Source organism: Falco biarmicus, chromosome 8 (assembly GCF_023638135.1).
Source record: "Falco biarmicus isolate bFalBia1 chromosome 8, bFalBia1.pri, whole genome shotgun sequence".
NCBI lineage: Eukaryota > Metazoa > Chordata > Aves > Falconiformes > Falconidae > Falco > Falco biarmicus.
Window position 1 is genome coordinate 37,919,537 of NC_079295.1, and position 281,127 is coordinate 38,200,663.

The 281,127-nt window shown below is 40.4% G+C and overlaps 1 protein-coding gene across 1 annotated transcript; it reads right to left on the minus strand.

Annotated features, from left to right (window-relative positions):
* Positions 1 to 53,739: 53,739 nt before the first annotated feature.
* On the minus strand, positions 53,740 to 239,642 carry LOC130153806 (von Willebrand factor D and EGF domain-containing protein-like). Its single transcript, XM_056349152.1, has 29 exons — positions 239,449 to 239,642; positions 201,045 to 201,229; positions 189,761 to 189,986; positions 186,972 to 187,204; positions 178,988 to 179,077; positions 177,639 to 177,774; positions 173,728 to 173,945; positions 170,853 to 170,926; positions 164,098 to 164,368; positions 160,925 to 161,103; positions 156,473 to 157,416; positions 140,407 to 140,543; positions 139,192 to 139,353; positions 134,637 to 134,741; positions 131,947 to 132,061; positions 128,128 to 128,378; positions 126,681 to 126,900; positions 120,786 to 120,923; positions 118,602 to 118,733; positions 116,973 to 117,137; positions 101,598 to 102,479; positions 93,420 to 93,515; positions 92,554 to 92,649; positions 89,518 to 89,613; positions 87,825 to 87,920; positions 72,466 to 72,561; positions 71,219 to 71,314; positions 63,871 to 63,968; positions 53,740 to 53,796 (listed from the first exon to the last, which is right to left on the minus strand). Exons 1-29 carry the CDS (start codon positions 239,567 to 239,569, stop codon positions 53,740 to 53,742), a joined length of 5,715 nt encoding a protein of 1,904 aa, XP_056205127.1. The 5' UTR covers positions 239,570 to 239,642.
* Positions 239,643 to 281,127: the final 41,485 nt, after the last annotated feature.

Below are 281,127 nucleotides of genomic sequence, written 5' to 3' on the forward strand. Positions count from 1 at the left end.
TGTTATTGCCTTTCAGACTTTTTTCACCTATGTGAGCAGGTGACTTTAACATTATGGGTTTGAGCATTTCTCTGCCTGGATTGACTCATTACAAGGGCAGTCATTATGTTCCCTCCAGACAGATTTGCCTCTATATCAATTTAGCATATCTTTAATTACAACAAGGAACCCTTTAAAATTTCATCTGTGTTGTAAGGGTTTTTTTACATTCTAGTTGAATTCCACCCTGTAACATTAAATTGGACTAATTTACATACAACTGACCTTGCCTGAACCTATACTAATGTTAAAAAAAACAACCACAAACCCAAACCCAAGCTTAGAGTATAAAGTCAAGCAAGTCAAACACTTAAAAGTCCCAGGATCAAGGACACTTATGAAACTTTAAATCACCCCTTTCCTCATTCCAGGTGACCTTTGTTTTGCTCAATATAGAGTTCCCACTGAATAAGTAGTGGGTCAGTATTTCTTTTAGACATTGTTCTTCTGTTATTTACTGAGTTCTACTGAAACCTTGCATCCACAAATTAAAGAAAGCGTAGTCTCCTGGTGCTTTTGCATGGTCCTTTCAGTGTTGTATCTTGCTGATTTGCAGTTGTTTGTGAATTAATTAACATGGCATCCCTGCAGTTGAGGCAGTGTTGGCCCCTGTGTCAATATGAACTAGGCATAGATTAAAAGTGAGTGCTAATATTGTAAATCCAGTTTGAAGTGACTAGTGTCTAGTTTTGCAAAGCATTGTGTTTTCTGTAGCATGTTATATGTTCAAACTGAGTTTTCTGTTGGTCTCGGTTACAGATGTGATTGTTCAGCTTGTCTGCAAATCAAACCCCAGGTGTCTATGCTCGAATTCATGACCCTATCACTTCAGTGAGGTGGAACTCTTAAAAAATTACAACTTCTACATGCATGATTGTATTATCAGAAGCTGTATGTCTAAGGGAGCTAAACTAAGCTCCTATGTGCATTTCTCTCTGCCATCTTTATTTTTGGAGAACTTGATTTCTACAACCCTAACAATTTCTTTTGACATAGTGTCTTGTAATGGAATTCTCAGAGGTAGTTTTTCATATCTGTGTGTACATTATATATCTAAAATGTAAATATTAAGTTATATGTATACGTGCATATAAAATATATATTCACAATTCCACTCCTCTGCATCCCAGCCCAGATTGACTTTGACCTTTTTCCCCTTGAACAAGGCAGAAACACTAATTGTAGAGAAGAGGTAAACTGGCTGCTTTCCATCCAGCTGTGTGATGCTTGTTGACACAAGTATTTGTCTTCTCAAATGAACAGCGGCATAGAAGAAAGCTCAGAGCTCTTACTGTGCTGGGGTGCCTCAGGGTTTGCTCAAGGGTGGTCAGGGTGCTGTGTGGATCATGCAAAGTCCACTTAGGCTAAAGGAGCTGTGAGGATATATATAGCTGATAAAGAAGCTATGAAATTCTGGCGGGTTTCTAAGTGAGCAAATATTCTCAGAGACTGAAAATGTGGCCAGACTTGAATTAGTTTAATGGTAACAGGAATTTCCTTCTGTGACATTTCTGCCCCTGCTAAAAATCCAGGTCTCTGCTTCAGAGCATGAAAGTACTAGATAAGGCTGTCCCAAATGTTAACATGCACCAAGTGGATTTTCACCAGACCTCATGCCAAAAAAATGACTCTGCTGCTTTACTCAAGATCAAAAAAAAAAGTCAACAAACATCCAAAACTAAATGTCCCATTTGGAAAATTTGAATTGTTTTAATGAGAGAGATTTATTTGCAAGGAAAAACTGGATCTCAAATAGAAAATGCTAAGTATGCTTAACTACAGCCATCGGTCGTTATGAAGCCACTGTAAAGACCTTCCTCTGGGTCAGATACAAATCTTTTAGGTCATATTTGAATACTCCAGTAACACACAAAAATTTCAGATGTGCCAGTTTTCCTCCTACATTTTTTTTTTTTAGCAAATAAGACTTCCAGTTACCTGTCCTGTAAGCTTCTGAGAGATTCTGTTTCCTTGTGAACTCAGGTTGGATTAAAGCTTCTCAGCACAGCGATGAATCATGCCAGAAAACAGCCTGGAGTTCTTACTGGCATGCTGGACTTCCCGCATTGCGTTCATCATTCTGCTGGCCTTGGGCTGGTCAGGCCACCACTTCCAACCTTTGCTTCTCCAAACATTTAGTTGCTAAACATGGATGTGTTGAAGCGTGACCTTTTCTTTGCCTTTTTCCTCTGAGCTTGCACAACTCTTCCCTAGCTATCCAAAATCTGTTTTCTTTGTATATATTAAGGTGATTTGCTTTCATGGTGTACCTGCATCTCCAGAGAAAAATATAAATTAACATGAATTAATATTGGCTTTACATTCTTCCCCCCCACCCCCCCTATGTCACTCCTCCAGGTTTTCTTCCCTTTTAATTGGGAATGTGGTGTAAAGGGCTAATTCTGTAAAGTCTTGCATTTCCCAGTCCCCTTTTATTTCAGGGAGTGTATAACACTTTGCAGGACCTCCACTCAGGTCGGGATTCAGCCATTAGATTACTGAATATTCTTCAAAAGATAACCACAAAGATCTCATTACCTCAAACCCTTTTGAATGAGGCAGCAGGAAATATACCACATGAAGCAATCATGCGTTATTATTTAAATGGCCTAAGATAGATCCTCTTTTTCTTTACTAGCATCTTTGACCTCCCTTCTTCCTGTAGCCAAGCCACAGAAAAATTACATTTTGTAGCATACGTTTGTACACGATGCTCTCATTTGGTTATTTCTTTTCCAAGTGAAAACCACTTTCCTCCCCCACCCCTTTCGAAAATAAAATTGAATTTCTAGGAACTTAATGTGCAAACTTCACTGTTACATCCTGCAAAACTGAGATTACTAAGTGGAGTCAGAAAAGAAAGCTGTTTTTTTTATGATCACTTAATTTTAGAAACTTTAGATAGTCATTTGTGGTCTAGTGAATGCAGGGAACTAAATCCAGAGTGAATGCCAGAAGCAACAACTACAGTCCTTTTTTTTCCTAATTGAATTCTTTGACAATAGGTTCAAATTCAGAAGCCCAAGTTCTTAGTCTCCAAAATTCAGATACTTGGAACATTAAAATGATTAACTCACATTACAAGTATATTTACAATGTTCATGTCAACTGAATAGTGTGACATGCTATAGAATTCCTTCCTTTATAGTAAGGAAGCAGTAGAGCTGGGATTTTTAGTTTTGTTCTTTCTTTCTTCAGCCTTGAATTGGTAAATGGTAAACATTTTCAGTAGGGGAATGCAGGCAGAGGGGTGATCAGCACTGACAACATGCAGCTGTGGCCTTGCCTCAGCGGCAGTGGGTTGATTGACATGGATGATGTGCAGCTGTAGCTCGTTCCTGCTAAGTGGTTAAATAGCCCCGAGGAGTGTGGGGGAGGAGCAACGTGGTCTGACCTCTGGGAGAAGGGGATATAGCACAGACAGTAGAATCTGACCAAGGGTAAAGCCTTGTGGCAGCCTACTAGTCTGATTGCGCTGCAACAGTTGGTGCCCCGTGTGAGGCTGAGTTGGACTCTGCCTACAACGGTTTTCCTCTTAGAGGAAACAATGGAAAATTTCTATTTTAATGGATTTCTGAAAAATTGTGAGTGAAAAATTTCCTACTATGTTGGAAAATATTTCTGCAAGCTTGTCCATACTGGCTGTTTCTACCTTTACTAGATAAAAAAATCATTAGTTCATAGAAAAATTAAGTGTGTGTTTTTTTTTTTAAACTGTGATTGCTGTTTGGCAACAAACAGAAAATTAAACTTCAGTAGCTCATGGAAAGCTACTGTATGCATTACAGAGATTAGAGGGGGTACTGCTATGTGTATAGCATAACTGTATGGTGTTTTTCAGCTGATTTGTAATGGAAGACTGCAGTGTATAAACACCAAAGTCTGCTATAAATACACTCTGTGTTACCAGTATAAAGAACACTTTGATTTGATGATGCCAGCTAACTTGCCTGCTGTACTAGATATAGGCACACAGGGTGTCTGAAACAAAGCTGAGGAAACAACCTAGAGAGACTGCACTTGCTTGCTAGTTTTAATTAGCCATTCTCCTCCCTCTGTTCTCATGCAGGATTTTCATCCTTCAAATATATTTTAAAAATTCATAATGTTTACTGCTTGTTCACACTGCAGGCCATTTGATTTTTTTTTTTATAGTCTTGCTGGAAAAAAACCCCTTATACCCTGTCTTGCATCCCTTGCTGCCTTGGTCTTAGTCCAAGTTGCTTGGTCATTTGTTATATACGTCATAGGAGATCACATATCCTTTGTAGCATTTTTGTTCTCTACTCCCTTGAACTTCTTTATGCCTCAAAGAATTTGCTGCTTTATTTCTTCTTAAAGAATATCAGCCTTATTTGTCTACTAAATCACTAGGCTACTCAATTCAGTAAATAACTTGTTTTCCTTATGTTATGTCATCTCTATTTCTATACATTCTTTGGATAAAAATGTGGCAGTTCAGGTTTGTCAATATGAAAAGATGAGGATTCTTCTGCTAAAGTACCTTTAAAAAGAGAAATTGTACAACATACCTTGACAATTCTCTTTCAAACTTGAAAATGTGTTTCTATGCTTAATGAAATCATGCTTTTAGTGTATATTCCCTGGAGCCAAAGGGGTTTTAATGTGGATGTAGAATGTAGTAATTTTTCCACAGTTCCACATTAGCTGTTGTTGCTCGTTGGTTTACACCTGACTTGTTTCAGCTCCCTGAAGGTATACTGATTGTTAGTTAATGATGGTTAAAATTTCCTGTCCGCTTTGCTTGAATTCCTGGGCAGATCATGTTACACCTTGGCGTGTTGTGTGTGCCTACATGTGCATGATAGGTGTTTTCATAATTTTGTGAAAGATGATCTTTGTGTGCCCGAGCACATCTTTCCATTACATTATTTTGAGGCACAACAAACCTTTTGTTCCTTCAGTTCTTGAGAACCATTGTTGTTGTGCAGTAATAACTACATAATAAATACCTAGGCTGACGATGAGCCTGCACTGTGCTGGTTGCTCTATAAGCTTACACAAAGAGTTAGTAATTTTAGGTTGCAAATTCTCTGAGAGTAAGAAGTCATATGTAGAAGAGGCTGTATTTAATAGAATATTTTGATCCTTTTTTTATGAATGACAAGAACTGAAGCATTCAGACAAGTGAGTGACTTGCGCAAGGTCAGAAAGGAAACTGGAGCTGCCCAGCTCATCTTTCTAGCTGGAGTTTCAGCAACTTAAATGTACACTCTTCCTTCATGTAAGTTCTCAAGTATAGTTCTTTGGTGCTTCAGGCACTTTTCCTGAATAAGAAATTTGTTGAATCTTCCCCCTACTGCTCCTCTCCCCCCCGCAAGCCCCAGTTTGTTTTGAAAAATTAAATATACAGTAAAATTAAAGAAGATGCAATGAAAATGATTTTCCATAAAATGAGTGTGGTAGAAGCAGATGGAAATATAAAAACATTCTGGCTTTGATTCCATGATGATTTATGACCTCTTTCTTAAAGAGTTTTAGAAGATTATTAAATTGAAGCACAGAAAAAAAATATCAGCCGTTAGAAAACTGAATTTTTAGCTAATTTCCAAAAAAATACTTTATAGGGGTAGACCCATATTAGCAAAAGGAAAGTATCTGAGTATGTATTTTCAAAATGGACTTCCTAATTATTTTTTTCACCTAGTTATATGGTACCCATGAGATGGGTGAAGCAGACCCTTTTCTGGTCTAACATTTCCACATTGACAGGCAATGCGAATAAGAATTTGACTGAGCCAGTGCCCTCTGTCCTCTAGCCTGTCTTCCCTGACCTATTTTCTTCTTTTATCCTCATTTTTTTGCATATTATGAAAGAGCAGTCTGGTAGAATTCTAAGGTTTCAGATTATAATCCACTACTACAGGTTATTTGGCTGAGGGATGCGATGATTGTTGCACATGAATAGCAATGCTTTTTTAAGTACAAATGTAAGGAATTATCTTTACAATTGAGTTATCAGTAAATTCATCACCAAGTAAGCTATTCATGAATTAATGTTTATTCTTCCAGAGTATTGTTATTAATTTCCAGTACACAAGGTCATAGTGGGGAAGCATCAGTCCCTGCTTGTGGAAAGCCAGAGTAAGATCCAGCTGGTGTGATTACACTACAGATGATTTTAGCTATTCCTGTAGCTGTAGTGTGTGAGACATGGGGCACTTCCTAATTAAGCTTCTTAATTGTTTATGAAGGTTTATGAAATCTGATGATTTTAGATGTGTGTGGGTGTCTGAAAAGCCTTGCTGTAACATAAAAAATACAGAACAGCAAATAGTATGTGTGATGGGGATAATGGTGATTCCTTGGGTTTTGCCGGTGGTTGGGACCAACAAACAGTAATGGTAGCCTTGCTGGTGGCCTCCTGTTCAGTTGTTCCTGTTCCAGCTCTGATCCCTGAGAATAAGGACATCTGTGCTAATTTCCAGACCTGTTGAGTCTCGAGCCAGTAAAGCACACAATCTCTTGCATTGGAGCTCCTGATCACGAGCAGAACTACAGCAACCTGTGAACTACTGCACAGGATCAGGCCCTTTGCTCCCAACCAGCGTGGCAGTGGTCCATGGGTTACCTCATGGTATCGAGGTGTGTGTGGCCATGTTATGGGTGCCCTTATTTAGCCTTTCCATGCTATAGCTTCGTTCGGGATTCCTTGTTGGTCTACGAACTGTCCTTTTAATGTTTTATTTTTTTCCTCTGTCCCAATTAGTTTGTAAATGGAAGTCTCTTGTTACCGCTAATGTGCTCATTTAATCTTTTTAATTTCTTTTATCACTTCTGCATATTTTGGGGGGAATTGGGCAGTTTATAATAATTCCTATTAGCAAGGTGATCTAATTATTCACCTGAAAAATTCAACTTTAAAATAATTCACCTCTCTAAAAGGTATTTAGAAGTGTAACTGAGGTAAGTGCTTGATTCTGATTCAGTTAAATTCAATAAACATCTATTTATGCAAATCAGTTGGCCTTACAGTTCAGACATTCAATTAATTACAAGATTGATATGTGAAAAATTCACTTGCATAATCGTTAGGTTTCAAATTGCCTTATGGAGAGGGCTGTAACATATTCCCTCTTTATAGATGGAAAAGAGGATTGCAGGAGTGAGGTGATTTACTGATTAAATCAACCTGCGAGACACTGGCAGAACTGGAAGTAGGCAGGTAGTGAGCCTTGCCAAGCCCCATCCATTGCTCTGAGAGTAACCACAAGCTAACTTCAGCTGAAAACTTACCTCAAATAATTACTTACGTAATGCTTGCAGTGCTCCAGACAATTATATTCAATATATATTATATGTGATGAGTACTTAGGAGATGGAATTACTCATGCATATGTTATGAAACTGTATATATCACATGGGTTATAATTAAGGATATTTTTTGAAAATAGAATATTTATTCATTTATGAAAATGAGGATATTTATACTTTATATAACTTTTTAATTTTTTAAATTTTTAAAGTTTTTTTTGAAGGTCTAGACATATACTTTGTAGGAAAAATACTTGTAAGAGTTCCCCATCTCAAAACTTTTGGCAGTCAGTGGACTTTGTTAGGTTCTGCAGCTAGTGTAAGTCTCGGAAACAGTGTCAAACTATAATTTCCACTCCATTATGGAGAAATTGTAAGTGCAGTATAAATGAAATTAGAACTGGGTGAGAATATATGGCTTCATCATAAATCAGCTGATATTTCAGGTGTAACAAAAAATAAATGTACAGGCAGAATATTGTAATTGAGTCACGTTCAAAAATATTAAAAAGCTTCAAAGTGAATAATTGTTTCTCTTGTGAGTTCCTTCCCAGCATTAAGAGAACACGTGTAATATTGATGTATCGCACCAGTCGTCTGGAATGCTCCTTGCTGCTGGAGTAAACAGAGTCACTTTAATATTTTTGAAGGTTTTTCTACATTGTAAGAAGCATCATGGGAACGTATTAGGTTCATTAGAATACTGAAGAAATGTTAGCAGCAGTTCTAAGTGCCTCTTTCCTCCAAAACAAATTTTGTTATTTTGAGAGGAAAAAATACAGGCAGCGAGCACTGGAAAGAGACTCATGCTGGACAAGATGAGGAGAAAAAACTGTAGCCACTGTTGATGTTTACAGTTGTGGAAGCTTTTGAATTTAGGGAGTCTGTGTGTTTTCACTCTTAAAGCTGCATTTTTTCACGTCATATGAAGAAATATCTAGCAAGAGATAAAACACTAATATAAAGTTCTGATAACAAGATGCAGCTTTCAAATATCTCAGTGGAGAAAGCATTGGGGTGTCTGGGGCATCTGTTGATCTGACAAGTTGTATTCTATACAAACAAAATATATACCTTAAAGAACTGTGTATCTCTCCTCCACTAAGAGTACTGTCTGAAGCTGTTGCTTCTTGTTTTCAGACAATGGTAACGTGAAGAGTTATGCTGGTCCAGAGCACAATCTTATTTTATTTAGCAGTTGGGATCCAAGATGAAAGCCTGATCATGTGGCTGCACAAGAAAGCCTTCAGATAAGAGAAAGGTCCTCCTGGAATCAGCCTGGATGTGAGAAGCCAGAGTAAGGTTTGAGTCAAAGTTGATACATGTGATGAGTATGTGAGGATATTGCTTGTATCTCTATTGGAAGTAAAGGCCCTCTGGAACTGATTTGAAAAATTTTGGACTTTGGCTGACAGCTTGGCACATAAAGGATGGCAGAGAGCATCTGGGTAGACCTATCTAAGCAGAGTAGTTCTGTGAAACATTGGCCTGAAGGCGATTACTAAGTTTGTAATTTTGAAGGCATTATCCAAGTAGATAGTGAACTAGGAGCAAAAATAGTGACAATGGATGCAACTTTGGAATCACATAGGAAGTTGGAAGAGGGGTAGAAAGTCTCATTTAAAAAGTGGTGAAGGAATGAAAATTGGGAGGTGACAGGGTCACTGGGGAATCAAAGGAAGGCAAATATTCAAGTGAAAGGCTGGTTGCAGGAGGGAGTCATTCACAAACAAAGCAATGCAAGAATGGAAGATAATTCAAGTTTCAGAGACTACGTTAAGATGAAGTTAATGGTAGCTAAAAGCTAGGTTGCACTGGGTCTACTTTGAGTCTGGAAAAGAACAACTCTAGTAAGCTGTGGTAGAACAAGAAGGTCAATGAATAGAAAGAAAAGTGATAGACTGAGAAGCAATGGGGCTAGTAAAAATGAGGCTTTCACAGGTTTGTACTGAGAGGGGGGGCACTACTGTGTGATAATTACTTGAGGGGCAAAAAAAGAAGGAAATGCAGAGTGTGAGGGAGATCAGAAGCTAGGATGGGCAAGCAGATGAGTTAGAGTAACAGAGAAATCTAGGTACCTCTGGCATGGAAAGAGGTAAGGCTTGAGCCTGGTTCTGCAAAGTGAAATATGGTGCCAGCAGAGTTGTAAGAATCCCTCCTTCTCTCATTTCCTTCTGTCTGCTAAGGGACATTTAAAAATTGTTGTAGTTGATAGCAGAGTCCAAAGGTGAGAAGTATTCTTAAAGAAGGCTCTGTGTAATACACTGAATGTGGAGTAATAACAATAGCAGAATGCTCAAGCAGGAGCAGTGAAGGAGCAAACCTCAGTCAGCATTGGACAGATGTTGGTTGCTTCATAAAGAAGCTTATGCAGACAGTAGGACTCTGACCTTCTGATAGTTCATCCTCAATTTCTGAGCTGGTGTTGTGGCTGTTAAAGAAGTTGTGGAACCCAGAAGTGGCTGGGGCTCAGAGCACTTCCAGCCACCCATTTTGTCTTTGAGCACCCAGGATTTCCAGTCCTTGAGAGGGATTTCAGAGTAGTTAATTACATTGGCTTTCTTCTTTTTTTCTTTTCTTTTTGTTTGTTTGATTTGGTTTGTGGTTGTTTTGGGTTTTTTTGGCATTGTGTCTTATGTGAGGAGATATGAAGCACAGTAAGATCTGTCCTGTTGCACCTAACTAGAAAGGAAATCTTTCTCCTCCGGTCATCCTTTATGTGAGTGTTTTGAGTCCTTGTCAGAATGATGTATCCCCAAACAGCATCAGTACTAATGTGGACAGTGAATTCTGAATAGATTTTTATGACGCGTATATCAGAGTTTTGAAGATCACTAGGGAAAATATTTCTGCTGACTGCAATTTGATGAAAAGCATACAATGCCCAAAATACCTCTTGATTTTGGATGCTGTTGCAGTTACAGGTATCAGAAAAAACCAAACGGGTGAAGTAAAATGTTTTCTCCTGTTTCATGCATATATGCTAGCTCAACTGTGAGATGTAAATAGCAGTGATTGTCCCTCAAAATAAAAACTTTTCAGAATTAAAAAAATAATAATCCTTTGGAAACCTCCAATAGAATCATTGATTTTGGCTGACTCCAGAAGAATTTCTGGAGTAGCTATGACAGTAAATTTGTAAGTCTCTGTGATGTGGGGTTAAAACAAAGCCCTATTGATAGTGCAGAGGCTTTTTATTTCTTTGTCTGCAAAATGGCACAGAACAAATTGAAAGATGCCTTCACAGTAAGACATTTTGTTCTTTCATTTCAGCTTTGATTCTCTTCAAACATGTGGAATTAGCACCTTCATTTAGATGTTCTCAGAAAGAACAGAAAATAGATGAATTTTGTGATTTCAGAGTGGTCCTATGAAAAAAAGATAGTGCAATGTGGGAGAAGGATGGTTTCATTATTTATTCTCAGTTTGGCTTCCTGAACACTGAAATGTTAGTGTTTTTGAAAGACAAGTTGTTCTAGTGGAAATTAATGTAAAAATGACATGGTATAGTAATTACCATTGGAACGTAGTTTGGGGATACATTAATGCAACAAATTTCTGTTTGTAAAAGGCAGTGATTTTTCCAGGTGGACTTGTTCTTTATAGTCTCTGTGCCTCAGTTTTCTTGTCTGTAAAATGGGGATCCTGTACATTACTCAAGAATCCCAAAAATCAGCTAATGTGCTATAAAAATGCAAATTTTTGTATTTTTTTCACTTATGGGTTTAAAATTCCTTAAAGCAGTCATAAAGATAACCATTTTAATTTCCCTTTGCCTTTTAATTCAAAGCAAAATAGTCATTCAAAAGATGGTAGTATATGAGGTCAGTTAAGTTCCCTTTATAGTCTGTGTAATTCATTTCTAGAATAGCTGAGTCAACCATTTATAATAGCCCTTAAAGTTCTTAGCAGTAAGCCAGAAAGCCAGTCTTCAGAAAGGTTAAGAAGACCAAAACATGATCTATCTTGGCGTAGTAGCTGCTCTTGATAAATCTCTTCATTTGTAATTTATTGTTTGCACTCGGTGTGCCTCTGCAGCTCCAAGGCTTCTCATCTGCTCGGAATAAGCTTGTTCTTAAGTTTAGGCTGACAACCCAAGTGCTGATGTTATATTTAAGTAATAAAGGAACAGGGACAACTTGGTTTGATCATGTGAATCGTGAATATCTGCAGATGGAGTAAACTTTCACCACTAGATCTGTCTGTAATGATAAATAAGTGATAGACAGTATCACTTATCTATGGTTACTGTATGTGGGATGCTGGGCTTGGCAGCCCAGCATGGTGCCTATAATGTTCCACCAGTAAAGCTGAACCTATACTGTCAGTTGCCACACACAGATTAAGAAAACATAGCAGAATCCATAGAGTGCCACACTACTATACTGTATAGAACAGTGCTGTGGAGCTCTTATGTCATACATTTTTATTTGATTTTTGTATTTACCTAGTGCACTGACAGCACATAACAAATAATAGGAAAGTAATACCTGTGGAGATATTATTTTTTATTAGTATAAATAAATAAATTCAATCGGGCGTAATAGTTTCATTTATTTGAGAGACTAAGATTCATTACTTTATTTTTTGGTCATTTAAGTAAATAAATTATATACTGTGTGGCTCATAATCTTCTATGAAAAACTTCTTTGTTTTCTTTCATTCTAGCAATTCATAAACACATTAAGTAAAATTCTGTGTTTAAATAACATTAAAATGGTGACACAAATTAAAGTCACAGCAGCATGAAAAAAGTACAGTCTGCCAAGCTAAATTTGAATGTCCTAATTGTGATTATTTATGTTGCAATCTAAGTGCTGAACACGTTTTTGTAATGAATGTGTTTGTAAATTTCCAATGGGATTTAAATTTTTTAAAATACAGAGGTAGTGGGAAAAGAAAAGCTACGACTATAATTTTCTTCCTCCTCTGCTGACACAAACAGCTACGCAAACTTTAAAACTATGTTATTTTATCAGAATGCATTTAAGGAGTGAAACGCAATGGGTGGTGGTGTTGTGGTAAGATAATCACCCCCTGAGGTGTACTGAGACACAGTGTGGCTGATTACCTCTAATCCTGTTGGGATGTAATTATTTCATGGTAACGATATTCTTGGAACTGCCTTACTGCTGTTATCAAATTTCTTTTAGCTTTATATCTAAACACATTAAACAATGACTTTGTCAACTTTGAGGTCCATTGAGATTAACCTATCTTTTCACAATGTTTAATTGGCAGTTGAAAGACTTGGTTTTTTTTTTTTACAGTCTAGTTTCAATTTCATTGTAAGATTCCAGCAGAATTGAGAGCAGAACAGTAGAAGACTCTGATCCATCCAAACGAAGCTGCAAAGCACAAAGAATTAGGAAATTGGTCTGGCTGGCAAGCAGGGATTCTAAGAAAATTAAAAATAGGTGTGCACTGAAGTTGTATTGGGTCTGCAAGCCTCCTATTTTCAGTACAGGGTAAGATGATATATGGATAGTCTCAGTTATAGAAGCTCACCAGGAAAGGCAGCCTGGAGGTCCTAGCAAGGCCTTGGTGATGGGTTCAAGAGAAAATGCAGCTCCATGCAGGCTAGTTTATCTTGCTCTTTGGTGCGTTTTGCAGTCTGTAGTGAGTTTCTTGCTACTGGAGTAGCCAGCAAGCGTTTATGGGACAGCTAGATGAAAGCTAGTGTGTGTGCCTTGGCTGCATGGTAAACGTGCCATCAGATTCTGTTGATATAAACATTTGCTAGGTGTTTAAATGAATACATTTGCTTGGTCAAAGTCTGAAGTGTTTGAGCTTTTCCACTTTCCTTCTGATCTATACCCCTGGTCCGCATGGGTCACATACAGAGTGAAAGTGCAGGAGAATGGGAAAACACTGGAGTCCAAACACTGATTTCCACTTCTGCAGTGTTTATTTTTTGTGGCTTGTGAAGGCAGCTCTGATCTCTTCAGCCAAACCCGTTACTCAAAGGGAAGCTGCTCAGTGAGTGGGTATTTGCAGATCAGTTCCCTAACTTTTAACTGGGAGAAGAGGCACATAGTAGAAATTCAGAGTAAAACTTCCATTTCTCTTGCTGTCTTCATCTATCATCAAATCAAGATATTAATTCCAGGAATCCTTGATGTTATATCTGATTTACGTCATCAGAGGGTATACTTAGACCACAGGGCAGACACTTCATAGTTGGGCTTTTGTGCTTGAAGACTTGCAAAAGCATGCCATGGGTTTCCTCCAGCATGTGTGCCTGCCTGTACTGCACACAGAAATCAAGGCACATGGATGAGGAGAGCTCTAACTCCAGTGCTGAACTCAAAAGCTGGGTTGAGGAGCTGGAAACGTTCCCTGTCTTACATCTCAGCCAAAGACACTGCAGCTCTGGAGTCTGTCTTGGTGGTTTGTAAAACTGAAAAATGAATCTAGGAGTTAAAAATGGATTGTGCTGAATTTTGCATTTTCGTGTAAGAGAGGGAGAAGAGCAAGAAATTTGTCAGTGGATAAAGGCGTATTGTTAAGTCATCACATTTTGAAACTATTGAGCCTTTCCTGGAGACGAAGAATTATTCTGCTAAATCCTCTGAGCCCTATTAACTTAAGCAAGGATAAAGAGTTGAAGAGTCCTTTTGGGGCAGAAAAGATTATAGAATGGAACAAAAAGATCCTGAAGCAAAAAATACTAGAAACAGTTATGGGGGAAAGGCTTAGAGTAAGATTCATGCTTTTTTGTTGCATAAATTTATGAAAGACTCAGGAAACTGAGAAAGTTCGATCACTGTTTATATGCTATGTCTAAAGCAGAGTAGGATCTTTCTACATTATGATAGCAAAAATTCAAATGGTTTGGTTTTATTTGTAATTAGTGTATATATGAATGTTGGCTTTTAGGGATGATCTTCTTATAAAGAAAGGGGAAAGGACAAGCAAGATTAAATGCTTTCTGGACCTCTGCCCATTCCACAAATCACATTCTCCTCCAGGCTTTTTCAGAAGAACATCTGTGTTTTCTACTGAATGGTTTACTCAAAGATGAGTTACATTCATTTATTTTCTAAAGTAGGGCTTGTTTGCACTCTATTTAGAATAGATTTCTGTCTTATTATACTAATGCATGTTCAGTCCTAATCTAATAATCTGATCTGGATTACTAAGTGCTAACAGAGCTGTTATCTATCATGGATGAGTTTATCTTGGTGAAGGTGACTATTTCCAAAGGGAATAAGCAAGATTTCAGAGTATGTATGTCAATAATAAATTAAGATACAGGTAGTGCATTTTAATAATGAGAAGGTAAAATCATAATTGAGAGGCTCAAACCTGCTGTGATTTAAAGTAGACTTTAATTGATAGAGATTTGCAAGGTACATGACCATTGTGCAAGTTAAGCGTTGAACTGAGAGAACAGAATACTTTTGAAAATTATTTTTGCAAGAGAGGAGGTGTCAGTTTAAATGAATTCAACTCCAGTTCCATCTGGTACAGTTAAATTCTGCCTGAATTCTCTTTGGAGTGTAACTGTTGGTTGGTGGTGGTTTTTTTTATTCTTATGTACAACTTTGATATAAAATCATTGAAATTCTGATCTGAGTCATTGGAGGTGCTTCTTACAGAATATTCTAGCCTTGATAGAAGCCATTTTCATTATAAAATCAATTATTAATTGTTTGAAGGAACAGGCATGAAATCCAAAATCACAGGTCTTGGTGGTAACAATAGGATTTTCGCAGATTAAAATGTTGACCTCTTGTTTTGGAGATGGGTTCTGTTTTGTGCCGGTAAGATACTGAATCTCCTACTACCAAATTTAGGAGTTCACTTTTGATCTGTGGAAGTTTTGTTTGAGAGATGAGACCTTGATCTAATATTTGAGTTTTACTTTAAGTTTGCTGGGTTACTGAAGGAAGAGTAATCAGGTTTAAACGCTGCAACGGCAAACATTTGAGTAATAAATAGAGTAGTGAATAGGAATATTCCTTCTAGGAGTTTAAGTTCCAGTACTTTTTTGTGTCAATGGTAAGAAAGGAGAACGAATGCTCAGTTATTGTGGCCACTACGTGATATGGTATGTCTGCTGCCTGCTTCGAAGGGAGAGAAGACTTTGCCTGAAGTGTGAGTTTGTACTTTTAATGGAGGAGGTGGCTTGTGATCCTGACAAACAGGTGACTGTGTTTCCAAACACCAAAGCGGCTGAGGATTTCTTGGATCCACAGATGTCATCCATATACAACCAGGTCCTATGGTAGTGGGGGGAAGAATGAAATCAAGGAGAGAAATAAATCAGGAGCGGGGGAAAGGCACTGTGACTACTAAAGATGTATCTGTTTCAGAAGCAGAAGAATCTGAAAGCTGCCTTCATAGGTGAAAATGTCAAATTGCACCAGGGTTTAGAAAAGAGAATGAATGTTCTGCAGGCTGTAGGAAGTAAGCAGATAAATTACATGCAAGGAACAACAGGGACGACAAACAAGCTAACAAAGCAGCAGAAGACCCTTTCAGTAGGGATTTGGCCTATTGAAAACTGCACTTCAACAAACATGACTATAAGGATTTGGAGGGGAACAGAGGGAAACACTGATCTGTCCTGATAACTTTCTCAAAAATCCTTTCTCTCCCTTCAGTAGGAGAGGAAAGACAGAAGCACTGTGGGTGAATGCTGCTTAACAGGGCCTGCTACCCGTTTTAGTTACGCTTCATAGCAGATGTTGTACCAGTTTTCCTAGTTCAATTTGCATGTGTGTTTTGATGTGACACATCAAGCAAAAAGGCTTGCTTATGAGGACGAACTGCAATAACAAAGAAGCATTTTGCAGATGTGCTGCAACTCTAGTTTCAGTGCTGGGGCAGCTTCTTGTACTCTTTTTGTAGTAAGTAGGGAACATCTTCACTTTTGGAAGGACTTGGAGAATTCCAGACCTCCTGCTATCTCTCTTGATCATCATCAGCAGGGACACATGGCTCAGGAGAATATTCACAATCTCTCTGAATTTTAAAAAGTTGAATGAAGGCTGTACCTCTTGCAAATGAAGAGGGAAAAATTTTATAAAGTGCCGAAACCTCGTTTCTTCAGAAGTTATGAATACAAACATGCACAAGATAAAGAATTACTCTTTCCTTGGGTCTCCAGCACCAGAGTCGGGGATTTTGCTGGAGACCTTAATGATTGCTTTTTAGGCCAATACCTCATTTAGCCTAACTGAAAAGCAAAGGCTTTTAATTTCTAACAGTTATTTATGATGGAGATACCAAACTGAAACCTTGGTCTTGGTAGGCTAAACCCCTTTTCGTTTTCATATGAAAAATGGAAAAAATCTGATGCTTGAATGACTTAATATAGATTGTTAATAAGTGTTGTCTTAGTACTAGATAATCCCTGAGATGTCCAGAGAATTGTTCTTAATTCATGAAGTCAGAGTGCTTGCTTTGGAGAGTTTACTACCTTTGAGCAAGAGTGTTATTATGGCTTAAAACCTGTTGGGCTGGCAGAATCCTTGTTTAAGCCCTGCCTCTACAGCCTTCCTATTAAACTTATGCCTCAGGCTTTCTTCTTATAAAACAGACAATTATTGAGTTGAGCAGATGCGTATTTATGAAGTACACTGGTGGTACAAGTACCCTGAACACCAATGTGTGGGGGTTTTGGGAAGAATACTGGAGTTGCCATATATCTGCAGGAAGGTGATGGCTTGATGGTTCCTAGGTGTCCTGGTGCATCAGTGGAGGAAGCAGGTGAGCTTGCAGGAGCTCCTGGGCTTGACATTACTTGGCTGCCCTTGGAGGTAGCAGCAAAGCGAGTCTCCTTGTAGGCCAGCCGGCAGTGGAGTAATAGGTCCCTTGGAGAATTCTTGTCATCTCTTGTCTGTAATCCATTACCATTTCTTTTTTCCTCATCTTTGGCATCCTGGTCCATATGGCTGGCATGTTGTGGTTCTCATCCTATGAAAATTTTAGTACTCTCAGGGAGCAGGCTGCTCTTATTTTGAGAATATCAGATGGTTATGAAGGGTGAGTTTGAAAAGCACAATTTTAACTGTGTCTTGCATACTTTTTCACTAGGTTATTGTAATCATCATTAGTCAACCTTCAATTATCTGATTGATAGAACCTCTGTGTGTGTAGTATCTCCCATTCAGAAAAAATCTGATTGTTACAAGCTGGGCCCTTGAATCTGTATCTGATGAGCAGACCTCAAATCTTTAACCATCTTGCTGATGTCTAAATAGGCTACTACTAATGGTGGATGGAGAGCATATGGACTACGGTGCACTGCAGAATGAGGGGTGTCCTGCTGGCCTCAGCATCAGCTGCTGTAGAGTCCCCAAGGTGGAGGGCAGTATGGTATGCATGCTCGTACCAAATTGCGCTGCTGCACAGATAATGGGGAAGGCAAGGATAATGAAGAGTTAGGGAACTGAAATGTAAGTTCCAGTAGCCCCTTCTTAATTTTAAAGTGGTCTTACAGAAGACCCCAACTGAACTACAAGCTTTTTATTAGGGTTGGTGATTGGCTTTAGTTCATTAATAATTTAGATGTGGACTTATTATTTATCTCCTCTTAATCTCAATCTTTCTTTCTCTTCAAAACAAGATTCTCCCAGGCCAAAGTGAAAGTGCGATCTTTAAAATGTGCTCCTTTTCCAATCTCTAATGCCTTTAAATTCTTTTTAAGGTAATTTTCACTTCTGTAGCTCACCTGACTCATCACTGTCTTTGCCCCTTTATATCTTTGTCTGCTATTTTCAGACTTCATTTTATGTTCTTTCATTCCTTTTTTTCTTTTTTTTTTTCTTTTTCCCCTTGAGCTTCTGACATCTTTTCCCCAGTTCCTTTCTTAACAGTTTCTCACGAGCCTGGCAGTCAGGATCCTTAATCAGCTGTGATGCGCTAGGCATGTTCTGTGTCTTGCCTTGTGCTGTGGAGACATGGGGGTCTGCAGTGCAGATCAGTGGACCATGCTGAGGATGCTCTGTATTCCCCCCACACCCTGTCCTTGGGCTGAGTTGATACTTAAGAAACTGAAACTCAGTGTGAAACAAACGAGATTGTTTTCATTAGCCCAGGAAGATCTTAGCAGGAAGACTTTACACTAGATATGAACTGAGGACCAGATCCTTAGGTGGGGTAAACCCAGATGATGCTCTGATGACTAGAAGGGAGATGCACTGATTCAGCAGCAGAGGATTGTAGACTGCTGAGTTTTGGCTGCTACCTTTCCAGGCACCTAGCAATTCCAGGGTTTTATTACTTAAAGAGAGAACAGTAGCAAAGAATGCAAAAAACCCACCCATACCACCATACTGAAAATAAAGTGTATAAAGCCAGTAGAAGAAAAATGAGTAGCAGAGCAAAAGTGCTACAAAAAGATTGCCAATGATATACCAGTGAAAAGGACTGAGTCAAGAAATTAATATCTGTACCTCAAACAGTAATTGTAAAAGCATTTTTGATCCCTAACATTAGTTACAGCAAATTGCTACATTCCTGCAGCACATATAAGAAACAAAATATTTTATTTCTGTTCACTTCTCTTCTTTTTTTTGATTGGGTAGAAATGGGAACTTGGAAGCTAGAGGCTGAACTAAACGCTTTTTTTCTGTCAGGCACTGTCCAGTTGTGTCTAAATGGAGGAAACAAAGAAAATAGCTTTTCATTTATGTGCAATGTTCTTAGCTCAATTCCTTGGATTTTTTTCCCTGTGGAACTGTAATCTTTCTTCTTTTGCTACTGCTATTCACAAATTATTTCTTCACGAGGAAAATGTGATGGAGCAGTTGGTTAGGCTGTCTCTGCAGATTAAACTATCTGCAGGTAGGATTCTGGATTGTACAGACTGCACCTCACCTTTATTCTTTTTATTAATTTGAATGCCTTTCTCCTGGAGATGGAACAGTTGCAAAGATATTGCAGGTACTGCAATCTTCAATAATTTGAAGCCCAAGAAAGGAAGCACCAGTTTTGAACTGTGGTTGTTTTTTTTTTTATGGCTGTGTCGGTATGGGTGCTGGCAAAGGAGCAGCAGGCACCATTTGGAACTGTGTATTTTAGTATGCTGCTATATCCCGGTGGAGAGGATGGAGGGGGTAACACAGATGATGGGTCTTTAGCACCTGAAGTTGCCATTTACTTATTTTAGAGTGCTGTTCTGATCAAAATGGTTCAGAGTTGTCTGTCAGAAAGTCAGGATTCACGTACAGTTCTGAATTTTCTCAAGTAAAGGAACTCATGCCCCAAATATCTGGGGCAAGTCTAAAATGTCGTCTTTGAACAAATGCTTTGAGGACACAGGGCGTTGCAGGTATGTTAGCTGACAATATGTATTTTGCTGCCTTTTACAATAATGATAACTGAAAATGTCACTGCCATTACATAGTACATCTTATGCTGTTTGTCTAATGCCCTTAAGCATCCTGTCCTGCTAAACAAAACTGCCAATTACTGGGCCTGGGTAATCTTCCCTCAGTGGCTTGATATTTGTGTTTTTAATTGTCAAACCAATTACTGGGGCTTTCTGCTAGAAATGCTAATTTTTTTTTGTGTTTAGCCAGGGGAAAAAATACTAACCATTTCTAGGAAATAATTTTTTGGAATATAGGAATCCAAAAATACACATTTAAAACTCAGGGGAAAAATGTAAAAAATACTGTATTTATTTGGGCACTATTTGTGCATTTCAATCGAAACAGAATTAATATTGTTCATTTCTGGAAATCTCTGCTCAAGTAGGGAATTCAAACTGGTAGTGGAATATTGCAAAAGAACTTGTAAAGGCTTGATGAATGTAACAGCCAGTGTTGAAAATCATTCTTTAGTTTCTTATAAACAGGGTCAATGTAGGTTTACATAGTGTCAGTGTGATTCCTTTTGTGCTGGGCTGTGAAGTCTTTTAGGACACTTTCCCTTGCGCTTAAACTCTGATTCTCAAGGCCGTGTGCTATTTTAAAGTCACTGTAAATGTGAGCATTTATACTGATTGCGAAGAAGTACCTCTGATCACAAATCTAACCTCTCCAAATGGCTAGAAGGACAGGGATGTTGGAAGGCAGTAGCTTGGGGAATATGAGCCAGCTCTTAAAATCAGAGCCAAGAGGTGGGCTCCCCCCCCCCGCCCCCCGTCATGAGGTTTAGATTACTTCAGAGGCCAGAAACCGTCTCTGGGAAATTTTACTTGTCTTGTATCTGAAAAGGAAAGCTGCATTCTTCCCACATTATTGTGCTATTTTCTGTTAAAGTATGCAGAACCATTTTCTTTATCAGTCAGTGTTTTCAATTGGTATATACAGAGGGGAAGTAATGGGCTGGGCTCTGTTGGAATAAACTGTTTAGTGTAAATTAATTGTTTCTATGTAATCATGTGCGGTCTGACCAAAGAAGAAAAAATAATGATCATAGTAAGAAGGAGACTTATAACGGAGATAGCCATAATTTGGGCAGGTAGGGTGTTTTGGAGGTGAGCCACAATACTCTGGTACAGACACATGCACTGAGATGGTACCTATGTTACTCACTTGCAACTTGTAAATAGCGTGACCTAGTCGTAAAATAAATCCTTTTTAATGATTACTACTTGCCTGTCCTTTGGGAACAGTCTGTGGCCATGACTATTTGAGTACCCATCTCAGATGTAACAGGCTTCTTATCTCAGAAATGTGGCATATATATACCCATATATATTCACTGGGGAATATATTTACTTGTACCAAACTGATTTGCAAAACTAGATTTTATTCTGCTTAGCACACATGGGGATTTTTGTTTGGACAAGTGCTTTTTCAGACACACAAAGAAGTTCCATGTAACTTTACCAGAGTTTGTTGTGTATACTTGCATGTATATACACACAGGAGCATATCTATATGCATAATATATGTGTGTGTATATATAGGCACATTTGCATGTGAATTTGTAAGCTCAAACAGTATTGTTTGCAAATAATTAATAAATGCTAACTATTTACATACTTGAGTATTTTAAATTGACAATGTGATTGTATGTTTATTGATAGATCACTCCGTTTTCTGACAGATAGCTCTCTTCTGAGCTGCTCAATTTACAACGTCCTTCATCAGCTTTTGTCAGCTGAAATCTTTACAGAGATACTGGGTGGCTCCTGGGCTGTACTATCTTCAGAGCCACTTGAGTTTGAAGCTGTTGTAGGCATCCAACAGCCTCGCTCAGGCAGACATCTCCCACCACAGTTTGGCAGGAGCCTGCTGCTCCACGTGCCTTGTCGTGCCCAGGGAGCTGTGGCATGCCACCAGGCAAACTGGCTCAAGTGCACAGAAGGCACGGGAGTAATTTGATTAAAGTGATGGGTTACAGAAAATCTCTGTTTTACTTATCGTTAAAGAGGAAATTCAGGTCCCTTGGCTTGGAAAGGACAGACAGTCTGAACGAGATCAACCTCATGATCCTCTTTGTTCTGGGTGAATAGCATGGGAGAAGATCGCACACTGACTTACATCCTGGATCTACATCTGGTTCTGTGCAAACCTGGCAAACTGGAGGCAGAAGCCCAAAACAAGGAGTGCAATCAGTTAAAGCAGTGGACGTTTGATTTTATTATTGCTCTGTTTGTACCCTGGCTTTCCTGGGAAAGGGAGGGATGATTGTATCCTAAGAAGAGATAAGTTCTCTTGGTTTGGTGGTTTCTGTAGATCTTAAATGTTTCTTACTTTTAAATCTTTTCCACAAAAACTGACTTTTTTTCCAGCCACAGTTATAATAGTTACAATTAGTTGAAAATTTTAATTCCTCGTTTGTTCGGTTCTTTTTATTAATAAGCGCATGTTTTTTTCAAAATAGTTTGGTTTTTTTTAAAACTGGAAAAATACAAAGACGGGTTCTGTTTCAGCTTTATTTGAAACACTTTGCTATTAACTTATTGCATGGGAGAGGGAGAAGATCAAGTAATTGGTGGGAAGGTTCTGGGATGAAGAATTGTGTGCATGCTGGCATGGAGGCTCATGGAAGTTAAAATAAACACCAGAACAGAAGAAAGTTTGACACTAAGTGATTCCAAATACTGGCAGGACAGAGTTTTGTCCACCTTTGCAGTGTTAAAGGTAGGATGTCATCCTTTCTTATGCCCTTGTGGTGCAATGTAATTAGAGAAAGATAGAATGTATAGCTGAATATTATTTTAGTCTCATAGGAGTGTAGATGTTTAAGAACAGCTTGCAAACTGATTAGTTTTAAATCCCTTAGCATGAATAGTTTCTGTATTAAAAAAGAAATGCTCCAGGTGGAAAAGATGTTGCTGGAGAAATCTACCAGGAATGGAGTGCTACTTCACAGGAATACTTTTGTGGTCAGACCTATTTTGAATACTGTCCTCTAAAAGTATTTTGTAGTGTTGGAAACTACGTAACAAAACTTTTCGTATTTTTTGAATTTTTTAATGTATTGTTTTTTTAAGTGTCCTACTAAATGAACCTTCTGAAGTTCAGTGCAAATGTTAACTGAACTGAACAGCAAGCTTCAGCCTGCCTGTGGCAACAAGAGGAAGATTGCTTCCTTCCCCCAGCTTTCCAGCTATACTATATTTCTGAGAAGACAGTGGTCCAGATTCATCCATGATGGAAGTCTGCTGTCACTGGTGAAACTGCAGCAAGAACAAGTTTGGTCTGGTGTGTGAGAAACCATCACACCCTGAATCCCAAGTGTCTTTAGTGTCAGAAACAGCATTATGTTCTCTCCCTGAAGGACAATGGCCCCTCTTGTGCTGTGGTTACTCTCCCATTCCTTGCACGGTCAATGGCAAGTGTTCAGCAAAAAGTTTACTGCCCACTTCTGCATTCTTCCCTCTGCTTTTGAGTTCTAAGAGTCCAATACCAGGCTTCTGGGGACAGCTCCGTTGGGGCTTTGCCTCCAGTGAGAGGTTTTTGTTTAGCATGTGCATGACTAAGAAAAAGTCACGCTGGCTATTTCTGTGATTGCCGCTTTCTCTCCTGCTGTATAGGAGGTACTAATTTGCATGCAGTGGTGATATGGGTAATAGTGTTTCTCTTGCCTTCCTCCCCACGTATGTATTTGAACTTTTCTTACGTTCAAAACCTTAAGCAAGTATTTAACTAGAAGCATTTTTGGCTATTTCAGACACAAAAAGATTTGTTCAGCTGGGGTCCCTAAAACTGATGCTCTGGAATCTGAGAGGACAAACAGTGGAGAGCCTTCATCTTTTCTTTTTTCCCCTTGCTTCTTTTTTTTTCTCCTATGTATCACCACCCCCACCTCTCCTTTTTAAACCTTCTTCCTTTTCTATTCTTTCTGAATCCATATAACGTGGTGTTTTCTATCTAATGTTTTGTTTCTGGTTGTGGTACGCAATGTGTCAGGTCATCTTAGTCCATCAGAAAATAATAACTTGGTTAACTATAGATTGCTAGGGAAAGCTTTTTACCTGGAATCTTTCCTGTGGACATAATATTCACTCAGGCAGTTAAGTGCTGAACTCTATCCTTTTGCACATGCCCTAGAATTTATGCATCCTTTTTAAAGAGGACAACTCTGGTAAAAAGGCAAACCTCTCAGGCACCCAAATGTTTCTTCAAATTATAATTTTCTTAATTTCTATGACTGTTATTATGAGCAGTCTTCCTCAAGATTCTTCACATTTCCCATGTCACAGCATCTTTTAGTAAGCTGTATCCCCTTGATGTGCACCAGCCAGTGGCAATATCTGCCCTCTGGTTCTTGCTCTCCAGTTTTCGCTTGTGTAGATGCAACAGGGCATCCTTCGTGTATCAGAAACAGTTTAAAGTTTGTTCAGTACCTTTTTCTCTATCATTTATGAAAAATCATGTCAAATTATATGAAGTATCAATGTACAACTCTACCTGTGAGCTCCAGTAAGGATTAAGATGTGGTTGTGTGAGGTGGCATGTATATTATCTACCCCTCCAGAAATTTCTACACTTTTGGCACATCTACTACTTGTCTTAATCCTAATGGTGTGTGTGGTAATAATGGGATGATCTTTATGACTTTTCTCCATTTTTATTGCTATCAGGTGTCATGAACTCAATTTATTCAACTAGTTGTATAACTGTGGCAGAAAAAAGGATCTTGCCTACTTCTTATTGCATTTTCCTTGTTCCTCAGCTGGAGCAAAGCCAGCTTGTCTTATTGTGGGCCCTCAGCTTTACGTGTATCAGGGAAGGTGGCTTAAACATCATTACATATTTTATTTCCTTATCCAACACTAAAATGCCAAAAAGACCTCAGCAAAAAAATATGATTTTTGAAACCTAATATGACCTGAAATGTTGTACAGGGGTCAGGACAGACACCTGACCTGCAGCCATTGTACAGCATTAAGATTTAAAAAGCTCATGCCTTAATATACTTATGTAAAATATAAACTTGTTTAAAGGCAACCATAAAATCCAACTGTGTGTTCAATTCATATCTGTGAGGAATCTTTAAATGACAGACTTGCATGCGATCTATGAATAGCCACTCAAAAAGACAGCAGCAATAGGCATCGCTCTGCCTGCGTGGGGAGGCTGGGGCTCACAGCAGAGAGCTGCTGGGCTCTGTGTAACCCCGGTCAGCCTAAACCCCACTGGATGGAATTGTAAGTCAGCCCAGGGACGTGTTCAGCACATCTTAATTAGACAGAAAGCTAGCTTATTGATGTGCTGAACTTTATCTTGCCTGGGTTACCTGCCTCTAGATAATCCTCTTTGCTGAATAGTCATCTCTGGAGCAATTTAGCCACAAGCATGTCCCCATTACTCACAGTCTTGAGGATCTTGGTATGTGGAGAGGAAAAGGACAGTTGGGATGTGTTGCTGTCTCCTGTCCTCCAGCCATGCCAAAGACAGGACAAATACAGAGCATGCTTGTTTAAGGGATACAGAAATAAAGTAAGAGCTAAGAAGAAAAATGACATTTCTACCTGTCTGCAAGTCAATGTGAATTATGTAAACTGTTCTTGATAATCAAACCACACTTGCATTTACAAATTTCATCAGAGACGTAAGGTAAACATATCCACAGGCATAAAGAACTGAAAAACTAGCTTTTCTCCCTCATAATGTACTTCAATTATACTTCTGACAAAATACTAGGAAACAATAATTCATATATAAACCCTGCAGTATTCAAGTATCAGACATGCCCTCCTAATTAGGAATTCAGAAGGCATTGAAAATCATTACAGAAACAGCTGGGTGAATTAAAGTGTCTTTTTTTTTTTGCCATGAATGTCATGTTGAGTTTGCAGATGAATTCACTTTGACAATACTTCCCCTTTTTATAGTTTTATATCCTGCAAACATCTGAGCAACTGAGTTGTAGTCTTATGAACAGCAACAGAAAATAAGCCTGAGTGTTTGAATCAGTATGGATACGCTTTAGATAAGATATGACAGTTTGCATGAGGATGGGGTTTACAAACTCCATTGCCAGCACTCTACTACGCATGTTAAAATGAGCAAGATACGGATCTTGTCACATATGCTGTAAGTTGTGCTTAAAAGCTAGTGAGTACTGAGGGATAAAGTAAAACTTGTGGCTATTGGATCTCCTTCAGGATCTAAGCTTTGCAGGACATCTTTGCTTACATGCAAGTGTATTTCTTGCAGCATGTCCCAAATACTCCTGATCCCCTCCAACAACATTATAGCGCATCAGAGCAGGTTTTGGGGATGCTGCTTGTCAGCAATGGGGAGCTTTGGTTAACAGGCGAGAAGCTCACTGAACTTTGTGTCACAGCACGATGCAAACTTGCAGTCACTTCTGCTGTTCTAGTATTTGGCAATTGAACTTCTGTCACCGCTCGCAAACATCTGAATGGCTTCAGGTCTGGTTTGACTTATTCTTGCTGAGGAGCCTCACCTAATTCTCTGGTTATGTTTTGGATTAATTTACCACCTGTCTTTGGGGTCTAAATTACTGTTTCTGTTTGTAGGAGGCAAATTTTGGAATAAACAAGTAGTTTCCAATTTTATGATAATGATATCCTGAGTTCAGGAGATAATTATTGCACTGCTTGCCATGTGAAAATTACCATGAATTCCAATAAATTTATCTCTTATTTTCACTGTCTGGAGTTCAAATACTTTAAATTTCCTTACTTGAGCCAAGGGGAAAATGTGCAGGCCAGAGAAAGTGCATAGTGAAACCAGAACTGTGCCCACCCACCCTGATTCTGCTTTTGTGGATGATGCGATAAAAATCGGCACCGTTCGCTTCTGTAAAATGTGAGTCACCAGAAGCGTTCCTGCTTTGTAATTTCACAAATCTCCATTCTGCATCATTAGTGCTCCCAGATATATGTGCTTCCATGTTTCCAGTTAAGAGCTTAAGCCTCTACATTGGCAGAATATGAGATTTCTAAGGAGGCAATACTGCCCCAGAAAGTTTTTATTAATATGTAGTCGTGGTAACAGATCTGAGAAAACAGCATGTGTTGCGTCGTCTTCTATGTTGCAGGATATTGTGATTTAGAAAAAGGATAATGTCAAAAGGGAAGAGGTTTTTGTCTGGGTAGAAAAAGGGCATTTTGCTTGCAAGGTAATATTCGAAAGCTACACGACTACAACTGTCAATGCGCTTGTTAACGTTCAATGGAATTGTAGTAATAAAAATGGAGTTTAAAGATGGGCTTTTAAAGGAAAATTGAAATTGTTGGGAAAAAACATGACTGCAACTAGATAATCCCCTAGAAAAACATCTACTGTAAATTTAGAATAATATAAATTTGCATAAAAATAGATGGAAAATTAAACTAAGATGAGATTTCTTAAAGTATTTTGGCTCAAAGTAAAAGTTAGTGGAAGAACTGATGCAAGATATGATCCAGTGCCAGCAGGGATGTAATTTCCTCCCTGGTGGAGTGAAACTTTTTGCTCCTTATCTGGTCTACTCTGCCCAAATGAATCAGGCTGTCCTGGGTGAATTATTGTTCTTGATTATCAAGAAAGGGTCTTCTGTCTGGATACAACTGCTCTTGAGTCTGGTAGGTTTTTGGCCTTGTCTTCAGAAACTTTGAAATTTGATCTTGGGTTAAATATGGTTTGGATTTATTGCAACAGATGGATATGCTCTAAGTAGATCTAATAGGTCAATACTTACACTGAACCTGGGTCCAGGCCACTGAGGTCTCATGCTGGTTTTAAGATAACGATATAAATTTCACAGGTTATGACACCCCTTTTAATCACCTGCCCTACAGCTTTTGTCTTGAGGGCCAGCAGCCTGAAGTGAGCATGTGATGAATTCTTGATGAAGGGTAGGTAGAGGAAGGACTGGAATTCATCTCCCCTGCCATAGCTCAGATGGGTGGCATCATAAGGATTCATCTAATTGCCTGATTGTAATGATCCCTTCTGGAAAGAGCACACAATCTGTATTGGAAGTGTTTCTACAGCTCTGTTAAAGATGTGTCTGTGCCTGATGCTTTTGTGTCCCTGTAGCATTCACACTGCAAGGTCTGTTTCTATAGGACTTAATCCCACAAAACCAGTAAGTCTCAGTGCAGCTGAGAACAAACGGCAGCAACAAACTATAGGGGTGGGAAAAGAAGTATGAAGGTTACAATAACAATGTGGCAAGCTATTCAGGATGATTTGGCACGGATAGCTCATTTTGTTATATGCACCACAGCCAATAAGTCATAAGAACATAACCAATTACACCCTAAGTAATTCCAGGCCTGACAAAGGACAGTGGTTGTTCATTCAGTTTAAAGTTCCTAATGAGCTTTTTGTACATCACTATTCGTGGAAAACACCCAGAACAGTCTTGTCAAAGTGAAAGTGGTACTTTATCTTTAAAATTAGGGTTAGAAAATTTCATTTCCCTGAATATTCAGCACTCTTCACATCCCAGTTCTGCTCATTGATCATGCATGTAAAACATCAGTGGCATCCTGGGTACTGAATTAAATTCACTCTCTGCCATTTGCAATTCTACTCACTTTGGAGGTCATTGAATATGGCAAGGCTGCCTTTTAGTTTTAAAAGCTGTGTAAACACCTCCCAAGCCTGCTGCTACCTATCAGCACAGGGACCAGCATTGTACATCTGCTAGGAATGAAGTGCAGCCCACAACAAATTAGCTGGCTTTGAAAAAACCCTCTGTGAATCCTTTGAACCTGATGTGTCAGTTTGATTAGAAATAGGAAACTGCAATGTAAACTATACACATGGCTGCCACAACGACTAAGGGGAGACGAATGGCAGGGTTTTCAGTGTCCTGACTGTTTACTTCCCTGTGTTTCTTGCTTCCAGATTTGCCTCACCTATGTTTTCTTTCCCTTTCAAGCCCAGTTGCTCTTGCCTTTATTGCAATGAGGTTAACTAGCACAAAAAAAAAAAAATCTTCCTGGATATGACAATCTTCTAGACTTAGGCATTGTACTACATTCAATTACAATTGTTATAAATAGCAATGGCTATGAATTTATAGTTATATAGGCATCTGAAGCACTGGGTGACATACAGTATTGCAAGATAATAAAAGACTTGATTAAAAGCTAAAAAAAGTCTGTGAGGTTAAATATAGGTACATGTATCCTATGCCATGTATACCTTTGCCTAAAGACATATGCCTTCCCTGTTATTTTTGGTTATTTCTTTACATCTTTGTGGAAGAAAGTGACAGAGACTACCAAACCCTCACAATAGTTCTTAAAGATTCAGTAAATGTAATAAATTGTCCATATTTTCATGTTTATATGAAACTATGCTTCCTCTGAACTGTCTCAAACTATTTTGGTGCCAACCACAGAAGTCCTTTTTTCTGAGGAAAACCTGCCATTGAAATTGAATAGGATGCCATAAAATTAGTTGGAAATCTGCCTGGGAAAACACTATAGGCCCATCATTCAAAACAGGATCCAGACAATTCAGCCATGTAAGTGCTGGTGTTTCAAATCATGTCAATATTTGTCCTGTTCACAATAAGTTAAGGAATAATTACAGGTAAAAATTCTGAAAAGCAGAAGTTTAGGCATATGGTAATAGGCATAGAAAATACACTTTATGTACATATAATTGACAGTACAGGGTCATAGATGCATAGTGTGACATGTTTCCTAGAAGATTTTAGAATATCTTTATTTTACTACCATTATATTTTACAGAAATATTGTTTTTCCTTTGTAGACAAAATATAAAATTAAACTCCTTGTTGCTTGAACCCCAAATCCTACAGCAAGTTTTAATCACACTTAAATCTTACTGAGGTCAAAGAGGGATTCTCAAGTGCTTTAAACTAAGCACGAGTTAAGTGCTTTGCTGGAGTGAGTCAGAATGAACATACTTTGCTGGATCAAGGCCTTATGGATTCACGGATTCATGGTGGGAGTAGTTGTGTGATTACAAGTAGCTTTGTGGTTTATTAAGTGTTTCTTGAGTTAGAATTCAGGGAAAATGTTGCAGAAGCTCTCCAGAAAGAGCTTTGGATAGCATTCTCTAAAGATTTTTTATTTTTAAAATATCCTCATGATTATGCATTCATTCCATGTACATTCTTGTTATTGCTCTTTGCCCTTTGTGTGTGTTTATTGTTGCTTTTCTCCCTTTATGCATACTAGAAAGTTAAACAGTAAAACAGGATAAACAAGCAGGTATTATGTGATAATTGAACTCTAAATGTCAGTGTTATGATGCAAGTAATGCAACTCAAGGTCTCTTCAGTAGCTAGATGGTAATTGCCTGATGATAATCATGATAACTACACTCCCTGGAGTTATTTTACTGCTGTTGAGAAGTATCTTCTGGATCTCTTACATGAGCATGATGACCCCCCCATCCAATTATTCTACTGAAAGTTGAATGATTATGATGCATGTTCCCTGACACGGTGATTTACACAAACGGAAGTTTTATTCTGCAAAGAGAGATAATATTTAAAAGTCAAAATAATTAAATCCAACAAGGAAACTTCATTCGTTGCAGAATGCAGGGTCTTCTCATTTGCAGAGCAATCATTTTGTCACCTGTATTATTACCTGCATTACAACCCTCAGCTAGTGGGGATGTAACCATAACTGAATATATTAAGAGTCTACTTTTGAAAAAATGTTGTTGCAAGGAGTAAGCAGTTCAGGTCTGGCACGGGGGGGTGAATGGAGATTACATCCTGTTAATTGTTTTGGTGAGTTTGTCATCTTTCTATGAACCACAATGTCTTGTTACCCCGCTAATGGCCAGTCTACAGCTCGCTCACACAGCCTAAGGTGGACTTCTTTGTTCACGACTGTTTTGCTAACAGTACGATTGCTTAGACCACCTCAGCCAGGGACAGTTATTAGTGGGGTTTGAATATTGGTTTACTATGAAAAATAACCTTTTCACAGTGGATTGGGGATAATGTGATTTGGTTTATTATGCAAATTATCAGAAACATTGAAATCCTGGAAATGGGCGGAAATATGCCAAGGTGTGTTTTATTGTTTCCTTGGGAGGTGAGAAGTGTTGAAATAGGGGTTGTGGAAGGTCTAGGTAAATCCTGCCTCTTGTGGGAGACTGAGACTGTTTTGTGGCTTTTGCACAGCTCTTACTGTAATACATGGGGTGAACTTTGGGGAGGATGTGTTGGATGCAGTGATGGCAGAATACCTGCTGACTTCAGGGGGCAGGATTTCACTTGTCCTCCTTTGATAAAAACATAAAAACTGCTAGTAACACATGCTCAGTGGAAGGAACAGGAGGGGTGTAAGGTGAACATCCTCTTGGCATATTCATTCAGCCCAGGCAAGAAGCAGTTCAGGGCTTTACTGAAGAACAGTTACATTTGCACCTTGTCTGGCAGCCCTGATTAATCTGCCTTATACCTTTTAAAATCAATTTATTTTTTTGGATTCCACAAAATTCTTTGGCAATGAGCTCCATGATTAAAATGCATTAGGTAAAAGTACCATATGCATTACTGTATAGCGTGTAGGTCATGTCTGTTCTAATGAAATTGTCGTCTTCCCTATAATCACATTATGTGTGTGTAGAAGGAAGGCTGTCACACAGCTTCTCCCCCCCAGTAGCTGTTCTCCCTGCCTCTGATCCTCATCATATTTTCACTGCTATTTCCCCTTGCTTTTAAAGCTTGTTTCCGGCTTATGTTTTTGAGTTCTTCCTAGATCTTGAATTCTGAAAAATAATGTATGATTATTCTTCTCTGCATTATTCATGTTTTTATACTTGCTGTCTTTGCCAATCTGATGCATTGTCTGTTTAGTCTCATGTGGGAGCTGCCCCACACCCCTGCTCAGTTCAGCTGTGTGCCAAATGGGGTTAATAGTTTCATAACAACCTGTAAGGCAAATAACCTAAGTGATTTGAGGGGTTGGAACTAGATCTTTGGGGTCCCATCCAACCCAAACTATTCTATGAATTAGATAATCCATTACTCAAGTATGCACAAATCCAGCAGTATCAGGGGAATTTTGTTTTTACCAGCTGGCAACAGCTTTCTCCAGGTCTTGGTGCCTGCGTGAAGTGTTGTGAACCACTATTTCCCATTGTGCTACCAACTGATCGTGTGAGTTTCTGAGCAATTACACAAGGTAAACTGAATTCTTTGTGGCCTTACAATGATGACAAACTGTTACCTCTGGAAAAGTTACACCAATTTCAGTGGACTTTCTCTGAGTTGGATCAGTTATTTTTTTCTTGTGATTTTTCTTAAACTAAGTAATCAGAAGGATGTGTATTTGGATATATCACAAGATAAAAAATGTTTAAATTCTAAGGCATATTAAAACAATAGCTGAAAAGAACATGTTTTTCATGACTGCAAGTTATCCAGCTCCTTTGGCAGCCCTTGTCCTTCAAAACCATCATCATCTTCACAGAAACCAACTGGTCAGATGTAAATCTCCTCTGAAGGGTTCACTTCTTTTGAAGTCTGATAGCCTCAAAGTTTTGAACCCACATCTTTATTGCAAATGGGAGATGCACTTTTAAGGCATGGCAATGAAGATGTCCTACAGCTGAATTGGATAAATAACTCCTGCAAGTCATCCCTGTTTCCTCCCTCCCTCTGTTTCATTTTTTTTAAAGCCATTCATATAGAACTATGCAAATTATTTTAAATAGACCTCAGGCTAATGCCACAGTTTTAAACATGTAGCAACACTGTGAAAGATGTGAGCATGCTGTATTTGCCTTTTTTTTTAATATATATACTTTTTTTAAAAAAAGATTTAATCCTTGGGAGAGCAGCAGACCTAGAATTCTGCTCAAGGATCCGTGTCCCCCTCCTGTGTGGGGAGTACTGGGAGGAAGAGGAATGCACTAATGATATTTTTCCACTGTAACCATCTTCTTCGGATGCTTTGTTTCCTGCACTAATATTCTAGTTCTCTCAACATAATGAATGAGCTTAGGGACTTGCAGGAGTTTCAGTACCATTTGTTTTTTATCCTAAAGGAAAATACAAACCCTTCTATCAGATAGGACTGTGCATAAAAATAAGTGCTTTCTGCAATATAGAACTTGAAGGTGACCTATGGTAATAACTGATACAAACTTTTTTGAGCTGAAAGCGTTCTTCCCTAGGTTTTATTTGTTCTAGCTCACATTTCTTATGATTTAGGTACTGCATATTATTTAAAGCATACAGCATTTAAATGATAATAGATAATTGAGCATCTTAATGGATGTTATCTATTGTCAGTATTGTTTACTGATTTACTTGGTGAGAAAACGACATTTAAGTTGGATAAAAATGTGTTTCCTCATTTGACTTCTAAAATTTGAGAGTGAAGGCAAGTATTTTTCCCAATCAAAAACCGTTTAAATATTTTTTTTAGGTTAGGTCAAAAAAGATGTTTGTTTCCATCCTATTAAAGAAAAGCACAGTAAAGGAACTATTAAAGAAATAATTTTAAATGAGAACAGAATCAAGAGACTTTATTGAACAGGTAAGAAGCTTACCTATTTCTCCTGTTTCTTGCCTTTTTTTCTTCTATTTCTGAATTTGATGTTAGGTATAACATTTTTTTCTTTAAAATTTTGGTGTAAATTTCCTTGCTTAGTTGTGTCTTTCGGTGAGAAAGAACATCTATTTTAATATTATTCTGCGCTGCTGACTGATACTTATACTATTAACCAAGCAGTTGTATAACAACCTGTCTGTTCCAATAACTAAGAAAACCTATTTCTTTCTTTCTATTTTTTTTTCTATAAATTGCTCCTTTGCATCTCCAGTTTGAGAGAATAAGTCAGTCCCCACAACATAAAATCTTTGGGATGTCAGTAGCATCTGGGGCTCAGAGAAGTGACAGAAATTCTTTGAGCAAAGATGAGGAAGGATGATATAATCCTCCTTCCTAATCGGACATGTCCCGGTTGGACCAGGGGGCTGTCTGATACCTTGAATTGGGATTTTCCCTCGGTTGCCATGAGGGCAGGACCAAGTCCCACTGACACACAAAGCTCTTCACAAACTAATTAATATTCACAAAAGTGAGCCAAGAATTGGAAAGATGAGCTAATGAGAAATGATTAAGAGGTAAATATGCATGGCATGGCTTAACTACTATTAAAGCAAAGGCCACAGTAGTTGCCTGCAAATACAGAATGTAAATAGAAGGGGCAGAGAAATTAGTGAGTTTGGTTCTGGAACTAATGAAATAATATGCAGTAAAGTTGTCTTTTTGCTTATTAAACTTTCCCTTAAGCTCTAATGCAATAGGCATTACTGGAAAGAAAAAAACTAGAAGGAAATTCCAGGATAATTGGATAAAATTAGAAAAAAAAATTAAAGAAATCAGGCCCTAGCCAAAATATCAGCTTTTATTGACACTTTCTGCATCTGAAATCACTAAAAAATGCAAGAAAGGGGACTTGGGGAGTTACAGGGCCATCAGCCTCACAGCAGTGCCTGAGGATACCAAGGAGCAGGTCTCTCTGGATGTGATGCTGTGTCCAGTCACACAAAGGACAGGGAGGTCACAGGAGCATCCAGCACTGGTTTGCAAAGGACAAGTCGGACTTGGGTAATATGACTGCAATCCCGATGGGACAACTCCCTGATGGTGACAGTCATGAGTGTCATTTGGCTCCATGTTAGCACAGCCATCAAGGCAAACCCCACCAAACTGCCAACACTGAGGCAGCTGGGGTTGGGTAGGTGGCTTAGGAGGAGGGTGGACCTCAGAGGGATCAAAGTCTGGAGATACTGGCCTTTGGGAACCTCACAGATCCCAGCGAAGGGCAGTCTGAAGTCCGGCACCTGGGATGGAGTGACCCTGTGCCACAGCTGAGGCTGGGGATTCACTCCTGGGACAACAGCTGAGATCTACCTGATGTGCTGGTGGACAACACGTTGGCATGGGTCACCAGTGTGGCTTTATAGCCATGCAGACTAACTGCAGGCTGGGTGGTGTTAGCAGGGCTGCAGCCAGCAGGAAGGACAAGGAGATGGCAGTGGGGACACTATATCCACAGTGCTATGTGTAGTTTCAGGAGACATATGCAGAAAGAGTTTTCTGTGGAGGGCTGCTAGATGGATAAGGCACCTCCTCATGTGAGGAGAGACAGGGGTGCTGGCTTTGCCTAGCCTGGAGAAGAGAAGGGTGCGATAGGGTGGACCAAACCTAACAGCAACCTTCCCTAGCTCTGCTCGGAGAGGCTTAGAGGAAGGACAAGAGGCAAAATCTGTATGTTGCAACAAGGGACGTTCAAATTGAACATACAGCAAAGAACTGGCATGGTCAACAACCAACAGATGTGGTTAAACACCCCATCAGGAGCCCAGAGAGGCTGTGGAGATTTTCTGATTTTCTAAACTCGACTGGACATGTCCCTGGGCACCGTGACCTCACTGGGATGTTGGCCCTGCTTCTTGCAGGAGGCTGGACTGGGTGACCTCCAGCCTGTGTTTTTCTGTGATTTTGTGCAGTGGCTGGAGTATCTGATTACAGCTGGGCTTCTGCTGCAGGATGGTGTCCAGAGAGGCAGGGGGAATGGGGAAGGAGGGAACAATCTGATGAATTAATCCTATATAAGGAGGATTTCTGAGAGGAGCTGAGAAGAAACTTGCGAAAGATTGCACATATTGCAGTCAAACTCCAGTGTAGCCAGGGGTTCTGGGGACTCCTTTGAGTCTAGGAAGGGCCTTCCTAGGAGGGACCGGGGCTCTGCCTAGGCATGGGAGAGCCTGATGATCCCATCCCGTCTTGTGATCAGAAGCCATTTCTGAGAGATTTTGTGTTGGTAATTGTTTTCTATATTGTTTAAACCAGATTTAAAATGCAAGTCTATTGCAGGAGTTTTGTGATATTTATTGTTCTAATTTAGTTGACAAATTGATGCTACTATAAAGGCAATGTTCTGTTAAATCTAGTTTGCTTGAAACAATACTTTACAGGTGAAACCTAGAATAATTGAAGTGTGCGTGCCTATTATGCTGTTTAAAGTGATTCACCTGCCTTTGCATGCATTCAGCAAGATTTACTTTAATACCCAGTGTCATACAATAGAACGTTTCAGAACAATCTGCATATTTAAAATGCTGTAATTCTGTTTGGCAAGTCAGCTAAATGAAGTACGGGCTAACAGAACGACAGTGCAGTGCTGTCAAAGCCTGATGCCTCTAACACACCGTTGTGGAGCCCAGTTTGTTGGTGGGGTGATAGCCTGGCTGTGGCCTTGGAGGTATGGGCAAGGTTCAGAGGGGCAAGGTGAGCCCTAAAATTTGATTTCTGAAAGCATTTAGAAAACATACTTCTAAGAAAGTATAATTAGAATTATAGTCCTGATTTGGATTTACTGACATAATAGATTTTTGTCCTCTCTAGTATATATTTTATCTTAAAATTGTGCTGTATGCCTCAAGTAGCTTTACTTGTGAAGATGTAAAGCAAACACAGGATGAAAACCAGAAGCTTTAAGTCTAGCTATAGATTGAGTATTGGTGATTTATATTGGCAGTGGTGATTTCTGTGCTTAGAAGATCAAGGGTTTTTAAATCCATATCGTACTGTAACAATATTGAGTCAGAAAGTATCAGCCTCCTCTAGGATGAAAAAAAACCCCTTTTTGCTTTTCTTACAAGAAATAGTATTATTGCAAAGTTGAAGTATGGAAAAAAACCATTATTGCCTCCAAGGTGGTATGCCATCTTAATAAGACTTATCTTCAAGAGAAGAAAAAATGTACTTTTCAAATCCCACATGCATTATAAACCACCACTTACAAAACCTTTGTACTGAAGTGCCGGGAATTTTACCTGGGGCAGACCTTTTACTGCATTTAAAAGGTCTCCACAGGATACTAGTAAATCTAAGGTGAACCATAAAGGTTCAATGGATACAATGAAATTTAAAGTTTTTGTTTTTCCAAGTTCTTGTTGGTTTTATTCTTTTTAAAAAATGTAACTTTCATGCTGCTAATATAATCTTAGTTTATACTTAATATTGTATTTTAAGAGAAATGGCTAGTGAAAAGAATAAAGTCATGCTTTTTCAAGACTTATGATTAGAAAACCTAGGACTGTGACAATTAAAGCAAATAGACATTTGAAGTAAACTAACAACATAACCAACAATGTATTTAGGTCATGAGCCAGAAAAGGCCATCTGGCGTTCCCAGTGATAGTGTGAACAAGAGCTGCCACCTTTTATTGCATATTGATAAGGTCTGGTAACTACTGAGTTGCTCCACCTGAATGCAAAATCGCAGGCATAGCGGGTAGCGCTGAATCCCAAGAGGTAGCTAATGCAACAGAAGAATAACATTACCGGCCGCACGGCCTTTCCTGTTAAAATCAGTCTACTTTGCTCCAAAGACCTGGAAACTGAAAATCTGAAACCAAGTGCTTATTTGAGATAAAACAAAAAATTAAGGGACTATTTATGCAAAAACAAATTCGGTTCCTCAGATGTATGACGGACTGCCAGGCCTGGCCTGCAAGCTGTACTTCCACAGCAGCATGGCGATGGTGGCTTATTGTGAGCTTCTCCATAGGTTCCACGCAAAGTGAAATCCTACCGAGAGCAGGCATGACGTAGCAGGCTGAGCATGAGGGTGTTTTCACTGTGCCTGTAACAAATGCAGCCCGGGAGGAGTTGGCATATACCTCCAGCAAACTGGATTTTAAATAGCACAAAGCTCGAGCCAGAGGAATTTTTGTGAGCATGTGGACAGTTGAAGATAATGCCTGGAAAATGAAGTTTTACGATTGTATTCTTCTTAAACTGAGTTTACAAACTCATGTTAGGATGACACTAATTTTGCCTTTACTAGAATTTTACATGTAATTGGCAAATGCCAAACCTTTTCCTTGTGAAAACAAGGCCTAACTGCTGAATTGCAATCCTGCAATTAACATTGCACTGGTCACTCTTAAAAGCATTAGAAATATGCATATAACTTTGTCAGGGTTGAGAGCTTTTAGTATAGTAACTGGGACAGCTAAGTTGAGTCAAAGAGAACAGAGGCAAAAAACCCCCACAAAACTAACAACCAACAAAGCAAAAAAACCCCAAACAACAAAACCCACCCCCCCACACACAAAAAGATGGTGCCACAAAGGTTTCCTCTTCTTCCTTACCAGTCATTTTCCTGCCATGTATTTAAATGCCTCTCAGCCTTTTATACCTAGGAGCAGAGGTTATAATAATGGCTTTAAATGTGTAATCTTGTGCAGTAAAACCTCTGCCATTAATGCAAGGTTAAGTACCTGATTTTTAAACCTATGAAGGTCAGGAAAGTAAGGAGGTAAAATTACCAATGCAATTTAGCTTGGAAGTTTAATGTATTAAACAGAGTTTACAACTGCGCAGTGTAGTGGAGGAGCATGTGTCCAAATAGCATGAAAAACATGTTTATAATGACTTAACTCGTTCTTTGACTGAGCAGAGAAATCAATACTGAGCTGAGGCAGAACCACGCAGCGTGGCATATGCAGTGCCTTGGGCCCAGGCGATCGTCAGTCCCATTCCCTCACCATTTGCCTTCCCAGGAGTGCGAGTTTAAGACTCCATTGCAAAATGGAATATATGGCTGGGCACTGGCTCCACTATCTAGGCAGAGAAGAAAAAAGCCTCTTTGATTGATTAATCAGTTTTTAGCTTCAGGCTCCTGCTTTCTGGTGGGATTTCTCATGCCATCGTGGGCAAATGTCTGAAATAACAACTGGAGAATGCTTGCACAATACGGACCAGTTATTTTTGGAAAGTGACAGTTTGTCTTATCCAGTGTTTTTACAGAATCTATAAAAAAAGCAAAAAGAAAATTGTTTTCTTTTTACTTTCTTTCTTGTTTCTTTGGACTTTTATGAAGTCCAGTTAAATTCCTCAGTCTCAGAATCTTCCCTGACAATTTAACCATATTGAATTTATTGGTTTTTTAACTTAATCTTGGTAAGCGGCATGATTCCTGCCTGATACTTTCTTTTGAGTTTTGTCTGTTATCAGCTGTGAAATATTCTGTCATAATTCTGTACAAAAGAAATTTTGCAAAAAAATTTTACTCAGATTGCAGCGAGTCCTGCTACAGCAGTAGTTAAAAACAGAGGACTAGGTGAAAATATCTCAAAGGATTCAGTTCAATGATTTTGGTCTGCTTTTAATTAAGCTTTCTTCTTACTCCCTTGAAGCTTATTTAGTCTTCTCTGAGGCTTGGCACATGCTGTGGAAATATTCACCAAAATTCCCATCAGCTCAGTGAAAACTGCAGCAAAGCCCAAATCACAGCCAACCTTCCAGGAACTCATGGCTCACCTGCGATGGGTGCCACTTGTTTGAAATGAGTCAAAATTCAGTGAAAATTTAGTTTCAGTCAGACCCTAAAAAAAAGCATGGGTAATGGTGTACTAATTTGATGTATATCAAGTGGATGTGAGCTTTTGAGGAAGCTCACCCAAGGGCTCAGTTTATCAGGGAGGGAAGCTGTAATTCTATAGAAATAATTTTGTGCCTCTTGGGTGACCTTAGGAACTGCTGCTTTTCCTTCTTTTTCCCTTCTTTCATCTACATCCTGATGCCACCAGAACCAGTTTATCCTTACCCATCTCCCTTTCCTTCCCTCATCCCCGTTTTTGTATGTCCACCTCCTTTATACTTATTACTGCAAATGATAGGAGATGGACTAAGGCAATGGGGAAGGACCTCTTCTTTCCTGGGTTCTTGCACACGCTATATTGATGCCAGAACTTTTGTTCACTGGTTACCTCATGGCAGCTCACATATTGGTAAACAATAATTTGGACAATCTCAAAAAAATTTTTCCAGGCTACAGATTTTAGTCGTTTTGCTGGAAGACTATCAAAACCAGCAGGGAAGAGAACTGTGGCCAGACTGGATTACTGTGTGCCAAGAATGACTCTTCACTCATAGCAAAACTCAAATTCAGATCCAAATCAAGATTCTGCTCCACAAGTGGTCTACAGGCAGAGGGATTCACAGGAGTTTCATTCATGAGGCATGATGCATCACTGAGACGTGGATGATTTAAACACAGTGATGGTGAAGAATGTGTAAGGAAGTAGAGAAATACAGGGAGGCAGATGTGTTCGTAGCTGGCTGGTTCACTGCTAATCCTTACGTGCGTGTGATGTTCTGGAAGCAGTGTTGCCATAGGGAATGGAGAGACATGCTCAGAGGACTGGTGGACCATAAGGGATTTATTCTGCCTTAATCGTTTTCATAAGGTTATTCTTTTTAAGAAAAGATTTTCAAAACAAGGAAAGCATTTTATACACCTTAATAATGAAGGTTCTTGAAGTACAGAACGTTATAGTGCCTTTGCCAAAGGTCTGTGGTAAACTTGTGGTGAATTTAGAATTAAAATTGATGTTTTCTCTCCCCTAGTCCTAAACTCCAGTCTCACAGACCTAACAGTCTTTCTAAGCGAGCCCTGTGGAAATGGGAGACTGGCAGGGTTTTCCGAGGTGGTAGGTACTGCTAACTCATTCCTACAATGTGTTCTGCTCTCTCCTACGGTAAACAAGACCTAGCCATGTATATTGGGAAATGGAAGAAATGGGTGCTAATCAGGGAAAAAAAAAAAAGCCAGAAAAATCTGGTAGGAGAACAATTTATATGTCAATAGACTGATGCTTTCTGCCCCTTGGTGCAAGCAAGATGCTGTTGGAAGATTACTACTGCATAAAAATCTCTTTATAGAAGGCCAAGTAGAAGAATGCATGACGCTTAAAAGTATTTCCCAAAAGGTAGCTTCTTCCAGCTGAACCTTGAGCCTGCTTGCTCAAAAATAAATAAGTATTCAGCTACATGGAATATTACGTAACTTTTTGCATAAAAAGGCTGAAAAGATGTTGGTAAAGGTAGTGGAGGCAGTGAGAAGGAAATTAATATAACAGCCCGATAGATATGCTAGTTTATGGAAAATACATTTACAGCCTTAAGGGGCTTGTTCAGAGTTGTTACTGCTTTCCCCAGAACAATTAGAGAATGTGTCATAACCCACATTTTTTTGAAAACACAGTAACTACAGTGTGTTTTCATAGTCTGTGTACCTTTTAAAAAAGCCCTAGATTTCATAATAAAATAAAAAGAACCTTAGCAAAGTTTAGTTACATTTGGTTTTTTTTATTTGAGGTCAGAACATTTGTATTAAAATCAGAGAGGCAGGGATAAATAGGCATGTGTCTTATAGCTGTGGTGTATATTAATAACGGAGATACTAGCAGATTTCATAATGCTTTTAATGCATTTTTGTCTGAATTGTTTGTCATAAGCCTCTACCTGTGTTTAATGTGTCTTCTGTATTTTAACTGCATAGTTTCAGAATTGAGTGATATATATTTACGTTCCATATGATAATGGACAGAGTTTCAGAAAAAGGGAGAAATTGAACAGTATGCATTTTATTGGAGCTTTGTGAAGTTGCAGACTTCAATTTGCTGCAAACCAGTGGAGCTAAACCAATGTTCACGAAGATTGGAAATTTTGAAGAAATAAACCTATAGCTTTTTTTCCTCCTACCTCTTTCTGTCTTAGAGGTTAAAACTCTATAATACTTTGCGCTAACAGCAGGCTTCATTATGTGGACTCTGCAGTATTTCGGACTATTACTGCATTATACTGGGGCTTTTTTTTGGTATTTATGCTAGATGCCAACTTCCAGGTGAAGAAGCTTTGAAGGAGTAAGGAATTTTATACCTCAGTGGTATCTTTTTTTCTGTTAGTAGGTTGTATTGGACAACAAACCACACTAAGCTACCATGAACTCAAGGTTTATTGCTAACTCTTTCCTTCAGCTCAGGTAGAAAACAAGTATGCTTTCTAACCAATTTACTAAGGTAAAAGATGTATTACCTCATAATCTTTGAAAATGCCACCTGAAGTAGAATTAAAAATGGCATAACTGTCTTTACTCATTTGAAACAAAATAAAATGATGTGAAGAAATAAACAATAATACTTTCTGGTAGTCTACCACCTGAAATATCAGCTATTTAAGCTACTCTGTAACATAAAATTCTTGCTTTTAAACTTTAAAGCAGTGGCTTGTTACAGATCAACTTTTCTTTTATTAATAAAAAAAGTGAAGTAGACTGTACAGCCTAGAGTAAATGATTAAGAAAGAAGAGGAAGTATTTTAATGTGAATATAATCAGTAAATTGAACATTATTCATTATTGTGACATGCATGTCATGTGAGATGAATGCTGAATGTTATTCTACCATGTTAACAGTGACAATAGTATTTACCTTCAATATAATCTTTACTTTTAAAATAATAAAGTTGTCCAACTACTAGAAAATAATCAGATTTTAAATAGCATAGGTCTAGAAATTAAATTCAATAGATTTTCTATCTAACTGTTTTCTTTCACATAGCATAATAGATGAATTTCAGTTAATGAAAATGATGTACTAATCTGGTAAAATGCCATCTCACTTGTATGGCTTTTCTTGCTTGTAAAATTGACTTTTTGAAGGGGAAAAACTTCTATCAAGTATCTCAACTAATTTGAAAACTGTCTTGTAATATAATGCGATAGAAAGTACTCAAGGCAGAAGAAGGTCTCTAAGGGATGTTAAAAGGTAACAAGCCCTGCTTATTTAGAGCCAACAGCTGCACTCAAACTTCAAAAGATTAGCAGATAATACTTTATTATTCTGTTTTGATTATCATAACTCTACATTTTATTTATATATTTTAAGTGAAGCCTGCAAGCACTGTGGTTTGTAATGTTCCTTGATTCTTTCTTATTTACTTCTTTATCTACATCTCACTCTCATCCCCTAGTATCTCCAGCAGAGGTTATTTCCGCAATCTTTTCTCATCTTGCAGGCAGAGTTAGTACCATTTTTTTTTTTTTTTTTTTTTTTTTTTAGCTATCAGAATTTAATCAGGGAAGGCGCCTGAGTGAAAAAGAGGAAATCTGCTCTGTGCTCAGAGGTTAGAAATGCCAGATTTATGGCAGGCTGTGTGCAGTCTGGCTCTGGCTTCTTCTGATGTCCATACAGTGCATCAGCTGAAGCTGGAATCCTATGGAAAAGTGTGGGTTTGTAATTACAGCCCAAACAGAATCAGAGAATCAATTGGGTTGGAAAAGACCTTTGAGATCATAAAGTTCACTTTTAACACAGGACTGCCTGTCCACCACTAAAGCGTGTCCCTAAGCACCTCAACCACACATCTTTTAAATACCTCCAGGAATGACAGGTCATTCAACCATGTCCCTGGACAACCTGTTCCAGTGCTTGACAACCCTTTCAGTGAAGAAATTTCTTCTGCTATCCAATCTAAACCTCCCCTGGTACAGCTTGAGGCAGATTCCTCTTTTATTGCTTGCTACTTGGGAGCAGAGATGGACCCCCTCCTTGCTACAGCCTCCTGTCAGGTAGTTGTAAAAGTGATAAGATATCTCCTGAGCCTCTTTTCTCCAGACTAAACACCCCCAGCTGCTCCTCACAGGACTTGTGCTCCAGCCCCTTCCCCAGCTTGCCCATCTCTGGACACGCTGAGGGTATAGTTAAGGTTTAAAGGACAAACATCAGTCTGGCATTGTCTGACACTGACAGCCTGACATAGAAACTTTTAAGAGATAAATGGTCTGGTTTCGGGAGAAAAACAAACCGTAAGCGTCGTCTCAGTAGGTGGTGTTACAGACTGTTGCACTTGCAATCCTGATTCTCCTGTTGACACTGCAGAAGCAGTTACATTGCTGGCAGCCCTGTGGTGTTGGTGCCTGTGGTGGGGAGGAAGGGCTTGTGGGACCTGGTGCCTGCAGGGCCCTTCCCTGACATTCAGAGCAGTTTTGCAGACATGGCTTTAGCCAGTCTGGATGACTGTGGGACTAGTAACTCTTGTCAGGTTATTCCTGCTATGAAGAATAGTCTGAGCGGTGCTCTCACATGATACTATGGGCCATTTCATGCCCCAACCCTTGGCAGGCACGGTTTGCTCTTCCAGTCCCTACAGCTGGGAGCTTGAGGGGTTCCAGCATTTTGGGAAGCTGGAGACAAACCTAAAGACATCTCTGCTCCCAGAGGCTCTGACCCCAGCAGCTGAGGGCCCACGGCCCTCAGAGTGCTCACACCAGAATGAGGTGCTCCTCTGTCTGCTCCCCCTAAGCACATCAGACGTTTCAGATTAGACCTCCTGTAGAGCTGCATTAGCACAAACCAGAGTTTCCATGGAAAATAATGTCCTACAGCCAAATTAAGTTGTGCTGCAATGACTTAATGAACTCGTGTTACTGAATGCTCTCTGCCTGTTCCCTCAGTATGCCTTTTGCTGTATGGAAACACCAACAAAACAGGCTGCTTTGTTCAAAATAGGCTTGACAGTTTTAAAAATGTCAGCGTTGGGTAGGCTAACCAAAAATTCCCAAGGCAGCTCGTCAACAGCTGGGTTTTGTGTGAACATTTCTGTCCATAGCATCCACTACCCATGAAAATGAGAGTACTCAGTCTCTTCATAAATATCCAATGAGCTATAATGTCATCAGTCTTCCTAAAAATAAAATATTAAACACTGTAAATGGTATTTGACCTCTATTATGGTGTCTGGAGGATTAAAAACGCTCCAATTTCAAGTGGTGTGCTGTCCCACGTGCTGCCAGCCTGTGCTGTGTGCAGCCTGAGCCGGTGGCAGGGATGCCTGGAAGGAGGGCAGCCTGAGTGAGAGCTGCCTCTTCTCCAGCATCTGCCACCAATGTGGTGAGCACAGCACTCTTCTGTGCTTTCTGTTGTGTTTTAAAAATTATGTTGGAAATATGGAAAATGTGCTACTGTGACATCTCCCGACGCTATCAACAATATGGTATCAAACTGCATTCGTGCAGCTTCGCTTTCAGTTTTTCAGAGATAATGTTTTTGCAAGGCTATTTTAAAAATCTATACTCACAGTTCCCTTCTGAGCCCTGATAACATATGCTTCAAAAGAAGGATGAATTTGCCATGGAGAACTGCCATATTTTTCTTTAACAGCCAATAAATAATGTTTTGTGTTGCTGAATGAGTGGAGCTGAACTGGTGCCTTCAGTTATTTGAGAACACAGGATTATTATGGACTAATGTGTCCTCATTCCTATTGGAATATCCATCATTCTTCCATTTTGAAATCAAAGATAAGGAGCAAGGAATATCATCTGGCTCTAGAGCTTTGATTTGCAATGGGATCTGCTTAAAGGAAGGAAGGGAGAAATCAGGAGCAGGTAGATGATAGAGAATTTTGTCTCTATATGTATGTAGCCTGGTTACTAACAAGGAGATGAATAATAGTCAACATGAATTTATTAAGAAAAAAATCATGTCAAACTGATCCTTTTCTGTGGAAAGTGTTATATGTCTTAATTTCATTGTCTTTTGCAACTGTGTCGGAACTTTTTTCATGGGCAAGCTGAGGAAACGTGGTCCAGGTGTATTTTCTGTGGGGAGAGGAGAGAGCAGACCCGAGGAGTTACTGATGGTTCACAGCATCTGCCTGGACACATTTTGCTAGTGAGGCTGTTTGGTGACAGACTGTTTTTGCTAGTGATTAGGGTGGTAGAACAGAGATCCTGCCTAAGAAATGCACAGGTAAGACACAGCTGCAGTGAGCTGCAAGTAAACTCTAAGGTAGGAAGGGTTAGGATTCAAAATGAGTTTAATAAATTGGAGCAGTTGTCTGGAAAAACAGGATGCTGTTCAACCATGGAAAATACAACATACCACACTCAGCAGGAATAATTAGCAGCCTGAATACCACATGGGTAGATGACATTTTTGTAAAAAAGCATATAGAGCATTTTATTGGATCACAGGCAAAATAAGAGTTGGTGGTGTCCTGCTACAGAGAAGTCAAAAAGCATTCAGGGATATATCAAGTATTGCGTTACTAGTGATGTTGCCTGGCACCAAAAAGCCTCTGCTAGCTCTTCCCCTGTACTCACAAAACAGGGAAAATGTACTCAGACAGGGAAAATGGACCTCACGGTAGGTTTTGACAGTTACAGAAGTACAGAGGAGAGCAGTGAGAATGATCAGCAATGTGAGAACACGAGGCAGGGGAGTAAAGAGTGGGAGGAACAGACTTTAAAGAAAAGAAGTTACTGTAGGACTTAAAATGACAAAGAAAGGCTGGTGAAAGCTGAAGGACTTTTCTGGTATAATGCCTCATTTGGTTATGAAATGGTTGGTAATCTCCAGTTTTAACTGTTAATCTCTTCTTCAGCTCAAACCCAGACTTTTACCTATTGTCTGCTGATATGAACAGTATAAAAGGGAGGAGGTAGGAATCGAGGTGTATTTAATGATAATAAAAATATTACAAAAATAGGAAAAGTCATTTTACGTATGTACCATGTAAGGCTTTACAATTTGAAATCTCATATTGGTTGGAAAATGTATTTATTTACTCTCATTTTGAAGACAGTTGTATAATCAATTTTTTTCTTGTTGTTTTCCTTATATATTTGGATCCAAGTCCTTTCCAAGTTTTGGTACTCTAGCTGGCATATTTTTTTCATTAGAAATTGTTTACACTATTAGAAAGATAAAATGTAAATATTTCCATTGTCTTGGTAGTAATTTTATAAAATAATAAAACATACAGTAATATTAAACTATTTTTTGAAAATCTAAAGGCCAAGCTTGATGTGATTCTGTCTCTTTGAGTTATACATTATTTTACCTATAAACTACTAATTAAAAAGTGCATTGTGCCCAATAAACGTCCAGTTGGATTTGTGTTCTCCAGTAGTTACTTCTATCAAAGACAAGTAAACAACCATTTTATAATTTTTAATGGAAGCTTATTATTTAATAATGGTTTAGCTTTTGTCTTCGATAACTCTTGCTGTAATTTTGTTAACATAAAGTAACCTCTGCTTAGTTTGCATGGCATATTCAATAATGACACTATGCTTTTCAGTAAAAATACACTGAGTGCTGGCTTCAAATCCCAGTGCCTACTGGACATCTTTCTAATTTGCAAATAATTTCAGGTTTCTTGTTTTGCTATTACGGACTGATAAATCCACAGCCTAGAACTCAGTTACTAGCACTTCTTTTCTCTAAACTTTGATTCTGTGACTTTATAAAAAATATATAATCTTTTGAAATGAAAGACATTCCCTCTTTTGTGATGGTTCACTTGCTTGTTAGTTCACTTAAGCTCTTGAGTTGCTGTACCGAATAGTTCCCGTTACCTCTGTGCTCATTCCCTAGGGAGCCCAAGGGGGAACTGCAGATGGTTTTTAGGTAGGTCAACTGATGCACATGGAATGTTTGCTTGACGTGATACACCTTGGCAACAGGATATATGGGCAAGAGCATCTGTAACTGAAACTCCAGTGTAGATAAGGTGGTGGTGAAAAGCACGTGGAGGGACTATAGAAAGCTGCAGGAAAATCAAAGCTGGAGATGCTTTTGGCCTGGCTTCAAGAGGGCAGGCAAAGCACACACTTCTCCGTACAGCTGTGGAGTCAGAGGGGATTCTGTTCTTCAGGCATCTTTTTCTGTGTATATGAGGCTTGTGAGACCATTTGATCTTGAGAAAATCTGAGCTCAAAATTAGCCAGAAAACTTTCTGAACTCCTGCCTAATTGTTTTGTTTTTGTTTTAAGTTTTTTCCCTATTTGTGTTAGTAATTTTGTTCAAACTCTGCTCAGAGAAGAGCTATTTCAGTAGTGTACTATGAATCTGTGAGCACACCTAACTTGCATAAAATTGACTGTATTGTAGGTGCCCTCTCCTAACCAGGGAAATGTAAAGCTACTGACTACAAATCCAAGCATGAAATGGTCCGGAGTGGAACTCTGTAACTCATGTGGCCTTTTCTCCTTCATCTAAATTTAGCCCTCAAGTGTACAGATGCATCTTGCTGTGCCCTTGCACCCAAGGACAGGACTTAGCCTACAGCATCTAGGCAAAACACTCTCCAGTGCTCTCAGGCAGTAACAGATTGCAGTACTGTACTTGTCAGTACGGTATTAAAATTGAAGATTATGATTTCTTTTCATGGACAGAGAACACCACACCAAGATTGGAAGCAGTTTGTGGCACAAAACTTTTCTCTTCAAGCACAGGGACAATTTCTCACATGTCTATGGAGTCTTTAATAGTTCTCAGATTGCTCATTAACTGGGAGGAGTGGATAAGTGCATTTAGGTTTGTACTATAGCTAAGGTATTAAAATGGGTTTAAAATAGCTTGAACTTTGCTTTCTAAAGTTTCAGTGGAACTGTGGACTACATGGTGGCAGCATGGCCTTGGAAACACTTGCCTTGGTTTGTGTTTGTCTGAGTTTTAGCATGCCCTTGTGCCCTGTGACCTTAAATGAGTCATGTAGTCTTGGAAAGAGTTAAGACTTTGAGTAGTATTACTTATTTGATATAACTGGCTCTTTGTTTTGTTTTTGTGTGGGTATTTTTGGGGTTTTTGTCTGTGTTTTTTTTTTTTTAATACAGCAAGACCAAACTTAAGTCAGTGACTTTAGAAAGGAAAGATGATAAGAGCGCTGGTCTGGACCTCAGAGAGTTGTATTCAGTTGTTGGCCCTAAGATTGTGTTGGAACAAGTTTGGTCTGGCTTGGTCGAACTAGTTGCTGGGAAAACCACAGCTTCCAGAAAGCTGTGTGAGCACAGCCACTGCTGCTTCTGCTTTCCTCTTGACCTCACTGGAAACTGCCTCTCCTCCCCGCCCATTTAGGGCTCCTCATCGCCACCTCCTTGGTCTCGTTGGCTCACGGTCATTGGCAGTGGAGAGATGTTTGGATCTGGCAGAAGCATCTTGTTAGACCTGTGGAAAGTCCCTTACCTTGTTGCATCTGACTTCTTCATTTCACAGGTGTCTCATTTGCCCAGTTCTTGTACAGAGATTGTAAGAAACTGTGTGTTCATATAATGCACAGCTCAGAACTCAGACTTTGAAAACTTGGGTTCAAGTTCCTGTTCAAATCCCATCACTTTCTGTTGTGATGACTGGCCTGTCACAGCTCCATTTTCCTTATTCCCATTTCCTTATTCCCATTCCTGGAACTACTCACAAAGCAGAAGGTGTGTTTGAGGTGGAAGAACAATTTAACATTCCCTTGAGGCCCTTTTCAGTACTAGTTTATTTCTGTGTTGAAACCTTGGTTTATAGAAGTGCAGTTCTTTTCCCCCTAACGAGTAACATTTCCAAAAGTACAGGCTTGAACAGTAAGTTTGTGTACTTCTTGCAAAACCATGTGTTTAGCATCTACAGATCAGTTATATCGTTAACTCATTAGGTTTGGGTTTGATTATCTCAGTTATTTAAAACCACAACAGGTACCATGATCACACAGATTTTATCAGCAATTCCACTGGTAGGTTCCCTCAGTTTAAAAGGTTAAAACATTGATCATGAATGGGCTGCATATATTCTGACCTTAAAGTGATTTTATAGAATACCAGGTTGGAAGGGACCGCAAGGATCATCTGGTCCAATGTTTCTTGGCAAAAGCACAGTCTAGACAACATGGCCCAGCACCCTGTCCATCTGAATCTTAACAATGTCCGGTGCTGGGGGATTCACCACTTCCCTGGGGAGATTATTCCAATGGCTGATTGTTCTCATTGTGAAAAATTTTCCTCTTGTGTCCAATTGTAAGCTCACAGGAATAATGTGTACCCATTACCCCCCATCTTTTCCATGTGAATTCTTGTAAAAGGGAGTTTTCATCTTTCTTGTAGCCACCCTTCAAATACTCTTCACGTATAAACGCTTTCCTGTTTAGACTGTAATCTACTTTATAGGTCTATAATAATTTCCTATTTTATGTAAGTATTCTTTATCTTTCTTTTTTTAATCCAGTCTCTAGTGTAAGAGCTACTAATTTAGATCCTATCCATCATCCTCCCCCAGCTCCTTTCTTCTGCTGCTGTAACCTTGCTCAGGTTCTTTTCTGAATTGTTTTCTTTTTTTAGACCTTACGACTCAAAAATTTACTCTTGCCTTTTGTTGCCTTGTGTCTGAGCCTGGCTTTCTCTTGTTTATTTTGGATTCATTTCTCTCCTCCTATTTATTTAAGGAAAGGGAAATCAATTGTTCTGGGATTACTTTGTAGTATCTATATATCCTTATGTCAGTATTAATCTCTGTGCTTTTGCCTTCTTCAGATACCGCCCTATTTGTTACATTGTTTTATTTTACCATAATTTCAATAACTGATGGTTTTCCATCTTGATCTTCCTAGCTTCCTGTTGCCTTCAAAACAGTCTGGTTTAGGTCATTTTTTATGCTTCGACTTGCATCTTTATTCTCAGATGTTTCCAAGTAGAAGTTGCAAAAATAGTTCTTGTTATGTATGAAGAAATTGAGATTAAAGCCAGGTTTGAATTTCATTTTGTGTGTGAATAGTGCTTTGGTCATGTTTGTCTCCTGCAGGAAATCTCTGCCACTTGCCTTAGTGAACCTGCAGCCTTCTTCAGTAATTTGGTCTTGTAAAGTGATGGTAGGTCGTAGCTGTTGAGGGGAAAATGATTGTTTGGTTTATAAGGGCATAAGCTTTTAAAAGCGGTCTAATGGCAGGAGAAAGATTTTGAAATGGACTCTGTATTAAAGGGCAAATGAATGTATTAGGTTGATAGTGGCTTGTGGTATTAAACAGATAGGTTGCTTCATTTTGCACCCATTGAAATTCTTTTTCAGTGCCCCAGACATAGTTAAAATGTGAAATAAACAGGCTTGATGATCACAGAGGCTTGGATCTTCTTGCTCTGAGACATCCATGTTAGTAACAAACTCTTTGACTATCAGAAGCTTGGCACAGAATATAGGGAAGGCATGCAGCTTTTGAATAGGATAATCTAGTTTTGCTACAACCTTATGATAAATCTGTTTTATACCTGACACGGACTCTGACAGCACTAATCAGTCATGGGTAATGCATGCCAAAAGCTGCTTTGGGGGAAAAAAACAAAAGGAAAAAGGGGGGAGGACTTAAGAGCAAACCAGGAGTATGTTTCTTTTTTCCTGTGGCTCTAAGCAAACTGATTAAAAGCCTCTGCATTCTCTCAGTAAACTTATCACAAGTTATTCCCATCTTCCTGTTACAGTACAAATGTCAGCAACTTACACATCTAGATCAAAATTAGTTCTAAACAGGGGGGAAAAAGTCTTAACCAGGTGTCAAATAGATTAGCTGGGAAATTGGCTGGTCCCATCAGGAGCACCATCGTGACAGAAGACTAAAATTTCAAAAGTAAAGTTAGTACAAAACTTTTTGACACAATTATGATTATTAGGATAAAAGTTCTTACAGGTTCAGACTGAGAATTTGTCTAGTTAGGGTTTTTCCTTGGAAGTACTTTCCACTTTTTGATCAGTTTTAATAGAGAGGCTTCTCTAAGCCTGGTTAGCAGCAGTCTGGGGAGGTGTTGAGTTATCTGTCAGATGGGGAGGTAATAACAGCATTCCAGTAATAACTGGTCTGGCACAGAAAAGAGAGAGGGACATCTCTGAAGAGGTCAACTAACATGTCTAATTTGGATCTGAGTTGCCTGTGACTCAGGCAGAGAAGAAAGGCACCTCTGGATGATTTGTGTCTTGGCTTAGAAGCACAGAAGCAGGACACATCCTCCTGGTTAAGGGAGGCAGGCATGGGCTGTGCTGCAGGAGCTGGATTTCACCTCTGCAGGACAAGCTCTGTCCACAGTGCAGGACTTGGACCTCATATAAATAAGGCGCACTGTGCATCCATGTGCTCCTCTTCCTATGGGGAACTGGCTAATGTCAAGTCTCCCTAATCTCAGCTGGCAGAAATAGGAAGCAATATAGAAGGGAGAGCGATGTCTGCCTGCGTCCTGTAAGGCAGAGACCTTCTGCCTTTCCAAACGTGCCTTGCAGGTGCCCGGGGATCAATCCAGAGCTCCTGTTCTCAAGCACAGTGAAAATCTGTTCTGAATAATGAACATTAATTTTGGATGTGACAGCTCCTAGCCAGAGCTCCTGAGTATAAATTAGTTTATTGAAGTATAAAAGGTAATCTTAGAGGTGCATATTGTTATGCATACCATGTATATTCTGGTACGTCCTGCTCCTTCTTCAACTGATATTATTGTTAAAAAATTAATTGAGCATAAAGATGTAGTATTAGGCCCACAGATCATGTCATGCTCTACAGCTTTTGTAGTTAAACAATTTAAAGTGAAAATAATTTTATGCATAATTCAATGTGTTTATTTATGTATATGGAGTATTGCAAAGTCTTTCATTTGACACGTGATACACGAGTTGGCAGACCCCTTCAATGTGTCATCAGCTTGAAATGAGCCCCCAAATATACTCATTTCCATCCATCATCTGCTGTTTTTCCAGTGACCCATGCAGAACAGGGTTTTCTGGCAGGAAGGCTGAGCATTAAATACACATCGAAACCAGATCATGCTTCTCCTCCCCTACGGGTGGTCTCCCTAAGACAGAATTAGTGACTTCTGCTGTTGAGCTGCTGCTGTACTTATCCTTACCTGGATAAACCAAGGAATGACATCTGCAGGCCTACGAAAGTGGTACATTTCTGGAGCAAATCTCTGCTCATTCTAAAAGAACGTTTTATAGATGTTGTTCAGATGTTGTTTCTACCTACCTTTCTGCAGGGAGTACATGCACTTCTTTCAGCTCACATTGAGCTTCCTAGCTTGAGAGGAAAAAAACAACCTTTTTAAATGAAAGGAAAACGGTATTTTTCCTCCTGAAATACTGAATGGCATGGCTATTTTCCAATAAAAAACATGTTATTTGCTTCACAGCATTTTCTAGGGGGTTTTCAGTGTGAGGATACACATACACATGCATACAATGTATGCTCAGTGAAGCATATAACCTGCCCCACCTTTCTGGGAAAAGTTAATAATGGTAGAGAGTAGGCACAAAAATTAACTCCTTCCTACTTATTGCAGTCTCCTGCTTTCTAGGTAGAAAAATATGTTACTGTAATCTTCTCTCTTGAAAACAACACAAACCCTATGAAAATTCAAAAAGAATAGAGCCAGGGACTTAATGTTTAGACATCCATATGAATGAATATTATAAGCCGTGGATGAATTAAATCTGCCAATGACTGCTATTAAAAAGGTTTGCATTAAGCAAAAAAACCCAAAGACACCCCCCCCCCCCTTCTGCCTAATGGTTCTGTTTGCTATTCCCATAACAAGAGATTGTGATTTGTTGTACCTTATTTATTTGGGGATTTAATAGGATTTTGGCATAAGTCTTCAGCAAACAAAGAATATTGGAGCTCATAATGACAATTAGAAGTTAGAACTAAGTATCTTATAACTTCAAGTAACTACTGAGCTAGTACAGTTTTTTTGGTAGAGTGCAATTATTAAGACTGACTCCTGCCTTAAGCTCCTTGTAGTAACTTTGGGCACAACGGTTAGAAGAAGTGACTTGTAAGACAAGGTTTACAAAAATAAGTCCCTGTATTTACAAGAAATTGTCTCAATGGGCTATTTGTCAATAAGTAGTAAAACACTTGAGAGATTCTAGAGAATAATTTTTCTCTTTTCTTACTTCTCTTTGATATCTTGTTTAAAATGCAAGCTGGGAGTATAGTCATCACCGTATCTAATGACTTTTTAGCAAAGTATATTGAACAATCAAGGGAAGAAAATCAGTTAAGAGCTGAAGTGGCTGGGAGAAAAAGAACTGTTGAATTCATCCTCCAGAAAATAAGTGTTACACCGACATGATCTGTGAACCTACAGTAACTGTAGGTTACGTGTACTTTGATATCCAGATACTGGAACCTGAGTGTTGCTATTTATTAGTAATTGCTTCTGCTTTATAACCACACATAAACCATCCTCAGTGATTCAAAATAATGTTCTAATTGTCTAAAAATAGATGGGGATGCACATTGTCTCAAACAGTCACTTCTAGAAATACAGGGAGAAGCTGTAAGGCATTGAAAGCTGTTACAGGTTTTCAAATCCAATCTTGGCAAGGGGTTTTGGTCATTAGCACTGCCTCTTGTAGACATTATGGAGGCAAGGTAATAGAAATCTTTTTTATTGATTGGGGCTGTACTTCAAGAAAGGCGTAATTGCCACCCTAAATTTAATCTTGTAGATACTCATCTGGTGCCAATGTTCTGTTTTCAGTATTAATGTCTTCCTGGAACCGTTAAAGCGAATGTTAAAAATTTAGCTTCATATTGACATTGCTAACTGTGGTCTAGATTAGTATGTATTGGTAAAATATAGCAAGTATTTTTGAAGTCTGGTCCTTCATCTAAGTGTTAGTAGGAAACTGGCAAGAAGCGGCAAGTGTAATTTGCTTTTATTATCTTTTGCATTTGGGATACTATTTATATTGGATCAGTCCATAACATGAAAGGGTAAACTTCAGAAATAAAGAATCATTTATTGGAAAACAGTGGATACGTTTAAAAGCATCTTGCTGTATTATTTAGACGTAGAGAAAAACACGCTATTAACAGCTGGGTGAAAGGGAGGAGGAATTTTTCTGTGAGATATAGTTCCGACAGTTTTTCCAAGCTTTCTTGAACACTTAATTTGCAGTATTTGAAGGTGTCACAGTCTGTATTTTTATTCTTATAAATTTACGGAAAGGTCAGATCAACTCTTACGTCTAGTTGCTGTTGCAGACCTGAAGGTTCAATCAAAAATTCCCTACTTGTATCATTGTTCCCTGAAGTGGCTTCTGGAAGAGTGAGGGAATGTCAGAACTTTTGTATTTCTCCATCAAGGTACTGAGATTTTGCTCTACATTTGCTCTGAATCTTCCAGTGAGACAAATGAGAGTGCGAATGCTCAGAGCGTGGTTTGGGGTTTACCTTGCCGAACATGAGTTGCCCAAGGTGACATTTTAAACCTCTCTTTTTCCAAATTAACTTATCATTGGTGTCGTCCTCCTCTTCCTCATACTCCTTTGCCCTGTCCCCTGGTTTCCTGCTACTGCTCCATCCCAGGTCAATCCTGTAATGAAACACACAGCTCAGTCTTTGGCCACTGGTAGGTGAGCCAATGGGAGATTTCTGTAAATCTGAATTTTCAAATTAAGATGCAGATTTCTGAAAGCACCTAGATTTTCCAATATTTCACTATTGTATGATTAGAAAGCTAGTTTTCTAAAATGCTTCCACAGATGGAAGTTGTATGGCTATATGGGCCCTTCTGTGTCCTTAGCAAGTCAAACCAATAACTCACCCAGGAGCAATGTATAGCCATTCCAGAGGGCAAAGGAGAACCCAGCTGCAAAGGCAACTAAAAACCAGCATTTCACCAGGTATTGCATTGATACCTCCACAAATAAATGCTGACAAGCTAGCAACTTCAAAAACTAAAGCATTTGGCTTTAGCAGTTACTCAGCGGAGAGACACTACAGGCTGGAGCTAGTGTTGGTTAAACCTTACTGAGGTTTTTCTCTTGGTAATCACTGAAATTTCTCAGTAGAAACAGGATCTTATTTATTCATTTTTCTCTACACTGTGAGTAAACCTGCCTGTTTAAAAAAAAAAAAAATGGGGAGAAATGAGGAAGTTTATCTGTGCCTTCAAATTTTAATGAAAGCAGAATAACATGGTGCTAAAATTTTTATAAAATGGTCTGTACCATTTTAAAATCTTGTTGTTGTCAGGAGCAGTCATTGTGGTAGTGTCACTACAGCCACGGATCATGAATTTGAGCCTTGCCATAGACAGGTTTGAAAATAAATGTAGGTTTATTGACGTAAGAGGGTTCTTTTTTACTGTTATTATTCTGTGTGATTATATGATGGTAAAAGGGAGAGAACTAGCAATTTCTTCACACTCTATCTTCCTGAATGAATAACATGCTCAGTGCCAGATTATCAATACTCAAATGATTGTCTTCATTGTCCTGCTGTTATCTTCATCCTATGGGGAGCTGCAAAAAAGAAATGAGGATTCAGCTGCTTAAGGGACTATAGAAGGAACAGCCTCATGCGTGTACATGTGAGAAATATTATGCGCAAATGTTCAAATGATTTATTGTCGTTACTGTATTTTCTTTGGAATTTTTATATAATTATGGCAAAATCACAATCCACTTCCCATACGTTCTTCCCCCCCTCCCCTCTCCCCCCCCAATTTTGACTTAGGCAACCAAAGTTTTTATTAACCAGGGAAGGAAGAACATGTTTTTGAAAGGGATTAAGCAGTGAAATGATGAATGGAACTGTTTCGAAAGCATGCACATAAAGTGATATCATCTGGCTATGGCTGATTTCTGCTCCATCGCTTCAACAGGAAAATAGCTATATTGCTGAAATGATTCGGCTTAGGCTCTATTATTTGCGGTGGTGCTTGACAGTTATGGAGTTGGAATTCAATTTCTTTCATCTAAAGCAGGTGTGCCTTAAAAAAATCACTCTGCCACTTCTGTATAACGCATGGAGATTGTTGGCTTCTTGCCTGAAAGCATTTCAGTGTACTTATCCCATTTTCATACAGCAGAAGTCGTCCATGAATATCATCTTGGTTTAAATACATGAGTGAATTTTCTTTATCCCAAAACAAGATAATAGATGATATGAAAAGCTTTATTTTATGCTAGCACATAGATTTAAGGACCCGTTTTGAAGGGCAGTTTTATAGAAATCTATATTACAAAGCACATAAAGGTGCTGATATTAATTTATTATTCAGGACAAGAAGAAAGGTGCTCCTTAATCTTGATGTATCTGTATTTGATATGACAGGTTAACCTTGATATTAGCATCATGTCCCCAAATTTCACTTCCCTCTGACTTTAAAATACCTTACCTTAGTTTCTGATAGTGATGTATCCAGGCAGCAGTTGTTTATTTGTGAATAGTACATGGCACGTTTATTTTATATGAAAAGACAGCATAGTTCTACAGGTGTCTGCTGGGATTTAGACAGGTTTAGTTACAGTAAGGATTTGAGTTTACATGGAAAAATTGTGTGTAATATCTGGAAGAGTGATGTATATTTATTGAGGTCAACAAGTTATGTGCATGTCTGTGTCATATTACATATTTTTGTATACCTATAATACACATTTATACTAAGATTTATATCTGGATTTTAGATGTGTATATTTTTTTAGGTGTAAATATATATATAGAATCATAGAATCGTTTAGGCTGGAAAAAAACTGAGATCATTGAGTCCCGCCGTAAACTATGTCTGCCAAGTCCACCACCAAACTGTATAGCTAAACACCACATCTACACGTCTTTTGAATGCCTGCAGGTGTCTCAACCACATCCCTGGGCAGCCTTCTCCAATGCTGGACAACCCTTCCAGTGAAGAAGTTCCTCCTGATACCCAATCTAAACCTCCCCTGGGGCAACTTGAGGCAGTTTCCTCTTGTCCTGTCACTTGTTACTTGGGAGAAGAGCCTGACCCCCACCTCACTACAACCTCCTGTCAGGGAGTTGTAGAGAGTGATAAGGTACCCCTGAGCCTCCTTTTCTCCAGGCTGAACACCCCCAGTTTGCTCAGCTGCTCCTCATAAGACTTGTCCTCCAGCCCCTTCCCCAGCTTTGTTGCCCTTCTCTGGATGAGGACATATATATGCATGCTTATATAAACATTAGAATAGATTATAAAACTTAAAATGCTGCAAAAACCCTTTTCTGGTTGTTTTTTTTTTTTTTTGGGGGGTAGAAATGTGGGAAGAAAATTGGAGCATATACTTAGCGCCAAACTTTAGCAGAAACCTCTAAGTATTCATGTCAGGCAGACCTGTCTGCAGTCACCCCAAAACTCCATTCTGAAGGCCTGTGTCAACTATCAAAACCTAGCAGGGAGGAATTTCGGTAGAGTGGTTTGTCCTGTGTTCATGAAACTAATGAGAGCCAAAGAAAAACGTTGTGATTTCCAAATCAGTAATGCTCTTCTTTCCCATTTACACTTGAAAAGAAGGTATATGATGCATCTTTTTATGACAGGGAAACAGCAGAAGTCCAGAATGAATGCTTCCATGCATGTTCTTTCTTGATAAGCACCTCTGAGGCTAAAAGTGTGGTCAAGTATTCATAGTGTGCACTACCAGAGGTCTTGAATCCTTTAAAGACCAGTGGTAGGCTTTGGTCATCGGTAAGATGGAACACGCATGGAGACCTCCGGGTTAGCAGGGACCTGAGCTGGTGAGTTCACCTGGTAGGGCACATCTCTGTGTGGATTTATCCGGGCATGCCTGGAAGCCCAAGCTTCTGGGTGGTTCCAGGTCTAGACTGACTACAGTGCATCAGGATGCCTCTGACTACAGCTGATGCATGAACAAGTACATGTGTTGAAGGCATTCAGTGATATGATGAAGTCACAGACACTTTTCTTGCTTAAATAGCATGAATTACTCTTACGTTCCTAAAATGTAAAACAAGCAAGCAAATAATGCGGCTGGCATACCTGTGTATCTCAATATTTGACTTTCCCTTTTTTATCTCATATTACTTCCCTTTATTTGTCAAATAATTTATGAATAGGCATGTCATATTTTCCTAAAACTCCACAGATGACTAGCTTGTATATTCAAAGATGCTGAATACAGCTTGTATAGCTTGAGCACCATGATTTGTGGTTTAATGCCCCTTAATGTATAAGCGAACAAAGTAATAGTGATGTTAAGGTCATCTAACTGCAGCAAAGGGTTGCCTAAGACGATAAATTGTTTATTAAAAACATCTTGTATTTTCAGGCTGAACTGAAATCAATAGTATGTTTAATCTTTGGAAGGTAGTCACTGGGCTCATTCACAGGGAATGAATGGCCTGTTGCTGTTCAATTTACTGGTAAATTCCACTGTTAAAAATATCTATCATAAGGTTTGCCTTTCCTTAATCATTATTTTCTGTAACAGGCTACTCTTCTCAGTATCTTTATGCCTTAGAATAAATATTCAACAGGCAGGCAAGTTTAGTGCATTAATATTTAAACTGGTTTTAGGAAAACACACCATCATGATAGCTTGTAGTATAATATTACTTACCATTTGTATCTAACTAGATAACACTCTTTAGCTTAAATTAATTCTGTTGGCTTAATTAATGCTATTATTTTAATCCATTTAGAAAGGAAAAAAAAACCAAACCCCAAGGAAAGCATGATGGTATCTGATAGGACAACAGATACAACATGAAATTCAACTTTCTGGAAAACTCCATGTTGTACAAATGATGTAGTGATTGTCATTGTTCAGGACTCACGCCAAGCTGTGGTTCCACTGGAAAAGAGGTCTGTTCAGTCTGTTTTGTTTGGGTCGCCCCTTCCAGCCCTGAACAAATGTGCTCTAATGGCTGTTTTGAATGTAAAAGTCAGCAGGAGCATTTGTCTTCATGTCTGCCACGAAACTTGCTAAATTATCTGAATCTCTCAAAGAGTCAATACAAATTAAAAATAAGCAAAAGGTTTCTAAGAGAGTGATTGCTATCCTAGCAAGTTCATTAGCCTTCTGAGGAATGCTGTTGGCAGGCTTTGTTTAGCAGAAGTCCAAAACAAAGTAAACAAAAAATGTCAGAAAATGAATTGCAAATCACTTGGCAATATAAATGTAAGAACTAGGATGGAGATGATGAATAATTTGGGAAAATGTATATTGTTTCTTCAGGAATCTTAACTGCACGAAGGGGAACTATACTGAAGATTGCAGCAGAGGAAGGGGAGTATCTTGATTAAGTGAATATGGGCCATCCAGCTTTTCTAAATGCACTGGCAAAAGCAGGCTCCAGACACTGTGGAAAAAAACAAAGGACTTCTGCAGTGAGGCCTTTCTTCCCCAGCTCCCTGTTATCTGTCTCCTTAATGTTTTCAGGTTATACTCTGAAAAAAAATTGCTGCTAAAATGAATTTTTCACTCTAATTTTGTGAGACTAAGTTGAAGACCAGAAATTAAGTTTAAAGGAGGAAATCAGACTCCTAAACTGGATAAGTGACGATCACCTTGCGTCTCCTTCCCTAGGGAAGGGGGGCTGGTGCAATTCAGCTGCATGTGCAGTCCCTCGGAGTGTCCCTTGTCAGCTGCTGCTGAGGGAAGGGGCTGCTCCGCTCCAGCTTAATTCAGGGGTTTTGACAAATTTTACATGCCACTGCTACCGTGTTGTTTCCAGTTATTTGAAGATTCATAATGCAAACAGAGCGAAGCATGGGTTTTAACTCCTGTAGCAAAACGGAGTGGTAAATCTAACAGGAGGGAGAGAAGGTTGCAGTTGACAGAGGCAAGGCTAATGTGCTCAATGCCTTTTCTTCAGTCTTCATGGAAAGGAAAGGTTAAATGTGACAAAAGGTTTAACCTGATCAGAATTAACAAGGGAATAGGAATGCAAGGGAGGGTAGGGAAGGAACTGAGTATTTAGATTCAGAAAAGTCAGATTTAAGGCCTGTTTACAAGGTTAAATGACTAGGCAATAAACTGGGATTTGAATTTATGGTATGCTATCTACTGTGCATTAACTCCCCATACAGAAAGTCTTAGTATATAAGAGGGTCTTTACATGAAGCAGCTTTTCCAGGTCAACCAGCCTCATAGTTTACGCCAGCATATTTAAAGATGTGGTTTCTAAACCAGCAGTGATTTGCTTTGGGAACTCCGAAAGGGTATGAATAATCCCAATAAACATAGTACATATCTTTAAACAAGGAAAAAAAAAAAAAAAAAGGAAAAGCAAGGGAATCGCAGCCAAAGATTCAGATTAAATTGGTATCAGGAAAGTTACTAACACTACTAAACAATCGATTTGTAAGCCCTTCAAGCTTAGTAAGGGAAGCAGCCACTCTATCCAGCAAGAGCAAATACGTTTTTCACTTTAAGGAGACTTCTGATATGACCCAGACAGTCGTGCCATTAGGTATGATTCAGATGAAATAAATAAGGAGCAAGGCCTGTTTGAGAAAGTCTTCTCAAGGAATAATTTTATCAATAGTCTGTACACCCTGATTTTTCTACTATTCGCTACTTTCATTAATGTCTTAGACAACGGCACATCACATTTTTGAACAATGTCACACTTGGAGGCAGTGCAAGCACTCTTCAAATTAAAAATCTTCTTGATAAATGTGTGAAACAGCTTGAAATCCTTAAGACAAAATTAAGTGAAGACTATAAAGTTGGTGCTTACAGTGGAAAAGTCAGCTGCATGTAAGCCAAATGGGAAAGAAGGGATAAGGTATTAGCACTGTGGAAAAGACTGAGCAGGTCAGAGTGCTGCCGCAGAAAAATATAAATCTCTTGCTGTAAACATATTAATCGGAGAGTAGGGAGCCACAGAGGGGGCAGCTGCTGGGCTCTAGCCTGCACTGGGGCTTAGCTGCAGTGCATCAGGAAGGGGTGGAGAGACTGGAGAGAGTTTAGACAAGAGTGACAGAGAAAGGGGTTTGAAACTTCATTGGTTTAGTTTAGGAAAATTGGAGAAAATCAGGCAGCAGAGACTCTATAATTGTCTGCAGACATGTAAATGTCATTACTGAAAGGACTGTGATAACTTTTCTCTGTCCCCACCAAGGTTACCCCAAGAAGTATCAGTTTTACTTTCAACACGTTGGGTTGATGTTCAGTGTTAGGAAAAACAAAATGGTGCTCTAATAATGTACTTAAATACTTGAACAATCACTTAGGTAAATTGTGACATTTCCACGACTGACAGGTTTGGAGAAGTTGCTGATTAAAGCCTGCTCAGATTGTTCACTTATACCTGATCCAGTCTGATAAATTAACTGTTGGGAGGCTATCATCCCAACTTTTTTACAGTAATATGGGCATGAATTCCTATGTTTACAATTCACTATAATTCATGCTAGTAAATGAGCTGTGTGTTGTAATATCTCTCATAATTTTGATTTTTCAGAGGGGTAGCTCATTTGTTTTCATATAATATAAGCCATGTAATTTAAACTAGGCACTATTAAATCCATCATTTTTATTACTAACTTTGATTCTAGCTTTCAGCAAGGCTCACAGATTGTGGGAAACCCGTTAATACTCTTTTATTCAGAACGTTTCCTTCTTCACATCAAAGCAATGCACGTTCATATCAGTCAGTATTTCTGCAGAACAAGCCATGAAACTGAAGAGTGCTTCAAATGGTCTTAAAAAATGTGTGATGAATCACTGCTAGAGAGAGCCATGTGTTTGCATGTATCCTTGATGGCTTGGTATTTTGGACATATATAATATGCAAAGCGTGTTTCTACTTTCTTTTTCTTTCAGGGCTGATTTACTGTGTAATAGTTTATTCATGCAAAAAAAAGAAGCCTGGTTTTTTTGATTTAATATTTTCTGATAAGTGCAACAAAATTCCACTTCATTTGTGAAATGACAAATACCATACTTCACACTTTCACAACTAGAACCATGCTCTAAAGCAATCCTGGTAATCTTGGTCTGCTGTATCAAAAAGAGCAATTCTTGACCTACCAGGGGAAAGTCTGCTGGATATAAACACCTGCAGACAATAACTCCAGTTTATCTTGGCATATTCCTGCTTCCAATTGGACTTTTGTTAATTGAGAAAATGTGCACTGTACTTTCCTAGGCTACAGCCAACCTGTTTAGTAGATTTTTTTTTTTTATATATAGAAAATTACAACACTTTCTCATCTTATCTGCATAAGCTGCATTTCAGTATTGATGTAGGAGCTGTAATTTAGTATGAGAATGTACTTGTCAGGAAAATCCATACAGAACTTTAATTCTGATATTAAAATATAATTATCATTAAGAGAATAAGTGACTATCTGAGTAGATTTTAATGCTTTCTTTTAATGCATTATGCAATTGAAATGAAAATATGTTGGGTTTTGCCCATAGCCTTACAGCATAGGCAAATGACAGGGCAACCTGCCTTTTTGAAAGCTGGAGATTGTCCCAGTCAGGACATCCGAGTGGAATACTATTTGAGTTATCGGAAATGACCATGGCTTTAAAATGTGGCCCTTACAATTGCAAACATTTAAAATGTTTTGGGTGTTTGTGACTCTGGAAGGGAGAAGATTTGCTAAAGAAACAGAGGGTGCAGGGTATGAAGTAAAGCAAGAGTCAAAATAGAAGGGGAAATTCAAGTTGATATATACAGTGTTTAGGTACATCAGGCAAGATGGAAAAAAATTTTTTCTCTTTGTGATGGTGCAGGGGACAAACTGGACTCAAAGACATACACTGATGTGATGGCCAGGTCCAGACCCTCTATCAGACCTTGCAAACCATTCTCATAGCTGGACATGGCTTATTGGGTTTTTTGGGATGGTGGCGAGAGTAGTATTTGACCAACTTAATACTTCTCAAACTCATACCAAAAAAGATTTGCTGGGCTTCACTTTGCTTTTGTCAATGCCAGGAAGAAAGAAACAATTGTTTCTTAACAAGGCAATGGAAACAACTACCATAGCAAGAAGGTACAGAGCAGAACAGGTGTCACCTGTTTAGGCTGCCACCCCCCTTGGGAAGGCATGGAGATTTAGTTCCATCAGTGCTACCTAAGCACCTGCAGGAGCACCTGTTTGGTGATGGGGTAGCAAGTGCTAACAGGTGCAATAAGAGTTCGTCTTGGAAAAAAGCCTCTTATAAAGTTACTTGGAGGAGCATGGTGACCCCTCTCAGACCAGGAGAATTATTTTGGTGTTTTGCCACTTTTGGATATGTTTGTGGTGGCGTTTGATGTAGAGCTTGAGGTCAAGCTCAGCAAGATAAAGAAGGTGTCTGTGGACATCAGAAACTGGACTGGAGAAGGAATGAACAAGAGCAGTCAGTACTGGCATACCTCCTGGGTACGAGGCCTAAGGTTTCACATTGTGAACAAGTGGCAAAGTTGAGAAGGTAAGGGGGTGAGAAGCAAGGGAAGGGGTGTTTCGTGGAGAGGAGCAGGTTGCCCTTGCAACCCAGACAAGCTTCTAGGCTTGGGCTGGACTACAACCAGCTATTTTTATCCAGAGTTTTTTGTGCAGGTGGTTAGTGGATTTGGGCAGGAGCACTGTATTGAGGATGACCTTAACTACCAGAATAGACACAGCTTTTGTGGGTTTTATGTTGAAGTATTGAATCGTTCCTTAAGGGAAAGTTGTGCACAGAACTTGCATACGGGGTTATTTTGGCAGATGACCAGTCATTAAACTTCCTTTAAAATATTTTATAACCTTATTTAAATCTTTCATAAGGTTAACAAGACTTTAATCCATTTTTCTGTAAACCATTTTAGTTACATTTGATTATTTTTGTCCTTACCGTAACAGTGCTTTTGGACCTTACCTTCTTTTCACATGCCGAACCAGTATAGCCGCTTCTGCAAGCACAGACATTTGGTCTTATGCACCTGCTTCCAAATAGACATTTTTGCTCACAAAGTGCTACAAATGAAAGATAAAGTTGTTTAGAAAATATACTTATTCTAAGTCTTGTAATTAGAACGGTTATATTTAGATGCTTTTGAAAATGTTGTGAGAAAATATATTAAGGTTCTGCAGTTTCATATGATGGAGAAAAGGAAAATAAATAAAAAAAGTATTGAGGCATTACAGATGGTTTGCCATAGGCTTTTTCATGCATATGCGTCTGTTAGGTTTACAGTTTCCTTTATTTTTTCCCTTTTTCCCCCAATGATGGGGAAAAAGAAGACTGTGCCAAAGGAATTGCCGTGGCTCAGTTGGAAATGGATCAGTGCAAGGCCTAATTTTGAAAGCCAGGATACAGTTCTGGGCATTGATAGTGGGGTCAGATTTTGCCAAATTGATTTTCTTTTGTTCCAATAGAAAGAAACCCCCTACCTGTTAAAAGTTCCATTCTTGACTTGAGGAGATACATTAAATAAGTACTCTTAAAGGTGATGTTATCACAATAAACAAAAGGGAGAATTTGGTGACCTGCACACTTTACAGCTCTGGAAACCCGGGCACAAGAACATGTAATTTCATGGTCCCACAGAATCAGTAATGAGCTGCTTATCCCAAGTAAAAAGGAATCAGAAAATCTTTTTTATCTTATCTAGAGTACCAGACAGTACTTATACAGGCCCATCTGTTTGAAGACATTCTGTTAATAAAAGAATCGGTGTTCGTTTTTGGGATTTTTTTGAGAAGAAATATCATCAATTGAATTAGCAAAATTTCAGCCACTTCTTCATCCTCATTAGCAGTTTATATTGTTTTGATGTTGTTTTGGCATAGAGGAAAGAGAACAACCAACTCATAGGGCACCAATTCAAGAAGAACACACATGTCATAGTATTTTAATTAGATCTCATGAATTAAACCTTCTATAAATATTGCCAGAATATTGTATCCTGGTTACAGGCAGTCAAACTAAATGCCTTCGAAACTAGTCAGATGTCAGAATCTACACAGAATCAGTAAGTGGCTTCTTATATTTTCTTGTGTGGCAGAGGCATATAGGAAGCTGCAAACCATGCACCATTCAGACAGACCTGAAAATAGAGTAGACACATGTCTATGTTCTGATACCATCTTCTTCATCATGAAGCAAAGTGTTTCATCAGACTTGAAAGAGTTTAATGTATCCCTATAAGGATGTCTTTTCACAGAAAAGCAACTAATTCTGGGGCTGAAGGAACAAATTTCAGAATTTCAGTTTGTTAGACCTAACTTCTGATTTTGACACAATTTGCTCATGCAGATTCTTTGTATTACGATCTGAATCTCAGAGATAGACCAGGCCAGTGAAATTTCTTTAGAAAACATGTGGTAGGAGCCTAAGCCACCCAAATGTGATTCTCAGAGTTATACTAATTGTTGTAGTGACTGTGGAAGGCTGGTGACAAGATGTTGAACAACATCTGGAATTTGTATTGGTTTTGTTCTATCAGAGTATCATGGCAGCTAACACTCGGTGAGGAGGCTGAGGTTTTGCTGGAGTAGGGAATATTAAAATCTAAATATGTGTATGGAAGTTCAGGCCTGATTGGCTATGGGACAGAGGAGAAGAGCCACACTTACTGCCTCTATACATGTCTTGAAAAGGAGGGGCTGTAAAGAGCTTGGGAAGCTGCTACTCTTATGAGTAGTCAGGTGGTGAGGATTCATGCTGTGTCAAAACTACTGACCCGTACCATGTCCAGAACAGGGACATGCAGAGACCTGCACATAGTGGTGACCTTCAGGTGCTCCTTTTTAAAAAGCCAGCTGTGCCAGGTGATCTACTGTAGAACTCCAGTGACCTGCTGTTAGCAACTTGCCTTCCCAGTAGGTAAGCTAGTTGATGCATTTGTGCTATTTTGAAAAGGTAGAAAGTACTGTTTTGTTGAAAAAAGATATTTTTTTTTTTTAAGAAGCAAACTTGGCTTTGTTGGGTGTCTGTTGCAAAACACTCAAGACCTAGAATGGGCAACTGCAAACTTCTGAATTGGTGCTGCTTCTGAGAGGGGGTGGCCCAGGTTTGGATCCTGGGTGTGGATGGGGCAGAGGAGGAAAGGAATCACGCTCAGGCTAGAACAGTGTGCTCATCCTCTGCCGACTGCTGCTTCAGCTCCTCCACAAACTGAAAGAACTCAGATTTAGAACTGGAAAAAATCTTAAGAGTTTTGTTTACAGGAACAAAAATGCTTCCCCACAGGGAGGGCATTGTCAGGGGAAGGGGCTCCCTGTGCTGACATCAGTTTTGTTCTACGGTATAGTAAGCTGGAAGAGAGAGAAATGTGTATGATATTGCTGTTATCCATTTGATAGGAACTTGGGCAAGGGGAAAATGGAAGCTGATTCTCCCTTCAGCTTGGTAGTGGATAAAAGAAGAACAGGTAAGATAAAGAGAGATGGACTCTTCTGGGGACCCCTGTAGCAGCTGGGGGTGTTCTGGTATGCATGGGCAGAACAGGCATTAGATAATGTACCAGGCTTTTTTTCTGTCTGTGGTTTCTTTGATTCTCAGTTGATGCAAACAAATAAGAAAAAGGAAAAATTTCTTCCTTTTTTTTTTAATCCTTTGCTACCTGCCTGTCTCTCCCTCTCCACCCACTGCTTCCTGCTGTAGTGCTCAGAAAAACAAGAGCTCAGTTAGGAGAAAAGTTAAAAACATTTGGAAGAAAATTGGAATTGAAATCACAGAGGATAATAACATAGCTGAAGTTCAAATGAATATTTCATAAATGTATTTACAAGGGATGCTAAGCCACTAAACACTAAAAATGACACGGGCTATGTATGCATTATCCTGTACAGATTCAGCAAAGAAAGTAATTTAATAAGCTAAGCTTACGTTAAAATTATAATCAATAAATGCCCATTATAGAAAGAGATTTATCCCTGGGTGTTAAAAGAACAGGGCTACAATTTGCATGCAAACTACATTCTGTTTTAAGATTTTTCTTTTTTTAAGGTTTGAAAGGGTTACACAGGAAAGGTAGAAGAAAGCCTGTCTGAGATGTTGTTCAAGGCACAGAGAGAGAACGAGGAGGAATGTTGAGGAAATTATACGGCTATAAGCTTGACACTTATAACATGCAAATAAAGAGAAGATATTCTGAAGGGCAATGAGGAGCCAGTATGGGTTCAATAATATTAGAACAGAAGATAGCAGCATGAATTTTAATGATGAAGATCCTTCACAGCTATAACCTTCTTATACTTTATAATTAATTATTAGAATTATACCTTGATCCTGAATTCAGAGCCTTAAACAATAGACTTATATCCCTGGCCAGAAGCCTTCTGACTTTACTGGGTTGTGTTTTGGCTATATCTGTCAGGGTAATCAGGTTGTACTGTCAGGTCTTCACTCCTTTGGTCTAATGTTTCTTTCCTAGCTCAAGAGAAAGAGAGATGTGAGTTAATCCCACAGGAGGCAACGGGAAGCCACAGGCGTGGTGCTTTAGACTGGGTATCCCATACGAATTGGGAAGAAAATCACTCATGGGAAAAGATGGTGATCCTGGGATACCGTTTCTCTGTTTTCAGATAGGGAATTTTTGGAATATTTGTGCTGCCGTCATGAAAGTTAAAAACAGAATCAGACAGAGAAAGCTTCTAATGGAAGAAGCCTAATCCATAAAGCTGCTGGTTTCTGTAGTTGAGATAAGTTGAATATTTCGAACGACGTTTTTTAACCTGTCTTTCCAAAAGGGAATTTCCCTACATTTGCAATACAGTCTGAAACTTGATTGTTACTCCTTAAACTATGACCATCAAAGTCACAGGTATTTATCAAGGATAATGTGTGTATTCCACCATACACCTGATTTGTTGGGACAAATGACTTATTTTACTGATTCTCTTTCGGAAGCTGTTCTGTTCAGTTACAGATGAATGGGGAGGAAAACTACTCTCCTGACTGACCTCTTTATTTACAGTCTGATAAAAGATGACCATTATGTTTTATCCCTTACCAATGTCTTCTAAAAGTCTCTACTTTTACTCTTGTGAAATTCTGTGATTTAGTTGTAGCCAGAGAAAGGTGAAACCGTAAGAAAAATACAGCCTGCACAGATGCCTCTGGAATGTCATTGTGAGTTGGATTTAGCATTAAGAAATTAATAATTCACTGCATTGCATGGACATTGTACATCGTTGCAAAAGAGCCAAAGTTTTTGCTTGTGTGATTGCATCTCCAAAATGTAGCAGACTTGTTCCAAATAAGTTCCTCAACCTGTGGTAACTACTTCTGATAATATAGTCTGCTCTTGCTCCCTGAGGTATTTTCACAATACTCTAGACATAAAATTATTCAGACTTAGACATTGCCAATCTTCATTGCAACAGAACTGAAAATCTGTTCTAGGTTATTGTCAATGGTGGTGTCTGCTGAGAGGTTGAAGCATTTTGGACTATCACTTGTGATAGAGATCTACGACCTTTTTTCCTGGTGAAAGTTGGCAGGAGAATCTGAGACGTCTGTATTTGCACTTGTAGGTATTTAAATTAATTATTAGGAACCCAAATGCAGAGAATGTCATGTTTTGCTTTTTCTGGTTTTACAGAAGACTGAAGAGAGAAGATTTAAAAAAGACTGTATTGTGGCAGCTATATCTACTGCTGCCTCCAAACGTCTTCTTGAACTGTCCAGGTAGGTTTAGGCCTTTGTAAGTTAGAAACTGCACTGATGAAGGTAGCCTGTGACTTCTTAATAAAGACAGATCAAAAGTACGTGTCGAAGATAATTTATCAGTACTTGTCCGTTGTCTTTTTTGTTGGCTGACTGGCCTACTCTGGCTAGCTATCTCGGTATAGAAGACTGAAACAATTTTTTGAGTCTTAGAAATGTCCAGAAAATAGTGGTGGAAGTTTCCACAGATCCTTTGGTTTAGTCACCCTACTAGAAGTGTGTGAGAAAGTTAATGAGGAAAAGAGGTTCAGTGTGTAGGTGAAACCTGTATCTGCATTTCCATTGCTGCCACCCCTATACGGGCAGCTGTGTGAATGCACAAGTTGAAAACAAAGAATGAAGCTGGGTTATTGAACCTCCTCCTACCCTTGAAAAAGCCCCAGAGAAACAATCCAGCTCGATTTGCCTCTGGACATGGGAGGAGGTACAGCGATTGCTGAGAAATGTTGTCACCTGTATTGTTACTTGCAGAGCGAGATGGAATTTTTGCATGATGAAATGGAAACAAATTAGATTAATAATATACTATCTATTAATTATTGCATTTTTATAGTATAATAATTTCATGTGCAATGTAAAAAGAATATGTAATGTTTTAATATAATATATAAGAATAATATAGGTTATGAAATAATATTTGAATAGCATGAATAATAGGTTGCTACTTTCTTATCTTATAATGTGGATGGTTTGGTCTGTTGTTGAGTTTAACAGCCAAAGTCTGTAGTTAAAGTGGTGTAAATCAAGGCCTCTCTCAGCCTTCTTGTCGATACCATGGCAAAGCGCAGAATTAGGGCACACGCATCCACATGCAGGTAGGGGGTGATGAACACAAGGAAGCCTCGGGAGCTTAAATTGAGGTGTGTAATTTGGTGCAGAGGGGAAGCACAGAGGAGCAGAGTAATGAACCAAGCGCCTCCTTGCCAGCAACGCTCTGGCGTTGGCAGAGCGTGTGGATTTGGCCCACTGTTTGTGTGCTTCTGGGAGGTGGGAAAGAGGCCATAGTAACACAAGAGCAACAAGATGATGTTACCAGGGGCTGGTTACAGTCCCCTCTGCTGCTGCTAACAGCCTGTGTCAGTGCCAGAGCTGAGGGGAAGGTGAGCGCTGCTTTGAGCAAGGGAGGCGTTCAGAAGGCTTTTTACGTTCAGATAGATAAATACATTTTTTCCACTGAGTTCTGGATTTGGGCAAATAGCCTTCCATTAAAACTCAAAACCAGACTTCTTTTCAGAGGTTACACTCTATGTGAAACTTTACACCTAACATCTGTGAGGATGAAGAGTTTCTTGTTCCCCTGCTTCCTCCCTGCCTCACTGTGAATACCCCGGAGCAACATTATAAGACCTCAGCATCTGCTCTCTGACAATACTCTTCTCTTTTTATATTTAAAAAAACCAGAAATTCTAACCGCTTGGTGTTTATTTGGGTTTGCTCTGGGACCTAAGAGTTTCAGCCAGTTCCTTTTGGACAAAAACCTGATTTAACTTCCCACTACAGTGAAAACATGCGAAAAAACAGTAAAATCAGAGTGACTAACAATTGAATGGATTTGGAGCAAAGTTTCAAAGTTAGATAGATATGTAAAATATTCCCTAGGCTTGTGTGCCTGCGTAGGACAGCAGAAATTGTTAATGACAGTGTAAGCCTTACTTGCCTTTCACAGGAACAAGCACGATTTGTTTATTTAGTTAAAAAAACTGAAGCAAGAATATGTCATCAACTAATAAATAACTTTAAACATTACTGTGTTTGAACTAGAAGACAGCTGGCACAAAGAAACAATTACACAGCCATTGGGATTTAACTGACAAAAGATTTCCATAAGTAATTATGCTTTGCAAGTGGGAGAGGAAAGAAAGATTGCCCTTTAAAGGAGATAACGCCTTGATATTTTCCTCATGCACTTTTACTGTAAAGCCAATAACATACACAAACTGCAGTGACCCTGTATGTAACAGGCAATAACAGGTCTCTTCCCATTCCAGATCTTCCAGCCCTTCCACGTGCAAGTACTTCCAGCCACCTCGGTGGTCGCTCTGAACCCACAGCGTTTACAGGGCTGGACTCTTAGAATTTCTTTCTGTGCTTAATGCCATCTGGGTATGCAGAATGAGCTACTCAGTTTCCTTTTCTCCCTGACCCCCCCTCCCTTTTTTTTTTTAACCTTAAATTTATTTCATTTAAAGACGATTAATTTTGTCTGACATGTTGAGCTCAGCGTCCACACATGTAAAAGATGAGTCAGGTCTCTCTCACACTGATGTTGAGTCCAGAAATGTTTCTGGAAGTAATAGTTCTACCAGCAGCATAAGACAGTTCTGGCAAATAAGATGTTATCTTACTTGTTATGGTTGTTAGCCATCACAACAAATCATCTTATGGTTGCCTTTACATGTAATAAAATCATCTAGGTTGGGAAAGACCTTTAAGATCATAGAGTCTAACCATAAACCTAACTCAATATACACATAGTAGAAAATTTAAGGAGTAAAGGTCTCCAGCGCAACGTGTGTGACTACAAAACTGTAGTAATTAAAGCAGCACTTACGAGTCTGGCACAGCATTCCTACCCATCCTTCAGAGCACTCGCAGATGTTTGGACCTATACATTCTCCACCGTTCAGGCATTTCTGCAGGCAAACAGCTGAACAGATTGACATGAAACAAGTGAGAAGAGGTACGTGATGTATCTGGATGTTCCAGATCTGTTTGAAAGGTGACCTGCTAGGTTTTATTCCATATGGCTAATTTGTAAAGAATGCATTCTATTCATCAGATAATCGGTGTTCAGGATTCTTTGTTATTTCTCCTTAAGAACTGGATCTTTGATGTCTGTCTATGGGGAGCTTTGCTATTTCTAATGCTCAGCTCACCATCAGCTAAGAATGCTCTCCATATGATATATTCATATGTGTTATATGCATACTATGCATTCCATGTTAGAAATAAATAGATTCTCATAGTAAAGTTTGATAGGTTTATTGCTTATGTTATTTCTTCAGAGACCCTGAAAGAGAGAATGCATGTTTTGGTGTATATGTGTGACATACACATGCTTCCTTCAGAATTTCTGAAAAAAATATGAATATTATAATTTCAAAACACTGGTTCTGAAATCACATTTACTGTCAGGACCCAAAGGGTAAAAAGCCAATATTTTAATCTGGTTTACATACAGTATGTCATCTTGATTATGAATTTATTCAGTTTATCTGTCAACATCATGGTAATGAATAGCCACGTAAGGAAAAATATTCCTTGAAAATATTTTAGGGTGAGAGGTTTTTTTTTTTAATTACATTTTTATGTAACTGTAGTCAGATCTGGTAGAGTTACAGAGTAAGAACACATCATTCTCCAAATTATTCACCAAAATGTATCTGGTGACCTTGAGAGTATATCAGTTTGGGAGGCTTTATAGCAGGCTTTAGATAGTTCTGTGTTTTGAAATATGGCATTTCTCTGTAAAACCTAACAAAATATGTGAAGCTGTTGAAACATAAAATCAATGCTTGAAGTTTAGTACTATGAAAAAGAATTTCCATAACAAGATGTATAACAGACAGCTGCATGAAGCAGAACCAGGGTTCCCCGACACAGCTTTTTTGCTCTGCAAGCATCCAATGTTTATAGCATTTTGTATTACCTGTGCTTAAAATGGTTTTCTTCAAACTGTTGAAGTAGCAAAACAGGTTCTATTTGCTATGTTGTAATCTTCTCTTAATGTTAAAAAACAATTGACGTTGACTAGCCTAAGTAATAATGATCTGTTTGATGGGCAGTAGAGGTGCTTACGTTTATTACAGTGCTTTCCCCTCCAGCCAGATGGGCAGTCGCAGACGTTTGGGCGTACGCATTTCCCTCCGTTCATGCACGTGGGCTCACAGACACCTGCAGGTACACATCAAAGAGAGAACGCGGTAGCTGGGAAATGAGGGAAGACTTTACTAGGGACTTAGTTGCTTCCTTTCAGAAGGTTCAATTGCTTGTAATTAAAACCCGGAAAAGTAATTTGGATTTGAGAATCTGAAACACAGAGGCTTGATAGCTCCCATAAATCCTTCTGGAAAATGCTGCGCCTTGTGTGGAAGCTCTTTCAGGGAAGCTCCAGTAAGAGCTGCCTCACCAGAAAAACAAGAGAGGCATTAATTACAATGATTCTCAGTAAAACAAATAAGAAATTTTCTGTGGCAGCTGTGGACAGACCAAATACTTGTTACAGCTTTCACTTTACTGATTGGAAAACATGCTCTCAGATGTTCATTTGGATAAGAAAAGGCTTGAAGAGGATAGATTGTTTTCACATAATTCTGGGAATATTTTTTGCATTCAACCAAGCATAAAGACTAAGTAGATCCATTCCTCCATTGCCTTTTTGCACCGTTATTTAAGGTACTTACCTTTTTACTTTATTCTTTCATACAAATAAGATGTGAAAGCTAAGTTGTTCTTTGAACTGCAGGAAAACATTATTTTTATTTTTTTTTTAGATTTCATTAGAAACCTAAGTGTTAATTTTTGTGTCTCGGATTAAGCCTGCATTTATCAATACTCCTGTTTTACAACATTCAACAGTAAAATCTCATTGTTCTGGCAAGTGAAACCTCTGCAATCCCAACCTGCTTTGATATAGGTGGATTGCACAGGCAGGTAGCCAAGGGCCTCATCTCCTGTTTCTCCTCGCCTATTGCAGTAAGTGTAGGAAGGACCCATCAGAGGCAGTGTACTTTAGAAGCATGGCAGTGCTGCTACGATGGGAGTGGGAATGATTTACCTTTTACATGGAAGAAGGCATTTGATAACTGGGTAGAAGACAATAAGGCCATATTACATAGCAAGTGGTTAAACTGGAGCATGAAAGTCAAGTCAGGAGGAGACCGACAATGAAGGCTTGAGAACACGAGTGTCACATGGCTCCTGCCATGTTTAAAGCTTCATAGGCACAGTGCAATTTTCCAGCGATTTGTTATCAACTGCCTAATCAGCACCAGTCCTCCATGCTTGCAGAACCGGGTGGCTGCTGCACACCTAGCCCTTCCTCAATAGGGCGCAGGCTACTTGCTCCTGCAGGCACTGAGGGGGCTGACAGCTGAGACGTAGCATTACAGTGCCTTTATTAGCCTTAAGGTTGTGATGTGTTTTGACACATCAGCAGTAAGAACAGAACTTGAATACTAATGCTATCGCAAGTCTGATTTTCAAGTCATTGCCATGTACAGGACTCTGAACCTACCACAGCCCCCTCCGACCTTTACTGTAGAACGTGGAATCCTGCAAAGAGCCTCAAAATAGGAATGATTAGTAAAAAACAGCATGCAAAAATAAAGCGACTGTTATTTGATGGAAGAATAACCTTCTGTTCCTCTTTTAGGTATGATCAAGTGTTTTTAGATAGGTAGATTTAGGTTCGCTAATTATTCCTCTGATGTATTGACATATTGCTTTTGTGGCTTTTGTGTCCTGGTGTATTCAGTGCCAATGCTGCTGCACTGGCACTTTTAGTGCTATATTGCTGCTCTTGGTTGGCTGCTACATTTGCATTTTGTGCTGTGCCAAGCCTCCTGGATCTCTTAGCATAGTGACCTGCCCTCAGGCAGGTCAGACTTAGCCACATTCATAAGGGCTGCTTGGATCCAAGCCCTTAAACCGGCGTCCTCTTTTTCCTTCTTTCTCCACCTCTCCTGATCCATGCTATAGTCTTGGTCTCTGCTTACTAAGGCTGACGGGGATCTATTGTTCTTGCTGAACTATCAAAAACTAGTGCTGCAACCACTAGTTAAAACCTAGATGAGTTCAAAGTGTCATGGAAACCATAACTCTGAACTAATTTTTGATTTTCCCTCTTTCTTTTTCTCTCCCTTTTGATCTCACATCTCCAATACTGGACTTCTGACCCACAATCTTAAGTTGTGTTGTGTTTGACTGCCTGTTCCGATTATTAAAACAGCTCAGATACTCAGCATTTAGAAAAGATGACCCCAAACCAAAATACATGTTTCTAGACTTTAAATGACCTTACGCTTTTTGATATTTGCAGACCATAGTGTCCCCAATGCTAACCTGCCGTTCCAAAATCAGTTGAAAATCTATAAGTTTGTTTTTGAGATCACATGAAACTTGGACAATGTCTTTCCCCCCTGCCCCTTAAAAAGTAAAGCCAAGAAAAAGTAACTAGGGACACAGTAGCACTTGTTCAAATGAGTATTTCTTATTTATTTTTGTTCCTTACATATCCTCTGTTTTTTTAACCTTATCCAAACAATTATGTTTTAAGGCATTCCTGGTTGTTTTGTACTGACAGCAGAGTTTTGTAGGCTGTAGAGCAACAGACCCTTCAATTACAGGGAAGCTAGTCTGATTTTTCATTAACTTTGTTTTTGGTTTGTGAATAGCTGAACTTGTTCCTGCTCAATTTGCATTGTAATTCAGCAAAACTTTAAGCAATGACTGAGGCCCAGTCTTAGTCTGAGTAAAACACATGAGTCTGAGTAAAACTTTCAACTTGGGATCTATTTCTCTCTTTTTTCAGCTGCCTTAGAAATGAACAAGTAACTATGAAAATGCAGTGTGAACTTCCTTTGTGTTGTTTATTGCTCATGGCATCTCTCACATCAGTGATAAATCCAAAGGAGTTCAATTCAAAGCAAACTACGGGAAGTACCAAAACTGTTCTGAACTGGGAGGGCAATTCTGCCTGCTGGCCCTCCAGGGCAGGTACTTTCTCTTCTTACTAGGGAATTCACCAGCACCTCTGTGTCAATGAATGCAGTGTTATCTCTCCCCTTTTCCTGTCTGACTTCTCCACCTTGTTCTCCCTTTCTTTAGCTTGCTTAAATACAATTCCATCTCAATACCCATCAGACAGACTTCAACGTTTGTTGATGATAACTAGTTTGGATCCTTTCTAGTCCCACTCCTTGGCCTCTGTGGAGGAGCTCCAATTTCAAAATAGCAAACAAAAATATTACAGCCTCTCACAGGAAAACTAAATAAATTATCAGACACTAGGAGAGCAAATCGAATTATTGTAATCCTCCCAGGCACTGGCATGACTTTGAAAAGACTCACGTTTCTTTTTTTTTCCCCCTCCCTTTAAAAAAGGCTTGGCATCTTGACCCAAAGACAAAGGCAGATTGATAGGCTTTCCACCTGCCTTGGGGACTAGCCCTAATGACACAGATATAAACACATTATTTCCCATTGCAGCAGTCTGGTAGGGTACATCGCTGGGGGTAGGGAGAGTCCTGGACTATCGACACATTCTGGGTGCAAGCTTGCCAGCACTCAGTATTACTAAACCCTTAGTCCCACCCCCTTTGCTGTCAGTGTCAACATTTCCGTGCTCTTCAGTAAGAACCGAAGCACATAATTTCATATGCAATATAGTTACTCAGTTCTATAATGCACCACAATTCTATAAGGCCACTGTTTAAAACTAGAAAGGACTTCCATCTTATGTTTTCCAAAACTGGTAAGTTAGATAAAGTAAGCCTGTGTTGAAGGTGATAATGCAGGTTAGAGAAAAAGCATGAGTATGTGTTGTATTTCAGGCGAGGGCTGATTTTGATAAGGTAAGAAGCAGCTGAAGGTGCTAAGATAAAACATAGGTGTTGAACAGAACATCATACAAAATATACGCAATTCTGTGCACTGAAAGGCACTCTCAAGTCACTAAGTTTTCTGTTTTATGCAGCAGCTATTTCTCTTTGATGCCTTTAATGCGTTTTGACCTTACAATCACTTAAAATTTCCTGTGACCCTTTTCATAGCTTATCCCCTCTAGGCTGACTTGACCCAGTGAAGTGCTGCTTGCAACTCTTTATCAACCTCCACGGAGCTCCATAGTTCAACTGTTCAGCCCTAACATCTTTAAGATAGTCAGACCTCTTGCTTTGTCAGCCAAGGGGAAGAATCTTCCTGCAAAATAAATATTTCCAGTGGTCATTAAAATTCTAAGAAAAAAAGCAACCAACACCTTGAATTTTGTGTGTAAAGTCAAGTAGGTCCTCCTGGTGTACGTAGCCCCACTGATGGACACCTACAATTCCAGTGTCTTCCTTTGCCTGCCCTTCTTGCTGTTGATTTACAGGAACGGTTCCCCTAAAACATACAGTGTCAAGCAAAATATCTCTGCTGTGAAAACCAAAGGGACTGGGGGCAAAGCTGGGCACTGGGCATGGTTTGCCAGGCTGCACGTGCTAGAAGCAACTGAGAGTAATCTCTTATTCTAACAAACAGTCACGATATTAGCCAGCAGTATCTGCTGATTATCTTACAGTGATTAAAAGAAGTCAGAGATTTCCCTCAGGCTCCCGCTGTTTCTGTGGTTTAGCAGACAAAAACTTTTCAGGTTGAACCTAAGCCACCTTTTCATGCAAGTAACTCATTACATCTTCTCTCTCTAGAAGTAGGTAATAATAAGTAGCGAAAAGCCTGTAGTTTTGTTGAAATAAGACAGTCTTCATCACCAGCCTCTTAAAGTTAAAACAGAGGGAATATTAAATCAAGCTCCTAAAATCTAGGCAGAAAGGGATCCTGTACAATGTTCCAGGAACATGCCTCGCCACAGCTGAACATCCATGTCTTTTCCTGAGAAAGACTGCCCAGACTATTTCTTTCTGAAGCAAAAATTACAATTACTTATCATCATGTATCCTAAGCCATGCTGCTGCTGAGGCAGTGCATCACACTGCAGTGCTGATTAGAAGATGTAGTTTTCAAGACAAATTTTTTGGTTGTGTGGTTTTTGTTGGTTTTTTTTTGTGCCCTGTAGAACCTAAGAAAATTGACCTGCTTCCGGATGCATTCTGCATTCGGAGGGATGAGAGAAAATAGCCTCAAGCAGTAACATCTGTGTGGGCCAGCTAAGGTAATGCATCAGGCTATAGCTTGCTAACAAAGAACACAGAAATGCGGCCAAAACAACACCTACCGGTAGATACAGACTTCAACATGTCCTTTAAATCACCACCCCTGTGCTGTCATTTATTTGGGATTCACAGGCACTGCTTTTATTTCTGGCTGGTGTTGGTTTTGGACTGGCTTCTCTGTGGGTCTAGCGCATATTTTGATTTGTTTACTCCTCTTTTGAGGAGCAGGAAGCTTGATCAGTTGCAGTTTTGGGTTTTGTATGTGTACATGTTGTTTTAATGTTCCTCTTCTCCCTTCTGCTTAGGGGTTATCTTGATTTGGTGTGACATTTTCAAAAACAAAGAGCTGTAGCTGGGGAGATACGACACAGTAAGGATGCAGAGCATGGGACAGATTTAAAAATAACACCAACTGGTCTTGTCAGGAAAATATAGATGACAGAACTTAAGCTGAGAACAAAAATGAAACCACATAGATGTGAAAGCAGTGAGTTTTGGGTTAAAACTGGCTCTTCTACTCCTTTTCCAATGTTTATAGGTAATATACATCACCTACTGATAAAGCACAAAAACCTAGCAGAAGGTCTGTGCCAGGAACGGCACAATCATGAGACTGCAGCCTTAAAACGTAGGGATGTTGCTGATCTTTTCCATAGGATGAGAACTGTGAGGTCAGGTCAGCAGTTTCAAAAAATAGCACGGTTCAATTATTCGACTGGAAAGAAGGTTCCTCATCTCTCTGGATGCATTATGCATCCCAGCAGCGCTGCTCGAATGAAACATTATCCTGACTGCAGTAAGGAAACAATTGGTTGGATGCTTCTAGGTTCCAAATAAAGATTTGATCTTGCTGAATGATCTTTAAACCTTTCAAAAAATGAATCACAAAATGGGGGTGTTCTGGCCAAAAAGGGTGTTTCTAACAAAGGGCACCATTGTGTGGATTCTACTGCCCTGACACTAGCAGGAACTAGTAGAGGTAAAAAATGTCCTTCTCCCCTTTAGAGGGTATAACTGATGCTCAACAGATCATTAGTGAGATGGATGTACCAATATATCTGTTGCTGTGAAGGTCCCAGATGCACATATCTCTGAAAAACATGTTATGGATTTGGGACACTAGCAATTTCTAGTCCCCTTTTTTCTACCTCCAAGGGCAGTAAGAAACTACTTCTGCCCATGCTGAGTTTTAGGCGCATATGTTGTTCCAGAGCTTGATTTTTCTCTGAAATTCCTCATCTATGTTGATTTGGATTTGTAAGTAAAGAAATAACTTTCTCTCTAAGGTCTATCAGAGTACCCTCGGATGTGCAATCCACTGAATGTCAGTAATTATAGCCACAGATTAAATTTTAAAAAGAAGGAATACTTGTCATGTAATAAAATTGTTTGTAATTTTTGTGCAAGGTTCTTCTAAAATTTAGATCCTTATCCATATCAAGCTACCAATCATTTTGAGGTTTGCTCATCCCTATTTCTCGCTTCACATATCTCTGACAGAGATGCAAAGCATTTCTTCAATAAATTACCTTTCTGAATAGTAAAAATAATTTGGTAGAAACCTCTGAGGGATGTAGTGCGGGAGAACAAATTACTACAAGACACAGTGGGAGCTGTAAATGTAATTGTGATGGGTGTGGTGACAGTTTGCATTTATAATATATTCACTTTACTACATGGGTATAGCAATATGAGTTAGTTTGCATGACCTAGCACACATTAGAGAAGAAAAAATGCTCTGAAAAATTGTAGACCATATAGATAGTGCAATGCCAGTGCTTTGCCTAATTATGTCTGCTCTTTGTTCTGATGCATACTCTGATATACCTATGGGGCCTTTTAGAGACATTAAAACAGGAAATAAATCTGGTTTAGGTATTAGTTCAGGAAAAACGGGAAAAATAATAATGTATGGCAAAATTACTGAGATGCTGGACTAAACTCTGAGTGTTGGTTTGTGATGTACTGTGCTCGTTTGCTGTCATGTCATTCTCATCAGATGATAACTTTTGGTACCATTTAAAGAGGATCCTGATCTCTCCATCTGTACCTCCAAAAGATTCCCTGGTAATGTATGGTAGGCAAGACTCCTAAACCTCAGGATGCTGTGGAAACCAATGAGGGATGGTCACCCCAACACAGACAGGGGACTCGGTGCTCTCCTTGGACAGAAACATTTCTCCCTTTAGGTCTCCCAATCTTCATTTTGCCCATTATCTCTTGTCAAGTGAAACTCTTTTGAGACATACAGTGGTATGATGTTTGGATAGCCACAAAACATTTCAGCATCTTTCAGAATGAAAGGCACTATAAACAAAATAAGCATGTGCAGGTGCACGTGTTTTGAGATCATTAGCAAAACCTTTTTCTCATTTAGTGATTGGTTTTAGACCAATACCAACACTATTAATTTGAAGAGAATATAGCTAAACTTTTTTTCTCATCTTTGCAACTGTTAGTAGATAATTAATGTGGGGAATTGTGAAGTATACTCTCAGCACAGCTTATATTCCCATCTTGTTAGGGTCTTGTGTTTGGTAACACTTTCTCTTCATTGAAGAATGCTCTGTGTTTTATTAGGTCAGTGAAGCGTTGCAGCATGTGTATAAATTGTTCTGTTGAGCTGCTTTCTTGTCATGCCTGACTAAGAAGTGAAAGAAGGTTCTCATATACGTTGTTTTCCTCTGTTGATTATTTTTGCAGCTTCTGTGCTTGCAGTATGACCTGCCATTTAGGCATGTTTTCATTGTGCTGAGTGGGCTCAGCCTGTGCTTGATGCAATTTGCTTTATTTTCATCTGTACAAAGGAAAAGGGAGATTCAGGCAAAGTAACCAAAGAGAACAGCAGGGGCATGGGAGACACAGTCTCAAGCCAAGAAGATGAGCCTCAGGCTACTGTGGTCCAGCTGGAAAGCGAGGACCTCAGGTGGGAGCCTGGTCAGGGGGTACAGAAGAGGGTTACTGTCTGCATTGGCACTGCACTAATCTGTTAGTCATTCTGCTATTATCTCTTTTAGAAAGTAACCTAAGGCTTACTTGGGAATTGATGCTCGAGAGGATTGTCTTGCCAAGGTGTTTTTGTGGCTAAATAGGCAATGTTATTCTCCAGAATTTGCTGTCCTCTGGGCTTTTCAAGTGGTAGATCCCATGCCCCTTTTTTCAGAGACATTAAAAAAATATTTTCATTAAAAATAGACACCCCCCCCATTTTTTTTCTTCCTTGTTTCTTAAATCAATTAGTGGAAAAAACCAGTTATCTTCACATGGAAGCCCACTGCAAGAGAAATGCAGTAATTCAGGAATCCCTGCCCTTTTTATGTACTGTATGTCTCTACATACAGCAGCAGACCTACCACTTCTTTAGTGCCTTTAAGAAACAAGTAAAGAAATACTGATTCGAAACGTAGATTTTCTACTATAGTAAAATTCATGCTCTAGTCTGTGAACGTTTTGCTTATGGAATGAATAAAAAATTAATAAGACTTTTGGGTTTATTTAGGATATATATTCAGTTCTTACCCAGAAATGTTCTTGCTCTCTTCCTGTGAAATAAATTTAGACAACTGCATGTACTCAAGACCCCTATTAAAATAATACATCAGCTACTTATATGAACAAAATTTAGCTTTGAAGCAAGGCCAACTAATGGTTTTGTCACAAATCCTTACTGCAAGTGAGCAGAGAGGAGCACTGCTGTGAAAACAGACCACAAACCAGGTTGTTCTTGAGTCATTGTCTCCTGTTTGGCTTTTCTCCGGGTAGTTCGAGCTCTCCCTGTTCCCCCCAGGCAAGATGCATGGATCATCTTGTGTTCAGCTGAATGGGAAAGACCACAGTAGCCCTGATTTTATTTTTTTTTCATTGTCTTCCGTTGTATTTCCTGCCCAAGGAAGGAAGATGACATCTAATATGAACCTATTCTGTTACATGGGCTGGAAAATCAAGTAAGAACTGAGACCAGTGCTTCCTTTTCCTATGTCTCCAGACTGTGTACCAACCAGTCAACAAGCCAACCTGCCTATCTTTCTGCTTCTGTTGCAAAACTAATGCTTTTAGCAGTAAGTTACAAGTCTCTCTGCTATGAGAAACTCTTTATTTCCAAACACCCACTGTCCAAGGATATTGGCTATTCAGAAATCTTAGACAAATAGTTGTTGCCTCTAAGCACTTCCTTGACATATGAAAAGCAAGTCTAATGCAAACTATTACTCCATCCATTTAGATGAGATACGTGGAGTGTTCCCTGCTTAGTTGTGTAGGAGGGGACGTTGGACCTCTGTTTTGTAAACTGGCTGATTTTAGAGAGCTTAAGTCAATCTGTCTACCCTGAAGTTATTCCAAAGACTATATCACCCCTTGTCAAGATGACAATTCCATAGAAGTTTGTTTTGTTGAGCAGTAAAACTTCCTGCTTCTGCAGCTGGCAAGGCAGTAATCTACAGAAACGTTACGTGAGAAGGCTGGGATATGGGAAATTGGTGACTTTCACAATGTGACATTGCTTAGCAAAAACTGCCTTTGAAACGCAGTGTTCACATTTCCAATTAGTTTGCCTCTAGCTCTCATGCAAGTAAAGTCCTCATGGTACCGGGAAGGAAAAAGGAAGGGGGAGAGGGAAAGGAGCAAGCAGAGCTGGAAGAATGACCGTGAGTTATATTGTGCACTGTGTATTGGCTATAAATCCTGCCTGCAGGAATTACTGAAATGGAGAAACAGTTATCTACCAACTTTGAGATCCAATCTGCAAAGTCCCAATGTCAGCATGATGATTTATGTGATAGAAAGTCGGCAGGATTCAGCCTGATGCAATGAAATAGATGCATGCAGAAACACGCTCTTTGTTTTAAACCGTAGGCACGCTGCAGCTAGCTGGCTGCCAAGGGGGGGGCGAGCAGGTACCCTGCCACGGGGCAGGCTGCAGGTGTGCCTCCTGTTCTGGAGGAGGAGAAGGATGTTCAGCCCTGTTCTCCTGTGACCTTTGCTTGCTGATGAGCTCCAGAGGGAGCTGTGGCTTGCCTTTTCGCTCCGAGATGAACTCGCTAGAAGCAGCGGAGAAGGGATAAACGCGTGGTCCCGTGAATCTCTCTTCTTCCCCCCCGCCCCTTCTCTTTGCTCCAACCGTTCATAAGAAAACTCAGCTTTTATTTTCCTTTTTTTCAGAGCCGTTTGTAAAACAGTCCTATGAAAATGCATGTCGTAAATAAATGAAACTTAATCAGTTTGTTTTGTTTATAATTTTTTTAAGGCTGTGGTAGAAATTGGCGTAAACGCTGCTTTAAAGCCTTGTGAACAGGAGTGATAGCCAGCATTGTTACAACTGCACATTTTTCAAAAGGGAACTTAAACCCACACGTGAATAGCTTTTCTTTAGTATTAATGCTGAGTACATTTGTTTGATGCAAAGTTGATTCAGAAATATATTTTATCTTGAGGTACTGCCAGCATTTGCCTCTTTCCACTCAGCCAGACTGATTACACCGAAAACAATGTGTAGCGAGCGAGGATACGAGGTTATACAATTGCTGAGGCATAACCGCACATTTCACTGTCAGCTCTGACACCCGCTCGTCCTGGGTGCGGGTGTCTGGTTTGCATAATCACCAGGTGCTTATTTATCAGCCAGCACACCAGGCAAACCTTCGATTTCAGCTGGCAGCCAATCAGACCTTGTTGATTTACATGGGGTTTTTTGAGACGATGTTTATTTACGTACAAAACAAACACAAACTTTCAGGCTGAATGCCTTTCTCTGTACGCTGAGGAGGCAATGAAGAGGAAGCCCCAGTGGCAAAGATGTGGTGCTGCTCTGTCCTGCACATTTTTGGGTGTCAGGCAGAGAGTATCCGAAATGCCAAACTGTACTGGGATAGAAGTGAATATCCTAAGGCATCCAAGAGTGTGTTTGGGTTTGGTTTAGAAATAACCTGTCTTTGATTGGCTGCTGTGGCTCTTAGTTTTAATTATCTCCTTCAATTGAGAATCTGCAGCTGCCAAAAGCAAACAGAAGCTTTTGTTTCTCTGTCCGTGCAGGTGAGATATTAAGAAGGAAAGAGAAATGTCTAAAAGCAGTGGAAAACATTCCAAAATATCCAAGAGGTAAGTGACCAAAAACCTGATTTGGCTGATTTTTATCTTTGCCTCTAAACACTGTTTCTACCTAGAAAAAACTTCATAAACCTGCTATCACAATTATGCAATTAGAGTGAGCTCTTTATTCAGTTATTTCACTTGTGGATGTTAAGGTGCCTTTTTATGGTATCTGTTGAGATGAAAGAAGTACTTCTGAGCTTTAATTGCTGGAGAAACACCCACAACTATTATTATTCTTATTTTATTGCCTCATCACAAGGACAAATGTCTGTCCCACTTGACCAGCTGCTACTTACATCTGGATTGCAAGACACTTGGATTCACACCTTAGGAACAACCCTAATGTGTGAATTATCTCCAAGATGGGCATACAAGTGCTTCTGGCTTCCCTGACGTAGCTCCATCAAAGAGGTCATCCAGAAGTGTGTTATGGCACCATGAGCCTGGAAACTGGAGCATCACTACTGTAATCAGGGCTGTGCATGGCAGGGAATTTTCCCCTTGCTCTAAACTCTGCTGCGGAGCATACCAAAGCTGAAATCTGAAGGTTTGCTCACGTGGTTCAGATGATTATTAGTAGGTTTCAGAGGTAAGTGTGCAAAACCTGCCTACTGCTATGTATAAACAATGACAAAAATGAAAAGACTGCCAATTTCAAGCATTCACTGCAGGTTCAGGAAGGTAATATTTTTGTTCAGATCAGTTTCTGAAAAGACTATTTCTCAGTTTTTATGGTTCACAGGAAATTTCCCAAACTAAAGATCAAAAATGTGAGGCTGCTCTGTATGTAATACATGGGTAGGAAACTTCTTCAGACTTGCCTTTCTTAGTCTTAAGTTTACTTGCTCTATCTTGATAAGTTTTATTAGGCAGGTAATAACACCCACCCAGAATTTCTAAGATTAGAGATTCAGTGTGAGTGAGTACGTGAGTGTACGTGGTAAAGCTGCCTTGTTTTTGAAACTGTACTAGAAGTGTAAAAGGATGCAAGACACAGCTCATTCATATTCAGAAAGCGAAGAAGAATGAAAATAACGATAAAACCATTCACAAGGAATTGTTTTTCTTGGCGTTGTCCCACTCCTCATTTTGGCTAAGCCACCTGTACGTTTCTCAGTGTGGGGTAACCTGGCAGCTCCAGGTTAGACACCACTGAGCTATGATTTGAGCCATAGGTTCACCTCTCATGGTTCCTTGGAAAATGTGGTATGTTGCCCAGGTGATATGCAAATGGAAGCTGTTGAAGTGCTAAACTTCCAGTAAACTTTATATCTAATTACAGTTTTACTATTGCCATATACGTCTGTCTTTTCCTTACTCTTTGTGTAAGGATATTACACTTCAGTGCAATTTGTAATAACCTGTGCTACTCAGGGTGCAGCTGGGTTATGTGAGGTCCTTAAAAGCAAGCAGAAAAGATGCTCAAATCCAGAGAAAACCCTCCCTGTAAAGGTAGAAATTTACTGGTTTTTTCTGATTCCTTCTTGCCCTGCCCTTCCTAGGAAGGTTAGCAGAAGCACTGTGTGGGTCGCCTCCCAGCTGGGTTTCTGAGCACTCAGCCACACAACCCATGGCACTGCTCTCATATCTAGAGTCAGTGGCCCAAGTCACTTCAGGACTATCAAAAGTAAATTGATAAATGTATAAATACATATATATATATATAGTGCTAGTGACACTGCAACTGAGACAGAATGAGCTACATGATATATTAGTTCTTTTTGGAACATCAAATGGATGTTGTGGTATTTTTTATATGTTTTATTTAAGAAAAAGGGGTCGAGTAGTGAAACTTCTTCATGCTAGGAATTTATTTTTCCACTTTTTCATGTGTGTATGTGTAAAAGAGTTAGGAGCATGTGTCTACATTACTCGTAGCCTTTAAGTGTATGCCACATATGTTCATCAATCCATCAATCAGGTCAATGTCTGGTTGAAAACGATATAAAATCATGCCTAGAAAAAGGTATGAAATGCCTTTTGCATTGGAACTCTGAGATGTATGGGACTGGGAGAAGCCTCCAGCTGATGGGAGTACTGGTTTTCTCCATTTAGTTTGTGGGGGAAGGTTTGCAGAGGTCAGCTGAGACTTTCTTCTGCCATGTGTCCTGCAGTCCTTTGCTCCAGAGAAGCGGAGAAACCTGGATCCTCCAGCAAAGAAGAGAGAAGCTATTTCATATGACAATGGTGATAAGACATACAGCTGTTATAGCCACCGCTTGGTGTGAAAACCTTGTGAATAACCTATTTCTTTCTGTGGCTCATGACAGTCATTCCATGTGCAGTTGATTTTAAGCAAGGAAAAAGAAACACGTTACTCAACATTTTTTACCTATTAACAGTCAGTGGCCAGTAAGAGTAAGTGAATAGTAGTATTTGCCTTCTACTTAATCATGTTTCTCTTCATTCATTACAGACATAGGTCCTTTATCTAAGTTTTTATAATGCTAGGCTAAATAAATCAGACTATATAATGGTAGTTGAGGTAGAATGGAGGCTGAGATTGGGCAGAAAAACCCCGTTTTCATTATACCAGAAAACTTCTTGGAAAAAGATTATACCAAGCTGGGCAACAAAACCTCATAAACTTTTCGAAAGTGGTGCTGCGTGTTGGTAGCAGTTGGAAAATTTAGGGGAGTGCTTTGCGAGGCTGCAGTCGTGATCGCCTCTTTTTTCCTTGATCTGTCTGGAGACGTGGTAGTATGTGTAAAGCTGGAAACAGCGCTTTTCTAATGTTCCCTAACCTCAAAAACAAGATGCCAAGCATAAGGTTTTTTCCTCCTTTCTTCCCTCCAGCTTGTTCCTGCCAGAACAGACTATTCAATTGTGTACTTTGCAGCCAGGCAGAACTGTGCATTGTGATTCTGCCTGCTGAAGAAGAGGAGTGCGGGGATTGAGAAGGCTTTTGTTGCTGGAAGGAATTTTTTTACTAGCTTTTTTTTCTCTGTGTGCGAGAGACATAAAGTGCTCTGGAAACATACAGATTCTTCCTGCCAAGAATGGTTGTTTTCACAGCTCCCCTTTTGCCAATTTCAAACTGGTTAAGAAATAATAATAATAAAAAAAAGTTTTCACATACTGTCGGGGTTTAAGCTCAGCTGGCAATGAAACCCCACACAGCCACTCGCTCACTCCCCTGCCAGTGGGATGGGGGAGAGAATCAGAAGAGTAAAAGCGAGCAGACTTGTGGGTTGCCATAAAGACAATTTAATGGGACAGAAAAGGAAGAAAACAATAATAGAAGTAATAATGATAATGATACTGATAAGAATAAAAGAATTAGAATATACAAAGCAAGAGATGCACAATGCAGTTGCTCACTACTTGCTGACCAGTGCCCAGCCAGCTTTCCCCCTAGTTTCTATACTAAGCACAATGTTCTATGGTATGGAATATCCCTTTGGCCAGTTTGGGTCATCTGTCCTGGCTGTGTCCCCTCCCAGCTTCTTCTGCCCCTCCAGCCTTCTTGCTCGGCAGGGCATGAGATGCTGAAAAGTCCTTGACTTAATATAAACATTACCTGGCAACAAATAAACCAGCAGTGTGTTATCAACACTGTTCTCATCCTAAATCCAAAACACTGGATCACCTACTAGGAAGAAAATTAACTCTGTCCTAGCTGAAGCCAGGACACATACATATCCTAAACTCCCTGGGTGACAGATTTTGTTGAGCAATAGAGTCTGACAAAGTGCCAAAATAACCTATTTCCCCAGAAGAATAGAAGAGTTGAGTATTGAAACTGATGCCAAGGTGAAGAGGGATTTTTCAGTGACAAGAACAAAGACAAGGCTGAAGTGTTATTAACCAACTGTCTTAATTAAGCTAGAGGTATGATGTTCTAATATTTTAAGGATCCCAGTCAGCTACTATACCTTTGGCTTTTTCAACCAAAAATCTTTAATGCAAAAAAATGAATCCATCTCCAGGTAGAAGGATTACTCATTCTAAATGCCTGAAATGCTTAAAGAGGATTCTAGTAAAATGTTCTACTCCCAACACTGACTTGACTTAATGCTATTCTAAATAACAAGTTGATTTTAGACATAATGTAGTGCTAAATGTGTCCTGATAGAAATATAAGAGATCATGGCATAAATGCAGACTAAATATTCTGTTGAACATGCACAATAAGGAGAGAAGCTGTTCGTGAGTCAGAGGACGTTGGAAAACAAAGAGAAGTTTGTAACTTACTTTTCTGACACCTTCTTCCAGTGTAGCCCTCGGTACAGGAGCACACATTGGTCCGAACACAGTGACCACCATTCTTACAAGGGGGGATGCAAACAGCTAGTGAAAGGAAAGCAAACATTTTGTGCACTGAAATCACACAGGGGATCAATGTTGCCTAAATTCAGGCTCCTTATTCAGGTGTCTGTGATGGGAGGCCTGTCTGCAGGGGCTTTTTTCTTTAATCGGGGTAGAGAAGGTGTCTCTCCAAAGGGTGATTTGAGCAGATGCCAAGCTGGAGATCCTGATTCTCCCTTGTTTGTGGAAAGAACTCCTAGCACCTAAGGGTCTCTTTTAGATACCTGCAATTAAGTGGTCTGTATTCTGGAGAATCTCTTGGGTTTTTAACACTCTAACTAAAATGCTTCTTCAAGGGCTTCTGCACTTCCACTGTAGATTGGTGTTTGATATTTGCAAGCTTGGCTTTGGTGCTCTCTCTCCCCCTTTCTCAATGAAGCAGAAGGAAGGGCTTTGCTTTGGCTTTGGTGCTATCTCTCCCCCTTTCTCAATGAAGCTGAAGGAAGGGCTTTGCTTTTCTTCTGCATTCATCCACTACCTCCCCCATCACTTCCATATCCTACAAATGTGGATATTCATTTTCAACTTTAGTTCTGTCTAAACCATAACAAGGATAAACATTTCAAATCACCTAGATGTTGAAAATCACCTTCCATGTTGAACCTGAAAAGAATGAGCATCAAATTACAGAGTCTGTATCATTTTCATTCTCTCCTTTACCCCCAGCATCACAAACCCAAAGAGCTTCCAGCAAGCTCCATTTGCAATTAGATTTTTGTGTGTGAATCATTCACTTGTAAAAATATGCATTGGAATAGCATTCATCTAGGAACTCCAAGGAAACAAAAGAATGAGGGAAAGAAAAAAGAAAATTTCTTATTGAGATAGTTTAGGTTTGGTAGAAAGAGTGTATTTACATTCCCAGATTCAGGAGGGGTTATTAGAGCCATGCTCAAAAAATGACCAGGGGTCTCCCAGGTATTTGAGTCCTAAACATAAGTTCCTGTCTATTCTGCCTGAGCTAGTGGGTAGTTAAAGCATTCATTAATTTGACTTCTGCAGCACAAAGTGAGCAAGAAGCCCAAGATACTGTTAGCCTTAGCTTAGAGCTCTCCCCTTTAGGACAGGGACCCAAAACCAGGTCCCACTCTATGTTTGGCAGAGCAATATTTGATCAGATCTCTGAGCGGGGATCTGAAGAAGTTCTGTAGAAGTCTTCCATCCATTACACTCTGGGATGGTCAAGTAGGTGATATTGTGAGCCCCATTTGAAGACAAATTATCATCTGGCTCTGAAATGCATTAAGTGCACAATATAGAGTTCACAAAATGAATGAAGAGCCATGCTTTAACGATTAATTGAATAGTTGCTAATTAGTAATATCACTGGCTTCAGACAGTTTTAGATTAATTGTTTAGTTATCATTAATGTCATCATAAATGCTTACTCCTTCACATATACCATTAAGAACAATATAATGCGGACTGACGACAGACTATAACATCAAAATAGCACAGAGGGAGTTATGGCAAGGAAAGTCTCTGGATATACTTCATGCAGGGGCAGGTAATGATATAGGCTGCTGTTTATATTTTAAGCCTGAATCCTTTATCAAGATGATAAATAGAACATTCTTACCTCTCTGGCACTGTGGCCCATAGAAACCGTAAGGACACGTACACGTATTTGGCCGTACGCAGATTCCTCCGTTCAAGCACACAGGATTGCACATGGCTGTATGTGGATATAAGACAACTCTGTGAACCTCTAATAATTTTCTTTTTTTTTTTTTTTTATAGTAGGCTCTCTTTTGTTGCTGCACATGTCATTGGACTAAACAATTCTAATAATACTGTGATAAATTTCACACAGTCCTTGCTGGTCAGTTGTGCTGCAGTATTTATTCATTGTCGACACAGTGGGAGCGTTTCAGTGGTGTTTTAGCATAGCTTGGGGGATGAAATAAAATATAATTTAATAGTTTATTTCTGATGTCCTCCTTTGATTTGTACAGTTCATTTGCTTCCATTGCAGCATCCTCACCAAACACGATCCCAAGGTAGTAAAATGCAGTCACATTGCTCAGAGCCTGGATAACCTGGAGATGAGATATTAACCATTTGCTGCTTTGTCTGAGTGCAGCAGACCATCATGGCATTTCTGCGAAGTTGAAGAGTTATGCACCACAAAACCTCCCTTTGTTCTGTCTCATTTAAATGCCGCTTCCAGCAACATATTGGCTCGTGCACCACCAACAAAGCCACTGGCTGAGCTCCCTTTGCTTCTTTATTTATCTGTTATTACTGTAAATGATGTAATAGGCATTAGGAATTAAACAGGCTTGCATATTTCTATGCAGCAAGTACCTGACTGTTGAAAAAAAAGGAAAAATATTAGAATTGCAGATTAGTTTAGTTGGGAAGTTAGTGTGTGAAGAATAAGGAATCTGATAAAGTTTTCATTGTAAAGCAGAGCGACTCTTTAAAGCAGTCTTTCTCCTTCTATTCCCTTTGTCTTCCAGTATTTCACAGAGTAGCCCGTTAAATAAATTAAATACATTTAATCTTAAATAAATTAAGAGTCACTAAAATGTTTCCGATGAACTAAAGGAGAAATAAAATGTCAATTTGGGAAAAGAAAAAAAAGTGAAATTGTAGTCTAGATGAGAGCTTTTCTGAATAAACAGCAATAACTTCTGAAGTCAAAATGGACTTCGTTCCTTGCTAATGGAGAATTTGGATTTGTTGCCCTATTATTCTAGCTAGTTAACAGATGTCCACACTCTGTCAGTGTTTGTATTTCCATTGGTAAAGTGCCTTAACGTGCCTTAAGTCCTTTTTTTTTTTTTTTTCTCTCCTCTATCTGAGTTCATCCAGAGATGCCTGTCATATCACCTGAGGAGGAACCACAACAGTATCCACAAAATACTCTGTGTAGTGCACATGAAATGGTGCTGGAGAGGTGAGCCTTCCACCCGAGGTACTGGCAGACAAACAAATCCTGCTGCTGTTGCTCTGGGTTGGAAATTACTGCTTCTGCTGCTGTTGCTTGTCCTCCTCTTGGAATAATCCTGTTTAAAGCCACCCCAATATAAATTTGCAGAACTCAAGAAGAGCAATCTCCAGCAGGAAAAAGAGGAGATAGTGGGAACCAGAATAGCTCGAGGCAATCCCAGTCATTTACCATGGATCTTAGCCTGGTTAATTTATGTGTCTTCAATAGGTTTGTCATTTCAACACTTACAGGAAGAGCAGTCTCCAGGAGATGGAGGTTAAAATGACATCTCTCACCTGCCAGCGAAGGTAATGTAGGCTGGAGGTGTCCTAGTCATTTAACATTCACCATGGCAGAGGCACACTGCCTCCATAGCCTTGAGGTTTGGCACTGATTAAGGTGTTCCTCATTCTTGCTGCTTTTAACATGTCACTATTTTGCATGCCTTGTCCCAGGTGAGTGCTGTAGTTGCTCTGCCTTTGGAAGAAAAATACGTACTCCAGCTTTTAGTGCTTAGACCCTGGGGGGAAGGTCTGAGCTGTATCAATTCAAAAGAGGGTTCAAAACTAGGAATCCTGACTAGAAATAGGTATCTACTTCCAATCCTCACCTCGTCATTTTGTACTGATGGGTGGAGGTGGCTTTTCCCTGCGCATGCACACTTCTGTGGATGCCTTTTGTAGGTACTCTGTGAGTACGAGATGCAGGCAGGAGGAGCAGAGTGAATTCTGGCAGTAGCAGGATGTTTAACGTTAGGGGGTGAACAGTTACGCTCTCCTTGCAAACTTGCTTTTGTTCTGTCTTGCACAGTCACAAGCCATCTTCTGGGATGGCAAAGCTGAACCCAGGAACTGGACCACAAAAATCAGAGTAGTCAGTCTCAGTTTCCAACAGCTTAGCTTTCTAAGTTTGCTTTTGTTCCTTAGACTATGCAGTGCTAGAAGTGCGTATGGATAGTCGCTAACTTCGCAGCAGAAGTCATGTTTGCTTGCTTATGTTCTTATCCTAACTTAAACTGGCCTCCTTCTATTGCTGTCTCCATAAGCTGTGTTTTAAGTTCAGATTTGACGGCATGCCATTAAAACTCAACAAAAGCCAAACTATTTTTTTCTACTCCACCATAGTACCTTGAGGGAAATGCATAGGGTTCAAAGCAATGAAAACGGGAAGGTGCACAGGTGGCGAGCAATGCGGATTGCTGCACATCCCTCGTCCCTGCCCTTGCGGGGCAATCCGTGAACAAGACCAGCAAAGACTGAGGTTATGTCCACGGCAGCTGAGACTGAAAATCAACGCTATCTCCAAAGTCCCAGTGAGAATTGTTCTCATTTGCAGAAGCCACCTAGTAAGGCTGTAACTTCTGAAATGGTGAAGAGCTTTTTAAATGTATTTATTTTTGCCACATGCTAAAAATAAACTCCAGAATCACACAAGCTTAAAAAGCTGCAAAAAGGTTTTGTTTGTGGGTTTCCTCTGAGTGATCCTGAGATTTAGATAAACATATACACTTATGAATACTTACATAAACTCAAAGACTTCCAAGGTTTTGCCCTTTACTAGGTTTCCTGCTCTTGTGATTTAATTCTTCAAGCAATTTCAAGTCTGACTGCTGAGTTGTGAGAACCACATGGATGTCAGGCAGCAAAAGACATGAGAGACCAGTCATTTCTAACCTCTTACCCGTTTCGCAAGAAGGGCTGCTCCATCCCTTTCTGCATTTGCACTCGTCTGGCGACACACAGACCCCGCCATTGTGGCAGTGTCTGTTACACACCACTGGAAAATACGCAGAGGATCAAAATCTCATTTCAGTAATAATGATGCAGATCCTAAAGCTGGTCTATCACAGCAAATAACTAATGGTATGAGTTAAAGAAGTAAACTGATGGATGATCTGTCCCTTTCCTTGGATTTCTTTCTCTACCAGACGTCTTGCATCTAAAATTCCTTGCTTTTTAAGCATTCTAGCTACTCTGGTTCAGAGATAGAATTATAGCCCTGTCAAAGGCGACCTGATATTTAAATGAGCAGTGAGGACTGTAATAATGGAACTGCATATGTTTTGCCATTCAGCTAACGTAGAAGGGTATGAAGGCTGATTTTTTTCCCCAGATGCTCTCTTTATTGAACCTCTTTCATAACTTGTATTGCACAGTAACGTGACTCCTAATAGGTATGATTGCCTTTTTGTGTTCTCAAAATTAGTATTACTGCATTCACTCACATAACCTTGAATTTCATAAAAGTTACTCTGGATGACATGGACATTTTTGCTTGTTTGTTTGTTTTTCCAGAGGCATTGTTATGCAGAAAAATTGATATAGATGTGCATGTTTTTACATAATACAACTGCACCGCTGGTAAATGTATGCTCTGAAATAGTTTAGGTACTGTAGTACTTCAATATATTATGCTTTGATTTCCTTGCTGAGGTCAATCATTTTAAGGGGAAATACAGAAAAATAAAAAAAAAATTTTTTGTCTTCTAGTTTTCTGCAAATCCAAATATGTAATGAGGAAAAAAGCCTGAATGAGTTCATACATACTTGTTTCACATCGAGGTCCAACAAATCCATAAGCACAAGAACAAGTATTTTGAGATAGACAAGTTCCTCCATGCTCACATGGTGGATCGCATTGCACTGCCAGAATAAAACATGAGAAATAAAATACAATTCAAATATTACTTTCTGTGTGGTTATGAGCACAACGCTTGTTACTACTTTTCCCATACCATTTTATTAATCCAACAACTAATTTGGCCAAGGAAAACACTGCAGGATAAAAGTAGGTATCACATTAGTAATACAGCACTAACAAGTAGCTATATAATGTCTGCAAGGGAATGATTTTAACACTATAATATTTAATTTCTCAGCATGCACGTTTTTAAGTATGTAGTTTTGAAGTTTAAGTTCAATAGTTGATACTGAAACCTTGCCCATCCCTTTACCAATTTACCTTGTGGATGTTCAGTCAGCCTTAACAGGTGCCAGAAGGTACACTAAAGCAAAGATGAAGTGCTTTTTCTTTATAGAAAATAGTTAGATGGGAATTTGTCAGCAAAATGACAAACGTTTAAGCAACAATTTGAATGTTTACTAAGTAGTGTGGGGTCTGCAGACAAAGCAGCAAGTTAAATAAGGATTTCTTGACATGCTGCAATATGCAATGTCATTCTGTGGAAGAAAGAGGATGAGCAGGTGTATTGTGTACAGCTGGAAAGTGCCGCAGCTCCTGGAACAGGCTATCTGCTGAAGGCATCTGTTTGGTTTTAAGCTTTGATTGTTATGAGCCTAATGGCTTTATTGTGCAGAGCACCTGGAAGGTTTAGCCTCTTAAACCTAACATCTAAGGTAGGTACCTGATATCTGATGTCATGAACACTTCTGTTTGCTGTTCTCTGATAAAAGGGAGCTCCGTATACCAAACACGGGAGAGGAGAAGGCCAGTGAAGGTAGAAGACGACCACTGACACTCGAAGAAGAAGAAGAAGTGCTGCATGCAGGAGCAGTGCAAGGCATGTGTGTCAGCTGGCTCTTACACCTTCAGAAAAAAAAGCCACCTCATATAACAGAATGAAAAATATCTTCCCTTGTGCTTGGGAAGAGAATATAGAGAAAGATGTACTTTGGCACACTTTGCTGGCAGAGTTTTGTCTTTATAATGAAGCTAAGCAAGGTTATTCCAAGGAAAATGCAAAATGAAGCTAATTCAGAGATCTGAAACAAAGCATCTCTCATTTTAAGTGTTGTTACAAGGGGAAAAGCCCATAATGTACCACATTCTGTTCTTAAAACTGGAAAATGGACTGTGTAATTGGAAAGCTAAATGAAGGAAAAATACTTGTGGCACCACATAATTTAAACGAAGTTCACGTGGTGAATTCCCCCTCACCTCTTGTGACTGTCACCAAGCCTTCAGGTAAAGCCATTGCATATGAACTTTGCCATCCAAAAAAAGTAATGAAAGCCACCACACATTTTCCAATTGCATTGAAAAAGACAAGCCCCAAGAAGCTACCTTGAAATAAACTTTTTTGACACCAATAACTTCAAGAAATATACTTGGTATTAGATGTGCTTTTCAGGTACTTCAGTGTTTATGTTTGCTATTACCATACAGTTTTAACTGTGAAATTTTCAATGCTGCATGAAGATTACTTTAGGATTGGGCATGCCGAGAAGAGAAAACTCACTAGATGTAGTTTAGATTCACACTATACATGTTAAGAATTTCATTAAGTTAAATTTAGTTTTGATGTGATGGGCTATAAGGTTTAGACATTTGCAGTTCAGCATGTGTTTAGCTGAAATTTGAGGTGTACGTGTGTGAGAAAAAAAAAACCCAACTAACCACATCAGCATTGTCTGGACAGCTAAACAGATTTTATTTAGACCCATTTAAGCAGTTAATGTCAAACTTTACCAAAGTTTTTCTAACTCAGCCACTGGTAGCAGCAGTTCAGGATCTCGTGCTATTAGGGTGAACAGCAGGTAGCACTCCGTGATGAAATAGAAAGTTGAAGAGAGGGAAAGAAACTGAAGCTGTTTTCCAACAATTATTTTATTCCTTTAAAATTGCAGTACTATATTTGTAAGCCACAACTCGCGTTTGGGAGCCCACGCTAGATCTCACTGAAGTCCATAGTGGGTGTAGGGCTTTGAAAGGAGGGTGCTGACCCGTCTGCTGTACACATGTCCATCTGGAACATCTCCCCTCCTCTGGGTTTGGGTAAGCACAGGACCTGGTTATAAAGGGATTCCTTTCCAAATACAAATTAACAGTAGGTAGAAGTGGTTCATATTCTTTGCATGGAGACAGGGAAACATGAAACCTGGGAAAAATGTACCACTCTTTTTGAAGTATGTGAAATGTGATTGCCTTTCCTATGGGACAATGGTTGCATAAGCCTTCAGGTGCCAAAGGAAGTGCTATGCCAAGCAAAGTGACATTCATACCTATTATGCTTTATTTCAGCATGTTTTGTATGTAGCACTTAAAATGAACGTGTCCGTTTGAATAACGTACTTTCCATCTGGCCTTTACACATTCCAAGATGCATCTGAACTGCCAGAAGAGAACATGGTATTTTGGATATTAAAACATTCAGCTCTTATGGTGACATTTAGTAGTAAAATGTTTAAAACTATTCTATTACTGGTGAACAGCAAAAGATAAAAACTGAATGGTGGCTGCAACGTGAGAGCAAGAGTAATATTCACCTAAAAGACGTTTCCCTCTATAATAGAAATATACTGTTTGTGTCAACGTCTTTTCCAAAAGCTCTATCTTTCATCTCCTGGAATGAGTATTTTTTTCCATAAGCATTTGCTAAATTGTACAAAGATATTGCAGTGTTTTTATACTAAGCAGTTTTGGATGGTATAAAATAACAGTAAAGAGGAAAACATTGCTGCAAATGGTCAATCTTGCTGTCAAATGTATGTATGTTTATGTTTATAATTTAAAATCTGGAGGTGAAAATGGAGAAGTCCATTATTGTTTTCTTTGAAAGACCTTTTTGGGAAATATCTCCAAACTTCTTTTTTCCATCAAAATGAGATCATGCACTTTTTATAAGTTTCTTTACGATAACTTCGGGGGTGCTCAGGAATACCAGATGCTGTGTTGCTCCCTCCATTTTCCATAGCCTAATCAGCAAATGCCTTCCAGGACAGAGTTATTGCTTAACATCTCAACAGTGAGTAAACTCCCTGTGTTGTCTGCCACGTGAGGTCCTGGGCATGTGCCACTGAAGCAAGGCTCAGAGGTGTGAAAGCATCACCTGCAGTTCCATTTAAAAACTGGAAAACCAGTCAGGTCAGGACAAACTTCAATGGAAGGAACATAGTCTACCTTGTCTCATGCAATCACTGTGCGTTATTTATTTTCTTACAAAGATGCATTAATCTGATTTCCTAAATGTACAGATGATGTTTGAATATGTGCAGCATATGAGAGGGAAAAAACAGAAAAGAAAGTTGTCAGGTTATTGGCTTTCCTTTTGAAATGTTGTGGACTGGAGCCTTTCTTTTGCATGTAAGATACACAGATAAAGGAAATAAAGCATAGGGTTTAAACATGTATTGGTGCAATTAAAATAAATCGTAGGCATATTTATACAGTCCAGCAGTCTGGAACCCAGTTATGAAATAAATATCCATCATAGCAAATAGAAAATTAACAAGATTAACTTGACTGAATAAATTTGGAATACAAATGCAGACAATGGTTCTGGTTAGGTTGTCCTAATGAACTTTGTTTTGTGAAATGTCAGCTGAGTGCTCATCTGCAGTCAAAAAAGCAAATAAAGTGTTAAGAATTGTTAAGAAATGAGCAGAGCACAAAATGCCAGACTTTATCATGGTCTGTATGCATGGTGAGCTGCATCTTAAACACCTTGCCTGGGTCTGATCGCCCAGCTCAGAAAAGATATAGTAGAAGTGGCAAAGATGCAGAAAAAGGTGACAGGGATAGTCAAAGTTATAGAGGAGCTCTAGTACAAAGAATAAGTGAATAGATAAGGTCTTTGGGAAAGACATGACTTGAGGGGTAGTATAGAAAACTGCAAAATCAGATGTGGAAAGGTTGAACAGAACACTGCTCAAAGGCATCACCTCGGCTTTTTGAAGCACATGATCCATAACTTGATGAGAGACTATTCTGGACAGTGTCCCTATATCTTTCCCACATACTGCCAGACATCTGCTGTTGGTAGCTATCGGAGATAGGCCTTTCGGTCTGATAGCATAGAGGTTTTGGGGTGTAAAAATGTCAGAACAGACGAATGTCAGCTACCTGATTTATTTTTGCCTTGTTTCATCCAGCTGTTCTTCCTGTAATACTTTCCCATCTTTCCTGTTATTTTGAAAATTATTTGGTTTGAACAGTGGTCTCATAATGTCAGTGCTGTGTTTTTAACTCTTGAGCAGAAGGTATGACTACTACTGTTCTAGACTTCCCCTTCTTTTAGAAAATACTGCACAAAGCCTATGAAATATCCCAGTTTTACTGACTTAACATTTTTAAGAAAATGTTTCTAAAGCAGCATGACTTTACCCTCCACAGGAATTCTGAGGAACTTTTGTGACTACTAGAAACTGGAAAGGTACTAGTCCTTAACTGTCACCTAATCCAAAATAGTTTTAAATAATTGCCTGTATTCTGTGGAACTGAGTCTCTGACTTTTTAATCATACAGTTTTAGTAATCAGACACTCCCTATTGAATGAACTTGGGGTTAGAGAAATAAAACCAAGGATGACCAGAAATTTGGCTTAAATTCTTATCTTTTGTCAGTCTTCAGGTCTAGGTCTTTCAGAAAGAAGCACAACGATGAGGCCCAGAACAGCATTTGTTAACTTCAACGCTGTTATGGAATGTGTTCCACCTTGGGGCACCCGGAGGAGCTCAGTTAAGTCCAACAGCTGCTCTTGGACAGTGCCATATGTGCAGACCGTGGTAAATACACTGAGCTCAGGGAAAAGACAGCATTTGTTTCCTTATCCAGTGCATACAGCATCTTTGAAAGTGCAGGTCTGTGTCCCTGTTGTAGAGTGGGGAACAGAGGCAGGACAACGAGTAATTGCGCTAAGGTGACTAACACCACACTGAGTATTTCAGAGCATTACCCTCAAAGGTTACAAAGTGCTGCATTACATGTGCCACTTGTAATACACTAGAAAAAAATATCAGAAACATTCTGAAAACAATCCTGTTTGGACTAGCTGTCCATTATTAAAGTACTAGTTTTTTATTTGTTTGGCATACTGAGCTGAAATGTGTAAAGCTCCGTGAGCGTTATGACACCTCTGCAGTGTACTTTGGTGGGTGATAGGTGCTGTCCTGTAAAACTGCTAGGAGTGTACTATAGTAATGCATTGCTTTTATGGTATATATCCTTGAAAAGGGCACTCAGAGTGGAAATTACGTATTTAGTAGCATCCCTCATCACCAGAGGAATTCTTGGCTAAGTTTACTCCATAAATGCCAGCGAGCACCTTCTGCAAGAGAATATGCAGGAGAATCCAGTGCACTACAGCTCAGCTCCCCTACATATTTTTTATTGTTCTGTAAGTGATGCCAGCTATTTTCAAAATGCTACTCTGAAATGAAGTTTTTCAAGGCCCTGCCTGTTTAGCAGACTTGTCTTTACATCAGGCCACTAATAAATGGAGATACTGCCTTTGTGCAGGAAGGTGAAAAAGCTCTGCAAGCTGAGAACCTGGCCAGCTGTAGGAAAGGGCATGGGAGTGCTGAGTAGAGCCTTGAGGAACTACTTCATCTCCCTTCATCTGCGAAGTGAGTAGCTGCTGCCAGAAGTAAAAGAATTAAGAATCTGTAATGCTTATTACGCCAAGGCAAGATGGGCAAAAGCAAGGTCGTACTTTTTACAGATGACAATGTTGTCGGTAGTGAAGGAAGTAAATAGAAATTGCCGAGAGCATCTGAACGTATCTCAGTTTAGGTGTCCGAATATGAGCCAAACGCACTGTCCTCTAGCTATGTTCTCCCAAAAGAAGGTGGGAGGTTAGACCTGATGATGCCCAGAGGCCTCTTCCAGCCAGGACTCTTCTGTGAGTCTCTGATTCCCAAACCAGGAAGACAGAGTAGGGGGAGAGGACTTTCAACTAAATTGTAACAGTGAGACTGAGGTGATTGTCCAAAGGGATAACAATATTACAGATATAAAAGGTGGTATGATTTACTTTAAAAATTTATTTTCAGGGTGCTGCTTATTTTTTCTCTACCAGTCCTCCAAGCCTGATTTTGAATATGCACAACTAGAAAAAAATATTACATTCTGTCACAAGATAAATATTGCTTAGTAAAATATTTATTATCTTAGAGTATCTTCAGCCACTCTTACTAAACAAAGGTCACATCTCCTCAAGCTCCAGAGGTATTAAAACTTGGTACCAATGGGCTGTTTCTTTCATCTCGGTGGATTTTTATATCAAATAGGATGGTGGCAATTACCATCAGTGTGTGAGTCTGTCAACATTTTTGCTTACTTGCCATGGATGCTGCATTGAAGCCCGAAGATTTCACAAATGTTGGTCTCACCTAAGCTTTGATCACTTGCTCAGTGTTGCTGTCTCCCGTTCTTAAAGGGTACCACTGTTCTGAGGGAAGTCAGTACACTTGTGGCGGCATTGTAAGGTGCCGATTGCTGAGGTTATGACAGGCCTTAATCCAAGAATTATCCTCCTCTTTCAGCTTTGTCTGTCATGATGGATCAGCTGCATCTGACATGGGAAGGGACACCGACGCTGGAGGCACAATGGGCGCTCTTCACGCTACTGGCTGCAGTGCAGGTGTGCAGGGGAACGCGGGGGGAAGCAGGAGCGGGGAGCGTGTTGACAGGCTTATTATGGAGCCAGGTGAGTGACAAGAGACAAATAAAGGATGTTTGTGTGTCATGTCGTCAAGCCTTGAGACAGAGAATGATGTTGGTAATAAAATATTTCATGCTAAGGACCGTCCAGAGAGATTTTCAGTAATACCAGTAATTGAAGAAAACATCTTGTCTTGTGAGACAGTAAAAGGCAGGGGTAGATTTATGTTTTAAGGACCATCCTGATGGGCATACTAAATATACACAAAGCAGCCGTATGCCCATATTCATAAATATGCATACGTGCACGGGCCTGGTCTGTGAGGGGAGGCCGCTCTGCAGGCAGGCTTGCCGTGGGCTTTCCAGTGCTGGGAGCCGCTGGGTACTCTTCCAGCTCCAAGTATAGAATAGAGGTCAAAGACAGGGTCTTTTGTGCCAAGTAACCTAAGTCCTATAGAAGGGACATTTCAGAAATGTGCAAACTGGCAAAAATTATAGCACCCAATGTTATAATAACCTTTTCTTACGCGTTTTGTAATATATCCCCAGCACTGCTCTGAGCTCAGGGGGCTGCAGTATTGCTGGGGGCTTTACACCCCCACAAAGCCTTGCTTGCTGCAAGGAATCCCTGCGAGGTCCTCTGCAGTGCATCGTGGCTGAGACCTCACTACGGCTGTGCTCTGTGCGCAGGGCATGAGAAACCGTATGTAAAAGAGAATGAAATAGATGATACTTTTGCTTTGTGTAGTGAAAGGCCAATTAAGATATCAACTTATCAGAAGGATTTCAAAAAAAAGGTGTAATTAATGATATCTAAGTCAGGGAATTCATTGTTTCAACAATGTGCATAATGCTATTGCTTTATGGAGATATTCTAAGCTGTCTAATAAATAACTCAACATATTGTGAAAACCCTTCTGGCGCTATACATTTCAGATGACAAGTTCAGTTTTGTATTTAAATTATTAGATAGATATTTAAAAGTAATTTTTCAGGTAGTAGAACAATTCGTTTTTCCTAGGATATCTGTTGTATAGAGAAATTGTGTCAATTTTACTCTTTCCCACAGAAGTTTTATATGTTTTCAAATGTAATGACTTCAGTAGAATGAATCTGGCCTTAAGCAAGAGTAAGTAAGATTGCAATCTGTCCCTGGTTTCAATAGATTAGATATTATCAAATAAATATGTCATTTTTGTAAGCAGAAAGAGCTTTTTCAAAGTTATAGAATGTTTGTCTGTTATTTTGAAATATAATTGGCTTAAAAAATCAGAATGACCTCAGATAGAAAAACCCGCAAATTTATAACTAAAATTAATTTTTACTTTGGAGGGTTATTAGGTTTGAAGTTGTAAAAGAATTTGAGAGAGGATTTCCTCCCTTACCTTCACATGTAATTCCATCACCGCTGTATCCAGTAGGACAAGGCCCACATTTAAATTGTCCATCTTGGGCTGGCTCGCACTGCACACCAGTAAAGCATGGCATATTAGCGCAAACGACTTTCTGATGTGTCCTGCCACTGTTTTTTGGCAGTTCCACACGATCCATCACTGTGTTGTACTCCTTCCTGGCTGCTGCGGTCAGTGCTGGAAGCCTTGCTCGGGATGCTGACCCTGCTGGGACACTACCGCTGGTATCAAGAGAAGAACCTACTACATGGAAAGGGGAGGGGAGGCGTGTTGCCAAAGTAGATACTCTCTCCAGCTCTGTTGGAAAATCTTGAGATGATTTAGTCTTCAAGATTGCAACTCGACCAGGCCATTTCCTGGGAGAATAGCTGTACTTGGAACGAGTTTGCTGGACAGCATGTGGCCTTGCTAAGAATGAACTTGTGCTTGTGTTGTGATGAGAAGGAACTGTCCGTGCTGTACCTGGTTTGTCTTGTTTAAAATGCAGAGGGGTATGGGTTGTCATGCTGACAGTTGTGGCTCTGGGGTCTGACTCCTCATGCAGAAGGAAAGTGTGTGTATCGCTTCTTTTTTCAAGAAAAGATTGTTTCTGAGGTACTGTGGACTCCATATCAGGTGTTTTTGCTGATGATGCCTGAGCTTGGGAAGTCTTCCTTTTCATTGTAAGGGATGGAGTGTTAAAGACTGTGGGGTTTCTTTCCAAAAAGTATGTAGCACTTTGTCTTGGAATTTGGGTTTGTGAAAGAAGGGAATACATGTTTTCTGCTGTCTTTAAAATATCTTCCTGGTGAGAGCCTTTGGCATCTTCAGTATTTCTTCCAGCAAAATCCACATGGCTTTGGGAAGATCTTGAAACTAGGACAGAAGAAAGATATATATTAGCCATAGTTTTGCTGGTCTAGAGTTTATAGGAACCACAGTGAACACTTACCTTACAAGCAAGCAACAGAACATCAATTCTAGCAGTAAAACAGTTAATCTGTCATATATGCTAAGGACACATTTATGCAAACTAGCATAGAAATGACATGGTGTTACCTGCTCATGGTGTTACCTACTAGAGGTAACACCAGCACTGGATGCACAGGGAACTGCAATACCGAAACTTACAGGGTGGCAGTTCATGAACCAGAGAAAATGTGTTTATGCTGGCTTAACATTGAGCCTAAGGTGGTAAGGCTCACTGAAGTTCAGACATTATTCTTTGAGGTGCAGCACTGCGTTTACAGGGGTTAAACTGCAGCCTGGCAAAAACAGTTGCCATACTGGTTTATTAATTTTGGATTACCCGAGTCCGGGAGGTTTTGGCACCGCGCACCTTTCCTTGGTGCACCCTACAGTTCTTGACCACCTGAGCTAATATTTGTGTCTATATCACAATAGTGTGCTGGGAAACGTTCTGCTAGACAGTCCATAATGCAGCGACTTTGCATTCAAGCCTTTGCAGTCTAGGAGCAAGATGAGACATTGCTTTTTGGGGCAGATAGATACTGGAGTTGGAGAAATAAAGAATGTTAAGATGGTCCTTGGCAAGATTGTGTCCTAGAAAGGCTCTAGTGCCACCGCACCTGTGCATAACTCTGTAATGCTTTTGTAGACCTTATGGCAAAGGAAAGTTCTAGGATAGCATTTAAATGAGACAAATGGAAAAGCTTTGTTAATGCTGGATACAGCTCCCTCCAGACGTGAGGGGCAGCATGTAAGAGAGTCTGCTGGTTTGTAACTGTCACCCACTTGTTACAGAGCCAGCCACCTTTTCACTTGTGTAAGGAGGGATGATAGATGGGGAGAGGGTAGTCTGTGAAGGCCCTTGAAAGTGGAGACGAGTAGTTTGAATCAATACTTTCAGGAAGATTAATGGCCATCTGCTGACTCTAATGAATGGAAGAAGCTATTTTTAACCGGTTCTGGCATACTCACTCCATAGGAAACGAAATATATTGGATCCTGAACAAAAAAACCTCACTTGGTTCTAGGGTTAACCCCATGCGGGATGTACCTCTTTCTTTTAAACATAAATATTAATCACTTTCTTAAAACTCCCATTGATGTAGAAATTATGCCAGAGTTAGCAAGGAAAGAGCTTGAAATGCTTGAAAAAGGTCAAAATGAAAGTTAGAGCACTGACTAGATCAAAGCAAATCCTGGCACCCAAAGCTGTGTTTATTTGGCTGATAAACAGTGTCATTCGACTGGTGGCTGATGAGTTTTTATTGTCCTGAAGCACAGTGTTTTGAACTTTTACAATGGTACTGGATCAAGCTATGGACATGAGTAGGTAAATATCTGGTATTTAGTAGAGCAGCAGGTAAATACATGGATTTTGCTGTCCAGAGTAAGGCTGATGAATGATGAGGTACACAGAATGGGAGGTAAGAGATAGCGAAGCAGGGAGGTCATCAACAAAAAGAGCATGAGAGGATAGCAGAAGTCAAAAAAGGTTTAAATATGAATGAGAGAAAGATGAGAGAAATATCCCCATAGAAAATTATCAGTAATAGATGATCATTACTGCCTTTAGAAAATTTGATTCAGGGACCAGAAATCAACAGGAATGACAGTGAAGGGCTGAATGACCTCTCTAACGAATTTCCAAAATGAACCCTGATTATAGCTTTGAGCTCCTTCTACTGTGTCATAATTAAATGGGCTTTCCTCCTAACTAAATTTTAGTAACTAGTAAGGGGATCAGACTGACTAGAGTATCCTCTCAGCTTTCATTATCTCAGAGTTTTACTTACAGTGATACTGTGCTATTTAGTTAGGATTAGAATATGATTGATTTTTTTTTCTGAAATACCTGAAAAATTCTTTCTACAGTCTTCCAGATATCTAAATAAGCTAAAACAAAGAAGTATACCAAAAAATTGCAGACTCAGTTGTCTATAGTCAGCAGCTTTCTCATATCTTGTATTACTTCAATTTATTTTGCTTGCAGTTTGATCAATATCTTCAAATGTATAACCCATTATCAATGCAGAACTGTGATTGCATGAATCTGGTTTTCTCTGTGATGCCACTGTATGATTACATATTGGACTGGATGAAAATAACAAAAAAAAAAATGACAAGGCAAAGTGCTCAAGGTTATATGACGGTACAAAACCACATTTTCACTACCTGTCAGTATTTCTGCCTATACTAATAGGGAAATGTGCAGCAGTGAAACTATGTAGTTTGTTTTCCACAGAGGTAGGTAAGAGACTGAGCATCTCCTGCTTTGCTCCAGCTATGTGTGGCACAAGCTCCATTCCTATCAATGGAGTTACATGACTGTAAGCAGGTCATAATGCCAGGATGGATCAGGCCTTCAGAAGATAGATTCCTCTGTTGCCTCCTTGTTTGGAGAAGATTAGAACAATGGTGATGGAGGGAAAACTTCCCGGACAGAAGTTTAACATCCCTCATCCAAATCAACACCTGGGCACTTTCCATCTACGTGGTGCAGGATTCCCCGACATGAGAACCCCTCAGACTGCAGTTTGCCTGGTGTTTCAGATATTTTGTGCCACTTGCACTAAGCTCATAAATAAGAATTGTCATAACCAGTCTCTGGTTCATGCTTGCCATGCCATTACAATGTTGTTAAGGCACAGTAAATTCTGATTTCTTCTCTCACTTGAATTGTATTTTATAGTGAATGACTACATATCTGTAGTTGAAGAGGTTCACTTTCATTCTGAAGGTAATAAAATGACTATATAAGCTAGCGATAACAGCAGTTCACAAACAGAGAAGACACTCAACAGTCTTTTAAACCCAGGATGAGATAGCAACACTCTGAAACACAGAAATCTAATGTATTTTCTCTCTTCTGAGTTTCTCGTTATTTTTTTGCATTTACAAGCTTTCAGAAAAAAAGCCACATCCAGACTTGAACTAAGAGAAATCACATTCCCTTCTGGCCCAACCATCTCTGTTCCCAGAGAAGCAGCACACATTCAGTGCTGTGCCTGGGACAGGGAGGACGACCAGGTTGGTTATCATGTTCCTCTGTGCTGTTCACCCAAGTCTTTCCTGGTCTTACACTTACGCACCTCCACAACTTTCTTCCAAAGCCGTGTGCCTTGCAGACAGCCAGATCCTACCCTACAGCTAGCAACTGACATTTCAAAGACTTGCTTGAACCTATAGACACGAGTATTTATTACCTTTTCATTGCTATGCTTCTCTTTTCAACTATTAGGTCAAAACTTAAATTTTGTTTTCTAAATAAATGCAAGTTTTTAATGACATGACAGAGACACTAAAAGCATTGCCATGTAATCTCAAGTGCTGCTCTTTCCTTTAATCTAATCTAATACCCCAAACCAGTTTACTCTCTAGGTGGAGGCTGGCTCCTTCTCCTTGGCAAGATCATCTGGCTGTGGTCTCTTTTGCCTGTCAGCTGAGAGGATTGTGGGCACGTTTCATTCTGATCAGGTTACAACTATTTCAGAATTCTGTAATAGCTTAAGGATTCATTATTAACACAATTCAATAAATGTACAATTTGTGTAGTTTTAGAGCTATTAACATTTAGTAGTACATGCTGTCTCACACATTTCTGATTCAGAAAAATGTCGACAGAGAAATGCTCTTCTGACATATTACACTACGTGGGTCATCATTTAAAGTTTGAAACATCTACCAGCACATAAATCTTATTTAAAATGTCAAGAGAGAAAAGAAAAATTACACTGGTCTAAGGAGTCTTGTTACCAGGGTATTAAGGATCATCCCATTTCTTGTGCTACTTTTTCACATTAATATATTTTTCACTATTTACTTGGTGAGAGAAGGGAAACAGAGCAGCTTTCAATAGAAAGCTCTAGGGAAATTCTGTTTTTCCATCAATTCTTAATCTGCTCTTTTATTTGATTAAGTTCTGGCATAACTTTCTTTTCTAGTCAGAGCGTGTTTAATTCCTAAATCTTCTGTTTAGCCATTCAAGCATACCGTAATGTCTTCCCTCTCCCAAATATTCAGAAATACGGCTTTGATTCTCCTTTCCGCTTAAGCATCCAGAAGTTCCCCACATTCAGCTGCTGGTTGGACTTCCCAGCCACTGATGTCCCTTCTCTTACAATCACAAGCAGTAACTCCCAGAATAAATTCCTCGGGTCCTTTAACTGAAGTATGGCTTCAATTTCCCAAGTTTTATAAAGGGTATACTTCCAGGATTATTTTTGTAGAAACAAAAACATTCGAAAGTCCCATTGAGATGCGGATATTACTATAAATTTACATAGGAGCTTAAGTTTAGAGCGCATGATCCTTTATCGATTTTTAATGTTAAAAATTGAAAAATCAAACCTGTTGTAAAAGAGTTCAGGAACACACAACACACTGAATGTAGGCACAGGAAAAAATTAATCCCCACTTAAAAAAAATGTGGAAATAGAGGATACGAGTAATAACTTCTATAGGAGACGTGCCCAGATCTGGAATTTGCAAATCAAAAAATGATGTGGAGCTGCATGTGAGCCACTAGCTGTGCACAGACAGGCAGAACTAACCAGCCAGCTGCGTAGCTTGTACTAGGCTCACAGTGAAGCAGCTTGTGGACCCAGCATGTCTTACACCCAGGCAGGTCAGCACATGAGCAAAGCAGTCCCATGACTGTATCCATCTGTAAGGTGCATTCAGTCTTAGTAAAATCTGTCATCCCAAACCACCACTTCTGTCATGGGTAAATTTACTCATTGCTTTAATGATGGAATTAAAAGGTGAACATCTAGTTCACTGTCCCTGAGCTATGTTTCAGCCTGATAGAAAATGAGATTGTGTTGCTGATGTTGCTACCTGGTGAGCAATTTTCTTCCCCTTCACCTACCAAAATCCTGAGCCACAGGGGCTATTCTATGGAGTTTGCATCATTCAGCCACTCCTGATTATAACTGTTCCTCTGCTCAGACTCTTTTGTTTGTCAAATGTGGCTGCAGCTGCACATACACAATTCTGTAACACCATTCATAATTTGCAACTCAAATTTGCTTTCTGTGTATGAAATACAAAATCATTCTGCTCTAACACAATGTTTTTTTGTGGAGGAGAAAACCTGGCATCTCCAGCCAGCTCACCCACTAAACTTTGTTTATGAGTTTTCTCCCTGTATCCTCCCTGTATTCAGATTAAATGATTCCCACAAATGGAATGGGGTCTAAGCTTTGCCATCAAGGAGGTCCTTTTCCAGTGCTAGGGTGTTGAAATTGTATGTGAGTACACGAGAAGGTACTACCTCAAGAAGAGATAGTGTGTTTGGTAATGTCACATTAAAGGGCTTTTGTATTTGTTTGCATCACAGTATAAAACTGTTCGTTTGCCTCCAGGTTTTCAGAATAATATAACTGACATCTCAATTCATTTACTGATGTGTTCAACGAAAACTGGGGTTCTGAGATGCTCGGTCAGGAAACAAACAGTTCAGGAACATAGAAATTATATTGCTGAGTACATGTCAAAGAACATTTTCCGTCTTACCTATAGATAGGTCAAGGAATACATAAAGATAATCCTTTTCATACTCAACAAATACCAAAACAATGTCTTAGAAAGATTTTGCTTAGATATAGCCCTTTCCTTACACGAAATATTTTTCTATTCATAGAACTTTTCTGATAGAAAGCATTATCATTTAGGGATTAAGAGAAACAAAAAACTTAGAGTTGGGGCACTAACACACACCTAGTTTATATTCATTTAAGCGAGATTTCTCCATAGACTTTAAATGACTGGCTCCTTTTTAGGTGTCCTGAATAGATAATAGCAACATCAGGCTATAAGCTAGATTTCTAGAATGCCACTCAAGCCTGAAAGTAACAAACCAGTTTTAAATATGAAACTTATCCTAATACACACACATGTAATACATGTGTATCTGCATTCCAAGGAGCTATCCATCAGCTTTTGATTAGTATGATTCTTGGGACAAGACATCATCTGCAGGCAAAGTGCAAGAACAGTGCAAGAAGGTGATGAACAAAGCGAAAGCTTTACAAAAAAATGAGCCTTTGAGGAAAATAACACAGTTTGTGCACTTTGTTTGCAGACTCTCTTTGCAGGGTGTTTTGGGTTTTGGTGGTGGGTGGTTTTTTTTCTTTCCACTTATGTGTTCTGTAAGTTTTCAAAAAAAATTCAGCGTCAGGGTCACCAGAGACAGTGTTTTTAAAAATGGTGTAAGAATTATTGATTGCAAAGATATGAGCATGCTCCCCAAACAGTTTTTCCCCCCTCTATCAATATTTTTCTTTATCAGTATCTTTTTTGGATTGTATATGGAGATTTAGAAAGCAGCTATATTTTTACAAACAGACAATGTTTTCTCAAACACCTCTTCTACCTTCCAGTTTATTTCAAGATTTAATTGAAAAGTTCTCTCCTAGGGATTGCAAACACTCAGCACGCTTGATGCGCTCTCACCCTTGCACAGGAGCCTTGCTCCTCTTTCTCCTTTGTTACTAGATCTCTTTCTGTGCTCTGTACATTCCTCGGGTCTAACCCGTTCTGTAGTTTTTAGAAGTGCTCTTTCTGTTCTTGCCTCTGAATAGCCAGCCGGCAAAACAGGAAGCAAAGAAGTATGGTTGTATTTCAAAAAGCCACGGATCACCCACTTCATCCCCTCATAACTGTTTTATTGTCCCCTCTATCATTGTCCCTTGCCCATCTTTATGGTCTGAACTTTTACCTCTCTTCTTTGTGTTCTACCTTCTCCAATTATTTGAGTCTGCAATTGTATTATTTCAGCAGCTACAAAGACAGTATAAAGATAGACTTCATGCAAATAAATTATATTTTCTATTCAGGAATTGGCAGTGTATTTTACTTCTCAGCACTGCGAGAGATGGAAAAAATAATAGGAACTGTTCTTATCTGATGATGCCTCATGGGCCTTCAGACTCTCTCGTGGCTTGAACAGGTTGATAGATATATACAAAATAGGCTAAATCAAGACAGATTGTCTCTGAAGCATCCCTGTCTAATTCTCTGAAATATCTATGTAAAATCCTTTAGACTGTAATAACAGATTATAAAGCAAGTTCATAACAGTTCTTCAAAAGAAAATCCACAATATTTCTTCAAAGAAAAAATAGCTTAAATTTGAATATTTTACTGAAATTCTCCTTTTATTCGATTCAAGAAGTAAATGGTCTAAAACTATAATTATGTTGTTTTGAGCTGTAAACACACAAAAATGAGTTACTTTACATATGAAAGCCAAGAAACAATCTGAACTATGCCTTGCTGGAGACCAGTAATGAATCTATTTTAGTACCACATAAGTACATATAAATACCCTCAGTGAAATCATGCTTTTATGGAACTCCTCACAATTTCAACTGATTAGGTTGACCACTTTCTATAGTTTATTTTTAATACAGAAAACAAAAAGCAAGGAATTTCAGTAATAAGTTTTAAGATGGTATGTCACAAAAGTTCTTAGTCAGTTCGGTCAACATGTATCTAGTTGAACCAAATGGGGTTTTTGCTATGGCCAGCAGGTTAGCAATGATAAACAGTATGTCCATTTAGCTGTGCATAAAGACTATGAACAACGTACATTGAATTCAGGTTCCAGTTTAGAAGGGGGGTCGGCATCCCTAAATCCAAGCTAAGCAGCATTAATGCAGAATTCGAAGCTTGCCTTCCATCTGAATGGCATATGCCATAAAAGCAACAGTTCCTGAAGTATGGTTATTTAGCTATAGCTCACTGCTAACATAGGTGTCATCAGCTCTTGACAAAACTTACTTCTGCCCTTTGAATTCTGTGGTGGCATGTTGGGGACAGTCATATCATGAGCCTTGCCTTTATAACATTTGTAGTTTTCTCTTTGAAAGAGTATTAGGATGAGCAAGCAGAGACATTTGGTACTTCAGCTAGCAACCATCTGTTTAATCTCTCCCTCTCTAGGCTCTCAGGATGTATTATGGAGATCATTGTTTTTAATGGAGCAAGAATTTCGAAGCTAGACGAGGTCACTTAGAGATTCAACATTGTGACATAAATAGCTATGAAGAAGATAATGGGTGCCCTTTTTTATTTGCATCGAAATAAATATAAAGGGGAAGTTATGGACTGACCAGAGGCATTTGTGGGAGAAGGAGGAAAGAAGGCTTAAGGATTACTTTTCCTGTAAGCTATCACATTAGCTTAAGAGGAATTTAAAATTTCATAAACCAATAGCTTGATTCAAATCTGAGGTTTTAAAGACAATATTCTATAAGTACTGTAAGCGTGTTAGCATGGACAAACTCCTAGTGAGAACTGTTAATTTTTTAGTAATACAAAAGATTTTTAATTTTTCCACCACTTACAGACCAGAGAGCTCTGGTGATGCTCTCCAGTGTGCAGTTCTAACCCCATGTCCTATAGAAATGAAATGAAAAGAAAAGAAAAGTCTTTTGTATTTTTATTGTAATAGACGAGATAAATTCTCTCTAAGGAATCATAGGCTAGACCAGATGATCTTTCAAGGTCCCTTCCAACCTGGACTATTCTACAACTCTATGAAATCCTTAATGTAACAAGTTATCAGCATGAGAGATCATTTTCTCCTGCATCCCAGAGGATCAGTTGTCCTGTGTTAGCTATAGGCTGTTGCTGTGTCCCTTCAGAACTGAACTAGTGCTATACATGTGACGTGTAATTTTGGGGGCGAAAGTCACATGGTTTGGCAGTGAATATCACCAGATTCTGCAAGCAAATCTGGGGAACAGAGCGCCACTGCATCTGCAGGTACCTGTTCATCAACAACAGGAAGATGTTCAGGAACTAGTCCTAAATTTGCCACGAGCAACTCCAGAGAATTTCCCAGCTATTTTACCCCCCTCTACTGTAGTGTGCTTTGCACTGCTTATGAATCCTTTTTCCTCAGCTGCTGCTTTGCTTTCGCAGTAAGTTGCAAAACTCTTGTGTTGCTTTAATGGGGCCAGGATATTGGTCCAGTATGAGTTGCTTACACTTTTAAGGGGCTTCTAAGTGCCTGTAACAAAACAGCAATCTTACCAAATTTGTGGAAACAGGGTTGGCTCTCTTTAAAAGCTGTGTGCTATTATAGCTAGATGATTAAATGAGCTTGGAAATTTTAAAAGGAGATAATCTTGCTTTTTGTTCTGTCAGTGTAGAAAACTACAGAGCCTGTATCTTCCATAGATTATTTGTTGGAGACTGAGTTGTTATTATCACTTAAAAGTCACGATGGCACAGTGATTGCTTAAGCAAAAGGTGGCACATTCTTGGTAGGAGAGAAATGTAATCTGTACTTGATGTCCTGATTGAATGTAAATATTATTCATGGCATATAGCTGAGTCCTCTTCCCTAGTGGTTTTATGGCTTGGGCTTCATTGGTCTTCTATTGCTGAGCTACATCATTTCCTAAATATATCATCTGTATTGGAAGCACTTAACAAATTCTGGATTGACAGACTATATGGATCAGTGAAGCTGGAAACCGTTTATCTTTTAAATTATCTAAACATATTCTTCCCACCATGCCTGCTTTAGTTGTTATGTTTGGGTCATAGCATATACCATACAGGCCTCTGTTGATATTTTTCTGAAAATACTTAATATTTTATTAGGTATCCCTAAGGAGGAGAAAGCCATCAGAAAGACTGTCGGGTTCCCTTTCTGTCTTGACAAGTACGGGGGTGGATTTTCAGTGGCAATTACATACCCAGAGGGCAGGAAAGGGTCACAGCTTATGTCCAAAATGCTAGGCTGATCCTGGCCTCTGCAAACATCACTGGTATACCTTTGCAAAACTGTGTCTTTCATGAGTCCAAATTTATGTGGAATGTCTTTGTGTGGCATTTCTAACCCCACTTCAGTTACTGTTCCATCACTTGCCCCTTGAAGGAGACATCGCTACATCATAACTGGTCAGTCTGAAGAAAAATGTACATTTTGTCCTGAAATACACAAACTAGAAACACTGAAACATAGTTTACAAAAGGGATCAGCAACTTCCACCATAAATTCCAAAAAAGAATTGTGGACAGGGTTTCAATGGCCTGAGTCAGAGCTAGATGCTGGAAGCCACAGCATGGAGACACTGCTTCCTGGTTTTGGAGCCCACAGGACTGGCAGAGAGCTATTACCACACAGAGGCAGAATGGACTATTATTTACTATTTACGTGGTATTTCTGTTATGCCTTCTTTGCAAGGATCTCAGACAACTTCACAGCCAATGACCGCAGCATTAAAATATTCCTGCCTTCAAGTAAGCTTTGTAACTCATTGCACAAACCGTGTCAAGACTGGTTAGTTACTTTTTGCTAAGCACCCTCTGAATGCTGAAAAGTGTGTGCATTTCATCTACACCTGTTGATACATACAGATTTAAAAGTTCTGTGTGTGATGTGCCTGCCTTAACAGGCTTTAAGATGTGTCTTCCAGGAACAATGCTTGGCTCTCTCCATTAGGGTAGTGCTATTCATTTAATGGAATCGCTTGTGATTTACACTGGTATAAGTGAGACTGGAAGCTCGGCCTTGATCTCTTTAATGCAAATTAATCAATTCTGTTAGATAAGAGATGAAAGGAGTCCATTATGTTCTTCAGTCATCTCTTGAAGCAAAATCATTTGATTGGTTCCAGGCAGTAAGAGGTCCCTACTCCTGCAGTTAGCTCCAGAGATGAAACCTTGCGTTGGTGACCAAAGCTCTTACCAGAGTTATTTATTTTTCATGGACAGTAATCAATGATGAGTGCTAATAATGGCAGCAGTCATTTCAAAGTTAAAAGTTAAGAATGTAAAACTTAAAGGCTAATATGCCTCTGGTGTTAGACTGAGCACTATGTGTTTAAACGCAGGCATTCTTTTAATTCAAAACATTTTACCCTCCTTTTAAATCCTTATCTTGATGTTGATCTGACAGTGGTGCAAATAAGAAGGTCACAGAGGTCTCTCTGATGTAAAATCAAAGTGAATTCAGAAGCATGATGCAGATAGTGGAATAGTGTAAAACACGGAGTATGTAAACACAAGAAATAGCTGGCGCATACAGAAGTATATCAAGTGCCAAATGTCTACAATACTGCAAATTAACTGCTATGGCAGGAGAGCTAGCAGTGGTGTTCAGAATGGAAAAGCAGAACTCGATTACAGAGATCATAAAATAATCCTTTCCCTTGATCTTTGGCTCCCTAAACCAGGAGAAGCAGAAAGAGCTGGCTCTGAACAAACAATCTTTTATCAGTGATGGATGTGGTACTGCTTTGTCCAGTAAAATTGCTGATTTACTAATAGGAAAAAAATAAATCTTTTGCGATGACACCGACCTCTCTAACCTGCTAAAGGAAGTGCAAACAGATGGGTATCTCTGTGACTGTGAGTGATGAAACCAGACTAGAGAAATATCAGTAGAGTCTGACGAGAACTAATATTGCAACCTGCAGTAACCACCAGCATCCCCCATTAGGATATATTAATTTTCCCTGTGCCAAGAATATGACCACTGATACTGCATGGTTTGATTTAACAGACCTGCCTCTTCTAACAACAACGTAACAGATATTTCATACTAATGTGAAATGTACCCAGGGAAGCCTGGACAGATTTAACTTCCTTAGACTTTCCTCTTTATTGCAATACCAGCAAAATTAAGGGACTTGTGATCCTAATGGTAATTTTTGTAAAAAATGCAGGATACCTGCTTTTTGGATTTTGAAGGGAGAGACATAAGTTTTTGTTTCTGATATAAGAAGGTATTTTAAAAAATAATAATTTTCCTTTAGATATGAGACTCCGTATCGGCTTTGATACTGGTGATGTTTTTCCTTAAGACTAATCTAATATACTTCAAGAACAATTGCAACCAAGTCTGGTTGATTTAAACCGGTACAAACTATTGGTACAAGCCAGGCAAAACAAATAAGTGAAAACAGAATGAGGCCCTGCGTTGTTGGCAGAGCAGGTAAATATAGCTCAGAAACTTATTTGTGGAGTTACATAGTTTGCAGTAAGTCAAGTACATCAAAAGATTAATACCTATCACATATCAATGCTGAGGAAATGGTACTTTGTTGATTATAAATCAAAATTGAAGGACTTTTGGGTGCAGCTCATCAAACAGTGACTTAGGAAACAATTTTCTTCCGGCATATTTTTTCTCCTCAGTAGTCTACAAAGGCAGTTGGGTAGTTTTTGCAGTTTTGGTATGAAAAAAATGCTTATCCTTTAATCCTTAAATCACAACAATTGAGTATAACTTCATGTCAAAAGCAGCCCATAAAAGTACAAAATAGGGATTAGCAAGAGTATTTTTAGATTAAAATTACTGGAGTTGGAAAGAAGTGGCACATAATCTCAGTACCTTCACAAGCACTGTAGCAAGCTGAAGAGGATTTGCTCTGTTTCATTTGAAGACCGATAGCATAAGTTACATGGGAGAGAAGCTATTATTCTAACAGGGAGGATTTCACAATAATCATAATCCATAACTACATAAATTTAATTGAAAGTTCATTCTTTTTTGTCTGATATCTTTTAATCATGAACACATACAATACTTTTGCTTCCACTAGCAAAGCACAGGGGAAAGAAATTTAAACCGATCATTTTTGGTCATAAATTAGGACACTCCTAGAGCTACAGCAATTGCTTTCATTTCTAAATATTAAAACAAATGACTGTTCTCATTTAACCTTGAGGCACAGCATCCTCATCGTTTATATTGTGACATAATTCACATAAGTGAATATAAGGTTCTGATGGAACAAAAAATAATCCCTCTTCATTCCCTCCCCAAAGTGCTCAAGCTGGCAGGATAGCCACCTTTGCAGCGTGAAGTCCTGGACTCAGTCTGCATATTGAGGAGGAAAAAGAAAAACAACCCCCCAGCTTCTGATAAACAGCTTGCTTTAACAGCAACGTGTATTTGTTTCAGATCCTGATACTTGGAATATTTCTTAAGTCTTGCCTGGAATGGTGTATGACAGATATGTCTATGTCTATGCTTCCCTTTTTAGAACTTGCACAAATATATTTGTTATCTGCTGTACCAATACCTACAGCTGCAGACTATCTGTTCTACTCAACAGCATTTGAATGACCTTTGGGGTGCACAATGCATATCCCATTATCCCATTAACGACAAAGTGCAGCTCTGGGCTGAAATGTTAGTTTATTTATATGTACAATGATTATTGTTTTTCTCAACCACTTTTACAGCTTCACCAAGTTATAGAAGAGTCAATAGGAGACTTAGTGACTCTGACAGACTAAATAATACTTTGTACATACTCATTGCTAGAGAAAGAAAAATGTTGGGTTTATTTTTGTGACCTTTAGATTCAGAGAACTGGCTAAAATCAATTTATAGTTCAAAGAGGTTGGATGATACCTACACTAAGCAGTAAAATTGCTTCCACTTTGATAGTGTGCATTAAAATATAACACCAAGGTAACAGTCCTTGATTTGGATACAGAATGGGGGGGGTGAGGGTGGGTTTGTCAACTGTAGGAGGCTGGGGAACAATTTGACAGGTTTCAAGCCAGTCTGTCTGGAATACTTAAGACAAAGGTTTAGAAAAAAGCCCAAGGAATCGGACCTAGTAACTACTGTTATTAAGGAATAAACATGAGTTCTCTTGGCTAATCACTCTGTGCAATAAAAAATGGACAACCACCTTGACTGTCCCTGGAGAACCATGCATTGAGTTATGAGAATTTCATTGAGAGGGTGAGCAGGACTGGATGAGTGATGAGTGGTTGCTATGCTATTGCCACTTTCTGCCTGAGGTCAGGACCCAGCTTTGCTCTTATCACAGCAGAAGACCTCTTCTAATGATCAGTCCTCCGAGATTAATTGGGCCAGATGAGTTTCAGAGCTCCCTAAGGAAGTTTATTGCTCAGGCTATGAATGATACTATTGAAATGCTTTAATTATCTGCTGCCTTTAGTAGTTGGCATAGTTGTTCTTGCATGACACTTTGTTTATCATCATCTTCACAGGTCACCTTGCAGAACAGATGCCTTGCAGCAAAAGAATCAGGAAGGAAGGAAAGCAGAGTGATACTGGCATGTGTCATGTTCTGATCTTACTGAAGAGGAAACATGTTTTGAAATCCTATGCCAGTGCTGCCACAGAAATACAGATGTGGTGATTCATACCATCTAGTAAGTCCTGTCGTGAAGAGTTCTCCCTAGTGGCAAATGAGGTTAATCTATTGAATTTCGACTCACAGAGCCAGGTATTCCTGAAACAAGACCTGCTAGCTGCTTACCAGCTAAAGAATAACAGAAAAAAAGCCCTCAGTGTTCAATTATAAAGTACATTGTATTGTAATGGTATACTAGTTCATATTTTCTTACAGTCTTTGTATGCCAAATCTTTTTAAAATTCTAAAAATTACAAATTACCTGGTCTGGGGACTTTGGTACAGGTTCGACCGTTTCCAAAAAACCCAGCTGGACATCGGCCGCAGACATAGCCGATGTACGGGGGTTTCCGATCAAAACACAACACCCCGGGAAAACACGGCCGGTTGGCACAGGTGGGGACATGTGACAGTGGTGCTGTGTGGCCTGAAAAAGAGGGGAGTTCAAGCATGTTTATTTTTAATTTCTCATTTCAAATGCATATATAAGATTAAGTAGTGGCTGCCTGAGCCCAGCTAAAGCTTTGTAACTGCTTTTATTCTTCTGAAGTCTAATTAATGCAGAATGTTCCCAAACCTTGAGCCAAACATGAGAATGTCCTGTAGGCACAGTGTAACAGAACAGCTGTTTCTCATTAAAGCAAGATTTATTAGTCCTCTAATTACATGTTTTCAAGTTTATTACTCAAAGTTGTTTGGCATTTATCATGGATAATATAGAAACTGTAATTTTCAGCATAAGTGAAAGATTAACTGAGTGAGAAACTGTATTATTTGATATCCTTTTGGTATTTTATAATTCGAAGGTAATCATCAAACCTCACAGCACATACATACCTTACCTTTAAAAATACACTGTCAAGTACATATGTTTCTGATCTAGAAATCACCCTTAATGTGTCATACCTTGTATGACAGGAGACTACTTCAATTATCTTAGAACTATGTGCAAAATTTAACATGCCGGTAGTATATAACGTTTTATAACTTATGATGTCACTGAATAGCATGTGTATATGAACTGCCTGTGAAGTGTTTAACAGTGTCAAGACAGAACTGATGATGAATAAAATCATAATGATGGTTGTAGATCTTTTTTAATCGCCTCCAGTGAGGTCTCCATCATGATTCTCAAGTGTTTTCAGCATTATTCTTGCACCTTACCTACAGCATTATGATGGATACCTGTAAGAGGCAAGTTCTGGTTAGGTGTTGGCTGGCCTGGTACAGATATAAAAAAGGGTGAGAAAAAATAATATTTTCTTTTACATATTTTCTTTTACGTATGTCTTTACACAACAGATGTGTTCAGTCGCAATTTCTCTGCTCCCGGCTTTCACTAGAAAATCATTTAAATGTGCAACACTCATTAGAACAGGACCAACACATCCATCAGGCATGTGCACACCCATGTTAGAGTGCTGTAGTGTTCCCCTCCAGGAAAAGCAACTGCCACGGTCAAGTTCACACTTCAGGAGTTGGTTTTCACTTATGCTCAAAACTCAGTCTTAATTCAGTGACTGTCCATCAAATACTGAAATAAAATGTCAGCATCACCTGGCTATGGTAAACTGGCATAAGCTGTCATTCCTACTTTGCTTTCCACTGATCACTAAGATCTGGAGTGATTTTGTTCTACCTCATAAGCGATGCAATTTCTAGTTAAGCCTGACCACTCTGACTGTTATTGCTGTAATGTCTCCCTTCCATGTAAAATTGTTTAGCAGCAATCCACTGTCTGATGTAATTAAGGGGGGGTTAGGTTTATCTTTCTAACATGTATTATTACAAATGGCTAGTTCATGTTTACTGTTAAGACAGTATAATGTTCAATTTCTGAATATATAAACTGCAGCAAATGAAAAAAGATTTCATATCCTTGTATACCTACCATGTCTATCACTTATGGTAGAATTCTTAATTACGGCAGAATCCTTTGCCTCTAAGGTTTGCAGTGGCTGCTTAACCTTGGTCATGTTCAAATCTTGTTTAAATGCTTTTGTAATGTCAGCAGCAAGCACGGCTGTGAAAAGAAAGCGTGGAGACAAGGAAACAAGGTGTTAGAGCTTAGCTGTGGTTGATGATAAAAAGCAACAGTAACAGCAAATCACATAACCTGACTGAAGTTTATTCTGGAAGACAACCATCAAGCAAATAGAGGCAGATCAGGTGAGTCAGTTGCTGACACACAGTAAAGCTTCAACACAAATATAGAAAAAATTGTTATGCCCAAACTCACTGAACTTTGCTAATTTGGGAGACTTATTTAATATGCACAGTGATCTTTTATTGAGCTAAGGGCACTAAGAAGGCCTCAGGTTCCCATGTATGAGACAGCATCGTTACTTGGATGAGGATGCTATGCTACACACTGGGACCTGTGCTCTGTCTGATTCCTGCCTCTTCTTGAAAGCTTCTGTCTGAAACTATGTTTGCGTATTTGTTGGCTTTGGTTAGTTCAGCTGCAAACTTTGTACGTGTCAAAATATCTGTACAAAGTATACATAGATGTAAAAAGGAAAACTGATTGGTGGAGACTCTAAAAATAGTGATTTCTTCATAATTTTAAGATAATTTCTTGAATGAATTAGGGGTTGTAAAGTCTACGTGGATAATGTTCAAGTTAAACAACTGTTGCCTAGGATATTCTCTACTCTTAATAAAGCCTGAGACTATGACTCTTTTTATATATTAAACAATGCAATGAGCTATAGCCCGCTCTACAAGCTATAAAGTTAGTTTTCTCCTCCTTCCTCCCAGAAGCTTTTATACTTGCTTAAGCAGGGGAAGTATGAGTAGGTACATTAAGTTTGTATATCAGAACCACAAAGAATGGTTTCTGTCCTATTTTGGGTGGACAAGGAAGCCCCCAGGTTTATTCCTTCTAGTAAATGTCCATTTTTGAAATAGAGAAATCTTTCTGTAATTAAAAAAATGCAAAGGAAGAAAATACTTTTCTGATATATTTTTAAAAAGGTTATTATTTTATATAGCCTTCTTTCATTGGTTAAATCAGCTATGAAAATATGCATTAGTGAAACAGACGCAAAATCGCTTTGAAATGACCAATGTGGCCAAATAATACAGAAAAGAAAACATTCTGTTCAGACATTTGGCAATATGATTGAAGGGATATTTGGTAAATCTGGCAAAGGCAGTCCTGCCGGTGCCAGGATCCTGCAGTTACAGCTGAGTCTTTTTGCATCAGGTAATTTTTTTTTTCCTTTTGGTAGTCCATATGAGGAAAAGTTAATATACGGCACAGTTAATATCTGTATTTTTGCTTTTCAAATTTCCTTGGAAACACCAACAGGCAAACAAGCAAACAAATGCAAAACACTTCAAGTGTTGATTTCTCTCCTTCTGGCCAATGGAATGTTGGTTTTGGAAGAAAATTATGTATATATGACTGAAACAGATTGTGAGCAGATCGCATTCCATGCGCTGGGAAGGTCTCAACAGAGTACAGTCACTGTAGCCTCCCTACTAAAGAGTCTGTTGCCCCAAAACCAAACACTGAGCAGGTGTAAAATCATTCTTGGTCATTTCCTTCAGTAGCTGTGATGTGTGGCTGACTTTACACCAAGTACAAGCTCAGCAGCTGTGGACTGTGTTCTCTAATGAAAGCACACCTTTGAAACGGAGGTGAAAGGATGTGAAGGATTTGCACATGGACTTTCTTCCTTTTACTCAACATCCTCCTTGCACAGCATTCATCCAAAACGACAGTCATCCTGGGGGTGCTCCCCAAGTATGTGTTAGTGAGCGGTATATTTAGGAGTGCAACAGCGGAGATTATGGAGAACATCCTTGGCAAATTATCTAGCTGGCATCTGAAAAACACTTTTTTGTGTGCAACAGTGTTCATTCTAAACCAAAATGAAACTAAACTGCAGTGAAAAATAGCAGAGACCAATTTGCAATTATCCATATTAATATAACACGACAATAGTCTGCTTTGTGTATTTCAAGGTCTGTACTGAGCAAGTGGCAAAGCACTCAATTAAGGATAATATTAGTAGAATGGAACCCATTTTTCTCCCCATCATTAAAATAAATCATGCAAAACACTTACATTTGCAAGTTTTACCATTTCCCTCCATCCCACTGGGGCAAATTCCACATGCATATGATCCAAAGGTATTCATACAAGACACTCCAGGAAAACAAAGACTGTCTTCACATTCATTCCTGTCTTCCTGACAAGTAAGCCCTGTGGCAAAACAAAGGGGAGGTTAATAATCAGGAAAGATTCCCTGTTTATTCCTCAGCTCAAATGCTGAAGCAGGCTAAGGCTTACTTCTCAGCTGTAAACTCATTACAGGGTATGTCACTCATGTTAGAGCCAAATTCCCCACTGTCTCACTTAAACCTGCTTTTATCGCACTGTTTATTACTGTTGTTATTGGCACCAGAAGTGCTGAACTTGAGACTACTGCTCATAGAAAACTGTGCATGTTAAATAAATTATTTCCCCTGCATTTCACACTTCTGCTGCTGGTTTTGTTGTCTTGTTTATGGGAGATCTTTACCATATACTGAAGAAGCCACTGAAAGTCACCATTTTGGCTTTAGGACATGGAAAGCCATGTACTGACCTATTGTGGTTTTCATTTCTGTGTGAACCTCACATCACTAATGGCTTATTGTGAACCAGCCTGACAGAGTCTGGCTGAAAGGAAACCTTATCAAATTATCAGATTTTTTTAAAACCCATTTTTTTTCTATTTAAAATTGAAATTTGAAGAAACATTCTGAAAACATCTCTGAGCCACAGCGCGGGTATACAGAAGGTAAGCTGCTCGAGGCTCTGAACCCCAAACAATGTGTCCTGACTCTTGCTGATTTTGGAAATAGGGTTTTCAAAAGACCTTTGAAGCAATTGATACGCAGATTCACAACTCTGGATGATTTAATAATAATTAATAATAATAGGACTTCACCTATAGGGGAAGGTGACCCAAAAGTTAAAATTACTGCCTGAACAGCAAATGATGCAGAGTAATCACATATTATGTTGTTAAAAACTCCCTCAGGTTTCAGGTATGCATGCTGCTGTCTCTGTGCACTTTGGAAAACTTGCTTGGCTGTTGCTGGTTACCAGAATCCACAGCCCTGACAGCAGGCTGGAAACTAGCCCGTATCACTTCTATTAAGGGATGCCCTTTGCTCCTTGTAGGAATACCCAAGGAGACTGGGACATCTCCTGGAGAGTCCAGGTACCTGCTTCAGGACAAATGACAAGGTACGGAAAGGTTTGCTCTATATCAGATATCCAGCTTTATTATGAAAGAAGATCTAAAAGTAAAATAATATTTTTTTTCTTCAAAAAAAGAAATTTGTCATAGTGGAATGAATTACAGGATCATGAAAACAGAGCATTATTATTCATCTCCTACAACATAATCTCTCATCACTTCAGCATTTCAGATAGCTTCTACTACTCCTTTCAAGTTAAAATAGCATCTCCATGTTAAAATCTGAAATTGAAGTCTGTATTGATTGAGCTGCCTAAAAAAGCTAGTGACATCACCTTCTCATGTGTGCTTTGTCTTGTGGGAAAAAAAGAACAGCAGCACGAAAGCCATATGCCTTTTCTGGTGCCATCTTAAGCTAAATTGTTCTGGTTTCGCATGCTTCTTCCTTCTTTCATTTAAGCTGGACATCACATAGCATTGCGGGGCTTAACATACTTTTCTTCCTCCCTTGTTACATTTTGGATTACTATTTCTTTTATATAATTCAATTAGCACATTCTTAGCATCAGGCTGCTTTTCTCTCATATTGTTTTCTGATGATGCATTGGGAAATTATTAGACATCACATCACGGAAAATATTGAATGAGTTACCCTCTGATTAGATTAGTAATTACTTTCTTTCTCTAAGTATCATATAAAGACTAAACATGATACCATAGACAGTTAAAGCAGGAACGAGGTTCCCAGTTTCAGTAACAACAGACCCTCTTATCTCAGTCCCCTCTCCTCCCTTCTACATGCTCTATTTTTGCTGCAAGGGGCTGGCTTTAACATCTCAAAGACAAGAGAATCAGAAAAAACAACATAAGTAACAAGCTAAATTTTAAAATTCAGTCATTTAATTGGTTTTTAGCATAAAGGTGGAACTATGCAAGCACTTTTTTTCCCTCAGAGAAATTTGATTTTAAATAGTATCTGATCAATTTGGGCATAATGCTAACCTAGCTGAGTCCAAGGACAAATGTTTACGAAGTCTGAAACTTGGCTGAAGGTTGCTGAAGCAGCAGCAGCAACGGACAGAAAACTGTCTGCACCGAGAAGTGTCAGTGGTGTTTTTGCACGACCTCCGGTGCACTGCAGCACAAGGGAGTCTCATTCTCTTGGTGCTGCTACGGTACAAATAAACGTAATAGGAATAAAAAATCTTCAGGTTGCAATGTTGAAACACCTGTTTCTGTGCCAGCTCTATTTCTCCATCCCTGCATGGGAAATTGCCTGAGATGATAAAGTCCTTTTATGCCTTGAGAGCAGCTGACCACCTGCAGATGCAGAGAAAGACTTTTTGCCTGTGCTCATGTTAAGCTGACTGCAAGGCACAGGCAGTCTCCTCCAGGGACTCTAGAGTTGTTACAAACCATGAACAAATCTTGGGGGTTTCTTCAGTTTCCTGAAAAGTAAGATGAAATTAATTTCATATTCCTATCCACCCCCCAGTTTTATATTAATCGCTGGCATTAGGGGAAAGAAAGAATGGTCTTGTGATTGAGATCAAGTTTTCAAGGAGCTGGGTTCTCAGATGGGTGATGTTCTTGCTTTCAGTGGCCAAACGAAGAAACAACAGGAATTCTTGTTATCTTGTTAACAATGTCAAGGAAAACTGAATGAGCTTTGAACACTCGATGAGATAAATGCTTATAAGTCTCTGCAGAAATGCAAAGTAGTAATAATTCTGGAGTCATCCTTCTCCCTGGTTTTCCAGTGGGTTCTCTCCCTGCCTTGCTCCTGTTCCTGCATCGTACCCTTACATTGCCTGAGATACACCGGTGCAGCTGACTGGGTACTGCTTGGCAGCACAGTGTTCCCTGTGCTGCTGCTTCTTTTGCCGTGGTGTTGGGAAGCTCTCAAAAGAGTTAATTTTTTCGTTTCCACTACCTGTTCACTATAATTTGTAAAGATTTGATGGTGAAGTGGTGCTGTCGTTGAGCAGTATAGTGTTGCCTTCTCATTAGATTATTGATGGTTTTCTGGGGAATTGAGGCATAAACACACCATCAAGGATGAGCTTTTATTGTTGTCACAGAACCTGCCCTGAAGTAAAATCATCTACTTCCCAGCTGGCTTTCAGCTCCACTTGCTTATAATTTTTCACCTGCTATTAAAACTTTGAGATGTATTCCTCTTTCACTCAACCATATCTTTTTTTTTCTGTTGTTTGTGTTTAGCATTTTGGGCTAGGGAAAAACAGCAGAACCCGTGCACTTTTATTTAAGTTGGCAAGAATTAAGGGTTCGGTCTACCTGGTGTTTCCCGGCCATCAAGGTGTCCTGTGCCCTTGTCTCTATAGTCAGCTGTATGTTGCCTTTAAGTGCGTTGTTTTCAGTGGTAGATATTGAATTCTTTAGTGTTTGTGTAAGAATGAGGGACACATTTCAGAATATGCTCCACGTGAATTTATAAACAATGTGTTGTAATTATGGTAGTCTATTTTATATGGAATAATAGAGCTTGATTTCACTCCATGTGCAATAGCCCGTAAAGTGAGGACAGCAGTGTGAAACTGGTGAAGATCAAACAACAGGAGCAGATCTACTGAAGTTATTAACTCATAGAATTATATTGTTTTTTATTCATCGACTCCATCTCCTTACAGGCAATAACTACTTATTCTCATTGTAGATCTCCAGTGTTTACCCCAACACAGCCTAAAAGGTTCGCAAATTTCCCTGTGCTCATAGGAATGTTATTTCCAGGGGGATTCAAGACATTCTGTGTATGATTGTTTGGTTTGGGTTTGGTTGGTATTTTGATCAAACTTTCCTTTTCTAACTTTATTCTCCATACTTAGGCTTGTGCGTTCTTGCATCGGTAGAGTCCCAGTGGCACAGACACTTTGGACAGCAGCAGGTTTTATCTATTTGGTTGCATTACCTGGCGTCGATACTGTCACAGATCTTTTAGGCCATTTTTCTGAACTTCCACATCTGAATAATTTTTAGCATTTCTGCTGGAATTTTATAGTTAAAGAAATCTGGACTTGCAGTCCCACATGACCAAAGCAAAGAAGGTTTCATGAACTGATGAGAGGCAGAAAGGGTACCTTGCTGCCTGCATGAGCCCTTTGTGCAAAAACTGTTCATTGCTCTTGTATAAAATTTAGTTTCTTCTACATATATACACTAAACAGTAATAATTATGTGCATTTGATGTTACTTCTACATTTTTCAAACCTATAGCACAGCACAGCAGCCAACATTATGGGTCTCATGAATTCATTCATGCTTCTGTATGTGAACAGAGTAGTGTTTGGGATGGGTTCAGTGACTGAAATCTGAGCTCAGCCTAAGGTGTTTTTTTCTTAGTCTGCTTTTGAAACGGTTCTGGTCCAAGAGGTGCTCTAACACAGATTCAGTTAGCACGTTTCACTTGCGGGAGGCTAACTTGACTCTGACAAGAACAGACAGTAATGCAATGTCTTTACTTTCCTATTGACTACACAGCAGCCTGGCTGAGAGGGGGTTGTTTTAACTGCACCTTTGCAAAGCAAAGCAAGTGACAGGTTTAGAAATCCTGTTCAGGTCCTGCATGTTCAGCTCTGCCTCGTACCTCCTGACGATCTAAACTGGAAATGAAAAGACAACGTCTGTGCAACTCCAGGAGAAGGTGAGTTTAGGCCAATGTGAAAATCTGTTATGTTGGAAGCGAGTGGTGTTATGAGCAGCTGGGGTGTGGGTCCCAGCTTGGAGGAGGTGGTGGGCGCTCTATGAGACTCAACAGTGACTTGGCTCAGCCAAACTCCAGCAACTAAATGGGGCAGAGTCTAACAGCTGCCTCTGCTGTTTCCAGTCTGCAGAGCATGGGGCCGTCATCGTCCCGTGCTGTCACAAGTGCTTTTTCATGTGTGTGAATCATTCACAGACATCCTGAGTGCAGTGAAGCTGACTGTAAATTGCTTGATAGGTACACACATGTTCTCTCCTGATCCGTGTTACGTATTAGGTGCTTCTCGTTCTCCTCACACTTCAGGTCTTTACTCCATTCCTGTTTGCATCATGTGTCTTGCATCCACCTCTGGCATCATTGCATTTTGTTCTCCAACTCCTCCTATTTGTGCTTTTCATTCTGCTTTACTAACAGAATCTTTTTTTGGTGATGTGATCATTCATCTTCCTTTCATCTTTTAAAATCATATTTTGGCCAGCCCTGAACAGTTTGAAAGGTTAGATTTTGTTCTACCACCATGCCTGACAACCAGATACACTTGTGGTCTTCTAATGTTTAAATTTAGTGAAGTTTCAAGTGGGACTAAAGGACAATTTGTTTTTGCATGTTTTTCATATCTACTTCTCCTTCCTAGACATAGAAGAATCATTCATTCCCAGTTCTTATGTTGGCTTGATTTAGTCAAATTCTGTGGAGTGCAAAAGGGTGGTGGATCTTTGCCTATTCTCTCTTTCACTCAGTCTTCTCCTCACTCATCTCATGGATGGACAGATCCATGAGAAATAAGGAGGTGGAAACTGAGATCAGGGAGGAGATCAGCCCTCCCTGAGTGATGTTTCAGGACCACAGAGCCTTAGGTCATTTTTCCTTCCTTGATCATGGATAATTAGATAGCTGGGTTTGCACATTTTCTATCTGTCTAAAGCTGAGCCATGGGAGCAGAAGAGGAGGCTTATGTCTTGACAGATGCTTGTGGTCATGCTGGACTCAAAAAATCCTGTTGCACAACATGTCTTCAGTTAAATCAGAGATGGAAACAGTGAGGTGTTACCTCCCAAGCCAGGGGGACATTTACAAAAGTAGCTATCCACACTGTCCACGCATGTTCCACTGCCACAGGGGTTGGATTTGCAGTCATTAATATCTTCCTGGCAAAATTCCCCATCAAATCCATTTGGACATAAGCACAGGTATTCACCAAGGCCTGGAGGGAATTTAATATTAGTAACACATGTTCCACCATTGAGGCAGCTGCAGGGCTTCACTCCAACCTGAGGAAAGCAAAAGGGAGTCATGATAAGATTCCTCCAAATAATCACATCTGAGAGGTATATTGTTACCCTTTAGGAAGGGACAGATTTGCAGTGCAAACATGTTATCTTATTTATGGTTATTTTTTCTAACCATTCTCCTTTGTCTAGATAGATGGTCTCACATTCAGCATACTTATTTATTTGACTGAAAGCTTGACTTTAAAGGGATATTTCTCTTCATCATTTAGGGGCGCATTCTAACTTCTTACCAGAAAAAAATAAATCCTGTTTTCTATAACAGCAGTTTTTACATAGTATCTAAGGGCAAAATTTGTTCCTTATTCTTCAAAGAAGAAATGAAAAATCTTTTCTCTTTGCCTGCCTGCTTTCCTTACAGTTTCACACAACAAACAGCTCCCAGGCAGGAACATGACTGTGGCATTCCTTTGCTGGTCTCTCTCTTCAGGGAAGAGAGGTCCCTACTTGTATTTCACCTGCATACAAGAACAGCATTCCGACAGATTCAAACCTCTGTATTATCTCACCTAGTTAAACATAGGTCTGGTTTGAAATGTTTCCATTAAAACTGTATTTAGACTCTAGTTTCCCCTTTGCTTGTGGGTTCAGCAAATTGATATTTTTTATGATAGTGGTTTGAATGAGTTAAAATAGGGATCTTTAGGAATGACAGTCTTTCCTTACAAAACTGTTCTTATGTCAGGAGTCTGCATCCCACTTTATTAGCTCGTCCTATCCCAGGATTAATGTTAGGCTATACAATAAAGACAAAGCAATGCACCAGCTCTGCCAAGAAACTTAAAGTGTGGAGTAATGACATAAGAGCAAGACATCCGCTAAAAATATCATTGAGAATGAGTTATAATCTCCCTTTTATAGCTAAAACTTGGTCTTTTATGTTATATGCTTTTTTTCTGCAATCCAAATGCAGAATGTGAATTTTAAAGCAGATTAATGAACCATTAAAAGGCTCTGCAAGAGTGTTCTTTGAAATCAATAACACTCTCTCTTGTTCCTTGTATATATAGTTTCTATGGTCTCAGAGATATTTAATCCATTAATGATCATTATTGCTGTGCTGGATAATATACACTTATGAGGAAATAGCTGAAGTCTTCGTTTTCGAGACAGAAACAAATTATTAGCTATAATGACAATTGCACCAAAGCAATGGCATGATAAACAGGTTTGTTTTGTTTTTTTCTTTTAAAGTGTTCATTTCCTTACCTCAATAGAGTATCTGCTCTGTGCATTGCATTCATCTGACACAGTGAATTCAAAGGTCTGCATTTCTTCTGAATCAACTTTCCAGATAAGAAGGCCAGCAGGAGAGAGCCTGGCATCCTGTGGCCCAGACTCTAAGACGAAGAGCACAGCTGACCCTTCGGGATCCACTGCTATTAACTGGTAAACAAAATTCTCACCAATAAATGTCAGCAGCTGGCTGGAGGGGGCCTGGAACACAGGAGGCAGGTTGTCTAAACAGCAAAAATGAAACCAAGATTACAAAAGTTCCAGTTTCTCCCATGTAAAGTTTCACAGCGTGGGTCTCTCTAGGACTGCTCTCAGGGAAAGGTACAGAATGTACCCCGAGAGTGACAGAGGAAGCGATTTAGATGTTAGAGGCAGCACATGGCTTCACCCAAAAGTACACCTTTTTCATCCTCTATTTTTCATGCCATATACTGAACATTTCTCCTATACTGAACTTTGATTACTTTTGGTGTTAGCTGAGACATGGGAGGAGATCAGACATGACTTCTGTAACCTCCCACTGGTCCCCCAATTCTTAATTGTATTTCTAATACTTACAGATAGATTTTCATTCTATCTACCACTCTGTCATCTATCCATTTAAATATAAGTAAACTCAATTTTATAATTATGAATGACAAATGAATTGGGTGGGCAGCTCCAGGGGGAAGGGGACGACGACGACTTTTGTGTAATTCTTCCATTGAATAGACTCTCCTGTCTTTACACGTGAGTAGTAATTAAGCCTGAGCAGTTTGTCTGAATTCAGTTGCACATTTCATGAGGAATAAAGGTCTTTTCAGTGCCAGCAGAAGTACGTCAGTGATGCTGAGACTGTCTATCCCCCGTGAAGTAGTGCATATCATGTCACCATTGGCATTGCTTTTTCTAGTGGTGCTGTTTACATTCAGTATTTCCTTAATGAAGAAAAAAGCCTAAATATACAAGGCTATTTTACAATAGAAGACAAACGCTACTTGAAGATACTTACAATATAAATAGGTAAGGAGGACAAGGTAGAGAAAAATATTGCATTCTTTAATTAGTAACCAAGGAAAAGTAAGATCGGATGAGTACCCTGAGGTGACAGCAGCTCTGTTGCAGGGCCAGGAATTTTGTCTCCATGTCCTAAGCCTCCTCAGTCTCAAGCCATCCTTCCTCTTAAACCAGCAGTACAAATTGACATGTATTGATATTTAAAGGAATCTTCTCACAATGTCATTTGGCTGTAGTTATGTTTAACTTAAAGTACATTTCTAATACTGAGGATTAATTTCAACCCACGCTCTAAAATTATAAACCATATATGAGTTCTCATAAGGACTGCATGTGTCCTTGCATTATGCTTGTGGGAAGCCATCATTATGGGTTTTTTTGTGGTGCATATCCTTTTATCAAACTTTGCTTTCCATAACATGTCTCATATTATGCAATTATTTAAATGTGTCTCCCCACTCATTGCTGCTGTGCTATCAAGAGCTTTCTAAAATGCTTGTCCAGCAGATTGTCCTGGCATAACTGTTGAAAGCTTCCATCTATTAATTTACCTTTTATTTCCCAGACACTCAAACCATGGAGCCCATAAAAGTTGTGCCCAAAGTAACCAATGAAATATTGATGCTGGGTATGCATTTACAGATAAACACAAAGGTGTTAACTGGATGGAGGGTAACGAGAAGTTGTAGACACAAAATAACATAAAATCAGATATTCTGAAAGTAGTTTGTGATGAAGGGTGTTTCATTCCCCAGAGATCTCCTTGCCATCCAGTGTGTATATATATCTCTCTACACTCTCCCAAATAATGCAAACTTTTAAAAAGTTTTTTGCAATTTTGAAAACAAGTCTGAAAAAACATTTCATTTCAGTATTTTAAAATTTCATAATTAAAAAAATGTGAACAGTGATCTGTTTCAGATTTCCCAAACCACTTCTAGCTTTATAAGTTCCAAAACAAACGCACTTTTCCCCTTTTAAGCCATTTTCTGAATTTTAAAATCAAACTGTCTTGGTATGAGTATTGATATGGTATGAGTCTGTCTATATAGCAATCGGGGTCAGCTCATCCCTAGAAACGTTGCTGCTGTGGCTGACACGATGGAATGATGGAAAGGGAGCAAAGTTGGGGAGTCACAGATGATTTCTCTCATTAGATTAAACTATATCCCTATATATATATATAACCAAATACATAGGTTATATAACCTATATAACCAAACCTAAAAAGGTATGGTTTTTTCCTTTCAGGTGTACAAGCTCTTTTTCAGGTCTGGCTTTCCCATAGGCATTTTAATTACTCATCCAAGTAACATTCAATGGGATTTTTAGTTGGTCAACACTTGGGATGGATCTTCCTACAACTCTTCCTGATGGAGGGGTTTAAATTCCAAAAGCCGGATCTTTTAGGACATAACTAGAGGTGGAAGTTTTTAAATAGAGAAAATTCAAGGTGGCTATCGTGGAATAGGGATTAAAAGGACTCATGAACAACTCTCTCCCTTCTTATTGTGTTCTTGCTTCCAAAATTGTTTTCAGACTACTTGTGGCTTCTTGTGTTGCTGGAAACTGTTGGGTCCTTTCTGGTCCTTCTCAAGGGCCTTTCTGTCACCTTGGAGGAGAGCGTGTCTGCTCACCGCTCTCCTCAGCAGTGTCTCCACTGGAGCTATGTGCTCCAGCCACTGTGATACAGCTCTCGCCGTTTCTGCTGCCATACCTTGCACTCTCTAGGAGCCTCTGTCCCTGAGCATCCCCAGCTGTTCCCCAAGGACAAGAGCAATCTTCCTCTCCTTCCAGAAGGGTCCTGCTGACCTAGTCACCCTAAAGGAATATAAAACTGCAAACAAACAAAGCAAACTGGTCCTGTCACTCACATACCTTTCTGTAATTTGCTTGTGTTTACAGAACCTAAAAGTGCAGAGAAACTATTTCTAGAGCCAACACATGAATCTACATAAAAGCAGTAATATAATCGTCATATTGACCAGATTCAAATATGCTCATGTAGGTGGGGAGATGTGCTGTGAGGATAATGCTGTGAGAAACATGTGTTATCCCTAAAGCATGCAGTAAGTAATGGCTGTCATTTACTTACATTACATTTCAAAAGCTCTGTTTGAAATCTGGAATTTACACTGGGGATGTAGCCATGAAAAAGCTATGATTAAGTCCTCAGCATTCAGGAGGTGCTTCAAAAGGCAGCCCCCTCCATGACCCCTGCCACCACAGCTGCAGAAGGAGCCTTTAGGTTCCGCAGCAGTGGAGGTAATGAGTGGCTGATCCCTGTCACTTAGACTCCCTGCCAAGCCAAGGTGTTTTGTGTGGCATTTCATAGGATTTGGCTCAGGGAAAGCAAACAGTTCTTCCAGGTATCAAAAATATACACTAGCGGTTTAAAAACAGTGTTTTCCCCAAAATTAGTCCCTTAAAGATTGGTACCTGCAAGATGATGAGAGAGGTATTTAGGGTCCATCACCTTTAGCTGACAGACTTGGGCACTGTGTGGGGCACTGGCATATCAAATGTTCATTTTCAGGTTTTTCTAATTTGAGATTTGTCAGGTTTCAGCCGGAACAAGACACATGCCCAGATGCACAGAGCATGCAGTGGAATACTGTCTATTTCTGGTCAGTCTGCATTTCTGGTGCACCCAGTTGCTCCCAGTGCAAACTGTCCAGTCCATGCTCACTAAGCAAGATGGATTCATGTTAGTCAAATGAAGGAGCAAAGTATTTCATAGACCGAGTCACAAATTTCCAGAGAAGTGTTTTTAAATCTTAGAAAAAAATGTCTTACTTTCATTAATAGACCAGGTGAACTTAGAAATGCCAGGTTCACAGAGAAGACAAGGACTGGTAGGGCTTGACTCTCCTTCGCCGTAGCAAAGTCCATCTATATTGCAAGTATTCTCCTGCCAAAAAAAGGGAGATAAAAATGGGTGGAAGTTCGAGGCAAGGAAAAAAGAAATGAGATAGATAAGAAATTAGCAGTTAATATTCTGGAATAAGCAGAAGCTCGCTTGTCTCTTGAAACAGTAAAATGGTAGCAAAAAACCGCTAGTACTTTCTCCTGACAGGGAGAAAACAAGACATGTAGGTTTTCCAGTTTCAGTTTGAGATCCTTGTGGCTTTGAACGTTTTAGCTTAGAAAACATGTGATATTGCTTGTCATAAGTGACTGCAACAGAATATGATTTTTTTTCAGCAGGCGTTTTTCCATCTCCCTTCCCTCGAACACACATCGCTTTTCAGAGGCTGATGTGTGCCCTGGTACTGGCCCTGCGGTTTCTGCCCACTGCTTCATTAGTTTCTCAAAGTTCTTTTCCAAAGTATATTAGTGAGTACTTTAAATAATACTGCTTTAAGATTAATGGGTAAGGTAGAGAAACAAAAAGGACTCTCATAATTGCCCTGACATGATAGCATGTGGCAGACCTTCAACATTAAAATCTGGATGTTAATTAGATTTTATTACATTGTTTTCAAAGGCTTGATGTTCTGATGAAAAAGATGAGGGTTTTTTCTGATGTGATAGCATGGTACAGAATGGGATCCATAAAAGGACACAGATTGTGAAATGGCCTGGTATAAAATGTCCCCTAATTGAAACATTTTTTTTGTCCCCTTTTCTGAATGCAATTTAGATATTCTGAAGTAATGTTATAAGAGGGGTAATTAGAACGTGATCTGATGCAGTTGGAAGCCGAGTTCAAATAGTCCCTTGAAGCATCTTAGGATAGAGATTGTTACAGTCCCTGGAGACCACCAGCGCATGGAGGGAACGCACGTATTTGTGAGTTTTGAAAATGTAGGAGCAAGGAAAGCCTTCGACAAAAAAACCCCACACTAGCTTTAATTGAAATGGCTCAGACACAATTATTTTAATCTGAAATTTAAGTGGTTTGGCTGTACCGGGCCGGTGCTGCGGGCGCTGCTGCGGGCGCTGCCCCCGGGCGGGAGGGAGCCCGGGCCCGCCGGCTCCCAGCCGGGCCCGCCGCTGGCCGCGGCCGAAGCCCCCGGCACGGCAGGGGACAGCGGGAGAAGCCGGCACCGCCCCGGCGGGACGGGAGAGAGGAGCGAGGCCCCGGCAGCGGAGCGGCCCCGCGGCACCCGGGCCGGGGCGGGCGGCGGCGGGGGGGGCTCCCGGCGCCGGAGCGGAGCCGCCCCCGGGCCCGCGGGCAGCCCCCGGCCGGGCGGGCCGTGCCCCGGGGCCCGCGGAGCCCCGCGGGGGAGCGGCCGTGAGGAGCCCTCCCGGGGCGGGGGCCGGGGGGGACGAGCCCCCCGGGGGGCCGGGGGTGTTCCTGGCCGCCCCGCCGGGCCGGGCCCGGGGCGGGTGGCGGGCGGTGGCCCCGTGTCGGGACCCGGCGAGCGCTGCCCGCGGCCCGGGAGCCGCCCGTGCCCCCGCTCTGCCCAGCGCGGGGGGGGGGGGGGGGGGGGGGGGGGGCGCGAAGCGGCGCAGCCCACCGCATGGGCCCGTAAAATCATTTCTATTTACCGATTTATTTGAAAAAAATGTGAAGGTTTTTTTTGTGTTGGTACCCGGTGTGAGCGCTGTGTTTTTCCATTAGCATTAAAGAGAGCAGGGGGGCAGGTGAGATGAGATACACCTGATTAATCTTCATTGTATAAAAACGCAGCCCGGTGGTCTCTGGGCACTCACACTGGCCTCAGGGCGGGAAGGCAGGGTCAGCACATCCTAATATCCCACCCGACACCCTCCAACAAAAGTTTTCTTTGAAGCCCCGGTGAAAACCAGCAAGGCTGACTAACACGGCTCCGTGGAAAATAAGGCCCAGGAAAGTTGGGTTTTTTTTAAGGAATGAGGGATGTTACACTAATAAGTCCATGGGAAAGCAGAGGCTTATGGTGCTCTCCAGGCAGTTCCTGGCATGGGCATGTTGGCAGTTTAAAATGTGGCCAAAACCAGACTTTGGATTACAGTTCTGAAGCTGTCAGAGTGCTATATGTTCATACTTAGCAGTGTTTAATGTAAGCAAGAATGTTTTACGTTCTCTCAAGGGTGTTTTCACATGACAAAAGCTGTATAACAGGCATCTTCGTATACCTCTTGCTAAGGCGGAAAATGGGTATAGAAATGATATACCTCACAGCTGCGGTGCCCTTGCCAGCAGGCACCTCGCGAGTGAAGCTAAGCTGCCTTTCGGGGAGGGTCCTCAGCTTTATTTACTCCATTTACAGCTGCAAAGCATAAATATGGTCAGCCATGGCCTTTCTGGAAGCGTCTGTCTGAGAAAGGTCCGTCATAAAGCATGCTCTATCAGGTATTCATAGCCCACGTAAATACGAAAAAAAATAAAATATCACAGAGAGATTGTGAAAGAGAGAAAAGTGTTGGGCTGTGCAGCTGACCTATGAAACAGATTTTCTTCTTCTAAAGCCGTTATTATGCGCAGTACATCAAAGGGAGGGAGAGGGCTAAGGAAGAGATGAACGATCCGTATTAAACCTTTATGATCTTTAAATTACCTTTAATTTACAAAGTCCGGTTGGATGGAATTGGCAGGCCTGGCAGACCGCGTCGTACAGGGTCAGCACTCTGGAATTACTGTACTGGAAGCCATCGTTAGTGATCTAAATGATACAAAAATCATCCTTATAAGTAATAATGTTCCATATGGAGACTGTCTGCTCATTTTTGAGCATATACCGTTGCCCCCTTGAACTGGATGCTTGCCAGAGAGATAAATTAAACCACTTGTGAGTGGCTGTGCTGCAAGCTAACAAATTGCTTAATGCTCCAAACTGGAAACTCTTCATTAATAACCAAAAGATCTTTCGGCTTAGCTGGCATTCAACTTTTCTGATTGCTGTTAGGTGTTTTTTTTTTCCCAGTTTTTTTTTACCATACAATCGTGCAAACTATATGCAAGTATGACAAGGGGGTCTTTCAAGGAATTGTGAAGTGAAATTAAGATTTTTTTTTAGCTGAAATTCAGGACCACTTTTGTACTAATGGCAAATCAGTAAGTAAAATCCTTGGGATAAAAAAAAAAAAAAAAAAAGAAAAAAAAAAGAAAAAGAAGAAGATGCATATTTTACAGGTGATTTTAAATTAATATTAACAAAACCTGCTAGGGTGGATAATACCAGAGAACAACAGTCCCATTTCCATAGGCAGTTATATTAGAACAGCCACTTTCTGTCCCAGCTTACAATTCCCTGTACCTTTAGGTAATTTAGAAAGCCTTAATTTAGTGTGGTGTTTTTCGTATGTGAATGCTTACACAATAAGGAAGGGTTAAGTAAGTTTATATTTTAATTTTTTTACAATAGAAATGAAAAGATACCAGACAAGTATAGAAAGGATTAGCTTTTGAGAAAACATTGACTCTTGAAACGTGTAGATGTTAAAGAACACCCCAAAACCCTGCCGAAAGCCATGCTGTAAACACTGATGAACACCAGCAGGTCAGGGTTTTTTTAGGTTTTGGCTTCTTACAGTCAAACTAAAGCTGCTGTTTAGTAGATCTCACAAGTCCTTTGCTTTGGATGGGTCAGGTACCCCTCTGTCCTCTTGCTATAAAAACAACCCCCAAGCCCTCCTCCATCTCTCCTGTGACCTTGAAGCTGAAACATCCTCGGTCCTTTTACAAGGGACTTTTACAAGATCAAGTGTATGAAGCTAAATTAATAAACTGTTTCAGCTCACAGAAAGAATGTATGTTACATTGAACAAAGATAACTAGAAGTACAGAAAGAAAAAAATAATGTTTCATAAAAAGCACTGATTATCATAAGTTCACAAAGAATGATCGGAAAGCTCATAGAACTTGATACAGTAGATATGCCCACAGTATCACATTTGATGGTTCTCAGCTCAAAATGCACTGCAAGCTGAGTGTTTATATCTGCAGAAACCAACACAAGGAGATAAACAGGCAGTATTCATGGATATTCATGATCTGAAATTGTGGAAGGGAAACCACTTTCTTTGACTAATTTTTATTGTTCCAAAAATTCAGTAAAATTCATCGGTGTAGCTTTAAGGAAAAACATAGTTCTTTCCTGGGCACCATATTCAGCTGAGTTATTAGACTATTATGCGTTATACTACAGGTAAAAACTCTTTTAAAAGATGTAAAGAACTTATCCTGCAGTTTGAGAAAAGAAAAAAATAAAACAGGTAACCCCCTTCCAGACCTGCTCTTCACTGAAAGGCAATGCTTATTGGCAGCTAGATTTCCATTAAGAATATATTATTCCTAATGCAATTTACTTTGCATTTAATTTCATTCTTTTACCACAGCGTCCAATATTGTCTCAATGCTAATAATGGGTGAAGAAATGGGTAGACAGGGAAAAATACAAAAAGCTATAAAATTGCACTAATTGTTCTGTCTGAAGTCAGCATTGTGATTGAAATGTAACTCTTGCCAATTTGATTTTTTTTTTAATCTGTATTTTTTTTCTACATTCTATTATAAACATCCATTTTGGTGTCTTTTTAGAATTGGGTTGGTTTATAGCCATTTTAATTGTTTTTCCATTAGTCACCTTAGTGATGTGGAACAAATACTTCAATGAGACCTAAGCTGAGCAAACCTCTCTTCAAATTTGGTTGGCCATTAAAAGCCAAAGATGCCCTTAGAGTTGTGCCTTGATTGCTTGAACATACATATATCATCTGGAAAGAAGGAGCCACTTCTGGACAGACAGGACAATCAGGAATTTTGTCACTTCTGCTTGAAGTATTTCATTCATCATGAAACAATCTTAGCTACTTGTATCACTCATAATCCACATAGAGTTTGACTTGTTCAGATGTTTGTAAATGAAAAATGAAAGCTGTACAAACTTGCTGAATTCAAATTCAGTTTCTGCCTTACTGGCTTTTTAACAAATATTTTTTCTGCTCTTGACAAATACAGGCAACGGTAATGACTTGAGGATAAGCGAGAGACCTGCTTCCCAAATTAGATAAGTGCCTGCCAAGCTCTTTCACCTCTTCACCCAGGCATCTGTGTGGACAGCCCAAGTCATCCTCTGCCCAAGCAGAAGTTTGTATTTTGATATCTAAACTAATTATACCAAACGCTCTAGGGTAGCCCCGTGTACTTTCTTATCTATGTTCGGCAGCATGTCATGGAAAGAATGAGCAAAATCTGAAACATGAATACAAGAGCAGATAAAATGAAAGAGCCCTGAGAAGAGCTTGTCAAGCCCCTGTTTCCCTAACGTCGGTAGCGAAAAAAGCTTATGTGAAACTTTGCTGATTCCTCTGAAATTTGATTTGGGAAGGGGGAGAGATTATGAAAATATTGAACAGTGATATTTCCAGAAAGAATTGTTTTGATTTTTGGTTCTGAAAGATCCTTTACCTACATTTTAAGAAGTATCTATTAACATAACACAGAAGATCAATGTTGCAGTAAGTCTTATCAGGAATTTTCCAAAGCACGAATTTTTGAACATCTGTGGAATTAGTTTCAAATCATTTTTTATCTTGAAAAGCTCTGTCGTTTTGTTCTCTGTGCTGCCGTGTAAGGCCAGCTGCCTTTGAAACAGCACTGAGCTCTGCCTTCCCAATTCGATCAGCAAAAGGATCCACAGGAGAACTAGGATTCACATGGGGACTGAGATGATTTAATTGTGCATTCACTGCATAGCCATCAACCTGTTTTTTCTGCAGGATTTGAAGGGGAGCGAAAGGGCAGAAGGCTTACAGGTGCAGACGTTTTCTTGAACTTAAGTGCAAGGAAAGAGACATTCTGTATCTGTTTTGAGGGGGGGAAATGAGAAAAATTGTACAGACCTCCTCAGGGCTGAAAGGCTGCACTTGAAAGCAAACTGCATCTTAATGCAGCTGAGCTGTGAGGAAGCTGTCCTAGTTACACTGGAGAAACAGCCCTGTGCACATGCAAAAATGTTAGCTGTCCTCCTGGGCCAGGAAACTCCAGGGCATCTCCTGCTCAGATCCTTCCATCATGAGGCAGCATTTCATCTCATGGTTGGCAGAGTTCAATATCTCTTTTGAGAAATTTTGGAGCCCTGAGCGGAGGAACTGCCCTCCTGGTTCAGCCTTGGTGTTTGCCCAAGGTACTCACCCTTGGTGCCTGCTGTCTGACAGCACCATCTCCAGAAAGATGGTCCAAGGTCCACCCCAGCAGCCAGCAGCCAGGCTCTGCTCCCACAGAGATCTTACGCTAATCTTTTAAAACACAACTGCCTATCTATTTAAAATAAATGAGTGGCTAGAAAATGCACACCAGCAAATATCTTTCCGCTTCCCCTAAGGCACATGGCAGCGCGCGTCTCTGGTCTGGGGTACAGACAGCTGCGGGGTACAGGAGAGGCAGGAAGTGTTTTATGCTTTTCATTTTTACATGCTGCAATTTTCAAAATACATCTGCAGTTTTCCTACAATGGCAATATATTTGTCTCAGCTATAGAGCCTTTAAACGATCTCAGTCTTATAAAACCCAACCAATCTACAGAAAATAACCATCCAGGCTGAGAGCAAGACCAAGGGTAGCAAGCGCAGGGTCAGTAAGACACTGATTTCCTGGGAATATTCAGAAAGTAGGTATCATTTTGTGAATAAAAGGGGCTAAAACTGCAGCAGAGAACCTGGCATGAGCAGGTACTGCACAAGCTTCTTCCTGCAGTTATTCAAGGCCAAGTTCGTGCCCATGATAACCCTGCTCACGTGCCAGCCCTTGCTTGCAACCAGGGCATCAAAGCTGTCTTACACTCCCTGCCTAATCAGGAGTTTGAGCTGGGATTTCCAGAAATGAAATACTAATGATTAACAATTGATTAGTACAACTGCATCAATCTCAGGTGATTACCTGGAGAAGTGATTGTAATTTGCACTTTCAGATTGCCTGTAAAGATAAGGGTTTTTTAACTTATATTGGTTTGGTTGGTCGTTGGTTTTTTTCCCCTACATGACATTAACGTGAGTATTTCTACAGGCATTTTCATTTCTGAAGGGAAGAAAACTGTGCTTTGCATTTTAATTTACTATGTCTACTGAATTTCTCCTCCTAAATAATTTCTTAGAAACATAAGAAGTTCCTACTTTCACTTGCCATCTTGCAAACGGCTCATCACCGGCCACAAAGTGCACAGCCTCTGTCTCTGTAATGTTCGGGAGAGGAATCTGGCAGTCAACAGCCTCAGAGCTGAGAAAATCCGCTTTTGTGGTTTGTTGTTCTCTTGATATCCATTCACCATTGAGATGCTACAGTAAAACAGAAGGAGAGTGCAGAAACTGAAGGCTCGTATAAAGAAATTCCAGTTGTCAACATATGTTTGTATTTCTAATTAATAATATAAAGCATTTCCAGATGGATTATTTAAAAGAAATGATGCTGATACTATAGCCACAGTAAAGAGCAAACCATGCTCATCTATGCAGGCAAGTGGTCTATTGATTTAGGAAGTGCCGTGATCTGCGCTTGGGCTGAGCCACTGGGATGAGGCAGTATAATGTGATGGAGCAACTTTGGGTTTGCTTCTGGAGCCAGCTCATTGCTCCTTGAAGGTGGTGTCAGCTATTACCTAGATCGGCTGCACAAGACATCACTGCTTGTTAAAAGCCTAGGGAGCCCTAAGCGGGCATGGTAGGCAAATCTCAGCTGTGCCTCTTTAGCATGGTAGCACTGAATGTGAATCAGGCTGAATGTCTTTTATGAGGTGGATTTATGAGATTAATCAAACACTTCATGTCTGAGTATGCTGATACACCAAGCAATTCACCCTGTGTATAGCTGTTTATAGTAAAATTATAGTGTTAGCTGAAGAGGTGGGTTTAATACTCATTAAAACTTCTGATTTGGTACTCAGCTATGACTAAGAAAATTCAAATAAAAGCCTCCGTAACTATGTTGAGGAAACCTTATATTTAACCACAAAACTTAGTATTCATATGTGTTTAGGAAAACAACCAAGCGTACCGATTCCAGATGTACAGAATGAGAAATAATATTGTGATTTCAGGCTTCACCGGACCACAGTTGAGCTGAACGAAGCAAGAGTTCAACAAAACCCCACAGAGAAAATTAGCAAGAACGCATAGCTGTGCATTTCCAAGAAACCACTCCTGGAAAGGGCTGAGCCTCTCCAGCTCCCCTCGCTCATAGCAAACATATTAGCAATGGGTTTGGAAGGTATTTGCACCCTGCTGTGGCAGTGAGAGATGATGGCGTTCAGCACCGTTTGGGGTAATAAGCTGTAATATAAACATGTCCAAGTTTGACATTGGTACTTTACGAGCCCATGGGAAGTTGCTTACCATCAGCCTGGTGACCTCACAGTGCAGGTTGGGTGACTCTCTGAAGCCGAGGCCAAACACCCGGATCCTGGTGCAGTCAGAGGCACGGATGTTGCAGAGGCCCCTGTTCTCTAAGCCTGTGATTTCCAAAGCTTGCTCTGAAAGGGTGAGAGATAAAGCTTTAGAGAGTAGCACTTACATGCTGTTCTATTCTAGTTTACCAGAGATTTTGTTGTTTAGGTTTAATTGTTTTCCTTGGGCTCGTCCTTGCCTCCATGTAAGTTTCCCTTGCAAAGAGGAGCAGCAGTTGTCAAAATGGGAAGCAGCAAATATCCAGTGAATAATTGCCCTGTGCACTCAGTACTGCAAGATGTATCAGTGAACATTATACGACCCATGGAGTCAATTAACCAAGGCTGTGGCTTCACGTTAAAAGGTCTGCGATGGTCATACTGCTGCTGACCCAGGTAACAGGATGGAAGCACAGCTGAGAGAACAGCCTATGCTATGCCATAGCACAGAGAAGCACGAAAATGAGAAGTGGAAATAGCTGAAGATGACAATGCTGCTAGGCTCCGCATAATATGAAACAGCAGTGCAAAAGACAGTCCTTTTTTTTTTTTTTCTTTTTTTTTTTTTTTCTCCAAAAGTTATGGATGCAATAAAAGTAATGATCCTCAAAGGAATACTTGCTTGCAAGGGTTAAGTCATTAATGGGTGGCACTCAGCTCTGCACTGTGTCAGCACAAATGTCATGTACCAGCTAAGTTTCACTTAAATCCTATTTTGAGGCCTTAAGTATAGCTTAAGTGATGTACTGCCTGTGCTGCCCCCCTTACAAGGTGGAATTTCACCCATTACTCTTTTTAAAATGTTTTATGATTCTCAGGTAAAGTTTCACTTGTGTTCTCTTGTACTTTGGGTATTCACCATTTAAAATTGCTTGTTGCTTTCATATTGGGTTATTTTTACGAAGTGCAAGTTCTTTGGGTGGCAGAATTCATATCTTTAAAGAATATAACTGGGCAGACATTTGCATCGGCACTTGGATAGCACAACACTCAGAAGCTCTCTAATATCCTACGTTGGTAGCAGCAGTCAGGATCATGGTTTTGTATTTTTCCTGATAATATTTGTAGTTCTAATGGTCAGGAGAAGTCACTATGATGACAAATAACACAAAGCAGAAAATTTGCTTCATGTTTCCTGAATGACACTCAATAGCAGGGGCATGACTGGGAGCTCTCAGAGGCAAGTCGTGCACCAGCACAGCGTAGTGCAACCTGTTTTCCCTGTTACACAGTGAGGAGAGACTGCTTAGCTTTTGCTCTTCCCTGCCCCATCGCCACTTCCCTGGCAAAGCAACATTGCCCATCAATTTTCTCTGAGCTGTAGCTTATCTAAAACAGAAGCTCTGTGTTGCCTAATATTTTAATGGTACATTGGTTCAGCTCAGATTCAAGGGGTAAAATGCCCTCAGCTGAGTTGATAACCTTCCCCCGTACCTCGCTGTTCCTTTAGGGCTCTGCCGTTTAAGCTGCAACCAGGATGAACGCAGTTTAAACACTGCGATCCCACCAGACTGCAGCCCATAACTACATAGCTGCATGACTTGTTTTCCCAGGCAAAGGAAGGAAAGCAACATAAATGTGAAAAATACTGAAAAGAATTTTTTCTGCACTTCTGGAAGTTTTTCAGTTTTTCTTTCTTTTATTTTCTTTTAAATTGATTTTATTGCAGCAGTATTAGCAGCACTGTTGGACACTTCGCAATATTTACAAGAAGAAAATGGTTTACGGCTTATCAGCATTCATCAGTTAGTTGTGGATTCCTGTAATGTACAGAACTATTAGTCAGATGTAGTGAATGGTTTTGATAAATTGCCTTCTTCTGTGGTTAGTGCATAAAAATAAAAAAAAAAAAAAAGAGAAAGCTTCATTATGTTTTTCATGAGATTTTAATAGTTAGCCCCACTAGTACTGAGGTAGCTCAGATTGCTTTAACATTTTCATTATCATTGCAGATTTTCAGGCTTCTGTGGGTGAAGTAAAACCTCCTCGCCTGGGAAGGAGCGAGGCACAGGAGTGTGCTCCTGCAGCCCTTCCTCTCCCAGAAAGGCACTCCTAGGTTGGTTGCTTGTTGATGATCCCTGTGTGCTTCCCTGAGGGTTTCCTCGCATCCTTATGAGCATCCTGATGCCACCGCAACACCGTTGTGTCAAGGCCAGGGCAAGATTATTCAGCCTCGATGCTTTTTGAAATGACTTCCAGTATCAGCACAGCATTATGTATTTATTTCTCTCAAACTATTCTGTACACACTTTTGCACAACATCTTTAATTTGATCTAATCTGGAAGAAATACGTTGCTGTATGTGCTTTGGACATCTTTCAAGATTTGCCATTTTGCGGGTTGATCAGGATGAACACGAAGTTTCTTTTTCTGTTGAAAGGGGTGAAAGGTTGTGGAAGAAAACCGCACCTTGTGTTACCTTAAGTTTGGTGAAGGTGGGGAAGAAGGACTGAGCTGCTGTTTGAGTGGGCTTTCTGCTGTTACCTTGGCAGATGTGTCCAGCCATCGTCAGCTGGGAGCACTCTAAAGGAGGGAATACACAGCCCAGCTGTGGGAGAGACCATATTTAATTTAACGGTCTATTCCTTTACTTCTGGCCAGCTGCAATGTGATACTGAGGAGGCTGTGGAGTCCCTGTGCAGATTTTCACCAAGACAAAGGCAAAAGTGCAGTGGGTGTTGGGAGGAGAGGAAGAAGAGTGAGGAAGTCTGGTGGAAAATGAAAGTTATTATGACTCCTTTTTAAGCAAATGGATACTAGAGCTCAGTAGAGGCAGTACATAACTTCTGAAAATGGCACTTATTTTTATCTAACTGGTTTTGAAAATGAGCTATCACATTTAATGGACATAGGAATTTTAGGCATTTGTTTTTAATGTGGTTTTCTGTCTGTCTTTCCCTCTGCTGTCTAGTTTTGTCATGTATTAGCCAGTTTCAGCCAAACACAGAAGGTGAAATCTCAGTGACGTTAGCTTTGGAAAAGTCTCCGGACAGTTGGTAGCTGGATGCTTACACCGATCCTGCCCTTGCTGGGGGAAACACAATCCAGGCTCAGCTGTTCATCGCTCCCCGTGTCAGCCGATGGGTAGCTAATAAGCCTGTGCATGGCATACACTCACGGGGCAGAGAGGTGCAGACATGAGAAGGAAATATCGGGCAGCCTGAAAAACTTCAGCAAAAGAGCTGGAAATGCTGCAGTGGAAGACTGGAGGGGAGAAAGAGAGGAGCAAAGGGAAGAGCTGGGAAATATCAGAAAGGTGAGAGTCAGGGCAAAGGTGCAGATACCCAGAGAAAGCGGAGGCTGTGGAGACCTGGGAGGAATGAATAATGTCTGCGGAGGGGCAAGGTAGAGGCAGGAGAGGAATCTGTGGGAAATCAGGCAGTGCATGGAACAAGCTTGTGAAAAGTATGATCTGTTTATATATTAATAATTTATGTTTAGGAGTGTGAATACCTAAATAGAACAAAATCTGGGACAGATCTTCCTCCTTTCTCTGTATGGCCTATAAGCAAAAATGTGCTTTGACTCTTACTGGAGGATTAAATACTGAAGCTCAGGGCAGCACATGGTGCTCTGATGGGTGGCAGGGTGCAGTCACATTATGGAGGAGGATTTAAGGGGCTGTGTTCACATCCACTGGCTTAGACATGGGCATCCAGATGTATTTCTAATGCCTGGTCTGCACACACACCGAGCAAACACACCAGAAATGCATCTGTCATCTGGTACAGCATCTCACTGGGGCACTGAGCAACAGCAGGAGAGCCTTGGGAAGGAAGTTAAAAAATCTCAACTTCTAATGAAATTGTCTTGGAAAAAAAGGAGAGGGCTCTGGAGGTAAAGGTGGAAAACTGAGAGGCCTCCAGACCTCAGGCAATTAGACAGAAGTAAGGGATCTGTCCAGTTTGGTTTGCAATACTTGCATCGTGCCTCCCTTGAGAAACAGGGACCCTCCTGGTCCCTCTGCCTTACTCCCAGTGGGTATGTGCAGTAGTGAATAGTAAGTTCACTGCTGGCCGTGCTGACAGTGCTGTTTCTTCCCGTAAGCATTTACATGAGTCAAACCTGACAAGGATCACAGGCTACACAACAGTGTTAAAAAAAACCCTGTATAAATACCCGATTGGTTTTACAGATATTTGTTGTAGTGTATTATGTAAATAATAAGTATGCACAGATGTAGAAGTAAAATGGAGACAGTTGACACAAAATCCAGATTTGCAAAACTACGCTTATTGAAGTGTTACTAATGGATACATGTGGCTCATGTTGGGTTTCTACTTTTGGTTAGAAAAGTGTTCTAGCACAAATAAACATTCTTCTGCAGTATTTGAAAGCTACACATGCAAGTCTGGGCTGGAGCAGCAGACCTCAAATTGAAACTGGCAAGAATTTTCTTCAGATAAAGAGAAGGAAATGGACTGCCCTGCTTTTCTTGATCAGGACGATAAAAACGCAATCTAAGTCATGAAAAGTAAGTCAAGAACCAGATCATAAGTTCTGGGGATGGTTGTAGCTTTGCTGAAGTGCATAAGAAAATTGCCCATATTGTCCAGTTGCCCTATCCTTGAAATCTTACAGCTAGTTGAGCAAGCTGCTGCTCTGGAGCTTGCTGGTGTGGTTGTGGACATCCAGCTATTGCAGCTATGAGGGTTCTGGATCAGAGCAGGCTGACGCTTTATTATCTCACAGCTTGGACAGAGCAAGTCTGAATCTGCCCCCATTCAAATACATGCACAAATTTTGTATTTTTTTCTTTTGTAAGTAGGGTTATTACAGCAACCATGTACACGATTACTGAATGCATTATTCTGGAACTTGTGTTATCCATAAACCAAAGCTCACTGGAAAATCCTCCCTAAGAAAAAGTATTAGCAGCTATATGCTGTTTGCCAAGAGTTTTGTGCATCAGTGACGTCCCTGGCTTCTAAATGAAGACTGTTTCTGTCCCTGCTTCCAAAACCAGTTCTCAAAGAACCAGAGAGGCTGAGGGAACCGGGTTTGTTCAGCCTGGAGAAAAGGAGGCTCAGGAGGGACCTTATCACTCTCCACAACTACCTGTAAGGAGGTTGTAGCAAGGTTGGAGTTGGTTTCTTTTTCCCAGGTAACAAACGATAGGAGAAGGTGAAATGGCCTCAAGTTGTACCAGGGGATATTTAGGTTGGATAGAAGGAGAAATTTCTTCACTGAAGGGGTTTCAGGCATTGGAATACACTGCCCAGGGAAGTGGTTGAGTCACCATCCCTGGAGGTATTTAAAAGATGTGTAGATGTGGCACTTGGGACATGGCTTTGTGGTGGACTTGGTAATGCTAGGTTAACAACTGGACTTCGTGATCTTAAGGGTCTTTTCCGACCTAAACAATTCTATGATTCTGTGATTTTATAGTACCAAACTGCAGACCTGTGATATTTAGCTGCCATGGAGTGAATCTGGTTTTCTGCTTTGGGTGTCTCTGGTACCGGATTGCAGAAGTGAGCCCTAGGAGAGCATGGGAAAGCATTTTGCAAGTACTCACTGCATGCAAGAAATGGACTGGCTCGATTTCACCCTGGCAGCATCCATGTGCTGCAATGGTATGGTAGATTATTTTTGCTATAGAGATATCACTATGACATTTTATGTTTATTTGATCCTTCTATTTTTAAAAGGCTTGCTAGCAATTTACTTTAGCAATAGAAAGGAAGAGGAGTGCGCTATTAAGCTACAGAATATTTGTTATTTTCTAGATGGCCTTATATTCTGGCTGTGCATTCATGTCACTTACTGGCATACCAAAGCAGGTCTGAGTTTCAGTCCCTTGAAGGCACTTCAGGGCAGAATCCCTAGCAGCATCCTGTGGCTCCCCATGAATGACAGCAATGATGCCACTTAAAAGGATTTGGGCACAAGGATGCTCATGGGTGTCATCGTGGTCCTTATGTCCATGCTAGTATCCAATTGGTTGTTTTTAGTAGTTTTCCCATCTTTACAATTACTGAATTAGAGTAAGACCTCATTATTACTTAGGTTTTTATTCACAATTGGTTTAACATTCTGTACTGGTAGGTTGTGGGTTCTTTACACAACATAAAGCATGAAATAAAGGCTTTTGGTCTGAATTTTTTGCTTTGGTCAGTTTAAATCAGACCTTTTAATGTTTTACAAGTTTTAATTCTATAGCTCATAAACTGTCATGAATTTGTTATTTATCATATATGTGTGTGTGTGTGTGTGTGTGTGAGTATTTGGGGAAGGAGGCTGTTTGTGCAGGGCTTTTTGTTTTGTTTTGGATTTAACAAGATTTAAGGCTGAAATTTCCTGTGGTGCCTTCGAACAGGCTGATGTAAAGAAGTTATAGGCATGCATCTGGAGTGTCTGGCTTTGGTCAGTTTAAATCAGACATACAGTTTTTTAACCTTTTCTAGCATTTAATTCTATATACTTCAGAAAATGGTTTTGTTTAGCTACATGTTTCACTGACCCGCTTTCACTGCTTTGCATTAAAGCAAATAAACTAATCACCAGAAAAAACTAATCTCCCTGATCTGATTTGCAGGGTATGGATCACTGAGCATGCAACCTTCCATGTCCCTTATCATGAGGATTTGATATCCTTTTGAAATTCGGTTTCTATTGACTTTGTAACCATGAAGCTAATAGCCCTCTTCCCACTCAGCCAGGTCTGTGCTTTGAATGGAGAGGTCTGGGAGTTAAAACAGTAGATTAAGGCTGGTATTGATGTTTACTTTTTCAGATGCATGTTTGTTGCATCTACACCATCAAAAAGTAAACTAAAATTGCTATGAAAAGAAGAAAGTCTTCAAAAGTACCATGAATCTTGTCGATGCCTGAGAGTTACCCACAAATATGTTTTATGTGATTAGGAAAAATCTGTCTCCATCAATATAAAACAGAGCACGTAGGTGTCGGGTGGGAGGTATCAATTGTAAGTTAGGTTCACAATTTTTTTTTCTTCTGATTCTTAAGGATTTTTTTTGTAAATTTTGTATTTCTTACTAGAGTTTTTGTGGTTGGAGGTGTTAATGCATTCTAGAAGCACAACAGTGATATTTTCAAAAGCAGGTAAGTCCTATGGTTCAAAAATCTATCTTTTGATGAGTAATCTCAAAGCATTGTTACTCATTGTGACTACTCATTATGCCTTTAGTAATTAGGACTACTAATGCCACCATTGATTTTAGCTTGAAAAGAATATATTGGTGTAAATTTTTATGGCTCACATCTGCAGATGCTGTAGAATAATTTTAATAATATAAAATGCCATTATTGTTAAGATTCATAGCTCGCTCAGCTGAAGACCATTCCTCTGTAGATGTCTGGGAGAAAGAAATAATGTGTTTTGTAAATAAACATTTAAAATAATCCCTCCCCCCCCCCCCAGTTTGCATTCACTATTAAATCATAAAATGTTTTAACTAGAAAAATCTGAATACCTGAAACCAATAATATTTTAATTGCATAATATGTATTTTCATATTTATTCTTTATCTATTTTTTAATATTATTCAGTAAGTCAAGGAAAAATTTGATATTAAGTGGAGAGAACAGGTCTCAAAAGGGAAGTTTTCATCCTCAAGTTATACAGAGCCTCTTTTACAAAGTATTGATATCTTAGTGAAATTTCTTTAATGTCAACTTGAAGGAAATAAGAATATATTCTAAATATCTTTAAGCTCTGTATGAAGAACACAATTCCAGTGGACTGGAAGCAGCATATTAAAATGTGGTTTATGTTGCAACAGCATATAGAGATCTGCTTGAAGTGTTCCCTGCTTTACAGAAATTATTACTGAAGAAAAATGTATTTGATAGAAAGAGTTCAATTCCCTTCTAAACTTTACTACAATAACATGGTCTCACTTAGTGTCCATCATTTTTCAAGTGAAAAATTACATACTTGAGGAAACGTGGGGGGCATAGCCATAGGAAATTTTCAAACCTCCCTCAGCTGGCTAGATAGGAAGGTTCAACATTGTGGAATAGAAAAGGCAATAATTAATACCAGAAGAAAGGAAAAAGAAAAGACCATTTGTGAAAAATGACCTAATTTTTCTTAACAATGTAAACTTCATCAAAGTAACAGTAACTGTGACTTTGTTAATACCATGTCTACCAAAGTCAATGGAATTATTATAATGAAGAGGAGAATTAAGCCCAATTACTTTCTGTTTGGAAAAGGAAAAAAATTTAAAAAAGCAAGCTTGTTAAAGAATAATGCCATTTAATAATTTCTTTCTTTTATATCAATGGCACTCTGTTTTGGCCAGAAGAGTTTAACAGTTGTATGGTGCCTGCTGTTCTCACAAGCACGTTTGACTCTTCTTTTGAAATCCGATTTTAAAAAATTGATACAATTGTTTCAGTGTATTGCAGCCTCACTACTATATGAAATGTTTTGCCATATTAGCGAAAAGTTTGGTTGTGTTTTTTCTTTGTTTACTAATCTGAACAAATTTGAAAACTTGATCAATTCCTATGGAGAGGATCAGACAGAAATCCCACAATTTCATGTAATTAACTTTTTCTAAGGCCCTTAAAGTAATATAAAATGTAATTCTCCCCTAAAGGTTGGTCACCCTGCACCACAGTGTGGTTGCAGAGGCAGACGCTACCACCTTTACATGCAGTGATCAGTGTGTTTCCTTGTAGATAACCTGGTGATTTAAGAAATTAGCTGCTTTTTCTTTGAAAAGTCCAGTATGCTGTTTTTACTTTGCGTAGTCTAATTTATGCATGAAGAGCTTCTATTGACCCAATAGACCCTGATGGCTTTGTCTGCGCTGTGGTGATGTATCACATCAGCAAAACACATACTGCATGTGCCAAAAAGTATCCATTTACTTGACGGACTAACAGCCCTTAAATAATCATTATGGCACCATGATCGGGAATTTAAAGACCACTGAACTGATAGAAGTGGGAGAAACATATTTATTTCAAAGTCAGAACGTCCCCATATAAAGTCTCCAAAGCAGATGTTTGATGTAGAGAACTGAAATATTCTGTCCCCTTTCACCTGAGGATCTCAAAACAATTTAAATCTTTTCTTTAGATGTCTCCCTCATTATTTGTCCTTGAAAATAGGAATTAAGCTTAAAAATAAAGCACAATTATATAAACGGTGAGATTTCTATAATACATATTTCATCCTCAACTTGCATGGCTGGCCTGATTAAAGCTCTGAGCTTATTCTTCCATAGGGGACAGACATCTTCATTTGGAAGACCCTACCTGCGGAACTTTAATAGCTGACCCCATACTTCTGCTCACTGTAATTTTTTCTTTTTTAATAATTGGTGCTTTAATTAGTATTATTTAATTAGAGCACATGAACAAGGTTCAGCCCAAAGCAGTATAATATATTCAGAAAGGCCTATATAATCGTTCTAAAAATGACACGGTGTAACTCCTGTAGCTGCTGTTGCAGATGGGACTGAGGGACCTGCATGGTGGTGGGTCACCGCTCAGAAAATGTAGTTGGGTTCACAGCACTTCTTAATGACGCTGCTGAAATTTATTGATATGGAAATGGGATATCCGTAAGTGTGTTAGGTAAGTGGTAACTTCTCACCTTCTCACCATCATTTTTGCTTGCTTTGATTTCTTAGCTGCCTATTTTTTCCAGAACTTTCCACACAGAAATTTAAACTTCAAGTGTCATTACTTCACTGAAACTGATTTGTCCTTATTATTCTTCATTACCTTTTATCGTGTAATTGCTCTTTAGAGCTTCATACAATCTGCATATTACATCCCTCTATGTGTGCTTTACTGGTCCCGATTTTTTTTTTTTTTGTAAGCAACACGGTCAATATATACAAAATGGTAAGCACCAACCTGATTTGCTATCTGCAGTAATTGGATTCTGCATTTAATTACAGGTGGTAATGACATTTTAAGCACCTTATACAGGTGTTGGGGGGGGTTATGAAATGTTAAGCAACATTAAGAAAGTCTAAGCTTCTGGAGCATTGCCAAATTTCAGAGGTGCCTTTCAACTCCAAATTGCAGTTTTCATGTGAGGATAATTATAGCTCTGGCCACCTGGACTGCTCCTGTTGGAGTCAGGCAGAGCAGAGGAGTAAGCCTGTCTGCAAGCCACACTTCACATCTTGTCTCTTGCTACATGTTTTCATTTAAAATTATTCCAAATATGTCATGGGTTGTAAGCTGATCCCTAAAAATACTGCATGGCCATCTTCTTGTGTGTGTGTGTGTGCTGGTCAAAACCAGTGGCAAAATGCATTATTATGTATTGGCAGTGTAGCTGAGATTGGGTGACCTTGTAAAAGATATTTGAATTATGTTGATGGCCTCCTTGATCTTGGGGGAGTTTTAATTCATGTCTATAATTCCAGCCTGAGAAAATTAGACGGAGATTTGTTTTGGAGCTAATGGGAAAATATATGGCCAGCAAAAGGAGTTGCCTTCTCCTTCATTACTCATGTAACTTCTCCTGGAAAATAACTTTTTCCTAACAATGCCTAACAATGGCTTGTAAGAGTTTGCATTTCAAAAATCAACACACATTCTTCTGTTTCTTTGGTCCTGTCTTTTTAAAAGAAAGAGGCAGTGGTTTTATATGTCCTGCAGAAACCTAATGCAGTTCTTAATTTCTCCTCCTTTTCTTCCCTTCCTACAGAACCTCTCGCTGTTAGTACAGAAGCCCAGAGCTTATTCCGCCGGTGCAGGCTGAGTGCTGCCAGCCGTGTCAGGGTGCCTGGGCTGCCAGCCAGGGGGCTCAGCTGTTCCCCTTGGAACATGCAGCTTTATTTCTGAGGTTGACCTTAATTCTTTATCTCTAATAGCCTTTTCTGGTGTGAAATCCTGGCTTTAGTGATGTTCTGAGGACTTCCAGTCTTTAGAACTGCCATTTAAGAAACACATAATGACTGTGTGATATGGCAGTGCTTTTCCCTGCAAATAAGTGTTCGTGTAATGCATACCTCAGGGGTATGTATACCTTGGGGGTGTGCATGTAAACAACCCTGGGGGTGTTCAGCCTGGAGAAAAGGAGGCTCAGGGGAGACTTGATCATATCACTCTCCACAACTACCTGCAAGGAGGTTGTGGTGAGGTCGGGGCAGTCTCTTCTCCCAAGTAACAAGCAATAGGACAAGAGGAAACAGCCTCAAGTTGCACCAGGGGAAGTTTAGATTGGCTATTAGGAAAATTCTTCATTGAAAGGGTTGTCAAGCATTGGAACAGGTTGCCCTGGGACGTGGTGGAGTCACCATCTCTGGAGATACTTAAAAGGCATGTAGATGTGACATTTAGCGACATGGTTTAGTGATGGGCTTGGAAGTCCTAGGTTAATGGTTGGATTTAATGATCTTAATGTTCTTTTCCAACCTAAGCGATTCTATGATTCTGTGCTATGTAGAATATTTCTGCCTAGGAAATGTAAAAACAAGCAAATATCTTTTAAAAATGTTATGAATGAAACTCAAAAATCAAGAACAGCTGAAGGTGAAGCTCACACTAATACTTATCTTGCTGGTCTGTACCAAATTAACTAGCTGACCTTTCTAAGTATTGTAATATCAGAGTGACTGGTGTGCCAGAACTAAGATTTTATTCTTTCTTGTAGGGGATCTGACCTCTGTTTGGATGTATAGGTCTGCTTTACATTGCATTTACAAGAGCAGGTACTTTTATTGTTACGCAGTTTCTGTATTTTTGTATATAGAGAAATAATAGTCTCTATTCTCATCATCATGAATGATCGTAAACTCATAAATGAATTCATAAATAGTCTGTAATATATGGAGCTCATTGCAGTTCATCACATTGATTCACTCCAGGCTGTGGCAGTACTTTCCCCTGTCCATAGTTAATGCTGAAACCAACTTCTTGTGCTGTCTTCTCAGCTTTTCTACAGCTATACTGAAGATGGAGAAGGTTCTGCAAATTAAGCATGCCACTTGTTACCTTGGGTTTGCATTTATTTTTTCTGGATATTCTTTTTTTCCCCCTCAATGTTGCTCAAAGTCAGCTTGAACTTCAAATGCTTCTCCCTCCTGTTATCTCTGCACCAGTAGTACAAAGGATGGACTAACCCAGCAGCCAGGTCCTGCTCGCTGCTGGGCTCTGGTGTGGAGCCACCGAGCTATTGCCCTCCCAGCATGTACTGGTGTTTCACCAGTACAGTGTTAGCTCATACAGGATATCTGGGAGCGGGGCAGGAATGAGTACCAGAAGACACATTCTGTTTTTCTTCTTCAGCAAGAATGCTTTTATGTCTTGTATCAAGAATTCAAACCAATTTAAATATTAATATTTAATTACTGACCCTCCTATAAGGACCATTTCAAATGCTTCTCCAAGGGATCCTGAGGGATCTCCCAAGGGAGAAGGTGACTCCAGGGGGCTGAATTCAGAGCCTTGTGTTTTTGACCACCCTGAAGACCGCTGCTTTCTGAAAGCACTGCAGTCAACTCAGTTTCCAGGGTCCAGAGCTCTGACTTTGGGCTATTGTAGGAGAAGCATAAACTTTCCAAAGCAAATGAGAAGCTGTGGCCAACTTTGGAGTCTGTTGTTTTTAATAATGATGGGCCTCTGCCAGTACTTAGGTCAAGAGGTGTTTTCTGACACCCAGGTCGCAGGTATGCACTACTTATCCAGAAGTAGCATTCACAGATTGTTGCACAGACGTAAGGTCAAATACTCAGAAATTAGTATAAGAGAAAAGATAGCTTTAACCACCGGTCTTCACTAAAATCTTGGCGAGTATCCACTGAACATGCTGAGAAGCTAATGCTCAATGCTGTTCCCCAAACTAAAGGAAGCCCTGATATGATGACAGTCTTCAAGCTATTACCACTGACGTTGGGGGAAATTCACACGGGCTCCCACTCACCCATCACATGGAGAAGCTGAGGACTCTTCTGGCAACATGCACTGGGAAGAGCCAAGCGATAGCAACTTATGGATTCAAAGGTCTATATTCCAAAGTGGTTTGCATTTGTGGAACCCGTGTTACAGAAGGTGTTTGCAACTCTCCTGATTACTGTTGTACCCATTTGTAAATGCCATGATATGTTGGGTAAATTTGGTTGGGAAACGGATCCTCTTTATTTCTAATGTCTTCGGGTTTTGGGCAAAATGGCAATTTAAAACAAATCCAGCCAAACAAACCCTAGGTTTTTATATGAAGGATGATCTCTTCTTTAACAAAAAAAGTCTCAAAATTGTTATTGGATTTTTTTTCATTAGTCTGTGGGCAATTTTTTTTTTAAGTTATATTTGATTAAGCAGCTCCCTTTTTTCCCATTTCAATGAAAGAGAGATTGTAAAATATTTTGAATAAACATTTTCTTTAGGATATGGAACACAGTGAATTGCTAAGTAGTTTTATTTGCTACAAGGATATTTGGGAAACAGCACTTCCTCTTAAGATCCTAATTTTCAGGCATAACACAGCTCAGAGGTTTCCATGGGCTGCAAGGTCTATCCTTGTGAACCGTGTTGCACATTCAGCATTTTACGCTGTACAAGCTGCTAGATAGATTACAAATAGAAGAAAAAAATCATCTGTATTTTGCAGAGAAGATTTTAGTGCTTAAAGTTAATTCCTCTAGCTTTAATAACATATGTTGTGACATTTTGAGTTTTATTTTTTCATTTTTCTTCTGTAAAAACAAGTCAATTCCCAGTGTACGTTCATAGTGTGGAATATACCATGAGTCACTGTTGTCTTATACCTCTGGAGATGGACAGCTGTTGATGAAAGGGCAGTATATAATCTCATTAGTATGGTGGAAAAAGGAAAAATGAGTGGTAAATGTTCCCCAGGTCAGGTGCACCCTTGGGAAGACACCCTGCGCACCAGAGAATTATGCCATTACCTTTTCTTCGAGAGAAAAATAAGTACTGGTGGCTCAAAATGGCAATTTCTACTACATTTTCATTTAGTGCTTTCTCTTCTGAGCTCGCTTTAATTAGCTAGAAAGCATTCCACTCCTCAAGTAGTTATCATTATTGTGTTTTGTAGGTTTTCTTAAATAAAAAATAAATAATATCTGTACTTAAATTTTAAATACACAGAAAATATTTTACACGTATTAGTTAAAAAAAATAAAAAAAATTATACAAGTCCTTAGATGCAGCTAAAGTAATCTGGGTTGTATACAGCGTGATAGAGAGAACAAGGGCCATTCACTTTTTAAATCGAATATTGCCCTTGAAATGTTGGGAAGACTCCATGGGAATTTTGGAAAAGGGCCTTCTGCCTTGTGTTAGGAAAGCTGCTGAAGCTGTCAATGTTAATTTTGTCACAACACTAACAAACTCAACTGCAGCCAATGGAGCAGCATAAACATTAAGGGGAAATTATACTTTTCTAAATGCAACAGTGTGGCTTTTGCAGGTCCTACCCCAGGGACCAGACTCCCAAAAGAAGTGGCTTGAAGCAAAGACCAACTTCCACATTTGCCTCAGCTGGAGAAAAGTGAAGCAAAAGCGGTGAGACGGGTGAAGTAGTCAGATCAGGTGGTGGTGGTGGCTGATGGTGTGTTTGCCACAACTGATGTGCTTTTGTTTTCCACTTCTCACCTCCGTGTGCAATTTCAGGCTGTGCTCTGTGCTCTGTCCTCCTTTATATTTGATGTCACAACAAGAAGACAAGGTGCCGTTAGATTTTACTTGAAAGGTCATATTGAAGTTATTTTCCTCTAACCCGAGGGATTTCAGCCATAGAAAAATAAAATAGAATGTAAAAGCCTGGCCGAAGCAACCCCCCCCCCTAACCTGACAGTATCACAGAAAAATGAAGTTAAACATTGAATTGTATATCGGACAATGACTGGAAAATTGCTCCACTCGCTTTTCAGTTACTGGTGTCAGTTGTTCTCTGTGTGAAAGAGAATGGATTCCTCCATAATTAGAAAATGATGCTGCAAATTTTAGCCTCCTATTAATAAAACCCAAATGTCAGGATACATTTTAAGCACTTCAAATCAGCCCACTGCAGACATGCTTATTGCAAAGCACGTGGGTAATCCCATCCCAGCTAGTAAATGCATTGGGGCATCAGATGTTCCACTGAGCTCCCAGGGCTGGATGGATGTTCGGATGTCTCAGCTAAGCCATGACAACTGACCCTGGATATGAGCTTTACCTGTCCTAAATACAGAATAATGTCCTAAGCATGGTAGGAAAAGGCTTCCCCCTCCCTGTTTGGGATGGGTTAAGAGGGCATACCTTATCATTTCAGTTTAGCTGATATACTGTTCCTTCTTAAGATGCAGGAACCCAACTGTATGGCTGAGCCTTAAGAACCTTTTTTGTTCCTTCCTGCATAAGCTTATGAGGTCTGCTGAGGCAGGGCATGCATTTTGAAATTAATGCTAACATTTATGCATGGGTTTAGTTTCAAGCACTGTCAGTACTCACGTTGGACTTTATCCATTGAGAGGCTGAACTGTAAAGAAGAAACAAACCTAATGGGATGGTCTCCTGTGTAAGTGTAATTTGGAAACCTTTGCAGAATCAGTTCTGCAGGTTTGAATATGTCCTGCAGCTATTGTATGGCTGTATATGATGTTACCTGTTCATTTTGTCACCTTTAATTTCTTTTGGTTTGTTACTAGTACAGTGTTTGAAAATAATTTTCAAATTTTATTCTCTGTTGATCAGGAAAAAATAATATCTATACAGTGTTAACATGAATATTGACCACGAGGTGAGCAGGACCCTCTTTTTAGTCAGAAGCTTGCTTGTCAGCATGCTGGTGATAGATCAGATGTAAAGAAAATCACTTCTGCAAAACCAATTTGCTAAGGGGCTTGTAAAATCCATTTTTAAAAGTTACTGAGGCGAAAAAGTGAAGGACCAGCCAACCAGATACTTTGATCGGCTCTTCAAGGTCAAAAACTGATTACTAATTCATCAAATAACTTACTGGTAGCACTGTTTGAAGAGCAAACAACTCTGTGCAGATGTTCTACCTGATAATTCTAATACCATGGAAAGATGGGTAGGGTAGGAACAAACAAACAGGATTTTTTACTTACTTTTGGCAATGCTACAATCGTAGGAGATGTGGTCTTCAAAGCACTGGCATCCCAGTTCAGTACATTGTCCATTGCCGTTACAGAGACCAGGACACCGGAGAACAGTGAGGATGTCCTCCTGGGTAGCAGATGGCTGCTTTCCTACATGAAACGCTTGGTTTCTGTTTCCTAGCACTCTTCTTTCACATTCATTTTCCAAAAGAGCAATCAGTGCCCTCACCCAAGCCATGTCATCTTTGAGCTGCAGATCTAAAAGGCATATATCAATTGCCTCATCCATCTGTTTTCCAAGGAGATCTTTACACACTGAGCCAATGGTGGAATTTACAAGAATCTGGTGGCAAATCTCCTGAGCTTTGGTGGCGGTTAGGCCATTGGGTGTGGGCCATGCCAGTGGAAGCTTCATCCGAACCCCTTCAAAGAAATCCTCTGGGAAAAAGTATGCAAAGCTTTCTGATTCTCTCTGGCTTGGGCCATGCAATGGGTGAAAGGACGAGTATTCGTAATAGTCTTCTTGCCTTTTTGCCCTTCTTAGGTCTTCCACTGGTTTCGTAGAGTTCATGGAACTGTTGCTTTTCACAGAAACATTCTGTGCAAGGGGTTTTAGTTGGTCCTTGGGGCTACCTCGCTTTTGGACTGATTTAGGCAGATATCTTTGCTCAAAAAACTTGCTGGGCAGTTTCTCATCTTTTGTTGAAGTAGGCTGTCTTTCTGAGGGAGTGACAAACTCTGACGTAACATCTAGATACGGGATTGCAGAGGTGTAGTCCACGTGGTCATGGTGGCAGCCGGAGGGCTGAGGGAACGGACCCTGAAAGGCATGCAGCATGTTTACCATGGGCATGGACCTGGTGCTCTCCTTCTGACATCTGCAGTAATTTTTCCTTGGCTTCCCCTCAGAAGGTGCTGGAATCTTGTCAAATAAACTCTTCCCTGGAGGTATTCTGATTTAAAAATAGAAAGAGATTAGAGGGAAGAAACTTGCAACAAATTAGGCTACAATACCAAGTAAACTTCCTTTTCCTGAAGCTGGAGAATGTATAAATCCTCAGTCTACCAAAGTACTTCAGAAAATGCTTAAATTTAATCTCTGTTTTCTTCAGTCACTTTTGCACTGCCCTTCTTGAGTTGTCCTGTACATTTTTTAGAGCTACATGGGAACTTCTTAGTAACAGATGCTTAAGTGCTTTGCTGGAGTGCTGCCTAAGTGCTTGACTTCTCTTTGCAGAACTTTCTCCGAGGTGCAGGTAACCCGTTGCATATTACACATGAAATAGGGGCTTGGATTTGTCCCTAGTGTGACTTAGGTACAGCTTGGAGAATGACAAAAAAAAGACTTATTTGTTTCAAATGCTTTATTATGAAAATCCTCTTTATCTATTTGCCTGTGCTCTCCTTACCAAGTGTTTTCTCTAAGACTTGGGCCACTACTTTTTTTCTTTTAATTTTTTTTTCCTTTAAGATTTTTTAATGCAAACTTAATTTCGTTCTTGTCTTCTAATGGAGCTTTCTTTGAATTTTTCTTTTGACGCAAAGCAGGTTTTTTCTATTAATCATAGGGTCAGGCTATCAAATAAGGTGAGGTGATTTCACCCACCACCACCACCACCACCCACCTCCCACTTTTGATTTAGCCCAGCTTTAATGATGGATGAACTTCTAGAGAGTTCAGTTTCAATAAAAAGCCATGATTGAAATTTCTTTGGAAATCTCATGAGCACAAGATCTCTTATTGATCTTATTTGTGCAGTACAAGAGGAATCCTAGAGCTTCACAGAAAAATCTATGCTTCTTGTCCCAATAGTTGGCAGCACTACATTTCCAGAAAAAAATTGAAATAGCACCAAAAACTTTAAATTATTTTGGCATTAATTTTGTCTTGCAGCCAAAATGTAGAGATCTCAGGAAAGTGAAAGCATTTACCAATGCTTTGAAGCCAGATGCTAGGTATTGTTGCAGAAAAAGTAATTGCCTTTATCTGATTTTTTTCAAAATATATTGAAAATGACATCTATGATAGTACTATTTTGATCATTGATACAATACTAACTTTTAATAAAACATCACAGTGACACAGGCAAAGTGAACCAATTTCTCTTTTGGTGCACTTCCGTGCAACCTGGGGCAATAAAAGGTATCTGGTGGCTGGGGGAGCGCTAGTCCTTTGGTCAGCGTGGCTCAGTGTCAGTGAGTGCCCTGGACCGCTGGCTCTGCATGGTGCTGTTATCTGCAGCTGAAGCTGCCCAGTCTCGTCATGAACGAACTGTAAACCTAAACTAAGGCAGCAGGATTAGCTCTTTCTTTGAGGGAACACTATGTAAACTAGAGGCTAGGGTCAGTACCCTGTATTTAATAACTAACTAAATAAAAATCACATAAACTGGTCCACAATCAGGAGAGAAACAAATGAAAATTTCAGTAAAATGAAACTCTCTTGCCTTACTCTTTTATTGAAACAAATTCATTTGTTATTCCTGTATGAAACCAAATACCTTTGTTCGGTCAGCCCTGGTGAACAGGACGGGGGTGTATGGTGTGGAACAGGTGGAGCTGTGGGAAACCCCATCCTTTCTCACAGGCATGCACATAACCGAGCACCTTGGTGAGCTAGGGTGTGCCTTCTGTCCCCTGTATAAGATGACTAGACTATCATTCCTCACAGCTGCCCATTATAATCAAGAAAGAACCAAAGACACGTTTTTCAAAATAAGTTAGATGCTATTACAGAGAGGGAGTCCAAAATTAATAGCACTGCTGGTGGTTTCTTGAAAGCTTTGAAAAATGGTTAGAAAAATATATTTTACCTGCTTAAAATACAAGTTTTAAAGTTCAGCTCTTCTTTGTCTGGATGCTGTTTAAGGGCTGTGAGGCTCTGATGTTGTTTTATTGTTTCAAAGAGTTGCATTGGAAAGCTGAAGTTCTGAACAGATCTGTGCCATTCAGAGCCCTGCAGCTGCTTGAAAGAGGTGGGAGCCAGGGGAAGAGCCGAACTGCCAGATGGTGAGCACTCAGACTGGCTTCAGGTGCTGGAGAAAACCTAACATGCCTTCAGTGTTATTTAAAATAGAGTTTAAAACAGCAGCAGAGAAACCGCCCTCTGTGTTTTGTTTGTTACTGCGCCATTTCTCCATGGGTGGATCAGAGACTGATCCAATCTCCTCTAGAGGTGGCCTTCGCCTTTCCGTTGGCCTGAGTTTTTAACCAGGTTCTGAAGAGTCCTTGAGAATCCCTCCTTGGGAGTACTGCAAGGTGAAACTCATCACCCCTCTTGCCCTTCTTCCTTAGCAGGAGCTTCTCCTGCCTTTCCTGAAGTATCTCCATCGTATATGCCGAACCCTAGAAAGCTCCTCACTGTTTTATAAGTCAATACCTATATACTGTGCTTTGCCTTTTGATCTTTCAACAAACTTTCTTTGAAGAGGTCCTCCTAAGGATCTTGTTAACCCCTTTTTGTGTAGTCGACAACTGATCGTCTCTTGCTCAAACTATTTCTGTATCTGCCTTCCCAGAAGCAAGCTCTGACTGATTATCGCCTTATGAAGATGTTGAAGATGTCTGCTGAACTCTAAATAGTACAATTTGTAATGACAAGTCAAAATTGCAATTAAATAGCCATTACTTAGGCCATTGAATATAACTAGAATATGGTAGAGGAGTTTGTTTATTTTCTAGAAAGTAATAGGTCTAAACATTTATTGTTCCTGTAAGCTTGTGCTAAGTTCCCAGTAAGTGCTATGCTAAGGTGGTTTGCCTTATTTTTCCTTATTTGCGAAACATACTTCACGAACAAATCTACATAGTCAACCAAACCCATCTTTGTTTTGGGAACACCTAATAGGCAGGTGTAGAATTCAGCAACAAGAATTAAAAGGTGGGATAGAGATAGGGAGAGGGACAGAGATATGTCAGAGCACCAGACTCTTGGCTTTGGTTCCAGACCATCTGTCTCAGAAAGTGCAAGTTTTTAGAGCTCACTGTCATTATCAGTAGAGGAGATATTAAGTTTTAGCATGGTACATACATTACCCCACTTTGTCAAAATGTAACATTTAATCTATACTCACATATTGTAATTAGCGTTCAGGAATAAAAGAACAAGGGAAATACCAAACCCTTAATTAATCCCTATTGTCAGTTATCTACATTTTCCAATGTGAGTGAGAACTGCATTTTTTTTTAACAGCTGAATGGGATCTTAACACAGCTGTTAGCATGACATCACTGGCGGATATACAACTTCTTTCTCAGTAACTGCCTGTGTGTGTTGTGCTGGCTGAAAATTAAGCCCCTGGGCTGTTAGGATGGGAATGGGTCTCCAGGATTCCCTTGCTAGATGAAGCAGATCTCTCTGTCAGGTCACTAGGGGAGTATGCAATGAAATAAACCTGTCAACACCCCTTGAAACAGCACTATGGAGCATCTCCCAGGCAGGGATCCGCTCTTGCTTTGTACCTCCACTCCTCTATGAAGTCTTCCTCTGGCACGTTGCTCAGGTCGTTGTGACTGATCCCGTCAAAGAGGCCACATAAACCGCTGGTGCTGTTGAAATCGCTGCCCGGCACCCTCACTGTCAGGCCCATTCCCCACTCGCTTAAATCGGCTCGCACGAATGCCCCCGAAGGGAACAGGATCTGAAGAGGCAGAAAAAATCCCAGCAAACTGAAGCTGTTATTAAGCTTTTTATGCAAAAAAACCATCCCTTTCTATAAATGAAAATATCAAAGTTGGATGCAAGCAATGGCAGGAGTAATTTAAGCTCACTTAGATACACTATAAATATTTATTTGTGCTATTATTTAGCTTGCTTTCAGATTCTATGGTACCAATATCTGATAGCATTACATAAACATAAAACTGCACAAGTACTTTCTTTTTAAATTAGTAATTACATCTATTGAAGTTTTCCCACTGGTAAGTTACCAGCTAATTTTTGAAGTGACTTCCATGACAATAAGGCCACCCTTGAGTCTTTGCCTAGGAAATAATTTCTTTTAGATAAACTGCCAAGTTTGAAAAACAGCTTTCTTCCCTCTGAAAAATTGTTTCATTTTCCAGGGCTGGCTTACCCAGAAGAGATTGTGTTTTAAAGTGGATAAAGTAATTTTCTCATTAAAGAACTTGCGGTAGGCTTACACTGACCTTTAAAAGAAAAAAAAAAATCTTGAGGTAAAGACAATGGAATAACTGTGTGGATAATGGATATTTCAGATTGGTGTCCCAACCAAATAATAGGGAAAAAATAACCTGTTCAAATGAAATGTATCTTTGTTTATTTGCTTTATTTTTACAGTTAAAATGAAAATTATTTTGAAACTGATCTGTGCCAGGAGTGGGAGCAGGAGCACTCTGTCCACATAAGTAACCTTAGCTTGGTATTTTTTAACCCAAAATTAAATATTTTCAGTTAATCTTAAAAAGTAAATTAAATAGTTGGAAACACCACATTACAATCATTTGAAAATAATAATTTTTCTTTTTTCAAGTGACCCCTGCCTCAGTATAATTTATTCAGCCAAATAATGTCCATTTTTTTTTTTCTTTTAGTGGGGATTTTTTGGTCCTTTATACATTCCTCCCGAGTGAATCTATTAATATCTGTAAAGAAGCAACTAGCTTGTATTTGTATTTCTGTGCTGGCATCCAGAGGTTACATCTTGGCTTCGCTAAATAATAATCTTGCCAATTTTAGCTTCCCTGTCATCATTTTAGGCGTGAGAATAGTTTCTGAGGAGTTCTCTGCAAGCGTTCTCCTCGTCCAGCCGAGTGGAGCCACAAAGTGCCCCTGATGGCCACAACAGCCCGGGACACAGTTTTGAACTCTATGTTTTGATAAGGGCACTTATAACCTCCCTTTTTCAATAATTATTGGCCTTGGTGAGTAATGAACATCATCATATAAACCCAGTTCTTTGCATACATCTGTTCTTTGTTGTACCTCCACCTTGGCTGTACCTCCACCTCAGCTGTATGCTTCACTTCCCAAGGTAAGTTTAAAAAACAAAAAAAAAATTCCCCGCCATAAATCTCAGATGGTCTGATGAATTAATTTTTTCTTAGTATTTTAATAGGTAGAGCAGAGGACCTTCAGCTGACACAGTGCTCAGTAGGATTTGATTTCCTTCTTCAGGTAAACATGTGCCTCTTAATTACATGCTTTACTACAGGGAGGAGCATTTCCTACAAGGCTGCGTATAACATCCTTGCAGTCAGGACTGCATGAGCTGCTTCAGTCTTCTGTGTTGTCTGTAATATTGCCAGGTGTGGATTTATTTCAGGAATTCAGAGGGCTATAAGCCTTTCTTCTCCTGCTGCCCCAGGCAAAACATCCCATCCGCCACTGAGGACTGAACAACTGCCCAGCTTTTCTGTATCCCACCTGGATTTAACGCTGCTGACTGAGGCTTTGGAGAAGCTTTTTTGAGACCTCTCCAGATAGTGACTAGCTGCTGGAAGCTGCTAAGTTGCACAGAAAAGCAAGTGACTTAACCCTGTTCAAAGCATCAGGCTTGAATGGCACGGGAGCTGGCTCCCACACGGCACATGGCTGGTCACGGGCAGCCGCTGAGCAGATCGGGATCCACCATGCACAGTGGTGCGATCAGGTGTCCTGTTCCTTGCTGCACAATTCCTACAGATTCCCGTTCAGATCAGTGCAAGATACATATCTGTGTCCTGGGTGCATCCTGATTTGTTTCACTGAGACTTAGATGAAGTGTAAACCAGAATAGGGATTCCTTGCTAGATTATTCTGGTAATAAAACAGTAATTATATCGCATTCAGTTGCAAAATGAAATGACAGCTTGCTTCCTGCTTTTTCTCTTTTCTATTATTAACAGACTTACAATTACTACCTTGCAAAGATCTATTGCAAAAGAGATCACAAGGAGAGCCAAGCACAGGCACTCCCTGCATCATTCTGGCTCTTCCATGGAATCATCTTCATCCAAAACATTTCCTGCCAATAAATCTTGATGATACAACTCTAGGATAAAATCATCTCAGCCATGATTTGTGGCTCTTCTCGTCACCAGAGCCCCTGGTGCTGCCTGCTCTTATTCTTCCAGTGATTTCACTGGGTTACTGTGGATAAGTGATACTTAAGTATGCTGCGGCCATACGTTTTTTAGGCAAATACTTTAAGTTATACCAAATGTTGCACATTTGCAGCCCATTTTCATGGCTTTTGAGGGCTATCTGGATCTGACTAATTTTGCCTTACTGTCCAGCTCTATAACCAACATTATTCTGCTACCTATGATCTTTCCTTGAATATTTATATCCTAAGCTCTGCAAAGAAATTTGCTTTATGGGATGCAGTTGAGTAGTGCCTAGCATAAACAAGCTGAGAGCGGATTGCCATACTGTGGAGAGTGAGTAACGCTACTGGCACTCCGCTATGTCTCTGAGAAATTTCCATAGTTATTTATTTTGCTTTGTTTTACAGTTTGTTAAACTAACACTTTAACCAGCTTCTTCCCTGCATCTTGTTTTTCGGTACATTTTGCTGTAGGCGCTCTTATGGCTTCAGATAGATGTTTCATAGCAAATCCATTAATAATTCAGAAATATTAAACTCACATTTTTAAAGAACAACAACAACAAGAGTACTGAAATACCCACGTACTGTTATTTTTCTCCCTCCGTAGGACTGTAGGATTTTGACCGGTGGTGATGCTTCAGTGCTTTTGATGGCCAGCTGGGGTCTGCTCTCCTGAAAATGGCCATTGCAGGTGTCCAGCACCACAGTGTCACCCCCCTCTCTTGCAGCTACGCCACAATTGCAGGCGGTGGCGGACCGGCGGCCTCCGCAATCCCATTGCCGAACGTGCACTTCAAACACCCGCGACACGCTCCGGCACAAAAGGAAGGTGCCGATTTTATAGTTATCGTAGCGCCTAAAAAGCAACAAACCAAAAAGAGGATTTAGAGACCCAGAGCAGCCACCTGTGATGCCTGTTTGTCAGTGCTGGTGCGGCGGCGCTCCTTAATTAGAAGGAGGGAAAAATCAACGTGCAGGGGATTGTTTCTCTGGCACCATAAGCAAGGGAATGCTGCTGCAGCTCTTAGCTGGAAGTGCACAAGAATTCACGTGAAGAGAGGGTAGCTCTCTTCTCCCAGCTGGTGCTATGGCAATGGGCATGGATAAAAAGGATAAACATTTGATAAAAAGAGAATGGGAAGAAGTCCCTGACTTCAGGCCTTAATAAATAAGTTTTGGTTCTAACCGGATACTTTACAGCACGATAGTCTTCAAAGCAAAATCAGTGCTCAAATAACCTCTTCTGTGACTAACCGCCAACCTTGACAAGGCTGGCAGTGGTGAGGTGAACGCTGCCTGTGAAAAACTGGGATTCTGCTGAAAACCGGTTACAACCAAGTTGGTTCCTCCCCCAGCAACAACCACCCTGTAAGCCCAACTTTCACTCCGAACGGGTTGGCAATCAGCACAGGGCAGTGTGTTGAACACTTTGGGACTTTCTCCCCTGTACAGAAGGTCCGTGCACCATGGTAGTGAGGCTACGAGCAGCAGAACTCAAATAACTTTGCAAGTATTTCCCCTCTGCACCAGCCAGGCAAACCTCTTCCCACCTGTAGACCCTGGATTTCCATAGCAGGGACCTGTGAGAGGATCCTCCTCTGCTCCTTCTCTATTGTCTCACTCCATAAGCTTATCTTATCCTTACTCTATTTTATTCTGATGATGTATAAAAGTAAACAGTAGGTGTATACTTTATATATGTTGCTGGAGTTTGCTACTCACAAGCCAACAGCTGCCATCTTTAAAAGTGATGGATTATTCTACTTTCTTTGAAGGCACTGCATTTAGTCTTAAATATGATTTTTATGAAAATAAGTAATATGGAAGCTAAGCTATGAGCTTACAATAATAAGCGTTATTCTTTTTTACAATAAAAAATAAAAGAAAATGTAAAAAGGAATGTGTAAAACACCTCAACTAAATAACAAGATTACTTTTAAGCACTGCCTCATGCAAACACCAATCTTGTTTTTCAGTCTGTTAATGTTTCGTATACAGAGGAACAAATGGCTCAAGAACGAAGATTTTTTAGCATGTCTATATCTGCATTTTATTTGTCTTCAGAGTAGAAGCCATACAAAACTATGCAGCTTAAAGCACAGCAAGATTTTAAACTCCAATTGCTTTTCCCTGCTAGGAAACACATCTGACTTTATCTTGCATCTTGAAAAACTTAGTGAAGCTGGCCATAAAATGATAAGATTTTGAATGGCTCTGTCTCATCTTATTATCTAATCAGGTACATAAATCCTAAGTACGCTGTGCAGATGCTGTTCCTAAGATTGATTAGAACTAAGGACAACAAAAGAATAGATAATCTCCTTTAACATCAAGTATTAGTTCAATTTGGACATCTTCACGGGAGAGACAGAGCAGACAGCGTATTTTATGAGAATCTACTTTCACAGTTTGCTTCAGCGGGGGGAGTTTAGAAGGAAAGGTGTTTAGAGAGGTTGATGGAACATAATGCATCGGAATGGCTGTACCCAGACTAATCAGCTGTATCTGATAAATAAGACTGTATTAGCATATGCATATAAATATCATTGCAGTCATGGGAGCTATTTACTGCTTAACAAGCATTGACAGTGGACCCAATCCAACTCTCCTGGAAGTCACTTAGAGTCCTTCAATTAAGTCATGGCATAGATTGCATAGCCCATAACAAATCTGTAAGTGTCTAAATTGAAGCTTTCAGCTGCCTTTGAATTACTTGAATGGGTAATTGAATGTAGTCAGGTGATGTTTATACAACTGTAATTGTGATAATGATTCTTTGGACAACATTTGAGAAATTACTGGTGGCACTAAAAGCATGAAGTAGAGATACTGGGGCTCTTGCCTGAGGGAGCTCTGTGTGTTCTTTGTGAACCAGGCACCACCGCTTGTGTCTGAGCTGCCCTCCACAGCGTATTTCCCCGTCCCGCTTCCCTGATAATCTGTGGCTGTGGATGTACTGGGCGGAAAGGGGTTCCCTCCCTCCCCTTCTATGTGGTCGGGCTGTTTTTCAAGGGGTGCAGCAAGTTTTTGTCCCAGCATGAAATGACAGCTCAAATTGTGCTCTTAATCCAAGAATTATAAAATGCTCCTAAATCTTTGGTTATGACAGCGAGATGCTGTAGGAATTGTTTCTGTTGGTTTATCCTAAGAGAGAGACAGAAGGAAATATACATATATGTAAACAATTACTACTAGTAGTGTTAGACTAACACAATGCACTTACTCTTCACCAAGCTACACTTCACCTTTTTATTCATTCAGTTATTATGGCTTATCTAAAGATTTCTCACCACAGTTTTGCCACCAAACTATTTGATTTGCTGACACGTCCCTCCAGGTTCCCCCTTTCCTTGCCGGTAAGAACTACTTTATGCTACTTGTGACCCTGGGAAGTGCTGGGTGATGCTGGAGGATGTTCTCTGGTTTCAGAGCGCTCAACATTTAGGACTGGTCATGTTGTTCTGGGGGAGCAAAGCAGCTGGGTTACGTTCAGCAGTCACTCAATGGTATAAACTTCTACAGGCTATCAAAAAGAACAGCACCTCTAGCAGGGCTACTCGTGCCCGGGACTTAATTGTGGGATGCTGCGATGACTGCCATGAAACCAGCCAGAAGGGTGAGGCTGTGCAAGCTCAGGGATTTTGTCATCGTGCACGAAATGGAGCCCTTGTCCCTGTGATAATGTTGATGGATGGATTAGCATAAATGGTCGAGAAATCTGAAAAATCTTTTTTCCTCTTATTTAAGGAAAAATGCAAAATAACATGAATGATATATATACTTCACCAGTCAAGAAACATTTCCCTTTTATATTTTACCTTAAAAGGATTTTCTGCTTATTTAGTTTTAAGCTAGTACTTCATATTTAAGAATCTACAATTTATGGCGTGAAAAGCTTTTATATTTATAATGTGCCATAACTAGTAATGAGGGCTATACTTTTCCTTTACCAGGCTTTCACATTTGTTTAATTTAGAAGGTACTTTGCTATAAAAGAAAGTGCTCTCTCTGGATTTTAGCTAGTATAATTAACGCTATTTCACATCTATGCTCCAATATACACAAACTGATTGTGCTTACACTGTAAAATATGACACATTCTTTGATTTTCAGTCACTTCCTTTGGTCAAAAGAATGAAAAGATTACAAGATAATTTTTCCTACCAAAATATATTTCAGGGAGCGTACCAAGGGGAGTGTTAGCATTAGAAGACAGAGTTAGATATTTCAGTTTTCTAATGAATAGCGAACTACCTCACATGTAATGTTCTCAGTATGTCAGATTAAAAACCATTGAAAACATCACTACAAAAGTGACAAAATGAAGTATTATTGCGAAATCTCATGAAACTACCCACTACCAAAAAAACCCAAACAACCCCAAAACTCCCAGTCTTTTGTTTTTCATGCCATTTTCCATTTATCCAACAAGTTTGTTAAGAAATTTTTGGAATCAATATTTTTAAGATAAATTTTAAATGTTTAATGCTTCCAGTTCAAATTTTGGAAACCAAAAATGGTTGCCGTTCTCTATTGTCCTGTTTGTTTTCATCCTTGCTTTTCCCCATTGGGTTTTTTTACTTCTTTTCGCTAATGGGGAAGTAAAAGAAGGCAAGCAACTTTGGGGAAGGCAGGAATATATTTATGTGCATGCCTGTTGGCGTAGAAAACAGTCCTCCCATTTTGCTGTTGGCAATATTCCCTGTCTTTAGACTTTCCCTTGCTTTTCACTTGACGGTCCTTCAGTGAGCCACCCCCAGGATCCAGCGGCGGAAAGGGTGCCGAAGGCACAGCTGATCACCACCCACCCACAGCAGCTCTGCCTACAACAGTTTGATCTTAGAGGCTGCTGTCTCCTTGTGAGCTGACCTACAAGCTTTGTGGTGGGACAAAGGGATTTCCATGGATAATATTGTCTGATTGATGCCCAAGAGCTGATGAACTCATCCTCTCAGCCTATCACTTCATAGTCCCCAGGAGAAGTTTCCCTTAGCCTTTTACTTCCTCTTGCTTCACTGTTTACAATCTGCAGATCACTTTCTTTCTGATAATTTTTTTATTATTGAGGTGCACTCAGATGTTTTCATACTGGAGCCCGCAAGCTTTTTGTACAATTCTTCCATTCGCAAGACCTAATGCACGCCTCATTTCAAACACCATTTCCCACCAGTACCCTTTGATGGTCAAAGGGCAATGCCTCTGTTCCACACCTCTGTGTCAGCCTTTGTCTTTAGGTTACAGGTTTGCATGAGGACAGAAGCAGGAATTGCATTCCTTAAATACAGAGCTTTAAAATCATTTGCTAATGTGCTAACATTTTTTTGGATAGGCAGACAAAGAAGTTGCTTAACTGATGTGTAATAGGGTAGCATAATCATTACAATAACTGAAAGAGAAATTATTTACAATAATAGATGGGAATTTAAGTAGGGGTAATAAGACTGTGAAATGATGGGTGAGAAACTTGGCTGAATATCAAGGAGTGATATATCTTAGTGAAATAACCTAGTTATTGAGATGGCAGGAGCCCCATCAGCTTGGCTCATTTAAAGCTACGCTGGACAGAGCTGTAATGAATGTCCATCCACAAAGAAGAAATGTGCAGTTATCGAGGGGCCAGGCTAATCCTGGGATTTTTCTGTTTCAAGTCCGTGTGACTCTGAGGCAGGATGCCACAGAAGAAAGAGCTTTTCCAAACTCCCTGTGCTCAAACAGAATCGTAAAATGCTTAGAAGCATTTCTTTGTGCTATCAGTAACACAAACTTGCAAAATGAGTTACTCAAATTTGCTTGATTTTATTTTAGACCTTTTTTTTTTTCCCATGGAAGCAATATAAAAATGTGTTCTGTGGCTGAGAGCGCTCCCCCCTTCCAAGAGGCACTTTCCAGTAATTTATGACTTCTCAAACACAACAACCTGGCAGATTACTGTCCATTCTTAGCCCTAAACTAGAAAGGAATATTTTAGAATATAAATGTTTGTAGAGAGTTGTGAAATAATATTTTAGTCTATGTTAATATCCCAGAGCTGAAATAACTGTGGATACATGAGGCATGGGAATGCCTTTGCACCTCTCCTAGCTCTTCCACTAGCTCTTCTACATATTGAGCAACCAAACATGGATGAAACAAGTGCCTGGCCACGTTATAAATGGTATTTAGAAAAGCAGGAGGGTAACTGGAAAGCCCCAGATGTGCAGAGCTAATTTTGTAGCTGAGACTACACAGTTTAGGTGAAATCTTTATTTGAGGAGGCATGTAACCTTGAATGAAGTCACTGCCTTTCCTACCTTTCACCAACAGATTTCTCCAGCTTTGATGTCATTTCGGATGCTACCTCCAGAGCATGCTGGACTGAAATTGGGACATTAGGATATCAAAATTAGAATATCATGCCTGCTGAGCCCCTGTGGACACTGTGCGCCTAAAGTCATTATCTGTGCTATTAGGAGGTTAACGGCGGAATGACAAACCTGGAATGTGATCTGAAATATTAGCAACTTTGGATCAAACGTGCCAGATGCAAACGGTAAAATCTCTCTGTTATGTTAAATAGCTGGTGTACATAGATGAATGAATGATTAGGGAAGTTAACTGAAGAAATGTTCTGTCCTGTACAGGCTGTCAAACACAAAGATACCATCTTTGTCTCAGTAAGTCTTCAAGCAACATCTGGATAATATAGAAGGATATCTGGACAGGACGGGAGGGTGTACAACTTCATTTTTGCACTCTTTCCCTGATATTTGTCACTTATATTTTCTGAACTTCTTGTATTTGAGACAGTATGACCATGTTTATGGTTTCTTGTTTGTGATTATGACTGTCAACTCCATGCCGAGATGCAGCCATGTATAAACCAGCTCTGGAAGCAGAAGGATGCAAGAGAATCCTTGGGCTGAGTGACTTTGCACCAGGTGTTACTAAACTGCTAGGAAGGACCAGGCTGTCCCTGCATACTGTGCCACTACTGGGATGTAATGGCTCACTTGTGTGGAACTGGGGTGCCACTAATGTGATGTGACACGGTGCAGACATCCTCACAGGGTCATTAATGATGGCTCTGAAGACCGTTTTGGAATCTGGCCTTTGTCTTGTAAAAATTATTCAGGCTCAAAACCACTGCTGCTTCAAGATTAATCCACTTCTAGTCCTTTTGTTAAAAGGAGTGTAAACAGTTGGAAGGAAACCATGTATGTTATTGAAGCACTACATTAATCACTATAAGCAAACTACTACAATGCTCTTTTGATATTCTAATGTAAAACCAAATGCACGCTACATCCAGAAACTGAAAACTGCAGTAATTGAGCCAAATTATTTCAAAGTAGAATACTCACCATCCGTCAAATGTGATAATGTGTGGATCAGTGAAAGAGTAGCAGTTCCCTGTTGGGAGGTCTCGAACTGTGACCTAGTTAAAATGAAATGTGTAATGAATACAGTCTACACAGCAGTTTTTCTTCATTACTGTTCCTCACAAAACATTAGGGGCAGGATTCATGTGTCAAGTGCAAACTAAAATCTGACTTCTAAAACATGATTGCGAATGGGTACAGAATAGGCTTCACTTTCAAACAACGGAGTTTAATCACATGCAGTAAGGGAGTTCAAAGTGCTCTGATTCCACCTGATGTAATGCCCTGTCTGTCTTTATCTGGTAAAAAGTGAAGCTTTTTTATTAAACTTTTTTTTTGCTAAGAAGTAGATCATTCACTGGAATTATCAAGAGAGTACAGTGCTCATTAAATTGTACTAATTTTAATTCCTGAATTATGGTATAAGGTATGTTGTAATTAAGTAGCATTAGCATATTTTAGTAGTAGTCACTGCCTGTCCCCTAATTTGACCTTAGATTTCCTGACATAGAATCTGAATGGCTGATTGGTATATATGATGTGCAGGTTATCGATCGGATACTGGCAACGAGGCCCCAGATCAGACTGCTGGAGCTGTCTGGCCTGTGAATAAAAGAGGCAAGGATCTACCACAGCAGCAGAGATCTTCAGCTGCATCAGCTTTTCGTTACTTGGGCACAAGACGAGGTGTGAGAGTCCTGGTCCCCTGCAAGGAGCAGATGTGCTGGCGAAAGCCAGAGGTAGGGCAACTGCCTTTGAAGTTGCAATGCCTGAACGCCAGGCAGTGCTGGGCTTGCATTGCCATGTCTGCTCCAGACGGTGTTTTTTTCATGGCTCAATACTCTGCTTTTCAGTTCTCAGAAATGCGGTACTGGGATGTGCAGTGATTTGCAATATGAAGAGCTCCCGGTCATACTGGTGGGAGTGATGAAGTGTTATGGTTTTCCCATATCCAGCCTGCCAAGCTGATTTCTTCGCCAGGGCTGTTAATTTTTTGCTCGCTCTTTGCCCATGAGAAGTCCAGAGGTGCAATTCAGTTAGTTCTACTACAACCCGCAGAGCGGGGAAGAAGGATGGCCGCTATATCCTTGTGCATTCTTTCAGTGACAAAGAACTTAGCTGTTAGGAACAGTGGTGAAATTAAATAACCGAATAAGAGGGTGAAGATAGAACCACACTTCCTGACAAAATTCCTCACCTGCAGCAATACATCATTGGTATTTCAGAATGCCCTTAACCATTGCACAGACACTGCTTAGACAGACACCCACCGGTGTCTGGCATACCAGGCTATGAAGAGTGATGGTCTTGAGGACTGAGAACAGCATTTTGATCTGAGGTCAATTGTAGTATTTGTATCTGCAGTGCGATATAAAGAAGTGTCTCAGAATTTTCCCATTTTCTCCATGGCCGCAACCTTGCTAAGAAAAACCTTTGCACAAGCAAATCCACGCGGCCCTTTCTGCTCTGCTCATTTCTTGCCTGACCCCAGCAGAGGATGCGGGTCCTTGTTGTAGGCAGTCAGTCTGCTGAAGAAATCCACATTATCAGGTGTCTGAATGTGTGAGGATGTTCTGCCCACCATTTCCGTTCAATTTTCGGATAAATCAAAAATATTGGAACAAGTCTGAAGGACTAAAGATTATGTGGACTTTAACATATAGATTTTTCCCTGATATGTTGCAGGAACTGCGTTATATTAAGGCGTCTAACTAACTGCAAAGCTGCAACAGGGAAATGGGGGGAGCGAAGGTAATGTCCATTATGTTTCCATAGATCATGTTTTAACTGAGATAGATGGAATTTATTATTAACATTGATTAATTCCATTTTACACTTTCTGCTTTTTCATATTTTAATGAAAGCATTTCTAACTTCAAGCAAAAATATGGTTCTGTGAGTGCACTACACTGAATTACCTGCAACTTCTGATTTAACAATCTTAAAAATTTTAAACGAAGCTAATGCTGGAGAAGAGAGGATATAGTCCCATGCTAGGCATTTTACCTTTGAAGACCAAAATTTTTTTGGTCCAGTTTAATCTCATTCTTTCATGAGCAAATCCACAAAAATTAGGGCAGTGAAATTATAGATTTCACTGGGGGGTTGTTTTCGGTTACTTAAAATATACCAGCTTGGATGTGCCACTGCTCTGAGAAATTTAGCTGAGTCAATCTGTGCTCTGGTTTATTCTCTTGGGCAGTGGGATTATGGCTCTCAGACTTCCCAGATGAGGCCCTGAAACAACTTCACAGACAATGGACTGGTCCTTGCTTGCCACCCTCCTTTGGCCAGGCTTTCTGCAGGGGAAGCATGGCTGGCCTCCCAGGTTGTTTCTTGTTATTTTCCTTTTGGACCCTTCGTGCAGGGATAAAGGAAGAGATGGATCAGCGACATGTGTTGTTGGAGGTGTCCTGGTGATTCCTGGCAGTCACAAATAGAACACAGCACTGCTGAGTCCCAGTCCTCCTTTTGCATTACTGCACTACCTTTCCTCTGCCTTTCCAGAAACTTCTCCAAACCTTCCGTCTTAGCTCTCCTTCTTGAAAAGATGCTAATCCCCTAACCCATGTTCTCCCTCTCTCCTCTTCCAGCATACACAAGTACACCTGGTTACATTTATAATCCAGCTGTCGGCCTTACAGATGTGTTGACTAATAATTAAACCTAAATCTGCTAAAGCACAAGGCTTTACATGTTAATTTGCTTGGTGTATAAAGAGGCTGTTTTGGCTTACACTGCTGACAGCGGTCCCCACACGTTTATATGGTTAAGGTTTATCAGCATCTCATTTTCTTCAATACTAAAACTCGCATTTAAATCTGACGCATTTGCCAAAATTATTTTAGGACCTGACCTTCACATCCTGGGGTGTATAAGCCCTCCAAAGAAAATCCCTCCGTCCAACTGGCTCAGCTCTGATGTGGCTGGTGCGGTTCCCATCCCGAGCGAAGTCTGTCACAGCTGTCACCGTCAGCGTGGCTGCTGCACAGCTGCTTCCCGAGCAGGGCACCCGCAACAGATCCACCTGGCATGCCGAAAGGGCGATGTCTGGGGGCCCCGGGAGCTGGCTATCTGGAATGAACACCAACACCAGGTCTGACAAGAGTTACCCAAACAGTTGCCCGTACCCAGTTTACTGTCCCATAGAAAGTTTCACATTCTGGGACCCGCATGCCTTGAAACCAGATGGGGTTTGCATGAAGGAGGCTGTGACTGACTGGATCCAACATCCCTCTGCACATTTCACCCTGCTTTCCCCACCCACCCCCTTCAGCAGACAGTTTACTGAAACTCAGTGGTGCTTTGCTTTCCACAGGTGCTAATATTTCTGGCATGACAGTTTTATCTTTATGGGTTCATGCTCAGGGAATGAAGATGAGTAGTTCTTATGACAAAGAAAGAGATGAGTCTATGTTTCTGGAAAACATTTATCTTTCACCAGCTTTATTATAAGGAGGTATCTGCTGGGAGTTATTTAGTTTAAGATAAACAGAATTTTTTATCTGGAAAGAGAGAGTTCTGGAGTCAGCTTTTAGTGAACTTTGGCTCCACGACAGGAAGGCAAATGCAGCAGATTTGTATTTGTATTTTTGGCTTAGCTAGGTCATGGTGCTTTACTTTCTAATCTGTAAAATTATGGTAGTTTTATTTCTATCTTTTACAGAGGCATTGTGAGGATAAATTCACTAAAGGAATGTGGAAAAGTAGTAAGTGGCGGTGGTACTGGCTATGTAAGTATCTGGGATGGAGAAGGAAGTGATGGGTGGTGACAAAATCAATATGGCAATGGCAACCCAAGTTGTTCATGCAGCTCTGCCTCTGCACATTGTATTTTTCCTAAAGGGACCACTTCTAGTAGCAGGACCCATGGTGTCCGCTTCTCTTGGGTCCTGATTCTTCATGCTGAGGTCTCAGGTAAAGGACAAACCTGGATTTACATTTCCATAGATGTGGTTTTTATTTACAAACACTGAATTGTAGTAGCATTTGGTTCTGAGCCACCTGGTATGCATTTTACACAGTGTGTGTCTGCTCCTCAAGAAGTCGCCCAATCCTTCATTAATCCTTTGGTAGGTTAAAAATGAAATCATGGCCCTACTGAAGCCAGTCAGAATCTCACTGCTGATTTCAGGAGCACCAGGGTTTGTGCCGAGTATTTGGTTTTCTGTCCCAGACCATTAATTATTAGCTGATAAGAACAAAGTTCTAGAAACGGTGGCAATGTAATTAATCTGATATGTAAATAAGTGATTTTCATATCGTTCTTCCCATTTGTAGAACTGCTTAATAGTTTATAGGAGATGACATTCAAGTATTTTAAAATAGTATTTCTAACATGATCAAATAATCAATGTTTTATTACTTATGGAAAAGACTCATAAAATATAGTTTAAATTAACCCTGTAGAGTTCTGTAGGAACTGAACTAAAAGCCTAGAAAAATTTATAGGACATTATTTCTCATATCAAATCCTTAAAGGCTGCCTCACATCTTAGAGAAAAGTCCTGGCTCACTTTCAAGGTTCTTGATTCAATTAAATTGGAGGATTCCATGAGGAATAGCTATTGCCATTACAGCCCCATGAGCTGTGCTCACAATCTAGAACAAAAGTTTAAAATCAAAGAAAATCTTCTTGTCAAAATAGTAATGATAAACTTAACAGAAGCCAAACTCCAGTGCCTCTGCTGTGCCTTGGCATTCATTATGATATTGTCTGAACTTGGAGAGATATTTCTGTGCTTGTAATTAGCTTTCTTATCACTTATTCCCTACATAATTAGCACAACAGTGTTGTTATATGCATTCAGTCAGACAAGGAGCTCGTCAGTTAATTTATTCGGTTTAAATGAATCTCAGCTAAAATAGTTTTTCTTTTCAATCCATAGCACTGTGGCCACAACTACGCTTTTCAGAAGCCCACAGTTTTCCCTCAGATAAAATAATAGACCCTAAAGACTATAAAGGCACAAAACAAACATGCTGTTATGCAAACACCCAGCAGCAGGTACTCAGCCTTAAATATATATAGGTGTCTCATAAATATATCATAAATTGATCATAAAGGGCCCAAGTGTCATCCAAGGAAATAGCCTCAGGATGGAGCAATCAGGGGCTAGGGCTGGTTGTTAGTTTAAGCTGCAGAAATGAGTTGATTAAAACCAAGGGAAAATCTTCATTTCAGTGACAACTTCCTTCGAAGATTAGTTAATTGGTCGAGCTGTGACTCCATCCTGGCACCTCCTGGCACCGACACATCAAGCCCACTGATGGCTTGAAAATAAAACTCCTTCTGCAAGTCTTGCCTCACTTCTTTCTTCCACTCAAATGCGCCTTGTGGGACTGTAGAAGACCTTGGCAAGGGGTCAGCCTCAGTCTCCGAGATCTATCTATCCATCTCTCTCTCTATATATATATATCTGAGACAGATCCGATCTATCGAACAAAACCTCCTCCACCTGAGAGCTCCTGGACCACGCATTCGTTGTCCGTGAGATTTTGAAAGGCTTTATCAATGCCTAAGAAAATGTGTATTAAAAATATGCCTTTGACAGTTTATGTGAGGCATTCTCATTCGCTCCTCTTGAACGATAGGTATGTGAGTTGCCCGGAGCCTGTGGGGATGTCCCACCACACACCAGCCTGCACTCTTGGCTCCCTCAGCACCTAAGGAACTCTGTTCCCACGAGCTCAGCGGATGTTTGCCTAATGGACTGGTAGAGGCTGAGCCAAAAGTGATACGTAGAACAGAGCAGCACTGAGCCATGGAGAAAACAGAGCAGCACTGAGCCATGGAGAAATGCAAAGTACTCCACGTGCCAGAGCCAACACAGCTGCTGAAACCATAAGGTGCCGTTCAGTTTAAGATCATTGTGTTATGGTGCCATTTGAATTATTTTTTTCTTTTGTCTAAGCGCTTGGCTGATGATAGGGAGAGAAAGGAGAGGGATTTAGAAAGGGAAGAATATTCACAAATTATTTGGGCTTTGCCAACATTTTTTTGGGGCTGGCTTTTTGTGGGTAGAGAAACTGTGGCTGCAATCCTCTAAACATTTTCTGATTAGGTCACTTGTAGAAGAGAAATAAATGCCTTGTTAGAAAGAGGGTTGGGTGTTTTATTTAGTGCAAATGGAAAGTAAATATGTATGTATGTATGCCTCCCTTGGTTAGGCATGATATTCCATCAGATTAACTGAAGGTAAGCATTTACTGATTAAAAGGGCAAGAATTTTCTTAGTGACATTGTCAGTGTTTTCAAGTAAAAAATAATACTTTTAGAAAGACAGTGATATATAAGAAAGATTTTTTTCTTCTCTATAGAGTTAGACAAAAATTGTAAGCCAGCAAAAGAAAGAAAAAAAAGGCTTCAGTACACATTTACTGAATAATAAATCTGCAGGTGAGCTTCTTATTGATAATTAATGAAATTATTCTACCTAAGACCATTCTTGCTACAAAAACTTAAAATGGAATTTTATACTCCTGGAATTTAAAATAACTTCTTCTACTCCTAGTTATTTCATCCATAAATCTCAACGGACTCTTGTTCAGTTTGTTGCTAGTCAGATTATTTTTTTGTCCTCAAAAACATGTGTGATATTATAATTTATTTTATTTTGCAAACAAATGTATGGCCTGGTTTGTTGATTTTATAGCTTCTGCCCTTTGTTGCTATTCACATCTTATAATTTCCATAAGATTTCATTGTAACATAAATACAGGAAAAAATAATCACATTGATTTGATACTGATATATAAAACTCTTACCCAAATCCTGAGTACTTAGCTGCAAAGTAATTTTACAGGAATCATCCTGCCCAGGACAGGCAATGGGTACAGTGCTTAGAATGGTCAAAACATGCTCTTTGCCATCCTCTGCAATTTGTAGTGATTCAGGTAAAAACTGGAAATAAGAAAATAATTTTTAGAACACTGACAGATTAATTAGGCAATACTGATATTTATGAAATGTTGAGTGTTTTAATCAATTACAAAAATACATAATTGCTTGTAAAGTAATAATAATCTTTGTAATAATCTTTGTAATCATGATCTTCAACTTCATAAGATGAACTTGCTGAAATACTGTAACACTTGGCAGTTAAGAAAATGTTTGCAATTGTCATACATAGTGCCTAATTGCTTCTCCTAATCTCAAAACAGGTTTTTGTTCAGCCTGAAATAGCATGATACCATAGAATTTATTAATTTTTAATGTTCCTTGTTAAAATGAGCTCCAGTTCCAATGCACTAGGAGAATAAACATGGCCTGGAGTATGGCATCACCTCATGATCATGGACTCTGTGTTTGTACTCTGCCCCCAGTGCAAAGTGAACGCAATCTTTGCCCAGTTCCCCTTTCCTGCTATGGGTGGAGGAAGGATTTCTCTGTACATGACATACTGCATCTTCAGTGGCCAGGGAAAGAGCTTGGGTTGTGCCATTTCTGTCTGGCTGTTTTCCCGGGGCAAGAGCAGAAGGAGCACTCAGGGCTAGTCAGAAATGGGAATTTCTATTCCCTGGGAAATTCTGGCATTTCCAAAAAAATACCCAAACTGTTCTTCAAACTTTGCACAGAATGGGCTGGCAGAGTTTTCAAACACCATTCATGGAGGCAGGGAGCTTATATACTCAGATCTCAAAATCTCCTGGACTGCCAGACTGACAGTCTAATCCTCGAGTGGGATTAGACCTGTTTTTTGCACTCAGTGCGCATCATCTCCAGCAATTTGTGTTTTAAGAAGATGATGGATAAAAAGTCATTTTTGTCTCTACTTTATTCTGGTTTAGTTACAACAAAATTCTTCATCCTTCTAGGTGTGCGCTCCCATTATACATAGACACGAGAACACTTTGGGGTGTATTTACTAGAAGATGTAGTTTTGCACATTCTTTCTGGTGCATTAGTGTCAACACCTGCACATGGTGCTGATGGGTGCTTCAGGGCGTTTTACAAACAGGCTGAAAGCCATTTTCTCAAAGCAAACATAAAAGTAGCACTGGTTATGATGATCAGGGCTTATGTTTCCGTGTCTTGTTTTTCAATGCACGTCAGATAATGTATAAATATACCCTAGGGACATGCCAAGTCAGTAAATCAGGGCCATCTGCATTACCTTAATCCCGGCATAGAAACCTTTGCTCTCTTCAGGCAGTGACTGCTGCTCAGGAGCGTCCCTCGTAAAAGCAGTGACAGTGCAAAAGATCTGTAAGAAATAAACAGCATATGCTATGGCTTTTCTTGAACAAAATTTGTATAATTATTAATTTTCCTGTTGATCAGAGTTGTTAAATTTCCTACTGTTGAAACATATTTGGGGGGTTTAGGTTTTAAAAATGTTTATGCATAAATCTTGAGATTTGGAAGAATTTGTGATGCATTTAATATGCTAAGAAACATGGCTTCTGTCTCAACAATTAGTAACACTGAATGCTTACAATGTGTTTTCCTCTGCATGTTTTCAAGCACCTTGGTTAGTGATATTAACTCATTTTAATTAGAGAGAATTACATTGTTCAGAGATGTTACTGTCAGGATTAGGATATTAGCCCTTGGGATCCCAGACTTCAGTCTGACCACTGCATCAAATATCCTCTCTGTGTACCATGTTTGTGAGCATTTTTTTTTTAAATTTAAATTAGTTTGACAGTCATCTGGACTCAGAAACTGTGTCAGCAATATAAGAAGCTCCTTTTTTTTTTTTTTTCTTTTTGCATTATGGAAGATGATGCAGATGTGTCCACTGGGTACATATTATATAAAAAAAAAAAAAAAATATAAAAAAATTCTTCCAGAACAAAACCTCCACCAAACACAATGTACCAGGCCATTTATGGTTTATTCCTAGCACAGTCACGCAACCTGTATCTCCACTGAGCCCGCACACCATCTGCCATCTTAATGTTTCGTTGGTTCCAGAAAACCCAAACTGCTAACATAATTTCTAGGATCATAAGTTTAAACTACAGAAATTTTCCTTCAAGCAAACGACAACAGGCTCTGCAATTGTACTTCTGAATTTTTTGGGGGGCCTCCTCTTAGAAATGAAGTAACAGATTGTGACATACTAAATCAATTCCAAATAGTCAGATGGCATCTTCATAGCTATTGCCTTTTTTAAACCTTGAGTAACCCGTGAGAAGGAGTTGGACCAATCTAATTTATTTTCCATTGTGATAAACTCCTTTGGACGGGTTTTGCAGCACCCCTCCCTGGCCATGCTGCTCTTGCTAGCTCTCACCTGCTGGCTCAGGCACAATCCTCATGACCAGTATCAGCAAAACAGGCTCAAAACCAGGATGTTCCCAGATTCATGTGATCCTACAGGGATGAGCCACACAGCACTCTGGAATATTTTTTTTACCACCCTAAAAATCCCTCTTTCTTACCATCAAGTCATAAGTTTCCTCCAAAATGAAGAATCCTCTTTCCTAACTTATTTATGCCCAATGGAAGTGCCCCAACAGCAGCACAGCATCATTTGTATGGCTATGGGAAAAATCCAGTTTTCTGTGCTCTTTAGGTGGATTGTTTCCAGTCCTAGCTCACCCCCAGACTTATGTGACCTGGGGGCTATTTTTACGTTCATGAAGTTTCTCACTCTTTTGCCAACAGCTCCAGCCAGTTTAGCCCAGTGAAAATTGTGTCATTCACTACATTAACTAGATGGAAGCTTTGAGGTCATACTGGGTGTACTGGGGGAAAAAAGACACAGACCTCACAGAGATAATTTACAGTTAAAATTCCTCAGATACTTCATAGTTAACCAGTTTGCATCCAAAGGAGAACAAGTCATTGTCTCCTCAAGGTAATAAACCCCTGTTAATATTAGATATTTATTTTCTGCAAGCATTCCCTAAAGGCCTGTGTGCAGCTTACAGACTTTTCAAAACAGTTCTGCTGGGGAGGCAGGAGGAGAGCATTGATCTTCCTCCTGCTGCTTCTCCTACAGCTGCCACGGGGAGAGTCTGCAAAACAGGGATCTGACAAGGCGGTGACAACAGAGGAAGAGTTCGGGTAACATATATTCCCTCTATTAAAAAATAATAAATAATACCAATCCCCTTGCAGAGCTCATTGAGTAAATCAAATGCACCTGCATTGCAGATACTATATTAACACTTGCCGGGCTGTTGGCACTTTTGCCTTCAATGTTTTTTTTACCCAAAATGTTGGTACAGAGACTTGGCAGCGCGCTCCTGCCAAGGGGGGAGCTGTAATGAGGGGAAGCAGCGCACACGCCAGGATGCCTGGCACCGACAGAGGCATATCCTGGTGATCTTCCCCCAAGTGACATCCCAGGAAATGTCAGAACCCAGGTTCATTCCCTGCGAGCATTGTATGTTCTCACATATATATTTTAGAGGTATATTTTATTGATAAAGCACTGAACATAAAAAAAAAAAAAAAAAAGACTCTGTAATGATACACTGAGATATTCTTAGACTATCAGTCCCTTCCTGTTCTATCTTCAGCGCTTTTGGAGATTAGCACAAACTTTGCAAATTCGAAATGTACGGACAGCCTTCATGAGTTACTTTTCATTTCTGTCTTTTCTATCATCCCTCTTCTTGTAGCGCCTTTACCTTGTTAGGTGCACACTCCACGATCGGCAGATATGTTCATTGGCTGCTGAGCTACGGGCTGACAGTTTGTCACACAATTACGATGATAGTCACTCCGAGGAGGGTTTTTTTTTTGCCTTCAGCTAAATACTAGCTTTTTTCTCTAGTTCAGTAATCAACTTTTTCTTTCTCTCCCCCATTCCCCCATCTCAGGATGCAGACTTTTTGAAGCAAAGAGATAAAAGCATCACTGACAGCAGTATGCTGATGGCCGTGACAGGTTAGGCAGTATTTTTCCACAAATTCATCGGATCTGCTAAAAAAAATCAAATTATATTTTTTTCATCATCCCTTTTAAAGAGACAGAAACATAAGGGTGCCCTCGGACAGGATGACCAGATTGGTTCTGGGTGTGGGCAGCTCCCTTTCCCCCATCTGCTGGCAATCTTCCCATAGGGCAAAAAACTACTTCTAGGCACAAAATCCTGATCGAAAAAGGCCCTAGTAACTGAGATAACTAACTAACTTTTTCCTCTCTTGTGTATTGGAGCAGAGTTCCACCTTTACAGGGACTCAGATTCCTTCCCGGTTTGCCACGGCCCCCCTAAGCAGCATATTTAGCTAAAAACAGAATTCAGTCATTAATCTGGTGAGGGTCAGGTAGCTTGGGAAACAGTTTGGGAAAGGATTTTAATCCTAGGACCTGTCACCATCTTCGGCAAATTTCCCTCTAACAACTTGCACATCAAAACGTCAGGTTTCTTTTCCCCAGGGCTCTCAGAATCCAAAGCTCCCCTGAATTGGTTGTTTATACTCATTTTGATCATAAAACCACCTCCAGTTTCACCCTTTTTCTATACCCCTAATTACTCCTGAACATAGCACAGGAAATGTGGGCTGGGCTGTGGAGGGGATGCTGGCTGGTGCATCCAGCATGGCCATGCCTCCAGTTCCATCAGGCTCTCCCAGCCACGCTCAGGTAAGGGGTTGGGTACCCCAAGTTCTGTGATCAAACCCCATCCCTGCCGACCAGTCAGGGAGCTGGGAAGGCTCCTAGGCTTGCCAGATAATTTAGGGAGCTCTCAGGATGGCCAACCTCAACAAGGTGTTTCTCAAAGCACTGGCAGAGGCGGTGCCACCACCCAGCTAGATCGTGTCCCAGGGGCAACAGCACTTGTCCCCAAAATGGGAAGAGCTGGCAGACGGGAGTACTGGGTTTGGATCTGCCCATTAGGACTTCTTGCATGATTTCTCACCAGAGAAAATGAGGAAATTCATGTGCTGGTCACCGGCTGCAGTCCCCGCTTGCTCCCCTAGTGCAGCCTGTGCCCTGGGGCTGGGATGCTCCCTTGGGAAGGGCAGGACATTCGTGCAGCCCACAGTGGGAGGACCCAATTCCCATCTCTCCAGCAAGCACTGGAGCTGTATTGCAGTGCCAGAGGCCCCGCAGTGACAACAGCAATGGGTTAAAGTTGAAATATCTGCCTTTACTGGTATTGATCTTTCAAAGATTAAGTACAGCCAGGTACCTCTCGGTAGGAGCTGAAAGCCTGGATTAAAATGTAGATGGAGGCACTTTCCTGACCCAGACATTCAATCTCCTGAGAGGTGTGGGAATTCAGGGGTGCCTCCAGTCAGTAATTTATGTTGCCCACCCATGGGAAGCTCCCTTCTCAACTTTTTAGGGATACCTGCTGCTTCCCACTGACTAGGCAGGGAAGCCTGCATGCTGCTGGTAGGGTGCAGGTGCCTCACCTGTGGGTGGTTAACCCTGCCACCTCCAGGATGGGATCTACCCTCCCAGCTACCTCGCCCATGTCAAAAGGCAGGCTGGGGCTGCAAGGGTGAGTCACCTGGCTGGCAGGCGAAGGGTTGGGCAGGGAATGGATCATGCCAGGTGAAAGGGTGTCACATGATGGCTATCAGGACCTCAGAGCTGCCATTGTCTGCTCTATTAAGCACTAATGGCCTGGGGTTATAAAACCTAGAGGAGCTGCTCTACCAGGAGCTGGGGAGTGTATGTGTGTGGGAGGGAGTTGTGGAGTACAGTCTTGATGAAAAGAGCAGAAGATGAGCAGAGCTGAAGGGTGGCATTTCTATGCAAGCCGGAGGGGGGAAAATTACTTCTTGTTAGCCTGAAGATGTGATCTGGCTGTAGGGATTTGCAGAAAGTGGTAGGAACAAAGCCTCTGGAGAGGTTTTGCAGAATAGTTAGCAGGAAAGGGAAAGTAGGGAGAAAGTGATTTTGAGTTAGATAATAAACTAGACATTAAAGATTTTTGAACACCTGTTGTTCCCTGTGATGGGCTGTTGGATGCAGAAGGGAGCTGGTGCAGCAGTGTGACCTGACAGTGCCAAAAGTCTGGCTCTAGTCACTTTGCTACTTGCTATGTTAAAAAAAAGCATCTCTTCCCAGTTGCCACGTGGCCGAACAGTACGTGGAGGCTGACTGTAGGCCATTCCTCTCCGAAGGAAAGTCATTTTGCCAGGGTAGTAGTAGGGTGTCTTATCAGCTGCAGAGTTTTGCTCATCATCTCTCTGACCATTTCTGCTTTAAAATCTTTGTTCAAGGCCACCCGGAGCTCTCTTTCTACAAGGATGCTCTTCATTTGCTTCCTGAAGGTTGAGAAGGGAGTTGTAAACTCAAGTGTGACCTACAAACAGGCAGGTATTCCTGTTTCTGTGGCTGATTTTGTCAAGTCCAGTGGTTGGGATGAAATTGGTATTTAAGCAGGGTGAAGTTTAACCCCTCTTCCTTTGTAGAGGGAAAATTAGTTATTTTATATTTCGAGGCACTAATTTACAGTCTTTCTGGCTGGGGCACATTCTTCTGCTGTTGCAGAGTGCCATGCAAAGCAGCCATGCAGCTGAGAAAAGCCACCTTTACTTAAACATTTTTCTTTTACAATGTGCATCATAGTTTAAGTATGGTCACAATTGCTCCTCGCCATATGAACTTTTGGATTGCTGTGCTGGGCAAAATCTGCAAGGTTTTCTTCTAAACACCTTTATTTCTTAGCATAACTCATTACTCACAGTGTGCTGCTATAATTTATAGATGGCTGTGCCTCGAGGAATGAAATGACCTCTGTCACTATCGCATAAATAAGGCTTAGGAATGCCAGGATTTTCATATCAGATGGAGTAGGCTTCTTTCAGTGTTTATATAGAAATAGTGGCGTGTTATAGATTTATTTAAGGCTGCAATAGTTTGGTGAACATTATGCTGCCAACTTTACTGTCTGAAATAACAAAATTGGAGGCCAAAGATGGGGGAGAAAAGCACACATGATGGCTATTAAAAAATAACTGGCTCTCTAGTCAATACAAGTTCAGAAATGTTGGCCAGTAAATCAACTCTCCTCTAAGGTTTGACTGTGTATTAAAATATGTCAATAGATATTCTATTATGTGACTAACCTATTACCTGGAGACTTTTTTGGCAGATAAAAAATAGCGTAGGTATCAGTCACCCAAAAGATGATTTTTTTTTAAAAAAAAAATCTTTTCACTTGGCTGAAGGGTTTTTTATCAAGAAATGAACAAAGATGCTGATTTCAGGCTATGAAAGCATTGAAACCAAATTCAGGCTACGTGCAGTTAGACAATGTACAGGTTAAAAAAAGCAAACAGTTTTCTAAATGCTGCAGATTCTGCAACCTAGGGGACAAATTCTGCTCTGAATGCACCCTGGCAGTGTACAGCTGTGGGGGCCCTCCCACTGGGTTCTGCATGGAGAAAGGGAAAGAAAATTGCGAAGTGCCTCCGATTCATTTTCTCCTCTCTGATGCTGCTTTTGTCAGTGAGGATCTGGCCTTCCTTTAAATCTGCCTGAGAAAAAAAGCCTTCCATCTGCATTTTTCATGGGCAGGTGGAAGTTCCAAACTACCTCTGTGTGGTGGAGTTTGGTCCCCACGATCTGGCTCTCCATTGAGTGGCATTACCTTTCTGTTGCGGTGGCCCTACCAATACTTACTAAGTTGCTTCAGATTTACACTGGAGGTGAAAGGAGAGTCTACCCCTCTGACTCTTGTTAGACACCTACAGTGGGACAGCAAACTCAGTAAAATGCTTTTTTAAAATCTTTATTATTTAAAACCGAATTCTCAGTTACAGCTGAGGCTTCATTGCTTAGTTTTCACCAGTGATGATTTATGGATAATTATAATTAGTCAAATAGGCCATGAAGACCTTTAAAAAAAATCTAGCAAGGAAGAGAACATTTTAGTCTCACTAAACCCACTAAATTAAACATGTAGTTTCAGCAGAGGACAAAGAAGGGCTTACTGGAAATTTAATATAATAAAAATGGTCTTATAAAAATTTGGTGATGCTAGTAGTTAACAGAACTATATTTTTACTCTGAATCCCTCAGGATTGTTAGAACTAGATTTGAAGTGATTGCAAGTGAAATTATTTTGATGAAAATATCTCTTCATAACACAAACTTGTCTTAAACTGGCAGAATTGTCTGCCTCGTTATATGGTAAGTGAGGGCAGTATCAGTCAGATTCTGAGCTCAGGAGGCATAGTTATGTGGAGAAATGAGAAAAACTACCTAGATTGTGCTGCTGTTAGAAATGACTCATACTTTCAAGAACTGGAAAAAGCTTATTCACATTTCTTAAATATCTTAAATATCTCAAAGAAGAGCTGCAAAATGCCAGGACTATTTTCAACCTACTTTTAACACAAGGCCATTATCCGTGTTTATTCTTTCAGTTCATTGTAGCAGCAATAATGGCTCTCTGCCTATAAAAGTTATGAACCTAATTTAACTTTAGAAGTCTTGTTTCTCTACCATGAAAGGCCATGAATTCATACACAAGTCAATTTTTTTCACATCTTGTATTGGCTTCTGTTTTGTTGTTGTTGAAACTAGCTCTGTGTTGCTATGTAAGCCATCAAATATACTTCTTAAAGATTGTTTTGTAATGAACTCTATCTTTCAGTATGCTATTGAACCAAGAATTTGGAATCAGAGAGGCAGAACACCATGAAAAAGACCATAAAATAAACCTCCTTCTATTTTAAAATGTACTGCCTTTCTTTTCTGTAAAAAGATGTTATTGTGTCTCTGGTCCGTGAGTATAAAAATTACTGAGTGCATATAGCTGAGCCTGCCTCTATGGCAATTTTTTGCTGCTGCAAGACACAAAAAATGCTAAGCAAAAATTGGCTCAGGCTCGTGTACCTACTACTCATACCAACTTCATGACATTCAAGCTGTACATGCAAATGTTCGAGTTGCCTTTAGAAAACAGTAAAATGGATAGCTTCCATGAACTCACTGCAATTCAAAGCAATATGGATCCTGAGTTTGGTAAATACTAGGTAATGACCCTGTTGCAAAACAGTTTCAGTTTGGTTTTTGGTGGGTGGGGGTTTTTTTTTGGTTTGGTTTTTTTGTTTTTTTTCAGTAGTTGTAAGGATGAATGAGGAGTGGCATTAGTAAAAACACAACAAAGATTTAATAAAAGGATGTGATTCGTCTGAGCGTTTAAACCTTTTTTGATGAAGGCAGGGTCGCATTACCGTGTCTCCCAATCTGAGATTTATGCCGTTCATCTCTATGTAGGAAAATGACTCCAGGGTGGTTTCATGCTGAATCTGCTCTTTCTTGCCAGGGGTGGAGAGGCGCGACCAGCCCACCGTGTACTGCAGAGGCAGCGGTGAGGGGGGGCGGCTGAAACTGCACTTCAGGTGGACGCAACCTTGCACAAGCTCAGGAGTTATCACTGGTTGCAAAGCCAAGCTGGTGAGTTTTTCTGGAAGCAGGAAACAAAAGGAGGATGTAGCACAGCATGTTCTTTTAATATTACAATTGTTCACTCAACAAGAAGATTTCAGTATAACTAAACACGAGAGAAATGGTACATTTTGTATTCATGTGATTTGATTATTAACTATGCAAGCAAGAAAATGTATTTCATATGAAATGCAAAAAATTGCTAATTGTGTACTGACTAACTATTGTTGTTGTAATATTTGACCTCGAGTTTTTTAATACTTTTTTTTCAGTAAGAGAAATGTTATTGAAATGAAGCACTCGGATTAATACAAATTAATTACTCTGGCAAAGGCCATCAGCTTTGCATTCCCCTGAAGCGCAGTCTTTTGATCCAAGTTTTGCAATAAGTGCAGAAGAGATATGAGAAATCATTATGTTGCAGAGGTAAACCGACTCTCAGAGAGCACTCAGCCCACATTGACATGCTGCAAAGATCCTTCCCAGGCTGTTCTGGGATGTACCTACGCTGAGCCTGCTCAGTATAGTCTGCCTCTGCCCAGAATAATGCCATTGCTCTAAAAATACAGCCTGCTTCCTATAGGCTCCAACGAGTAATGAAGTCTGAAACTTTTCTTCTGTTTAAACTCACCTAAAAAGTAGAAACAAAAAGCTGTATAATACAGTAGGTGATGCTCTTTCATCTCTAGAGACCTGGGCTCAAACAGAACAGGAAGCTGGTTCAGATGCTTTGAAAGGATAAATTAAGTTTTTTGGAGGATTATAGAAAACATTATAGAAGCCCAAGAGATTAAGGTATGACGCTGTTATAGCGGAATGAAGAACCAATATGTTAACATCTGTCCAGGGCAAATAAAAAGAGGAAAGGAAAAGAAACAAGTTTCTTAAAACATGAATAAGGTCCAGTTGTTTATATCCTTTTCTCTTTGGTTCCTAAGGGAAGCTGCCTTAAACCGTGGCTTACATCATGCCTTTCTGCAGAAAATTATTCAGAAGGACAAAGTTAGGTGATCAGCTCATGGGAGGATGTGAGCAGAATTGCAAACATGTACATGGCTTTTCCCAGCCGTGGCCTTTCTGCCAAGCTAGGAAGCTTTAAATTCATTTTGTTTTGCAGCTCAGAAGTGCTGAGCGGGGTCCTGTCCCCCCACCTCCAGAGGATGGGGCTGGGGGATTGACCTGGGCCAGAAGCTGTGCCGATGCCAGCTGGACCTGGCTCGGGGGCTCTGCAGAGGCTCCTGTGGTGCAATGTTCACAGCTGAATTTAAGACCATGAGTTAACAACTCCCAGGAAAAAAACTTCGGGTTTGGATGTTTTCCATTCAATATGTGGTACCGCAAAAACACCCTAAAGGCAAGAAGTTAAAGACTTGGGAGAGTTGGACCTCACTGAAATACGTGGGGAAAAAAAGGTGAGAGCTTCAACTGCAGTGGTAAGAAAAAAGCAGAAAGTTGTTGGTTTGGGATAGATGGGAAGTGATAAACTTTCTTTTATGAGAAATGCAGCAGATTTACATTACTAAACAAGTATGGATCAACAGAAAACACAAACCTAATCATCTAAAAGGTATTGGTCAAAAATTCTTCAAACAGGGGTAGTGGAAATCTTCTAGTCTTTAAAAAAGCCAAGCTTAAACTGGAAAATGACTATATTCAGTTAAAAAGTAATTTCCAAGAAAGAATCATGGAAATTAAAGAACAGTTTCGTTTATTTTAATAGATATTTTATTTCAAATAGTGAAATATCTCAATTTCTTTGAGCCTTTTTCCTCCCTTTTCTTCATGTGGGCATGTTAAAATATTGACAAAGACAAGAAAGTAGATCTCTCTCTCTTTAAAATTTAAGCGTGAATTTTGCCTGATTGAAAGGTGATAACCCTGGTTTCTCAGTGTGCCATGTCTCTATCCAAAAATGCTGAAAGGAAAGTATAGAGGTAATGTTATTTCCTTTTGAGAAAGAACTGTCTTTTCTAACTAAATCACGTGAACATGCTCCAAAGTTCAGAAGGTTTAACTGAGTGAGCAATTGCTTTCTGCTATTCATTTGTTTCCTAGCTACCAAACAGCGCCTAGATCTCTTGTAGTAGGCTGAAAATTATTTCTGACTAGAGTAATTATATAAATGTCATGAAAAAGATGTTATCAGTTTGGTTTTCTTTCCTTCCAGAATTTCAGAATTTTTTACTTTTTTTGGGGGGGGGCGTGGGGGATACCGGATTACTGAAGATACCTTACATACAGTGCCTCAATAAACCCAGGCGCCTCTGCTCACTAGCTCTGCAACTTCGAGCCAAAGTGGAGCCAAAGACAGTAGGAAAGGTTACATGTGAACTGTAACCAAGCAAAGAACACTTCGGTAATACACACCAGATTACATTTTGCACCAGTAATAATAGCTGTTCTTCAGGAACACCTTGGACTGCCATTGATTTGTTTTCTACACGGTCTGCATTTCACTGGGAGTGCTGCTTGACTTGCAAGGTCACAGAGATGTGCATTACAATCCCAGGACCCTCGAGCACACAGCCAGAGAGGCATGTGCAATCTTATTGATAAACACTTGAGTGATCCTCACCTTCGGCGCAGTAGCCCATGCATCCTTGAGTGGGCTGCAGGAGGTACACAAAGAAGCTGCCGCAGTTCCTGACGGCGACGGGTATCCGAAACAAGCAGCAGTCCTTGGTGCCCCCGAAGACCTGCCAGGTAGCACAGGCTGTGAGCCGCTTGCTCTCGCCAGGAACCGGCAGGGATTCAGACTTCAGCGACAGCCACACTGGAGCTTGTGTCCCGCATTTGTTCATCTGAGGATGCACACAAAAGAAACAGTTTACAGCAAATGCGGTAAGACTCTGTGGAGAATCACTAAATCCCAAGAATTGGAGTGTGGTGAACTTGGAGAGTCAGTGGAAAAAGCTGTGTAGGTGGGGATGAAAATGTCTTTGTCAGTTTAGAGGGGTGACTTTACACAGATAAAATTCTCAAAGAACACAATCACCAGATTTGAAAATATTTTCCTCTGGTTTTGGATGGTTTGTATGAAAAAGACAAAAGTATGTAAATAGGCTGGATCTCTGGGAAGCACGCTTTGGGCCACGTTGGCTGGACATTCTCATCCATGCTTTGTCTGTGGAGGGATAAAGCAAAGGCTGACAGAGCATGAGGGGCAAGAAGGTATTGAGACCACGCTGAAGCAGAAGACCGCTATGCTGAGAGCATCATACACCAGCACCTTCCTCCAAAACAGCTACAGCTTCAGCTGCTACTGTCCTGGCAGCTTCTGCTCTACCCCTCCAGCATGTACTGGACAGGTCTTTGGGGGCTGAGCTTCTCCCTCATTCTTGTAAAGAAATATATCTGCAGGATATATGAAACAGATGTGCAGGATATATATGATTTGACCAAATTTTCTGGGGTTTTTGACCTTCAGGCTTCTAATTATTAACAGATTCCCTGAATACCCTGGACATAAGAAATCCCAAAGCAGAAAGAGTTGGTCCTAAGTGGTTTAAGCTACAGATGTTGGAAGTAGATGATCTTTAAGGTCCTTCCATCCAAACCATTCTTTGATTCTATGATTTTGAGTCACGTCTGGGAGAGGCTGCACCTTTCCTGACTTACAGGTGGATGTTCAGGCATTGCAGATCTGAATTGCCCTCTGTACCTGCCAGGCTCTTTCCACTGACTAAAGGAACTTAATTATCCAAATTGTCTTTAAATACCTCAGTGAGGACGTTAGGTATAATCAGAGCCTAATAAAATATACACAGCCAGTAACAATGGTAACTTGTTATTCTGCACCATTACATATCATTTGCCAGTATGCAAAGCACACAGATATTTGAGCTAAAGTTTGAAAATTATTACCAAATGCTGACAATAATTTACCCTCAGATGTCAGTCATGCTCTGCAGAGTGTGATTGATGCCATTGCTTTGTGTTTCTTCAGCCAGGGGCAGGGAACTATAATAGTCAGACTTGGACACGCTTCCCCCCAGTGTGAGCACTGGGCTATACATCACATTGGGGAAAAAAACCCCACCCACCATTTTTTTCCCATTGGGCCAGGTTTGCTGTTTCACTTTTTTTCAGATCAGGAGTTTGTGATGGCAGGGGAAGCGGTGAAAGTCGAAGGACAAATTTATGAAGTCACGTGCCAGTGCCCTCCTGTAGTTTGGACGTTATCTGGGAGCTACGCAAGCCAGAAAGTAGGGATGGGGGAGTGGGGGCTGCACGCCCAGAAAAAGAAAGGTATTTGAAGAAAAGAAGGCATATGGCATGTCACAGTCTGATTTCCATTTGGAGCTACTTATTACCAGGCTTCTAAAAACAAAGTTTCTAGAGAGGAACCAGTAAAATTGTATAAAGTTGGGCATTTTGCCCTTGGAAATGTGGCAGCAGCTGAGCAGAGGGGCTGACGCTGCCCTCCTGTTTGGGTGCCCCTGTCCACGGTGTCCTGTGGAAGGCTCTGGAGCTCATCTGGGGAGGAACAGCCAGCTAGAAGAGGGAATCAGCACAAAAATGCTTTTATGTGGAATTTTAGATTAATGCCTTCCCTCCCTTTACTTAAAAACCATGTTGTGTTTAACTTTTTGACAGATTTGTTCTGCTTATTTACTTACAGCTTTAAGGGGCACTGGTGTTTTCTGTGCTGGGAAAAAAAAGATTTGTGGTATCTTGGTGAACTCCTGACCTAGAGAGTGAGATCTGATGTCATGCTGTCAAACGTACATTTTTGACATATGCTTGTAATGATACAGGAGAGCGGAGCAAGCATCATGCAAAGGAGGAGTGCTCAGAGGAAGAAGGATGGGCACGGAGAAAAGGACAGCAAGTGGAGCGCAGCTATCTCTCCTTCATACTCATGTCATCTTCCTGATGAGTTACTTGCACCTTGAATTTCCTCTTATTCCAGGTAACTGCTGACTTCAGTGCCTCTGCATGTGTGAGTAGAGATCGCTGGATCAAACTATTATTTTTCAAATTATATTAAAACAAGGATACTTGTGATTGTACCTTGCAAGTGTTTTGAACCCCACAAGCCAGAAAGAATTATGGTAGGGGGACACAGAGCAGGAGAGATGAGTGAGCACTGGAACTCAGTGGATGCGTGCAAGCTCACAGAAAGCCTTGAAGGAAGATGGTTTGGTAAGGAGATACAGTGCAGCCTCCCCATCCCTTCCGCAGCACTCCCTGCTCCTGCTGACCCTGCGGCTGGCACTGGCACTCACTGGCCGAGGAGGAGGAAGGTGCTGGTGCTGCCCACCGTGCGAAGCATTCCCAGTGCTGCTAACACCCGCTGCAGGGGGCTGTTGCCACCACTTGCTGACAAGTGACTGCTTTGAGGTGACGATCTCCTGCAAATACTTGTGTTTCAAGGAGCGTTTGCACCCACGGCTGAAGAAACTGAGAAAATACTTTAACGATTTTCTGTAGAAGACCTTTTGCTGCCCAAAATAGGCTGTTGTATCCATTCGCTTCTGCCTTTACCAGTGTAACTGGCCCCAAGATGTCAGTGCTGCTCCACTGCCAGTGCGACCACAGGGCTGCCTCTGGCCAGGCACCTAGGGTGCCTCAGTTTCCCTGGCTGCTCCCTGACCTTGGGCAAATCACTTACCCTTTGTGTACCTCTCTTCCTTATCTCTAACCCAGAGGCAGAAGTGGCTGAGATGGTAATAGTACTTCCCTGCCTTGCAGCAGTACTGAAAAGATAAGTTCATTAATGAGACACCTGTCTATCTGCTGTGCTGTGGGCCATGCAGATAAACAGGCAGATGCAAAGTGCAGTCTGGCTGTGAGAAGAGACAAAATGCGATCCCCATGTAAAAGGTGGGTCTGTGTCCCCTGTTTACAAATAGAGGGGAAAAAAACCCCAGGGGACAGTGATTTTCTCCCTCTTTGTATTTACCCTCCCCACAAGTCTGTGAACCATTTCAGTGCTGGAGAATGTATGGATTAGCATCCCTGATGTCAGCTGCAGGCCTTGTGTGCCGGCTTTCTGATAGCACCCCGGATTTGTTCTGGCAAACCTGAAACCATTTGAGCAATATAGTTTGTTTTGTAATGTGCACAAATTACAAACAATAATGAACCCTTTTGACTGATTTTGCATCTAGGAAGTCAGACTGTGAGAAAGCAAGTTTTTGTAAAAAGCTGTGTGTGATACAGTGTTACAGGCTGGCTAAGGAAGAGTTTTGGTATAAATGAATTATTTCTGTTTTCCTGGCAGCTTTATGACATACATGCATTTATTTTCTGCTTTGAGCTACATGCTGTCCATCTGAGTTAGGCAAGTCGCCCCAGCTAACCGAAAGGATTTGCTGCATGAAGCCACTGTGAATTGGAAAACAGACCTGGAAAGGCAAGGGCAAAAGTATATTCATGTATTCAACTAATGGTAGAGATAAGAACAGAAAACCAACAAACTAAAAATATTTAGAAAAACATATCTAGGAGAAGAGACTTCAAAGAACTAAAATTTTCAAGTCTCAGCTGTGGCGTAATCAGCATTAAATTTTGCAGTAGTCATTTGGGAGAGCAACCAGAAAATTGAATACAGAGGCAGTAAATGATTGGCATTTAAGATATGGCATTTACCTGCAATAACTACAGTCACTGCTGCTCTAAGAATAGTATAAAACAGTGGGAATCTCATACCCCGTATTTCAGCAGCATTTCCAAAATGAAGAAGAGGAATTATGCGGCTGTCTCCACAGAAGAGTGAATTCCGCAAGCCTCTCGCAGGCAGGAGCTGGTTTGCTGGGAAGCCAGCGGTGTGGACTGGGCCGTGGCTTTGCTAGGGTTCTCCAGGTGATCTACATGCATCACACAGGCCGCACGGCAGTGCTGGTGCTGTGGTGTGCAAAATATCCCTGTTTCTCACTCAAAAGGGAAGCTACATGGCAGGAAGAGAAATAAGCTACAGTACCAGCAACACTGGAAAACGTGTGCATGCCCATAGCCCATCCATTTATTTCAGAGTATGCTGGTGGATCTAGCGAGAAATAGATTCTCTCCCTAAAGATCCTGTGTCCTCTAGATGTCTTTAAGCAGTGTCCTTGCTGGTGAGCTGCAGGGATGTCTGATTAACACTCCATTTGAGAGATCACAAGCATTTGATTGCACCAGTTGACATGTTTACCTGGAATTGCAACTGGTCAATGCAATGGCAAGTCAGTGAAGTAGTGTCATCGTAAAGCTTACATTTAGGTCGCTCGGTGCATCTGCATTAGCTATCCAGCATGAAGCTTGCACAAAGGAGAACTTATCTAACACAAAAGGCAGGTTTTAGGTGGTTGCCAAGCTTCTGTAGTGCTCAGTATCCTTTCATACTTTATCCAGTTATAATTAAGTGGTGTTTTTAATCTTCAAAGCGTTTTATAAACCTTTACCTAATTAATCTTCACAACACCTCTACGTGGCGGGTAAGCATTCGTTAAGTGTTTTCGATTCATAATTAGGCACCAGGTAATCATTTAAATAGTTCAGTTCAGAAAACCTAAATGAAAAAAAAAAATAGATTTGTTCTCCCTTTGTCAAAACAATAGGACAAACCATTATTGTTTGATCCAATGAAGTGTCCTTCCATTTAGTGGGGTTTGGAGAATCAACTAGTTTGATTGATTGAACACTAAGGTTCTTTATAATTGCGCAAAGAAATCAAGCTTGATTGTTCTTGTCACTTGGGTATTGCACTGAAATTATGCTGTTAAAAATAAGTAGCACCATATGTGAGAAATGCATTGTTTAATTAGATGGAGATGGAAGGCTTTTTGGTATACTATTGGTTGGCAGTTAAAGCATTGTGATTTTGCATCTGTCAGCCACTCAGAACTTTGTCTTAGGTTTTGAATTTCTTTGTAGTAAGTTAAAGTAAATAAGATTTTTTTTATCTCAGGCTGAGGCTGAACTCCACAGAAATCAGTGTACGTCAGGAATATCTGTAGTAGCAATTAAGCCAGTGCCTGTCTTGTGTTTCTTTTAAGTACACACTTCTGAACAATAGAGGCTGTAATTGTAATTTCTACAGAAGGCTTTTTGTATGTCTGAAAAACAAACAAGAAAAACAAAATCTCCTTATACCTGCTATTATGATTTGGAATATTCACATATGCACATGAGAAAGAGAATTACAGGTGAAAGAACACCTTGAAAGTGTGACTTGCTTTTAAGTTCATAGAACAGTTGCAAATCAAAGTAGGATTAGATTCAGAGCAAAATAAAAATTGAAACAAAATAAAAAACAAATAGTATGCAGTCGAGCTATTGCATTTTGATTGCAAATATATGAAGTTCTACAACAGGTTAAGTAGAGGAGGAAATTAAACTGAATATGGGAAAAAGTAAATCTTTTCCAGGGGCTATATTAGGCATCATAGGCAGGTTAGATTTGACATGCTTTAACATGACCTTGTTTTATACACAAAGGATTAGCATTTAAGCCGATGTTTGAGCCTAGTATATATGTAAAAAAGTAAATTTATATTGTTAAAAATGCAACTGTTGAGAAAACACCAGCCTTGACTGCATAACATGTCCTTCTTATGTCACATTTACAGTGGTACATGAATTTAGAACATATACAAATTTGGAGATGGTTTTGCTCCGTTACAGAATGAAATTTCCGAAGAAGGATATTGGAGGTAATCTTGATAGTGTGTCACAGGCAGGTATTACTGCGCATTTCCAAAACAGATTGTTGTATCCATAACTAACCTGTAGAAATCCTTGCTGTAGGATTGTGGATGCTAAAAAATCACAGTGTTTGGACTGGCTCATGAGAGAGAAATAACTTTAAAGTCTCATACAGTCCATATCTGAATCCAGAAGTCCCTGAAGCAGGGGTTCCTGGAGACTGGTAAAGTGCAAAGGTGAAACTATTCCCCTGCTCCTGCCCTTCTGTCCGGACAAACAGGTTCGGCTGTGGGCAAGGATGAGCACCTGGTGCCCGCTGTGGTGTGCGAGGTCGCCTGGAGGCTCCAGCCCCACCTGCCAGCAGAACTGCAGAAAATCAAGTGAACCGGAGTGAAGGGCTGCATTAAGATTAGGAGGAAACCAAGGGTGAAGCAGCGGCTGCTCTGAGAGGCTGAACTTGGGCTGAGGGGATGTGGTGTTGTGCGTGTATATACCTATGTGTGCGTGTGTGTAAATGTATGTGTATACACATGGCACACACCTATCAGGGCAGGTAGCATGCACGTTTGTGTATATGTATATGGATAAATGCTGAACCCTACATCTGGGCCATCTGTACTGATGGCTGTTGTGGGAGGACTGCTGGCTGGGGAGGTATGCTGACATTTCAGAAGATCTGGAGACCAGTGAGACCAGTGTCTTGCCTTGGCAGTGGGTGTGCAGTGATTTCTGTGGCCAGTGCAGTAATATCTACATTAATCTTTCCCCTCAAAGAAGATGGTACCACAAACCCTCTGTTTCAGAAGACAAGTGTTTGTTAGTGACAGTGGTTCTAGTAGTGATCCTAGTTATAATCCCTTCCTTTTTAGCTTACCTTTTGCTGTTTGCAAATGAGTGCTTAAAGCTGTGAATACTAACACTGCTTTGAGAAGTAATGAAGCAGACTTGTGCATGTGGTATCAAGAGTGTTATTGCTGGCTCCAGAACCAAATACTCTTTGCATAATCAAATTCTTAATTGATGTTTTTCCTTATGGTTGCTGAGTATAATCTATGCTTTTTTACCCCCGTGTAAAGGAGGGGAAGAAGTGCATGTCCAACAATATTTCTGATTTCATCATGAGGCATGAGCCAGCATCGCAAGACCTGTCTGTCCTTAGCATGGTGTGGCATTGGGCTTTGCATTGTGATTAGCAGTGTGCGCTTCTCTTCTGTAATCCACAGATTGATCTTTTATCTGACTGTAGAGAGGATCTTCAATAAAATTAGCAGGTCTCACATTTCTTTTTAGTATTCCTGCCTTTCACGGGGCTTGCCATATGTACCTGTACACCGATGTATGTGTATACCCTATATTATTTTAATTCAGAAGCCTGAATTTCTGTAACTGATGCGTTTTTCCTATGTTGACTGCTAGATACTACTTTGTATTTTTAACAGATTTTCTGTTAAGCTTTAATTTTTATGTCGCTTGTTCTTCCTCTGAAGGTCATTTTACTACTAGGTCTGGCCATGTCTGTGCATTGTTTCTTGCTGCTTAATCTTAGTACAAGCTTCCCTACGCTTCCTTCCTTTAATGTTTTTGCCTTTCACAGTGAATTTGGCAGTTCTTGAAGAACAAACCGTTGTTTGTGATCTGTAGGCAGCAGCCTCAATACCTGGGGATACAAAATTTGCAAGTTTGTGTTGCTTTTCTACTAGGATTTGGTTTTGGATGGGGAAGTGGCTGTGGCCAAGAGTGCGTGCCCAGGATCCGGTAATTGCTGTGCGTCCTTAGGGAGCATGGAGGGAGAGGCAAGGAAGAAATAGAGGGAGGAAGGTCAGAAGCATTCGTTACCCGCCATCCCCACCCCCCCCAGGAGAAGTTCAGCAGACAAGGCTTAAATTGGAAAGCTGTTTCAATCAAAAATATTTTGCCGCTGGAGGAATAAGTTTATGGACAGCATTTGGATTCAAGGGTTGGAGAATTCAGGAATGCAATTTGTATTTTCCCTCTGTTGGACATAAAAGCTTTTGGAGAAGCTTTTGGGTTTTTCTTCTGCCTTTTTTTTTCCTTTTTTTTTTTTTTTAATTGTTTGCTAAATTAGCAGATGAGCTTCTGAAGAGCTGTTGCTCATTTTGAATTCCAAAGGTGGCTGTGCCTCTTAGCTGTGACGTGGTTGTAGACCGAGGCTCTTGTAACTTCTGTATGTGACTTGGTTCTGCTCTCTGGTGAATGTAAGACCGTCTGTGGTTATGGAACGATATGGAGATGGGCCACATTTTTATTGTGGAGCTTTTCTTTGTGACAAGATTCAGAACACAGGTTTGGGCAGTGTGTGTGAGGGGCCCAGGCCATAGCTGGTTCTGGGAGCCCACCTCCCCCGTGCCGACCCAGCATGTGCCGTTGTCCTGCCGCAGTTCTCCCAGGCTGGGCAGGACCTCTAAAGTCCATTATGGTTTAAATCCCTTTTGAGCTCAATTGGGTGACAAGAATCCTTACCTACTATTACTTTGAATTAAGAAGTTAATCTTATCCAGCGATAAGCAGCTAATTGTATCTGGCCAGTATCAACAGGATATCACCAGGCATGTATTTTACAAGCTGCTGGAGTGATGTACTTTTTAACTCTCCAGCTGTATTGTCAGGCTTTATTTGGTCTCTTTTCTCTTCTATCTGTTCAGGATTTTGTCTTTGACTTGTTTAATTAAAATCAGCTCACTCTAGCCAGGCTGGAATGTCCAATAATAACTGCTTATTAAGGAATGGAAGCTGTGCAGTTATTAATTTAAATTATTTTGTTCCAGAGGTTTTGCTCAAATTAAATAGAAAACCAAATTAAACAATGATTTAATTAAGTGGAAGAGATAGAACGTAGAGGCAGATTTAGAAGGTGAAGATCTAAAAGAAGCGTATTCTTCCAGTTGTGACATCTAACAGATGTAATCCTTCATCAGTATGGTGAAGCAGAGATTTACTGTCATTCAGAGGATAATGAAGAAGCCGATGGCAAGAATTATGTTACAAGATAAGAAACTAAACTAATGAATATAGCTCTACAAACCTGAATAAAAAACTCCAGAGAAGAGATTAAAAGAAACAAAGCGTGTATTGTTGGAGAGAAATTTCATACAGTCGAGCATTACTACCTACTGTACCAGCTACTAGGATGAAAATTAACTCTATCCCAGCCTAAACCAGCGCAATATGAAACTGAACTAATGAATATAGCTCTACAAACCCGAATAAAAAACTTCAGAGAAGAGATTAAAAGAAACAAAATGTATTGTTGGAAAGAAATCTCATAGAGTCGAGCATTACTTCATACTTCAAATTGCTGAAATACAGAGTCAGAGAGGGTGGGGGTTGGCAGGGCCTCTGGAGGTCAGCCAGCCCTTCCCCCGGCCGGAGCAGGTTCCCTGGAGCAGGCTGCACAGGGTCACGTCCAGGCGGGTCTGCAATGTCTCCGGAGAAGGAGACCCCGCAGGCTCCCTGGGCAGCCTGTGCCAGGGCTCCGGCACACTCCAGGTAAGGACGTTTTTCCTCCTGTTCAGGGGGAAGTTGCTGTGTTGCAGTTTGTGCCCGTCGCCCCTTGTCCTGTCGCTGGGCACCCCTGGAAAGAGCCTGGCCCCGTCCCCTGGACGGCCGCCCTTAAGGGGTTTGCAGCCATCGATGAGATCCCCTCTCAGCCTCCTCTGCTCCGGGCCGAAGGACCCAGCTCCCTCAGCCTTTCCCCAGCCGGGGGATGCTCCAGTCCGCTCTTCACCTTCGTAGCCCGCGCTGGCCCCTCTCCAGCAGTTCCCTGTCTCTCTTGGACTGGGAGCCCAGCACTGGACACAGCACTCCAGATGTGACCTCACCAGGGCAGAGCAGAAGGAGGGGGATCAGCTCCCTTGACCTGCTGGCCACGTTCCTCCTAATGCCCCCCAGAACCCCAACTGGCCGCTTGGCCACCACGGCACACTGCTGGCCCATGGGCAACTTTCTGTCTACCAGAACTCCCAGGTCCTCCTGCGCAGATCTGCCTTCTGGCAGGCCAGCCCCAGCCTGTGCTGGTGTGTGGGGCTGTTCCTCCCCACGTGCAGGACTTCACAATGACAATTTAATGGTAATAAAATGATAAATTAAATACTTGTATAGAATATATATACACTTACAGAGCAACTTGTAAAAATAAACTTCATAATGCATTGGGATAGTCAAGGATGACCTGCCATGAAATGAATATTTCATTAATACTTGATGTTCACGTTAATTAGATTTATGGTTTGTGTATGCAGAGTTAGAAATCGCACAGAAGTAACAATTACCTCTTAACATTTCATTAGATGTTAGATTATTAAGATATACTTCTATTGTGAGAAGTACACAGGTCCATTTTGAATGGATATGAAACATTTGGTAATTTTGAGAAAGTTCTCCAGCTAGGGTAATGTTGCCTAATATTAAACTTCCTGGCACATTTAATCTTTAAAGTCATTTATGGTAACTATATTATTATTTCCTGAACAGTTTTGTTTAACAGTGTGTTTGAAATTATTCTAACCTCCTGCAGCTGGGCTATTTGAGATGGCAATGACTTGACTTAGGGTATCAAGTTGCTCTGGCAGCGATGATTGCAAGTTAAATGTTATTGTCATGCATATTAAACACACATAAAAACAGATAATTATTGGTTTGTCTTTTTTAGAGGGTAGTCTTATGTGGTGGAGATTTTTTGCTCTAGGAAGCCATTAGCATGCATATGAATCTAAGCAATACAGGAAATGGTAAGTGGAAAAAGAATGAAATTTATCTTTTTCTTTTGTATCACTCTAGAATCTCTTTTAATAGCCATTTTTCTGATTATTCCTTTCTGATTTCTTAATAAGGACATGTTCTAATACACAATAAATTATATGGGGAAAGGGTCAGGTTGCAAAATCCATTCTTACAGCGTCAGGATTGCTTGGCAAAAGTATAACTCAGTGACGCATGTGGATTACTAAGTATTTCTCTTTAGAGTTGGGAAACACCTTGGTTTATGTTTGAATAATGCCCAGTCCATAGGGGTCCTGGGATGCTGGTCTCTGACTGCTGCGCTTGGATATAACATTATGAGTATTACTATGGGAAAAGTGGTTTTAAAAACCACTCACCTATCCCCATGGCAGCCTACGGGCCGTGGGAGTAGAGAGGTGGCTGGAAAGGAAAACTATGGCAAAGGATTTACTCAGGTTCACCAGGGTTCGTGCTTAAGTTTTACTGACTTCGACGCATCTCGTTGGCATTTCTGCGGGCCTGTTGTCAATCACGAAACGGTACCATGCCGGTGGCAAGGAGTGGTCACAGACCAGGTCCTGAACTGCCGTTCGCTGCAGCTCCAAGGAGTCGAACCTGGTGCTGCGGTAGGGGTTGCGGAGGATGCGGTGTCCCTCCGGTGAGCACTCGGGAGCTGGGAAAGGTGAAAAAGGACAATGTTAATAAGTTAATTCCAGTTAATTCAATTGGATACTGTTAATAACTGCTTAAAGTGGGGTACATCCTCTTATGTTCAGGTTCAGTTTAGGATTGGGCTGATTTTCAAGGAAAACACTGGGAAAAGTTCCAGTTTAAAATTAAATACATAAAATTGGAAGCTCAGTAACATAAAGATTCTAGTTATCTAGATTTTCATCACATCTGAATGAGAACCAGAAATCTTAACCTTTTAATGTGATTGCAGCCTAGTTTTAGGGTTTAACATCTGAATCACTTCTCAGAAATCAAGTAATGTTTTGAGGTACCAAAGTCTCATGATCTTTGAAAAAATGTGCGTTTTTAATTTCGTTTACTATACGCATGAGCATTTAAATCATGTTATAAATTGGCGCTCAAGCATAACGTGCACTTCACATACTTTTAAATACAGATTTAGAATAATGAAAATAAGAAAAGCTAAAGAGAGAAAAAGAAATGGTGAAACCCCAACAGTACAGGGTTTTTAGAAATAAGCTCAAGTTAGGCTTGCAGATATTCGAGCCACAGGTCAGACTTGCCTGAGGCATGTACCCATAAAGCCAAATGCATCAGAGCTGCTGTGCATGCATCCAAAGACTGAACCAAAACTGCTGCTCCTTGATGTATGTTTGTTTACATGCTTGCCCTGCTTACTTTCATACATGCCTTGACTTTTTTTAGAGCGCGTATTCAGTAGTTTCTTATCACCTAATAAAAGGAAGCCTTGCAGTGATTCTTTTAGAAGTTGTTTATCTTCAAAAAGCTGCTCATGTAGAAAAAAAGAACCTTTTCTTGGTTATCTTTGCCATTTCTCTGCAAGGCAAGGTCTATTTTTGCTGTGTTGGCGCTGCAGAGGGGGTCACAGAGGAGACCAAGGTGGAGTTGCTCAGCTTCATGCATCAGCAGCAGAAGGCTCAGCTAATTTCTTGCTGCAGTAATCTTTAATTGCTAATGATGATGTAAGAGGCAGAGAGCACATCACAGGGATTGCACAACCTGGTTTCAGGAGCCAGCCTGGCAGTCAGCAAAATCACCTCTTTGCACCGTGAATAGGGCTCATTTAGGTGACACCGCTGACAGAGAATAAGACCCTTCCCCATAATATCGTGTTTCAAATGTCACTTTTCAGATTATAACTCCGCTTTAATATTATGACGGTGGCACTCTGAAACAGATTTATCATTTTTATTTTATTGACAAGATACTCAGAAGGTTAAAGTCAATCCATTTATGGTAGTATTTTTAAGGATTATTTTTGTTGCGCCAAAGGCAAGGCAATGATATACAAGACAAATGGGGACAAAATGTAGCATAACATAGCCTTTATTGCAATTTTCAGAGAGCTAAACTGTCAAAGTGATAGTGCAATTCCAATGCAAAATTCAGCTGAATTAATCCAGTTGCCTTTTTAAATAAAAAAAGAGCACCCTAAGCTTTTCTTTTCGACAGGTAAGAGCCATTTTAGAGAGGAAACACTTGGAATTACTGCACCTCTAATTAAATCTGCGATCCCACTCCCTCCCTCAGGTGTTCTTTCTGGGGATTTGGGTCCAGCAGTGGGGACCACATGGAGACTGTCCTTTATGAATTCCCAGCCCAAAGGAATAAGTGACATTTCAGCAGACCAATTATTTTACAGAAATGAAAAGTTTACCCTGCGTTTATAAACCATTAAAGAATGCAGGCATTTGCTGACCCCTTCAATACCACTCAGTGCTTCAGGACTGTTAATGGAAATGGGACTTTGGCTTGTGGTGCCTTTTGCTTGCCCTAAGTACTTACTTTCTGAACAAAAGACAAAAAAATCTAAAAGTAAACAGCTGTTTGCACACTGTTGCCACAGGAATCCTGCAAGAACGCTGCAAATTAATTGCATTCTCTTTCTCAATAATAATAATATCAAATTCTCCCTTTAAATGTAATTAATAACCTTCTGCTCAATATGTATTCGTTATAATCCAAATTCACACAACATGTTGTGGTCTTACCAATGATTAACTGCTCTGTCTAAACACTGCAAATATATTAGACAGAGACATGGCTAATTATTTTTTGTCCTTCACATAGGTTTTTTTGCAGTAGTATAGAAAATGCTGCTTCATGTATTAACGTTAGAGGAGTTGAACGCTGCAGATGGGAGTTGCAAAGGGCAGGGAAAGACATGGAGGAGAGCAGAGGGGAGGCACGCAAGGTCAGTAAGGAGAGTGGTGTTCACCCATTAAAATTAACAGCATTTGGGACAAAAGCCATGTGTTCGCTCCCTAAAGAGCATACATACAAAGCCCCTGCTCCAGCAGCCACCGCCTCTAAAGGAGTGTTTTATTCTGCATTAAATGTCAGAGCATGTTACTATGGGTTTAGTGATGCTTGCAGGCTGTCATGGAGGTGGCAGCAAGGCAAACTGCTCCGCGGCAGCTCCCCCGGAGCCAGGCTGGCCGGTTCTGTTCTTACCCTGGCACAGATCACACCGAACCGCGTGGAGCTGGCAGTGGGGCACAGGCACGGAGCAGGAGGGGGTGTGAGTAAAAGGCTGGCCCAGGTTTTGCAGAAACCCGTGAGCAAAACAACTCCTCAATTATCGAGTTTCCCTTGTAAAATGGTTCTTATTACAGCCCTATGACAGAATCATTGTAAACTTTAACACACAAATTGCAGGCCGTGGTACAAGTTAATTACTACTGCCTTTCTAGCAGAAAAAAATAAATAAAGGTATCACTGTAATCAGCCTCTATGACTAAAATGTTATTTTAAAAAAAAACACCCAAGAAGACATAGCTGAGCCCTGTTGGTTGTTCACCTGAGGGATGCCTGCCTGTACCTTATGGTGACTGCAGCTATATTCTAACCAGATGAAGCCTTCCTCTTAATTTTAAGTTCATGACAGTGTCAGATGCAGATGTCAAGCTTGTGTTCAGTGATGCAGTGCTCAATATCACAATTGCCGCCGCCCCCCCCCCCCCCCCCCCCCCCCCGTTGTGGGGAACAGTAAAAGTCCACATCCGTGTCTTGTACAGAGTCGCTGTTGCTCTGCAGTAGGCAGGTTAGATTGCCTTTAAAAGGAAATATTTATTTCTTTACACAGGAAATACCTATGCCTTTAATCACCCAGCTCTATTTCTATAATTGTATTAAAAGAGCTTATGAAAAAAAATGCTGGCTTTTCAGGGAGCAGAGAGCTCATCGCCATTATGACCGTTCTGATTTCCTTCAGGAAGAAATTAAACTGTACAGTGAGATTTTGTTGTTCTTGGTCCAGAACGTTGTTGGAATTAAATGTTGCGCTGTTGCTGGTGCTTTAGTCTCCTGCAAACAACTTCTTGAACCACCATCACCCCTGATATAGGCGAGGAGCTGTTGCAAAGACATAAGGATTTGTTTGCTTTACTAGACTTAAAGCATTTTTTTCCAAGCCCAACGATTCTGTGGCAGCAACCTGCTGCTAAGAGACACTGAGTAGCTCCTTTCTGACACAACAGGCAAATAAATAATAATACCTGTTGCAGCTGCAAGTGAAAATGGCATTTGAATAACATGGGCGGTATGATAAAGGGAGTCCTGTGGGGGGAAAAAAACCCCACTGTCTCCGTTTAAGTGACAAGGATCATTACCATTAATGCCTGGAGGTTGAGACTCACCCAACTTTCATGTGTGGAAAGTTGTTGTGTGTAAATGAAACGAAGACAGCCTGTGGGCTTGATGGGCAGAGGGCACCCTCCTGCAGAAGGCAGAAGCATCCAGAAATATCCAATGGGAAATGAGCAGAAGGTGGATATCTGAACTGGTGTTTCATGCTGAAATACTGCTGTGGACTGTGGTTTGGCTCTCCCAGCTAAAGGAAACATCAGTGTGACCGTGGGTGGAGGAAGATGTGCCTGTCAGTGGGTCCTGGTGGCAGCAGCCCAGAAGCCCATTCTTATCTGGGTGCTCAATATTGTAACGGCTGGGACTGAGGCTCCACCAGGGACAAGCCAAAAAAGAGTATGGAAGGGTATCTTTAGGGCATTACTCTGGGATGCACCCAGCACAGACCCAGACATTGAAGACCTGGAGTTTATTTCAAGCAGGTTGGTAGCTGGGTGGTTTGCAAGCAGCTGAGCCACCCATGCACTTCTTGGCTGCAGTGGGGACCACCAAGCACTTGCTAAGGGTTCATCCATCCTGGCTGATGCTCATGGCTGTGGGACAAAGTATCAAACATGTCAGGGAGGGACGTCAGGAAAATTGGAGTGTCAGGCTGAAAACTTCAAAGGAAATAATTTGCTAAACCTTTACTTTTATTTCTAAAGGCAGGTGAGCGCAGGTGTGATAGAGCTCTACCTGTCACTCTTGCTCCCAGTAAATATCAGTGGCTTACATGGAGGAAAGTTTAAGAAGCTGTGAGACTTTTTGTTTGCTTTGAATAGCAGCTGCAAATCATATAATATCAATAGGTGATGGCAGCTAGAAGACCCTGGAAGAAATATAGTCCACAAGCCTGAGGTGCATGTTTGTTTTGGGCAAAGCAGTGCCAGCCACACAATATATTGAAAGGGCATTCCAAAGCCCTGGGAAATAGCTGCCAGACTGCAAAACAATTTTTGTGTGGAGGGTGAATGAAAACCCAGCGACTGATCCAGCTAACACTAACCAACAGCACCGTTTGGCTATGTGCAGGAACTGTGGTGTGACCAGGAAGGATTTATTCCCGGATGCACGTTTCTTTCTCACCGTTGTCCCCCACATCGTGGGAGCCCGGCTGAGCCTTCCCCCCAAACCCCAGCAAGCCCCAGGCCCAGGGAAGCGGGGCTGCCCACCGGCTTTGCTCAAAGGCAAGGAGGGGATGTGCCGGGGGGCTTCTGAAGTACGACCTTTGAAAATACACATAGGTATATGTAAGTATGCATATGTATATATATATATGAATGTGTATGTATGTATATATCTCAAATTATGTATGCAAATACTCATATTTCTGAATTTGTGTGACATCCAGTAAATTTTTGAAGCCCCTCCCTGGCAGAATTTCAGATTTCCACTTTTTGTTTCTTACAGTCCATAGTGGAACAAAACATTTTCCAGAGCGTTTGAATTTCTCTTCACAGGAAAACGATGAAAGATTTTCATTGGGGAAAAAATCAGTCCAAAATGCCTAAGCTATTAAGCCATAACTCCAAATTAGTTGCAGAGAAAGGATGTGTTCACTTTCTTCTCTTTCTGGTTCGGAAACAGAAGGAAACCTTTTAATCGCCAGCCGCTTCCATGCCCTGTGGCTGCATTTCACTGATGTAGCAAAGCTCAAGTGGAAGCTTCTGGAGCTCTCAGTGTGTCAGTGCATCCACTTCCCCATATTACGATTTACCATATGTTGAAAGACAGCTTGGGCAGAAAAGGAAGGCAGATACTGGGAAAGGGAAATTCTTTTCAGGCTCTTAATGGATGCATTCAAAATAAGAGTAGAAGGCTCTGATCTGACAACATTTAAAAATTTCTTTTCGTGAATGCAGGTGATCAATAATCTATTAATAAATAAGGCATTTGTAGCTCAGGAACATCTGACAGTATTACAGATGAAAGTTACTGCCGTATTTCACCAATATTTGCTAAGATTTTAATGCAATCTTTCTGTGTGCCGATGACAAAAATTTTATTCCTAAAAATATTCCGAGGCAGAAATTTGTTGTAAATGTGAACGCGATCGCTACATTACAATGCTTGAACCATACGTGCTCCTCGGGTAGGTAAAACACAATAATTTTATAAAAACCTGTGATAGCTAATAAATAAGGCTATTTTCAGATAACTCAGAAGCAGAAGAACCTCCTACTGAACTGAAATGATAAGGAAGCACACTGTATAAACACCACATACTTATAATGGCTGGGTCCTGAACAAGTCATAATGTGTTCATAAGACAAAATTGATAGAGATAAATGAACCATTGTGTAAAATGAATGTAATTATAGAAAAGTTGACCCAGGAAGAGGCTGAGCACCTGCTGAAAAGAATAAGACAATTTTTCATGCATATTATTTGTGCTGAATAACTGACAGAGTTAAAAAGAAGGAAAATCAAGGCAAGCAGTAACGTGGTTTTCTAGGAGTCTGCTGTTCAGCATTCCCCCTTGGATATTACACTGTTTTGAAAATAAGGTGTCTTCTTTTAACCCAGGGAACTCTGCACGCAATTAAAGACACTCTCACATCTATGTTTTACAGAATGAGCACTCTTCATTCAAGGCAGGCTTTCGTGTGCTCGGTTCTGAGGATCTGCTATGTTTGGAAACAAAATGTAGCTACGATGCATACTCCTGCCGTGCCTGAGCACAGTTCAAGCACCGACGACAGAGGCAGCCGTGTGGGAAGAGATCCCTTTCCTTCTTCCTTCAGTCCCACAGATGCTCTATACGACACCCTTGGTATTTTGTACTTATGGTGTATGTAACTGAAACTGTTACTAGAGATTGCTCCCACCAGGCAGGATTAGTGAGTTTATTTCTTAATTCTCAGGGATTTTTTCTTTTTTTTTCTGCACAAAAGTGATAGCACAAGGCCCTGAGGGCAAGTGTAGCTGCAAAAAAATCCTGCTACAGTCTCAAGATGTTGTCTGTATGATGCATCCAAGTTTCATTTGCCTGGGAACAAGGCCACTTATCATTCTGGTCTATGAAGCAAAGCAATATACTATTGACAAACCAAGTGCCAACATGCAGTTCCAGAGAAAATAATTATTTATTCGTGCTAGTATCTCTTTTATCTTGGCTTGCATTTCTATTTTTAACTTGTGGTTTAGAAAAGAGGGATTGATTATATGAAACTTTTCTTCTAGTCTGTGTTTCCCCTGGATGCTTTGCAGAGCGATGCACTATGTACAGCTTGCACAGGAGGAGGCAGGTAGAGGCAGACGTGCATTCTGCATGGGGCCAGAAGAGCTGGCAAAAGGGGCCGGCAAAGTAGGGGACGAGGGGTCTCTGCAAGAAATGCGAGCAAAGTCTGAGAAACTTCTGGGTAGTTTAGTGTGGAGTTTGGAGCGCTGTCACAGGAGATCTGCTGAAAAACACTTCAGTGCTCCTTAGAGAGGCTGAAGGAACTGAGTGTTTATTTTCAGGGACAATGCGTGAGTGGCCAACTGACCTGGATGAGCCAAGAAGCTTCCAGCAGAAGTGTTGTCCTCTAAACTGTTTTGGTCTCCAGGACTCGCTATCTGGCATCTCTCATCAACGTGAGAATTGCTCGGAAATAGCGTGGTGGGCACGAGAGGGATGACGCATGATCACATGGATGGAAAGCAATGGGTAGCTGGACAGGACAGGTGAAGTCTGTAGTTCCCCTGCTTTGCGAAATATAGCCTCATCTATTGACTGTGCCAGTTCGAAAAATCAACAAAGCCAAATTGTGTCAATTACTCTATTAAATTTTACCAGATCTCATCCTCACTAATTCTGGCTTAGCTTCAGAGCCAGGAGGGCTGAGCATCTGAATACAGAAATCACTTACTATTGCTGTGTCAGAAGAGAATTAAAAACCTCATAAATTTCCTCAAGTTATCTCTCAGTTAATGATGATGCCTTTAAGGACTTCTGAGCAATCAATAAAAAGAAAATTATAATTATTGTTATTGATTGGTCTATTTTGCTCTCGTCCCTCAGAATGAAAAAGTGAAACAAAATTAAAAGGTTCCTTCTTACCTCCTAATCTCAGTTGAACATACATTTGCAAATGTAGCTTTCCTAAATAGCAGTAGCAAAAACGAACTCACATGTTTTGATTTTAGAACCCACTGGGCTCTATTCAGATGGAAATTTGATTTCCATGGTTTACCCCTTTGAGAGCTGGAGCTGTTGCCATGCCTCAACTGCTATGCAGGCTAATTACAATTTGTGAGCCACACATTTTTCCAGATCACTCCCATGGTAAATGCTGAATTTTGGCCTCATTTCCCCCCACTTCTTCAATTCAATTCTGTATATGGATGATATAGCGTTGGGGAAAGTGTCACCACTAACTTATTGTTAGCGCATCCAAGATGCAGCAGAGACTGGCGGAAAGATAAGGGGACTCCGACTGCAGGCAGCTCAGTGCTGCCAAGTGCCAGCGTCGTGCGTGTGTCCTGGGTGTGATTTAGTTCCTAATGTATGCAGGGTGACGAGACAATTTTTCCTGCTATTGTTTTGCTATTATTCATCGCTATTATTCACTCCATTCACTAGCACAATAGTGGTTTTGGCAGCCTCACACTCCTCACATGTTTATAATGGGCTTTTCTGTCAGGGTTTTGACATTTGGGAAGAATGGTTTGGTTTTCTCTTGCCTTTGGAGTAAGGCTTTATTCGTTACCCTTCTGCAGCAATGTATGTGGACACACTCCGCTTCCCAGCTAATGCACAAACATGGAAGGATTTCATCACCTTCCTACCAAAATTCATGTCTTCTTTGACCCTGTCCTTAATCCTCTTGTAGGCTGCCGGCTCTTGGAAACTTGGAGAGAGCTGATGCAAAACGGGCTCAAGCACATTGCAGCTCCTGCTGCTCAGGCAAAAGCCCCTTCTCATGCATTATAGCACTTTGGGTGGATTTAAAAATATTGAAATAAAAGGTCATGAGCTCGAAATAGCCGGCAGCCTGCCTGGCCAGCATGATAAGATAAAGCCGTGTACTCCCAACCGTGGAAGTGCGACATTAAGTCTAATAGACTTCTAGAAGCCAAGTTTATCAGCAATCCTCACTGTTTGTTTCCTCAGCATTTGAAGGATACAGTTTCTGTACATACAGTCATGATTATCTTCAAAATTAAAATGTTTGGTGCCTTCCTCCTATAGGAACAGGATGGTCACAGTCTCAACCAGCAGCTTCCGTCAGCCATGGTGGTATTTCAGAGGAATCTCCGACGTCTGGTTGCGGGAAGCGCCCCACATTGCATGTCCAGCACTTGAACGACATCTATTGATGCCTATTCACGCCATGAAAGAGCAAGGCTTTCAGTGCCTGTACAGGAAAACTTCCAGATAAGTGCATTTACTATTTTTATTTAAAGGGATTTAGTTCCCATTCACTGTTCTGACAGGTACTAATTTTCCTTTGTGTTTTTTTTTTTAGGGTCATCTCTGCTTTGGTTGCTCCGTGGATCTCTATTTACCAGGAGGAGTAGAAGCATTCATAAAAACAGCAAAGTTTCAGTAATCTGTAAGGACTTTAGCTATAAGCTCCTTTTTGATGTAAAAGAAAGTCCAATGCAGCTGGTATCACCTCAGTCTTCATTACCTTTACATCTGCTACCTGTGCAATCTTTTAGGATGTAATTACCATAATAAGAAAAAACATCTCCATAATTATGTGTGCGTAAAGCAAAATACCTTTCTCTGGCCATCCAGCTAGAGCTGCAGATACAGATATGCATGCCTACAGAGGACACAGGGGATTAGGGAAGCATAGGATTAAACATGAGACAATTGTTGCCCCATATGGTGCATATTACAGGCAGATGTGTTTTGATCAGGATCAGCCGTGCAGAAGGTAAACCGACTGGTTTTTTTCTCATTTACACTGAACTAACTTTGATCACAGCATAGGTTCGTGTGTTTTAAAATTTATGCTCGCTTAAAAATTACTCCAAATGTACTGGGGAGATTTGTGTCCTCAGAAGGTTTTCCGAGCCAGGAAATGAGCTCCATCCCCAGCTGGCTAGTCAGGCTGTGTGGGGTTTTCCGTGCAGGGATGGGATGGGATGGGGATTTCCTTCACCACAGTCGATGTGGTGCTAGTGCTTTTTACAGGAGGTATAGTACTGACACTTTCTAGTTCTTTAGAAAGTAAATAAAAGAAAATCAGATTGCCAGATGTAGTATTCTCGATGGGAACCAGGATCTTTCTTTCTCAGACACTGATAACACAGTATAGTTTCTTCTCACCAGGCACAATGAGTCCTAGTAATTTTTTTATTTCCATGGAGCCATTTCCATGCTGAGCTTTCAATTCTATTCCTCCACCTCCTTTTTGCCTGATAACAGTGAGAGCAGACTTTCAGCTTATAAAACAGAGTTATACCTCTTACTGAAAAAGATGGTTTAAAAACCAGCACCACCAAAGGAGGAAGTAACCAGAGCTTAATTGTTTTGCTAGGGAATAATTCAACAGAAAATGCTATCTGTATATCACCATCCACAGGTAAAACAAGGTGATTATAGGCACACATGCACTATTTCAGGTTTTATTCCATCTTTCTGTTATTAAAACCAGACTCAATTTTGCATTCTTACTTGGTAATTGGCTAATAACTGTAATTTTCATCTTAAGAAGACAGTCTAGAAACCACTGTTCAGAAAAGCCCTACAACATAATAGTTGATCAATTCTTCATTACACTTGATGCATTCAGTTTGCCACAGTCATTTCATCTGCAATTTGAGCTAAAGAAACAAAAAGCAAAAATCTACTCAAGCAATTTCAGATTGGAAAGCCATAACACAAATTAGTACACAAAGAAACAGCAGGCAATCAATTTATCATTTGCTACTTTATTCTTTAGCAATTTGCAGTCATTGCTGAGCTGCTTTTGAAACTTGTAAAATTAGATTATGTGAAACCTGGTGAATGTCAGGTTTTGGTCATTTCTGTGTTGTGCTGTATCAGTTCTTTAGAAAACAAAGAGTGTGTACAGGTAGAGTGGTCTGGCATCTGCTAATACCCTGCACAATCGCATGTAGCTAAAACTTATCACAGAAGCCCTGGCAGCTCTAATTCTGTTGTTTTCTGCTCTTAACCCAGTTCAGAGAAGGTTTAGTTTCCACTAAAGCAGCTATATGCTGCTTCGTAAGACACACTGTGCACCTACATCTCCAAACCAGCGTGTGAGTCAGCTGTGGTCCCACATGCAAGACTGACTGCTTCATCTCCTACAGTATCCACCATGTGGGTGGAATATTACAGAAATGAAATGAAGTTTTTAACCCCACGCTTTGAATAACATGCCTGTCAGCCCATTAATAAAAAGGGGTTTGCCTGTGATAGACTGAGAAGTGGTGATGCCACATGCTGCCGCGCAGACCTTACAGCTGCTCACATTTATTCATAGGTGACCTCAAGCAGGCTTTCTGTTTTTTATCCCCCACAACATTCCTCTTTCTGCATTCAGAAATGGGGATCCCATTAACCTTTTTTAGCCTTGATGTCGAATTGAATTGTGTAGAGATTGTTTGCAAGCGGTGGGTATGCTCAGAGAGGCACTGACTGCTCAGAGCAGTCTGCAGAATAGATGTGGTGGAAGAGCAAGGGAAGTCAAACAGACAGGACAGGGAGTGACTTGGGGACATCTGCTGCTGGCTTGGGGCTCCCCTGGCAGATTTGGACCTGGCTGCTTTTCCCCAACTTGAAACCAGGTCCCACTGAGACTGTGGCACAAGTGCTTGGGTATTCCATGGCAGCCCAGCCTCCCACTGAAACTGCTCTCTTTTCTATAGTTTTGTTAACTATATATTGTTACCTATAAATAAGAACGTGCTGACTTTGCCAGCTTCCAAAGCTGCTTCCCTTCCCTTTACTTTTCTTTGCACCTATGCATATTCCATTATGTTTATAATATACATAATTTCATCAGGAAATTTCTGCAAGTCTGATACCAAAATGTTCTGCTGCTTCATGATACCCCTGCAGGGCAGAAACCAGGGAGCGTGATATTAAACCCAGTTTCTTCGCCCCAGCCTCTGCTTATTGGCTGTAAAGAGGTGGGAAAGTCTTGCTTTTTTTATCCAGGCAAGAGGATTTCTGACAGAAGCACATAGCTGTGGGAGAGAGCTTCACAGATGAAACTTCTGAAGTGGGTGAGATAGAGGCAAAGTCCCTACAGGACCAGGTTTACTTGCTGTCACTTGCTCCAGTCTCCCTGTGGGAATCTAGGCATCTCGCTGCTTAGCGTCCTGGCTGTTCCTGCCCTCCTGCCTTGCCAGTCCATGTGCTGTGCAGCAAAGAAAATCGCTCCTCACGGACTATCAAAGCTGAACTGCTTTGGGTAAGCGCATTCACTCGTTTCAGAGTTGGGCCAGGTCCTTTCTCCTGGACTGTGGTGCAAGTAACCATCCTTATAGGACTCCTGCTCTCAGCCCATGCTATTTATGCAACCTTTACACTGAAAATCACATTGGTTGTGAGTAACGTTCAGATGGAAAAGGTGGTCAGAAATAGCATCATCATGCCTCTCAAAGAATTTCCCTAACCTGCCTGATTCTCGATTAATTCTGTTCCCTTTGAAAAATTTATGTTGAATAGCTTTTGTGGTTTTTACATTAGAGTCTGGGTTGGTTTTATGGAGCCATTTTTGCATTGGCTGGACTAATTCTGCAGCTGATCGTGTTTGGCATGTTTTGATCTCAGCGGTCCAAAAATCATCTTTTCATCAACAGAAACTGCTGCAGCACAAGATCATTGTCTCTCATTTGAAGCACATTGCAGACAGGTCTGTGTTTCTGTTCAACAAACACCAGAAGACCCAGCCTTTGAGCCTGCCAAGGTGAATCATGCTGGGATGGCAGGACCGAGGTGCAGTTATTTTCCCCTTTTTCACTTCATCCCCCACCATTTACCCACCTACCTCCAACAAACCCTTCTGGCAGGAACTGCAACTCTCTATTTGACCCCACATATTACTTTCAAACGTGATGTGAAAGGAAAGCCAGGGTCCAAATGTACTGTGAAGATCTTTGCTAGCTGTTTTTCAGCCTCTCATTCCTTCTCTGCCATGCCACTGTAAAATTGTAGGCTAAGGACAAGTTTCGTTTCATCCTATCTATTATTTGCTGAAATAAGTGTCTAGTGTAAAGGCAAGAAGTAAAATCTAGGTTATTTCCTTACAGAACATGTAGATTCAGCAGTATGGCTCAATATTAATAACAACTGAATGGCTAAATCCCTGCAAACTGGGATAAAAGTTTGCTCCCAGGGATCCAGCAAACACACTTAAACCATTGAATTATCTTAATTCTAAAATAGCCTTTTAGCAGTACCACAGGGCCAGGCTACACTTTGGGTTATTTTTGCTATATCTGGAATTTTGAGGCTATTCCAGAAACAGACATGCACAATGAAAAGCAGAGCTGGCCAAACATGTGAAGACTTGAGGTATAAAAGGATTAACAGATGCTAATGTTCTACATTTTTCTGCTGCAATAATATAAGTACAGACAACACCCAGAGCAAAGCAGAAAGGAAAAGACTGCATGTAGGAGGGACAGAAAGACACAGCTATAATATTGTGCTGTAGTAAATTTTGAAAAAGGCAACTGTTGAACAGATGTTAACAGCACATGGAAAATGTAGCAAGCAGATGATTTGCAATTCACCGGTCCAGTGAGGAAAAGTGACTTATTTCAAACTGAAACGAAACCTTTCAATTTTTTTTCCAGAGAAATAGTGTCTCTAAAATCACAAAGAAAGACTGATAATAATTGAAAGTCAGACTAACCTGTTCTTCAACCCAAAATTAGATAACTTGGAAACAAGAGACATCAAGTAATTTCATTTGCAAAGATGTTGAAAGGACATATTTCACCTTTTAGAAAAATATGCCTTTTTTTTTCTCTGGGCCAAGTAGCTTGTCACATTCAAAATGAACCTACAGTAGATCTTGCTGATGTAGGAAAAAGTGTCGCCAATGCCATTTTAACCCAAGCTTTGATCACTCAAAACACGCTCCTGAGGGCGCTTGTATCATTGGATTTTCTCCAAGGAGCGCAGTCTCCCTGCTTTTATTTTCCCTATCTCCACTGCCTTCATCCACATTAATTTCTCTGTATCATGAGCCTTTATCTTTCATTCTTTTTATTCTGATTGGGGGACAACCAGATCCAAGACACAGGTCTCCTGCACGACCCCCATCACATTACAAGCTGGAAGCTACACAGCTCCTATTGCTCTGGCATCAGGAACGCAATGCATGCACACAGCACAAACATATAGAAGAATGAAGTGTGTCTTGGCATGGCAGGGTTGGGCTAACGAGCCCCGATTACCCAGTGGAAAGAGCACAGAGGCATTCTGGCATGAGCAGTGCCGCAAAGAGGGTCAGCCTATTGCTTTTCTGATAATCCTTCTCATGTCTAAACTATGGCTACAGCATCTGCATGGGAACATGCTGTGGGGAGACCACTTCGGTCTCTGGAGGGTCCTTCTAGAACACAGGTATCTCCCTGTACTCTACCACAAGCAAGGATGTCTGATTCTGATGTATCTCCCATACTGTAGTGATCAGCCACATAAATGAGTGATTCCCCTAGCTATGCACCCAAACCACTCTGGATCCTTATCATCTACGATACTTTTACACTTTTCAACAGCCAGACACAGTCCTCATCTGCCCTAAAGAGATACCTGCCCTTCCTAGATTTTTACACCTTTTTAGCTTGCAATTCTGCTCAGCCACAATGCAAATTTGTTCGTGTTGACAGCAAGTCTGATCTGCCGTCAGGGTCTCGATCGCTGCTATAGATGACACCGTGTAGGTCTGACTCGAAGTGGCCATTTGAACCAGTTAAATTCTGTATTTCTCTCAAACTCATTTCTTCTTTGTTACTTATTCATTATGACTCCTTGACTACAAAGAGTAGATCAAAGCTGAATATTTCTCTTTAATCAGGGACCAAAAATATTATCACTCTGATCATAGGACTGCAGCTTTCATATTTTCTTCTCAGACCTATTCTTGGAATGTGTCCCATCATTTAAAATCTTCTTCCAAGGTAGAAAAAAATGACCTTTTCTTTTAGGGCAAACCCTTTCTTAGGATAGTCCATGGACTTCATGTGTATACGCCAAGAATGACATAGACTTTTATACAGATTGAATCTTATTGGCAATAATTCGCAGCACTTTTGCATCACCAAAATCCTTTCAAAGATTTCTTACAATGGCAGGTTATTCTGGCTGTGGTTTCAGGAGAAAGGGCAGGCTGCCTCTTTGCAAAAGGCTCTGCAAATAGTCATTAAGCTAAGTCTCATTTCCCATGAGATCAGGATGTAAAGAACTGAGATGTGATCATATACGTGTGTGCATAAGATGTATGTGCAAGGGTGTGCTTTTTAGCTTTTTTATAAGGTAGGTATATATATGTATAACAGCTAAAATAAATGTTAATTATTTTTTTTCTGCCAGAGCAAGTAGGAGCTGGAGCTGTTAGCAAACAACATTAAGATTAAAGAGAATAAACAGACCAGTTAATCATTTCTTCTGGCCCAAGTAAAATTAACACTACAGCTGAGTTAGCCCCTCTTACACTGATGGGAAAAAAAATAAATCCCCCTCTGCAAGACAAAACCTTGCTAGGAGGAGAAAGAGAGAAATACACCAGGGAAAACAGAGTGCCTGTCCCCATGGCCCTGAGATCTAGTCTGAGCCAGGAGCAAGGAACTACAGGACGCTTGGGCAATGCAATTAGAAGGTCAAAGCAAATAGGGCAGGAAGGGACTGGGGGAGGTCATGTAATCCACCTGCGTTCAGCAACATACACCACGGATTACGCCCAATCCAATTTTCCACACGTGGGATAACATTTGTGAACTTTAGAGATGTTACCATTGCTTGGTCTGTGCTCTTAGCAGAGTGCGATGCTTTGATGCAGAATTTATCTTGCTGAGCAGCTCCCACAAATTCCCTAAAAACTTTGCGAATCCTTTTGCTCAGGGCCTCAGGTGCTGCCGCAGGGGAATATCTGCAGGGTCCCTCTGAGGAGATGGCTCTGAGCTGTCCCCGTTGCTCAACAACGAGGGGCTTGTTCACACCCGCGTCTATTTAGGGCTTGGCATGGGTCTGACATGCCTTTTTTCACTCTCTCTTTGCTAACAACTTGCCCCTCAGTATTTGGAATCAGTATAAAGTGAATAGGATGAGATACCATATGTTAATTCCAGTATGCTCTTTGGCTGATAAAAGTGAAAAGTATAAGCTCTTTGTGAGATTATAGCTTATAAGTGAGTTAAGGCAATTGCATGGATAAGCTAGAAAAGCAGTAGCTTTACCCATTAGGATTTTATCTAAATGATCCAAATGTTAAGAAGGAGGGAAAAAATAACTAGAAGGCTGGGTAACGAGATCAAACTACTTAAAAATCTGATCTCTGGTCATGCAGAGATTTTGAATATTAAACTTTTTAGTACGTCTAAGGGATGTTTAGTGTGTGGTGGTGCATCGGAGGTGTTAGTTACTCCCTTGCTTGGGTGGATGTGTGTATTTTGCTACTGCACATATTTCTCAGGCAAACAAATGTAAGTGGCAAGGGAAAGGATGTTGTTCCTTGATGCAGTTGTTCTCTTGACACTTCATACTATGAAATACACTCCAAATTTCCCAAGAGACTGAAAGAGACTGAAATTATGAAGAATAAGATTGACTGAAATGGATGACAGTGTTTAAAAAATGTTAGCTCGTATTGATGTTTTGAGAGAAAAAAAATACTCCGAGAACACTGCCCCGAGGAGGTGATTGATACGGCTGCCACGGGGGCCTGTGTCGTGCCGGATAAGTCACTCCAGCCGCGTCAGAGGTGATCATTACTTTTATGCTCCTCGTTTTCTGGGTGTCTGACTGATGACCCTGGTATGCAGAAATATGAGGCACTTAAAGCTTAGCTGCTACCGAAATCTCAACGTTGGAGCTGGCTGCGAGCTTTCCAACGAAAAATTTTTTCTGATGGAAAGTGTTGACTTGCAACAGCTGAGATTTGCACGGAAGTGTGGGGGTTTTTTCCATTGAAATGGTCATTGTGTGGTTTTTAGTACAGAATTGATGGAGTTAAAAAGGGAGGGGAAAAAAAGAGGGGGAGCACTGCATTTTGGAATAATCAAAGTACATGAGAAACTGCAAAATGAGAGGCTCAGGCTCTGCTCTGGGTCTCCCCGAGCAAAACTTCCAAAAATTAACGCTGTTATCTCCTGGGCTAACAGCTATATAGGGGATCATATATATATATATATATATATATATATATATATATATGGGGGGGGAGATGGGAAGGAGAATAGGATCTTTCTTCCTTTCTCTCTCTCTCTGAGTGCTTTTACTAAACATTTCAAAGGGAGTTTGTTTCATTATAGTGTGGAAGAGTGAAGAAGAAAGTCTCTGTACTTTTCATGGAAGCGGAGAGCAGCTCCGTGCCTGGCTCCCCTTTGGGCAGCTCTGGGTTCAGAGATCAGACACCTCAGCAGGTGGGCACTTTTAGCCCCGTTTCCTTGTCTCTGAAACCATTAACTTGTTGGCCTGGAGATGCTGGTGAAGTCAGGATACATCACACCTCACACTTGCCTTTTATTCACTACACCAGCAACACTGTCAGAGAAAGAAATTGGCTCATACTGTGCAATTTGTTCTTAATAACCCACGTCAGCTTTTCCCCATCACCTTATTTTTCCCTTTTCTGAGTCAGGATTTAATATTGCTGAGCCATGCACCTGTGGGGTTTGCCTACGCCCTTCTCAGCTCTGGATGAAGGGAATTTCATGGACAACGATCTCCCAGACAAGGTGTCCCACCACTCTCATAGTTAGACAGTGTCCGTGCTGAGGTCGCCTGCGGACAACTGCTGCCTTCCCTGCTCCCCATGTTAGAAGACTAAACACAACCTCTTTCAGTCCTCCCTTCTCTAACATAAGCCTATTTCTTTCAACTTTCCTTGCAGGTTACATTTCCAGGCCCCTCGTTAGCTTTGCTGTTCCCTTTTTGAACTGCCTCTAATGTGTCCTGCTTTATTTAAGTATGATGATCAAAATTAGACATAGTGCTCCAGCTGTGGCTTCTCAAGTCCGAGTGCACGGGTCTAATGAGTTGCTGTGCTTTATGTGCACTACCCTCAGTAACAAATTTTATTCTTGTTAATTTTTCCTAATAACTCTGCAAGTTGTGGGTCATTAGGAACCTGCATTGAAAGTAGTCTCGCTGGGCTGTAGGTTCTCAAATCATCGTTTCATCGCTTTTTGATGTTAAGTATTGAATTTGTGCTTCTGTCTTTGTCCTTCTTTGGATCTCAGAGGTTCTCCATAAGTTTTTGAAGATAAGTTTTAATGATTCAAATAATGATTTGGCTGTTACTCAAGAAGGATTCAGCAGTTACTGACAACCTGGATATATCCATTTTTAGCTGTCTCTCTTCTTTTTGTGCCTTGTGTTCCTATTACCGTTTTTAAATTAACTGTGCTAAATATCTGATTGTAATTAAATTTCTCTGAGAAGACTGAAGCAAGAAAGGCTTCGAATGCGTCTGTATTCCCTATGTCATTTTACCTGCTCTTCTTCCCTGTTAATGGACCTGCACTTCTTTCCTTTGCCTTGATAACATTAATAGTATTTGCCCTTCACCCCACAAAGGCTGTGAAAGTAAATTAATGACTGCACATTAAGCACCCAGTTACTACAATAAAGAAGGAAAAAGCCTATCAGGAAATGAATGGCACTTCCAAGATGATTTTTGCTACCTTGTGGTATACACGCATTAAAGCCATGATCTCGCAAGTAGAAACGATGTGAAATACTGGCTCACGGCTCACTGGTGGAGTGCCATCTGTCCTGGGCACTGGAGGAAGCACCAGTCACTGAGCAATTCAGCGTGTGGGCATGCCACAGAGACTGGGTTACAGTTTGCAAGGACAAGGAGCAAATGCAGTAAGGCAGTGCTAAGTACCTTAGCTCTGGGTTTTCCTGATTTGTGAGTGCTTCCCATCACAACTTTGTGTGTTGGTAGATAGAAGATGAAATCTTTGCTGTGACCCAAGTGCTGGATATTGTCCTGTTGGCTTCTCCAAGGCACCGAGTGCTTCCTCACCTCTGAAAGAGGTCAGATCTTCCACTCCTGCTTGGGATGGCGACTAGCACCCTGTTGCTGTTTTCTGGTTTTGTGGTTCCTTATCCACAGACAGAAAGAATAATATGCTTTTAGTGATTGCATACATTTAATGGAATTTCTAGCTCCCCCTTCCGTAGCACCTGATGACACTGGTTGTACGGGGCAGGCTTGCTGTCTTCTGGACACATGTGGAGGTGATAACTGTGGCTTGCACAGCTCTTGGTGAGTGTGCACAATGATGGGAATTGCCAATGGAAATTATTCTGAAGTGAACTCAGGCCTCAAGCTGAAACAGCACCATGAAAAACTGAAATAGCAGCATGAAGGTGACTAGCAAAAATGATCTTTGCAAGCTTGCTGTTCCCCCAACAGCTTTGCTTGAGGTTACTGGGGGCCAAATGACAGCCTGACACGATGTGACCCACAGAAGCCTCTGCACCAAACTGCAGAAGTTTCTAATGACGTTTTATGGATTGTTTCTTCCTTGGAGAGCACTACGGTGCCGATACCCTGGTTGCCCTATGGCCTATATGATCAGCTGTTTTGTGACTTGTACCCAGCATTGCTCTACCCAGAGGGAACAATTTAAAGTAGACTGCGCTGGCTCTGTAGCAAACAAGATTTCCTGCAATAATGATATTCTTACCTGGTGGTTTGTAACAAAATTAAGATCTTATTTTCTGCTGAAGAGGTGTGAACAGTCACCAGAGTGGGTCCAAAGCTGACCCTGCTTTTCTCCCAAATTATCTTTTTTTTTTTTTTTTTTTTATGTTGTCCAATCTAGCTGCTGGGGATTTTACTTACAGGCTGTCATCTAACCTCTCTGCCCACGACTGTAAAAGTAATTAAACACGCCTCTCTCCATGTAAGCTCGCTAAACAGACTGTCCATTCCAGCACTAGTTAGTATAGCATTTGCATCAATATTAACAGGAAATATCTAAATACAGGACACAAAAATTTTGCACTCTGCCTGCTGTACAAATCAGCTCATTGTACATCCTCTCCTTGTCCTATATGTGTAGCCTTTTGTCTCCTGTGTCCTTTCGACTTAATTTTAGTTTGCCCTCTACTTTCACCTCCATTACTGTGTTATACATGGGCAGTTGGCTATGTGACTTAATCATATCAACCTCCTCCTGCTGTTTTACTTCAATCATCTCCAACCTTTCTCCACTGAGCTGACAAAGATACTTTCTCCTGTGCCACGGAAAACATGATCTAAAACAATATGATAGTGTTAGAGTTCTGCATGCATAATTTCAATAACGTCCCATGTAACCAGTCACCTGGCTGGGCTTTTTAAATGAAATTGCCCTTGTTATTGGCCTGTTTTCATTCAGTTCTCACAAAAGGATTGCTCACAGCATGAGTCATGCCAGACATTTCAGTATCTCTGTCAGGAAGTCAGTAAAAATAATAAAAAGGGGTACATGCAGACAAACCTTTGGAAATACAACATTTAAAAGCAGCAATGCTGCTGATGGCTTTCAGTCATTTCACAGAACATTAAGAAAAGAAGCAACCAAACCCAAAAAGTAGCATTTTGTTCATTAATACTTTTGTATTGCTCCCCACTGTGTTTACTTGCACCTGTTACATCACTTGGAAGGTCCCCAATTTTATTTTTCATGTGAAGGTCTTCTGCTCTCAGAAGTTTCTTCTCAGGAAGAATAACCGAAAGCTCAGCTAGGCAAGCCAAGCCACTCATCTAATCACGGACAGGCTGGGGACGAGCCTGCTGCCGTGGCTCCGTGGGAGGCAGCACAGAAGGATGCTGAGGAACACGCCCTCCTGCTCCCGCTGCCGCCCCCCGGCACAGGGGTGAGCACTGGCACCCTGGCAGGGGGCTGCTTTGGGGTCTCAACCCCCTCCCGGCCAAATAAGAAAGGGATCGCTACCCCCCACACACGAGTGTACGCTAGGATCATCTGTTGTTTTCTGCCTCCATGTTCCTCTCCTGAAAAGAACATTTTTTTGCAAAGTCAATTGGCAATATCTACATCATTATGAAGCTTTCCTGGCACTGCATCTGCTGATTGATGGCTGTGAAAATGCAGCATATTTCATTTGCTTTTTCTAGACGTGAAGCCAGCTGCTAATGGTTTTCACAGGGTGAAGCTGGCAGCTGCAGGATCAGGTCTCAAGGCCCTAAGATGTACATTTGCAGGAGAGCCACCTGGGGTTTTGGCTGTTTCATTACTGGTCATTACTGCTCATAAGGAGTGATCTAAGCAAAATGGGTGCTAAGCCTGGCTGTAAATTCTGGGGTTTGATTTGGGAAATCACAACCATTAACATCAGATGGAAGTGATCTCAATGATCTTGAAATCTTTCTGTATGCAATTAAAACTACTGTCGCCTGTTTCCAAAATCACATTAAGTCCCATGGCCTTAACAGTTGACATTTATTTAGTTTTATTCATCTGCCTCTTCAAGTCAAATACAGAAGCTAATACATAATTATCACCGTTCTCATGTTAGTGGTGAATGCTTGCTGAAGACTGAAATAAAGCGTGAATGCCAGTGCATCATTAGGCTGAGTGAGAGTGTGACTGTGGCTGGTCTGCAGCCAGCAATAAGTAATCTTCTCCTACAGGTCTTGGATAAAATTGGTATCTAAGTACTTGTTCCTTTCACTCTAGAAAAAGGCCATTTGATTCCAACACGTCTATACTTTGCCTGACTTTCTTTTATTTCACACGCAGCAAGGGGCAGGGGACAGCAAGGGTGTCTGCTGGTGCCACCTGGGCTGTGGGATTGCTGTCCTGCTTCCCCAAGCCCCACAGGACACCTCCTGTTTTGATGACAGCCCTCTGTGACTGCAAAGAATGAGGCAGGACCAGTCCCTCCTGGACGTGTAGCTGGCGTGTTCTTCTGGGAGGTTGGAGGCAGGAAAAACACATGGGCTCTGGGGTGCTGCGTGTTGTTCACTGACTTTTAATGCACCAGGCTGGACGTCTTATCTTTCCCAGAGAAAGACAGACTCACCAGGATGCCCGGGAAAAAAAAAAAAAAAAAAAAAAGCAGAGCTGTGAAGAGTTTCACCATCAGTTTTGGAAGCTGCTGTCAGGCGGGAAGCTGATCTGCATTTGCATCTACATTTTTTAGAGTGTTTCACTACAACTTAAATGGGAAAGAGCGAGGCAGAAATGATTGCTTGTGTGGGAATTCCTGAGAGCAGCAAGAAAATTCCATAATCACACAAAATCACGCAAGCACACATTTTGCATTGTTGACCACTCTGTCCTCACAGAAAAATGACCCTGGCACACACCCGAACAATTTTAAACAGGAGAAATGGGTTCCATAAGCAGAAATACTGGAAAGCAGAATCTGCCTTCCAGGTAGGAAAGTCCTGTTTGCTTGACTTCTAATCTAGATGATCAACAAAAAGCATTCATAATTGTTAAGCAGCTGAAAAGCGGGCCTGGAGTGTGCATTGCTTTCTCCGGTGAGACTCTGCAGGTCGAACTCTCTCTCATCAGCGTGTGCCACAGAGGCTTTAGATAAGGAACAGGTGAAGAATAGCTGAGATTTGAAAACTGTTCTCAAAAGACTGATATTTACTGGATTCCTGCTTTTTTTTGCCTTTCTACCTGAGTCACAGAATTCCCTTTGTTGCCGCACATTCATTTTCCTCCTTTCTCTCACAAATACCATTGAATTCAGTATGCACGACTCTTATGCACTGTTATCTAGAATTATCTCAAAAAAACCCTTTTAAGTCCTGTTCACGTACAAATGAGACTTGAATACTTCCAGGGCAGAGCAGTACATTAGCAAGCCTGAGGATTAACAATAGAATTGGGTCAATAAAAGCAGGATATACTCTCTGATCACAAGGTGACTGTTTCCACTGTCATGTGAAAAGCTACTTCCAGTGCTGAAAATACAGCAGAGCAACAGTTAACGTCACCGTATAGCCCTCATTCTGATCCCTGCATACATGGTCAGATTTGTGCAAGCAGAGGGAATGGCTATTAGGATAATCAGGAGAATGAAGAGCTTGCTTTGTAAGTAGAGATTAAAATTAATTTGCTTAGCCTAGCAAAAGGGAGACTGAGGATGCGTGTCATGTTGCTGATCCACACGTAGCAGGGAAGGGAACTCTGGGCTAAGGGAGAATGTTGTCGTGAGACCATCTGCTTTAGGAGCAACTTCTATGAGCATATTTGGGGTGGAAAGTGTGGAATTCCTACCTACTGAAAGGTAAAGATCTAGGTGACTTGAGCAAAATTTCTATTTCTAAGATGGATTTCATGGCTGCCTCCCTAGCAAGGCACTTGGACCGAGCGAGAGCAACAACACCGTTCGCACAGGCGGGGCTTTTATCAGGTAACCAAAGGAGCTCTGCATGGCGGCATTTGCCAGGTCCTCCTTCCAGTATATTTTCTCAGAACATGGGTGGAACCAAAACAAGTCCTCTTCTGTGTGGCCTGCAAAAAACCAGAGATACGTCCAACTGTACCGGCTGGACCACACCACCCCCTTCCTCCTGTGGTTGTAACACCTGAAAAACCTTCTGGAGACTGAGCATGATCCACAGAATCTTCCCCACACATCACTTGGGTGTATTTGATGAAGGGAAAATATCTGCATGTTATTGCAGCTACTGAAGCAGTGAAGCTGGAAGGTTCTGGTTCAGGGATCAGAGAACTATGGAAGCTTTGGAAGTTATTTTTGCCCTCACCCACTGCAGATTTGATTTACTGCCTCCTGGCCACATCATTGGTTATAATATTTAACTTTTTGATAAAATTTTTTTGAAAACTATTATCTATTCTGTTATTTTATCATCAATTATTGAATTATTGTTGGGGGGGTTTATACATTCACTACCTTATCATAAATATCCTGAAATATAAAAATGTCTGAATTGTAGACTCTTGCTATGAATAAATTAAGTGGGATTTATGAGTCTTATGGTCTGCTCTTCCTCTGTTCTTTGGAGGCTTTGTGAATGTGCAATGAGAGCTCTTATTTCTTATTATGGAATTTTATTGCCACCGTGTAAGTGGGTTAATGTAAGTAGTATAAATAAGGATATGCATTTGCCTGTGAGATGTTTTAATATGGAGATGAGCATCTGAAGTTCAAAAAATATGAACTGAAGTACAGACTATATATCTTTCTCTGTAAATAGGAAGAGAAACCACTTCAAGCGCTGCAGAAAGAATGCAGTGTGTGGGAATGCCCCCTAGGAAAGGTAAAGGAGTAATCACATTTTTTTAAGCCATCTCGCTGTACTCTGCAATTACATTTTACAAAGCATCTCAAAATGCTACAGTTGCTTCCTTTCACCTGCTGGTCTCCTGCATAAACTTTCATACAGTGAAAGAAAGGGCAAAGGAAGCAAGGGAAGCTGAAAAAGGCCAACCAGGATATTTTGCTTTCTAATAGCTACTCTTCTTTTGGTCCACATGAACTTGGCTGATGTTAGTTCACATCAAATGAGACCCAGACAATAACCACATCCTACTTTTAAATTAAAAAATAAAAGAAAGAAATCAAGGCACATGAAGTACTCTTTTTAGTGAAGAATACAAGCCAAACCTTGTGGCTCGCTCTCTCTCCTGTGCATGAGCAAACCAATCCTCATTCATCCCTGTGCTGTCTTTTCACCCTTTATATACTTCACTGCTATTTTAATAGCATTAAGTCCCCAAGGATACAGGTGATGCCCATGCACACAGAGGAAGGGAGGGCAGAAGGCTGCTGCCAGCAGATGAGGATGGAGCCAGCACAGCTGTGCCTAAAGAGATAGCAGCTGGGAAGGACTGGGGTGATCACCAAAAGTGAGAACAGCTGGAAACCAGAAATGGGGTTTTGAAGGAGGCACACACCAGCAGGCTTAACCGAGAGAAACAGGTGTTGGGTCTGGAGTGGTGAGGTTGCCTCACAGGCTGCAGAAGCTCTCACCAAGGTATGACCCTGGGAGGGAGCAGTGATGGGAGATGGAAGGGAGAAGAGGGAATTTGTGCTTTGTACAGGTTGGGAGAAATACCTTTCTGGCAGCTCTGCAGCCTCTGAGCTACGGCAGTGAAAAGCTGTGGGGATGGGGTTTGGCACAAGAGGATTTTTGGATTCCCTTCACAGAGGGAAGGCCTGCTGGAAGCAGGCAGGGGGCTGCTGCTGCACTCTGCCCTCCTGGACAGATTCCACTCTGCTGCTGGCAGCAGGATTTGCTGTGGGTTCCTGTAGGGATGGGGACCAGTTCGCAGGCGGGCTGGCTGTAGAGCTTGATATATCAGAGTAGGGGCTGGTTGCTATTTGCACAGTGCCATAGCTGATCACCTCTTATTCTCTTTTTTCAGAATGAACAGATGCATTTTCCTTTGTCCCTATGCATGAGACCGCAACAGGTATTCTAAGCACAATTGGCGTTTTATTTAAAAGGTTAAAAATCACGCTAGCCTAAAACAAGGCTGCGGTGGCCCATGGTTCGTGGCTGCTGTAGCCATCTTCACCACTCCACAGTGTCAGAGGGAGAGCAAGTGGGTTATTGCTATATTATGTTTCCCTGTGAAATCCAGTCAGATTAATGACTTTGGGGTCACTTGAGATTTACATAATTTATATCGATGACTTGCTGTTTAAAGTGTTCTACAAAATCAGGAAATAAATTGTAGGGTTTATGAAAATATCATAATTAAAAATTGACTTGTACTAACTGTTGGCTTCAGGAACGTGTATGAAGTTCAAGTATGATGGATCATTTTGTTCAATGAAAACTATAAAAAACTAGAAGAGACTTATGATGATAAAAAGCATTCTTTTTAGGTGGTTACATTATCAATCTTTATATTGAGCCAAATGCCGCTTGCATTTCTTCTCTGCATATTTTATTGACTTCGTTGTGACCACTTGTGGAAGGAGAGCAATATTTGTATTATAGTGGGGAAATATTATCACATTCAAAATCAAAACATGTTCTTGAACCAAGTACAAAACTTTAGAAGCCAGAAATCAAACACTTGTTTTAGTTATGTCTTTTATATGACTTAATCACTCCAGAATTTAGCAAGCTGTGATAAATCTTTCTGCTATAAAAACATAAGAGAAATTTTGTTGCCTTTCCTCACACTAGCCAGCAAAATATTCAGATGGTGAATGTTATTTTTTCAATTGTTTGATTTGGGAGAAGCAATGAAAAAAAAAAAGTAATGGGGATTTGTGACATGCGAGGTTGGTTTCAATGGTTTATTAATGAAAATGGGCCTGAGGATCCAAAAATGATCCAGACTCTGCCCTTTGTATGATTGCTCTGTTCCCAGTTAAAAACAATGGAGCTGGACAGGACCAATGGTCTTGAATTTGTCATGGTGTTACAGGGCTCCTAGCATGAGATCCCTTTACAGGGCTCCTAGCATGAGATCTCTGCATAAGAAATTAGACATACTCTTCCATTCTATCTGCTATCAAACTGAAATTAATTGTCTGAGCAAGTCACTGAGATATGCAAAGTTCTACCTTGGTGCTACAATTGGGGATGAAGCAAGAAATGCTTCCCTACCCCTTCCCCCTGGAAGAAGGGTGCTGGGGGAGACAAAATGTCCAAGGCCCAGAAAAGGCTGAGCAGGAGCTGGGGCCTGGGAACAGCAGATATTGGGGCGAGGTGGGCTCTGGGCAGGGCGGGAGGGGAGCAGAGTCCTGGGACAGAGAGGGATGGCACGATGGCACCAAAGCATCTTGCTAAAGCTCTTACAATTAATAACTCAAAAGGAATGAATGGGGTGGACGAATGTCTCTTATTAGTGTGAGAACTGCAGAAGCAGGGCAGTGCTAGCTGGAGGCTTGTTCTTTTTAATCCAAACCTCTCCTCTAATGCAGCAGCGTATGCACAGCAAGGAGCACTCTCTCATGATAAAATTACATGTCCAACAAGCTACACCTCGCAGTCGTGTAGCATAATGGTCATGCAAATAGGGAGAGAGACTTCTTTTTGGTGCAGCTTTATGCAATACGTTTGAAAGAAGTTCTGATCTGTATGCCAGATATCTGTGATAATAAAAATGAAATTCCACTTAATGGCTGCTTTTTCTCTAGTTTTGCAGCCCAACTCGGGTTTGCTTAACTCATTGAGAGCCCTAAGAGAAACCAAAAAGAGGATGGGAATTTTTGTGAATAACAAAAAGGAGAGTATGAGGCAAGAAGGCAAACACAAGAAGATGCATGCAAAGCTTCTCGATGGTAATAGTGTAGCACAAGTGGTCCGTTCACCCAAGAGACCAGTTTTATGCGGTGGCTGTCCTACAAAGGCTCTTCTGCTATTCAGTGCCGTCTGTTATCAGCTCGCATGTTCCTTCACAGCTTCACTGGAGTTTCAAACGAGCAATCACACATTAAGTTTTCTGGGCCTTTATTTCACAGTTCCCTGAATTATGGGCTAGTGGCAAAATCACACTGATAAAATCTCCCAGATGCCTTATCCGAGTGTCAGAAATAAATAACTTGTTGGGTTCGCTGTTGAAGTCTCTCACAAAATAGATCACTAGGGGTCACCAGAAAGAAGCAAAACTTTGTATTTAATCTGGAATGCTTATAAATTTATACAGTGTTTTTCAGCTAATCTTTTAGAGGGGATAATTTAGTTTTCAAAAAAGAAGACAAATTATTTTTCTAGAGACGACAGGTATTTCCTACTAATGCAAATGCCATTATAGAAGGCTCATGTTAAAAAGAGAAACTTAAAAAAAAAAGGCTTGTGTGCCATTTCTTGCTCACATAATTTCATGCTGATACTGAAAAGGCAGTGTGACTTGAAATTTTACTCCAAGCTAAAGATGCTTGCTCTTCTGGTTTAGTAACCTGTGTTAGAATAGTAGTTAATATCGCGGTAGGCATTTTAATTTTTCAGTTGGGCTCAAATAAAGCAGCAGTGAGTTGTTTTTTGGTAAAAATTCACTGAGCTATCTTTAAGTTTATTATTGTAGGAATACAGGTTGCAGTTTTTCAGAATTTGTTCCAGCTCTATGCTTGCAAATCTTAGAAAAATATATTGCATGTAGTGATGAGAGGTTTATCCAAGGATGCTTGAAAGGACAGCCTGCTCAGGTGGAAAGAATGGTTTGCTATACTTTGGAAAAAAAGAATAAAGATAGTATGGCTGGAGTTCCATGGGCATTTGAGGAAAAATTTGGCTCAACACTATTTTATTTCTCTTCTATTCATTCTTAGCACTGGACAAAGGCAAGGTTTCCCTGTAAATAACCAGCCAATGCCTAGTCTGGCTTTAATAAAAATTCATAGATGAAGGAAAACCTCATTTACTAAAATATGTATAATTCTGTATTTTTCCAGTGGCTTGATACCTATCAGAGGAGAGGCCGGTGCCTAGCAGGAGTGTTTGGAGGCAGTGAGAGCAGCCAGCAAAGCTGCACAGTTCATACTCCTGCCAGTGTACGGTCATGCATATTCTGTGGTGCTTTGTCTTGTCCTCCCTCCTTCAAACTAGGTAAAACTGATATTGCTCCCCCCTCCCTTCCTGAATGTATATATTTTATAGTTAATGAAAAAGCTCAGGAAATATAACTGTCCCTCGTATTGATTTTGCTTTTATATAGAGCCTTTTCCCCAAATGGATGCCAGAATGCACTCTTAAAATCAAACTATACAGAACAATAATTTCTAGCAGAATGGAAAAACATGGCAGCAACTTAAGAACGCGCTTGAGTGCTAGACAACACTTTAGGAAATGAAGGTGGCTTTAAGGAGCAGGAATGAGCTCATGGCCTTGAGGAAGTTATTGGATATGGGTGTGGAGCAAGACCCAGAGCCGCTTTGTCCACCCCCAGCTGCCCGCACTAGATGTAGTGGGGGGACACCTCACCAGCCCCTTGATGAAAGCCCCTGATATTAGAAAAGGGGTGTTCCCAAGTGTACCTTACAGGCTGAAATATTATTTAAGCTATGAGAGCTCTTAAGACATCAGGTTTCAGTTCCCGCAACAAATAGCGCCCAGCCCTTTGTACAGAACTTACCCAACTGGGTCCCCGTTTAGCTGCCTGCAGCGTGCCAGCGGGTGCCTGCTGCCTCCCACTCCGGGGCCCTCATCAGAGCCTTCCAAATTAAGGGCTCCCTTGCCTTCAGTAAAATCATGATTTTTGTAAAGCAGAAATCAAGTTCACTTTGTCTCATTTTGTTTGTGAGGAATAACCCTTTCCCTTACGCCCTCCCTTAAGCACAAAACACTGCAGGGTCCAGGACACTCCATGGCAGAAAAGGACCTTTGGTTAAAAAGATGGTTGAAAATCAGTGTGTTAGAACACTGCTTCGTAAGCGCAAATGAGCACAGATCGCTCCTTTCTGCATTGCTGGGGACTCGCAAACAAGATTCATTCCCAATATTGAAATTTACTGTCCTTTTTATTTAGCTTCTAAAAAATGTATGCTTTGCTTAGAGCTGGTCAGGAATTTTAAGTGTTGATTATCTTATGTGCTGTTAATGACACTTTTCATGGAAATGTACAAGTTTTGAGAAGACCTGTACTTTTTTTTTTGGTACACGTTTCATCTCAGGAAGGGAGGCATTTGGGGGCTCATGCACTTGGACATATGGATTTGACCAAAATATTGTCTATTGATGACTTGAATGAACAGCTTACCTACCTGTCTAACTCTGAGCTGGAATTGCTATATTCTTTTTTTTTTTTTTTTTTTTATGAATGACAAATATACATTACACCATAGAATGAACAAACCTGCTGTCCATCGCAGTTATGATCACCTTTACAGTAGACAACACATGGGAGACTGACACTGAAGCCCTTATTGCAAGATGTATTTAATTACTAATAGATAGTGAAACAGTTCAAATAAGAGATCTAAAGATATCCTCTCCGGCGTAATCGATAGACCAGTTCTAAGGGCACTTGTCTGTGACAGAAGAGATTGATCCAGCTCCTCTACCCTAAACCACAACATCTTTCTTGTCAGAAGTGATTAACAAAATATCAGGCTAACCAGTTAGCACTTTGGGTTTTTCCAGGTTCTGTCTCAGTGGCAAAGTAAATTTTTAATTGTTTTCAATTGTTAAAGCAATCAGACAGAAAAAACCACCCTTCCTGTGTGGATCAACAGCAGTTACTCACCCTGGGGTAGGTTACCCTAGGGAAGTCATCTAGCCTATGAACTGTTATGCAGATAATCACAGCACAGAGCTGGGCCGTAACAGCAGCAAGCCCCTGATGGAATTCAGAGGCAAAAATCTCACTTAATGGGTGGATTTGTGCAGCATATTTTTTGTGACCATCATAATTTTCCTCCCAGCATTTCTGCAGCACTAATTTTAGCCATAGTTACATGAAGCAGTGCTATAACAGTGGTGGCCAAAATGACATTTTCTATGCTTATGCACACACATGGCCATCTGTGCTACCTCTTACAGGATTGCAATGGTTTAGTTTTGTATTCAGTTTAGCCCCACTGAAAGCAACAGCACTATTAATATATGTTAGGGTTGTCAAAGGCGTGTCTTATCGCCCTGTGCTGACCAGCTGCAAGGTTTTAAATCTGAGAACCTCACCAAAGGGTCTTTCAGAAAGCCTGTGTTTCACTACCGGGTAAGGATTTCTCAGCAGACCTGATTAAAAGAAGCCAGCATAAAGTTGTCTGCTTCTTAGAAAAATAAAATCCAATACCACCACAAAAGCAGACATAGGGAGAGAGCTTGTTTTCCAGCTAATCACTGTATATACAAGCACCATTCAGTGTCCCCGATGACAACCTTTCTGAGTGGTAAAGAAGCTCCTTCCAGCCCAGTTTTTTGACCTTGTGAGTATTTCTGTGCCAGGGTCCTTGGGAGCTGCACGGGACTGACCAGGAACGGCTCACCAGGTCCCCTCGCATCCCGCTGGCACTTAATGATGATGCTTGGTATTCTTGGGAGGCAGTCTGCAAGCTCTGACCTAAGACAGAAGATGAAGTTGGTTTGAAACAGCAGATGAATAATATTGTCAGGAGTGTATTAATGAGAGAAAGTGTCTCCACACCCATGCAAAGAGTACAGGTAATAGCAAACAGAACAGAAATGTTAGTGGATAACAGACGTTATGAGGCAGAAGGAATAACTGTAATTTTCATGACTAAGATATCAGTTATTGGAAAAATATGAAAAAGGAAGAAGCAGTGAAGGAATGGGGGTGCGTAGTAGATTTATGATTTATGTCAAAGCTATTTGTATTGCAAGGCAGTGATCATGTCAAGAGGAGAAAACAGTTGTAAAATTCCTCTGGGAGATGTATAGCTTGTGCTGGGATCATAGGCTGCGACTCAAATTCATCTATCCTGAAGCACATCAGTATCTTTAAGCCTAATGTCCTCACACAAGCACACGCTAGGGACAGGGTTTAAGTCAGACTTCAGCCCTCCACATCTGAGCTCGGGTCCTTCCACATGGCCATAGTCTTTCACTCTGATATCTTAAGGATCTGTCAAACCTTGGCTCCTAGGAGGTGTGCTGCAGGGGGCAGGATCACACCGGTGCTGTTCTGGGCAGGCACAAGCAGGTCCTGCCTGCCACCATTTGGGCAGATGCTGACCCATCAGCAGGGCAGGTTGTGTCCCTGCAGAGGTACTCCACGTGCAGGGAGTGGAAGATGAACAAAGTGCATCTTTGCTCCAGGCTGGGAATGTTACAAGCTACTCCAGCTTTCCCAACGTACCTGCTCACAGTGGTTTACTAGGGATTTCTTTTACAGAATCAGTTGAAATAACTAGTCCAGACAAAGGACTGAAAATTACTTGAAAGTGGAGGATTCCTATATTTAACGATTATGAGTGAGACTTGTAAAGGATCTTATAGGAGAAAAAAGAACCCCAGATACTTCAGGAATGTTATGGGGTACGGGTCACTGAGTTCTACTGGCACTTACAAGACTTTGTGGGAGCAAAAAACATTTTCTGTGGTGGTTATGGGCTAGTTAAGGGAGAAGGATAGCTTTCTTTTATTTTTATTCTGCTTTATACACATTCGGAAAATGAAACGTCCAAGTATTTTACCACCTAAAAAAGGAGTTGCAAGTACATTGGGGTAGGAAACAGCCTCCTCTTCATTTTCCTTGTATTTCTTGCAAAAGAGAAACAAGGAATTAATTAGATTTCACTCTGTTTATGTCTTTGTTGCTAGCTCTAATAAAAGAACAGAGCAAAAAGCTCTGTGAATTTGTATATATCTTTCTCTCTAGCCCATTAAGAAAAGAACAGAGCTGATGATAAGGTAGCCTGAGTGAATCAAAGTATCTATGCTGGGTTATTGAGGGAGGCCGAGTCACAGTCAACTAATTTTATAGCATACTCATAGTTGATTATAAAGTAAATAATTGGAGGAAAGGGACAAAAATGACTATTAAAAATAATCTCTGAAAGATGTTTGCAAATCTGCCTCCTCTGGTAGCTGGACCAGATCAGCAAATAACGTATCTGACTAATGCAGTGAGAGCTAATAATGTTTATTCTAAAGAAATTGTTAATTGTTAACTTATTAATATCAAGACATTAGCTTAGCTATTAACTAAACTAGTGGTTGAGGTTTACCTCCCTTTGCTCTTCGTATAGGTCTGTAGAAAATCAACAAGATAAAATTCCATGAAAAGTTTGCATGACAGTCAAACATCAGCAAAATACAATTTTAAACAGGGCTGAGAAGCAAGCAGGAGCTGACATAAGGCAGGCTCCTTTCTGTAAAGGAATGCTCTAGTTCAGATCCCAAGTCATTCTCCCCATTAAATTTATTACAGGGTTATTAATGCAGGAACTTCTGAAATCCCTTTTGTTTAGGTACCATCTAGATTTTTCCTGTAGACTTTTGCCTTCTGACACAAATTAAACATAACTTGGTCAGCCATCTAAAAAATGAAGGGAAAGAAAAACTCTGAGTCTGGGATGGGAAATGTTAGGATGTTTCTTACTAGCATAAGAAGGAGGAAAAGTTGGGGTGTCCACTGGTTCATGGAAAGTGCAGGAGCTACTGAGCTGATGAGGCATTAGAAAGATACCAGATGAGGGACCATTTACTGAAACTGTCAACACACAAAGCTGTCAGGGGACAGTTGAGCTGTAAAATGCTCCAGCTACCACAGGAGATGCATTACGTTATTGTGGTATGCAGATAAATTGCTCTCCAGCTCGTGGAAGCTGCTTTGTGAACAAAATAGGGGAATAAGATAAACTCGCTCTCAATCGATGAATTAATATAAAACCAGCAAAAGGAGCAGAGCAGACTACTACAATCCCTCAACTATATTAGGCAATCAATTTTTTCCCTTTCAATATGTAGAATATTCCCTTGCGGCTCCCCGTGGATGCCATGCAGTGTGAACACAGCAATCAAAGTAACAAACGTCAGAATAATCAAAATAACATGTGTCAGAAAGAAGTAAATGAGTACATACATTCATTAAGTAAATCTCCTAAGAGCTTAACACACAAAACTCTTTCCAGAAAAGCTGTACAAACAATTGCATGCACTAACACATGGCCTTACTAGTGTTTCAAAGTCAGCTGAAAAATATCCTTCAAACTAATCCACTTTTTTTTCTTTTTTTTTCTTCAGATTTCACCATAAATAACCTGTACTTGGGGCAAAACACATAGCATAGCTGCCACAATGAAATAAGTGAAGGTCATAACTGAAGGTAAAATACACTACCTTGAAGAAAACTTCAGAATCATTAAACAAGCAATATATGCTGCCAACCAAGTGTTAAAGACAATACCCATTTTTGTAGTGGCAACATCCACCTCCATCTGTGAGGTGACAAGAAAGACGTTTCATCCAGGAAGAAAGCAACCGAAGCATCAGAACAAACCTACAAATGTCCGAGGAAACAAATCTGTAGACAACATCAAACCAGTAATCTGGCTGCCTTGAGAACTTTTCCCAACAAACTCTTCAAAAGTGGTACAGTATGAACTCAGTGAAAAATAAAGAAAATGGTACTTCTCACAATATTCTCAGCCTTTTGAAGTAGCAAACCTAGGTCACAAAAAAAATTGGAGGAAATATATTGGAATGAAAAAGCCATTTCCAGAGCCAGAAATGTTTTATTAGGCTACAGAAGTGGTCTAGGAAGAAGTAGGAACAAACAGAAAAGGAGTTCTGTCTCTAATGAAGTTAGTGCAGGAATGACTTTTCCTTCTTTTTGTCCACTGGATTTGCATGATAAAGTAGATTTAGCATTTTAGAAGTGGATGGATCCTTTCCTGATTGAGATCAAGGGATGTGGGGGAAATTTCAAGTATCTATTTCAAGTACCTTCTACAAGATGTTAAGTATCTATAACCAACCAACAATTCTTTGTGTCCCCTTGCGTTTGTGTGTGCAGCCATTTGACTTCAGGGTTTACAAGGAAGACGGAGAAAGGTTCCGCATTTTTATTATACTCCTATTTACTGTGTTTGCTTTCGTTTCAGTTATGAGTTGTGCTGCAGTTAATGGGGCTGGGTTGTGACTCATGAGGCCTCAATACAGATCTCGGCTCCACCAAAGGCTTTCCTGCATGACCTTGAGCCACTTCACGTCTCCATCCCATCAGTAAAACAGAATGATGATGCTTCCTCTCTGCAGCAATTTGTCTTGTCAATTTTGGAACAAACACTGATTTGTCTCGACTACTTGCAGCTCCTATCGATTGCAAAGGAAGTTAGATGTATACAATACTTCTTCAGATTTGGCATTTGGAGACAAAATAACTTTGAGGAACTGGACCATTAAAGCAAACATTTTGGCCATGAATGTCCTACGCTGTTACGAACAGCGTCTGATAAAATGATCCTCAATTTTAGTACGGCACAGAGTAATAAATAGCTGTTAAGGAGTTTAAATAGTACATGCATTTGTCAGGTCAATGGGAAACAGGCAAATCCATGGGAGACGCAGTAGAAAGGCAGCCTTCGCCCACTAAGCATATTTTATAAGCCTGTATAACTTTGCAAAAAATCATTAATTTTTATCAGAAGATTAAAAGGCAAATGTGTGAGATAAAAATTATTACCCTGCCAAATTTCAAAGTCCTAAAATCCAATAGTGCCATGCTGCTGCTGCTCAGGAGGGTCCCAACCACATTCGTCACAATGCGAGAGAGGTTCCCTCGCCCCCAGTCTGCAGCGGCCGCCTGACTCTGCCTGCCTTGTGAAAGAAATATTCCTGCAGGAAGTGTAACCCTGTCATCTTCCAGAGAAAAAGGAGCGGAACAAAAAAGTTACCAGCAAACAGAAATCACTGTACAACCCCTGCTACTAGCTTCATTTTGACGACAGAAAAATCAGATAAAATCAGATTTCACTCTTTGTTCAGCCCATAGGAACTGGCTTAATTCCAGACAATGAAGCCAATGGGGTTACTTGATGCTGACAAAAGCTTAAATAAAAGGGAAATAGAATATTAACCTGTAAACAACTTTTGATAGTTAAAAATAATGTCCAGAGAGGAACATGATGTAAAGGTGGTTCCCCTCCCTTTGGGAGTCATTGCTGCTTATTTGCCGTGGCCAGGGAGTCTTGGCCTTACTCCTGTAGGAGGGCATTCAGCAGGGTATTTTTTGTTTGCACAGTGCTAGGAATGTCTGCTGTACTTCCCACAGGGGGAAGACATGGAGCCAGAATCATCCCAGGCTAATTTCTGAAGTCACAGAAATGTCCCTGACCAAACCCACCCATGGCCCAGGAGGCTGATGCCTGCAAATGGTTTCCAGGCCAGACACCCTGGGGCTTCCCTGGGGGTGCCTGCACCCCTCCTGTACTCGGGGACCTGGAGGGTGGCAGGAGCCCTGGGGCTCCAGGGGGTTTCTGGGGACCTGGGTGGCACATCTGAGGTCTGGCCATTGGAAGGGGGCAGTGGTGTTGGGGGGATCATCTGTAGTAGATACATGAAGCAGGTGGGAAAGGTCCTGAATAGTTAACGTTATTCCTTTGGAAATACTCATAGGGGAAAGTTTTCTCAGCTCCAGCAGATTTTTGGTTAAAGTATGGGAAGCCCATGGCACAGATTTTACAGCAGAAGCCCCCAGCGAGATCATGCCCTGCCTGTGGGGAGCACACAAAGCAGATTATATACTCTGATTTTCATTTCATTCTTCTAGGAAACACAAGAGCAGAGTTTATAAAATTGCAAGACATACTGAACAAGTTTTGCTGTACTAGACTATTCTCATTGACTTTCTTACATCAAATGACAGTTGGGATTATTTGAGAAGGCATCGCCTTTGCCTGCTGGCTGGGGACACCCAGCCTTCCCCCACACCATCCCCTCGCTTCTCTTTCTTCACCTTGGAACACACTCCATTTTTTTCATATGCATTTCAGAGTTGAGAAAAATCCACGGGACTGACCTGGCAAACAATTAATTGTGTCTGATTTTCCTAGACGTGTAACACCTTGCCGCGAAGCTCCGGTGGGCTTCAGGAGCTCCGAGGGAGGCCGGTGCCTTTGCAGGAAGCCCATATCCAAATTAAACACTTTTCCAATTGTACCTTATGAAAAGGCTCCAAAGGGGATGGGGAGGAACTCCGTCTCGGTGGTGATGTTACAGGCAACTCTCTATTTTAAGATAAATACTTTTGACTAAAATACCTTTGTAAACAGATCTATTGTCTTTTTCTTTTGATTGACTTATTTACAGAATTTCATCAGAGGAAAGAAGAAAAGTCTGACAAGCTCTGTGTTGTGTCAGCCCTCCCACATCTATGATTCACTGAGCTGCTTTTGTCCCAGATGCTTTGCTTCATCTTCTATCAGACAGCAGCTACGGATGTTATTGGTAACCCTTTCATGTTTCTCAGTCATAGGAAATGGTGTAAAAACCACAAGTAATGAGAATATCCTCAGTCACTGGGAGCTTCGGTCCCTAAAATAAGACTGCAGAATGTGATAAAAGTTCTTCCTTGGTCTTTAAAGGACTTTTTCATCCTCTCCTTCCTAACAAGGCATCTGCAAAAAGCTGTTTGGTCAGACGTTCCTTATTCACAGTGAAATTCTTATGGGATTAGTAGGTTTGATAGAGTACAAAAGTAAACAGCATATGGCTCTGTTAATATCGTTATAATGTCACAATGCAATCTGTCAGAACGTAAACTTTTTTTGAGCAGTTTCATCTACTTCAGGTTCACACTATGAAAAAAAGAAAACGCCAAGCCTGATGAATCCTTCTGCATCACCTAAAAGATGGCAAGCTATTTCTTGCTTCTTGTTTTGTGCTCCCAGTTTAAGAAGTATGTCTATACATATTACCCCCACTAACAAAAATACAGTGGTAAATAGTTACTTAGTTACTAGGAGTTAAAAGGTCACTTCCCCTTGATGAAAAGCTTGTTCTATCAGATAAGTAGCTGCCACACTCCATGAAACTGGCAACCCTTCAAAAGGTTTCAGAAATTAAAGGCATTGTTTGAAGATAAAGGCAATAAGGTCATTTGCTTTGTGTTTAGTCCCGCAAAATTTTCTGGGTGACCCTTTGATATTCAAATGAAGAGTGCTTTAAATTGTTTTTTCTTCATAGAGCTAATGAGTACTGGCTGACAATGACTTTTAAGGCTAGTGGAAACTCTACTGGAATTAAATTTTGTAAAATATTGCACCATATTTCCATTAAGGGGGGAGTGCCTCCACAGTCTACCAAAGCTGTATCCATAGGCACTCATAGCTCTGTGCTCTGGTCCTACTGCTTTTCTCAAGTTTTTTATTAACTCTGTTTCTACTAGTTGAATAATGTCTAGCATGATTTTCAGTGTATTCCCGCAGCAGATTAATAAAGCTGTATAAACAAGCTACATATGTAAAATCTATGTCCTCTTCGAACTCTATGCTATAGTGAAACAAGCCTCACATTTAATGTGTACAGTAGCAGCAAAATTACTCACCAACTTTTTATTGCCAAAGACTGTATGGCTGTGTATTATTATATGTGTAATTAACTAATCTATAATGTTGCTCTGATAGATGGTGTATATGCTTCTTTCCTTAGAAGAATAGATACTTATTTTAAAGCTTTTCCTTCTTTTATCATTCATGTGTTCCATTTATGGGAAAATGTTATAAATATTCTTTAAATCACTTCATTTTTTTTTCTAGTGGGATGTAAGAATCTTCACAGGTTTGTAATTTCTTTATTTAAAGGAAAAAGAAAAAAAAAAGTGAGAGTCCTCTGATGGACAATAAAATTGTGTGCTGTAAGCATGCTTGGTTATCACTGTGACCTTCTTCATTACCTTACTTGTTTATTTTAACCTTACTTCCATTCTATTTTCAAGTCTCTTTCTAATAATAGCCCTCTCTCACTCAAACCCACTTTCAAAAGTAAATGCAAACAAGATCATCTCAGTTTAAAATACACATGAACTCTATCCCCCAAATGACTATCAAATAATTAAAAAGTGCAAAATCCTTACCTAATGGAGCTGACTCAGTGCTAATGGCCAACAAGGGAATCCAACAGAGGTAGGCAACAAGTTGGAGATGCTGGTGGAAAGGAAAGGGCTGCTGCATATTGTCCAAGCTAGTTTTATCCATGCATCTGCAGTTGCTTAGAAGTTAACTTTTAAGTACTAAACTTTGCAGTAAAAGCCATCAGCCTGCCTGCCTGTTTCAATTTTTTTTTTCTTTCCTTTTTTTTTTTTTCGTTCTGTTCAATCCACTCTCTTGGAGAGGGCTTAATGTGTCATTAATCCCAGAATTTCCAAGAGGGAAGCCCTCCAGCTATCCACAAGCCACACTCACCGCCCCCCTCCCCACACACACACAAGCGGATCAGCGGAGAGCATGTGTCCCTGCAGCTGCTCTGCCTGCAGCTGCTCTGATTTACACACCCGGTAACACACCCGCGCACACGCGGAGGGTGAGAACAGTGTGTACCCTCCGCCTGGCTGGTAGGAGGTGATCCTGGAGAAATGAGGGTTATAAACCAAGCGTGCCTGCTGGTGAGGATTTTAAAGCAGACAACGCTAACTTCAGATTATTGCAGCCATAGCTGTCATCGTGTTTATACGAGAGGGGTTTAAAAAATGCTAAAATACAAGCTTGCAAATAGTTTGGGTTTTGGCTTCAGATTCTTGGAGGTTACATTTATGCAAAGCTGTTACAGAGGTGGTCTGCGCAAGCACAACCAACAGTCCTGAAGGTTTGTATCTTGGGTCGCTGTATCATTGTCTGGTAGATTAGAGAATAGTCCTTTGCTACTGAAATAAAGTGCAGCAGCGTTTGCTCTGCCAGCTCGCCCTGAAAAATGAGATGTAAGTTTCAGAAGGTCGGCTTGCCGGCAATGATAACAGAAATAGAAAACAGAAGCAAATGGCAGTGAAAGAATTCAATCACTCACATTGCTCAATCATATTTTCCTGAAGTTCAGTCTCATTGGAAAGTGCCCTGTTGCTACCACGTGGGTCTTTTGTGCTCCTTCTAGCTGGTGTGAACAATGCTTGTTGTAGGACGATGCCTGTTGCTGGCTTAATGCGCAATATGAAGAATTTGCTAACGAATCACATGCTATACTCTGATACTCATGGCATTTTATTTAAAAAGCGCTGTATCCCCAGCCACTGTTCAGTGTTTTCCATACCTGCCAGCACTTCTTTCTTTGACGGGTGAAATTTGACTGTTTTGTGCCTGCTTGTTTAAGTGAGGATGTTGCAAATTATCTGGTAACAGAGTAATACACAAGTCTGTAAACATTCCATGCAAATCACTGTGAGGAGCATTTAATCTAAAAGCATAAACAAAGCCATTAAAAATATCTTGCAGTACAGCCAAGGAGTTTCAAATGTTGTTCTTTTGGCTTAACTACATCCCTTGAGGAGTTTTACCACTGGGTTCCTTGAAGGAAATATAGGTTATTTAAGAAGAAGCTTCTAAAACTTTTTTTTTTAATTTTCATTTTGGATTTCGATGTTGCAAAATCACTGCTTTTACCAGTCTCACTGGGTTAGCTATCTCATAGGTCTGACTGGTAGTCCTTGGGAGTTTTTGTGAGTTTGTCTATTGATTTTACTGATGTTCAGATTATATTCCTTCAAAATCATTAAGACTCCAAGGCCAGTATTTCAGACATCTTTTTTTTCCTAAGAGATCCCCATCCATTTCTTCAGTACAAATGTATGACAAATGACAACATTCCAGTTTATCTTCAACAGGACACAATTTCTACATTTACATGGCTTTTTCAGTTAATGCTTGAATATTTTTTGTGGCAGTTTCACGCCTCTGATAGGGGCCCGATGTCCTTTGCCTCTAAGTTTTGGCCTAAATGCCATAGCTCTAAGGTGTAACTAACTTCAATGAGAAAGAGATTGAAATCTGTTGTGGGTTGAGATTTTATCCTTGCCAAAATATTGGTGACCAAAGCCACTTTACAACAAAGCAAGAGAGCTTTCCACATACAACCTAGCCTTTGCTGGTCTTTTGCATACTGAAAGCAAAAGTAACTATGCAAAAAAAAAATGTCAGCAGAAGGCATTCAGGGTGACAGGAGAAAAGGGACAGTTTTCTAGACTTCTTTAACCCCTTACCTGTTGTCTCCCTAAGCAGGTTAATCAAGGGGAGCCTTTGAAGGTGGTTACTCCTGGTAAGGATGAAATGATACTTCCCATTGTCTCAGCCAAGGAGTTTCTCTGGGTTGGATATGGCTCCCTTCGTTTTGGGAGGACAAAGAGCTCCAGTTCAGACGAGGTGCAAATATTTCCCGTTTCACATTCTCCCAGCCCTAGACAATACCTTACAGAACTCAGAAAAAGAGCTACCACCACCACCTTCTCCCCTCAAACATTAATCTAAAAAATCATGGGTAACTAAAACCATGGAGAGCCTGCATAAAAGCACTGGAAAATGCTCTCCCAGCTTCCACACCAACCTCAGTAAGAGGAGAAACTGCAAATACCCACAAAGTTGATGCAGTCGTGTGGGTAGTGAACACTTGAAACAATTAGCTTCACTGTCTATACAAAACGCCACCACAACACTGAAGGCCTGATACCCGTCCATCTTGTCTTAAATTAATTTTCAATGGTTGGGATGGATACAGGCAGTTAAAACAAGCCAAAAGCCGCAGCTGGAAGCTGGCAGCAGTATTCCAGACTTGGCCAAAAATTGTTCGATGGCTATGCATGTTAGGTACCCAGATTGCTTCAGTTTATAAGAAAGAGGCAGTGTTTGCCTGAAACATGCCAGTGGGTGAGCGGGTGCTGCAGTGCCGGGGGTGGGCTGGAGGGTGGGCAGCCCTGGGGGAGGCAGGTGGGGGGCAGAGGAAGGCTGTGGGAAGAGTATTAGCAACAACAATCTTTCCTTGTTTTTTTCAGACGCAGAACCAAACCTCAGGATGGGACTGAACGACAACATGACGATAAAGATGCAAATACCTTGAAGGCCTTCAGAGATGTGACTTTTTGATGCTTTATTCCCAATATGAAATGCTCCGGAGTCAGTGTAGGAGGTTTAAGAGTTGCATACAGAAGTCCTGGGCTACGGTGAAGTTTTTGAAGGATGAATCCCATCACTCAGATAGCTTCTGATGGTCATGTGGAAGTGTCTGTCTGCATTGGGTCACCCTGGGAAGGAGAAGAGAGAGATTGTTATGTTCCTCCTCTCAAAAATGGAGTGTGGCTAGCACTTACCTTTTGTACCTGAGCCAGCAGGGGTTGTACAGTCCTTCTAAGCTCTGACACACTGATTAGAACCTGATGTGAAAAAGACAGTCCAGGTTTATTTCCTTCTGCTTCCTATGGGGAATCCCCTTACCATGAGCCTGTCCCCTGGGGTGGCTTTCTAGGCATAGAAGAGATTTGTTATTCGGGGGTGACACAGAGAGCACAACCCTGCCTGTACCCACACCTTCCTAGCACAACAGAGTCCTTCAGAGGGAAAAGATGCTGTACTAAACAGTATACATTTCTTTGCAAGTCTGAATTTACACATTTATGCGTGCCAAAACCCTCCTCTGTGCATTTTGGTTTGCTTGTTTTCTCTAATCAAAATACCTGAGAAGGAAGAGGCTCACTGTGCTTCCCGGGCAATCCCTTCTGCCTTGATATTGGCTCGCTCAGTCCACTGACTCTTGCAACCCTTTCTGCAGCTTCCGAGCAGGTGCAAGGGTCGGCATGATGGATTTTAGCTGAGTCCCAGCAGCCTCCAGCAAGCATCCCCCTGCAACGATTTTCTTAGAAGGGCTAAGAAGGGGTTCAAGCCTGGGATTCTGTCTCTCTGCTGTTGGCTCCTGTTTCTTTTAATCATTTCTGCCCATATATTTCAGACAGATGCCAAGCATGCTTATTATAACCAAAGTCCAGTATGCATGCACCTCATTAGCCCAAACAACTACTCTGTATCACACCACTCTTATTTCAAGCCTGCACAGGTGAGTGACATTAAACGGGAAACCCTTCATCTCAGCTCGCGCCTAGTTTAGGGAAATAAGCAGTGGTCACACAGTGATCAGCACTTGTGTTTTCCTCTGGTCTGTGCTCTAGTGTATGGAAGACAGCATTCCTGCTTCTTTAGAAAATAATATAAGTAGTACATCTAGTGTACAGGACCAAGGTCTTCACTCAAGTGAGGTCTATTTGTGATTTTTTAGAGTAATAATTCATTACACAAAAGCATATCCACCTTTGTACAGCTCTGAACTGAAAACACAGAGAGTGATTTCTACATGCGATTATTTGGTGTGTTTATCTTTCAGCTTCTAATTCCCTTGTGGGACAACTCTGACAGCTTTCAGTGCATCACTCCTCATTAGACAGTGGGCCATACTAGGGGAGTTCAAATTCTAGAGCAGAGATAAAGTGAAGAAACCTATTCATTATCTCCAGGATTTTTAAGGGTATACAGTGCATGAGCACTAGGACATTGAGGCAGCGTAAGTGTACCTATTAGAGGAATTAAATCAGTCCCTTGTAACTCTGCTGGCCCTTGGCATGGATCAAAGTTGGATGCGATCCCTGACCTGACATGGTGCACCCACAGCTCTGGGTGTGCAGGGGGGTGAACTTCTGTTTTGCTCTTGTCACTGTTTTGCCACAAGTGTGGCCCTGGCCATCTGAATTTTAGCTAGGTGCAGCGTGCCCTTATTAAATTTGCAGCGTGCACCATCAGTGCCCTTCTCGGCTGGGCGCAGCGTATCCTTATTAAATTTGCAGTGCGCACCATCAGTGCCCTTCTCGGTTGGACACCCCTGCCAGGGCAGGGGAGCTATATGTGAGCCAAGCACCCTATGAACTCCTGTGTGCTAGGGCACGGGCATGACTGAGGCATGCATTCTTCATGAGTTCCTTACTTTACTGGAAAACACCGAACTGCTGCAGAGATGTCAATATAAATCACATCTGCAATTCACCTCTGCTCCAGAGTGCCCTAAGACATAGCTAAGAGAATGGTCATCATTGCTCAGCAGCTCAAAACTGAAAATGACTTTTCTATGTGAAGAGATTGGCAACTGGCAGATACTAATAAAAAGAGGACACCTCATCAGAATCCGTTTTTACAAAAGTATATGATTTGCACAAAAATTCCACAAAATCAATAGGAAGGAGATGCAGCTTTTGGAAATCTCTTTTGTTTTTAGAGGAGCTCAGTATTTCATTTTTTGTGAGCTGCTCTGGTGTCTGCATTGGTCATGGTCCTGTCTTCCACAAGGAACTGCTTCAGCCTCCGTGATCATCATTTATTATGCAACTTTGGTGAAATGGATTCCTTGATTTAAAAAACACCTGCATTTTGATTGTTCTTCTGCAAAATTAGTAAGTATGGAAGTATCACAACACTGTCATGGAGTGGAAATTCTCAAAACCCTTTTACATTGGTGGGTTAGTCCAAAAACACTGGATATAGCAGGGAAAAGGAACTGGATTTTTTCTTTGCCTGAACTCCCTAAGTCTTGGCTTATCTTGACTGGATAGTAAAAAGAAAGAGTAAGAAAAATGGCTACTTATAGCCTTGATTTTGGACAGATAACACCAATAAAACAATCACCATTGCTCAGAAAAATTGCAAACTGGAATTTCTCATGGAGTGAACGCTCCATTTAGGAAGCAGTTCCCTTTGAAATGGCAGCAGAAAGGCATTTCACAGGAGTTTTTCATCAGTATTAGCAACGGAAAAGCATGAAGTGGAAAGGTGTTGCTCCTACCTTGAACCCTTTCATTCAGCCTTTTTCTGGAACTTTTTTTTTTTTTTTCTTTTTGAAGAAATGTAAATCGTAAAGGGCAACCACTGAAGTGCCCAGATCTTCCAGCCAGAAGTGATAATGAGAATCAAAGCAGAACCACTGGGTTTAATAACAAAAGGTGGGAATTTGGCTTGGGTTAAAAACAGCATTCAATGGGCATTAAAACTGGCTATCCATATATCTGTCATCTCTTCTTTCATCCTCCTTTTCCATCTTGGCCATGATAATTTGATCTCATAAGTGAATCTATGTGAGCAGATGTTGTGTTCAAAGAAAGCTCAATTACCGCCAGTGGCCTTGGCAGGGCTCCTCCTGAGCAGACCTGATGGTTGCTTCTACTTCTTCAACACAGATGTTGCCTCTTCAAGGCTCTTAGACTGCTGAACAAGCAAGGGATGCTAGGAAAAAATAAATAAAAAAATAAAAATCATAGCTGTACCAAGAATACGGTATCAATGGTATCAAAATGTAAAAAATGCCTGATTGTGGGTGAACGAAAATAAGTGGCAGATAAATGCCATTGTTACAGTGCAGACCACTCCTGACCACTCCCCTGATTTGATTCAATCACCTTTCTACATTCATTCAAGAAAGAAAAATATTGCAAATATTACTTCTTTTCAGAGATGATAGATTAATCAAAGTATTAATGGGGATATTCATCACTACTAGATTAACTCTAAAAATGATCCTGAAGAGACAGGCATCCCAGCAGGTCTAATAAGGACAGTTAGATTCCTTCATAGGATGCTCCCCATAGTATCTAGTTTTAGGGTCTCCCAGAAATCCCTTTGAGAAACCTCACTTACAGAAGAAACGAAGGCACATCAGTCTACTTTTAGAATTTCCCCCTCTTCTTCCTGCCATCAATATCACACACAAATAGGAAATGAGTTTTAACAATTTTGTTAAAACATTTGCAGTGGAACAAATAAGATTTTTATTTCAAGCTCCCAGTAACATATGTTTCTCTCTATAACCTTATCACAGAGGAGGTTGCTTTGGAAAAGACAGAGATTTATTCTGAAACATTTTTCTTTCATCTCTTTATAGTTCTGTTGATGATTTTAAATGTTTGTGCTATTGGTACTTACATACAGTAAATGATAAATGATATATTACAACAACAACTCCATGAAGCTGAATTGCTTTTTTTAGTGAATTTAGTGAATTTACTGCCTTGAAAGGTAACAGATTGATAGTACTAGTGAATTAAATCCTCTCTTTATCCCCAGAATAATATGGGCATTGCAAATATTTTCCAGACCTATAAATCAGCCATGGCACCTCAACTATCATCCACAGAGACCTGCTGCTCCCTGCTTTTCTCTTCCCCCCCCTCTCCCCCCCCCCCCAGAAAAAAAACCACCCCCCAAAAAACCCCAAACCTTCTTTTTCTGGGGATTTTACAGAATACATCAATTTCAAGAACAAAAGGGCAGTGGTATATCTCATGAGCATCACTTTCCTGTATTAAACAATAATTATCACATTTCATATAAGAAAAGTTATGTGGGCATTATCACATGGTGTGGTTAGTGGTGCCTTGGAAGGTGAAACAGGAGCTGCCGAAATGCAGGTCATAAACAGTGTGCCTCCAGCAATGGATGGGAGCCTCTCCTTCACCTCTCATGGAAACTGTTTTTTCAAAATCTCAGGGTTTTTTACTGCTAATATGTTCATAAACCTCTGAGTGGTCACCGACTTTAGCCTACCTTGAAGATAACTGAAACTAGAAAAACGTTGGAAATACAGGGCTGGATTCTCTCATCTATATTTATTCCATTGCTCTCAGTGGAGTTAATCTGATTTATACACATCACCCCATGGGAAAAGCAAGTTTCCAACAGAGCTCAGAAAGACCACACGGGAGCTCAGGGCCGATTTATAGCCAGTACGATAATTTAGCTTCCAGAAAGCTTCCCCCATTCAGTATTCGCAACCAGATACTTTGTAGATTTTGGGTTGTCATCTTGTGAGACGGGTAAAAACCAATCCATTTCTGAAATTTTCTGACCAAAATTGTGTGGAAGGAAAAGCAGGTGTTAAATAAAACCAGAAGCACCCTGAACACATGGTTTTAGCTCTTATAAATAACAGTTGTCTCATAAATTAATCTCTTGTGAAGAGATATCATGTAACTCACCTAGCTTTGGAAGCCTAGTAACATAAAATTAATAGAGTAATATTTATTGTTATAGACCAGTAACATTTTAGAGGGAATGGAGGTTCTAGAATAGTATTTTGTACAGGCTTTTCCACTAAGGTAAGCATTCATTCTGAATATCACATAAATTGGAATCATAACTTTACAAACCTGTTTGGCTTTCTGGGCAGTAGATAACGGGATGCTCTTAAATAATTGTACTTAGATGTCTCTCAGGGTATTTTTCGAATGCCCCCTTTCTTTTGGCCCAACTGTTCTGTTGACATCCATTCAAGAAGCATGGACATTTTCTTAGCTGCCTTTTTAAAGGGCATTTCACCTTGAGTACACAGCCCTTGGCTTCTAATATTCATAAAATTCAGATCTTGCCTCCAGTCAGATATTTCTGTTGTTCCCTTCTACTGTTGCTTTTTTTATCTTTTCAGTTTTACTGGCAACATGAGATTTGCTATTGACCACCCAACAATTCCGCAATCACTGCTTCTGAAGGTTCATGAAAACAACACAAATTCAGCAGACAAATTGTTTCATTTTCCAGTTTTATTTTTTGTCTTGGTTCAAACCAGTGCAATGTGAATGAAATGACTTGTCTATCACAGCAAATCTCATAGAAGCATTATGGTATCTATTTATATAAACCCAAGAAAACCAGTTTTGCCTTATTAGGGACTTCGGTAACATTTACCTATTTGGATTTTAAAGCATCACTGTCACATGGTAGGTTTTACACAGCTGACTGCCTATTAATTGAATACTCTAATTCAGCCTCTAATTCTATTTTTTAATGGTTGAAAGCCCTTTAAGCAGCTATTTCTCTAATAGCTGTGTAGAAAAGGTGACATCTGTTTTTGTTTCATCCTGACTGATCCTTCTCCCCATCCTCTGAGTGCTGCCCAGGCCCTTTCAGCTCAAGGTTGGTGCCAGAGCAAAACACTTTTTCAGAAGTGCTCACAATGCTCACAATGAAAATAAAACAGACTTGTAGACATTATCCACAATGGAACACTCCTCAAACTGTTTCCTGTTAGCATATATCGTTAATTTAGCATCATTTTTGAGTATATAGTAATGGTCTGCAGATCTCTTTTCAGCTATCGAAATACTTGCAGAAAATTTGGGCCAAACCCTTTGCCTACCCAGCTGGGCAGACTGGATGAAGCTAAATAAGTTCTTGGAAAACTGCACAGGAGGAAGGAATGCCTTTTTTCCCCAGCATGCGCAGAGCTCCGTAAAGCTCTGGTCCAAGTCGAAGCAGACTAGGTTACAGGACACTTTTCCTCTTCAGCTATCAAAACAGAAGCAGGCATTTGCACCTGCCAAATCTGCTTTTGACTTCCATGCTGTGAACCTGTAATCACTGCAGGTAACGGCATCTCGCCGAAGAGTTAACTCCATAAGTAGCAGTAAGGGACACGGAGCTTACGATTCATTTTGTTACAGTGTTTTGTTATGCGCTTAGTAGGGTGACTAAATATCAATGGCTAAATTATGACTAAATACCACTGGCTAAGTTATCAAGGTAGTTGGTTTTATAACTATCTAAATGTGCTTTGCTCTTTTGTAGGCTCTCTAATGCATTACAAATTGTCCATTTTTAAAATTATTCTAGAATATGTCAACTTATGTCGCTGCTTGGCCTGAAGTCAAATGTAACAAATGTTTTGTTAAATAATTGGTCTAAGATGAGAGAACAAAGTCATCCATCATCAAGTCACAGGTTTTGTTTTGTTTCCAATAAATTGTTTCAGTGCAATTTCCTTTGGTAATAAATTTTAAATCTGTAATATTTAATAGCAGTACAACACACTGGATTTACTATATGTGTTTAAATGGAGGCTAAATACCTACGTGAAAACCAAGAGCTCGCAAAGAACTTGTACGGCATTTTCGAGTGTATAATGGTCATAAAATATTTAAGACGTTAAGCCAACTACTGTTCAGCTGAAGAAGAAACTTCTGTTATTCCCCCAGTGCTCATTATCAAGTTTGCTGAACTTTCCTCAGAGGCAGCTGGTGCTGGGCAGCGCTCGACAAGATGAACAAGTGTGGCTTGTTGCATCGCAAATAAGTCTCAAGTTCGGAGTGGGTCACAGAACAGAAATCGGCTGTTTCAAGATGCAGGGACTGTTGTGTTAGCTGTATTTTCAGCCTTTGGATGAAATGCACACTGCTGGCCCTGAGCGAGGACCCTGGACCTAGAAAGCGTTGTGCGGGGTGCTGGGGAGGATTAGGCGGGGAATAAGGCACATCAGGGATGCAAAGAAAATTCAACAGTCTTTTGGGAAGGCACAGTCCATTTTGTAGCATAACTCAATAAATCTAAGAATCTAGTTCCTTTTATGCTACCTTTCTCTACTTAAATAAAAAATAATATTTCAATTGTTTGGAAGATGAATTGATTAAGGAAGGATTCAGTTTCACAATCTCACAGTCACATAAGAGTCCACGTGTTTCAACAAATTGAACAATAAATGGAAATGTCTTTGGCTGTGTTCTGGCTTTTGCTACGTGTTAAGATCTAAGTCAGTCACAATGGTACCAAGATATAGTCAAAGTTTTCCTATTTTTTGTTGAAATTATTGAGACTTTTCCTGATTCTGTAAGATTTTCGGATGAAATATGAAGACCATTTTATCACAGGTTGCTCTGAGACTGTCTTGCCGAAACTGAGTCCAGGTCTAGTTGGAAAAGAACTTGGGATTTTGTTCTAAATTAACAGTAAAGATCCATGTTCTGTTGCCCTAAATCCCACTAACAGTGCTACCAGGATGGGCTCAAGCAGAGACGCAACTCCAGAGAAATGCCTGACCATCAGCTCCATGGATGAGTGTACAGGCAGCTTCAAGTCTTTCATGAGATTTGCTATTATTTTGTAAGGTGAAGATATACCTGGTATCTGATCCAGCAGCACAAGATCCAACAGCACATCAAGAGCGGGAAGTAAAAGCGTTGTCCGCTCAAAAACACTTGTCAGGAATTTCTGGAGTACCTGCAGCATTTCAGCAATGCTTATAAATTGCAAATGTCATTTTGTGATGGACTGCAAATAATTAAAAATGGCTAAATATGCTGCTTGTAAATGGGCTTGTTGAAAACTTTGATCACAGATAGAAAGGAATTATTTTAAAACCTACTGTTAACAGTAGGTAAAAAGTTAATGAGAAACATGTAAATAATTAATTCTTCCTCTAGAGCAAGAAGAGATTTGTTGTTGCTGCTAATGGACACACAATACAGGTTGTATTGTCTTTTCTGAAGCAAGCACCGAATTACTTGATCTCCATACAAAAGAAAATAATTTATTGCACCAATAACTTTATTAGTGTTTGTATTCCCAGTAAAGAATGTTTTCCTCGGTTAACTAAAGCAGCTTGCCTTGATGATATACACAGGAAGGCAGAGCTAAACCGACACTTCAAAATAGTCAGCATACTTCAAATAAAAAAAAAAAAACCAACAAAAAAAAACCCAAACCAAAAACCAAACAACTCTTGAAGGAAAATATGCAAGAAAAAAGCCTGGCATTTGGTATTTGCAAGAAAGCAATTGCAAAGCACTCAGAACAATTTAAGATGAACCAATTGTAATACTGCATTAAAACATGACTCCTTCCTCCACATGATGTTATTTGAAGCATTATGATCAGAAGCAGCAATATCCTTACTTTACTTACACCTATAGATCATGCAGAGTCGTCACAGCTTGGAGGTGGCCAGGTTAAAAATACTTACAGGATCCCAGGTGTTCAGACACAGTCATTTCACAACTGAACTGAAAATACATTCTCTCTACATTATTTGATAAATACTTTGGCAATATTACAATAATCTCTCGTTTGACATTATGATATTAAGTAACGTGATTGCTCTCAGTTGTCCTATTGAAAATAATTCCTACATAGGTGTGCTGAACTTATAAATTTCATGCAAGCTCGCTGAGTACGTTGTCTGCATAGTATAAGAAACTGTGCTGAGGCAGATACATCCCAGGGACAATAGAGATACCAGGGCATAAACCAGCAGACAGCCTGGGCATAGGTAACCGGTTTAAAAAAATGCGTAACAAATTGTCTTCCAAGTTCTTTCTGTATAAGATAGAAAATCAACTCCTGATATGGCTTCATTCATGTGTGACAGACACCGATAATATTTAACCATAATAAATGCACAGGACCTACTGTTGCTTCTGCTACTGATGAAGAAAATGCACCTTGGCTATCTGATGCTATTAATTTTAATTTATATGTAAATATAAGTGAATAAATATATTAGAAGGAAGGATTTATGGTTGCTAGGTTTTTTTTCCTGGAGGGGAAGCAGGTTTCTGAGACTAGGGATTTACCACCATTCAGCTGTAAAGATATACGTTAATATTAAACAGAGTTTAATCTGAAAGCCACCCAGAAAAAAACAACAACCAAAAAACCACAACAAAACTTAAACATCCCCAAGTGAGTCTTTTCAGCTGCAGTTGCACTGATCTTTACCAGAGAAAGCCCTCAGCAGGGTGTTGCAGCCGTGCCTATGCCCATACCGCTATAGGACCTGGCCTAAGCTCCTTCCCATCCTCAGCCCTGCATTAACCAGTATCCCCCCCGCCCCATCTCCACATGTCCCAACAAAGTGACCAAGTTCTCCACCAGCCTCCCAATCCCCACCCAGCAGCATCTCCTTGCATATGGCACTGTCCTGCCTCTGGGCACATCTTTGCAGCTCAGGTAACAGATTGCATCTCCTCTGGACATTTCTTCCTGAAAGGGAAAGCATTTTAAATTTCTGTGGCACCTAGCAGGAGTATGAGGATCTTTAACGACTTCATCCTTTTTTTCTTTTACCCCATGGGGGGCTGAGATAGCTAGAGGCATTAACAGCTTTTATAACATTGTAAAAAACTCAAGAGCTGATGGAGTGGGGCAGTCTTGCATAGCTCCAGCAATTCTTCCTCTGCAGAAGGAGGAAATCTCAGTGTCTTTCACGTGAGGGCTGCTACTCATCTTCATTTAAGGGACAGTAACATAATGTCTCCTTCCATTAATGGACGTGTGTTTTAGCCTTGTTTCTGACTCCTGCAAAAGCTATTCTCTCCTGATCTGATTGTTAGCAAGTCTCCTGTCATTCGGGGAGGATGAGGACGGGACATGCGACAAAAATGCCTCATGCCGTACCAGCCACAGCATCCTTCTTTGTGCCTCAGGCTATAGAAAATGATGTGCCTTAACCACGTTAGCTGAGTTGATAGGCCTGTGGCTTTCCAGCTCATTTTTGCAGAATACCACCTGCGTATTAGAGGTACCCAATGTTGTTACTGGAAATGATTCGTATCAGAACTAAGCGTGGAAGGAGGCTGCAGTAAGTATTACACACCCAACAGCAAAAAATTCTGCAACATTTCTACTTCCTGCAAGAATAATTTCTGGGTCTTTGTCACATGCTGTTCCCCACATCTGGTGGTGGCACGCATCTCAACTTGCCAGTGGGCGTTGCTATTTCTAGGTTTCTGCTTTGCAGGCTTGATGTGTGCGACTGCGTGTGACCCAGCAACAGATCTGTAAGAGCAAATAATATCAATCCTGATGAGAACCGAATTAGTGTATCTTTTACAGGGCACAGCTGCTGTACTGGTGCGGCTCCCTGCACAGAAACGGTATGAAAAATGTTTGCTATTTCCCTACTCGTGCCACGCAAGGCAGTGATTTTTTATTATGTATCCATTTAACTATGTCTTACATAGAAAGCAGCCTGGAAAAGCATGAGTCAACATTAATAAAAATAATGTAGGATTACGTGATGAGGGCTCACCAGGCATGATCTAGCGTGTACCAAAGCAGCCGTGGCTGGGAGTCGCTCATGCTCTCGCATCCCTTGGCTGTGTTAAGCTGCTGCCCAGCAGATGGTGGTGTTATTTCAACTACTTTGCTCCGCGCTCCCTGGGAAGCAGCCAGGCTGCGCAGAACAACTGTGAGAAAAGTCGCTTCAGGATTTTGCAGCTCCTAGGATTGCACTAACAGGTTATTTCCTGCAGCATCTGGATATTCCTTCTTGTAGACACAAGTGTTGCTGATCTATATATTAAATCAAACATTCTTACAATGGTCTTGATGAAAATGCTGGTGACAGGAGGAAGGGCTCCTTCACACTGCAGGGAGAAATACTTGGTTGAAGGATCTCTTCTGCAGAAATTTCAGCCTGCTACAAGCTGTGCTCCAGCCTTGGTCTGGTAGCATAATTACCTCCTTCTGGGATTTCCAGTCTTCTCCACAGTTTATGTGGGATAACCTAATTACTCATGCTTTTTACCAGAAATACCCCCTTCCTTTCTTCTTCAGTGCTTGTAGCATTTTTATTCTTCTTTATTCCTGTCCCCTCTTGAGCAGATACTTCATTGGATTTGCTGACTCTTGCATCTCTTTTTTGCGGTCTGCATTGTGTCCTTTTCCTTCCCAAGCTGCAGCCACATGTAGAAGTGCAGCAGCTCAGCTCCTGGCTATTTGGCCATCGTGGAGTAAGATCCCCCAGAGGAGCAGTAAGCCCCATCACAGATGTGATGGTGTTTCTCCCTTTGGATAGGAGCTATAGAGGGGTAATAGTATTTTTAGGGTGAAGTGTCTCTCTACAAGCACTAGATCAAGCTGTACTTAATCTTTTTACTTACTTTAAAAATTGTTATAGCCATTACAGCATGACACGGTCAGTCACTAGCTGGAAATGATCACTCAAGGGCAGTCTGAGAAACTTGGTTGCTCAGCTGGTGATATTCAATTGATTACAGTCTGAGACAATACCTGGAGACCAGCTTATGTTTGAGGTATGCCACATTTCAGTGCATACTTTTTGAGTTGCTCCATGTATGTAGTTACCTGGCATGTAGCTTCATGAATACTTCATCTGAACGCAAAGGCTGCTATGTGATGCAAGTCATTTTTCTGATGCCAGAAAGACCAGAAAAAATTGTAATACTTCAGTTTCTGTGTTTCCGTATTAGAATGCTGAGAGAGCAATAACTGATTATGAATATTATATACTATCTAGAAAAGTTTAAGACCAAACCTGTTTCTCAGATATGGCAACACCTTTAGCAAGACCTACGAGTCCAAGCAGCTTTTGCCATGAGTACCCTTAATGACCTACATTCAAATACAGTTCAACACAGGTGTATATCTATGTCAACATTCTATTGAGAATGCTATTGTTCCCCACTCTTTGATGATGAATTGAGCTGCTACACTTTTCCCACCCGTAGTGGCCACCAGCCTGGGCAGACCGGTGGCCGGGTGCAGGTGGGAGGTAGGGCCAGGCTGGCCACCCTCCAGCCTGTGGCTTGTGCTGCCTCTGCGCAGACCCGGCTTCTGCTGGGCACAACAGCACGCCAGGCTGCTGGCACAGCACACCGGCAGCTCCTCGGTGTCACAGACTGCACGGATCTCTCCCAGGCAGCGTGGTGGTTGCTTCATGGCTGCAAACCTGTCCTCCCAGCGGTGCCAAAGGCAGGGTTCAGCCACCTCTCATCACCCTTTGGGGGCTGACAGCTTCCAGGGAGGAGTGCTCCCCCAGTTGCATTGCCTCACAGAGGTCCCACTAGCCTTTAATCCCACTCCTTGCCCCTTCCCAGGGAGCACAGAGATGGCTCCAAGGCAGCACCTCACTGCTTGGCCTGAGCCTGCGCTGGTTACCTCCAGGCAGCTGGCATGGAGATGGCAGTGCGCTTGCAGCCTCTGCCATTTCTGGACCACATGGGAGCTTCTGGCAATCTCAGAGTTTTGGGGCACCTGCAGTGCAGATACAGCTGAAGTCCGTGGGCAGGACCCAAACTTCCTTTTCCAGCATGTTTCCTCAACCACCACGGCCTGTGCATTATCCGGGGGCAGCTGCTGATGCAGCACTGCAGCCTCGGCTGCAGCTAGCCCAAGCAGACAGCGTTCACGTCCACTTAGCTGTGCAGAGTAACGTATAAAAATGTAAAGCACATGACAATGAGACTGCTCGAGAGGTACAGAATATATTTTTTTGCAATATAAGGCAATTTATATGTAAAACATCTGTAATCACAAAAGTGCCTTAAATACAATATTCAAATTTCTTCAATAAAAATCGTGTATCTGACAATGATAAATTGCACATTAAAAACATGTCAATCAGAGAGCAGATGCTCTTTGCAAGGGAAACAAGGTTTGCAACGTGGAGTTCAAATAGCGGTGACACAACCAGGATCAGTCACGTGCAGCTGGTCTGTGTCCCCGGCAGTGCCAGGATGCAAGTTGAGGAGGTGCAGGAATGCTCCACGCTGCAGCGTGTTGCTATGGACACAGTGACTTCTTCACCAGGGCTGCCAGGACTGTGTGCTTCCAGGGTTGGACCCCCTACTGCCCCTACAATGGGAGGAGCTACTTGCTGGGCAAGTGGTAAATCGTACTAAGTTGGCTTTAATAGGACTATTCTAACTATTTTTTCCTTCTTTGTATTCCAAGACCCAAATCACTTTGTTTTCAAATTGTCTAAAATAACTCATAAACCAAGCAACACCTAATTACCTTGAAGCACCCCAGTATGAAAATAGTCCCTGGTCTTTTCAATGACCTTCTACTGCACTTGATTTCTCCATGGATGATCACAAAGCAGCTCTTCATGAACCCAAGGAAAAAGGAAACTAAGGACAGCTCTCAAAGTAGAAAACATAATCAGTTCCATTGCTCAGAGAAAAGGCACCCCAAAAATTCACTGCAGAGTGGGATTAGTGCATACCATACAGCCACAAGCTCAGCCTGAACTGAACTATAGACAGCAAAATAGGAATTAGGAAATTTCACTTGTACAATGCAAAGAACAGGGTCACAAGCTAATTTTCATGGGAATTAGACCTTTAAATAGCCAGTCTGCACTTGGTCAGGGCAGTGGGCTGAAGTGCAAGGGGTTTTCCAGTGTTTTCTCCTCTCTTTCTCTCTCTTTTTTTTTTTTTTTTTTTTTTTTTTTAAGGTAAATCTATTTCTACAGCAATAAGATGGAAGTTTTAGATGCTGGAAACCAACTACACCATCAAGCAGTCTCAGTCACAGAAGACTTAAACATGTAATACAGTCCACAACATAACAGGATTACCAGAAAGTAATAGTTAAGGTTTTGTTCTACTAAATGTTCACCCATCCTTTGTCAAGTATTTCTAATTACCATGATTTTACTGATAACGTTTAACAGCCCCAGAATTCCAGGGTCTTTTACTATCTGCCACAACAGTTTTCAATTATCATAATTCTGTCCTTAATTTCCATCATCATAATTATCCTTCATGACAGCAACATCCTTAAATTTGACTCATCAAAGCAAAATTTCCTTGTTTCACTTGACTAGCAGCTCAAAGCAGGATTTAACCTCTCAAACAGTCATCTCACCCTATAGTTTCAATGAATGGAAAAAAACCCCAATAAAAATTCTCCCGTTTCCCACATGCAACAGTTGATGTATGAGTGTAGGGGGATGCACAATACTTTTTGACAAAACTAGGGGTCAAAGGTTGGATATTTATACAACTCTTATAGTAATAACAACAGTAACATCACAAAATAGAAATCTCTGATATTTGCAACAGTCACTCACATCACAGCATGGCTGACCTTCAGAAAACCTCTCATGTTACAAAGAAGGTATTTGTAGTAGATAACAGCCATCTCTCTGATAATTTACCTGTATTAGAAAAGCAAGCCATTTGATATGCTATTAATTACATTAAGAATATGTGGATACCAGTAAGCTACAGATCTTAATTTATTTAAATTGCTTATATGCAATTCGCTTTCAAAGTGCTTCTGCATTTCCCTTTGAACAGTGTGATCAGCCTACATAAAATGTTGATGTTCTCAGTGTCAGATCTTCTATCCTCCACTGGCTCTGGCTGACCTCAGTTTGATGGCAAACCAGGACAGACTCAGCCTCAAAAAATGGATTTCAAACCCACCGAGGAAGGGTCACTGCAACCAGTGCTGTGCCACTGCCGCGAGTCATTCCCCACCTCACCTGTGCTTGATGGAGCCAATTTTATTGCTGATTTTGTGGGAACAGAGTCCAGCCCTCCATCTCTCTGTCATTGTGCTTTCAAAGTCCCTTCTGCAGTGCTTCATCCAAGTCAAGAACTCAATTTAACAAATTCTGACTAGGAAGACTACAAAACAAATATAGCTGTAACAAGCAGGTCACGGTAAAAGGTTAAATACTTTATATTACTTCAAGTACTTCTATGGCATCTCCTCTCTTAACTCTGTGTAGCAGCCTCAGCCTAGGTGGCTTCTAAATTAAAACTGGAATATAGGAAATGCGATGTCTGAAGGCTCTAACAGAAAAAAAATACCTGGCAATCTCACTATCTTCCCTCATTGCCTTGTGTGATGTTGCGGGGTGTAAGGAGGTTGTGTGGTGTAACACAGGAAGCATGCCCTAGTAGCCAGCTGGCTAATTTGGGACCAGTCACTTGACCTTCTTCTGCTTCACTCAAGCTAGCTGGAAAATTAGGGGTAACACAGAGCCAGAGAGAAAACTGGGCACTGCATATAGCAGTGTTTTCTAGAAAAGTAAACTGCAAACCCATAGTTTTGTAATGCCAGTCTTGTTCAGTGCAGCAATGTACATGCAAACCCAATCCTATATATACACAGAGTGCAATATAAACTCATGGCATTTATAAACACATGCCTTTGGTTTGGGGCTGTATGTTCTCCACTAAAGAGATCTTCTTGCACCTGCCTAAAATCTACAGCTAATAAAAAGTGTAGTCCATACTCAACTGCTAATTAATCTAAGATGATTTCTTTAGGTTTTTATTCATTTTAATGTAGCTGGTTAATGGGCAAAAGACATGATTTATATAAAGGCCACAGTTACATTGCAAGAGGCTTAAGCTGTCAGCTGTAACACAACAGGGAAGGGGGTTTGGAAACCTAGGTGTTTGTCCTGCCTGTATGCTTGCTGTCGTTAGTCTGGTGCTGACAGCACAGTCTGGCCAGGAGGGACTAGAGTCATTCCTGTTAGACCACAGGTAACTGGGGCTCTGCTGGAAGATCCCAGCTGGGAGGTGTGAATGTTTTCAGCCTGAAGTAGGTATTAAACGCATTTCATCATGTTTCCTTGGCAAACCTGGAGCTCTTGAGGCACTTCACGCATGTTCTCTCATTAACCAGTGATCACCTCTATTTCCCTCCTCTAAGGAGCGCTCTGAAATACACTGCTGCTCACCTGCATGTCCCTGCCAGGCTGAGCACAGAGCTGGGTCTGTCCTCTGATAAAGCTGAGGCAGTAGCTCACCTACCTCTGCACAAGCGGGCTGTGGTTCCTCTTCCAGAAGATCTTCAAAGACTTAGCCCTGGCTGGGCTGGTCTCGGTGATCATCCTGCTTCAGGCAGGCTGCGGTAGATGAACTTCAGATGTTCCTTCAACTAGCATTTTGAGGCTGCCTTGGTCCTGGCTGCTCAGTGGTATAACATCAGCTTAAGCATGATGGCATCATCTCTGAGCACGAGCAAAAGCTGGGCCTGATTAACCTATTAAAGGAGCTATCTTGGGGGCTTGGGAAACCTGAAGAGTCAATTTGCATTCACCTGTGAACTCTTCTGGGTGCACAAGTCTGTATCTAAGTCTTACTCATAGCTCCTCTCAGTAGCCTTTAATCCAAAATCTACAACCGATTTAAGTGGAGAATGGTGGAATGTGTTTATAAAAATAATTCTGGATATCATGAAATGTATTTTCAATCTAAGATGATAGTTTATTTTTAATAAACTTTTCTGTCTCAGATAACTGTTCCTGAGCTGCTGCCAATGCAAAACTAGCAGCTTGAGAGCAGTTTTGTTCTTTCTTTTCAGTAAAACTATTTCAGTTGTCATAAACACATCAGTAGGATAATATTATCACCAAGATCTACCTTTATCAGATCAATATGATTTAATTTAAAGCCTATATGTAGCTACTCCATTCCTAAGTACATCAATATTTATTTTTAAAAAATCAAGTACAGCAAAGAAATATGTCAGAGTGAATGGCAATAACTAAAATAATGTATGAAGATACCAATAATACCATGTGTATGTGTGTGACACCAAAGAAATAAGTAATTACAAGGCATGGTTTAAATACTACTACTGTACTGGGAAATCAGCGCCCTTACATGATACTGCAATCTAAAGCAAAGATGAGTGTCTTTATTTCCTGATGGCATTTTGCAAACCAGCCCCCATACAAGCTGGTGATCCTTAATACTGTTAAGAACTGTCAAGATTAAATTAAATTTATGCACATGAAATGGTAAGAAAATGCATGTGCTTGAATTTACATGCTTGTTTTCAAGCAGTTCCAGTGCAACTGCTTCTTATGTCCGTTAAGTTAAGCAAGATCATGACTTAACTGTTGCCCATTTAAAATCTTCAGAAACTGTTAGCTACCTCAGATAATGAGATGAGGAAATGACACTTGCATGTAGCTGGCTTTTGGGCCAGCTTTGTGCTGGAACTCTTGCAATATAAAGGATTGTAGAATTAAAAATAACTGTACTAATGCTTTTAAAATATTTACTGAAAGTACTTTTGCTGACACGTTACCTGCTACTCTTCAACTTGGATTGCTAGTGATTACATGTTGAAATTTAGTGATGATCAAGGCAAGCAGCAGAAAGTAGTGTCCTAAGCTAAAGTAAATTAATAAAAAAAAAGATATCTCTGTCCTGTATGCATTACTAGCCCTTGCTGGGCATTGCAGCACGCTAGTCTGGTTGCAGGCCATCTGCCATTTAGCATACTCTACCCAACATCTTTTGTCTCATGGAAGCAAAAAAAATGTCATTCGCCACTTGGCCTCTGTTGGAGCACAGTTGATGGCTCATGAAAGCTTACTGCTCTGCGTGGGGGTCTGCCGTAGCACTTGGAGTCAGCTGTGCTGGGAAATGATTGTGTTGCAGAAGTCCTTCACAGCTGGAATTCCTACTTCATCTGGTGGAGCTGAATCAGCTCATTCCATCCAAGCAGTAATTCAAGCCCCCAGAAGAGCCAGGCTGGCAAATTCTACCAGAGAATCAAAATCTGGCTGTGCATGGAGAGTTGACTCTGGGCTTGAGTTCCCTTATGAATACCAGTGTGTATTTCAAACCCTGTAAGCACATATGGCATTGGTTGGCAATCAGGCATCCCCTGACAAGGGTATTTGTCTTCAGAGTCAACAAATACAGTATGATTAACCTTTGCGCAGGTAAAGAACAAATATATTAAAGTTCCTTATTAGAAATTATTTACTTTATTGTTCATAACAGTCTAATCATGCCATCCTTTAATCTAACAAAACAGTATTGAAAGACCCATGGCAGGTAGGTAAAATGTAACAAGAAAGCTTAACAAGAGATTTTCTCTCTGCTTGGATTACAATAACACACTGGCCTAGCATAAAAACACTAAAGAGAATAATTGAAAACATTCATTCTGATCACTTTTCTATTAGCACAAGACCCTTTTGCCTTTGTTTCCTCAGTGTCTTGTCTACTCTTGTCTTTGCTGTTCCTGATCGTGAGACTTCTGAAATACTTTAGCAACAAAATATATATACTCCTTTTAAAATTTTCTCTTTGCCATGGATTGGTATTTGCAAGACATTTCTCATTAACAAGAAGTGAATAAATGCAAAGCTTAACCAAGGTCATCTTTGCAGGGTTTTTTTAATGAAATACAATTAAAAGAAAGACTTTTTTTTTTTTTAAGTCATACTAAAATTAGGATTTGTTTATGTTAATAATTGAAAAAATTACCTAGTTGCATTTGCAACCTTTGAGCTAATGTCCTTTCTAATAAATCACATTTTTATGTTCTTTATCTCGTGTTTCTAACACTGATAAGTAGCAGCCACCCTATCATGCTAGCAATCAAATCTGTTACAGGCATGTTTTCATAACAAATATTTTCAACACTTTCTTTAACAAAATATTAACTGCATTTTTGCAAATTAAATCATATATAAAGAAAATCATGATAAAGGCAATTATGTCAACCGTCACAGGCTAGCCAGTCCTGCCCTTGACTAGACTGAAGGAAAGATTTTCTGCTTTGGTAAATATTAAGAGTAGAATTTGAAAAACACTAATTAATGTGCACAGCCTGTATTGACTCTCAGAAAGACATAGCTTTCAAGGTCACTTAGCCATTTTTAATTATTTCTTCCTTAGTCTTTAACAGGAAACTCGCATCACCATGGCATTCAAGAAAAATGGTTTGCCGTATATTAGAAACTACTGTAATGACCAAAAAATCGAAATCTATTTTATTTAACTATTTAAAACCTCTTATTAGAAGAAAATTGCCTGGCATTTGGACAGATGGGGTCCGAATATTCCTTGGATGCTGTTCCCTGCATAGGTGGGGAGAAAAAAGTATATAGTTCACTCTGATAGCGAATGCAAAACAGCTAATCTTCCCCTGACTCTAAAATACTTCTGCCTGGGCACAAAGTGAGCTGACATTGGTAAAAATATAGTAAATAAAATATGATTTAACTATACACAGCAAATAACATATATAATGCTTTAGTAGCAACAGCAGACTGGAATGACTGCTCATAGAAGAGAAGTACTGCTATTATGATCAGCATCAGAGTAAAAACAAGTGTCCCGGAATGGATTCCTTTTCCCTTCATTATTGGATGTAAAAAACACTACCTGTCCTCCTCTGGGGAACAGTCGTTTGTTTGTTTGTTTGTTTTTAAGGGAAAAAGCTAAAAGGCAATAAAGAGGAGTCATACAATCTGCCAGCAGTGCAAACAGCGAAAGCTGGACATGTACATCACATAATGCTTTGTAAGCTGACAACTGATACTGAGAAATACCATCAGACCATACCTCTGTCCTCCCACTGCTCATCTTAATCTTGCCTAAAAATACCAGGTTTTTAGTTGTAAGAACACAGTTTGCAGTCCTGAGACAGTACAGTCAGTGATGGAGGGAAACACTGAGTTAAAAGTAGGATTTCATAAAGGAGAAATATTTTTATTACAATTAGCATAAGAAGAAAAATGAGTTATGTGAGTAACAGGAGGCTTTTTGTGACTGGACATAGTGAAATTTCAACTCATGCTTATGATGGAGGGCTATAAAATCCTGACACAGAAACTTCTGGAGGTCCTGCCCGGTGTCTTGCCTTATAATCGAGAGCAGAGGTCTGCTTCCAGCTCCACCACGAGCCCCACCAGCACCCAGGCTGAGCCACCCACCCCTCCTGCATCTCTGCTTCCAGCTATGAAAAATGGGTTAATAACACCCATCTCTCAGGGAAGGTGTGAGCTTGCATTTTTCAGCCAGATCGGGGACTGTGAGAAAGTGCGTTGAAGTAATTGATACTTGCAAAGTGCTCTGAATGCAAATATCAAGTAGTGTTACTTTATTCAGGCTTTCTTATCTTTAATTTCCCATTTACAAACCAGTGCACGTGGTGAGTTTCTTAGTACCAAGACATTTTTAGGGAAGTTTACAAGCAGCAGCATATCAGAAGATCCGAACAGGGTGGATTTGTTCTGCTTCTTTCAGATTAACTGTTTACAGCTTTTACCACTGGAGTTTCAAAAGAGGAAGAAAACATATATAAATGCCTATTTGGTTTGAAAAGCATTTGGAACACTATAGCATCCTCATCTTCTCTCCACATTAAAGAGCCTGGTCATTTTTGGTGACTTTCTTTCTTTCCATTTCTTTCTTGATCTTGTGCTTGTATCAGTTTCAGTTTTTTCACCTTCTTTTGGATTTCTTCCCGTCCAAGTGCACACTTACTGTCTATTGCTTCCCTGCTCCCTCGCGAGGAATGAAAGCACCGCGGCTGTCCAGTGCGATGGCTCCTACATCGCTCAAGGTCAAAGTCTTGCAGTTCCTGTGACTTGCTATATGTTTTGCAATTCCTCTTGTGTTCCTGGAAAAGCCAAGGCTGCTGATGCACCAGGAGGCTGTGAGCGCTGGGTGTGAAAGCTTCTGCTGGCAGCAGAAGTGTTCCAGGCACTCCCAGTAGGAGGGCCCAGCAAATCCACCAGCACCAGCGGTGGCTCCTACCCCACAGAAATGCTCTTAGGGAACATCCATCTGTTTTTCCTCATGGATTTGCAGAGGTGGGAGCCTCCTCTTCCTCCTCCCTTTTCCAGGAGACTGAGCCATCGCTGGTGCCCTAATTCACAGCTCAGACTATGGAGTTTGCCAAACCAAATGACCTGGCAGGTCTGGCCTTTGGAGAGTTGAACCAACCGTGTGTAAACGGGCCGAGGATCTGGTGTGAACCCCATTAGCGACAGCGTGCAGCCAGGTTGGGACTGAGTGGCCCTGAAGTTCATGACGACTTTCATTTTAATTTGTTTTCTAATCTGCTGGACAATTTTCAACATGACCTGGCTGGTGCTTTTGAGCGCTCGCAGTCACAGTTGTTATTAAAAACAAATACAGAAATTATTGTTGTCATTAGTCAAATATTGATTCACAGGCTGTTTCTCCTGGAGACACACCACACAGCCATGATTACATTGACACAACAGGTCCAAGGCACGTGGATCATGTTCCATTTCCATTTTACAGGCTGTTGTGTTTTCTGAAGGATATAACATTCCCTTCGGCTGATACAGGGCAAACTTTTAGGGGTTTACCCAAGAGGCCTTTGTAACTCTGCTAGTATAAAAGACCTTTTTAAATACCACACTTTTTCGTGACCCTGATTCAAACACGTAAGTAAAAACCTGTCAGCTGTAATAATAAGCCTTGCCACGCTGAAGTACACTGACTCTTCATCAAAGTTCATGTTTTCCGTCGTGTTTTCAGGCTCCAGAAATCTGAAGATCTGTCAGTAGGTGTGCAAGTATTTAGCCTTTGATTTCAAATTGTGATGTTGCTTTTGCTAAATGGAAGTCCTTTGGAGACAATTGCGTTCCTGCTCCAATAATCTCTGCCGCTGCTTGTTCCCATTGAACAACTTTCTCTGCTGGAGTGATTGAAGTTTCAGTTCAGGAGCATTGCTACAGACAGAGGCTGGTTAAAACTAGTTCTGACGTGCATGAAATTCTGACTGTTTTTTCTGCATGTCACTAATGATCTTATTTGGTCTTTAAAATGAAGGGTCATTGTGCAATGTTGTTCCAGAAGGCTTCAAAGTCATTGATCAAGAAATATGAATCCATCACAGTGTGTAATTGGGTGTGAACTGTCATCATCCCACAACAGGCACTTTGGCAACATCAGAAGGGATGCACTGTTACTTAAATAGTCATCCTAGCAGGATCTGATCTCTTGGTAATACAGCTCTTACTGACAGAAAATGCAGAAGATAATTTGACACAGCTGCTCAAAGAAGTAAGGAACAACCTTTGAGTGTATTGCTCAGGCTCTCATGATACTGCGAGTGTTCTCCATTATTAAAATAAGTGAATTTATGATCATAGTGTAAAGTATCCAAGTACTCACCAAATCAAAATCACTGCACAGCGTTTACCCACAGCTGTCAACCTGACGGTTTTCTGAAGGGTCTCAATGAAGGGCCAGCTGATAGTCCCATCACAGTGGACAAGCAGATATTTGGGCTGCTGCGACAGGGATATTAGGTGGGAATTTGAACTGATTTCTTGAGAGGAGAGTCTTCCTGGTTTTCTGAGAAGTCATGAAATGCTGTCCTTTCAGCTATAAAGATTTTAATTCATGGTTTGACCTTAGGCACACACTAGAAGTTCAGATGTTTGTCTCACGCTTAACTCCCTCTTATGGTGCTCTATCCTGCTGTGCTGTCTGCAGTGAATGAAAGCAATCGGTATGTAAACTCATATTATTCCCTCTCGTTATCCCTCTTTGCCTGGGAGATTTGCAGAGGAGGGATTGTATTTCTGAAGTGTTTAGAAAACATCACACTAGTAGGTAGTGCTACCAAAAATTGAATAGAGTAAAAATGGAACAGAGATTATTTCCAACCCCAGCTTGGTACACGCTATTGGGTCCCATCAGTCAGTAGGACGTGCGCTAAGAAGTGATGCATACAGACAGCATCAGAAACGGGGACACATCTGCCTTCTAAACCAAGAGCGCTTATAAATATTTGAAGTTACTTTCAGCTGGCTTATGTCTTTTTAAATGTACCTTGAATTCATTTGTAATGTGAATCTGGTCAAATAAGGATAGATGCTACTCTCTGTTTTTCTCATTATTTTTGGGACAAAATATTACCAAAACAGCTATGGTGGTGCATGGCAGGCTTTCTATAAGAGAGGTTTACAATGGATTTGCTGACGGGCTCTTAGTGCAGCACTAGCCAAGAGAGCTATGATAAAGAGCTTTATCTGGGATTAAAGCTTCTGGAATTACCCATTAATTGGATTAATGAACTGTAATTCATCATGCATGTCAATCCTGCTTTAGTCTAACTCCTTCTTCCACCCTCCTTGTAACATTCATCCAAGGAAGACCTCTGTTCTGGGAAAGTTCAAGAACAATATTAAGACTTCCATGATTTCTCATTCATTTTAAATCCCTAATGTGATCAAAATTCCTTTTATTCCTTCCCTGAACACCTCTGTCACTTTTCTTTATATAATACTTACAGTATTTTTTAAAAACTCCTCATTTCAAAGCTCAGATGTGGGTTTTGTTGGGTTGTTTTTTGTTTTTTTTTTTAGATTTCAAGGCTATAGAAGTGTCTTCACTGGTCTTTATTGGTTTAGAAAATTGAAATACTGGAAGTGTTTGACTTAGGTTTTTGGGTTTGGGATTTTTCTTGAAATGCAGTACATTTTATTGAAATATTTACTTAAGTAGAGTGAGAAAGAGACACAGCTTAAAAATTCCAATAGTTTGTGGTCAAAAAGCTTTGAAAAATATGGTCTAGCTTTTGTTTCCTCCATTTTTTCCCTGTGTGCTGATAAATGATCTAAAACATTAAAATATGCCTTTTAGCTTTTTGCCTCAGATAAGCTATTTTATTTGCACTTTCAAAGGACATTTCTTCATTGAATAAACAGAATATACATTACTTAAGCGACGGCGCTCCGAAACAGTAACATCAGCCCTGTGCAACTGTCAAAAGTGGAGAAGCAGATCCTGCAGATACCACTGCTCTGGAGTTGTTAATAAATTGCCTCGGAGTCTGGTTACAGAAGAATGTGTGCATGGCAGGTAGTCAGAATTTGAAATGAAAATATTTCTGAGGTTTGGAAGTTACCTAATCACACATCTTCCCATTTGCTCTGTGTGTGTCGAAGCCCCTTGGCCTGAAACTGGAAAGGGTAAGGAGCTCTCTGCTTTCAGATCTCAGCGGAGAGAAAGAGCTGTTTCATCTGCATATCCCAGCGATGCTCAGTTTCCAACAGACAGAATGTCCTGAGGGAAAGGAGCTATCTACTCCCAGTTATTTGCCCAGTGGAAGTTAAACATGGTCACAGAGATGGTTTAATGTACATATACTTTCTATACCGAGCATTTGCCGTGAAACGGCAGGACTCACCCTGCCTAAAAGAAGTGCAGAATAGACTGAGGAGTGGAGCAAAAAGAGCTTCTGCTACTTTATATCAAGGAGCTTTTTCTCTTCTCCCGGCTCCTCTGTGTTGGTGGGAGGGCGATGTGATGGGATGCAGTGAAAGCCTGCATCTCACTGAGCCACGTTGTAAAGTCCTTCTGCAGGAGGGGGTAGCGGAGATGGACCAGTGCCAGGTGAGATGTCACCAACCCAACTGCTGAATGTCACTCACGTCATCAGAGCTGGGTTAAGAGAGGGCCTGCCTCAAGAGAGGCCCAGGCTCTGCAAACAGACTGGCACACAGGTCAGGCTGGCTGCGCCCAAACTCTGATATTAAAATATTCCCTGGCACCAAAGCAGGGATGTAGCTAACCCAAGGAAGAAGAGGATGGGGAAAGTGGTATCCACAGTGACATTTTTCCACATGCTCTTCACTTGGTCTCTGGGAGTTATTGAAATATCGACAATGATTCTGTGAGTCAATGTGTTACTTAACATTAAGAGAAATAACTGCTCTAAGGAAAAGTAATATCCCTTATTAAACCAACTAATACAATTAGAAAACAGATAGACTTTCAAGCCAGAGTTCCTTTGTCAGTCTGACAAGAAGAACAAAATTCAACCTAATGTAGGTCAGACCTAACAGCTCATAATTCAATCTAATTGTGTTAATCACTTTGTGGCAGAGAAGGGAGCCAGCACCTCGGTGCAGCAAGGGCTGTTAACAGGGGACGGGGACCATCACCTTAGTTTGGGTGAAATATGAAGGTGCTCAGTGATGTAGAGTGGGCGAGAGGAAGATTGTAATGTGCTGTAAAACCAGAGCTTTTACAGGTTCCTATTAACCCGTTAACTTCTAAACTTTTAGCTCCTGACTTGTCTTTTTAGGCATTTTCCTGGCTTTCTGTGAGGATCAGCTCTGAGATTAAAGATGGACCTCCACCTGTTTGGAGGAAATGCCTGTCCACTGGAAAAACAGGAGCTGTGATTCATATGGCATTGCTGTCTGCCTAACAGGACTGTTCACTCTCTTTTGCCTCTAAAAGTTTCCCTTGTTTTGAACACAGACTCAGGGTGGGATTTATATCACTGAAATTTAGCTGCCTTGTATGAGATAACCATCACCCAATCAGTTAAGGCAAAGCCACTCCTCCAGAGAAAAAATCACATCACTTACCCCCAGGGGAGGCTGATATTGGATTAACTTAATGCATTTGACAGAAAACATTGGTAATTCAATAGCTGTCACGTTGCCTAGAGCATCCTACAAAGGGGCGATGATTCAGAGAAGCCCTGGCTGGGCACAAACCACCAAAGTTATCCAGCCTGAGCTACTCAGATATAGTTTCAGATGGGTTGGATCAGCCTTTCCGGGTGGGGAAAGAGAGGGCACCAAGGGTAATATGCTTTAACCAGCTGCCTTACCTCTGTAGCCATCCCAAGTTTAGTGCAATTATTTTACCGTTTATAAGGCTTAGCAAAATACAGTTAATCCCAGGAATTCACAGAGGCTGCTCAAGCCAGAGTAGTTTTCTACTTTATATATATATGTATATTTTTTTAAAAGATCTCTTTTTAAAAAAAGAGATCAGCTTGTTATTTGAATTTGGCCCTCGCTGGTAGCAATAGGGTTTGAAAGATTCAATCTAAAGGCATGTAAACGTGAAAGATGTTTGCAACAAGAATTATGTGCACTTTTTTAATTAGAAGGATAAAAGTGAGTTGGGCTGAGCATCCAGTTGTCCTGCTTTCAGGAAGCACGGGACATTTGCCACTGCTCTGAGTTTTCTTGCCATGGGTAGAAAGCAGGAATTAGCACAGTGAACAAGTAGGATCTCTTTAATATAAGAAACTGATCTTTTAGTATCAACGATAGACGTTTTGTCTCGTTGCCTTCATTGCTGGCATAAACTGGGATGGTGACAGACGTTCCCGTTTCACGGCAAGGGAGTGAGCCCGGGCTCTGGCAGTGCAGGTTGCAGAGCCCTGGTCGTGCGGTGAGGCACAAGGCTGACGGCACCGGGTCTAACCAACTGCTGCCTGACCTTCAGCTGCAAAACACAGGCTCACCCACCCTGTGCAGCTCAGGCTGCACCGTTTGCCTAAATGCACAAATTGAACCAGCGTGGTTTTATAGCTGTAACTGTAATATATTTTTATAATTCGTATAATTGTATAATTATATTGTAACTGTAATCCAAAAGAAGAACACTACATGGAATAGACGTGTTGTTTGTTCTGATTTATCCAGCATGCATATTAGACATAGGGATTTATGCCATTGGTTGTGCCAATATCTTCATGTCAAGAGCCAACACTGATTTCATGCTAAGGTGAAGCATTGTGTGGGCTGCAGTCAGGATGTACACGTCTGAGCTGCTGAAGGCCCACAGAGATTAAAAGCTGTCTACAGCTACCGATAACAGTATCAGACATCCTCATTTACAAGCTGCCTTTTGGAGTCTGCAGGCTCCAGGGTCTCCTCTGATTCCATCCACGCCACAGCGACTTGGTGTGTGTCCATGAGGCAGTGACTCACAGCTCAGGTTACCCAAGGCAATACCATCTACCTTGACTTCAACATCGGAGCAATTTGCAGGAGTTGTAACACATGCAGCTCAGGCCATGGAGTATGACGATGAGCAAGCACTGCATAGAAATGCCACTGCATATATTAGTATGCCAGGAAAGAGTTATGCTGAATTGAAATTGTAGTTCTGGCTGTGATCTCTGCAGGTGAAAATCAGGGTTGCACACCTCATAGCTTGACCCACAGCGCTGACACATCTCCATCCCATTTAGAAGAGTCCTCTCTTTCTGAAACCCTCATACAGCCAAAGTACAAGTCTCTCTGAGATGAGATAAATCTCTGTAGCTTGTCTTATTCTCTATTCAAAGCAGACTTTGGGGGCTTTTTTATACCACAATACACAAGCAATATAATCTGCATCTATTGCAATTATTCTGAATGGGATTGCTCTCCAAACTGGGTAAGCATTGATCTCATTCTGCTTCTGGATCACCTCTGAGATTTGTTCTGTGCTTCACAGAGCCTCGATTCCCCCACCTCAGCATTACTCCAAGCAAATGATAACACTTTACCTGTATTTTAGGATGTAGATTGAGGACTCAGATTGCTTTTCCGAAACATCCCACAACGTAGCTGACACCAATTCAAATTGAACATTTTTAGATGGCTGCCACAGTAAACATCAAACTCTTCTGTTGAGTGTAAAAGTCAATGCCTGAACCCCAGGAAACTGTCTGTTTAAAATAAATAAATAAAAAAATAATTTAAAATGTCAGCACTGGCTATAATGAAAACTGAATTTTCAAATATTCCAAGTAGCATACTTACAGAGGGGTTTTTCTAGAGCTTCGAGTATGGATGAATGTGTATGAGTGAGAAAACATCATTTTTTTTTAATACATACATACATATATATATATATATATATATATATATAAATATTTTCCAGAACTACAGGTTATATTGCATTATTATATCACTAACACTTAATGAGTAGATCACCCTACTAGGAAGATGACAGTTTTTGCACCGTTGCAAAAAATATGTGACCCTAGCAAATACAATCTGATTTTCTAATACAACGTAAGATAAATTGTAATATGTGGTTTTACAAAAAGGTGAACGCCACAATATTAAAGAAAAAGTTTATTACAGATAATTGCTTGCTCTGTTTATGCTGTTTCTGTAAAACTTGGATAAGCAACTTAAGTTAGAGAGATTTATAACTGTTTTCATGAAGATGTATGAAACTAAAAAAACTGCAAGTCTTTTTAATCCAGCTATAAATCATTTCATACATTTAATTTCTTCCATATAAATTTTATGGGTTCATATATAAAATACAAGTTAAAATTGCTACATGCTTTCAGATGAACCAGCTATTGCATTTCTTTTCACCTTTTTATTATTACCTTACACATTCTCTTCAAGTAGAATACATTAATATTCCCACAGGTTACTTAATATTAAATATTTAATAGCTGTTATAATTCTGCATTTAAAAATATTTTTGTAGGAATGTCAGTGGTAGGTACTGCATATGTTTCTTCTTGATAGAACTAGCAATGTGTTCATGAGTCTGGAAACCAGGGTGAGCCCTGGAAAAAAACTAGCCCAGGCTGCCCGCCAGGTAGTTGCCAAAGCAAGGGGAAACCAGCGCGGGCACGAGCAAGCCGAGGCAGTGTTGAGACCTGGCACTCCTGGGTCACGCCAAAGTCTTCTACATTGTCCCACGGCTGATCGCTGCCCCCGAGGCAAGCCCTGGGGAGCTGGGGGTGTTGGAGCCACCACTCAAACTCTCCTTTTCCAATCTGCCTTCTCTCTTTGCAACATGCGGCAAAATCCCTCTTTTGCTTGAAAAAGTTTTATGGGTTTAATTGAAAGCAAGTGGCAGGCACCAAGGCTCGCTTTCCTCCCTGCCCTTGAGTAGCTCATGCTCTCCTGGTCTCCTCCCTCCTCCTCATCCTACCCACTCCACCACTGGCATGGCACCAGACCTGTTTCTGCCAAGTTAATGGAGGTTTGGCTGTGATTTCACTGGAAACAGGACCTTCCGTTGTGAAATCCCCTGAAGAGTTTTCAGAAACCTGTTAGTCTGCAGTGTGACGGCGTCACTTCTATGGCAACGACATGGTGTTGTTCACTCCTAATTGTTGTGACTGCTTATTCATACCAGTGGATTGTTATGCACATTTGTGCGTTGTGAGAACCCATTTCTGAAAAAAATGCTGTTGAGGAAAATAGATTTTAAATGTTCTTTTAGCATTACATGCTGCAGATAGGCTGAACACACACATATATATATATATATATAAAGTAGATTATCTGCTTTTTTGTATTTTATCTAACAATAGCAGAAGAATTCTGGCCTCAGAAATGTGGAGATTTGATCATTAAGGTCCCTTTTAAAGCAAAAATTAGAATTTTAAAAAGAGACACAGTGGAGAGAAAGTGTCCATTTTTGCTAAATGCTCAGTAGAGGAAATCCAAAGAGAAAATTTAATCTAGGGCAAATTCAGCACAATTTCTAAGTGTGAAAACAGGTGGGGACATCCTTTTCGTTATTTGTACAGAGCTTCTGCTTTCGCCCAACAAAGGTACAGCTCAACCGCACCACAAAAAGCCCTGGTGGTGTGGCTACAGGCACAGCACGGAGGCAAGCAGCCTGAGCTGCCCTTCTGCCACTTGACTTCCAGCAGAAGTTCCATGAAGTGTCTGAACACCTCTTCCATGTTGTACCTACTCTTACAGTTGTGTTCTGGTTGTGCTACCTGATCTTTCCCCTCGCTCTTTTTGTAATTGTCCTTCTTTTCAAATTGTGCATATGCATGTGGTTTTGGTGGTGGGCAAGAGATACTCTATTTCTGTGAAGGAGCGCTCCAGTTTCCCTGGTTGCTCCACGACATCATATACCAACTGGTCCACCAGGATTTCCATTTTCTTCCACCCTCCACTGAGCTCAGAGTCCTCGTAGGTTATTTAATGATTTTTCAAAAGACTTAACAAGGTTCTTGCCCTTAAAGTGCTTGTGTCTCAGAGGACTGAGAAAAAGAAATATGCAGTTTAAGCCACAGAACTTCACAAAGTTTTTTTTGAGAAGAATCCTCCAGACTGTATTTAGGCATCTGGGACATATACTTTGATGATATGCAACTATTATCAACATGCTGCTACATATAGTTTAAATACGACAAGGCTTCAATTATAAATTACTTACTTGTTTCTGTATTATTTTAAATCATAGTTAAGAAGTTCAAATCCATTTCATTACCACTGCAAAATTTATCTGTGGGGACATTAGAATAAAAAGTACTTATTTGCTTTGTGACTTAAATTGCACCATTGTGGGGTATCAGCTTGCATTTAAAAGCTGTAAATTCACAAAATTACATTATGTTTATAGTTGTCATCGAAACATAAAAAGGAACATTAATCTTCTCGAATTTAATTTTGCCTGGATTTTAATTCCATCACTTATTACCAGAGGGATTTATAGAATTTTTTTTTTCTTAATATCTCTGACTTCATGAAGTTTATGTTTGAAAAAAATGATAAGCTACAGTACCAAAGTAATTTTCTAGTTGATAGGTTTAATATTGCCCTCTTATTCTCTAATAATTTACATACAAGTATTACAGTACTCCGTTTTTGTCCCAGTTCAATAGAAACGTTACGCCTGCAGTATTTCAGCCCTCGGCTGAAACACAGTGTTGGGAACTAGGTCGGAGTTGCCAAGTTCTGCACCAACTTCTCACAGCTCTGCTCAGATTAGAGGTGGAACCAGATGTCCTGCTGAGAAAAGATGCTCTGACATTTCTTTTAGCTGTCAAGTGTTTTTTATTATTAGATTCAGGTTCTTTTTCTAGCAAACTTTACCTTTCCATCTCTTTCTGGTATGAAACCTCCTAGAGCATGCCTGGGTGTTGCTCAGGTTTCGTGCAGCCTTATGTGATCATCCCTTTCAGAGACACGAATCAAGCAAAGGAAGAGAACAACCTAGTGCACATCCACCTTTGGGCAAACAGCATCATTCTGTACTAGTGTAGTTCAGGACAGACATTTACTTGTTAATACTGCATTAATACTTATCCACCGTGAGGAAAAATAGGAGATTATTTTTCCTTTGTTTCTTTTCATAGGCAAATATTTTATCGAGCAGATGGATCTCTGATACTCCAGTATCAGAGAAGATATGTAAAATCTAATATCCCTGGCTTCCTTGTTCATGCTGATATAAGCCTATTTTTCCCCACAGTTTTGAAGCCTTGCATGACGTGCAAGATGAGAAAGGTGTGGAACATGGCAGATGCGCGTTTTTTTTGTCTCATGACTACATCTGGGAAGAGCAGCTGAAGTAAAAAGATGGTACAAGAAAAACATACTCTTGCCTAGATCTCAAAATGCCTTTGTTTGACAGTTTAGGTTTGTTCTGTTGTTAAGTTTTATTTTTAATAAAATAAAAAGAATAAACTGAGAAATGGTGAGAAATTAATTGAACTGCTTGTTGTTTGGTGTGCAGTCACTGGGGGAGCCCCATGAGTGTCACACCTTGGAGACTGCCTCTGTTTTCGGGGACTTCTAGGGCTGGTTGTTCTTTGCTGGTAGGTATCTGGGTGGGGAGGTCAACAATTGCTGAACTGCCCATTTGGGGTGAATTTCTGATACTGGAAATTACCACCAACATCCAAATTCACAGAGAAATCTCTCTTTTATTTCTAAATCAGGCGCTTTTCATCATTGCCTACCCCACTCTTTTGTTGTCTGAATTTTTATGGGCTGTATGTTGGCTCTGTTGAGAGAACAGCAGTTCCTACATTATGAAACATTTTCACACAGGGCAGCTTAGCCTTGTGTGATTTCCTTGTGGATTTTGCTTTTCCCATTTTGTTCTACAAAAGCAGGCAGCAGATGCAGCTTCCAAAAGGTATGGTTCGCAATGTTTGCTAACCTGACTTGAGAGAGGGAAACAGTTAATTTGGACATGCTAATTTAGATGATCTTTTTACCAGACCGTGTGGGAAGACAATGAATTACTTGCAGATATTAAAGTCTCAAAAATGCGACTGAGATGCTACTTTAATAGAAGCCAGAACTTATAAATATTCCATGTGCCTGGGAACGTATATTGCATTTCTACAATTTTCATACTGCTATTATCTATTTTTATTATGAGCTTCATTCTATCAGCAGCTCTGATAACTTCAGTAAAAAAGTTTATTTAAGAAAACAAATTCAAAAAGGTTTTCATTGTAGACTAAGTGCATTTTTGGACTGTCAGTCATTCTTATTTCCAGTCAAGATTTATTGCCTGTTTGTCACTTGTACTCTACAGATTATACTTATCAGTAAACAAAGACCTGTCTTTTATTATAGCTTATGTATGTCAAGGATGATTTTTTACTTACCTTCAACATCAGACAAACCAATTTCTGAATATCCTGCACCTCTGGTTTGTCAGTTCACCTGATGACATGATGCCCCTATTGTCATTGTTGAGGGTCTAGCTATATTAAGTATTATGTTAGCGTCCAGTTCATGGATCTGTGACTGAAGATACAAATGTGAACAAATTGTAATGAGTGGGTTGGTTCTTACAAGTTCCTAAGGCTTAAGAGATGGCTTGGGGTCCAACTTAAACTCAAAATTAAGAAAACTAGTTGTTTTCAGAGTTTCAAGAATTCTTCAGTCTGCTAAACTATGTGTTAGGGAGGGAAACTAAACAGAGACATAATTTAACTCTTTTATAAAAATAGATCCAAGTTCTTTCTACTTACATGTCTACGTTGGTTAGAGCAGTTGTACAGTGAGGAGGAGGTATTTGCATGGGGCCACATCCTTCATACCCATTTCAGTTGTACTAAATAAATAAAACATCCATTACTAATGTCTCAGCAGGATGATCTTTCACCTTTTCACTCTAGTCTCCGGGAAGCCATTGTAGTTCCAGTTCCAGTCATGCTCTTCTAATTTTTGAAAAGGTTAACACAGTTTTATCTTTAATAGCTGCTTGATCATTGCAGAAGCTAACAAGTCATGTTGGAAACATTAGTCAGGGAGACAGGGGAATATATCTCGATGTCTCACACAATTATAAGGAGAGTTATTCTGCTGTTATCACTACATTACCATAGCTGGTATTGAAATGACATATTTATTAGGGAAGAGAACAAGAGGTTCAAGAAGCTTTGGGTGCCTGCCAGCAGTGGAGTATTTGCCTTTCTCTCCTCCATCTGGTCATCTGCCTGTCCAAACTATCTTCTTGTGAAAACAGTCAGGCTATTGTTGCTCTCTTATGTTCAAGGATTCCATGCTGGCACTTTCATTAAAGGGTAGCACCATGTTCACAGTCATTGTGATTTGATTAAATGGCACGGAGCTGTTAAGTAGATAGCCAAGTAAAACAGGGTTGGGGTTTTTTTTAAATGCACCTAACTAAACGTATGCACCTCTGTGTAAATTTTCCTTGATAAATTAATTGAAATTCAATTTTTTTACTCATTTAAAAAAGTAATCCGGACATTTCCCCCATGTCTTCTCTCTGACCATGTCCAGCAGAGCTCCTTTCACCAGGAACAAGTAAAATCCCTCCATGTCTTCTCCTTTACATTGCACCTTCCCTGGATGTTCTGGTCAGTCGGGATGCATAGCAATGGCTTGGAAAATCAGAAGATGACACTTCTTCCCTGCTTCCCCAGCTCAGCTTTCAAGGGCAGGCTCCAGCGCGGCGTGGTGGTAATGCAAGGTCAGCTTTGCTTTGCTCTCGCCTCCCCCCCAGTGTAGAGAACAGATACCGAGGTGCAGGCAACACTTGGGTGCATCCACTTGTACAGCATCCCAACAGAGAATGCTTTGCTGACCCGGACTGCCTCCTGTGCTCAGCACCTGCCTATGCTGAAAGAAAAGCCTGAGTTAAGCTCTATAAATAGAGATAAACTGAAAAATACCCCAAAACTGCTGTGATCAAATCTGTTACTTACAGCCTTGTACCTTGTTTACGGTACATCTCTTGGTGTTACGCTTCCTGATTCCACCTGCACTCGAGTGTGCCACATACAGAGACATCGCTTCTGCACTGCAGCTGGAAAACCTTGCCAAAATCACACTCAGCAGGAAATGTTGGTGAAGCCTTTGTGGCTTGGATGTTGCATAATTTAATGGCCACGCACAACTAGAAAGAGTCTTTTTCTGCTTTATAAAGGAGTTAGGACACCAACAGAATACACTTGGGAAAGCAGGTTGCATCTCTAATATGTCGAACTCCTTGAAAGAGCAGAGATGCTTGAAATGGCCTGAAAAGGAAACAAAATAAATACAGGAGGGAGAGAAGCCAGAGGAGGAGCTGGGAGAAGCACCACTGCCAATGCTTTTTTGGCTACCCTCGGATTAGAAATGATACATTTTGCACTGTACAGATTAGGTATCAGGAGCTGAAGTGACATAAAAACTGGAGTCACGGGAGAGGTCAAGGAACACAAGCAAAATCAGCTGCCTTTCATGTGTTTTCAACCACAAATCCAACCTCTTTCCAACAATCTGGATTAGGAAAAGTTACAATTCTTCCCCTGGTGTATGTAGCCATGGGCTATGGGAGAAGGGTAGGTGGATGCGCCTATGTTTAAGTTGCACTTTCCCTTGAAGATAAAACCTATATTGACTTGGAGATTAGCATGCTGATCTAATAATGTTATCTGGCAGTAGTCTACAACTATGGTTTATTTCTAATATTGTGATGCATTTCTTCACTTGTTCTACTTCATAAGATATTTTGCAAAGAAAGACTACAAACAAGACAGTATTCATTCTTATTACAAAATACAACATTATTATACTACTTTTATATATTACACATGTACATGATATGGAGAAATAGTGTGAAATGGAGACAATGGACATCGATTGTGATTGTATATGTCTGCCCAGGAATGTGGGTATGGTGACTAGTCATGGGTGCGGTGTCTGGTCACACAGCTCTGAGGAGACAACTACAGTTTTGAGGAGACGCCTGCCCTTCTTCCTCTAACAAAGGGGCTATTTAAAAGAGAATGAGAAAAGGATGAGAGACATTCAAATGCTATCTAGAGGGAGGGAGTGCCAAGTCTCCTTGCTGGAGAAGATCGGATGGTCACAAGAACATGAATCACCTACAAACCTGCAAGACCACCGCATTCCAGGCAAAGGACTGATAAGCTAATTAACATACGAAGCGGGGTTTAGGTAACGAATATGTATAGGCGTTAATTGAATATTCATTTGGTTTATTGTATAAATGTGAGATGGTTCGTCACTTCGGGTATGCACGCTTGTGGAGGAGCGATCCCCCGTGCATCTGCGCGCAATAAACATACCTACTTTATAACTTCCGAGTTATAGAGTCTAATTCCGCACGTCATACACATACATCTATATATATATAATATATCTATAGCAATATCTGTGTTAGTAGTCATAAATAGATATCAACACTGATATCTATATATATCTCAAGATGGATATTTGTAAAAAGATTTCATGTTTAAGGAATGAGTACTCTAAGTAAAATATAACTAGCAGTATCTTTGAAGAAAACTGCAGATGTTAACAAGGTTGCTTAGGTAACTTGATACAGAAGTAAGAGAAAGAGTTTCTTATATGTAAAATGCAGTGATTTAGTGAAGGCACACGCTGCAAGTGGAGCACAAAGAAATTATACTCAGTGCAATAAGGTTACCATTTACCAACACATAACTACATCTTAGCTGAGTACAGGTTAATATTGCAGCATCTTTGATAACAATTCTCACTAAAAATGGTGTTTTGTTAACAGTATTTGCAGCTAATTTCACATCGAACTACAATCAGATTGCATTTAAAGTATTTTAGTGGGTTAGCGTTACTTCTGGACCATGCTAGTCAGTCACTGTAATTGCCTAAAGATTCCATATTACTTTTAAATGGGAAAAACAAAGACTAATGAAGGTATACAATTAGAGTGATCATAGCTAATGCTTAAATAAGGACGTGAATTGCATCTGTGGAGCTGTTCTGGATTCTTTGATGTCCTGGATTTAATGACACTTAGCTGAAACTTAAGAGCAGAAGCTTAAGAGAAATTAAATGTTCCCCATCTAGAGCTGATGATTGAGTTTGCACAACAGCTTAAAAAGATTAAAATTCCAGCTGAAAGCCCAGTAATTTATTATAGTGCAATTATTGTAATAACATTTTGCTCTTTACCATCTGAAAATATTTTGAAATTAAAAAAAAAAATCTATACAAGAGGTAAAAGAGGCAGAAATATAATTCTTTAGCTCACACAGTTTCAGGAGATGTTTCTGACCTGAGCTATGGGTATGCACTTCGGGTGAACCCTGAGATCCTGTCTTGTGGCCATCTCCTGGTATGCAGGGTCAGAACCGGGAGTTCCCAAGCCAACCTACAGCAGGGAGGGTGCTCAGGACATGGAGAACATCTTGAAGATGGCAGAAGTTTCTTCACTAGAACTTGTTAGATCAATACCACTAGCTGGGAGGGAAACGCTTTGGACTGAGATATTTGGAGGCAAGTCTGTAATGATTCTGGGCAGTCTTTGCAGCAAAAAGAAGAGCCACACCAGAGTCCAGAGAAAAGAAGGTATAAGTGATTTTTGAAGCTAAAACATAATTTCATTGAAAATAATATTTTTTTTATTTTTTTTTTTAGCTACAGCACTCTTCATTTAGTTTATTTACGCTGTTTGCACTCACATATTTTGTAATGTTGGATTTCTCTGCTGCTTAATGTAAACACTGGGCAACGTCTCGGTTATTTTATCAAGAGTGTCATACTGAAAATGAACATGTCAACATGAATAAACCTGGAAAAATTCAAAATAATTGGACAAGTAGCTTCTATTGCAGCCTCCAGTTGACTAAACTAATAGTAAGTGAGAATGCCATGATATAAATATTGAGACGCATGGTGCAGAAAACACATAAGAAGCTAAATGATGACTAGTTTATTTAATTATGGGAACCGAAGGAGGTGCAGCAAGCGTTGCTTCTCACATAGGCTTGTGGGCCTTGGTAGCTGACCAGTAATGTCTGTTGTTCTGTCTTTCCACGGGGCTGTGGGGGAGGTGCATTCCCGAGGTGGGGTTGTATCCCGGGTACCTTTGGCACTGCCTGATCAGAGAAGGCTCAACTAGCACCCAGCACCTTCGGTCTGGTTTTGCAAGGAGAACACACTTTCCAACAGTTTATTTCTATTTTCTGGTTTTCTATTTCTGGCGTGTTTTACCCATCACTGTAATGCTCAAGGACTTCAAAGCACAAAAACTTCAGGCACCTTTTTATGCTTTCTAACCTTAACAACAATGCCACTTCCTTACAAAGGAAGGTACAGAATTAATCATATCGGTGACCTTTAACTACAGTGTCTGTAACATCCCTGGTACCATGGCCCATGGTGCTGTGAGCATCAGTGGAGAATTAATGAAAATCTGACATCAAATTACAACAGTGAAATAAAACCTGGCTCCAGAAAAAGGAAAATGGAGCGATGTTGACTGAAACAGCTGCTATGACTTGTGACAGGCCTTGGCCATAATCCACCACCTAAACCCATATGTGTGTCCACAGAGTTTAATGCTGGTAAGATAAAATACAAACCCCAGCCTGCAGAATCCAAAAGAACAAATAGGGTAAGTTAAATAAGAGGCTACTTCTGCCTTTCCCCCCAGGAGCTGTTGGTAAAAAAGCACTGGAGTCATTTGGAACTTCTACTGGAGAGCAAAACCAGTCCTGAGCAGCTCACAGCCTGAGAAGAGCATCTCAAAAACTATCTGCAGCTACCAAGGCTGTCATTAAAAGGGCTCCTTCAACCTGTCAAGTTTACAAAAAAACAGGACATAGGAACAAACTTCCAACAGATGTAGCTGTCATTTAAGATTAAAGCAAAGAGCTGGTGGTACAAAACCTTACGATGTGTGCAATCACGCTTGTTTCTACCAAAGCAAAAGTAGCAACGTCTCTTAAAATATTGCAGTTAAAAATAAAAGAACAAAGTGCACTAACAGGAAATAAATCGAGACACTGAGTAGAAGAGCTCCACAATGTGTCCACACACGCATCCTATAAGCACCTCAAAGCCCTGTCCTCAAGGACCAATAATCCCTCCAAGAAATCATTTACTTTCCTTTTCACAAAGCATGCTGAAACATGAAGTCCTAAATTCTCCTTCTGTCAAGAGGAACACATACCTGCTCTAAAAGTGAGAGAAATGGGGAACAGGAATGGTTAACACACCCCGTGGCATTATGTGGTGTCGAGCCTGGGCAGAAGGAGAGCTGCTGGAGTCCCTGGCCTGGGATCAAGTGCTTGGAAAAGAAGCAGAGAAGATAGTTGTTTTAGGAAAATAGCCCCGTTTCAAACCCATTCAAGCAGCCATCCTACCTAACAAAAATTAGTCATGCTTCCAAAACTAAGCCTTCTGCTCACCTGGAAATAAAGCATTCTTCCCATATGAATCTGCACCATGTCCAAACACCGCACATATCAAAGGAGTAAATGGTACATCACCGGGGCCGCCTTCAGCTTCTCGAAACCAGAGAGGGTTGGTGAACAGGCTGTTGCACACACAAAGTGGGCATAATTGCTTTCAGGTGAAAGAAGCTTATGGTCATATCCAAAACTCACTTGTAATCAAGTAGAAGCAAGCCATCTATACATAGAGGGGGAAAAAAAAAACAAACAAAAATCTTCATGGAAATGTATCTACACTCTTGGGTATT

What these genes read in the sequence shown, in the direction of transcription:
- LOC130153806 (XM_056349152.1), bottom strand. Translation starts at nt 239,569, where the DNA reads ATGGATAAAACTAGCTTGGACAATATGCAGCAGCCCTTTCCTTTCCAC. An exon ending in ACGGAGGGAGAAAAATAACA is followed by an intron (nt 161,104 to 164,097) that starts GTACGTGGGTAT and finishes CTGCCTCTTCAG; the next exon opens with ATCCTGTTCCCTTCGGGGGC. An exon ending in GGGAAAGCACTGTAATAAAC is followed by an intron (nt 71,315 to 72,465) that starts GTAAGCACCTCT and finishes CAATCTGTTCAG; the next exon opens with CTGTTTGCCTGCAGAAATGC.